Source organism: Gopherus evgoodei, chromosome 5, assembly GCF_007399415.2.
Source record: "Gopherus evgoodei ecotype Sinaloan lineage chromosome 5, rGopEvg1_v1.p, whole genome shotgun sequence".
In the NCBI taxonomy this organism is placed as follows: Eukaryota; Metazoa; Chordata; order Testudines; family Testudinidae; genus Gopherus; species Gopherus evgoodei.
This window is the reverse complement of record NC_044326.1, coordinates 54,378,681-54,667,038: the sequence shown is the minus strand read 5'-3', so window position 1 is coordinate 54,667,038 and position 288,358 is coordinate 54,378,681. Positions and strand designations below refer to the sequence as shown.

At 42.2% G+C, this 288,358-nt stretch overlaps 5 protein-coding genes across 6 annotated transcripts; 3 read left to right on the top strand and 2 right to left on the bottom strand.

Moving 5' to 3' along the window:
• The first annotated feature begins 99,210 nt into the window (after positions 1–99,210).
• Positions 99,211–135,526, top strand: LONRF1 (LON peptidase N-terminal domain and ring finger 1). Its single transcript, XM_030563111.1, is given in 15 exon segments — positions 99,211–100,235; positions 105,414–105,532; positions 113,197–113,319; positions 114,068–114,214; positions 114,780–115,020; positions 115,108–115,177; positions 118,817–118,931; positions 119,517–119,624; positions 119,626–119,639; positions 127,743–127,791; positions 127,793–127,902; positions 128,034–128,196; positions 128,913–129,056; positions 129,058–129,066; positions 134,250–135,526. Coding segments are annotated over 15 exon segments (2,193 nt in total). The 5' UTR covers positions 99,211–99,613; the 3' UTR covers positions 134,409–135,526.
• A 13,640-nt stretch (positions 135,527–149,166) lies between these two features.
• On the bottom strand, positions 149,167–166,719 carry PAICS (phosphoribosylaminoimidazole carboxylase and phosphoribosylaminoimidazolesuccinocarboxamide synthase). The gene is made up of 10 exons (XM_030563069.1): positions 166,613–166,719; positions 166,234–166,285; positions 163,834–164,031; positions 159,676–159,854; positions 156,719–156,898; positions 156,487–156,600; positions 154,344–154,427; positions 154,066–154,246; positions 151,864–152,022; positions 149,167–150,388 (listed from the first exon to the last, which is right to left on the bottom strand). Exons 2-10 carry the CDS (start codon positions 166,250–166,252, stop codon positions 150,222–150,224), a joined length of 1,281 nt encoding a protein of 426 aa, XP_030418929.1. The 5' UTR covers positions 166,253–166,285; positions 166,613–166,719; the 3' UTR covers positions 149,167–150,221.
• Positions 166,720–166,772: 53 nt separating this feature from the next.
• PPAT (phosphoribosyl pyrophosphate amidotransferase) lies at positions 166,773–238,781 on the top strand. Of its 2 annotated transcripts, XM_030563067.1 has the most exons (11): positions 166,777–167,146; positions 212,932–212,998; positions 216,235–216,441; positions 217,842–217,954; positions 218,078–218,223; positions 219,864–219,936; positions 222,742–222,893; positions 233,670–233,797; positions 234,111–234,332; positions 235,657–235,777; positions 237,493–238,781. In XM_030563067.1, exons 1-11 carry the CDS (start codon positions 167,019–167,021, stop codon positions 237,651–237,653), a joined length of 1,518 nt encoding a protein of 505 aa, XP_030418927.1. In that variant the 5' UTR covers positions 166,777–167,018; the 3' UTR covers positions 237,654–238,781. The 2 variants fall into 2 exon arrangements, with proteins under 2 accessions (XP_030418928.1, XP_030418927.1); XM_030563068.1 differs by lacking the exon at positions 234,111–234,332 and having other exon boundaries at positions 166,773–167,146.
• On the bottom strand, positions 195,364–209,345 carry LOC115651841. Its single transcript, XM_030563070.1, has 3 exons — positions 209,054–209,345; positions 200,798–200,884; positions 195,364–195,718 (listed from the first exon to the last, which is right to left on the bottom strand). The coding sequence occupies exons 1-3, from the start codon at positions 209,184–209,186 to the stop codon at positions 195,573–195,575; spliced, it is 366 nt and encodes a 121-aa protein (XP_030418930.1). The 5' UTR covers positions 209,187–209,345; the 3' UTR covers positions 195,364–195,572.
• A 4,076-nt stretch (positions 238,782–242,857) lies between the features above and the next one.
• On the top strand, positions 242,858–281,528 carry AASDH (aminoadipate-semialdehyde dehydrogenase). The gene is given in 17 exon segments (XM_030563242.1): positions 242,858–244,634; positions 247,138–247,391; positions 251,145–251,265; positions 253,002–253,342; positions 254,796–254,988; positions 259,478–259,719; positions 264,511–264,617; positions 265,543–265,715; positions 269,169–269,361; positions 269,979–270,094; positions 270,690–270,847; positions 270,849–271,162; positions 271,165–271,518; positions 273,960–274,123; positions 274,952–275,077; positions 276,834–276,965; positions 280,446–281,528. Coding segments are annotated over 17 exon segments (3,435 nt in total). The 5' UTR covers positions 242,858–244,598; the 3' UTR covers positions 280,857–281,528.
• Positions 281,529–288,358: the final 6,830 nt, after the last annotated feature.

Here is a 288,358-nt window from a genome sequence, read left to right as displayed (position 1 = left end):
AATCTTGAAATGGATTCTTTTAAAAGTAAAATCCTAGCTTCTTTCTCCTGCTGGGTGTAGATGCCTTGCTTTCTTCTCCCTCATGAGGTTTGCCTCCACTCCTTGATAGCTTGATGGGTCTTTTTATTGTTTATATGTAAACTGAGGTAAACACACATTCCTTTGTTTAGGATAGATCGGTTTAGAACTCCCCTTGACATACCTGCTTTGAACACTTTTTAGTTATAATTCCAGCATAAATTGATAACGTGTAATACCCATCATGTACATAAATCACGAAAGAATATTAACCACCAGTGTGTTATTAGTTTTCAAATGATACCTTACAAGGCAAGTTTTGTACAAATATTATTACAGTAATAGTGTAGGGTGTGATTAGTGTCACACAGGGTGCTGTACTTTTTCCTCGAGAAGATTGGTTTTGCCTGCCAGAGGATCACTGGAACAGAGAAATTAGGTTTGCTCCTGGTTTGCATACTATAGGGCACTGGTAGGCAACCTATGGCAGGTGTGCCAAAGGTGGCACGCAAGCTGATTTTCAGTGGCACTCACACTGCCCCGGTCCTGGCCACCAGTCCGGAGGGCTCTGCATTTTAATTTAATTTTAAATGAAACTTCTTAAACATTTAAAAAACCTTATTTACTTTACATACAACAATAGTTTAGTTATATATTATAGACATAGAAAAAGTCCTTCTAAAATGTTAAAATGTATTACTGGCACGTGAAACCTTAAATCAGAGTGAATAAATGAAAACTCGGCACACCACTTCTGAAAGGTTGCTGACCCCTGCTATAGGGCATACCCCTAAACACACAGCAGAGATTTACAGAGAGAATTCAACCAGAAACATTACATTCATGTATGTATGAAAATTAAAAGGCCATTTTGGAGCTATATTTTCTTATAATGGAAAATCATTCATCAGACATACTGGCATAAACTTCCCTGATAAATGTTGACAATGTAGGCAGTCTAATGAGATTTCAGTGTATTTGTTATGGCAGTCCATCTGAATCTGAAAAAAAATATTTTTTATCTTTTTTTCTCTTATTTCTCTCTTAAAAGCATGTTACACTTTTTCTTGCACTGCAAGTATCTGCTTTAAGGAAATGCTAGTGATAACAATGATTGCATCACAGCCCCCCTATTATGTAATGTTGCATCAAATGCGTTCATCCAGCCTGATGTACATATTATATGTCCAATACCACATTGTACTGCCAGAGTAAAGAAACACCACTTCTTTTAAGACACATGTAGACTGGAGCAAAATATTTAGTTCTATGAGCAGCAGCTGGGTCACATCAAGTGTTGCAGAAATGTAGCTGGCACTCCACATGTGTAACATAGTTCCAGGAAAAAAATCTAACCATAACCATCATCACTTAGGCATATATGACACTTTTTATTTTCAAGGTATGTTCAACAATTATTCCTTGCAACAGCAAGTTAATAACTCAGGAAATGCTGGCACCTAATCCTGTGCTCAGCTAACACCTCTACCTCTATATATACTTGAAGATTACGAACTGCATTTATCAAGTAGTTACAGTTTCTCTGTCTCAGACTAATGACAATGCAATGAGTTTCTTGTGTAAACCCAACATATAATCCTCTGTAAATGAACAAAGAGCAAGTTGGAGCTGTCAATGGGAATCTTTAAATTATGCAGCAATTCTCTGAAAGCCTTTTCTATTTCTCTCTCTATTAATGAAAACTGAAGCCGAAACTACTATAATCAATTATTTGTTTAAAGCTAATTTGTCAGATAAGCTCCATTAGATTTGAGAGAATCTATTTGTCTTTCTTGTTAGGCATGTCATGCAACCAACAGACTGATCTGAAATTATTTAGTAAGTAGCAGCGTCCCTAATAATGGATGCAATTAATTAAATCTCCTCTATGATTAATTGTATTAATCCGATGGCTGAAACCTTGATTCAAAAGGTTTGATATGTATCTCTCAGGACATAACCCTCTTCTTTACAAAATCAGTAGTGAGTAAATCTTAGTGACTTACTGGCAGCTAGTGAATTTTGTGTCAGATTCTACTGACCTAAATTTGGGGATATGATGCAACATGGATGCTTCTAATGATCAGAGTCACTTCCATGAACAAAATGGTAAATTGTTCCCCCTTTTCCGCCACATCAAATTCAGGCTTAAGAACAACTAATGAGTACACCTGAGAGATCAGGAAATTAACTGAATAAACGGCAGGACACAGCAAAGAAGCTGGTAAACTGTCCAGGCCCTCTACCAATCTTTAAGGACAGAAAAGACCTATTACCATAAGAGCTCTAAGTTTAACTCTGTGCCAGCACAGAAATGCCTATGATGTATGTTCTAACAGTTCATCTAGTTCAATTTTAAACAATACAAATGTAACCCTTCTGCCAGGTGGAGCTAGCAGCAACCAGGGCCAGGTTCTATATCTAGGGATTCCTTTCCATCGATACAACACAGAACTGGCTTGAGACCCCACCCAGTAACCTGGGAAAATGACACACTACCCCTAGGCACCTCTGAGAGGCAATACTTCCCCACTCACAAGCATAGAGTTCGAGTGTAAAAAAGAAACTTTTAATAAAAGGAGGGAAGTAACTGGGAGTTAATTTGGGAAAACACCAAAATGGGGTTCAAAAATATAAACCATGAGTAAAAGACCCATCCCCAAGTAGATTGGGCAGGTCTTTAAGTCCAGCAACCCAGGCCCCCTCAGGTCTTTAAGTCCAGCAACCCAAAAGTCCTTTTAATGTGTCTGTAGAAGCAGGATTTTATAATGTCTCATAAGAATTAATGTATGATTTGATTTCATCCTGTCAGCCACCCTTTTTGAATAGCAGTAAGGAATGACAGACCAGAAAACTCCTTCTGACTGATTATGGTCACCCTTTTGTTTTAGGATTCGTTATAACGTCTACTATGGTTTCCTATACCTATTATAAAATTAGGCACTCTAGTTACATGTACATTTCTTTGTTTTAAGGTTTTAGTAAGTAAAAGACAGGATCTTGTATTGTATCTATGTTAAGGAGATCAGAGGAATGTTGAGGGCCTGAAGCTCCAATGTGAATTGGTTTAGTTATAAGATTTAGCAAGGCTTGATTTACAATGTATTCTGCTAAATATACAATACTGCTGTTTGTATACCTTTGAAGGTTTCTGTAAGATATTGTTTGTGTGAATGAGGAATGCATGCATCAGGAAAAGATAAGGTGTGAAAGCCATCACAAATGTCCAGATGGTCAAGAAGAAGTGAGAAACTTGGAAAGACCAGAAGACTATCAGAAAACATCCATTGTATCCGATGCTAAACACATTAGCAGCATTGACAATCTCAGAGGTGAGGCAGGCACCCCTGAAGACGAGACAACAAATAAGAGATAACGATGGGAAGCCCGAAAATAACCATCAAATGATAACACCACTTAAGGACTAATAATTACAGGATAACATTGCAAAATGCATGAACTCAAATGGGAATTTATAACTATAAAGCTGAGGTATTTTGCTATGGAACTCTGGGTTCAGTCCTGCAAAGCCTCGGAGCATAGGATTGTGACGGACAAGAGCCCACACTCTTGCTCAATCTAACTGGCCATTAGATTGACTCAAGCTACAATAGACTTGTAACTATAAACATCACTGGCAGAACTCTGTGTGTGTGTGTGTATGTGTGTGTGACTGAAAAGCATATGCTAACTGTTGTATTTTCAATAAATGCTACGTATTTGCCTTCCTCTATAAAGATCCTGTGTGCTTTGTATGAGCATAGCATGCCCATCCCTTCTCTGCACCCCACTCACAGTTGCCGTCCTTGGTCAGTGCAGACCCAGAGTTCAGAGGTGCATTTGCAGAGTTCAATTTCCACCCTGGGCAGGAGCAGCTCCAGGCCCCAGCACGTCAAGTGCGTGCTTGGGGCGGCAAGCCGTGGGGGGTGCTCTGTCGGTCCCCGGGAGGGCGGCAGGCAGCCAGCCTTCGGCGGCATTCCTGCGGAGGGTCCTCTGGTCCCGTGGCTCTGATGGAACTCCCACAGGCGTGCCTGCGGAGGGTCCTCTGGTCCCGCGGCTTCGGTGGAGCCACGGGACCAGAGGAACCCTCTGTAGGCATGCCTGCGAGAGGTCCATCAGAGCCACAGGACCGGTGACCGACAGAGCATCCCCTGCAGCATGCCGTCATGCTTGGGGCGGCAAAATGTCTAGAGCCGCCCCTGACCCTGGGGGGGGGGTAAAGAGGCATATCACTCACTCTGCTGGCCACTCACCAGCCACCTGCTCACTGCTCTTGCCATGCCCCTCCACTAGCCATCTAGCTGGCTATTCATGGCGCCTTTCTGCCACTGCCCTGCTGGCCGCTCATCACACCTCTACACCACCACCCTGCTGGTCACTCCTCCGCCAGTTGACTGGAAGTCACCTTCTGCCACTCTGCTGTGACCTCTGCACATCAGTCTCTCAGTGATTTTCAGCTCTTTAGCAGGCTGGGCAGAAACACTGCTCCATCTCAAGTGATTTCAGCTCTCAGTGATTTTAGCTTTAGCAAGCAGGGTGGAAACACAGTCTTACCACAATTGGTTTCAGCTCTGATTGAGCAATAAAAATAACAAAAGAAGCTCCTAATGAAATCTATTCAGCTGTATTCTTTGGCCAGTGGGGAAGAACAGGTTAAGCCTGTCTAAGGAGGGAGAAGAGGAAGTATACAGCCTCCTGACCAGAATTTCTGTTCCCCTCACCCCTTACTTTCACAGGGCTTTGTCAGTCAAACCCCTGGCTCATGGAGGTCCTCTTCGCTAAGGGTGACACTCCTCCTCCCCTCAATGGAACAGGTTAAGCACAGTCCTGCTTCCCTGCATTTCCATAATAATCACAACATTGATAACAGCATTTCATTACCCCTGCATTCAGTACTAACATGATCTGTGACCCAACACCAACCAAGTTGATTACAATGAGCATAACACTGCTCTGTCTGCTGAATATCTAAGCAAAGCAGCAGCAAACAGCAGGAGCAAGCTGTATTTACATAACCACACCCAGAGTCTCTCCCCCTCCCAGCTAGCTGTCAGGGAAGCATTCATTCAGACCCTGCTTACACAAAGGTAAGAGGAGTTTATTTTACTTAGGGATGATGCTGCCCTAAGGAAAACAGGGTAGAGTCCAGCAGACTGCTAGTTATTCGAGATGGCCTTGATCTAACATGAACACTACCTGTGACCAGATAGGCATTGTTGACGTTACCATACAAGTTTGTTTGCTCTGCTTAGTTCGGTGCTAGGGTTCTCACTATTGACTTTCAATTATAGCACGATTCAGTACATTTAATATGTTGTAAAATACTCTGACATCATCTTTCTTGTACATTTAATAGATCCCTTGAAATTAAACAGACACCACAGTTATGAATGTCATATAAATGCTAGACATAGTGTTTAATTCCATATACATAATTCACCAGAAAGATCAAAAATATTCTGAGTTTGCTGTATTATAAGCAACCTCTCACCATTCAAAGTTGTTTTATCTGGATTATTATGTGGAAAAATGAAGCTGAGTTCTTTTCATCATTCACATTACCCCTGAATATGGCCTCGAGTTTTAACAACAAAAAGTGTGGTATTTAGGCTCCATAGCACATTCTCCCCCATCAGACCAACATTTGGGACTAAACTACATTACACGAGACTGTGTTCCTTTCAAATCGTAAAATAGATACATAGGGCTAAATTTTCATTCAAATTAACTCCATTGACTTACTGGTATAACTAAACCTGGAAGCTGACCCCTTATGAACAGGAATACCACTTACACAGATTATTATTAAAAAGTATTTATATAGCACCATGCATTTATGTGGCCCTTTACAAACAGATTGAGTCACATTTCCTTCCCCCCAAACGTATATAAGCAAAGGAAGACAAACAAATTGTTTTCAAAGAGAAACTGGAAAATAGTTCAGGGAAGGGAGAGCTTGGAAAGATTTTTCATGAGGAGGATAGATCCTTGGAACAAGTGTGCTTTAAGGGATGACGTCAAGGAGGAGAGAGGGAGATAAGTCTTGGAGTACAGGGAATAGGAACTTCTTCAAACCATAGGGGGCAACACAGTAGAGAGTACAAAGTCAAAAGCATTTAAACATTTCTACATTGAGCCCTTTCTACATTGAGAAAATTCACATCACATCACATCAGTACACTGCTGAATTTATATGAGTACAAACTCCTGATATATACATCGCTCTAGGGCAAAGCTGGGTTCATACCAGTACAGTTTAATTCAGTAACATACTGAAGTGAGCTCAGGCTTTACCAGTATAAACCCCACTTTGTACCAGTTCAGCGTATCTGCATCTAGGGGTTGTATCAGTGTAACTACATCAAAGTAGTTCCACTGCTGAGAATTTCCTTAATGGAGACCAGGTCTACAAAGACCAGGAGGTGAGTTCCACCAGGAATTGAGGCCCCAGGCAGGGACAAATAGATGTAGAGACAGCTGAGTGTATGTGGAGAGTAGAACACACACACACACACACATTTAAGGTTATTTTTAATCATTTACATTATCTTTCACCTTTATAGTTTAAGTATTATTTGCTTCCTTTCCCAAGGCTGCTGTGAATGATGTGCTGCCTGTCTTAAATTGAATTGTCTACTGCAGTGCTTGGAAGACCTAGAAATTTCCTATAACAGAGGAACAAAGAACAAGGCACCTTGGATGAAATCCTCTTTAGGGGTACAGAACAGGATTAAAATTCCCAACTTTCCCTTGAGAGGAAACCAAACTTTTCTGAATTAGTTCATTCCACTGTTAGCTGGAAATTTCACTTTGGGCTTTGGATACAATATGGGAGCTGCCAGCCAATATTAACCTACAGAATGTATGTAGCTCATCTACAGCTGGCAACCTGGAAACTGCGCAAATACTGGTTCCCTCCTCCTCCCACTCCATTATAACTGCCTTTGTGGACATAAAAAGAAAGCAAAGTATCTTAAACAAAAGTTTTCAAAAGCCCAATGCAGTTTTGTTATTCAGTTTTTTACCAGAAGCATCACTAAGGCCATTCTGTTACTAATCTTGTCAGAAGAACTATGATTTCATATCATTTGGTTGTACTGAGATTGGTTTATTTTTAGAGAGATTTTATGCTTGTTAACTTTAAATTGGAGTGGAAAGAAATAATTCCTATTTAGCTATCATGAAGAACACCAAAGCTTGCTGGCTGTTCTGCTCCTGACAGTACAGAAGCAGGCTGTTTATCATCATCTCAACTAGCAGCATATTTTGCCACTATGGCAACAGAATAATATTGAAAAGATAAAGCAGCATTGCTGTGATTAGATACACCAAGGATTATTTCATTCTAAAATATGAACTCCCTCAATGATTTATGTTTATACTGTTTACAGTCCACTGGTCATAGAAAAGATAAACAAAAGTGACATAAACACCCACATACTCAGAAAAGGTACTACCAAATGCATTATCAAGAGAATTCAGCACAATGCACTGATAACTTGTTGATATTTACTTGCAGCCCGCAAGTTTGAATACACAGAAGAGCAAATCTTGTCAACTTAATAGCATCTGGCTACTTTTGTTTTTGACTTTTTCATAACAGTAATAGTCTTTAAAGGGACACTCTCAATATTAAATTGACAGGTTTTTTTTAAATGCCCTTGCCTGTATTGCTAACAGTCTCCTAGGTTATTGTTTTTTAATAATTTCATTAGCAGCCAAAGGCCCCAATCAAGACCAGTACTCTTTTGTGCAAACACATCAGATAACACAATCTCCATCCTGAAGAACTGGAAATCTAAAAAGATGAATGATGGTACATGCAGGTTGGTTAAAGAGAAAGATACAAATATATAAATATTTATATACATTTGTCATTTTTATAAATTATTATCAGTAGATAAAATAAGTGAAAACTATCCCCATCTGCTACTCTGCCTTGCCATGACATGTCCCTTGTTGTCTAGAGATGGTCTTTCTAAATGAAAGTTGAGGCATATTGGCTCAAAAGTGCAGGGAAGCTTGCACTGCACTTGTCTGTGCTGTACCTATTCTTTGGATAAACAGAGTTATTCTCTAGGGTTGTCACTCTGGAACTGTACATATCCATTAGAAATGCATACACTAGTCTATTTGGGTCTTAAGCATAGTCCAGCACCTTAACTCTATTCTATGCACTGTTTTGCCAGAGTGAAAAAGAAGTGACCCACGTAATTTTCCTTTTATGGGGTAAAAGCCCAGAGTGCCCACAACCTAGACTGAGCTCTGAGGGAGCATGTGTAAATAACTAGGAGGCTCAGGAGGTCTCAGACACTGATTTTGGTGTGCCATGTCACAAAGCAGGGCATCAGACAAGAGACCTGAACCTGGGAATATGCCATATTGTCTTAGAGCTAGAAACAGTGACTAGACGCTACCCAGTTGGCTTAGAAGCACATGCAACTCAGTGATTGTGTCACAACAGATTGTGACCATACAGTGGGGTACTGGGCCAGCTTGTAACAGTCACTACAGGACAAATCCAAGTTTCTGCAGCACAAAATGGACACAAAGTTTGCTTAAACAGATAGCGCTAAATCTCCCATGCAGAGGGGAACCAGAAGAGCCAGCAATATGAGATCCATTCTGAGCCCTCCCCCATGTGTAGTGCCCAACCAAATTCACTGTTCATTATGGTCAATTTCATGGCCATAGGATTTGAAAATTGGTAATTTTCACGTTTTCAGATGTTTAAATCTGAAATTTTATGGTGTTGTAACCATGGAGGGCCCAACCCAAAAGAGGATTGTGGGGAAGGTGTTGCAAACCTGTTGTAGGGGGGTCATGGGATTGCCACCCTCACTTCTGTGCTGCCTTCAGAGCTGGATTCTGAAGGCAGCAACTGCAGAGTTTCCTGCAGTCTCAGGAGTTTCCCCACCACCACCCTCCAGAGCAGCTGTGCAGGAGATGGACAAGTCCTGTCCCATTCCTGCCTGGGCCTGAGCTAGGAGCCCCTTTTGCTGTGGCACTCCCACCAGCCCAGGGAAGATTGGACACAGTGCCACAAGTCTTGTCCAGCTGCAGGAACCTTTCAAACTGCTACTCAGTGCCAGAGAGCGTCCTGCAGCAGGGGAGGCACCTGGAGGTGGGTCTGCCCCCCGCCCCCAAGTAGCTGTCCCTCCCCTGCCCAGCTGGAGCTAGGAGTTGGGGTGCTCCTAGGAACAAGGGGTCATTGGATTTCACAGGGAAGGGCTTATTTCACAGTCCATTAAATGTTTTTCATGGCCATGAAATTGGTAGGGCCCAACTCATCTGTGTAGACAGTCTGGAGGGGAATGGGAGTGGAAGCGGTCATGACCACAACATGCTGCACTCCAGCTATGCTGGACTTGCAGAACAGCCCCCAGGGGGTGGTTTCTGCCCACATAAATTAGAGGAGTCTTCAGGTTCCTCTTAACTTATGTCAGATCCCAAGCATAATGCCACCTTTGCCCCACTTCCTTGGGTCCTGTGCTGAATTTAGTTTGGCCAACTGTGAGTTTACAATTCTAGTGGATCAAATTTCTAAGGCTTCATAGTTTCCTCATGACCTAGAAGAAGGCACATGCTGTGACCATATAGTTAGAGAACTTCCAGCACTCTTGAAAGAGAGCGTATCAACACCTTCACTCAGGCACAACACTGACAGCAGCTGCTTAATCAACTTCTGCTTCCTCACCTCGCTCAATATTTCTCAGAAATTGCAGGTCTGAGAAATCTTGTCATTGACATTACTCTTTGTAGAAAACTAACACAGATTGCTTCTGTACCAAGCCAACCACAGGCTCGACGATCAAGGTTGCTACCTTGAATTATTCTGAGGTCTTAAGACCTGTCCATTTGATTGAGGAAGTTGCCAATGAAAAAGCAACTGATTGGTTAAATGGATATTTAAATTGTAAGGAACTGTAATAGACTAGAGATAAAGATTGCTACCATAAGATAAAGACATCAGAGGGGTAGCCGTGTTAATCTGGATCTGTAAAAGCAGCAAAGAATCCTGTGGCACCTTATAGACTAACAGACGTTTTGGAGCATGAGCTTTTGTGGGTGAATACCCACTTCGTCAGATGCATATCGACGAAGATGCAAGCAGCTGACAAAGTGGGTATTCACCCATGAAAGTTCATGCTCCAAAACGTCTGTTAGTCTGTAAGATAAAGAGTATCTGGCTTTTTTAAACCTGCCAAGATTTAATTACAAATATATGTATGAACCTGCTGGAGACACTAATACACTATCTAAACAAACAGAAAAAGGTTATGATACATTAATACCTGGTGCCAGTGATTAACTTCTCACGCTCTCTCCCTTGTCTTGCCCTATAGAGTACTTGTCCTATACTAAATTTTCTCTTTTCTGGGACAATGTGTGCATGTTGTCCTTCTCTACATCACCTCACCTTTATGCCAAGCTGTATCAAAAGCCAACATGCATAATTATGATCTAAAGCATCTCAATATCCCAATACTAATGTATACAACAATAAAAACAGAAATATACATGACTCAGTCAGAGCTTCCTGTAACAAGTACCACAACTCTTTCCATGTAGAACCACAAAGGAGAATTCTGGGTCAAAAACATGCATAAATTAGAACAGCAATATACCAAGCAATATACCAAGAGGACCATTCCTAGAACTGGCAAGAAAATAATATTCTTGTTGCCAGAATATTTTTGAAGAATCTGGACCTAGGGGAATGCCATCATTATGAATAAATAACCTATTGCATTTTTCAAAACTTTGCATGAGTGGTGCATGTTGGGATACCCTGAGACCTTTCCACTCAGCTTATCCAGAACACCTCATCCAGTTCTGGGAGAACACTTCATCTAGTTCTCTGGGATCAAAAAAATTCATTTTGACTCCAGTTCATCGGGTTACTTTATTAGGCATGTAACAGCTCTTTGCCCACTTTGGCCGGGGCCAGAAGCAGGGGTTTTAGATACTAGGTAATACCACAATTCCAATTCATATCAACATACCGCCAGGGATTTCCCTACACACACCCTAAATTTCCCCAACACCTCCCATACTGCCCCAGTTAACAGTGTTTTCAGCTTGGTTGGAAATTTGAATTGGAGGTGAAACATTAATAGACACTTTAAAAGCATATACAGTATATGAGAAAATACTTGTACCTGAGAAAGCATAATGGGTTTGAAACATATGAACAAAGACTAGCTCCCTCATACAGCTGTTATTTATGACAATGTTGGTGCATTTGTTTTGGCCATATTGGCCTACCTAATAATTTCAAATTATGTTTTGTAAGCAAGGTTTGAATCAGCTCTTCCCTGACATCTAGTGATGAGCCGGGGTGGACAAGGCTTCAGGACAAGACTGTTTTTATATGAACTCACCTACTCTGCCTAGGTATCCAGCAGACAGAGCTGTGCTGCCCAGGTGATCAATTTTGGCTGGTATTCAGTTACAAATCATGTTAGTACCCCAGCCCGCTTATCTTTACCCATGACTGTCTTTAATCTGTATGTATGAGCGATGTACCCCCACTGCTTCCTGACTGTATCTTGATCTCACCCACCGTACACCCTGCATTGGGAACATGGCAGACTGTATATGCTATGTGCCGTTCAATACCAAACTACTAGCATCCCCCTATACTCTGCATGCTACGCCCGATGATCAATAACTGACTTTTCAAACTCTCTGTATCGTTTACTTTTAAACATTTTCTAATAAACTTTTAAATGTGGGGGTCATGAAATGTTGTTATCCTTATTGTATGAGTAAAGGGCAGCAGAACTGTACTTAGCCTGCCTGAATGAAGCTGTCTCCCTCAGTGCTTAATTTGTCCTAGGGCTTGCCAGGGCTGAGCGCCAGCACCTCTGGGCTTGGAGTTCATAGCCCTGGGACCTCTGGGCTTGTCATATCAGTTATAAAAGTAAAAAACTTGCTTGAGGCCTGCCACCTCTTTAGTTAGAAATTAAGCACCGGTCACCCTCAACTGAACTGCACTTGCTAAGGAGGAGGTTTGGATGTCATATCCTAGTGAAGAGAGAGGATGAGGCACAGATGTTTTGGTTGGTGGTGTGGGCTCTGCCTAAGAGTCACATGCACTGTTTAACCTGCCTCTCTCTCCTGTTTAGAGATAAAGCTGATTAGGCTCCATAGAGAGTCTTTTGGTTTGTTAAGCGACCACTAGAGCTGAAATCACTGATAATCAGTCTAAATGCTTAGACCTGCTGTGGGACAGTGTTTCCATGGAAGAGATGGCCTAGCCTGCACTAGCAGCAAGGTTCCCCCACTGAGAGCTGAATCACTGAGAGCTGGGTGGAACTTTGAGAGCCGAACTCGCAGAGGTCACAGTGGCAGGTGGCAGCAGAAGGTGACGAAGCAGGGCCATTAGAGACGTAGTGGTGGAGTGAACGGTGGCACAATGAACAATAGTGGCCAAAGCATTTGTTTGTTGGACTATGTTTTAGTGACTTTGCTCCAGAATGCTAGATTTGTGACTGGGAAACTTATATAAATATACTTTTCCGAGTAGGTAAAGATTTTTAAAATGCATTATTTGCCAAGGTTGTTATCTCACATCACTGCTATGTCGAGAGGTCATTATCTTGGGAAGTTTCTGTACTAAACTTTTTTATTATTATAATTAATTTTTATGTAAGAACAGCCATATTGGTCAGACCAATGATCAGTCTAGCCCAATATCCTGTCTTCTGATAGTGGCCAATGCCAGGTGCTTCACAGGGAATTAACAGAAGAGGGAACCATCGAGTGATCCATCCCCTGTAATCCACTTCCAGCGTCTGGCAAACAGATGCTAAGGATACTCAGAACATGGTGTTGCATCCCTGCCCATTCTGACTAATAGCCCTTGATGGACCTAACCTCCATGAACTTATCTAGCTCATTTTGAACCCTGTTATAATTTTGGCCTTCACAACATTTCTGGCAAAAGTTCCAGAGGTGACTGTGTGAAGAAGTACTTCCTTTTGTTTGTTTTAAACTTGCTGCCTATTAATTTCATTGGGTGACCCCTGGTTTTTGTGTTCAGTGAAGGGGTAAATAACATTTCCTTATTCATTTTCTCCACACCACTCAAGATTTTATAGACCTTTATCATATCGCCTCTTAACCATCTATTTTCCAAGCTGAAAAATCCCAGTCTTTTTAATCTCTCCTCATATGTAAGCTGTTTCATGCCCCTAATCATTTTTGTTGCCTTTCTCTGTCCCTTTTCCAATTCCAATATATTTTTTTTGATATGGGGTGACCAGAACTTCATGCAGTATTCGAGATGTGAGCATACCATGGATTTATATCATAAAAGTGGGGAGCTTAGTTTGCCAGACTAATCAGCCAAGCCAATACTGACAATGTACATGAAAAGTCTGCAAACACCATGCCTCTGGACTGCATTGACATGCAGAAAGCCTTAGAAGCCAGTCATCATCAAAGCCAATTTTAAAAGAACTTAATTAGGCTATTAAGAATGCTGAAGAACAACTCAGTTTATGTGAACCAACATGGCTGTTGCATCATACTTTCTGTTTCTATTTAAGCAAGAGATAACATACACTACAAACTGGAGGCCCAGTGTTAAATGCACTGTCACTTTTTAATTCTGAAGTTGGACTGGTTCCAAACAAGACTAGGAAATGCTCGTTATCTTTCTGCAAAAAACTCAACTCACTGTCTAGAAGCATGTAGTGCAACAGTGAAAGTCTCAGCAGTTGAAAAAGTGAAGAACTCTCTCACCATATTCAAAAAATGTGCATACATGGCTGATGAATGCACCAACGAAAATAGGAATCAAATATTAAGTCATTGCGTATGTTATCTTGATGTCCATGGTAGGCAAGTAGATGTATTCTAGATGGTCAGGTTATAGAAGACATCAGCAGCATATGTGACATCTTAGAAGAATTAAATGCTTGTAAATTGAACCCCAAACAGATGGCTGCTTCTGCATTTGATGGGACTACAAACTTCTCTGGAAGACATAGTGGAGTACAAGCTTTGCTCAGAGAAAAGTGTAACTCTAATCTCGCCTATACACATTGCAGAGGCCATCTACTCCAACTAGCGCTAGTATGGAGCTGCAGAATCATCAAAAAACATTAAAAAGCCATACATTCAATGGCTTTGTTATACTCTTTTTTCAGCAAGAGTCCAGAAGAACTGCACATCTTGGAAACAAATAGAAGATACACTGGGACTGAAGTTCAAATTAGTCCAACCTGGGAAAACCCACTTGAGTGATCCTTAGCTGTTGTTTTAAAATTACTGCAAGCATTATTACTGGCTTTGGAAAGTATCTATTAAGATAGGACAATCTAAGTAATAAGGCTGGTTGACTACTTTTGTTACTAAGTTCAGATAAGACTACTGCCATTCTCTCTCTTGTATGTCTACTGTTGAAACCACTTCGGTCATTAAACAATGTTATCCAGGCATCTGTTACAACAGTAGTAGATCTTTGCCCAGCAATAGAAGCTACCCTTGGATCAATTAGAGAGATATTCATTGAAAACCTACTGGAAGAAGCAAAGACTTGAGTCCAGAAGTTGACTAATGAAGGCACTTATATTGACTCCTAAAGTCAGGGATAGGCAAACTTTTTGGCCCGAGGGCCACATCTGGGTATGAAAATTGTATGATGGGCCATGAATGCTCACGAAATTGGGGATTGGGATGCAGGAGAGCATGAGGGATCTGGCTAGGGGTGCGGGTTCTGGGGTGGTGCTGGGTATAAGGAGTTGGGGGGTGCAGGAGGGTGCTCCAGGCTGGGACAGAGGGTGGGAAGGGGATGAGGGCTGAGTCAGAGGCATGGGAGTGGGTCAGGGGGGCAGGTTCCAGTTGGTGCTTACCTCAAGCAGCTCCCAGAAACAGCAGCATGTCCCCTCTCCAGCTCCTATGTGGAGGCATGGCCCGGCGGCCTGCGCTCTGCCCTGTGCGCAGGCACCACCCCTGCAGCTCCCTTTGGCGTAGTTCCTGGCCAATGGGAGCTGCGGGAGCAGAGCTTGGGGTGTGGGCAGAGTGCGGAGACCTTTGGCTGCCCCTATGCATAGGAGCCGGAGTGGGGATGTGCCGCTGGAGTGCCGGAGCAGGGCAAGCTCCAGACTCCACTTCCCAGCCGGAGTTCAAGGTCCAGCTTAAAATGTCGGGAGGGCTGGAGGTGGCCCCCCAGGCCGTAGTCTGCCCACTTCTGCCTTAAGTGAAGAGGACAAGAAGTGTTTGTTAAACCAGCTGAAAAAGTACACAGACTTGATACTTACAAATCTACAATAGTGATTTCTGGATTCTACTCCACCTCTACGTAACTTTTATAGATGCCTGTCTTATAAAACACCTACAGATGAGTGGAGTGAGGCACTACTAGCAATGGGTCTGCTATGTGATCAGGACAGAATAGAGAATTTTGAATGCAGAGTGGAATATCATACAATAAACAAATGAAGATTTAACTACAACTTCTTCTTCTTTATCATCACTAGTGGTTCGACTCAACCTTTGGGCTATGTTTCCTGGGATGAAAGAAGTAGGAATTCATCTATTGCTACACCCAGTAACAACAGCAACAGTTGAGTGTTCTTTTTCCTCATTAAATAGAATTTTGTGTTCTGAAAGAAGTCGCCTTCTGCCTGATCATGAGCATATCATGAAGGACTGGAAGTAACAGACACATAAGAAGACACCAAAGAGTTGTGCAAAATTACAACAAGAAACCAAGAAGGATGTAGAGTAATGCTTCATAGAAGGGTTGAGTAACCAACTTTAATTTCTGTGAGGATTTTAAAACATGATTTAAATCTAATAAAATGGTCGTGAAATATTTTTCAGTTTTTCTATGGTGCCATACAGCCCACCTTCACCCCGGTCTTAATGATCGTCGGCCCTCCCCCTTCCCCGCCCCCCTTAATTTCAATTCCTAAAGAAAACAATGCACACCACATAGTTTATATACATCTTTCCTAGCTACTAACACTTACAGTTCTTGCATGTAAACACCATTCACTTTGCAGATTGCATACGGACCAATCACTTTTCAGACTGTATAAAATAAGCTTATAAATTCAGGGTCTCTTTGCCTACTCAGTTTACTATAAACATACCCACAATAGTTAGTTTCTGACTTGCTTATTTACTATAAACATATTCACAATAGTTTCAGCAATTACTTGCCTGGGCTTGTTCAGCAGTTACTTGTTCAGGCATGCTCACATCAGCTAAGCCAGCCCTAGAGTATGTTACTTTATCCTGTAATAAATCAGCTAGCCCTCACAGGTCTCTAGACTGGGCTTATTTGTATTCCTAGAAAAAAAAATGACATCATCTAAAGTTATATTTTATGTTTTATTCATTTTGATATAGTGCAAGCTTTCCTTGATTGAAAAACTTATGTTTGCGAAAGCTTATGAATCCTCTAACTCCTCTGGGTTTGTTCACACCTACTTTGCAGTCATGATGTATGTATGCTACTCACATTGTTGCTTTACCCTCCCTGACTGCTCCTTTCTTGTAAATCAGATCTTCAGCTGTGTGAGTCAGCACAGTGCCAGTGAAGCTGCCAATTTACATAAGCTGAGGATCTGACCCTAAACTTGTTGTGAAAACCAGAGGGCCAAAACTCCCACCCCCTTCATCTTTCAGGCCCTCTATGTATGGACTGAGAACATGTTAAAAGACAGAGAACAAAGGGTAGGAATTAATGGTAAATTCTCAGAATGGAGAGGGGTAACTAGTGGTGTTCCCCAGGGGTCAGTCCTAGGACCAATCCTGTTCAATTTATTCATAAATGATCAGAGAAAGGGGTAAATAGTGAGGTGGCAAAGTTTGCAGATGATACTAAACTACTCAAGATAGTTAAGACCAAAGCAGACTGTGAAGAACTTCAAAAAGATCTCACAAAACTAAGTGATTGGGCAACAAAATGGCAAATGAAATTTAATGTAGATAAATGTAAAGTAATGCACATTGGAAAAAATAACCCCAACTATACATACAATATGATGGGGGCTAATTTAGCTACAACGAGTCAGGAAAAAGATCTTGGCATCATTGTGGATAGTTCTCTGAAGATGTCCACGCAGTGCGCAGAGGCGGTCAAAAAAGCGAACAGGATGTTAGGAATCATTAAAAAGGGGATAGAGAATAAGACGGAGAATATCTTATTGCCCTTATATAAATCCATGGTACGCCCACATCTCGAATACTATGCACAGATGTGGTCTCCTTACCTCAAAAAAGTTATTCTAGCACTAGAAAAGGTTCAGAAAAGGGCAACTAAAATGATTAGGGGTTTGGGGAAGGTCCCATATGAGGAAAGATTAAAGAGGCTAGGGCTCTTCAGCTTGGAAAAGAGGAGACTAAGGGGGGATACGATAGAAGTATATAAAATCATGAGTGATGTAGAGAAACTGGATAAGGAAAAGTTATTTTCTTATTCCCATAATACAAGAACTAGGGGTCACCAAATGAAATTAATAGGTTTAAATCAAATAAAAGGAAGTTCTTCTTCACACAGCGCACAGTCAACTTGTGGAACTCCTTATCTGAGGAGGTTGTGAAGGCTGGGACTATAACAATGTTTAAAAGGGAACTGCATAAATTCATGGTGGCTAAGTCCATAAATGGCTATTAGCCAGGAAGGGTAAAGAATGGTGTCCCTACCCTCTGTTCATCGGAGGATGGAGATGGATGGCAGGAGAGAGATCACTTGATCATTGCCTGTTAGCTTCACTCCCTCTGGGGCACCTGGCATTGGCCACTGTCGGTAGACAGATACTGGGCTAGATGGATCTTTGGTCTGACTCTGTACGGCCGTTCTTATGTTCTTATATATTACAAATGCCATGATTCTGCTTTCTGTTGTGCCCAGCGAGGGGGCAGCATTCCAAGATCTCAAGCAGAAGATGCAGTCTTCCTATGTGCCATGGAATTCTGTTTGACCATTGGTGCTAACACAGCAATTTTGTAAGGGTGGGCAGAAGGGTTGGATCCAGGGGATCCATTACTACAAAGAATCTCAGCTTCTTGCTCTCCACCCCATGGGGTTCAGAGGCTACAGCAGCCTGAAGAAGGAAGAGTGGGTGCAAGGTGGCTATGTAGCCTAGGAGAAGTAATCTGTCCCACCCTTCTGCCTGCTGAGTTCCCCTATGTCTAATTGAATTAATCTGATGGGTTACTGAAGGCAAGATCTGGAGCAAAGAAGACCAAAATCCCATAATCTAATATGACCACAATGTATTTTACAAAGTACTGAAACTTCAGGATTCTGATTTATTCTCTTTGTTTTTTATAGAAAAAATATGCTTGTTAGCTTGGTAAGAAAAATCTTTTCATTGCACTGAATTTTTTCATTAAAGTTCTTCTGCCTTTTGATTACCACTTTTCAGTTTAATATTCAGTGCTTCTTCATTTTATAGCAAGTGCTTCAGTAGGAAATTATTTTCAGTGGTTACTGCTATGGCAACTGTTATATATCTAATGCTGTGATCACATCTTCAAAAGCGAAAAAGGACAAGCAGTGAATGAGCTAATAACCCTGGAACTAGAGTGGTTGGGCCTGCTCCTACTCCCTTGGAAGTTACAGGACCAGGAGAAGCTCTTACATGGAAAAATAAAAGAAGCGGGAAAAAATCTTTTTCAACATTAAAGACATTCTGGTGATCAGAAGACAAACAAGAAAATGGGAATTCAATCCCACTGGTAATGTGTTTGTTTTATATGCACACAAGTTTAAATTAAACACCCAGCTCAAAGATCTTCTGTTTATTTAGAAAAATATAACAGGCAGGCAGTGTTGTAAACTGATTTATGTATGCTCATTGCAATCTAACATTACCAACATTCTTCAGCTCCAGCTGAAGTCAGGCTGTTTTATTATACTTCTCATTAGCTTATGATGTGTGAAAAATGGGTGTGCTTGACCTACTTCCAAACTGTTAACCAATTGAAACAGTTCTTTATGCTTTCCTGTGAGGTTAAAGAGGGCAAACAGCTTGGTTCTCCAGAAACCAAAACTAAATAAAGTAATTGGCTATATTGTATTAATTGAATAAAAAAAACACACTGCAATATATTATAGTCAGATGCCCATGGACACACTTCAGTGTCTTATTTGATTAAGACAGAGTGTTGGCGTTTGTGGCTTTTGGGGTGAGAAAAATGTGATGCTTTTGTTGGGAAGATGAAAGAATGTTCATAAATCCCCAGCAAACTGATACAATTATAGAGTGGGAAACATTTATTTTTCCTACTTCACACAATACCACCTTTGGTGCTATTGTTAATGTTGCAATATAGCAGAAATAACAAGCTCAGTGGAGGCATCTTGTGAACTAATGAAGAAATACTTACCTCACATGACTTGTGCTTTACAGGACTAATATGCTTTTATTCCCTATACCCTAGACTAGATTACATTTTAACTTGAAGTCCTTGTGTCAGTGTTTTTGCAAGATTCACATTCTCATTTAATAGGAACTTGAAAGCATGTAAATGAGACTCTCCTGATTTATTCAAACATTGTCTATAGTATGGTATCTGTTCAAGCCATTTTTGTTAACTGAATTATTTAAGATGAAATTGAAAGGCCAGTACCTGGAAGAACAGTGTCAAGGCTACTCAGAGTAGTCAACCAGAACAGAGGCATTTAGCCTCATAACTTACAGTTAGTCCTGTTTACTCTTGTAATTCCATGGGTATTCAAAGGAATAATAGTCTAATAATAGCTCAGCATTGTGACTGGCTAAAAGATTCCATTTCTGATTATTTTCTTCTGCGGATATTGCAGTAGATAGAAAAGTGCCAAGATGGACAGAGGTTGATGGATTTATTATGTATGGTAAGAAAAAGAAAAAACACAGGTGCATCCATGTCCACAAATTTGTTGACTCAATGGTGGGTTTGCAGTAAAGATGTGCTAAGTGGACTCTGTGAAGAGTAGACAATTTCAGGAAATCAAAGAGAAAGCTTCCTTTCTTAGATTATTACCGTAGGAGGGAAATAAAGGTTGAGGGCAGGGAGGTTTAAAACCACACATCAGGGACTATTTTTTTTTATCAGTTGAACTATGACAATGACCAGAAACCCTGATGAGAATTCAGGCCAACGTATGCTGAGCACTATAAAAATACAGAATGAGATGCTAGACAATACCGTGTTCAGTAATTGTTTGGGTGTAAGAGTGTGAATGGACATAATATTTGGATTATGAAGGAACAGTAGTGACTCCAGACTTACTGCTGTGTTCTATTTTGCACTTAAAGTGGGAAGTTCAACCCTTTTTAGTGTGAAAAATACAGTGCCACTGTCCCTAAGTTTTCAGCATATAATTTATGTGTGAATCTTGAATTTTGTGCAGATTTTCAAGCAAATTATTAGTTTGAATTTTAATCAGTTAAAAACTGCCCTGAAAAAAAGTTCACATTTTGAATCTCAACATATTTTAGGCCCCTCTAACAAACTATACAACATCAGGAATTATAAAATTATTTTGTTAATTAGCAAAAAAAAAGAAAACAATGATTAGAATCATTCATTATAACTTAATCTTGTGCTTAGCTGATGAAGAAATTAGTTTACACTGGCTACATCTGTTCTCTGCTGAGGGATGTAGAAGTCTTTTTGAACAGGTTAGGAGAGGAATACAATACTACTTTTTGTAATATACCCGAATACTGTTCCCTTTATCCAAAACTGAAGGCTAACACAGTACCAGAGGGATGGGATTTGCTAGTCCACAGACATTTGTACATTATCTGAGAAAGCACTTTCAACAAAGGGTCAACTACTTTATTGAAGATCAGGTTCTCTGTGAAATTGTTCAGTCTTAACTGTCTGAATGGTTTCATGCAGACCAGGAGTTCTTGGGTTGGCTGAATACTTTCACATTTATCCTGATCACCATTGCTGGACATACTGTTCTCTGGGAAGTAAGCTTTTGCTTTGCCAAACATTATTTTATTTATTAATTAACAAAAAGAAAATAGCATTACGTTTCACACACGAAAATATATGCATAATGGGTAACCAATGGATAACATGGTAGCTGTTGACTACATCTTATTTTATGTCCCCAAATATGAGTGAATTTGATTTTTTACAGAACTGGGCAGAAAGGATAGTGAAGAGAAAGGATAGTGACTGGGAAGTGAAGTAAAGTGAATAGTGAAGAGAGGGGCATGTGATCTGTTTGTGGTGGATAAGGAAAGGAGTGTAGAAGAGGGGTGCTGGAAGGCTGTCCCATAATGAGACAGAGTTATTGTGCATTGTGGCATATGGTGCAGGTTCTGGGGGTGAGATGTGTGTCTCTTGGCATATGAATAGAAGTTACATTCTGTTAGATGCCTTAACTTTTCATTTCTTTGCTTATGTGAGTTTGCGTTAGGTAGGTTGTAAGTAGACCAATTTTAACTGTGACACAACATAACGTTTTTGTGTACTAATCTACATTATAAACTGTGTTTAGCCTCTTTTGACTGGAATAGGAGTTCTTAAATATTCAGATGATGTGAATGCAATTATGTATGTTTATTATTATATAGCATTGATGTTGTTTATTATGCTTTTTAGTAACTTCTTTTACAAAATAAAAAAAATAATGTTTAAAACCAGGTACAATTCTGTAGCAGCATATACAGCATCATGGGTGAGATCAGACCCACTGCTGGGTACCTCCCCCAGCTGTGGGAAGATCCGTGTTTGTGCTATGGTGACCAGATGTCCTGATTTTATAGGGACAGTCCCAATATTCGGGGGGTTTTCTTGTATAGGCGCCTATTACTCCGCACCTCCTGTCCTGATTTTTCACGCTTTCTATCTGGTCACCCTAGGATGCGCTGCCTTCAGAACTGGGCTCTGAAGGCAGCAGCTGCAGAGCTTCCTGCAGCTGGGGGAGGTTCTCAGTGGTGGGTCTGACATGTGCTCCCCTCCCCAAGAGTGGCTTCGCAGGGACAGAGGAAGTCTCGTCCCTCCCCAGCCCCACTGGGACTAGCAGCTGGAGCTTGGTGCACAGTAGGAGCCCCTGGCTAGGATGCCCCCAGCCCCTCCTCTCCCCTCCCCTCCAATAGCTAGATTTCATGAGGGAGATATGATTTCATGGTCCATGATGAGTTTTCATGGCTGTGAATTTAGTAGGGGCCTAACTATAAGGAAAGCTGCTACTATAGCAATGCCTAAGTCCGTTTGTGGATCTGGGCTCTTGCCTTGTTATATGCCCGTGAAGTGCCATGGTAATAATAAATAAATCAATTATAATTACAATTACAATTAAATGTTTCCAAAAAAAAAGAAAAATATTGTTGTACTTCTGTGGAAACTGGCTTAGCTGAACCCATCTAGGGATGTGGCAATTCCCCAGCATTTGAAATCTTTACATCAAGCCTGAGTGGTGTTTCAAGACATCCTTTAGCTAAAACAGAAATTATGGCCTTAATGCAAAAATTACTGTGTCTTTGTTACACAGGAAGTCAGACTAGAATCATAATAATCTCTTCTGGCCTTAAGTTAAACCTATAAATCTATGAAACACTTCAAGAGTTATAACAGCAGCCCATTATAGTTTGAATATTGGCCACTTTAGGGCCCAATCTCACAATGATATTACTAACAGATCCTGGCACCCCAGTGGAACAACAATGATGTCAAACGACTGCACAGGCACAAGAGTCTGTCTGTATAGAACAATTTGCAGGGCTGGGGCTCAGACTAGTTTCACAGGAACAATTCCAGCCTAAGGATATAATATGTATTTTATAAACTTCCAGGAAACTTCAAGAAGAAGAAGACATACATTTTATTTTATATTCAGATAACTTGCTGGGAGTGGTACAGAGTTAAAAACTAAGAAATGTAAAGTTAAAAACATATATAACTATGACATTCTGGACAAGGTTCTCTGTTCTGCTAAATTCACTTTGCACTACAAAAAATAACTTAAACTAGCTGGAGATTGCACCTGGAGAATTTTCCCTGTTGAGAGGCAATCTCTACCCATATAGAACAGGTGAAGGCAGCAAAGCCACCTCCTCCTAAGCCGGCTGCCCCCTAGACCCTGGTGTAAGCAGAAGGACAGGAAGGCTGGGGATGGACAGCCATGTCTGTGGTGAAGGAAGGACACAATGAAGCCAAACTGCACTATGCCTGATTTGCCCACTGGTATAAGATGATTTATGGAGCTTACACCAGCAGCAGAAGTTAGAATAGACTTTGCCGTGACTGCTTTTGAAGGGCCAGAACAGCTGGGGATTAGGGAGAAGCAGCCAGTTCCCTGCAGCCACTACTGTCTGCTATGACCAGCACAGAGAGAACTGGTGCCTCTGTATACTAACTCCTCTATATACACATCTCAGCCACAGACAGAGAGTGTCTGGCTACAAGGTGGGTGGAGGGAGCCATACATTACTGCCTGTTTGGAATAGAATGCCAGATGGATACAGGTAACTGTACCTTCTTGTGGGTGTATAGCTTGAATGGGCACAAATTCTGAGCAACTAGGTGATAGATGTCACTGTGGCATTTTAAGGTTAAAAAAATTAATGGAGATACCCTATTGCCTAAAACTGGAAAGGACCTCAAATTGAGTCCAGCCTCCTGCCTTCACTATGCAGGACCAAGTAATGATTTTGTCTCAGATCTCTAGGTGGTCCCCTTAAGGATTGAACTCACAACCCTGAGTTTAGCAGGCTAATGCTCAAACCACTGAGCTATCCCTTCCTCCATTGGATGAATCACCATCTTTGTCTGAAATGTTACCTACTATTGTCCCAACTAATGCCTACAATTACTTGAACTGAAAGAGATGAGAGGAAGAAATATGTCTTCATTTTTCAGTTTGTTTATACTGTGCCAGTGTAACCCATAGGGGAGGGTGTGTTATAGATCCCCTGCTGTGTTCGATCCACAGAGTATACAAGTCTGTTACAGCCATACCTACAGAAGGGTGCTTTTTTTTTTTTTTTTAGCTCAAGCTGTAGTAGCTCATGCTTTTAATTCTGGAAGTCCCTAGTTCAATCCCTGGTGTGTTGGCCAAGATGGCTGTCACGTCCAGGATGAGGGTGATCTGTCCTAGTAGCCAAAGCAGAAGTTGGACATCAGGTCGAGACAAGTACCAGAAGGTCAGAGTCCAAGATGGCCAGAGGGCAGACTGAGGTTCAGGCATCAGTAAGCAGGCAGGGTCAGGTTACCAGGAGATCGGGGTCAGGCACTAGGTTACAAACCGCAATCAAATAGCAAAGCTGAGGACAAACCAGAGTCTAGAATCTGTCACAAGCAAGGTCTGGAGCAGAGACTTGCAGGCAGTCTATGTTAATACTCAGATATCTCCCCTTCATGACTTCCTGGTTTAAGTATTGGCATCAGCCAATCACAGGCCTGTGAGGGACTGCCAATCAGGTCCTGCTGGGTGGTATTTCCTGCTGACCTCAGCATCACATGACCTCTCATGAAAGCTCAACCTAAGGCAATGCAAAGGTGTGAGCATCCCAGCGTCCAGCCCTGTCAGTTCTAACAATGGCAATGGTCACACCAGCACTGCCTGTATAGGTGTAATAATTCCAACAGACCCCAGTCATCAGCAGGCTCGAACCTGGGACCTCTGGAGTTTAGTGCATGAGCTAAAAGTCATGTGATGTGGCCCTTAGCTAAGGGGTAGAGCAGACTCATTAACCTTTCTCTAAGTGGTCTCAGTGCCACTAGATGGGACAGAGCACCACACCCAGGAGGTGTGTGGGTTACATAGGCAGTGTCAGAAAGGGCCTCGTTCTACAAGAACTACATGGGAGATTACAACTACTTGTGTGAGTTCACACACAAGTTACTTTAATCATGTGCGTTAGTAGGACCAGACCCTCAGAGCTTCTCTATACACAAGAGTTGTACTGCTTTAACCACAGCTATACCAATACAACTCCAATATTTTGGACAGTTATATTGGTATAAAGATGCTTTATACCAATATAGCTAATCTCACAAGAAAGGGGAATAGCTATTCCAAAATAAGACACCTTTATGACAATATAACTGTATTCACACTAGAGGTTGTACTGGTGTAACCATTTCAATAGAAAAAAAAATCACATCCAGTGATATTGGTACAAAACCAGTGTGTACACCAGGCCATAATCAGTTCTTTTGTTAGTGTGGGGCTTTAACAGTTGCAGAGGAGAGGAAATCATTTTTTAGAATAGGAAAAGTGGATTATAAAAGCACAAAAGATGGCAGAAGGACTCAGGACAGACACCTTTTTCAGGTGCCTAGATTTCAAGGTGACTGTGTCCCTTTAAAAAATGCCATCACCAAGAAGGCAGAATATGCCTGTATCTTGACCTGGTTGCCTCAAGTGTCTTGTCCAGAGGATGGATAATGTAATGGAGTAATTTGCTGTTGAGATTTTTCTTCATCTTCAACAGTTCTTTCACTTGATAAATTAATCTAGAAGACAGAATCCTATTTAAAGCAAAGCATTTCCCTAACATGAAGCCCCAGGGAAGTGATGGAACAAGAGAAAGAAGCCTCAGAGTGCTGGTCCCCTCCACTCTCCTGCCTGCTACATTACAGCAATAGAGACCTAAGCACTCTTACCTTATGGAAATAATCCCTCTGCGCTCTTGTCCTGCTCTAGGTTCAGGCCCCAGCACTGCCTGCTAACTGCTGGGAAATGGCCTTGTGAATCAAGTCAGTGGAACTAGAAGTGCTGTTGATTTATAGCTTCACTCAGCACCACATGGCGGCAGAAATGCAATACTGCAGCTTCCCACTGACATCAGAAACCATCTACAACCAGAGTCAGCAACCTTTCAGAAGTGGTGTGCCGAGTCTTCATTTATTCACTCTATTTTAAGGTTTCACGTGCCAGTAATACATTTTAATGTTTTTAGAAGGTCTCTTCCTATAAAGCTATAATATATAACGAAACTATTGTTGTATGTAAAGTAAATAAGGTTTTTAAAATGTTTAAGAAGCTTCATTTAAAATTAAATTAAAATGCAGAGCCCCCCAGACCAGTGGCCAGGATCTGGGCAGTGTGAGTGCCACTGAAAAGCAGCTCACGTGCCGCCTTTGGCACACGTGCCATAGGTTGCCTACCCCTGGTCTACAACTATTAGCTTGTTAGTTTTGCTTCTGTATTTTTTTATCTATTCTTTCTTCTCATCTCCTTGTGGCAGCTGATTTCATAGAACTTTAAAATAATATACACTGTATTTATATCAAACAAAATCCTCACCTGTCTCTGGCCTTCCTACACACACTAAAGACTCTTCAGCTCCCAATTCCAATACTACATCTGAAGCCATGAATCTGCACAGAGATCCATCAGCACAGAATTTTATGCCTGCACACAGTCCTATGGAGGCCAATGGCATTGACTGAGATGTAAAATTAACTCAGGCCTGGTCTACATCTAAAAATTAGATTGACCTAGCTACGTGAAAAATTTTACAACCTGTGCAATGTAGTTAGATTGACCTAATGCCCACTGTAGATGCATCTAGACTGACGGAAGAATTCTTCCATTGATTTAGCTATTGTCTCTTGAAGAGATAGATTAACTCCACCAATGAAAAAAACTACCCTTCTGTTGATGTAGTAAGCATCTACACTATGACGCTACAGTTGCACAGCTGCAGCACAATAGCAGGGCAACTGTAGAGTAGACATCTCCTGTGTCGTGAGCTGAAAGATCTGCCTACTTGAGAGGTAATTAGTTCAACTTCTGTACCAGTTCAAACCCAAAGTCTTTTACTTATATAGTGGGATGGATTTTTTAACAATGGAACCTGAAAATGATGGTCCCATCTGGTGAACAGTCAATGCTTTATCCACTAACCCTCACCCCAATTTGAGTGTGTTTACAGAAACAGAGGAAAAAAACGTTAGCCCTAATCTTGCAATTAACTCAATAAAGGCACCAGGATACAGTCATGCAGAGCTCATTGCAGAACTGGGGCCAGTATTTGTACTGTAGCATCTCCTTCTCTCTCTTCATTTGATTTCAAGTTGTGCAGCAAATGTCATCACACTGCAAATAATTAAATTTCCCAATTGCCCCTTCCATGGAAGTGCTCTCTTCTCTTAGTTTAAAAAAAAAAACAGGTATGCATCTTCATATTTGTGTCATTGCATGAAACCTTCTATGATAAAATGGAGTTCCAGATGCTTGTAACTTGAGTCCCAGCAGAAAGCAAGTAATATCATCGTGAAAGTTCACACAGCCAGAGAAGCCAAAAATGTGATTAGGAACAACAAAGTAAGTGGCAGATGGCTTCAAGTTGTTAACCAAGAACTGTTTTGAGGTATGGTTTTTTTTCAATGCCTGATTTTTTCAGGTGTGGTTGTAGGTAGTTTTTAAGAGTCCATTTTTTAATCAGTACTTAATAAAATCATTCCTTGAATTAGATAGATAATGAGATCTTTCTGAAGTCTTGCACTTCCAGGCACGAACTGTGAACAACTTGGGGAAGCCCACACCCAGACCCTTTCACGAAAAATTCAAAATTGCAAAAATGGTCATGTCATTAACAGATAGTTAAGGGTTAATGTCTCTTTTACCTGTAAAGGGTTACAAGCAGTGGACCTGGACCACCTGACCAGAGGACAAATCAGAAGACAAGATACTTTCAAATCTCGGTGGAGGGAAGTCTTTGTTTTGTGTTGTTTGTTTGTCTGTTGTTCTCTGGGTTCTGAGAGTGCCCAGACATACCTACAGGCTCTCTAATTTTCTGTTCACATAGTAAGTATAAGTAGAAAGGCGGTTTAGTCTTTTTGATTGTTTTCTTTATTTGCAAATGTGTATTTTGCTGGAAGGATTTTAATTTGTATTTGTGCTGAGGGGAAGGCTTCTCTCTAGTGTCTATAAGCTAAAAGACCCTATAACATTTACCATCTAAATTACAGAGACAATTTTTACTTTTTTCTTTCTTTTATTAAAAGCTTTTATTTTTTAAGACCTGATTGATTTTTTCCCCTTGTTGAGGCTCAAGGGAATTGAGTCTGTACTCACCAGGGAATTGGTGGGAGACAGAGAGAGAAAGAGGAGGGGGGAAGGTGCATTTCCCTTTGTTTTAAGATTCAAGGAGTTTGAATCAAGGGATCTTCCAGCATAACCCAGGGAGGGAAAGCCTGGGAGAGGCAACGGTGGGGGAAAGGGTTTACTTTCCTTGTGTAAGATCCAGGGGGTCTGGGTCTTGGGGTCCTCTGGGAAGGTTTTGGGGGGACCAGAGTGTACCAGGCACTGCAAGTCCTGGTAGGTGGCAGCACTAGAAGATCTAAGCTGGTAATTGAGCTTAGAGGAATTCATGCTGGTGCCCCATCTTTTGGACGCTAAGGTTCAGAGTGGGGAATTATACCATGACAGGTCAGTTTTCTAAAATAAAAATGTTTTAAAATATTTGCTTCAGTGTTAACCTAAAGCCATAAACTCTTTGTACTGTAGTGTGCTTTTTTCATGTGGGTCCAGAACTTCAAAAATAACAGATAGATGAAGTATGCATACAGATATGAAAGCAAGGAATAACATGGGACAGTTATGTGTCACATGCTATGCAAATTTGGGACTGCATCCTCAGCTGGGGCATTGGTTCCGTAGAATCAGACAAGAGAGTACTATTTACTGTAACACTAATGCCACTCTCTACAAGAACTAGATATTTCTCAGCAATTTCCATCTCTATTGAGAAATGATACTGACAGAAATACATACTGTAAGTATCAATATTTAATGTCAAAGGGCTAGGGATTACAGAACAGCCTGGTTATAAGATATAAATGGATATTCAGAACAGTCAGATTTCTCCCAAATTCATTGACATTTTATCTAGATTTAGTTCTTGTATTACTAAACATCCAAATATCCTTGGCTTTGGTTCAGATTCTTCTTGAGACTTCGGACACTATAGAGAAATCACCAGTTTAATTGGAACGAAAGTGGACAAAGTAACTTTGTGTCTGATCTTGATTCCATTGGCCTCAATGGCAAAACTCCCACTGAGTTCAACAGAAGCAGGATCAAGACTTTTGCCTTCTTACTGGTATGTTGAGAGGAGCAAGAGTTATTTGTTTTCCAGCAAAATTTACATTCATCAGGCAGTGAAATGTGACATTGTTGCAGACACTCACTAACTGGGGCAACTTCATCTCAGGAGAGTACAAAAGATCAACTCATTCTTTCCTTTTTGTGATACTCCTTTTTATACTCACGTAATGCTGTGGATTACCTGCAGATATTCAATTCAGATTGGGTCTAGCCAAGTAGAGGTCTTTCTAGTTGTCAGGCAGAAAAATAATCTGGATATTTATTCTGCTGTGGCAGGATACAAGTAACTCCCATTAAGTTAAACGGGACAAAGTGGTTTGACTTGAATAGGAGTTACATATTCCCTGCAGGGAAAGAATCAGGATCCCAGAGTTGAGTAACTCTTTGAAATTAATTATTTACCTGTAACTCACCTAACAGGTCACATCATCTCCCTGATACAGATTTAGGACGCTTTGACTATATATGTAGTATCCTAAAGTAGCTCTATATCTTTCTAGTTAAATTAGTCTTAAAGTCCTAAGCAGCCAGTCTATTATTTGATATGTGTTGTTATAAAATGTTTTACAGGCCTGGAGCCTGCCTATTTCAGAGTCCACCTCTCTCCATGTTCCTTACTGTTGCAGTCAGGGCCAGTTCCAGGATTTTTGCAGCCCCAGGCTGTGAAAAAAAAAGAAAAAGCAGTGATCACAATCAGCAGCAGCTCCATTGCGCCGCTTTCTTTTTTGGCAGCAATTCGGTGGCATGTCTTTCCCTCCAAGAGGGACCAGGGACCCATCGCTGAATAGTCGCCGAAGAGCCCGACATGCCTCTCCTTCCCCTTGGCTACCCCAAGCACCTGCTTGCTGGGCTGGTGCCTGGAGTCGGCCCTGGTTGCAGTTGTGACCAGAGGAGGTTCTTGTGCTTCCTGGCTGGATAGGGCGGGTGCCATGATATCTCTGTGGTAGCATGACGTATCATTATCAATGTTTGTTTTGTGTTGTTGCTTTGGGGGTAGGGTTATCTGCTGGAGTGTCTACTGCAGTTTCAATTCTTATTAAATTTAATGTTTAATTAATGTTTGCAAAAGCATGGCTAGGGACCCTTAAGATAGGTGCCATTTTATATTAAATAAATAAATTACTGTAGGTAGAATAAAAAATCTCACTGACTATAAAGTAAACCCTCAAAACTGCACACTGTTAGGAGATCTCTATATCTTTCGGCACTAAAGACCACAACTATTCAGCAGCTGCTGCATGTATCAAAAACTATAATTATTTCCTGCCTAATTCCAGAAAATATCACTCACATCTAAATTATTTTACATTGTCTTCAGTCTTAACATTTGTTGTCATCACCCAACAAAGATCCCATTAATCAGAAAGACAAGGAGTCCAAACTGAGAGCCCAATCCTTCCAACATTCATCAATGTGTTTGTAAGCAACTTTATTCATGTAGCTCAGTGGAACTAAAATTACTGACCTACTTAAGAATTGGAAAGATCAGACCCTGAGCCAGCAAGAGGGCAAACTACAACGTGATAAATAAAGAAGACAAAGACAATTACCATATTAATTGGAACAGCACCAGATGGCAGCACTTACACAGAAATAAAAGAAGCAGGCAGAAATGACATTTATTTCTACTTGGTGAATAAAAGAATTTTCGTAATTAAAACATACTAGTAACAATTATACATACTGCTTCTGAGGATATCCTTTTCTGGATAACTACAGATGTCACTGTATAATTGGCATAAGTGTTTAAATTGATTTTAAACTTTGTTTATACATTTCTTTCCCATCGAAGGAGGCTAAACTTAAAATGCATAATCTTGGGAACAAATTTGTAAATGGAATGCATTGTGTACCACTTGCAAGGTCGCTTTTTCAAAATATAAGACAACATTTTCTGAGCAAACTACATACTTCCATGATTATTTACACATTTGCCTTGTGAATTAGCAGCATGTTTTCTATTTATTCTACCCAGGAAATTCACAAGCCAGGGTGGTGCAGTTAGATTTTCTCAGAGGTCATGCTGCAAGGAAGTTTTAAAGGGCAAAGGGCAAAGACTGAAAATATGATTACTGAATTTTGGACTTTGTGGAAAACTATTTCTTTTATCCAAGAATACCACAGAAATATATAAAGTATGGATTTGATGCAATTTTTAAAAATTATTTCCGGTACCTGTTGATGTACACTGTCCATGGGAAAGGAAGATTATATCTGTCTTAAATATATTTATCAGGATTTACAGCATTGGTAAACTGCAATATCCTTAAAAAGACAGCAAATTTTAGGTTTTAAAAGAGGTTTATCGTTTGTGTGTGAGAACCAGAAAATGAAACCAACAACAGTGAAGATGACCAGTGATTTTCATTGTCCAGGTTCTGGAAAAAACCCAAATAAATAAATAAATTAGAGTTTTTTAAATTGCACTTTTAATGTAACTCATCTTTGAAACACAGATAAGGAAATTTGTTTCTTTTAAATATTATAATCACTTTAATTACTGGCAACTTAGGTCAGATTCAAACCAAGAGATAAAAATCTCCTTTATCCCATTAGCAATCTCCAGACTCATCCAGGTCTTATTGCAAATCTTTGAACTGCTGTCTATAAGTCTTGTTTTCTTTGGAAGTGTTGATCATACAGGATTTTCAAATGTATAGTGTATTTTATTCCCCCAAGCACTAACCTCAAACACTTTAATTTTGAATACATTTGTAGATACAATTTATGCGTGACCAGAAGCTTCAGTCACAGTTAGCACCCCTGTTGGCAGTCTCAGCAAGGCCCAAGGACTGACTGAGTAGGGAAACTGAATTAGTGTCTTGTCTCAAGATGTGATCTCTCCACACTGAGACATAGGTATGTGTGATAAACTCAGGACAGACACTGCAAGGGCAGGGTAAAAATCAGTTTCAGGGTATGGCTACACGTACATTTGTGCAGCGCTGGGAGTTACAGCTGTGTTCGTACAGCTGTGTAGGGCCAGCGCTGCAGTGTGGCCACACTGACAGCTACCAGCGCTGCAGTGTGGCCACATTTGCAGCATTTGCAGCGCTGTTGGGAGTGGTGCATTGTGGGCAGCTATCCCACAGAGCACCTCGTCCCATTTTGGCGCTGTGGCTTGTGGGAAGGGGAAGAAAGGGTGCGGTCTTTCCGCTTCCTGTTCCAACGCCCCGTGGTGCTTTGCTACACATTCCGAGCAGTTTGATGCCATTGTGAGTCTGCAGCCGATTTCTGTTACAAATGGAGCCTGAGCTGCTGAGGACCTTGCTGATGAATGTTGCCAGCACATCACGCGTGGCAGTTGAGCTATTCCTTCAGCTCCAAAGTGACAATGAGGAGTCAGACGATGATATTGATTCGCCTGACGTGCAAGACACTAAATTGCTTGTTGCAGTAATGGACGTGCTCAGCACCGTGGAACGCCGCCTTTGGGCTCGGGAAACGAGCACTGAGTGGTGGGATCACATCGTCCTGCAAGCCTGGGATGACAAGCAGTGGCTGCAGAACTTTCGGATGAGAAAAGCCACTTTCATGGGACTGTGTGCTGAGCTCGCCCCTACCCTGCGGTGCAGGGACACGAGATTGAGAGCTGCCCTGCCAGTGGAGAAGCGGGTGGCTATTGCAGTCTGGAAACTGGCAACTCCAGACAGCTACTGATCGGTGGCGAACCAGTTTGGAGTGGGAAAGTCGACCGTTGGAATAGTGTTGGGGCACAGTATTTGCTCGGCCATTAATCGCACCCTGCTAAGAAGAACTGTGACTCTGGGGAAGGTGCAGGACATTGTGGATGGCTTTTCACAAATGGGTTTCCCTAACTGTGGAGGGGCAATAGATGGGACGCATATTCCTATTCTGGCACCACCCCACCTGGCATCCGAGTACATTAATCACAAGGGGTATTTCTCTGTGGTTCTCCAAGCGCTTGTAGATCACCGTGGGTGTTTCACTGACATTTACTTAGGATGGCCTGGAAAGGTGCCCGATGCACGCATCTTTCGGAACAGTGCTCTGTTCAGGAAGCTGCTGGCCTGGAGTTTTTTCCCAGACTGCAAGATCACAGTAGGGGACGTCGAAATGCCCATTGTGATCCTTGGAGACCCGGCTTACCCCTTAATGCCATGGCTCATGAAATCGTATACAGGGAAGCTTGACAGGAGCAAGGACTGGTTCAACTACAGCCTGAGCCGGTGCAGAATGACAGTGGAGTGTGCTTTTGGCCGTTTAAAAGCACGCTGGAGGTGTCTCTACGGGAAGCTAGATTTGGGGGAAAGCAGCATCTCCGCTGTTATATCCACGTGCTGTACCCTCCATAATATTTGTGAAGGGAAGGGTGAAAGATTCAGTGAGGAATGGACCTCCGAGGTTTGACGCCTAGAGGCTGAATTTGCACAGCCAGAGAGCAGGGCTACTAGAGAGGCCCAGCAAAGGGCTTCAAGGATTAGGGATGCCTTAAGGGAGTAATTTGAGGCTGAAAGTCAACAGTAATGTTTGGTGCCTTTGCTGTGCCCATTTTTCCCTTGGGGCACAGTATTTCTCACTTTCTGCAATAATAAAAAATGCTTTAAAAGCCAAGAAATCATTTATTCACAATACAGTACATAAAAGGGCAGGGGGGTAGGGTGGTGGACTGTGCATTCAGAGGTTTGAATATGTCCTGCTTGGATTGCTGTTCAATGCCTGCTGCACTTCAGGGTTAATATGCTGCATCGTGATGGGGGTTGAGTGCATAGGGTAAGGGTTGTAGTTCTCAGGGCTGGTAGGTGAATGTACAGGTGTTGGGGGCAGCTGGTGGTGGTAAGAACCAGGCTGCTGGAGAAAGATGTTTTGTGCAAACACTGGGGAACAAGGGAGAGAGCTTTGGGAGGGGTGGGGGTTACTGATCTGCCTGCATGGCTACGAGAGACTGCATACAGTCCGTTTGGCGAGCCAGGAGGCTTATCGGCTGCTTTTTGCTTTTCTTGGTAGCCAATTCCTTTCTCCTGCTCTGTGTTTGCCTCCACTCATGCATTTTCTCTCTCCAGTCCTGCAGCCTCTTACTGTCTCTGGCGTACTGATTCATAACTGCTTTGACCAAACCTTCTTTTGATTTTCTAGGATTTTTCCTCAAGTTCTGTAGCCTTAGCGCAGGCGGTGATAGGGCTGGAGTATTCAAGGACACTTAAAATAACAGAAATAGAATCATTTAATACAGAGGCTACATTGTTTATTATCACAGTGAAGGAGTTTGTAGACTTTTTGTAGCATCATTTCCACATACCAAACATAGCACAGAGAGGCCACGGCAGCGAAGGCATGGCGAGCAATGGGGTGAGTGTTTCTGTCGCGACTTCACCTGGGAAGGGGAACTGCCTGAGGTCTGTGGTTTCTGTGCATTGGGGAAAGCAGAGAGCAGGTCCTTGGGGACCTGCACTGGGGAAAGCAGAGGGCAGGTACTTGGGGACCTGCACTGGGGAAAGCAGAGGGCAGATACTTGGGGACCTGCACTGAACACTCATCACTACATTTTCAACAGGATTTTCTACTGCCAGATATATCACTGCTGCGTGTTACCTGGGAAGAGAGGGAGGGTCTTCTACAGCAATGTGGATTCCGCCCTGGTCCCTATGCAGCTTGTCTGTGTGCAGCAATGGTCCCCCCCACCCCTCGCTGCACAGTGGATCGGACGAGTTAGCCTGACCGGGAAAAGGACCACGGTGGCTCTCCCTATAAACTTGTGCAAGCACATTGCCCACGCTCTGGCTGCAACTTTTGAAGAGATTACCGAGGCCGATTACAGAGACGTGATAGACCAAATCAATGGGCTATTCCACATTTAGGCATGCATGCAGGCAGCCATAACACCCACCCTCCTCTCACAAAACATTTCCATCCTAAAAATAAAATCTGCTTACCGGGAACACGCTCCTCTGCTTCTTCTTCACCAACAAGTTCCAGCTGCTGCGACTGGCTAGCCTCCTCCTGGCTTGAGAAGAGCTCCTGGCTGCATGCCTCCTGGGACTCCGGGGTGTCTCCCTCCACCCCAGTAGCCTCACTCTCAGCTTCCTCTACACCCTCCCCCACTTCTCCCTGCACTGAACTCTCCATCGTGCTCCTCGGATTGGCAGTGGGGTCACACCCAAGTATGGCATCCAGCTCCTTGTAAAAACGGCAGGTGGTGGGGGCAGCTCCTGAGCAGCAGTTTCCTTCACGGGCTTTGCAATAGGCACTCTGCAGCTCCTTTACTTTTATCCTGCATTGCAACGCGTCCAGTTCATGGCCCCTTAGCAGCAAGGACTTTGATATCTGCCCATAGATATCATAATTTCTACGGCTGGAGCGCAGCTGTGATTGCACAGCTTCCTCACCCCAAACACTGATGAGGTCCTGCAGCTCAGAAGTGTTCCATGCTGGGGCTCGTGGAGGCATGGTCACTGATTGATTGATTGCACTCCACACCTGGCTGAGCAAACAGGAAGGGGATTTTTAAAATTCCCGGGGCATTTAAAGGGCAGGTCACCTGAGCCCAGGGCAGTGGAGTGTGAAACGATGAGCAGAGTGGCTGAAAAGGTATGCTGGGATACCTCCTAATACCCTGGAGGCCAATAAAAGTGCTTTTGGTGTCCACGTTTGATGACCAGCACTGCATCACCAGCGCTGGAATAGCTACACCCCAGGCAGACCAGGTGTACAGCCAGCGCTGCAACCAGGGAGTTGCGGCGCTGGCCGTGCTTTGCAAGTGTGGACACAGAGTGAGTTGCAGTGCTGTAACCCCATCACCAGCGCTGCAACTCTCCAGTGTAGCCATGGCCTCAAAGGGTTAAAAGGCCCTCCTCCCTATCAACTGAGGGGGGTTAACTACAGGTCAATCAGATTCAGCTGAGAAGGGGTTACCAGAGTATCAATTAGAATCAGCTGAGAGAGAGCTACCTGAGGTTAAGTAGGATCAGCTGATTCCAACTAAGGGCTGCCTGAGAACTTTTTAAACCCTCCCCTGGGGGAAGAAGGGGAGAGAGGAGAAAGAGAAGGAGCCCTGCTGCCGATAGGTTAGGAGCAGCAAGACAGTGAGCCTCACCAGGAGAGGAGGCTGTATTCCATCCCATGAGGGAGAAAAACAAGCTAAGAAGACTGATGGAGGGAAGGAACAGATTTCCCTTGTGCCACCAAGAGAGACTTTTTTACCCAAGCCTGTCTCATCAGGGCTAAAAGCAGCGGAGGCTAGGGAGACCAAGAAGGTGCCTTGCCACATATGGCAGCCTGAGAGATCTTGGATTTCCCTTGTTAGTATTGCCTGTATTGTGGCTAGCAGATCTCAGTCTTCAGAGTCCCCTTTTTTACAAGCACTAAACTAAAACATTTTTAAATTTACACTTACCGCAAGAGCAACTCTCCAAATATTTTGGGAAACCCAGTGTGAAGAATTAGCATATGTCTGTTTACTGCAAACTTCAGCATGTTTGTGAACGCCATTTCATTGTAAGCTGTAGCACTGTATACCCTTCCTTTTTGCACGGTAGCCTCCATTTTGGGCTGGGACACCCAGGTGTTGTTAGAAGTGATCCTGACAACTAGCAGAGAGGCTAACAATGGGAAAGCCGTAGAGTCTTCAGTGTTGGTCTTCCAGCTACTACCTGATCCAGATACTAATCAAGATCAATCTTTGGTCTCCTGGACAGAGATTAAATAAAAAATCAGCCACTTCAGTCAAATGAAAAGTCAGCCACTGGGGAATGGTCAGTACCTCTAGACAATTATTATCCATATCCTCTTCCCTTACAGAAACATATCTGGCTGTGACAGGATGCACTACTCATCTGGGTCCCATGAGGGCCCTAAGCATTTGAGCCTTGGATCCACCTGGGCATGTCCAGTTCAACCCTCTATTTCCCTAATGGTTCTGCAGGAGTGTAGCAGCAGAGAAGGAAGGGTTCGCCTGGGGTCTGGCTTCTGACTGCGCAATCAGTGAATTAGATGTTGGATAAGTGATGTAGCCACTTTCATATCCGCAGCATTCAAAGACATCACACGCATCGATCCATCATCGAGATAATAAAGATGGCAGATAACTAGATGGCATGCTGTTTGTTCTTGCACACCACAAGGGCAAGACGGGGAGTTCAAGAAGTTCCAAGGGTAAAGATATAAGTGAGACCTCCTATGACCACAACCTACCCTGTTGTAATGAAGAAGAATCTGTTGGTTGTACTGAAGGGCATGCAAGACCTGATCTGGAAAGGCCAGAGGATGCATATATGAGTTGTCTATCTGCCAAGATATGTGCCATCAATCCAATATGTAGTCCTGCACCACCCGTTGCTGCTGTTCCTCAGAAAGATTGTGTCTGATGTACAGTCTGAAAGGCTCAACTATTTCAGATAAAAGGCATCTTAACTGTAGCCAGCATTTTTTATGTGGTTTTGAGACAAAATTATGAAGTAACCTGTCTTGATAGCTGGCTGCATGCAGTAGTATGGCCAGAGCCCTGCCCTCATGCCTAATTGCCAAGGAGCAACGACAGCCAGGACCAGAAGATTGGAGACTGGAGTTGTCCAGGTCACATCGGTGATAATGCAATGGGCAGAGCTGATCATTAAAGAGCATCAGAGCAAGTACAGATCCCTGGGGAAGTCCATTGTTCATATGACATAGGTGACTGGAACCATCTCCACACCTGATGATCACTGTTCTGTTAGAAATCATCTGACTAATAAACTCTAAGTTTCTTGCCTAGAATCATGAAGTATAATTTTAGGACTAGTCCACGGTGACAGAATGGTCAACAAAAACAGTGGCAACCTTCTCTCCTGCCTCAAAGGCATTCTCAATAAAAAAGGTCAGTCTAATCACTTGATCCTCAGCACTGCATCCGGGTCAGAACCCAGCTTGGCAATGAGGAAACTGTGGCTCAGTTAAATGCAATCATCATTAAGTACCAATCTCTCTAGCAGCTTAAAATAGACACTGATCAAAGCCTTTGGGTGATAGTTCTTTGGGCCATCCACCTTCCTTCCGGACTTACAAAATGCCACTACACAGCATTCCAAACAAGTATTAGAGTCTTAGCAGAAAGTCACAACAGGATGAACTCATGTGATGCAGGAACTCCCCAAGGACGTTATCAAGCCCAGGAGTCTTGCATGATCTTAACAAAGAAATCACTGATTTTAGTTCCTCCCAAGTGAAGGGCTGGGATAAGCTAGAGTCAGCTGAGGGGGCTGACTGAATCTTTCTGAGAGCAGACAATACTCTCAGATTATGATCTCTATTTGGGATTATGGGTTGGCTGTTGGATTACAAGATGGGCTGCTGCAGCATTTGCTGAGACATGTGTAAAGAACGTAGGGGTTGGCATGTACCTCTCATACACAGGAGGTTGCAGGGCTGCTACCAGCAAGTCGTATTCATGTACCTGATGTCACGCTGTCTGGAGTGGCTCACAACTGTGAATGCCTATCTCAGAGCAGACTGTCAGAAAACAAGGGCAGATACTCCAAACCGATGGCCTGTTCTATTATTAGATTTCACCAAGCCAGTAACAAATGTGAACTCCTGGAGCCCTATACCAATTTTGCCATAGAGTCATAGATATACTGGAGAGGCTAAGGGGACTATCTTTACATGCAGACAAACTGTACTTTGTGATAAAAGGTTATTAAAACAAAAAATCACACCACAGCAGGTTTCTCCCAGTCTCAAGAGATCAATCACTTACACCAGATCAATTGATACTTGGGATCTTACACCAAAGAATGAGAGCAGCCCATCCTATAGCCTATCCTATAGTAAACTAATTAACTTGCATCCGACGAAGTGGGTATTCGCCCACAAAAGCTCATGCTCCAATACATCTGTTAGTCTATAAGGTGCCACAGGACTCTGCTGCTTTTACAGATCCAGACTAACACGGCTACCCCTCTGATACTTAACTATAGGTTTACTAGCTATGAAAAAAGAATGAAAGTTATCGACAGGTTAAAGCAGATAAAATATTATAACAAGTGAGTTAAATGATATAATAAACTGCCAGTTTCCCAAATGTCTTTCAGGAGTAACCCGATCTCCATCTTCTCGGAGGATCTCCATCTTCACGTTCAGTTATTCTTCCATGTCAGAATCTGAACAATCCGGAGATGATGGATTTCTTGAATCCAGATTTATAGCTTTTCCACACAGAAAGTAAGCTGTGAGTGTCTTTACACACATGGGTATTTTCTTTGATAACAGATAGCGAGGAATGCACTTAGAGTCAGTTCTTGACCTCAAACATCACATACAATGACCTCTTACTTTGAAATTAGCATTTTCTGTTAAAGTTCTTAAATCCTTCATTAGCATTTCACAAGATTTTTTGATAGGTAATTTAGTTACACTGCTATACATAATATAAAGGCCTGTCATTACATTATAATAGGAATAGATAAATGAAAACAATACAAGTAACGGTCCCTTAGTTTTCATGTTGAACACCTTACATTAATACACACTTTGATCTAGGGTTATTTAATTACCAGGCATGCATAATATAAATGATATGTAATCGTAAACAACAGAATATAGATAGGCAAAAACAATACAATTAACATCTCCTTTGATCTCTATTAACACACAGGTGAAATGATTTGAATATATACTCATACATTTAACTCCTTTGATATTCACATACAAGTGAATTGGCTCTGGCGTGAGCTAGTCTGTCATCATCACATATGGACTGGATACACAGCTTCCTTCATAGAGAGAGATACGAGAGCTGTGTTGTCCATGAGTTCCTCTAATGCACTCCAGCTGCATCTGTTGTATGCTCAGATAAGGTATGTTATACCCAGTGGCAGAACAGTATAATATAATTAAGCATTCTTTTAGAGGGGTGAACTCTGCGCAAAGGCAACAAAAAAAGCCCTGAGCCCAATGGCTTGAGTGCATGAAGTCCAGACTTTCAACATGTTTCTGCAACCATTCCTGCCTCTTAACACTAATATAGTCTAATAGCATATTAGCAGCTTGTTTTATCCCCTCAGGCAAAAATAACTGTCTGACTTTTTGATAAAGGTTGTCACAGACATCATCCCAGAGGGATATATACACACTATGAAAACCATAAGGGATCTACTTTCTAGCCACACTTAAAGTTTCACAGAAGACCTTGTAAGGGAAGGGTTAAAAGACGTGGAAACTTAGCTCAGTGATTGACAATGCTAAGTTACTAGATGTAAAGAGTAGGAAACAAGACAGTTCAGAGAAGACATTACCTCATTCAACAAATATAGATCTGAGCTGTGCAACACAGCGATGGTGTCTCTAGGCATAGAGATCATCTAAACCTCAACCCAGCCAAACTATGCTAAAGCTTTGGGTTTTGCAAAATGCTTCCAGGTACGGAAATGTTTTTGCAGGGCCTATATTTTCATTGAATCTAATCTTTTCAGGCTGACTGTTCCCCAAGCAGATGACTGTGTACACTCAGAATGCTGTTGAAGCCCATCCTCTGCAATGGGGGGCGCTAAGAAGTCAAAAAAAAACCAATTCCTCAACAAAGCCTGTGGGTGAAGAATATTAATCTAATGCACCAGTGCATCATCACAAAGTTGGGGATAAGCACTGATGCTCAGTCTAGAAGCAGATAGGGGACAAAGCCTGGAAGGTATCAGTGCAATTGGATATCATTCAAAGTGTGCTGAAGAAAAACATGTGGATTTTAAATGGGAAACAGAAGAAAAAGATACAGGAAAAAAATGCAGAAAAGCTTTTTATATTAATAGGTGCCTTAGAAACCTTTAGCATTGCTAGATCAGATCACTGCAAGCCATACCAATCACTAAAGAAGCACAGAAAAGTCCTGTGTGAAAGTAGAATAAATTATATTGTAAAAATAAGAATGGATTAAAGAAATGTTGTATGTACATTTAAGCAGAAATAAGAAATGTTGAAATACAAGTGCCAGGAAAAGAAACATTAGGCATAAACAAGGGTGCTAATGGCGAAACATTAACAGAAGATTGGTAATAGGTAAGTAAGGAAATAAGATATGCATGCCTACCCCAGGTAAACTTATCAGATTCTGCTTCCTTTGTTATCTTGCGAAGAGCTCACCCTTTTATCTGTATAAATAAGATAGTTTGTGTCTTGCATGATGCTCACGTTATCTGGATGTTATTAGCAGAGCGCTGTGCTAATAAAACAGAGTGATCTGACAAACTGTGAGTCCTGAGTCTAACTTTGACAATTTGGAGGTCCCACTGAAATGGCAACCGTCTTCACTGGGGCTGTGTGATTCCTGACCATTTTTGTAGGACGACAGTGGCAGCCGGCACCTGGGCACTTGGCCTGAGCGGTCCTCCACCATAACGGAAAGGCGCACGACCACAGTGAAGTCTACGCCATTTAGCCTGTTGGTTCCCACTCTGTTCTGGTAGGGATCCCGGGATCTGACATCAGGAATCTGGTCAGGTGATTATTTCTGTGTTTTGTCCGGACTGAGGACTGTCCTGTCTCTGTGTTTATCCGTCCTCCTGTAGAGTGCTTAAGTCTGGGTGCCGTCTCCACCCGGGGATCGGCCAACCAAGGGGTTCCTGTCCCCGTGTTCTGAATGAATGGAATCTGCACAATCGCAGCTGCACCGCATTTTGGGTAAAACCCTTGGTGTGAAAGGAAGGGCGATTGAGGCAGTAGCCTGTGGGCTCCTTTTGTGTGTTGCACTGGGCATCGCTCTGATGAACCCGAATTTCCTTCTTGTGTGATTGGTGTGTGAAGTCCTCCTGTATTGGTAACCAGACGTCTAAGTCAGGACCGTTCCCTAAACGAACGCCGGCTCATTTTATGTATTTTAGGATGGGTCCAGACTCCTGTAAAAAGGGTCTGGACTCCTGTAAATTTCTGGGGAAATGGTCTAGGCCAACTCAGGGGGATCCCAAAACTCAGTGGCCACTGTTAAAATCTTGGAACACAGACCGAGTGGATGTCTCAAAGGACAAACTCGGCCGACCTAAAACTAAATTAGCTAAAGGAGAGGTTAATTGTTTCATGCAGTGGTGTGAAGAGGCAAATCGTAGGTGGACAAAATCAAAACTCACCTCTCTCAAATATTCAAATAATAAGTTAAAAGCTTTATTAAAAGCCTCCTCTCCCACCACCAGACCGAGCACTCCCCTTTACCCCATTCTCCAAACCCTGGATCGATTCAACCCCCTTCATACTCCCATCTCATTGTAAAAAGGACAAGAAGCCCCTTGTTCTGTTCGCCTTTGTTGTCTGCCTCAGAAACCAATTCTTTAGTGTTCCACTACCAATTCAGCAAGGGGGAGAGGGCTCCTCAACTAGCCCCCACCCTTCCTGGTCCCTTTCCTTGAACATTTCTTTCAAAATTGTGAAGTGACCACAATATCACTCACAAACTGTTCATTGGAAAAAAGCAGGATCGGGCCCAGAAAAGCAGTCAAGCAACAGATAACGAAACTGAAAAACAGGTTGGAAGCCCTAAGAGCGTAGTGTCAGGGGTAAGAAAAGCAGTAAGTGCAGGCATGAACCCCTGGAACAATACTTAAAATGGTGAAATCTAAGGTGATAAAGGTGTCATTTTGGGAGATAAGTGATTTAAGGAAAGAGAATGGAAAGTTAACTCTACAGAGGCTGGAAAGAAGTAAACAGTTAAACTTAGTGAAAATGTTAAAAAGGACCATGTTAAAGAGAGAGAATTCTTGGTTTCTTTGCAGCTGTTGGGTCTAAACTTTTGGTGAACTTTGGGGAGCCAAAACACACCCAGACTGGCCGTCTCTGCATAATCCTTTCTGAACCCTTTATCGAACAAAGCACTGACCTGCAAACTACTCATGACACCCCCTTTCTCAAGTAGCCATTAGCCTTTATCTCTATGCATTTACTTGTTAAACTTGCTTTTCCTGTAAAATCTTGATTGATTATGCATGACCATTATCTTTTGTTAATCACTTTGTTTACTTCTGTGTATAAATATTGATGCTCACCCCTAATAAAGGGGCCACACTTAATCTAAAGCTTTGAGAGCTAAGGATAGTGTGAGCCCGTTGATCAACGCATTGGTGTCTGGTCTCTGACAGAATTGTGTGCCCTATACCAACTCCGCACGAACTCGGGTGCTGGAGAGGTGAGTGAGGACTTGCTTTATTACCTAACAATTTGGGGGCTCGTCCGGGATTCCTTCTGGTGCGGTACCTCTGTCCAGTGGTCAGACCACTCATATATGAATTGGCAAGGCGCCACAGGAGATTTCTCCCAGCCAATTCAATATTGAGGGGTCGTGTATTGGACAGCAGGGTAAACGCCAGTTGGAGGGCTCCTGTCAGACACCATGGGTCAAGGGACTAGCGTGCCTCTTGAGAGTCCGTTGGGGATTGTAAATAAGTTATGGAACGAAGGAAAACTCCCAGTACAGACAGGAATGTCTAGGAAGAAGTTGTACACAGTATGTGTAAGGAATTGGACTGGGTATACCGCGGTATTGGCCGACCCGGAGATGAGGTGGCCTTCGTATGGCTCTTTCGAACAGGCTGCCTTAAGAGGAGTAAAGAGCCAGATCGAAAAAGACCATCCGGGACAGTTATGTTACTGGTTTTGTTGGGACACAGCAGCAGAGCTGTGGAAATCTTTAAAAATTATGGCAGTCAGGTACTCTCCCGAGAGTGAACCCCCTCCAGGTTATTTCGATGAAGGGTGTAGACCACGGCGTGTTTTGACTCATCAACTGGTCCCCTCTGCACCTGCCCCTATTCCTCCTCAGGGGGACTCTCTCCTTGTAGCAGAGGGGAATCTGCAGGATACCAGATTGGAATTTCTGCAGAAGGATGAGGAGGAAATGAAGGGGCAAACCTCGGGAGGAGTGGTTACTAGCTAATGTCCAAGCAGGTACGGCAGGGTGCATGCCCCCCCCCTGAGGATAGCCCAGAGGATGTCACCGTCAAATCTCTTGTGAGTAATAAAAGTATAGTTAGAAAGATGCCTTTACAGGTGCACGATCAACCTTATATGGGCAATGATGGACGGTTACAACATGCTAATATTGTGGAATATAAAGGATGGCTAGAATGGGACTTGAAAGAGTGGGGACAGTTGTCAGGGTCTTTTGGGGAAAATCCCCGAAAGATCATAGAACTTCTAGAAAGATTGTTTTTAAGTTATAATCCTACTTATACGGATGTGGATCAGTTGTTAAGTAGAGTTTTGACCGGAGAGGAACGTAGTAGATTGTGGATGGCAGAAAGGACATGGGGAGATAGCAATGCAGTTAATCTTACTTGGATGGATAGGCGGGATCTGGCCGCTGGCTGGAATCCCCTAGACTGGACTCAGCCAAGGCTGACTCAGCTGCGAACAGATCGAGAGCGATTGTTAGAGAGACTCAAGGAAATGGCTCGCCGCTCGCCTAATCAGGCTAAGTTCATGCAGATTCGGCAGGAATCTGATGAGCCGCCCAGAAAGTTCTGGTCGAGGCTATTGGAGGGGGCCCGAATGTTCACTCAGATGGATCCTGAGAGAGAAGCAGACCACCCTACTCTTATTTCATTTTTTGTGAATCAGTCGGTGCCCCCTGTAAGGGATTACTTCTTAAAGTTTCGCCCTGGTTGGGGAGGTGAGTCAGTCACTTCAGTGTTGGACGTAGCTGATTTTGCCTGGGAGAAAGAAAGGGAAAGTAGTAAAAAGAAAGAGAAAAAGGAAGAATATAAGCTGATGGCTTTAGCTTTTCACGGCGGTGTTCGAGGCAAAGGCCGTGGCCGTGGCAGGGGATTCCAGGGTGCTCGGGGAAGAGGGTCCTGGCGACCCCAGCCATCAGGAAATTGTTTTCAGTGCGGACAGCCCGGTCACTTTAAACGTGAATGCCCCTGGGGATGCCCAGAGGGTCTGGATGCATCCGCAGATGCTTACACAAGTGAGGAATACACCCCTGCACCACCAGCTCAGCCCATTCCCCAGGCCTGGATCAACTACGGGAAACAGCAGCAGCCGCAGCAAACTCAGCCTCCTCAATGACGGTACCCCGGGGGCGAAGGCAAACAATGTGATGGTCTTATTTCCTTAATGTCTTTAGCCGGCTCCTTTCTCACTTTCTCCCCTCCCAGCAAAGAGCCTCGTTTAACCCTTTCAGTCCAGGGACTGCCTGTCTCTTTCCTCATTGATACTGGGGCTACTTTCTCTCTTTTAAATCATGCCCCCCTCCCTGGCTATCCTCTGAGGTTAAAACTGCGACTGGGGTGGAGGGCAACCCACAGTCTCTGGAACTCACTTTGCCTTTAAATGTTGTTTATGCTGATAAATGTTTTCCTCACCGTTTTCTTTTTTCCCCAGCTTGTCCGATCCCTTTGATGGGCCGGGATTTACTCTGTAAGCTTAAGGCTACTTTAACCTGCACTCCTGAAGGGGTAGGATTATTGATGACAGTGTTAGGAGATTCGGCCCCTACTCAGGGTAATTGGGAAACACCCCCCTCTCTCTCCCCTGACCTCACTGACTTGCCTTCAACCCTCTGAGGAATTTCTGACACTGATGTTGGCCTGCTCCTTTCGGCAGAGCCCATAAGGATTCAGGTGAAGCCTTCCTTAACCCCCCCATCAGTCCCTCAATACCCCCTGTCGCTGGAAGCCCGGGAGGGCATCCGCCCCATTATCGAGGGATTCATTGCACAAAAGCTAGTCCGCCCTCAGCGCACTCCCTGTAACACCCCTATACTGCCTGTCAAAAAGCCTCCTAAAAAGGACGGAGACCCTGTTCGTTGGCGCTTTGTACAGGATCTACGAGTTGTTAATCAGTATGTGGTCCCTCTTCATGCAGTAGTTCCTGACCCAGCTACTATCATCAGCCAAATCCCCTGGGATGCTGAGTGGTTCACTGTTATTGACTTAAAATCAGCTTTTTTCAGCATTCCTGTGCACCCAGACTCTCAGTATCTCTTTGGTTTCACCTGGGAGGGACAAAGTTATGTCTGGCAACGACTTCCTCAAGGCTACAGAGACAGCCCCACGATTTTCAGCCAGTGCCTCCGCCATGACTTGGAAGGTTTCACCAGTCCGCAGGGATCCACATTGGTCCTATACGTAGATGACATCCTATTAGGTAATCGCGAAGAAGCTGCCCTCCGCATCGATGGTAAGGCACTTTTATTATACCTACACACCAGAGGCCACAAGGTAGACCCTAAAAAGATTCAGTGGGTCTCACAGAAGGTCCGATATCTGGGCTTCCTGTTAACCCCAGAGGGAAGACAGATGGACCCAGCCCGCATAAAGACTATTCAAAACTGCCCTCTACCAAACACCAAGAAACAACTTCGAGGTTTCTTAGGATTAATTGGCTTCTGTCGCCCCTGGTTGCCGTCCTGCAGGGAGTTAAGCAAACCGCTCCACCGACTCACTGCTAACCTTGCTCCTGACCCTTTGCAGTGGTCCCCGGACACTATTCAAGCCTTTCAGTTACTCAAGGACAGTGTGGCCTCCTCCATGTCTCTCCGCCCCCCCAATTACAGCAAACCCTTTCACCTTTTTGTCCACGAGAGGGGCGGAATTGCTAGTGGTGTCCTTACCCAGCTGAGCGGGCCCCACCATTTCCCGCTTGCTTTTTACTCTCAGCAAATCGACCCTGTCGCTCAGGGAACCCCATCCTGCACCCGGACTCTGGCAGCAGCTGCCCTGCTGATCACAAAGGCAAAGAGCCTAACCCTGGGTCATTTTACTCTCATGCCTTGTCAGCCCTTCTGCGTAGGGGCACAACCCAAGTCTTTTCGGCCCATCGTCAGCAACAGCTAGAGGCCGAACTCTTAGAAGACACTAACCTAATTTTTGAAAGGTGTGGACCCCTTAATCCAGCTACCTTGCTTCCTGACCTGCCAGTCCTCCAGGATCAGCACGACTGTGTGGAAGTAGTTTACAGCATCTTACAGATAAGAGACAACCTGTTTGACGTGCCACTGGACAACCCCGATTGCATCCTCTTCTCGGACGGAAGCTCCTTCTATGTTGATGGCAAGCGTTTCACTGGTTATGCTGTCACCTCTGAATGGGACATTCAAGAGGCCGCCTCACTGCCAGGCAACTGGGGAGCCCAAGCCGCTGAACTCTATGCCCTGGCCCGAGCTTGCCAGTTGGCCGCTGGTAAGACCGTTACCATTTTTACTGATAGCAAATATGCTTTTGGAGTTGTGCATTGTCATATCCACCTCTGGAAGTTTCGAGGTTTCCAGACAGCTGCCGGTAAACCCATTCAGCACCTCCCCCTCATCCACAAGCTTTTGGACGCCCTCCAAAAACCCTCTGTCCTGGCTGTAGTTCACTGCCGGGCCCATACTAAAAATAGTAGCCCCGTTACCCGTGGGAATGCCCTGGCTGATGCCTCCGCCAAGAAGGCTGCCACCTTACCTTTAGCCATGCCCACATTGGCTATTGCAACCTCCTCCTTTACTCCACCGCACCCCGTACCAGTACCCGCTGCTGAACTACAATCGTGGGAAAGCCTCGGGGCCACTCTGGTCAAAGGGACCTGGCTTATGCCAGATGGCCGAGACTGCCTCCCTCGCTCCACATACCCCGTGGCAGTTCGCTGGCACCATGATAAAGGGGGTCACTACGGCACGCACGCCCTCGTGGACACTATCGCTCGCTTTTGGTATGCTCCAGGCATTCAACCCTATTGCCTATCAATAGTGAAAGCATGCAGCACATGTCAGCGTAATGGACCTGCTCCGCCTCTTAACAAAATTAAGGGTGGAAGACCTCCGCCTGCTGCTCCATTTCAACATCTTCAAATTGACTTTGCAGATATGCCAAAGGCTTTTGGGAAAAAGCACCTCCTTGTTTTGGTTTGCCCTCTGACTTCCTGGGTCGAAGCTTTTCCTACTGCTAATTGTACTGCTGCCACAGTGGCGAAGATTCTCCTTAGAGATATTGTACCCCGTTTTGGCATCCCTCTTGTGCTCGACTCAGATCGCGGACCTCACTTTACTGGTCATGTCCTTGGCCGTTTAGAACAAGGACTGGGCATTTCACACTCCTTTCATACACCCTACCACCCCCAGTCTAGCGGGAAAGTTGAGCGTATGAATAGAGAACTTAAGTTTACATTGGCTAAATACTGTCAGGAAACAGGATTAAAGTGGCCTCAGGTACTTCCCTTGGTCCTGTTTCACCTTCGTATTCGCCCAACCCGCGCATTGGGATTATCCCCCTTTGAACTGCTCTATGGACACCCCCCTTTCAAAGGCGGGGCGCTACCACGTGCTGATGTTTCACTATTGGGAGGGGATCATATGACCGCGTGTCAGTTTCTCTCCCTACAGGCTCGCCTCCGTACCCTTTGGAAAGCCTCGCAGTTTTCCCAGACCGTGCCGCTGGAGGAACAAATCCACCCGTTCCAACCAGGGGACTTCGTCTGGGCCAAAAAGTTCGTTCGTGACGACACCCTCCAGCCAAGGTTTACTGGACCCCACCAGGTTCTTTTGACAACCCAGACTGCAGTGTTCCTGGAAGGACGCAAATCTTGGATCCACCACTCCCACGTCAAGCCAGCCGTAGTGGACCACAGTGACGGACCAGCAGCTCTTGTCACCACTGAGGACACTGCCTTTGACCAGTGGACCAGCTTACCTCTCTCAGACATTAGACTTAAATTGACTCGAAAAAAATGAGAGGACCCTTTATTCTGACAACTGTATGGTTTTTTTATGCTTTTTTAGTTTATTTTCTGCTTATGAAGATAATGCTTTTATTAGATATTCCCACGAGGTTAAAACTCGTATTTTAGGAAATAGAAGTGATTGCTGGGTATGTACTCAATTTCCAGTAAATGCAGCACAGGGACTCCCCTTCACACCCATTCCCCTAACCACTGCTAATATGACTTGGATGCCATCGACTAGAATAAAAGATCCAGTCCAACCCAATCTTACATGGGACAAAACAGGAGTGCCAATTAACAAATATCTCAGGGTAACCAATCAAACAGGATCACTGTGTTTTGTTAAAGAAAAAGGGTCAACTTTTGTGGGAACAAGTAAATGCAACATATATTTTAATGGCACCGCCTTTAGTAAAAATCTTGGCTTCAAGCCTTGCGCATCCCACTTATCCCATATGTGGATCCCTCACCCCGATCCAACCTTTTCAACTTTTTCATGGAGGGGCAGGTTTTCAGAGTCAGTTTTTAAAAAGCCCTGCTCAGATCTCGAGGGTGTCCAACTAATTGTTAAAGGATACACAATTGCCTTCTACAACTGCTCAAGCAGTACTACACTGCCCTTTGAGGACAACACTACCAAATTGTGCCTCTGCAGTTCACACAACGACCCCTCTGCGTTACCAGGGGAACAGTGGTACAACGGGTGGTGGGTTACCTCCTACTTTGAGAAATGGAATACCCAAAACGCATTATATGGAACATACTGGGTGTGCGGGCCCAAGGCTTATTATTTTCTCTCCCCTGATTGGGCAGGGTCATGTTATTTGGCATGGCTAGCACCGCCTTCTCGCATCTCCCTCACTCCCCCTCATTTTCCCCACGTTCGTAACATCCGTGAAACTGACAGAGATATTAATCTCCGTGATGGTTTGTCCTGGCAGCGGTGGGCTGGTCACACTAGCTTGAAGGGTGCTATCATCCGTCTACAGGGACTATTAGAATCTTTGACAAATGAAACTGCAACCCTATTTGAAAATCAGGCCGGGGAAATGTCCCAGCTGCGCCAGTTAGCTTTGCAAAACAGAATGGCTTTAAATATGATGTTAGCAGCCCAGGGAGGAACTTGCGCCCTCATAAATGAAGAATGCTGTGTTTTTGTAAATGACACCTACTCTGACACTTTTCAACGTACCAAACACCTAAGGGAAATGGCTAAAAACTACTCCTCTGGCCAGCCACCTTATGATTGGTGGGGAGCCTTATGGAATTGGCTGCCCGGACTTGGGTGGGTTAAAAACCTCTTGGTGGGTGTTGTTGGGGCCATAGTAGTCCTTATAATACTGTGTTGCTGTATTCAGTGTGTCCCCTCCCTCATAAACTCATGTAAGTCAGTTTATTCTTTTCCCACTTCAGCTAAAAGCCTTACTCTCTTCGAATTGGCCCAGGCTGAAATTGCCAAGCGGCCCTTGAGATCTTGAAATAGGGTGTAGCTTTTTGATTAATAGTTATCTCAAAGCTACAAATGGAGGAATGTTGGGTCTAAACTTTTGGTGAACTTTGGGGAGCCAAAACACACCCAGACTGGCCGTCTCTGCATAATCCTTTCTGAACCCTTTATCGAACAAAGCACTGACCTGCAAACTACTCATGACACCCCCTTTCTCAAGTAGCCATTAGCCTTTATCTCTATGCATTTACTTGTTAAACTTGCTTTTCCTGTAAAATCTTGATTGATTATGCATGACCATTATCTTTTGTTAATCACTTTGTTTACTTCTGTGTATAAATATTGATGCTCACCCCTAATAAAGGGGCCACACTTAATCTAAAGCTTTGAGAGCTGAGGATAGTGTGAGCCCGTTGATCAACGCATTGGTGTCTGGTCTCTGACAGAATTGTGTGCCCTATACCAACTCCGCACGAACTCGGGTGCTGGAGAGGTGAGTGAGGACTTGCTTTATTACCTAACACAGCCATTCTGAAGGCAAAATGTGCCCTTTTCCAGAAGAATGCCTGTAAATAATCCAAATATATATACAGCTATGTAAAAACAAAGCAGTGTAAAGGAATGTTAAGGAAAAGAAAATGTGTATGTATCTATTTGTCTGTGAAAATATGTAAAGTTCTAAGAATCTAAACCTGCACATCTGGTTTGTAAAACTCCTGTTTTGTAGGTGTAAGATAAATTGGTTTTGGTTTTGGTTCTAATGCCACTAAAAATTCATTTGACTCTTTAATTCAAAGTTGCAAAACTGACAGACCTTTTTGCAAGACACAGGTAATTAGTGTTGTTTGGCTTTGGGATTTAGAATTTAACCCTTAAGGCGTAACTTGATTCTTTACAAAATTTAAAATGTTTTTAAATAAAGACCAAGTCATGGCTGCAATAGGGCAGTCAAAATCAGGAGAATAGGGAGAGATTCTGAACTCTTTTTGTTTGGTTGGTTGGTTTTTTTGTAACAATAGCAGATAAGAGCTGTAGTGAAAGAATAAGAAATTAACAGGGACCCTCTGAAGCAACAGCAGAGGTGAGGTGCCCAAAACAAAAAGCAGCAATGTTAAAAACACTGAGCCTTAAAATGGCTCTGTGTAATCAGACGGTCACTTTGATAAGGGTACATGAAAACTCTGTAAGAACAAAAGAAACAGTTACACCTTATGTAAAAATTGATATGGCTAATGTTTAAAAAAAAAAAGTTGTAGTATAGAAGGAATGTGCATTTTCCCTAGGACATGTGCAGTGTATATTGTAGAAAGGAGTAAAGAAATACAAATGAAACGTGCTACTGAATTAAAATCCTATTAGGGCTCCAAAAAGAGCTGCAATAGACTGTTTTCTTTTTCAGATCTCTGTTTGTTTTGTAAGCAGGAGTTGAAAGTGGAAAGAAATCAAAACTCTGGTGGAAGTTGATTAAGACAGTCTTTGAGCTCTGCTGATGGCTTTGAATCCAAAAGCCAAGCCTGTAAATTGTCTTGGTTATTAATTGTAAAACTTAGCAAGGTTTAATTTGCAATGCTTTTTTGCTCGATATAAAATACTACTGTTTGTATTCTCAATCTTTTTGTGTGAATGAGGAATGTATGCATCAGGAAAAGATAAGGTGTGAAGGCCATTGTTATAGCCAGAGTCAAGCAAGAAGTAGTAAAGAGACTTAAAGAACATCAAAGAATCATCAGGCACTGCTTACTACCCAGACGGCTGTTAAACTGTCTGGCATTTCAGAGTGGATATATGCTTTGCAGTGTAAGAATTCACCACCCCCAGCGAACCAATCATCACCTCAGGACCACGCAGAGTCAATTGTGACTCCAGAAGAAGACGCAGAGGAACAGCCTGCAATACCTTACAATCTACGTTCTCCTAAGGGTTGCCAGAAGCAGATGCCAACCTAAAGCAAGGCCCAAGAAGAAGCAGTAGCGAGCCTAATGCCTGCTGCCTGGTGGACATAAAACCGTGACTGTGGTTTCCTCAGTTGAGGTTGTCAGAGCCAGAAGGGCCCTCCCTCCAACATGCGCCTCCGGTGGCGCCTGTTCCTCGGCTGCTGGTGTCCTAAGGTCTGGGGAGTCCACAATGACAATTCTTTTATCCAGCAGCAAGTGTGGATAGCTCAGACCCTCAATATTTCTAAATGCTGGGTCTGCAGCCACATCTCAGCCCACTCTCAAACTGGTGTTCCTGTCCTGGCTATCCCACTCAATTCCCCAGACCTCACTGAAGGACCTTGTCCGTTTAACACAATATGAAACAGTAATGACACCTGGGAAGAGGCTATTGGCAGTTCCTTTATCTCACTTGGGGGAGTAATACACCAGCCAAAAAGGCTCCTGAGGTTACAAGCAGTATTTAAGATAATGGCAAATAAAACTGGAGAAAGTTTAAGAGCCCTGGCCAAAGAAACAGGGGCAATCCGACAGGTGGCCCTCCAAAACCATCAGGCATTGGACATAGTGCTGGCGGCCAAAGGAGGGACCTGGCTTTCACTGGAAAACAATGTTGTGTGTTTATACCTGACAATACCAATGAGGTAATAGATCGCTCTAGCCACTTAGAACAAATCACATATCTTCCCCATGAAGAGCAGAGTTCTTTATGGAAGTGGCTAAGTAACCTGTTCTGTTTCTCTGGCATAGGAAACTGGTTGTTTCAAGGAGCCCTGACTATCCTGTTTGGAATCCTAATAATTTTTGTATGTTTTCAGTTAGTCTCCTGTTGTATCCAAAATCGTGTAAGGCATGCCACCCAGGTGACTGCCCCAAAACAGAGTGCTAATATGATGATTTTGAATATTGCTGATAAACAAAGAGATAAAGAACAGTTAATATATGGAACCCAGTAAAATGTTGGTCGGCATGAGCTTGACCAAAAGGAGGGATTGTGAAAGTAGAATAAATTATATTGTAAAAATAAGAATGGATTAAAGAAATGTTGTATGTACATTTAAGCAGAAATAAGAAATGTTGAAATACAGGTGCCAGGAAAAGAAACATTAGGCATAAACAAGGGTGCTAATGGCGAAACATTCACAAAGGATCGGTAATAGTTAGTAAGGAAATAAGATATGCATGCCTAGCCCAGGTAAACTTATCAGATTCTGCTTCCTTTGTTATCTTGCTAAGTGCTCGCCCTTTTATCTGTATAAATAAGATAGTTTGTGTCTTGCATGGTGCTCACATTATCTGGATGTTATTAGCAGAGCACTATGCTAATAAAACAGTGTGGTCTGACAAACTGAGTCCTGAGTCTAACTTTGACACCTGAGAACTCCCTTTCTTACTGTGGCCAGAAAGGAACTGACTTTGGAACATGTAGACTGTGAGGTGCATGAGATACCTCAGTGGCTGAGAACATATATAATTGGCTGAGAACATTGTGAGCTATAGGAATTCCCAGATGGTCACATCCTCTGCCTGCAAATACTATGGTGACATTAGGCAATTTTCTGGTAGTGCATTAAAAAAAATGAGATTTCTTTGTTTCAAGCGATTCCCATTTTTTAGAAAACAGATCCACGTGGGAATTCCTCAGGACAGAGAAATCTTTTTTTAAAAAAGAGCTGTACTAGAGATTACCATAATATTGTCATAGCCCCCACAGAAAGAGGGTGTTATAATTATCACTAACATTAAAAAGTACTGCACTATATATTTACATTGTGCTTTACAAATATAGTACATCTCTTCCCTGTTTTACACAGCCCCTTTCCACCCACTGGACTCTATGGCCATGGCTACACTGGAGAGATGCAGCGCTGGTGGTGGGTTACAGTGCTGCAACTTAGTACCTGGCCACAGCTGCAAGGCACATCCAGCGCTGCAACTCCCTGGCTGCAGCGCTGGCTGTACACCTGGTCTGCTTGGGGTATAACGATTGCAGCACTGGTGATTCAGCACTGCTCGTCAAGTGTGGCCACCAAAAGTGCGGTAATTGGCCTCCAGGGTATTAGGAGGTATCGCAGAATGCCTGCTCACAACAAACCGAAAGAGTGGCTGAACTCCAGGCACCCCGGAGCTGCTTATCTAAAAAACAAACACAGCTCCTGTTTGCTCGAGCGAGCAAGTGGAGGCAGGCAGGGGAATTGCTTTGGAATGTTCACAGCTGTTTGCTTGAGGAGAGAAGCCACATGGCAGAGGAGGAAGGGGGAGTCCGTGTTGAGCAGCTGCTTATGTGGTCTGAAGGCTATTTAGGAGTGCATAATTTACATTTAGTGAATAAGAGAGGGGTAGGGGAAGGGGTCAAAACTTTTAAAATGATTGAAGGTAGGTGCTGTGTATCTTCCCGTCCTTAGAACTTGCAAGGCAGGGAGCTGAGAACGGTGTCAGCTCCAAAAATCCACTCTTTCTGTCTCCCCCACGCTCCCTGTCACACTCCACCCCACTCCCCTCTTTTGAAAAGCACGTTGCAGCCACTTGAACGCTGGGATAGCTTCCCACAATGCACCACTCCCAACAGCGCTGCAAATGCTGCAAATGTTGCCACACTGCAGCACTGGTAGCTGTCAGAGTGGCCACACTGCAGCGCTTTCCCTACACAGCTGTACGAAGACAGCTGTAACTCCCAGCGCTGTACAGCTGTAAGTGTAGCCATACCCTAAGTTAGACCGCTCAAATGTGTTGGGGTGGGAGGCTGTGCAAACCCCCACGATGTTGGCATGTTATGCCAAGTTCCCAACAATCAATTTCATGCTCACTGTCCTAAAATAGATTAAGTCATCTGCATTTTTCATTCCTGTTTAAAGAGTAATTCTGTGAAGTACAAACATATAGTTTATTCCTGTGGTTACCATGTAATGATTCTATAGAATGATTAATATATTTTGTTGCAAAAACATGGTCCAAAAATAATACACCATTGCCAACATGTGGTCGAATCAGTGTTCACTAGTGTCAGCAACCCATTCTGTCAGGACACAGGACTCATGACATATATATATATTGTTTGGCAGAAATTTAGCAGAAGTTGGGTAAGGTCCACAGCAAGATCCAAGCAAGGCATAACAAGTTAAAACAGGATTCAAGCAGGCTGGTGGTTTGAATTATATAAACACATTTTATAACCAAGAACAGAAATTGTTTAGACTCCAGGAAGAACATAGAGATTCTAACAAGGCAACCAGAGGATAAATGTAATTAATTTATGGATTGGCAAGACAACAATGGTATCTTAAGAGTAGGGAATTCATTTTGATAAACTATGAAGACAATACAACAGGGTTTTAACTAAGTTTTAAAATCAGAGAAAATGTATAAGTGCAATTCAAACTGGTCAGACGCTGTGTCAGGTCAGCATAGTGGTACAAAGACCAAATATAACTCAGAGCAGAGGTGTGCATTGGGCTCTTAACCAGAGGTTAAACTGAGGTAGAACAGTCCAGAATGCTGTTTTCCCTACTTCCTCAATATTCTTCATGCATGGCTACCTCCAGCCACATAGAGCACTGCCCATACATTCACATATACGTGGACATACTTGTAAATAAATTAGTCCAGGAATATAATATCCTGTGTCTTGCATCATTTATCTTTCAAGAAAGAAATAACCCACTCCTGGAGTCCAGTCTTCTCCAGATAACTCAGAAACTAGGAAAACATTTTTTGGTTTAATGACTAAGACTTTTCCTCCAGAAAGTTGTGGTAGATGATCCAGGGTAGCAATGCCCTTTTAGAGGAAATGGGTGAAGAAAGAAGCCAAAGAGAGGCTAATTGGCAAATCAAACTTGTTCTGCTGGATTTGGGAAATGGTATGGAAGTTCTGAAAGCTGATTATTTTGCTGGAAGTTTTGCAATGCATTTCAATGAATTCTCATAAAACACTTTCAGCAAAATAGCTGATCAGATCAGACACTGGATGGAGACAAAATTCTAGATATAATGGGACTGAATGCTCTTTTCACTTACTTTGGCATTTCCCCAGTGTAAAACCTGCATAACTGAAGGAGAATCTGGCCCAATTATTTCCTTCTTGTTTCTAAGTAATGAGCAGTATTATGTCCCATATGAATTTGGTTTTATATTCTAATCTTTGCTGTTATTATTAGATGTATTCAAGTCAACAGAGCCTCATGAAATTCCTCCTTGGTACTTAAGGAACTAGTGGAAGCAATCTTGGAACTGTTAGCAATTATCTGTGAGAATTTTGAGGGCGGGCAAGGTCCCAAAAGACTGAAGAAGGGCAAACATGGTGCCTATCTTTAAAAGGGGGAATAAACAGGACCAGGGGAATTATAGACCAGCCAACCTAACTTTGATATTTTGAAAGATACTGAAATAAATTATTAAACAATCAATGTGTAAGCAACTGGAGAATAATAGGGTTATAAGGAATAGCTGGCATGGATTTTTCAAGAACAAATCCTGCCAAACCAACCTAACTTCTTTCTTTGACAAGGTTACTGGCCTAGAAGATAGAACAGAAGCTGTATATGTGCTATATCTTGATTTTAACAAGGTTTTTTACATGGTTCTTGTGATGGGATGCATAGACACCAACTTCCCTTCTGCCTGGTGGTGCTCGACACCCCCCCTCGCCTCTGTCCCCACTTCTTCCCGCCCCTGTACTGCCTTCGCTCACCCCCATTCTATCCCTTCCCCAGAGTCCACGTCCCATCCCATCTTTTCCCACCCCACCCCCTCCCCCTTTCCACCTTCCTTCCAACCCCAACTCCAACATCCTTGCCTCACCCTACTGCTTCTCTGCCTCTTCTCAGTACAGACTTTTCCTGTCTTTGGACCAGATGGGATCTGACTCCCCATGATGGAGTGTCCCCAGGACAATCCCACGTGATTTTTTTATATGCAAACTAAGGAAATGTGGTCTAGATGAAATTACTATAAGGTGAGTACACAACTGGTTGAAAGACCTTACTCAAAGAGTAATTATCAATAGTTTGCTAGCAAACAGGAAGGCGTATCTAGTGGGATCCTGCAAGGGTCAGTCCTGGGTCTGGTACTAGTCAATATTTTCATTAATGACTTGGATAATAGGGTGGAGAGTATGCTCATAAAATTTGCAGATGACACTAAACTGGGAAGGATTACAAGCACTTTGGAGCATTGGAGAATTAGTCTGAATTCCATAAGCTACAACTCAGTAAAGACAAGTGCAAAGTACTTCTCTTAGGAAGGAAAACAATCAAATGCATAACTACAAAAGCCAGGAATAACTGGCTATATGTAACAGCTGAAAAGGATCTGGGGGTCATAGTGGATCACAAATTGAATATGAAGGCCATACAGCAGCAAAAAAGGTGAATATCATTTGGGGTATATTAACAGGAGTGCTGTACGTCAGACACAGAAGGTAATTGATCCATTCTACTCTGCACTGGTTAGGCCTCAGATAGAATACTCTCTCCAATTCTTGTCACCACACTTTAGGAAAGCTTCAGACCAATTGGAGACAGTCCAGAGGATAAAAACAAAAATGATAAAAGGTTTAGAAAACCAGACCTACAAAGGAAGGTTACAAAAAAACTGGCATGTTTAGCCTTAAGAAAAGAAAACTGAGCAGGGACCTGAGTCCAGTCTTCAAATACAGTAAGGGCTGTTATAAAGAGGCCAGTGATCAATCATTCTTCATGTCCACTGAAGGTAGGACAAGAAGTAATTGGCTTAATCTGCAGCAAGGGAGATTTAGGTTAGACATTAGGAAAATATTTCTAACTCTATGAGTAGCTAAACTCTGGAATAGGCTTCCAGGGGAAGTTATGGAATCCTCATCACTGGAACATTTTAAAAACAGGTTGGACAAACACCTGTCAGGGATGTATAAGTTTACTTGGCCCTTCCATAGGAGACTTGATGACTTCTCCAGGTCCCTTCTAGCCCTACATTTCTATGATTATATTAAAGAATACAAATAGACAAATTAATTCTCCCATGGCAAAGATGAGGGGTAGTGAATACCTGATAAACTCACTACAACTACATTTTCCCCTCAGAAATGCATGTATAGCTCCCAGTAGCTAGAAGGGGAGCTGAATAGGTATGTCCGAGGACAGAATTTTACCTCTGGACATGTGGATTCAAACCATGGTTTAGTCACGGATACAATAAAATGGAACTTGTTGGCCTTTATCTAGCCCCTAATAGATATTTGTCCCTCTCAAATATCCACCAAAGGGGATGGCATTGCTGATGGTCTCTTTTTAGCATAGAGATTGAAGCAGAAGAGCACTGGCAGAGGAGAGAGGAAACTGTAACACAATGCTGTACTCTAAAAGTAACTAACCCTCTGTCAATTAAAAATTATGACAAATAATAGAACATTCACATTCGTGTATGGGGACACCAGGTTATTTACCATTAAAAATATTTTACACTTCTACAGCATCGTTTTTTCCTAAAGAGTACCAAAGGACCTCACAACCATAATGTTCCACTGAAATAATAATTTTTGGGCTAGCGAGTTACAACCAACATGCACGCAGTATGCTGCAGAAAAATGAAGGGAGGAGACATTTTGGCTGATGCTAAGAGAAAGCCTCTAACAAAAAGTGCCAAGGGATTATCAGTGTTCATGCAGAGTAGACAGGACCTTTAAAAAAAAAAAATCTCTGGAACATTCAGTGTAATGGACCAGATCCTCAGTTGATGTAAACTGCCATAGCTTGATTGACTTCAGCTGAGCTGTGTTGAGTCAGACCAGCTGATAATCTGTCTCAAAGACTTCCAGAATGTGGGTGTTTTTGGCTGTAAATATTTCAAAGATTTAGATTTTTGTTTACTGGAGAAAGCAGTTCTCTCTCAATGTGTTCTTTGCCAAACTACAAACTATCTCTAAAAGAGAAAAAAAAAATGTAATAATGACAAATGACAATTGAAATAAGCTTTTGGTTTTGAGAGGTAATAAAGACTTTATAAAGAAGCTTCATTATCCTGATAATACTTTAGTTGGAATCTGACCCCATATTCTAAGCAGATATAGCTCTTTCAGCTTAACTCATTGGTAGTACACACTTATCAATGGCATTAGTTTAAAGATAATTTGTGGTGTACAAATGCCTCATTAATTATTGTAAAAAAGTTAATTGCTTTCATCTTGTAAAAGGTGAGGCTGATATTGACTTAATTGAATATTTTCATCATTTGGCACCACCACGTATCATATGGAACTGTCATTAGACTAATATTGTGCCAAATCCCTCAAATATTTTTCAGACTAAATCCAAATTATTCCCAAACAAGTACACAAGCTTACAAAACATGAATTTTTAATCACTTTGCAATAACCATAATTTCTAAAACATTGCATTCTAAAATAATGGATCTGACAAAATGTTCCGGGTCATGCACATTATTAGTATTCCCTGTTTCTAAAGGCTACATCACCAAAGCAGAAAAGTGTAAGACAGAGTTGCCCTTCACTATCCTAACCCAAACAGTTCAATTTGAGGTTTTTTTGTACCTATTGCCATAGTTGCAATAGCATGTTAATTTGCTAGTGATGTTCAGAGGTCTTCTAGAAAAGCTGTTTCCTAAAATAACCATTAAAATAGGAATTAAAATGAAAATGAATTAAAATATTTGTATTTAAAAGTAATCCATCTGACTTACTCAGGTGCATAAACCACAATCTTCCAAGGCAATATTACGGCCTCTCAGTTTATGAAGTTAAATTGTAAAGTTTCTAGTCTTTATGGTTGCGAAAAAAATCATTGCAGTCAATGGAGCTACATATTTATAGCAAATGTAAGGCCATGTCTACATCTAAAATTTTGCAGCGCTGGTTGTTACAGCTGTATTAGTACAGCTGTATAGGGCCAGCGCTGCAGAGTGGCCACACTTACAGCAACCAGCGCTGCAAGTGGTGTTAGATGTGGCCACACTGCAGCGCTGTTGGGCGGCTTCAAGGGGGGTTCCGGGACGAGAGAGCAAACCGGGAAAGGAAACCAGCTTCGCCGCGGTTTGCTCTCTCGGTCCCGGAGCCAGCCAGCAAACCGCAGGGAAGGAGACCTGCTTGCTCGGGGTTCTGGGACCGAGAGAGCAAACCGGGAACGCCGCGGTTTGCTCTCTCGGTCCCGGAGCCAGCCAGCAAACCGCAGGGAAGGAGACCTGCTTGCTCGGGGTTCCGGGACCAAGAGAGCAAACCGGGAACGCCGCGGTTTGCTCTCTCGGTCCCGGAGCCAGCCAGCAAACCGCAGGGAAGGAGACCTGCTTGCTCGGGGTTCCGGGACCGAGAGAGCAAACCGGGAACGCCGCGGTTTGCTCTCTCGGTCCCGGAGCCAGCCAGCAAACCGCAGGGAAGGAGACCTGCTTGCTCGGGGTTCTGGGACCGAGAGAGCAAACCGGGAACGCCGCGGTTTGCTCTCTCGGTCCCGGAGCCAGCCAGCAAACCGCAGGGAAGGAGACCTGCTTGCTCGGGGTTCCGGGACCGAGAGAGCAAACCGGGAACGCCGCGGTTTGCTCTCTCGGTCCCGGAGCCAGCCAGCAAACCGCAGGGAAGGAGACCTGCTTGCTCGGGGTTCCGGGACCGAGAGAGCAAACCGGGAACGCCGCGGTTTGCTCTCTCGGTCCCGGAGCCAGCCAGCAAACCGCAGGGAAGGAGACCTGCTTGCTCGGGGTTCCGGGACCGAGAGAGCAAACCGGGAAAGGAAACCAGCTTCGCCGCGGTTTGCTCTCTCGGTCCCGGAACCCCGAGCAAGCAGGTCTCCTTCCCTGCGGTTTGCTGGCTGGCTCCGGGACCGAGAGAGCAAACCGCGGCGTTCCCGGTTTGCTCTCTCGGTCCGGAACCCCGAGCAAGCAGGTCTCCTTCCCTGCGGTTTGCTGGCTGGCTCCGGGACCGAGAGAGCAAACCGGGAAAGGAAACCAGCTTGATTACCAGAGGCTTCCTCCTTCCACGGAGGTCAAGAAAAGCGCTGGTAACTGTCTACATTGGATTACCAGCGCTGGATCACCAGCGCTGGATCCTCTACACCCGAGACAAAACGGGAGTACGGCCAGCGCTGCAAACAGGGAGTTGCAGCGCTGGTGGTGCCCTGCAGATGTGTACACCTTCAAAGTTGCAGCGCTGTAACTCCCTCACCAGCGCTGCAACTTTCTGATGTAGACAAGCCCTAAGAGTGTGGGAACCATTGTCTGAAGCGACTGGGATAAGCAGAGATTTCTGCTCTGAGATGCAAGAATTGTAATGTATAGTTTTGCTAGAATAACCACTTTCACTGATTTGCCAGCAAATGCTCAAGAAATGGGACAATTGTCCCTATGCTGAATGGATCACAGAAATTCAAGATTAGTTTAGTCAACAGTTCTAAGATTTAAAGTGACAAAAATGTTCATGTTAACTACAGCCCTATTTTGTGGATGGAGTTCAGATCATTAGTAATTATTTATGGCTAATTTTTAGAACTCTAGCTTCTATGCAAAAATGCTTGGAAGTGAAAAAACTAGTTCAAAATCCTTGCACACATTTGAACAGGCAGAAAAACAAATGCATTATCTTCCCAAGAAGCAGGGATTAGCAGTAACACAGAGGGGGCAGGGGAAGCGGCTGTGTATTCATGCAAAGTTCAAAGACACATAGGAAATCCTGGACTCTCTCTGTTCTATCTCACACGACACTGCCTGCCTGATAATGCTCCAGCAATATAGCTGACTTGGGGACAGATTTTTAATAGTAGTTAAGCACCTAAAGAAACAGAGAGGCACCTAGAGGGATTTAAAAGAATCCAGGCACCTAATTTCCAAGAATCTGCACCTAGGCATTCTTGAAAATCCCATGAGGAGCCTGTCTACCTTTAAAAATCTGCCCATTGATGACCATGCTGTCATTGGTCATCTTAGGTCTGTAGTTGTGCACTACTGCACTCTGCAGACTGTAGATGCTCTAATTAATGCCTGTCTAAGCAGCTTTAATTTCCACTGTGTTTTCCAGCATATAATATGGTGGTTTCTGGGAGGAGCATGCCATCAAGAGCAGCTGCTCCTTTGCTCCACTTCTCCCTCAGCTGACTATCACACCCCTCCTCTCACAGTGCACAGAATAACAAAAGCACTGAGGGAATGCAGGATTAAGGCTGCTTCTGGTTTGGCTGGAGAGAAAAGCATGCAACACATCTCCCCTCCCCTGCTTCCAGCATTTCCCACCCACTTATTTGACTAGTGTTGGTGCACGCAGGACTCCTCACACAGCTAGTGTTGGGGGAGAGGAAGAGGTACAAGTTGTATGGTAAGCTTCCTTTTCTGTATGGTGCGATTTAAAGGACAATGTATCAAGCAATGATTGTGGGGGTTTCTGGCATGTTTAATGGCATTTTAAATCAGCTAATAAGCATGTCTTGTCTCTCAAAATGTTTTTATTTTTGAATTTTTTATTTCTGAAGGTGTAGGAGGATCACCTTCTCCATACTTTTGTCAGTTGCAGCATGCCTCCATTTCCCTTTATTAATTCAGTGATTTGAGGATTTTGGGTTCAACAAGAGAGCCCAATGCAGAGTCCAACATAAATTGGCCTTCCACCCCATGTAGGGGTTTCCTTTTTTCTCTTTATCAAAGGAGTCATGCCACTGTTTGCCACCTTTTGAGCTACTACTCCCTCCCCATGGCGTTACCTGTCTTCCCTTCTGTCAGGACTTTACAACAGTCCTTTCCCCCTTCATTGTACAGATAGCAGTTCACCCCCTCCAGTTGGCACAACTAAGGTGATTGACAGGGGGAGCTTGGTTCTCTCCTCTACCCTGGGCTCTATATAGAAGAGTGTCTGTTCACTCCAACTTCAATATCTTGTTTTACTCCCTACCATGCCTCCCTACATCTATGCCTTCCACAGGCCTCTTTAGCTGTGCCCTTTGTGGGTTCTGTTCCTAGTTCGCTCCCCATAAAGTACCATCTTGGTCCCTAGCCCCAGAATTCTGCTGCTGAGTTTGGCTCCTTCTTAGCAGGGAGCTATCACCAGTCCATCCTCAGACCTTGGTCACTGGAGGGCCTCTCAGGACAGAAATGCTCCTCTTCCATTCTAAGAATAGGCTGTCTCTTCTATTTCCCACAGTAGGCCTGCCTCCCCATCACCTGTTATCTGAGTCTTGTGATCTGGAGGGACAGAAACTAGGCACAAGTCTCAGCCTGAACCACTGGAAGGCCAAGCTCACCCTGCGACAGTTGGTTACAAGTAAAAGCAGTTGAATAATAACGGCATGTACCGGTAAGTTCAGTATGGTTATTACAATTCAAGATGGACAGTAATATGTAAAGAAATCATTTTATTTAATAAAAACAAGTGGTATCTCACAAATATATTGTAGAAGAGAAGACTTGCGGTGAGTGTGCTTTCCGCTGCCTGGGTGTGGTGTAGCAGCTCTGTCTCCTCTAGCATCAGGCCAATAGTCACCCCAGTTCTGTGGTGATGTACCTCTTCTCAAAACTCAGCTTCCAGTCAGGTCACATTTTAGTTTCACACCCCTTTTGTGGTAACACAAAGTCCAACAAATAATTCCTTGTGTCAGCTCTCTGGCTCATAACTCTTGGCCCAATAGCCCTTACATCACTCTCTCAGGGCTCTGAACTGTCCTGATCCTCCTTATGTCAAGGGGCTTCACTCCTCCTTTCCAGTGACTGGGAACCCAGGCCCGCCCTCTAAGGTGAGTTCCAGTCCAGGGACCCTAGAATGAGCAGCCAAGGTCTGCTCTCCAGCCATTTTTCCCTGGAGCTATGCATCGCCTCCCCCTCCAATGATGGCTCAGACTTGCAAGAGACATGATTGAACCAGTAATCTTTAAAGTTTTCAGCTTTAGAATTTACTATACCAAAATACATGGATTTATCTATGTAATTTTAATCATTTTCACTTTGACTCATTTTGGGGAATAGGCATAGGGGTCCTTAAATCTGCAACTCTGACACTGAGTTACCCAAAGTAAGAAATGACAACACACAGCGTTCATGTTTGTGAAGGAGTGTGACCCTGGGAGATTGATTGTAGCTTAGGATAATGTGTATAGGAACAGAAGAGGAGAGTTCGCCTTAAAAGGGTACCGAGAAACAAAATACAAAAGAAAGGGATAAATGCTTACTTTGAGGAAATTTTTGACTTTTAAGAATATTGATTGCTCTGTTTATCATTTTCTTAGGACTAGACTATGTACACTAGTCTTGGTTATTGGTAAGACAATCTTGTTGGTTTGCCTGCCTTTCAACCAAATGGTTTTTAGATTTACAATCTACCATTTATATCATTTACAACTTGCAATTAAAAGACTCTTTTCAAATATTCTATACTAAGCACAAATCACACTTTCAAAACATAGTGTAAAAGAAAACAGCACACAATATTAAAGCACAATAGAAGTCATAATGTTGCATGAAAATAATTGTAAGTATCTCTAAAGGGAGAAGAAAAGGCACAGGCCAAATTGTTATAACCTACCATTATAGAGATAAATTATAATTTTACTAATAACAGTTTAGCATCGGTATTGAGGTTTATCCCCCATTCTAAAAGGGGCTGAAATCACAGTTAGGGATGCTGTTACATATACCACAAAAGTTTGTCATTCTAAATGATATTCAGCCTTTTCCCTCACTATATTCTCTGATTCTCAGTGAGTCCACTTTTGCACTAGTTAGTGTGTGGAAAGGATTATACACATAAACCAATTAGGGGATTGGAAGTGCTTTCCTGTAAGTAGGAAAGCTCATTTACAGATGTAGAATGAGCTAAATGCGTAATAACAATGCTGCAAGTTTTTTATATGCCACTAGAGATAACTGGAATAGTCAGGCACAGAATCTAATCTATTGCATAAGCATTATACAAGAGATATAAACTAGTTCTTTCCTGCAGCAGTGCCATATCTAATCCAAATATACATGGGCTGCATTTTCTCATATTTTGTGTTAGCATTGTTAATACGCATGGCATTATTGGCATAGGTCATATTTAGAGTAAGAAAATACATTTACAAACAAGCTTGTCAGAGTATTAAAAGCTCACATTGTAGTTCAGCTATACCTGGCCTGAGGATAAAAAGAAAAGAATCTCTGTGTATGCTGGTTTTAATCCTTTAAACCTTACTCAATATAAATTTTGACTCAAACATTTTAAAAAACCATAAATACTGTATTAGCAATGGGGGAACCTCAAAAGACTCAGAGGTTTGGTTTTGTCTGGAGTTTATCATCAAAGCTTAGCTGATATGTCATATCTTATGGTATGTCTATACTTCAGCTGGGAGCATGCCTCCGAACTGGGTAGACAGACACATGCTAGTTCTGCTTGAGCTAGTATGCTAAAAACAGCAGTGCGGATGATTAAGCATGGGCAGCAGCACAGGCTAGCTATGAGTACAAGCCCGCCCAATTCCTTGGGTCCATACTCAGATGGCTAGCTCCAGGGCTGGCCTTACCATGAGGCGAACTGAGGTGACCACCTCAGCTGCCAGACTAGGACCCAGAGTGTAGAAAATTGTATCTGCTGCTGGTGCATATGTATTCTCTCTGCTTTAGTTGCACAGAGATGGTGGAGTGCTGTGCTGGAGGAAGGAGGGCACAAGAGACAGCAGGAGAAACGGTGAGATGGAATAACAGAAAGCAGCAGGAGCTGCAGGGAGAGAGAGGAGGAGGAGCCTCTTATGTACCTTTCTAGCACCCTCAGGAGCCTGGACTGATTAACACCAGCTTCTCAGGGAGCTTCCTGTTTCCTGATGCTTCTCTGAACCCACTTGAGGAGAACAGGCAGTCAACTGAAGTAGTGGGAGCCAGTTAGGCCCTTAAGATGCTGATATCTTCCCTCATTCAGGCCCTGCTACCAGCCTGCTTATTTGTCCCCTTCAACTGAGTGTTGAGAGCCACTATAGCTGGCACAGAACAGCAGTAATGAGTGAAAGAAGAAAACACCCCTCTGGGGCAGCATTCAGATGAAGAAAGAAAGCAAAGAAAGCTTTTCTATCTAAGCAGGAAGGAGCTACATAGACACAAATGTTCACGGTGAGCCTTCCAGCCCCAGTGAGGATGTGAGTGGTGAGGAGATGCCTGATCTTCCAGTTAATCAGAGTGCAGGTGACCTGGTAGCTACTGCAGCATCCATATCTCCATCTCAAATGGATGTAACCATGCACATTCCTGAAGAAAAGCGTAGCTCAGAGAAGAGTGTGGTGGAGGCGCAACAAACTGCTCCTGCTGAGTTTAGTTCCTTAAGTCTAGATGATCCAGGACTGTGGAGCCACTTTAGCAGTAGCCTGAGGGACTTCCTTGTACTGCATGGGCCATAGCAAGTGAAAAACTTCATGTTCCTCAAAGACAATGAAAATATAAGTTTCCACCCAACACGTTACTGGCATGAAATCCTCAAAGGTGACAAAGTGGAGAGGCCATGGCTTATGTACTCAAAAACCCAGAATGCTGCATACTGTTTTTGTTGCAAACTCTTCTAGTCTAATGTTCCAGCCACATTGGGTTCTACAGGAACAAAAGACTGGAAAAATCTGGCGAGAAATCTGGCATGCCATGAGAAGGCAGCAAAACACCAGAGAGCATTTCATAGGTGGAAAGAGCTTGAGATGAGACTAAGATTAAAGCCAGCATAGATGATCATCATCAAGAGAAGATTGCATCAGAGTCTCTTTCCTGGAAAAATGTTCTGAAAAGGCTCATTGCCATTGTGAGAATGCTTGCTACCCAAAACCTATCACTGCATAGCACTTCAGATCAGCTGTATGTGCCAAACAACGGAAACTTCCTTAAAATTGTGGAACTGATGGCTGAGTTTGATGCTGTACTCCAGGAGCATCTAAGAAAAGTCACCACCCAAGAAATGTACACACATCACTATCTTGGAAAAATAATTCAAAATGAGATCATACAGTTACTGGCAACAAAAGTCAAACAGAAGATTGTGGCAGATCTGAACTCAGCAAGATATTACTCTGTTATTCTGGACTGCACACCTGACTTTAGTCACATGGAACAAATGACTTTAATAGTGTGTTTTGTAACAACAATGGAACCTAGTGAAAATATCCCTGCAGTGGTGACTGTCAAAGAGCATTTTCTAGAATTTATTGACATTGATGATACTGTAGGAGCTGGTATGACAAATGTGCTTCTTAAAAAGCTGGAAAATACTAGAATTGCGATAGCTGACATGAGAGGTCAGGGCTATGATAAGAGTGCCGACATGAGAGGAAAGAACAGAGGAGTGCAGACATGGATCTGAGACCCTCAAGCTTTTTTTGTCCCAGGCAGTTCTCATTCACTGAATTTGGTGGTCAGTGATGCAGCATCAGCTTCTAGTGAGGCTGCTGAATTTTTTAATTTAATTCAAAGCATCTATGTATTTTTCTCTGCATCAACTCATTGATGGCAAATTTTGAAGCAACATCTGGGAACATCCTCTCTGACACTGAAACCACTGAGTGCCATATGATGGGAAAGTCTAGTGGAGGTGATAAAGCCTATCAAACACCAAATTGGGAAGATAGATGATGCCATAGTTGCAGGGCCGGCTCCAGGGTTTTTGCTGCCCCAAGTGACGAAAAAAAAAAAGCCATGATCGGAGGCAGCCCCACAGTGCAGCTTTCTTCTTCGGCAGCAATTCGGTGGCAGGTTCTTCTCTCTGAAAGGAACTGAGGGACCCGCCACTGAATTGCAGCGAAAGAGCTCAATGTGCTGCCCCTTCCCTTTGGCCACCCCAAGCACCTGCTTTCTGGGCTAGTGCCTGGAGCTGGCCCTGCATAGTTGCCATTATGGAGAATAATGCTATGACAGGAACTGTTCGTGGGAGAACAGTGGCAGAGGGAAATGGAATCACCAGAAACAAACATAACTTCAAATTTCTGTGTGGCTTAGTGTTGTGGCATGACATATTGTTTGAAATAAATGTTGTGAGCAAGAGACTTCAAGATGTTGACCTTGATATATCTGGAGCAATGGAACAACTGGACAAAGCAAAGTGATACCTACAGTCTTACCGGTCAGATGAGGGATTTCAAAATGTTCTGAAGAGTGCACAGAAGTTGGCAGAGGAACTTTACACTGAAGCTATTTTCCCACCCATTCAAGAATACAAGAGTCACCGAAGAAGAAATTTTGATTACGAGGCATGGGATAATCCCATAAGAGATCCCAAACAACAATTCAAAGTTGAATTCTTTAACCAGGTGCTAGACTGTGTGATACAGTCTGTTGAAGAATGTTTCATGCAGCTCAAGGAACACAGCATATATTTGGGATGTTGTATGCTATTCCAAAACTCATCACTATACTTGAAGAAGACCTACACCAGCAATGTAGGGCACTAGAGACAGTGTTGACACATGGTGACATGCGCAATTTTGATGCGAGTGATTTAGGTGATGAACTGAAAGCCCTTTCAAGATACATTTCAGCAGGATCAACTCCAAAGGCTCTTCTGGAATATATGTGCACAAATAGGATGACCACCCTCTTTCCAAATGCTTTTGTTGCTCTGAGCATACTTCTAACACTTCCTGTAACAGTTACCAGTGGAGATTGCAGCTTCTCCAAGCTGAAGTTAATGAAAAAGAAAATCTATGCTCCACAATGACACAGGAGAGGCTGGTTGTCTTGCAACCATCTCAATAGAGCATGACCTCGCCCAGACTGTGGACCTTCAGCAGGAAGCAGTTCAAATCTTTGCAACCAAGAAGGCACAGAAAGTGCCACTTTGATTATTCAAACAGATAAAAATCCCAGTATTTACTGCTCAGACAAAAAAGTTACATTTGCTGTTCAGGTGTTTGAAAGTTAAGAGTTACTTAAAATTTTTGAACAAAACCTTTTAAGTTTTTAGTTCTCCTTTATTGGGGTAAGCAGTAGAGAAGTACCATGAGAGGAGTATAGGGTGCCCAGACGTCCTGATAAAATCGAGACCATCTCGATATTTGTATGGTTGACCTGCGTCCCAACCGATCTTTGGTCGAGAGGCAATTTGTCCTGATATTTTGCTCTGCCGGAAGCACTGGTTTTGTTTGTTTGTTTGTTGCTCCGCCGGCAGCACTCGGCTTTTTTTTTTTTTGCTCCGCCGGTGGACACCCCACCCTATGTGTCCCAATATTTTCTTCATCTCATCTAGTCACCCTAGAGGAGTACAACAGGAAGAGGCAGAATTGAGACTTTTCAAAGTTTTGGCCCAAGCAAGGGGGCATGGAGGAGTCATTTGAGCTCCCTGCCTCAGGTGCCAAAATGTTGTGGGCTGGCCCTGGCTAGCTCATCCCACCATGTCCACACTGCTATTTTTAGCATGTTAGCTCAAGCAGAGCTAACACATCTGTCTACCTGACCTGAGAGGCATGATTCCAGATGCAGTGTAGACCTACCCTTTGAGGCCCAACCATTCCCACCGCCACTCGCCTTCTGCCAGCAGCAGATCTTTAAGTGATGTTTTAAGAAGAAATGTCTTGCAAAAATGTTCTCCCTTAACTTGCACTAAACCAGAGCTTAATTTATGCCAGGACTTGCCAGGGTTGAGCCCAAGCACCTGTAGGCTTGCCAATTCATAGCACTGGTACCTCTGGGCTGCATCAGTTATGAAAGTAAAAAAATTGCTTGAGATCTGTCACCTCTTTCATTACAAAGTAAGCACTGCACTAAAACCTGTCCCACAAGGTGCCTGTCACACCAAAGAGCAGGAATGAGGGAATTGTGAAACCATTCCATTTAAACAAAAAGATTCTCAGACATAACCAAGTAGAGAGTAGGATCAATCTGGCAAATAAACTGTTATTATCTGCACTTGCTGGAAATGCTTACCCTAAAACACACAGGATAAAATCTTGACCCCACTGAAGTCAACGGGAGTTTTGCCATTGACATAGCACACAGGAACCGAATTCCCCAGTAACAGCTTTTGTAACCCAAACCAACCAGAATTGATCATTTTTGCACAGCAGCTCCATCGTGCTGCACACCTAGGCAGTGTAGACCAACACGGTCTGCTCCTGAAGTCCTTTTCCCTAATACATCACTAGATGTCACAGGAGAGCTCATTCAAACCCTACTTACAACTACATGAGCCCCAGGGCTAGGATCCATGGCAGAGGTGATTTAACAGGATCTAGATAGGAAGTAAATTTCCTCAGAGTTAGGGATATCATCCTTGGCAGAGGTGATTTAAGAATCCAGAGATGAGGTGAACTCCATCTGAGGTAGGGAAATCATCCCAACACTCCCTTGAATTTAGTACAGACTTTAACAAGGAGCTCCAGAGTGCCCCATCCAGCACATAATTTGTGTCTCTACATCAGGGAACAGTCATTAAGCCCATTTCCACACTTCTGGCTGAAGGCTTATTCAGGAGTCAGCCCACATTCCCTCTTTAGAAAAGGTTCTTTTCAAAGAGTGGCTGGCCAGCCTGCTCCCTCCTCTTTCTGTTTAGGTCATAGCTGAAAATAGGCTCTGCTTAAGCTGAGAAAGATCATCTAGTGGAAAAGTAGCTGCTCTGCTTCCATATTTTACCTCCATAAATACTGACTTTTAAGATGTTTGATGTGTGACTCAGAAGAGATTATGGACTTGTTCAGTGCTTTAATACTAGGATCTTTGACACTACAGAAAAAACTTAGTGATGTTTGATATTTTACTTCTTAAACTTCAACAAAGAAAAGGGGTTTTTGCTGTTGTTGTCCCCCCATCCCCGGAGTATACTTGTAACATTATTCTGAGTAACAAGATGGCACTATTATAGAAAGTCTTGCTCATTCTGCTTCACTGAATGTATTGGAGTTAGATACTAGCACCTCACCAGTAATGTCTGTTAGCCTGAATCTCTTAGGATATGTCTACACTTAAAACGCTAGCCACTGTAACATTTCAGCATAGCCACTACCTACACTGACAGGAGCGGTTCTCCCGTCAGCATAGGTAATCCACCTCCCCAAGCAGCGGTAGCTAGGGCCTGGTCTACACTACACGTTTAAACCGAATTTAGCAGCGTTAAACCGATTTAACCCTGCACCTGTCCACACAACGAGGCCCTCTATATCGATATAATGAGCTCTTTCAACTGGTTTCTGTACTCTTTCCCGACAAGAGGAGTAGTGCTGAAATCGGTATTGCCATGTCGGATTAGAGTTAGTGTGGCTGCAAATCGACGGTATTGGCCTCTGGGTGGTATCCCACAGTGCACCACTGTGACTGCTCTGGAAAGCAATCTGAACTAGGATGCACTGGCCAGGTAGACATGAAAAGCCCCACGAACTTTTGAATTGCATTTCCTGTTTGCCCAGATTGGAGCTCTGATCAGCATAGGTGGTGATGCAATCCCAAATCCAAAAAGAGCTCCAGCATGGACCATACAGGAGATACTGGATCTGATCGCTGTATGGGGAGACAAATCTGTTCTATCTGAGCTCCGTTACAGAAGATGAAATGCCAAAGAATTTGAAAAAAATCTCCAGGCTATGATACAGAGTCCACAGCACAGTGCTGTGTGACAAGCGTAACAGAAAGCCAAAGAATCAAATGGATGCTCATGGAGGGAGGGAGGGGGTACTGAGAACTCCTGCTATCCCATAGTCCCCGCAGTATCTGAAAAGTATTTGCATTCCTGGCTGAGCTCTCAATGCCTGTAGGGTCAAACACATTGTCCGGGGGGGGGGGGGGTCAAAGAATATCTCATCAATTTAGCCCTCCTCCTTCATGAAAGAAAAGGAAAAAAAATAATTTCTTGACTTTTTTCAATGTCACCCTATGTCTACTGCATGCTGCTGGTAGACGCTGCAGCACCGAACAGCAGCATCCTCTCCCCTCCCCGGTAGCAGACGGTACAGTACAAAAGGACTGATAGCCATCCTCGTCATCAACCCATGAGTGCTCCTGGCTGTCCTCAGGTGAGGTCGGCCAGGGGCATCTGGGTAAAAATAGGAATGACGCCCGGTCATTCCCAGCAGATGGTACAGAACGGCTGGTAACTGTCCTCATCATAGCAACTGGGGGCTGAGTTCCATCAAGAATTCTTCCATTGACCTAACCTTGTCTGCAGCAGGGGATTAGATCAGTAGAGCTACATCTCTCAGGGGGGGAAATTTTTCACACCCCTGAGAGACGTAACTATGCTGATGTAAGTTCCACGTGTAGACCAACCCTAAGAAACTTTAGGTGAAATTGCTGTGTATATGTTATACTCCCCGAAAGCAAACAAATTATTACATGCCAATGCCAAAATCTTACAATACTTGTCTGATAAGCTGTCATGTGCTTTGTATCTTGGATGATGACGTAATGGCAAACTAAAATAGAGGAGGTTGGAAGAAAACAAAAGGGAGGATAATGTTCTTAATAAAACAATGATGGCAACTTTATACTACAGCAATGCCTAAAGGATGTAACCAAAATCAGGGTCTCAGTGTGCCATGCATTATGCAAACACACAGTAAGAGATAGTCTCTGCTCCAAAGAACGTACAATCTAAATCAAGGATCAGCAACTTTTGGCACGTGGCCCACCAGGGTAAGCGCCATGGCGGGCCGGGCCAGTTCATTTACCTGCCGCATCTGCAGGTTTGGCTGATCGCGGCTCCCGCTGGCTGCAGTTTGCCACTCCAGGCCAATGGGGGCTGTGTGAAGTGGCGTGGGCCCACCAGGGGGCTTACCCTGGCAGGCCATGTGCCAAAGGTAACCAATCCCTGGTCTAAATAGACAAGATGGATAGTGAGTGGTAAAAAGGAAATATTATTTATCTCCATTTAAAGAAGGATTTGACACTATATGTCTTTCCATGTAGATCTAAAGAATCTAGTAGTGGAGCCCATTTTTCTCATTTCCAGGCCCTTTGTAAGATAAAAGATTGTTTGCAAAATGCATGAACAGAAGCCACAACAGAAGAAGCAAGATCTGTTATCCATGGTTTGAGAATAGCTTCCTTTGCTATTACTAGCTAAAACAGACATGCTAATTTTTTGAATTTTACTCAAGTTAACATCTGTCCACATACCTAAAGCACAAGTGTAACTATTTTACAGGATTTGAAGAAGAAACAAATGAGCTGCTTTGCAGTGTATTTAACAATGTAGCACAAGACCATACAATAAGTATGCAATAAGATTAGCCTTGAATGAGGACAAGAGGTTTAAAAAAGGAGTCTCTCTGAAGAACTAGAGGAATTACACTGTTAGAAGAACAGCCTTCTTGAAGACATAGTATAAGCAAATTGTAGGTCTCACAATTCAACAGCCCTTTTATCACTGTCAGCTCAGTAGGCCCACTTCAGCTTCAATTTAATAACAAGAATCTTAGCACTGTTTTTAATAAGACTAAAATTGGGCCAAATGTGATCACCATGTTTTGTTGAATAAGTATTCTAAAGGCAGACAAAAAAGCTAGTGAATTCCTCAGGTGGAATCTTTAAGTGGACAGACCTGCCTCTGTTTGTGAAATGTTTTAATCCCAGGAACTGACAATAAGAGCGTCCTGTCTGATTTTAACTAACATCCTGGGTTACAGGATGAGACATGGCCTCTCAAAGAACTCTACACCAGACTGCTCAGGTTAATAACACCCTGAAGTAAACAAGAAGTCAGTGGAAAGACTTGAGCCCAGATGTTATGTGCTCATCGTAATTAGCCCTTTTTATGACTGAAGCAGCTTCATTCCATACTAGCTAGAGTTTCCAGGTGACCTTCAAGGGTTGCCTGAAGTAGAGCACAATACAACAGTCTAGGCTGGAGATGCCAAAGGCATTTATAACAGTTGGGAGGTCCACATTACAGAGGAGTGGAGACTATTTCTTTACTATGTGTAGGTGATTAGGATGCCTGGAACCTGCCACAATAGAAATAATACTAAACTATCATCATCAGGGTGCAGGAACTTGCAACATCCAGAGTTGCCTCAGCATATGGTCTGTTCTCAAGCACTCATTTCACCAATACTGTCAATCTCAGAAAAAGTTGTCAACCATAGCATTTGAACAATAATGTAACTCAACACAAATTCCACTTGGACTTCAACTTCACATGACCCAAGAGGCCTGATGGAATTGCTGATTTTGTACACCAAGAGAGACCAGATGAAAATGTCCATGATTTGCTTTTAGAATAATAAAATCCTTAGGTGCCCTATGGTCCACTCCTCTCTGCATAACATAGCCAGGAATGAGACTGTCTGGATCATAGAGAAGACACAGATAGTTCAGCAGATACACAGACACAAGCTCTGTGAAACTACGCAGAGTGAGTCCCCCTCTCCGTTCCCAATCCTGGAACAAAAGCACTTTCCTCTTCACCCAGAGGAAATGCAAAATCAGGCTAGCAATCCAACACACAGCTCTCCCCTTGATTTCTTCCTCCCACCAATTCCCTGGTGAGTACAGACTTAATTTCCCTGAAGTAAAGAAAAACTCCAACAGGTCTTAAAAGAAAACTTTATATAAAAAAGAAAGAAAAAATACAAATGTTCTCTCTGTATTAAGATGATACAACACAGGGTCAATTGCTTAAAAGAATATTGAATAAACAGCCTTATTCAAAAAGAATACAACTCAAAGCACCCAGCACTGATATTCATGCAAATACCAAAGAAAAGAAACCATAGAACTTACTATCTGATCTCTTTGTCCTTACACTTAGAAACAGAAGACTAGAAAATAGAACTACTTCTCCAAAGCTCAGAGGAAACAGGCAGGCAGACAAAAGACTCAGAGACACACTTCCCTCCACCCAAAGTTGAAAAAAATCCGGTTTCCTGATTGGTTCTCTGGTCAGGTGTTTCAGGTGAAAGAGACATTAACCCTTAGCTATCTGTTTATGACAGCCCCACCACCATGTAGTTGCTAGAAGGCTCCCTGTAGCAAAACACACATATTATTCTAAATTAATGATTGGGAAAGGTCACAAGGAAGGTGGAGCCAGGGACTGCTGTTGTCCATTGGGTACTCCCATTCAAAAAGGCTCTACGTTATGGGGCAAATTTCAGTGTAGTGTAATGTTCCTCATTGCATCAATGGCAGACACTATATGGCTTTCATATCACACACATATACATCAGCACAGAGAGAGGTACAGTCACTGCCAGCAGACCAAGAGTAGTACATCCATGAGACAGGTTTTCTGAGTTGATGGGTGTGGGGTGAGGGAATGGGAGGCTGGTATGAACCAGACTGACTATCTCAACAGTTCTAAACCAGGCTAAGTGGGAACAGACTGTCAGAGTTTTGCATTCCTACAATCTCATTAATCTTACCTCTGCTTTCCAATTCATTTATTTAAACTTTGTCACAGAATGAAAAGTCAGTTCACAGAATTCAAAATAACAAAACCTCTGGTCTTGCTTCTGTAGGCAGGTGAAGCCCCACCAAACTTGGTAATTGGGTAATTTTCCACCATATACAGCACTGTCTGCGCAGCACTGCATTTGTAAGCCCTATTTATGTAACATGTAGTGACAATGCTCATGATTCAAATAAAAACAATTCAGCAGGACCAGACACCAATGGGGAGCCCGGGATATGTACTGCAGTGACCAAGGAAGTTAGAATTATAGAATCTTAAACTAGAACAATTCTATTTAGTCATTCAGTCCATTTCCCTGCCAATGCAGGATTGTTTTCTACAGAGCACTTTCTATTTCTTTTTTATTTAAAAAAAAAAAAACGAGGAGTCCTTGTGGCATCTTACAGATTAACAAATTTATTTGGGCATAACCTTTCGTGGGCTAAAACTCACTTCATCAGATGCATGGAGTGAAAAATACATTAAGCAGTATATATATTACAGCACATGAAAAGATGGGAGTTGTCTTACCAAGTGGAGAGGTCAGTGCTAATGAGGCCAATTCAGTTAAGATGGAAGTGGCCTATTCTCAACAGTTGACAAGAAACGGTGAATATCAGCAGAGGGAAAATTACTTTTTGTAGTGATCCAGCCACTCCCAGTCCTTATTCAGGCCTAATTTGATGGTGTCCCATTTGCAAATTAATTCCAGTTCTGCAATTTGTCATTGAAGTCTCTTTCTGAATATTTTTATTGAAGAATTGCCACTTTTAGGTCTGTTATTGAGTGTCCAGAGAGACTAAAGTGCTCTCCTACTGGTTTTTGAATGTTTTTCACTATTACCCATTACCTCACTCCACTATGCTATAAAGTTAGATGCAAGTTTAGCCTAGACTGCATCATAATGGACCATCAAACCACATAGGGTGAAAGGTTTTCAAATGATTTGGTGAAATATTAAAAATATCCTGGAAAGTGAAGGTGGTAAATTCAATTTGTCAAGAGAAATTAAAACAAATTCTCATTCCCATGGAGAAGCTCACACTGTCCTTGTACTTATTCCAGGACTACAGCAGACACTTCAATTTTCAGTGAAGTTCACAAGATATCTTTCAATAACATTCAGTTCCCTAAAAATGAGACAAACACCTTTTAAACTAAAAGACCCATGTGAAAAAACAAAACTTGCCAAATGGCTTCCAGTGAAAAGACAGTAATAGCAGCCATATGTTCCTGCCTAATTCACAGCAGACAGTGAAGATGCCTGCAGTACAGTAGTACAGAAAGGGACAGTAAACTTACCGCATGAGTGAAAAGTGCCAAAGTGACAACATGCTGCAGTAAAGTTTCAGTGTAGCTCATCTTCAAGAGACCTGAAACCTCTGAAATGGGGACATGATTAGGATTGGAGAAGTGAGGATCAAATCCAACACATCCTATGCTAACCTCAGAACAATTGCCTTGCTTCTTTTTGAACATCCGTTGCAAATTACTACAGCATGGACACCTGTAACAGAGCACAGAGAGATATGTACTTCACAGTCTTGTTTTCCAATGTACTGCTGACTGATTAAGACTGGGGCCATATGATTCAACTGTATATGTGCAAGATAAAGTACAATACTTGCCTTGGCATAATTCCGTGGCAAAAGACACCTATGCCCTTTGACCTGTGCAACTGAATGCTGGAACTCTGACCTATGAGCCTTCTGGTATCACAGAAGACACTGCTTCTTGAAAATGAGTTTTCAACCAGACTTACTCTAGATTCCTTGGGCAAGTGTTGTGTGCATATCACAAGGCAAGATATGGTGCTAATTTTTCAAGTCTTTGTCACAGCTTTTTTTCCTGTGTCTGCCATCACTGCACTGTTTTTCCACAGGAGAGGAACATGTGGTTCTTACATTTTATAAAGGGACTTTTTCTCCAGCATGATCCCAAAACACTTTAAAGTATGTGTAAACACTACTGACACTTTTGCCCACCAAAGCAAGGCAGGGATGTTTGAAGAAGAATGTGGCAATTATTTAACAATTCTAGCAACACTATACAACAGTTTAGGTTAGAAGTGAAGAAAAATTATGTTAGGTAAGCAAAGTATAATTGTCCAGGATGGAATTTGGCCTGGAGACCAGCGTTTGAATAGTCTCACTCTTTCAAAAGGGGTTTTAAGATTTTTACTGACCAAAAGTCAGCAGGGCTTGAGTTTTACATCTCACCCAAAACATTAACCAATAAATTAATTATTATTCCTTACTGTTGTGTGGCAAGGCACCTCTTTCGCCTCCTCAGCCTCAGTGTTTCTCACTCTGGCAACTGGAGGACATAAAAAAAATCAGTTCTATTCCAGACGTTTTTAATTCTTCATTTTGGTTTATTTCTTTCAATATGTTGAAGGTGGGCCTGAGGGTAAGCCCAAGTAGGGGCTTGTCTACACTTACAGTGCTGCAGCGGTGGCACAGCTGCACCAGTGTAGCAGTTTGTGAAGATGCTACCTATGCTAATGGAAAAGCTTCTCCTGAGAGTCTCTGGGCTTCTGGAGAAATCTGCTAATAGATCTTAATATTAACATAAAAAGATTGTAAGTCCAATAAAACATTTCAAAGCTATGCCTACAGCAGTCTTTTAGACATTTTCTTTAATAAACAGGGAAAATTATGATCTAATTTAGTAGCATAACATGCCCAGAGGGAGCAGAGATGCATTCAAACAGGGTATGAGAGAATGTTTACAAAGGCACTTATTTATAGTAGTATGAGGTATACAGACTGTGTTCATTACATTATGCATAGAAATATTTGTTCTTTCTAAGTTCAAACTATGCCATATCATAACTTTTAATACATCTGTTTGTCTGTTTTAGGTTCTCTCTTGTTTGTTTTGGTTTGGTCTGGGTTTTTTTGGTGCACTGATCTCTCTCAGCTATGCATCTTACTTTAATAATATAGTTTGAAAAGTTATTAGCCAGTTTTTGAGTTAAAGAGTAGAAATAGCTTTTGTGCATAAGTAGATTTGTTACTGTGTAGCAATGCTTGATGGTTACAAACATTACCAAAGGTTATTGTGAAGATAATCCATGTGGCCAGAGGACTGAAGCAACAACAAAAGACTTATTTTTTTATTTTCTTATGTAAGTAGACTGGCAGAGATCCAGCTCTCTCATTCTGAAAGCTAGTCTGAATCAACAACACAGTAGATATTCTGGAGAAGTTACAACAAATTGAAAAACGTGAATTACTCTTACAGCCTTTATTGCTTTAGAAAGAGAGTAGTTTCCTTGTTTTGGAAAATCTGCCACTTAAAATCAATTCAGAGTAATACCAAAAATATGCTAGGATAGCCAAACAATCAAACCATAAACTTAAATTTGCTGAGTAATATCAAGAACTGGTCAAAAACCCAACAAACCACCAAAGTGCCTACTCAGGGAAACCAAATAAGTCATAATATGATTCTTAAATGAGAGATAAATATTAAAAGTCCTTCCTTGCCATTTTTTCATATTAGCTTTATTTAGTTGCAAATGTGAAAAAAAGAGACAGAGTTGCAGTCTGATACAATTTCCAACTTTCTCAAACTTTCAGACATATCACCTCAGGTTGTGATCTTATCTACCCCCAAAAGCTGAGCAGAGGGGCCTGGTCACATAGTTGACTGGAGAGTGAAAAGGAAAACCCTGGGTACTGCAGGAAGTGGTGATTCAGTGGGTGGCAGTCTTTCTTCTGATTCAATATACAATCAATGCCATAGCATTGTGCTTGAGAGAAAAATATGTTATTGGAGGTGCCATCTTTTAGTAAGACACAAAACTTTTTGTGATCATCAAAATCCTATGGCACTTATTGCAGAGTAGAGATGTCCACACCGAAGTCCTAGGGAGATTCTAGCCTGGAGAACTACATTTTGACTCCCTGGAGTTTCAACTAGATACAGTGTTCTTCTTCATTTATGTCCTAAGTTATCGAGTAACATTGCTGGTAAACAGCTGCTATGTTCCACCCCAAAATGGGTGATGTAACTCCAGTGCCAATATAAGTAATGTACTTATATATATTTTGGCAATGTAAGCTAAATATATATCTTAAGACTTACATACATACAGATTTATGGTGATTTACCTGCAATAGTACCGGTTAACAATAAAAGATGCTTTTGTGGGGGTTTTTTTCTGTCGCTTAAGGCTTAAGTCACAGGAAAAAAACCCACAAAAACATCTTTTATTGTTAACTGGTACCATTGCAGCTAAACCACCATCTGTCATAAACAGATAAGTAAGAGTTAATAGAACAGAAGTACTTCATATCTCTTTTGCCTGTAAAGGGTTAACAAGATCAGTGAGCCTGGCTGTCACCTGACCAGAGGACCAATCAGGGGACAGGATACTTTCAAATCTTGAGGGAGGGAAGTTTTTGTGTGTGTGCTGTTAGATTTTGGTTGTTGTTCTCTCTGGGTTCTGAGAGTGACCAGACGTGCAACCAGGTTTCTCTCCAATCTCCCTGATACAGGTTCTTATAGATTCAAAACAGTAAGTACTAGGTGATAAGGCAAGTTAAGCTTATGTTTGTTTTCTTTATTTTTCTTTGTTTTTCTTTATTTTCTCGATGGCCTCTCGAGGTCCCTTCCAGTCCTAGAGTCTATGAGTCCTAGAGTCTATGAGTTTGTAAACATATTTGCAAATGTGTATTTGGCTGGGAGGAGTTCAAATGTGTATTTGGCTGGAAGGAGTTCAAATTTGTATTTTGCTGAAAGGATTTTAATTTGTACTTGTATACTTAGGCTGGGAGGTTATTCCCAGTGTCTATAGCTGAAAGACCCTGTAACATATTCCATCTTAAATTTACAAAGATAATTTTTACTGTTTTTCCTTTCTTTAATTAAAAGCTTTTCTTGTTTAAGGACCTGATTGTTTTTTTATTCTGGTGTGAGACTCCAGGGGACTGGGTCTGGATCCACCAGGGAATTGGTGGGGAGAAAGGAGGGAAGGGGGAGAGAAAGGTTAATTTCTCTCTGTGTTAGGATTACTTTCTCTCTCAGGGAGAGTCTGGGAGGGGGAGAGAGAAGGAGCGGGGAAGGTGAATTTTCCTCTCTGTTTTAAGATTCAAGGAGTTTGAATCACAATGATCTTCCAGGGTAACCCAGGGAGGGGAAGCCTGGGAGAGGCAACGGTGAGGGAAAGGGTTTACTTTCCTTGTGTTAAGATCCAGAGGGACTGGGACTTGGGGGTCCCCAGGCAAGGTTTTGGGGGGACCAAAGTGTACCAGGCACTGGAATTCCTGGTTGGTGGCAGCGCTACAAGTACTAAGCTGGTAATTAAGCTTAGAGGAATTCATGCTCGTACCCCATCTTTTGGATGCTAAGGTTCAGAGTGGGGAATTATACCATGACACCATCTCAGCCATCTCTTCATAGAGTGAATTCCTACTGATTGCCCCAGGAAGTTCTTCTGAGCCATGGCTAAAAATCACATAACTGATTCTTTTCAATATATACTGTATGCATGTAGACTTTATATATACACCTTTATCGTGATATAAGGTGACCTGATATAACATGAATTCTGATATAATGCGGTAAAGCAGCACTCCAGGGGGGGCAGGGATGCACATTCCAGCGGATCAAAGCAAGTTCAATATAATGCGGTTTCACCTATAACGCAGTAAGATTTTTTGGCTCCCAAGGACAGCGTTATATCGGGGTAGAGGGGTGTGTGTGTGTGTGTGTGTATATATGTGTGTGTGTGTGTGTGTGTACGTGTATACACACACACACACACACACACACACACACACACACACATATATATATATATGGACTTTTGAAACCATGGGTGTGAATTGTACCCCAACAACTCTTTGTATTAAGTCCTATTTTTATTCCTTTCTTGACAAACACTGCTGGCTTGGAGAATGAATTAATGTAGTTCTTCAGAAAGAACAGCAGGGAGCACTAAAGAGCACAAACACCAGTAAGAACTCTCCCCAAACACAAGAAACAGTTGCTTCCTTCACTGCTCACCTTATAATAAATTGCTTCTCTGTGGCTGTATTTCTATTCAATTACTATAAATTAATTCACATTAATAGAAGATTTTGAGGCTTTATCTATGCTATCATGACAACTTGAGTGAAAAGACACAATCACAGCTATTGTCTGACTAAGTTACATACAACATGGGGACCCAGTTAGGTCCCAGCCACACTACCAATTTTAACTGTGTTCATCATGGTCAAGAAATAAATTACAAATGGATCTCCTGATTCAGTTAGTTGCGGTTTAGATGGGGCTGGAGCATTATGGCAGTAGTGAGGGGCTTACAAAACTGTTTCCAGATACTGTGCAAGATTCTATTAGTAACTGTATGTATTGTAATATCAACCCATCTTTCTACATGAGCTGTGGACAGGTAAGGATTTTGTTTCCATATACAAAAGATTACAGGTGTTTTATATGAAGCGTGTATGTATTTTTGTGACAAGAATGACCTATGAGATAAAGATGTGTGAGCAACTTCTGGCATCAAAATAGAAAGTAATTTTATAAAATGTACTTAAAACTTAGTAAAATGCAAGATCAATATTATCTTTTATTTATTCTCCTGTAGGATGCATGGTTTCTTGAAATAATTAGAGCTATGGACCCAAATGTACACTCTCCCCTGAGATCTATGCATTGAGGATCCCCTCAGATTCCCCCCCACCAGGAATAAAAGGAGGTCTGCTGCAACATCAGCCTTTTGGATCCCATGGAAGACTGTTTGTGGATCCACAGATCAGAGAGGGGGAGAATCATAGAATCATAGAATATCAGGGTTGGAAGGGACCTCAGGAGGTCATCTAGTCCAACCCCCTGCTCAAAGCAGGACCAATTTCCAACTAAATCATCCCAGCCAGGGCTTTGTCAAGCCTGACCTTAAAAACCTCTAACAAAGGAGATTTCACCACCTCCCTAGATAACCCATTCCAGGGCTTCACCACCCTCCGGGTGAAAAAGTTTTCCTAATATCCAACCTAAACTTCCCCCACTGCAACTTGAGACGATTACTCCTTGTTCTGTCATCTGGTACCTTTAAGAACAGTCTAGATCTATCCTCTTTGGAACCCCCTTTCAGGTAGTTGAAAGCAGCTATCAAATCCCCCCTCATTCTTCTCTTTTGCAGACTAAACAATCCCAGTTTCCTCAGCCTCTCCTCATAAATCATATGCTCCAGCCCCCACAGGACTGTCGACTGTGAGTGGACAGTCCAAGCAATGAGTGGGAGAGCTGCAGCCCTATGATGGGATGACCACACCAACCCTGAAAAGGTTAAGGAAGCTGAGAAAGGTCCAATTAGTGTGATAGGCCACACCAGGGGTGGAGGCTGGAGAAACAACCTCTGATTGGAAGATGAAGCTCAGCTGAGCACGTGTGGGGTGGGCTAGTATAAAGCCAGGAAGTAGGCAACAGAAATTGTGGTGAGGAGGAAGTCAGTATCTACCTCCTGTGCATTGGAGAGGGAAGGAGAAAACCCAGGGAGCCTGGCAATTATGGAAAGGCATACTGAGAAGAGTGGAGAAGAGAGCCTGTGGAAGGCAGAGCAGGAAGCAGCCCAGGGAGAGAGCAGCAAGATTGGGGACTGAGTAGACCTTGTTGTAAGGTCCCTCGTATGGAACCCAGAGTAGTGTGTGAGCCCGGGTTCCCCTACCAGCCACTGATGGAGTGGCATTGCCTGGACAGTAGGTCCAGGTTGACTCTTTATCCCAGAAGGGGAAAACACGTAGTGACATGGCCAGAAATCTGATTCTCAAAGAAGAGGAGCACGGGCTACAGTGTGAGAGAGAGGACAAGAGGTCGAGATACTGTGAGGAGAGGTGTTGGACCTAAAAGAGAGCTATGCCCCAGAGCAGGAAGAAGGAGGTCTCACCTGCAGTGAGAGAGTATCCCATCACACCCCTCCCCACTCCACCCTTGTGCCCAGTAGAATTCAGGAAGGAGCTCTAAAACAGCTTAAGGCTGTCTTATTTTTCAAGCTCTGCCACACTCTAGAATACCTCCACCAGGCAGCTGCCAGCTGTGGGAGCCCTATCAGAGTGGTTCTGTTGAACCCAGGTTACCAGAGTTTGAGTGGGGAACTGCCAGAGACCAAGAGGCTTGGGGCTCCTGAGCAGGTGTTTCTAGCATTTCATAGCTCCAGTGAAAATCTGGGTATGCTTTGTTCTGTGGGGGAAGATGGAAGACAAACATAACATAGAACAATGGCGGGGGGAACTCTACAAGGAAAAATTGTAGAGATTTCATCCCCCTTAGCATCTGCCTATGGGTTTTCCCACACAAGAAGTCAAAAATAATAATTAACAACAACAATTTGGTTTTACATAGCTCTTTAATATATTTTGGATGAGAAGAATTTAATCAATGTCCTAATCTAATTAGGTACTTATATGCACGCACACCCGCAAACACTGTAGTATCTGAGCACCAAATAAACATTAATACACTTTTCCTTATAACATCCCTGTGAGGTGGGTATATTTCCAGTTTTACATATCAGAAACTGAGGAACAAAGATTAAGTGACTTGCTCAAAGTAACAGGAGGGGCCTGTGGCAAAGGCAGGAATAAAATCCAGAGCTTACAAGTCCCTATCCAGCGCCTTAACCACAAGACCATCTTGTTCAGGTATTCCATGGGATAAGAAATTGTCTTTACTACAAGAGGCATTCTAAAAAGTTAAAATAATAGGAACAAATTCTGCTCTCTGATTTCACTGAAGTTGCTGCAGATTTATGCTGGCCTAGTTGAGAGAAGAATTTATCCCATAATTTCTGGAACTGCTTGGCTACAACCCAAACACAGCACTTATGTAACACTGCATAATCACCTGACACTTTGTAGCTGATTTTCCAAGAATGCTAATCCACTTTTCCTGAAACTATCCCTTTATTGAGCAAATATCTGTAGGCTATTTTTGTATGTCTGTTTCAGAGCTAGCCAAGAATGCTGTCATGGAGTAAACAAGAGAATAATATTTTATACTCTCAGACATCAGAGATAAGGACAGAATTCTTATAGCAAAGCAGAGTGACTTGTCATATAAAAGGGGCACACAACATCACCATTCCTTGCTTGGGAACCACAGTCATACTGAAATAAAGCTTCTCCTAACCATTAAAAAAAGCTTTCCCATAATAACAGAGAGGCTTCATTCTTCATTTTCTTTCCCAACAAACTGAGGATTCATCCTTCTAGCAAGGAATGTTTGTGGATGGTGCAAAGCAATTATTAGGCTGTCCTGAGGAAGAGCAGAGCTATACGTAGCACAGCTTGATACCAGGTTGGAGCCAGAAGTAATTTGAACTTGTTATTCCCTGTAGCTTTATGTTTTGGGGTTCTTTTGCTGTAGACTATTGATATAAAGTTTTTTTTTGTATCAGATGTCTAAATATATAATTAGTAGCAGTTCCAAGCTGTACTGTATATTAGTGGGCCAGATCCTCATCCCATCGGAGTCAGTGCCATAGACTTCAATGAGATAAGAATTTGGCCCAGCATTATGCTAAGTATGTATCACTTAGTGCCGCAATATCAGGGTAATTCTTTATTAATGATATTTGTGCATATGGTTTATTCATGTCTCTTGTGATACTTAAGGGTCCTGCTCACATAGAACTGTCCCTAACATAACAGAATTAAAAGGCACTGCTGGGCACAGGAGGAGGCAGAGGGTATAAGGAGCCTTCCTCTGTGCCATTGTCTATTTGCTCAGCACAATGTCAATCCTTGTGCTTTCAGTTGGAGTAGACTGCTCCAAGCTTCCCAAAAGGGCTGTTGCCAGCCCCTCTCCTTCATGCTAGCCAGCTGTGCTGGATCTAAACCAAGGTTTTCAGGGAAGTTTCCCATTGTTGCTGTGTCACCCATGCAATTCCACTAATGTTAGCAACAGTGAGTGCCCCAGTGTTCCAGAGCAGATATAGACAAGGAGGTGGTAAAAGCACCTTATACTTTACAGCACCCATTGCTGCTTGCACTGGTGATATTGCTATGCTTGCAACTTTCTGTAAATAGTGTAGTGTAAACCAGGCAGGAGGATGGGTCTACAGGGGAAATTATCCTCCATTGTTTCAACATTGGTTCAGTCACACCAATAGCAGCAACAATGGAATCCGTGGAATAGACAGGGCAAGACACAAGAATTTCTACTATCAACTTACTGTTCTGCAGCTGTGGCTGCACCAGTAGCGGCACTGCAGGAGTGGAAGATTTTAAGAAAAGTATCAACATAGGCCACTTCAGAGCAACTGCCTCATCAGTGGCAATACTTGGTCATTGTCACAAGCATTGCAGCCAATGGGAGCTGGGGGGGGGGGCGTGCCTGAGGGTGAGAGCAGCACACAGAGTCTCCTGCCTCTCATCTAGAAGTTGAACCTGATGGCCACTTTCAAGGCACAGAGCAGAGCCAGGACAGGCAGGGAGCCTGCCTTGGCCCCACTGCACCGCTGACTGGGAGCTGCCCAAGGTAAGCCCATGCCCCAACCCTGAGCCCCACACCCTGCCCCACCCTGAGCCCTCCCACAAACCCAGATCCCCCTCCTGCACCCCAAGCCCTCATCTCTGCCTCCTCCTGAGCCTGCACCCCCACCCCAGTGCAAATACCCCTTGCTGTACCCCAACCCCCTGCCTCAAACTGCAGCCCCCTCCTGCACTCTGAATCCGTCAGCCCCACCCCCCAGCCTGGAGTCCATTCCTACACCATAAAACGCTCATCCACAGCCCTACCCCAGAGTCCTCATCCCCTCCCACACCAGAACCCCTGACTCAACCCGCAGCCTCCTCCCATACTCTGAACCCCTTGGCCTCACCCCCAGCCTGGAGCCCCCTCCTGCAACCTAAGCCCCTCATCCCCAACTCCACCACAGAGCCCATACCCCAACCCCCTGTCTCAACCCGCAGCCCCCTCCCACATTCTGAATCCCTCAGCCACAGCCTGGACCCCTAGCCTGCACCCCAAAGCCCTCATCCCAAGCCCCACCCCATAGCCTGCACACCGAGCTAGAACCCTTTACCCCCTCCTGCACCCCAACTCCCTGCCCCAGCCTGGAGCTCCTTCCCGCACCGTGAACCCCTCATTTCTGTCCCCACCCTGGAGCCCACATCCCCAGTTAGAGCCCTCACCACAACCCCCTACCACAGCCCAGTGAAAGTGAGTGAGAGTGGAGGAGAGCAAGCCACCAAGGAAGGGGAAATGTAGTGAGTGGAGGCGGGGCCTCAGGGAAGAGGCAGGGCTAGGGTATTTGGTTTTGTGAAATTTGAAAGTTGGCAACCCTAACCCCCACACCTTTCTGGATTAGCTCCTCACTGTCCTGAGACACAGTGAAGTTGAAGTGGCAGCTGCAGTGTAAATCCAAGGTCGCAAGGGAGGGGCTGGGGGCTGCCTGGGCAGCAGGGTTTACAGAAGCCAGTGAAGGCTGGGCAGTGACATGGAGCCAGGTGGGTCACTACATTTGTGGCCAAAGCTCCAGCAGCACTCACGGTGCTGCTAGGAGGAGCAACTGTGCCACAGACACAATCTTAGCCCCGGCTGGAGGCTGCTTCCTGCTCCTCAAGCTCCAGATAGCAGCTGCACCCTCCCCTGGGCAGTCCTAGACTAATCTGACACCACTGCTGCCCACAGAAGGAATCTGAGTAAGTCTACAGAATCTGCCTAGTCTGCCTATAGCTAAAGCACCCAGTTGGGCCAGTACAGAACCAGTATGCCAGCTCTACGCAAGCTGGGAAGGCCTTCAGAAAAAGGTGTGTTCTCAGGTGGGTAATTCTGCCTCTTTGTGTCACTGAGCATGTCTGACTGCCTTAGATTTTTGGGAGAAGAAGGAAGTGCTTATTTAGCCTGCAGAAGAGAAGAGTGAGGTGGGATTTGATAGAACCTTCAACTACCTTAAGGGGGGGTTCCAAAGAGGATAGATGTAGGCTGTTCTCAGTGGTGGCAGATGACAGAACACGAAGCAAAGGGCTCAAGTTGCAGTGGGGGAGGTCTAGGTTGGATAGCAGGAAACACTATTTTACTAGGAGGGTGGTGAAGCACTGGAATCGGTTACCTAGGGAGGTGGTGGAATCTCCAACCTTAGAGGTTTTTAAGGCCTGGCTTGACAAAGCCCTGGCTAGGATGATTTAGTTGGTATTGGTCCTGCTTTGAGCAGGGGGTTGGACTAGATGACCTTCTGAGGTCTCTTCCAATCCTAATCTTCTATGATTCTATGAACCAACTTCCAACCTGTTCCCTGTCTATATATTCGGTTTAGGATTTGCCCCTTAAAATATTTGTACTGCTCCCCCCCCCATGTATGTGTTCTTCTGCCGGAGGGAGTGGGAGGGAGGGTTCATTCTAGGTAGAAAGCTATGACATTGTGGACATCATTCCCCTTTGCCTCTGGTTTCATAATTGATGACAGATCATAAGGATTCTGCATAGACCTTTTTCAGAAGCTGCTGTTGTGTTATTGTTTACTTTTAATAAGGCTGAGATAAGAACTGGCCCTAACATCAGTGTAATGCCTAATTTTGAAGTCTGGGATCAGTTGCTGCCCTGATCCCTACATTTGTAAATAAAGTTGCAGTGCTCAGCACCTGTGGAAGCATCTAAGTCTCAGGACTAGTGACTGAAAATCCTGTGTGCTTCTCTAGGCAATTGACAACAAGACCAATAGGTCATCCCAGAGGGCATATCCTTTGAATCGGGATGTGTTGAGGTCCAGGAACTAGTAAGCATAGTTAATCTGGACCAGAAAAATATGTTACAGCTTCTACTCTTAACTATCTATATTTTGAAACCAGACCCTAAAAGTAAGTTATGGCATAGATTTGTGGTTATCAGGATATATAAGAGGGAGGATGTTTTTATTAGGAATTTGTTCAGAAAAGGGGACTAAACTTACTGAGTAGCCTTGGAAAAGTCACTGGATCTTTATGAGAATCAGTTTATCCATCTATAAAATATGTGTGGTAATAATTACCTACCTCACAGGGGTTCTAAGAGACATACCTAATTATATTTGTAAAATGCTTTTAGATACTCTGACGAAAGGTGCTATATTATAAATGAATTTCATGACTTTCTATTTTATCAGTAATATTAGTATTGACATTTCACTTAGAATTGAGAACTAATGTATGCATTGCATTTAATTTATTGGGCTGTATGTAGCCATCTTAACTGAATGATCATTCATAAATCATTGCTCCCATGAAAAAGAATTATGAAGTCCATAATCCAGCTCAAGCATTTATCATGCATCTTCACCAGACCTTTCTAGGAGCTTGAGTGATGCAGTTAAATGTTTAACAGCTTTTATTGTTAATTCTTTTTGTTTCCCCTTTTATATTGTATTTGCTATTAAAAGCATTTTTAGTTTAAGAAAACCAAATGTAATTACTGTAGTTAATTAATTTGGGAACAAGTTATCTGATACTTTTAAAGAGGATGTTCCCTTTGCCCTGACATAAAGCAGACCAATGTTGTGTGTGAGAGCCTGATTGCTGGTCATATGAGAAGAGATGGAGGGAGTGTCAGGGTAAATTAACTGTTTAAAGATAATATGAGTTATTTTAAAAACAAACTTCAACAGGTTAGGCATAAACCTGTTTTATAGCTCATTCCGAATTAAAGCCACATATACACCTATATAGTTGTAATTTAGTTACTTTAACAGTTATTTAACTCCATGAAGAATGAACAGAACAAATAAAGAATGTTCAAATATTTGTCAGAGGCAATCAATATGTGTGCACTTTCGCCCCACATGTGTTTTGGAATTGTGTAGAAAAGGGGATTTGGGGCTGATGTAAAGTCTGTTGGCATGGACCCAAGCAAATCCTTAAAAAAAAAAAGTTAACACATCAAATTAGATTTGCAAATACTCAGTAACTATAAACAAAGAAAAAATGCATTACTATCAAAAAAAGGAGTGTATTCCAAGGACTGCGTAAAAGTTATGGGATCCTCTTTAAAATGCGTATAAATGAATTAGAAAAACTTAGGGCCTGATCCTGCCAATCCTTATTCATCCACCCAGGTAGTCTTTACTTACCCATGTAGTTGAATTGACTTTACTGGGTTAGTAAAGTCTACTTCTGTGAGTTAAAGTTGTCTGGACTGGACTCTAACACTTCAGAGACAGAAAGAAGAGTACGAGAGTTTTCTCCCCATTTTTTTCCCTTATGAAACAGAGGTTGAGTATTTGTTGGTTGTTTTCCTGTGTTTCACAGACTCAGAACAAAAATCAAACTGTCTGAAAGGAACCTTGTAAAACTGAAAAAAGCTAATGTTACGCCAGGGGGAGGAAGGGCAAATCATATCCAATGTAGTCTTGTAACAGGGTAGCTCACCGCTTAAGGACTGGAGAGTCTGGGGCTAGCCAACCCTGTTAGATGTTTAACCTATAAAGGGCAGCAGGAGGCTACAGGGAAGAAGATGAAACTGTAAGGAATGAAAAAGATTTCTCCAGTAAAGAATCTGATACCAGCGGAGTTTGGCCCAGAGCTCAGGAGACACCTAGGAGAGACCCTGATTAGGTTTGGACCTGGAAGCTAAAGTCAGAAGGCTGAGTTCCAGCTAGGAAGAGCTGTGAGGACTGGTTGTGAGAACAGTCTAGGAGAGAAAATAAGCTCTGGAGGTGAGATAAGATACTGGAGTTAAGTATGAACTTTGTGTGGTGATGGACTTTATTTTGGGACCCTGAGCATTAAAAACTGTTTCTGTCATCAAACCAGCCCCAGGAATGGATGATGTTAATCAAGAAGCCTGTGTGCAGTTCTCAAGGGGCCCTGAAGTGGGGGAGAAACAGAGGAAGAGTGCAGCAGAGTAACCTGAGGCCCCAAGGGGTTGCTCTGTAAATGGCAACCCTGTTACAAGTCCAGTGTACAATTGGGCTTTGCCAAGCTTTTATAGCATTATTGCTCTGGTGGTGGAATAAATCATGCATTCTCTACATTTTGAATTGCATAAGTAAGAACAAGTAGTTTATCTACCTTACTTGGCAATTGTTGCTTAATATTTACTCAATATATATTGAGTTACATAAGCAATAATATGCAATGGAAAGTAATTTTGTTCCAGTAACAGAATGTATTTTCCTACTTCATAAACAATGTTATTTTAAAAACCATATTATATAGCAATGTCACTGTAGCAAACATAGCAATGCTGCAATTAAAACATCCACCTTTGGGGATATCTATTTAGGCCATAAAGCAAAAGTTCCATGTTTAAGCCTTGATCTTTGCCTACATAGAAAAAGCATGTCTATTAGACTGAAGACTCTGAGGTTCACTTTGCAAGAGTTACTTATATTTGAGCTTGGAGTGGTCAGGATTTGCTTCTCTCTGCTGTTCAGAACAAAGCCCAAGTTTGTACAGTGCTAATCACAATAGGACGCCAATCCTGACATAACTTCAGGGAACTATTGCAATACAAATATTTATCTTAATAATTCATGAGAAATAATGATTCTCTTTTGCAATAATATCTATGTATTGCTTTGAGTAACATGGGTTCAGTTTCCTTTAGAAGGATATTAATTATATTGCATGGAGTGAATAAATCTGAAGCTGTTTGGATTTTAATTATAAAACTCAACCTTAGTGATGATGTTTGTACCACAGTAAAAATTGCACTGTGCTGTGACACCAGCCCAGAACAACCCCTGTTCTATAAATCCATCCCAAGCGCACAAAATGATAAAGAACAGATTGGTGTTTCTTCTTTAATGCCTGCAGAGAAGCAGCCAGCCCATCTTTTTTTCCTTCTCCGCCCTCAAACTCTCTGACTATAGCCTTCCAGGGCATGACAAAACAGGATATGGTGACATTTACCTCACAATGCAACATCACAATATCATGATTCAAATGAGATTTTACATGAGATTTTACTTTAGCATGGCAAACTCAAACCCACCAAGTTTGAGCAAGCTCAGATTTTTTTCTTATACAAGCTTCCATTTTAGGGCTAAAAGAGCCAGTCTGCCCCATGCTACTCAAAATGTGATTTAAATGAAATCCTTGAGAGTGTCCCAATCTTCTTGATGGAAATTACAGTATTTTAAATATTTATTATGAAAATCAACTGTATAAAGTTCAACTAACCCATTACAACTTATTGAGTCAACAATGCGTATTTTGAACACTTTGTTATACATATTAATACAATAGCTTGCCTGGCTCCAAAGTGGCTAGTGCAATTTATCGGGCCAAAAGAAATACTTCAAAATTCCATCATATATATATAATGTGTGTGTGTGTGCTCTACTTCACCTGCATGTGTCACTAAAAACTACTGTTCCAAAAGGAAGCAAAATAAAGTTTAAGGTATGACAAAAAACAACAAGAACAACAGTGTGAAGTTGAGACTGATACTCCGTTTACTTCTGAATTCATCCCTTGTGCTTAGCTCTCATCAGTACGTTAGAGAAACATATCAGTATATATTGCAGTACTTCCTTGCTTTCACCTCTTTGCCTAACACTCTTAAGTATACTTCTCTATAGATTTGTATGAGTTATTATATTTAGGATGTAAATATGCTTATATAAGGGAATTAGAATCAAAAACAGTCATTCCATGTCTGTGCTAGTTGACAATAAATGCCTTTGCATTATGCAACACACTGCCTCACAAGATAACTATTTACTTTACATAAGTCATTGAAAACTTTCAGTACAACAAGTTTCTATTTAATGTTTCTATATTTTGTCTCCCATAAACCAAGTTCCTTATTATCATGGACTGTCATTTAATACAGAGTGGATATCTTAGAAGGAGATGTGAGCATTATGCATATGTTCAAAAATATAGTAGGAATGCTTGAAATTTCTGCTGATATGTACAGTATGTTTAAATTTGCTAGAATTTGCTATTTCCCCCCCAAAGATGTTGCAAACATCTATCCATATACTAGAATTAAGATTTTTTATTAATTTATTAATCATTCATATCATAGCAGCTATAATGCATTAGAAATCTGCAGAAGGTATGAATTCTGCACCTCCTGCAGGGCACAAAATTCCACAGCAGTAATCTGCTGACCACTAAAATGGTTTTGCTTTCTCACCCAACCTATGCAATTGTTTTGTAGTGTTGGCAAACCCAGAAGTGAACCTTCTGTAATAGAAATAGGGCCCTGTAAAACTCTGCACATCTGGGAAGTTGGACAGCTCTACACAGCCTCAGTTTTTTTGTTCTAAGTGAAAACTCCCATCTTACTAATTGTGTTTCAAAGGCAGATTATCTGTTTCAGAACAATTCATATTTCTTTAGGTTCAGTTTCAAATTGGCCGCTTTCAGCTTATCACAGACCACTTATAAAAGTTTTAGTTCCTACTTAAATGTTTTAGCATGCACCAGGATAGCAATCATCTAGGAGTAACAGACAGGCTAAGGGGTGAATGCCACATAATACACTCTCCATTAGCCTCTCAATGTGACTAGCACATTGCACAAGTCAAAAGACACCACTTTAAATTGCCACAAGCCTTGTCCTGTTGTGAAAGCAGGGTTTTTTTCTCCACTTTTTGGTTTCCACTTCCACTTGCCAATACCCTTTTTTAAGATCCAGTGTGGAAAACCAGACTGAATCTGCTACATCATCCAAGGCATCATCTATTTGTGGTCATGGTTAAGAATTTTTTAACCTCCTTCACTGGAGGTTCTCAAAAGGTGTTTGGATAGCCACCTGTCTTGGATGGTTTAGACACAACAAATCCTGCCTCTTGGCAGGGGGTTAGACTAGATGATCCTTGCAGTCCCTTCTAATTGTATGATTTAATTTTCTACAGTCCACACAAAATCTGGTGCTGCCATCTTTTCGCTTCACCAGAACTATAGGTGAGGTCCAAGGGCTAGTTGAAGGCTCACTTATGTCTTCCTCATACACTTCCTCAATGGCCTGTAGTGTTTCTTCCCTTTTTGCTACTGGCAGCCAGTGAGTTAGCTGTTTAATGGATTGGTCTCCCCTGTGCCAATCTTGTACTGTGCCAGTGCAGTACATCCTATAAGCTTTGTTAGATCAGGAGAACTACTCCTGATTCTTAACCAGAAAGTCTCTTAGACTGTTCTGCTGTTCCCCATTTAAATGTACAACACTGCCCTGGAACAGATCCAATAGGAGCTCTGCGCATTCACCTTCCCCCTTGTAGTTTTCTTCTGTATCAGTGTTTACCAGATGTATCGGCCCACATTTTGCAACAGCAGTTCCCTTTTTTACTATTTGTTGTTTGTCAGAAACATCCGGCAAACGAACTGGGATCAGTTCTTGTTTTAGATCCCTAGAACTTTAGTAGATAAAATTCCATCAAGAAACTGGATCTCAAAACAGATTTCAGCCACTCCTCAATTTTCCCTTGCTGGAAAGCTACCACAATATATAGCTCTTATAATGGTTTCTGCCCCTTGGAGCAGGACAACTTGCTCATTGCAAACCAATTGCCTACAAACCATTTGTCTCATATAGGCCATTGTGAAGGTTAATACTATTATGGTCACCACTTTTACAAGACTATGATACATTGTGTGCAAAGTATGCCTTGTAAGATATCATTTGAAAACACATAATCTACTGAATATTGTTGTCCTGGTAAAATGTGGGCATCAACATTGTATGAGAATTTATTAGATTCTACTATGTATCATTGTTATAGCATGCTCCAAGGTTCAGGCAAACAGCTCCAAACCAGTTTCTCAAAGCTCACTAGCACCCCAGCCAGGTGTTAAAGAGCAATGAATAAGGCTATGATTGTGTCATGGAAGTCATGGAATCCATGACTTCCATTGACCTCAGTGACATTTTCTGCCCCGAGGCTGGAGCTCCCACCACAATTCCCAGCCCCACTCTTGTGGGGAGACCTCACAGCTGCCCAGCTGCAGCAGAGGACAGGGGGCAGACAGACCCTGCAGCTGCCCAGCCACAGCAGGCAGCGGTGGCTCCCCACAACTGCCCAGCTGCGGCGAGTGGCTGGCAGGACCCCACTACTGCCCAACTCTGATGGGTATTGGGGGAGCCGGTAACCGCAGCAGCAGTGGGTGCTGAGCCCTCTTACCCCTTTTGCCAGGAAATTTTTAGTGAAAGAGACAGATCACAGGCTTCCATGAATTTTTGTTTACTGCCTGTGACCTGTCAATGACTTTTACTAAAAATATTTGTGACAAAAACTTAGCCTTAGCTATGAGCAGCTTAAGCAGCCATTCTTCAGCACTGGGATGGTGTAAATAAGAATTTTACATTTCATTTCAGAGACTGTTCAGACCTCACATACACAAGAGACTTTCCACTCCCCAGTGGGAGGTAAGCCTCAAATAGGGGTGTAAGTATGCAAAACCAGCCTCCACCTCACCTCTCCTTCTCCCATATCTCTGCTCATGACATCAACAAACACTTGCAGGACTCTGAACTGGAGGAAAGGTCCCTGGCTGAAAGGAAATCCAGCCTGAGAAAGATACTTGCTTTAAATCCTATTAGCTTGTTAAAGTTTAGGAATTATCTTGTGTTATCTTTTTATTTTATTTTGTAACTAATCTTGACTTTTATGCATTATCACTTGTATTCATTTAAAATCTACCTTTCTGTAGTTAATAAACTTATTTTATTGTTTTATCTTAACCAGTGTGTATTTAGATTAAAGTATGTGGGAAACTCCATTTGAGATAACAAAGTTGGTACATTATTATTTTCTTTGTTAAAATGATAGACTGTGAGCTTATACTGTCTGGGGGATACTGTGCAATATTATATGCACATTTCTGGCTAGGACTAAGAACATGTGGCTAGGACTAAGAACATGTGGGGTGTCACCTTATAAGTAATTTATGAGTGGCTAGCTAGTAGCACTCAATATTGTGTGGCTGGGAGCAAATTACATGCCAGGGGCTGTGTGAGAGAAGAACCTGGAGAGGTGGCTGTTCAGCAGCAAAGCAGTGTAAGTGGTATCCCAGGCTAGAGAATTAAGGGGGCACAGCTGTTCAACACTCTTGATTGAATGCTGGGGAATGTCACAGCCATATTTTAAAAGGAATTTCACAGACTAAATTTGTATGACACCTTTCCTGGAATTGACTACACGGTTACTAACCATAGTGAAATCCAAGCCAATTAGCTCATTCATTCTTTCAGCCACACAAAACTTCTTGCTCAAATTTTATAGGTCCAATCTTCAGATCGAATTTTTCTAGTTTTTGAATAGGTACCCTTGGTCCAGTCAATGTCCACTTGAGACTAATTAGTCAGTTCAGTTTTGGATCCCCTATTCCTTAGCCTTTTTAGCATGTCCGGTGTCAGGGTTCCCTCCCCACTCTGAACTCTAGGGTACAGACATAGGGACCTGTATGAAAGACCTCCAAGCTTATTTCTATCAGCTTAGGTTAAAAACTCCCCAAGGCACAAATTCTCCCTTGTACCTTGGATTAGGTAATGCTGCCACCACCAAGTGATTAGACAAAACTCAGGAAAAGGACCACTTGGAGTTCCTACTCCCCCCAAATATCTCTCCAAGCCCTACACCCCCTTTCTTGGGGATGCTTGAGAATAAACAAGATGAGCACAGACCAACCTTGGGTTTTTTTAGGACACACACAAAAAATCTGATTCTTTAAAAAACAGAACTTTATTAGAAAGAAAAAGGGTAAAAGAAGCAGCTCTTTAAAATTAGAATGAAAGATAATCTCACAGGGCAATCAGATTCAAAACACAGAGGATTTCCCTTGGGCAAAACTTTAAAGTTACAAAAAGAAAACCAGGACTACACCTCCCTCTCAGCACAGAGAAAATCACAAGCCAAAATAAAAGTAAGCTAACACATTCCCTTGCTAGTACTTACTAATTCTAATGGAGTTGGACTGCTTGCTTTCTTGATCTATCTCCGGCAAGCACCCAAAACATGCAAAACAAAACCTTCCCTCCCCCCAAGATTTGAAAGTATCTTGTCCCCTTATTGGTCCTTTTGGTCAGGTGCCAGCTAGGTTACCTGAGCTTCTTAACCCTTTACAGGTAACGGATTTTGTGCCTCTGGCCAGGAGGGATTTTATAGTACTGTATAAGGTTGTTACCCTTCCCTTTATATTTATGACATCTGGTCTAATAACTTACATTTGAGACTGTGTCAACTATTCCCATACACATAACAGATTCTATTATACAATCAATAGCCAAACTCCGATTATTATTTAACTGCCCAGATCTAAACAAAAGCTTTGGATCTCATTCTTGTACCTCCATTAAGCTTTGCCTCTTCAGTTTGGTGTTCCCCATTTTCCAGATTTTGGACAGAAGCTTTTGCTAGACACCTTCAACTGTCTTGGCTTGCCTTCAATTTATAGCAATCTTTCTTTGTGGCTACTCTTGTCATAGTACCAGCACTTAACTGAATTGTTTGGTAATAATGCAAAAAAGCAATTTTTTAATTATTATTTTTTACAAACAAAATGTATCTGTTTGAATTGTTCAGTAAGATCATGAACCAGATTAGAATCCACTCTTTATCATACATATTAGACACAGAGCTGTACTTCCAGGGCTAATGCTGATCAGTTTCCATCTTCCTCACTAGTGGTTGCTTCCTCTTTTGATGAACTACTGCAAGGAAAGATTAAAGTTCTGTGGTCTCTGGTCTCCTTTTGCTGATCTTGATCTGCAAGTCCAACTCCAGTTGAGCATCTATAAACTGGTCCATTATCAAATGCCTCTCTTTCTCGCTCTTAGCTCAGCCAGGCTAGCTCAAAACTGCATGTTAAGGGTCTGTATCAGGTCTGGATAAGCAGTCTCTTTTCTGGGGGTAAGTTCTGCAGGATGGAAAGAGCTGGGACCCCTAACTTGGCTGCTTGAAACCTTCCTTTCTGTCACACTTACCAACCATTAATTTTAGTTGAATTGAGCCAATGTCTCCCAGGGAGCTTTTTCCCCCTCAAAGATATGGGGATACAGATGCTGCTTTAGTTACTTTTGTGAAACTTCCAAGTCTTACTTTAAATTCTTTTGTGAAGGGTCCAGCTCCTGTGTTAAGTCTTGTTTTACATCCTGATGCTCGTTTTTGATTCCTGCAAGCACCTCCATTATTTGTTCTATTTTGGTTTAACAGCTTACTCTCTCTCTCCCTAGAAACTAGATCTCACCTCTAACACAGTTTTGTTGTCCCTCTTTGACGTGAGCAGCAACTCAAAGTTGAGAATCCCGATGATGTTTATTTAGAAGTAGACATTGAAGGAGTCCAAATTTTTGATGCAACTGGGTTTATTTACAAAGAACGCACAGAATCCTGCTTTTCCCAATGCAGGAGGCACAAAGGAGCAATTATTTAGCTTATGGCCTCAAGCCTCTCAAGCTAACACACCCAAACACACTCACTCTGGCTTTTTCCAGAGTCATAGCCTACTGCTTGGCTTTCCTGCTTTTCTCTCTGTTCTTACCTGTCCATTCCTTCCCCCCATTCTCCCCAACACCTACCCAAAGTGCTACTCCACCAAAATTTCCTGCACACACCTTTCATCTGAGCAGGGCCGCCTAGAGGGCGGGCAAGAGGGGCAATTTGCCCCAGGCCCTGGGCTCCGCGGGGGCCCCCACGAGAGTTTTTCGGGGCCCCTGGAGTGGGGTCCTTCACTTGCTCCAGCGGGCCCGGAAAACTTTTGCGGGGGCGGGCCCCAGAGCTTCTTCCGCTCCCGGTCTTTGCCGGCGGGGGGGTCCTTCTGCTCCCAGGGGAAGGACCCCCCGCCAGCAAATTACCACCGAAGCGGGACCTGCCGCTGAAGTGCAACCCGGTCTTCGGCGGTAATTCAGCAGTGGGGGGCCCTTCTGTTCCGGGACCTGCCGCCAAAGTGCCCCGAAGACCTGCGGCAGTGGTCCCCTGCCACCGAATTACCACAGAAGAGCGGGCTGCACTTTGGCGGCAGGTCCCACTTCAGCGGTAATTCGCTGGTGGAGGGCCCCTGCCACGGGTCTTCGGGGCACTTCGGCGGCAGGTCTCAGAATGGAGGGGCCCCCCACCGCCAAACAGGGCCGGCTCTAGAATTTCACCGCATGGGGGGCGCCCTGCCGCTTGCCTCGGGACCAGCGGACTCTCCGCAGGCACGCCTGTGGGAGGTCCACCAGAGCCACCTGCTGCCAATGGCCCCAGGCCCCCGGAATCCTCTGGGCGGCCCTGCATCTGAGGAGGGGGCTTATGCTTACAGTTATGTTCATTGTGTGAACCTTCAATCTCAATTGAGCTCACTGCTCCAATATGTCTGTTAGTCTGTGAGGTGCCAGAGGACTCTTTGCTGCTTTTACAGATCCAGACTAACACAGCTACCCCTCTGATACTTCAATTTCAATGGGGTTTTAACTCACCCCCTAATTTCACCCAGATCCCTAACAGGACAGGGTCTAGCACAGCAGGATCCTGGTTCCTGAGAAGGGCTCCTAGGCTTTATAGTAACATAAACAATAAGTTGCCTTCAATCCCAACTGAAATGCTGAAGGTTACAATGCCTCACTGAGTGCTGTCCCGGGCAGTTTGGCAGCTGCAGATCACTCAGCACAGGCTGGAAGAAGCGTCTTGCTCTCATGAGAGCCAGAGTCAGGCACATGCACTGTTTAAAGCTTTTTGAGAAAAGTGCACGTGTGTATTTAGCTGGGGGGCGGGGAGCAGAGTCTGTATAATAGGGGCGCTATGGAGCACAGAGGTTCAGGCATTTTTAGCACCACTGGGCTGTTTCTTCTCCGCCTGCCTGTTTTCTGGAGCCTCTTGTGCACTGGGTCCCCGGCCGCCTAGCTCCCCCGAAAACCCCTCCAGCCGCGATGACCTGCGCGAGCTCCCTAACTGCGAGCGCCTCACTCGCACCGAGTCTCCGCCCATTTCCCTAGGCCCTGCCCACCGCCCCGGCGGGCTCCTCCCTCGGCCCCTCCGCGCCTCTAGGCCCCGCCCTCCGTCCCTCAGCTGTGGCACGCGGGGAGCGTCGAGCTGTGTTTTGTAATCGCCTCCGCCCCCTCCCCCACGCCGTGCCTCTCAGCCAATGGAGAGTGCACGTTGTGGTCAGATGACGCAGCTTTTTATGTAAGCCAGCGGCGGGTCTGCGGTGATGTTCGAAGGGGGGTTACGGTTTAACGGCAGCTCCGTGAAGCTACTGCTATAGGGCGCGCGGGTGCGGCGCCCGTCACCCGCTGAAGTGTCTACTCCTCCCACCCGCCCCCCGTTGCGAGTGCCTCGGGGCCCTGCGCAGAGCCGAGCCCGGCTACAGCCGCGCCGCGAGGAGCGCCACACCCCCCTCTGGGATCCGGACGGCGAGCGGGGCAGCAGGGTGGGGGCTCGCCGCAGGATGGCGGCGTCATCGGTGGTTGTGAGCTCAGAGGGGTCCCCGGAGCCAGGGGACAGCGGGTGGCTCCGCGGGGAGCCCGAAGGGGAGCAGGAGCGGCTGCTGCGGCGCGGGGAACTGCTGGCCACGGGGAACCACCTGAAGGAAGCGCTGGAGACTTACTCGGCGGCGCTGCGTCTCGGGCCGCCCGCGGGACCCCGCCGCCTCGAGACCCTTGTGGACTGTCTGGTGCTGAACTACCGCCTCCGGCAGGGGCTGGACTGGAGCCGGGACCAGGGGGCCCGGGAGGAGGGAGGCGGCGCGGCCGCAGGGCCGCTGACCTGCTGCGGCTGCCGGGGCTTCCTGGCCGAGCCGGTGACCGCTCCGTGCGGGCACAGCTACTGCCGCCGCTGCCTCCGGAGGGAGCTGCGCTCTCGCTGCCGCCTGTGCCGGGACCTGCTGCTGCCGCCGGACGGGGGTGGCTGCGCCGCCCAGCTCCGGACCAGCGTCGTCCTCAACCAGTTGGCGGAGAAGTGGTTCCCGGCCGAGTGTGAGAGGGCGCGGACCGGCAACCGGCTGGGGGAGCTGCTGAGCCAGGGGCGCTTCCGAGAGAGCTTGAGCGCCACCAGCCAGGCCTTGCGAGCAGGTAATGGGCAGCGGGGGAGGCCGACTCAGTTTGCGCGCTGGGTCCTGGCACGCCTCCCGCCCCCGTCTGCACCCGGGGGGCAGGGTGAGGGGACCCGCTTCGGTCGAGACTTGGCTCCTCGGGTGTGCCGCTGGGAGCTGGGTGTCCTTGTCAGGGTCCTGTCACTCCATCTCCTCCGTGCCCCATACAGCTCAGTCGGGGAGGAATCGAAACCGGGATGAAGTAAGCGGCCGAAAAGCTGGCAGGGGTAGGCCCTTTGAAACAAGTCTGAAGTTTGCTAGAGCTCCAAGAGTTGACTTTTCTAATGTCACTAACTTACTACGGGAACGAGCAGCGAGAGAACCGATTGTGGGGCTGCAAGAGAGCTGTCTGGTGAGCAGATACACGTGAGGGGTACGTGTGGAGTGGGACGCACAGCCCCTCTACTGCAAACTTTTTCCCAAGCCAGCTTTTTCCTTGCCTCCGACGTAGACATTGTTGGACGGTGACAGGATATCTTAGAACCACGCCTGCTGTATTTGCCATGTTTCCAAAGAGAGAGCTGTTTTCCCAGCCTTTCAAGTGTGTCACTGAGACGATTCCCAGCAGGCCAGACCTAGTTGCATAAGCAGATGGGGCATGGAGGGGGACAGGTTGTGTAATGCTAGTGACATCACAGATGGGTGTGGTAGGAGTTTTATAATACACTGTTGCTAGAGAGGGCAAGGGGCGAGGTGAAAGGGTATGCTTGGATTATTATTTATTGAGCACTGGCAGTAGCTTGGCTCTGTACATACTCCTATGGGGTCACTGTATCAGTGAGGTTAGTCTAGCTCACCCAAGCATTTTGATACTGTAGAGATGAGCAAGACATAAACACCTAGACAGAAACTATGCCAGGTTCCCTCTTATGGTGCCTTAGTTCTGGTATGGAAGACTGAATTTGCTTAAGTGCTAGTGTCTTTATTTTCAGTATGGTTGTTCAGAAACTTAGTCTGAAATTATACTTTTCGTTTTTAATACTTGGGCACTGCATTTATGGAATTGCCAGCTGCAGAGGGGAAAAAAGTTTAGATATCAAGCTAATATATTCATAGTCTCTTTTCTGGCCCATACTAGGGAGAAATGTTAGCTGCCATTTCAGAATAAACTGTTGTCAAAATCAAATCTTAAACAGGTGTGTAACAGAATGTTTCAGACATCTCTTGAAAGCATAATATGAGTGGTGTAAGCTATTTTGATTTTAGCAGTGTCCTAAACTATTTTTTAGCACAGCTGCAGCATCCTGTGTCAATGTGGCCAAAGAAGCATGGAGTGTTGAGAGTGATTTATTTTTAAACTAGGAACTTCTTAAGAATTAAGTATTTTATTTTAATGATCTAGAATTTAGCATTGTGGCACACACACAGAAGGGAATCAAACAAATGAAGTAAAATCTAAATGGCTTTTGGATCATAAATGGGTCTCTGTGATTATAAACATTTATATGGAAGACACACACCATTTTATGGTTTAGGATTTTTGCGGAAGGGGAAGAAGAGAGATGGGTTTGTCTGGTTAGACATTAAGAACCTAAATGATCTCTCTTCCTCCCCTCCATGGCACAGCTTATGGCTCTGACTATCATAATATTTGAGGTGTCTATGAATGAAGAGTTTCGGAGTAGCAGCCATGGTAGACTGTACCCACAAAAAGAACAGGAGTACTTGTGGCACCTTAGAGACTAACAAATTTATTTGAGCATATGCTTTCGTGGGCTACAGCCCACTTCATCGAATGCATAGAATGGAACATACAGCAAGAAGATATTTAAACAGAGAACATGAAAAGGTGGAAGTAGCCATACCAACTGTAAGAAGCCAATCAATTGAGATGAGCTATCATCAGCAGGAGAAAAAAGTTAATTGTATCTAATTTGCATATTAAAGTTCAGCACTCTCTTTGGATAGGCTGTAGATCTTTGAGGCGCTGGAGAGGTTTTAATTGGGGGCTGAAGGTGACAGCTAGTGGCGTTCTGTTTTCTTTGTTGAGCCTGTCCTGTAGTAGGTGACAGCGCTAGCCCTTCTCTTTTTTTATGAGTGAAGAGTTTTTTAATTACATTGTTGTACCGAGTTTACATTTAGGTTTGGGTTTAACAAATGGCAGGTAAAACCTGAAAACAAAGCTTTCAATCTTAATATTTATCCATAGTTTTCTTATGCAGATTATAATGCATATATTAGATTGCAGATTTAGAGATTTACTCAGACTACGATCCTTTGTACATTGTCTTTTCCTTTGTATAGCTCAAAAACTCAGTGTTCCAAGTACTGACTAATTATACAATAAAGTTGTTACTCCATATGGTAGTTCTGATGTGTTAGAGATGTCAAAAACAGCTGTATAAATCTATAATAGATGTTATACATATTTCGGGCCCTTTAAATTCATTGATCTGTGAGTGAGTTCTTACAAAACATTGCTGTAAAGTAAATAAGGCAAATATATGATTCTGTTAGTATATATTCTGAGCTATTGGCTTGGCAAGTTTTTTTTTTTTTTTCCTTCAGTAACAGAGAAATTCTCACAAACTCTCAGAGTTTGAGAGAGAAGGAAACAATATTAGCTTTCTCTTTTTTAAAATAATTCCCTTAATTCAGATGTGTTTTAAAGAAGCTTTTCTCCTTGTCAGCCCATCTTAGTTCCACTTTACCCAGACATACAGTCCAAAATCAGATTGACATAAATTTTTTGCCCTAAATTGAGCTTAATGCCATAAACTCAGCTTTAGTTAGGTTAAAAGAGAAGATGAGTTGTAAAGGAACAAACCCTTATTTAAATAACTGCTTTTAATAACTCTCTCCTATTATTTGGGACATGAATTAATTATAAACATGGAAGTTTGCCCCTAACTCTTCACAAATGTGGGGACGGGTAGTTCTTATGCTGAATAAGTTGAAATGAAGTAGAAGTCATTAAAGGGATGCTGTCAGGTTAAAATCAGAATAAAGGCATCTTGAGTATTTTAGCTTAGCGTGTACCTCCTGTCGCCCACAACTGATATAGTTGCAACTCCACCACTTAGTAAATTATACTGTGATCATAAATAGTGTGATTTGAATTTTGTAGCTTTCTCTTTGTCTTGAGTATTTTCATAATATTTCTTTTAGCATATGCAAAATACCATAATACTTATTTGATTCCCTCCTGAATGACATTTTAATTTGGTGAAACTGAAAGTTTTGGAGTACAAATGTATATCTTACAGTTTATGCTGCTTGCTTATTTTTTGATATCTTTATGTTCGAACAATTAAACTGGCTAGTTGTATTCTCACTTCCGTAGTTTGTAATAGAACAGTGGTTTGATGTTTGCAATCTAGATGTTGCATGGAGATATTTTTAGTTTTTATAAAAAGCATATGCTTAACCCTTAACCTGAAGTTGGGGCTAAAGCTGACCTGACAGTATTTCTTTAATCATTGCAATTCTGGGACAGATGCTTAAAAACAGCTTGCAGTTTTGCAAGTACAGTCACTCCCATTTGGAAATAGGATTTATGCCTGCTATATGCATATTGGGTAGTTATTGGCTGATAACACGTTAATGAGCCACTTTACTTCAAATATGTAACTACTTATGCTGAACAATCTTCCACTTTGTATTTATTTAGCTGTGACGCTCTTGGTTATGTTTCCCAAACCTGAAGATCTGTGTAAGTTCAAAAGTGTCTCTCTCTCTCCAATAGAAATTGGACCAATAAAATACGTACTTCAGTCACCTTGTTTCTCTAATATCTGGAGCCCAACACGGCTACAGCAACACTGCATACAACATAATGTAGCATTTATTTACATTATGCTTACAAAATTGCACATGCAGATTTAGGCCTGATTTTGCAAACACTTTTGCACACAAGTGACTTTACACACATGAGAAGGTCCACTAAAGTAAACTGAACTACTCACATGTGTAAAGCTAATGTACATATTGTGCCAAATGAGGCCTTAAAGGCCTGATAAAGACCCTTTAAATCATGGCCCATCATTTTGTACATCTCCACTCAAAACAACTACCTATCTTTTTTTGGAAAGGGGATTGGTGTGTATAGTGTGTTAAAAAGAACACTATCAATTCAGGTTAGACTTCAATTTATCATTTTCTTCAAAAAGTCAGGCAAATGGGGACTAGCAAAATATTAATATTAATAGAAATGTTCTGACATTTTAAAATTCAAATTTATTTAAGGGACATTGTCGATTCAGAATCTAGTCAATAAAAAAACAAAGTTAAGTACACCTCTACCCCAATATAATGCTGTTCTTGGGAGCCAGAAAATCTTAGTGCGTTAAAGGTGAAACTGCATTATATTGAACTTGCTTTGATCCTCTGGAGTGTGCAGCCCGCCCCCGCAGCACTGCTTTACTGTGTTTATATATAAATTCAGATATATTAAGTCGCATTACATCGGGGTAGAGGTGTAATTTCAAGTACTATCCTGTTACCAAGTCCTCTATCGATACTTGCGGTTTTTTATAGTCTCATATTCCTTGAGACCTTTTCTCTATAACACTTGGAATCCTGACACACAGTCGTGCTTGAGAATTGCAGTGAAATTGATCAGTCTAACTTCCTGGCCTAGACAGGTTGAAATGTTAACTTACTTCTTACAGTAGAAAAGGTAAAAGTAAATTAGACTTTTTATAACTGGCATAAGTGCTTTGAACTAAAATTATTTTACTTTTCTCGGTAGAGTGTCTGTGCAAAGGTAAGACATTTAAAAAAAAAAGTCTAAACAAAGTGTAATGTACATGTGAATGCAAAAGTAACTTGCAGATACTTTGACTGTCCATGTTAAGTATATTACAAAATTTATCTGGGCTTCTTGCGTAGGTTTCAAATTTTACCTTTTTGTTCACTTTTACAACTAATAAGTAGTTTTATCTAGGTTTTTTTAAATTAAAACCTAAGATTATGTAAATACATTAGAATGGACTATCTTTAAGATTTAAGGGAGGTTCCAAATATTTTGCAAAGCATTTGAGGTAAACCATTGTTTTCAAAACTTAAATTTAGGGAAGCCATTGCATTTTTAAAAAAATAGTCTAGTATGCTTGTGGGTTTTGTTATCTTATAGGAATGTTTAACTTTTTTAGTTGGGTCAAAGTGTGTGTGTGTGTATGTATGTATGTATATAAAACTAAAAATATTTTGTTTTCAGATCCCAGTGACTTGATGTTAAGAGTTTACAGAGCTGAATCATATGCTGGCCTCCAAGAGTTTAAAACAGCCATAGAAGATCTAAATTTTATCATCTCTAAAATGTCAGATTGGCCAGAGGTAAGTTGATTTGTAATCTGCGTGTTTTTTAAAATCTGAATTTGTCTACAATGCTAAATTATGATGTTCAAATCGCATCAAAATAATTTCGCTGACCCAGTTACTCTTACTTTATTTAAACTTTCAAATCAGTGTTTTCTGAATGCTTATTTTAAAAAAACAAAAACAAACCCACCCTTAAATCTGGGAGTCAGTGAGATGTGAAAAATACTGCTTTTCTGCATCCTTGTTTATATTTTTATCAATTTTGATTTTAAACTCTTCAGGTGGAAGCAGAGAAAGTCTTGTCCTTTTTTCTTTTTTTGTCAGTGAATTTCCCTGATGCTGCATGAATATTAAAAAAAATTGATAATTTTTTTGTTCTTCTATGATATAGACCTCCTCCCCCTTCAAAAATAAGTAAAGGATTAGTCCCAATCCACCAGTGACTCACAGGAAGGTTCTAGGTAGGTTGCCACATTCCGGGCTCTTAGCTTATCACTGAGCCCTAGCTTTGGCAAACCTAAATTTCTTCTGGCCTGGAGAGGAGCTTGCGGGGCAGGAGGGTATTGGAGAGCAAGCCTATCTCTCACTGATGACCCCACTGTGGTGGCTTCCATCCCTCAGGGCTGGGCCTGGCTCCTCGCTTGGACATTGTGATCTGGTGCATGGTGTCTCAGTGCCACTTACAGTTACTCTGGCCATACAGGTATGGCCAGGCCAAACCTTAGCAGTGCTGTAAACCCATGCACCAGGTTGCAATATCAATCAAGTTTGGCCCAGCTACTCTGCTGTCATGGACAGGAGCCGCTGCCGCTGTTGCAAGATGAGAAAGTTGCGGGCTTGGTCTCCAGCTCCCCCTTACCTCTGCATCAGGCTGGGATTAGGGTTGCGGTGCCTGCACTGGAAGTGCTATATGCAATGATGGGTCACAAAAAGACAAAATGCAGTTGATGAGTCACTTTAGTAAAATGTTTGGGAACTCCTGGACGAGGCTAAAGATGTTTGCTTTCAAACCAGAGAAAATCTATTACCATTTTGTTACTATTAAATAGACAACTCTATTTTATTAGTATTAAGTTTGAAACTAGCTTGCTGTTACAGGCTTGGTTTTGACATGCCCTGTAGTTTGACAAAACCTAACTAAGCTGTCTGAAACTTCAGACTTCTGTTCTATGCTACCTTTCTAAAAAAACTTGGATGAAGCATTTGGGAAGCAAGACAGTCAGAAGCTGAGATGGTTTTCACTTCTGAAACATCTTGTTCATGAGTTTTTTGTTGCAGTTTTGATTCTAAAACAGCATTTTGTAAGTTTGGATTTGTTTAAAATTGCTCTTGGCATATTTGCATGACTATGGTGTGGTGAAAGAAAGAGGAGGGCAAGGCAATACGTGGGTTGGAAGAATTTGGAAAGGACGGGGTCCCTATGGTTTCTTAGCTTTTCTTGGATTTCTAACAGAGCAATTTGTTTGAGAATGGTGAAGCCTTGCAGAAATCTCCATGGTGGAGCTAAAAAGAGGGACACCATTAACTGGAAATCTAATCATGTCCATAAACTATTTCAGTTTCTAGTGTTACCTCTGCCCCCGAGACCACCTGGCAGTTTTTGTGGTCTTACAGGCACAGTATCCTGTTTTTAAATGTTTCACTCTCTTGTTGTATAAAAAAAGACTTGCAGAAGGAGGAAAATGACTATATAGAAGAAATAATAAAACTGACAACACAAAATGGAGTCAAATGCACAACGTAAACAAACTAAAAACAAAGTGCTTTTCTGTATTCTTTTGGCTGTAACAAAAGCAGCTCTTTTTTTTTCAGATGGAAGCATTTTTTGGTGGTGTTTTTTTTTTTTTTCCAATATGCCTTTCAGTTCCTGAAGGGGGAAAATTTTCAACAGCTATTAGTGCAAGTGAATTTTTCTTGTAAATTAAAAATGAAGATATTTCTTGTCTTAAAGTTGTTATCAAAAACTTCATGAAAGACCATCAGTGCCTTCAGGTCACACACAAGGTGTGATAGTTGCATAGGGTGAAAGATTTTTGATTCTCCAATATGTGTTTTCATGCTATCTAATTTTAAATGTTACCTTAATTTTGAATTTCCAGGCTTTCTTTTTTTTTAATTTTTAATTTTTTATTTTATTTATTTTTTTACAAAAAAGAGAAATTATTGTTCACTTAAGAGAAAACACTTGAAAATGTAAATATTTACAAATTTAACTCCAGCTTAACAAGGCCATTGCTTGGGAATTGTGGATGACTCCGGATGTGGTGCAGGTAGCTGTAATCACGTAAAGGCAGAATCTTTCTGGGAAAATGTGCTGTTTGTATATGGAGTAGGTAACTTAGTGTGGAGATTTGAATGAAAATTGAATTATATCTGCAAATATCTCACTTTAGAGTTCTGCACTTAGTGTGAAAATATAAGCACTCACATTCATTAAAGCATTTAAACATTAAATAACACTTGGAGTAGTCCTGTAAGCACACAGTTGTCAGCCAGGACTAAAAACTTCAGATTTTTACATCGTTCTTGGAAGATACTTCTCTTCTTACCTAGTTTTGAAGTAAGGAGAGAATCATTTTCATTGTTAGATAAATAAAACTACATTTTCCCCAAGCTCTTATCTGTCAATAAAATGTATTTTACAGAAATACTAAATCCTCCTTGTGGCAAAACTTGTTCAACATGTGCTTTCAGAATGTATATTCACTTCTCCATATTCCTGGAAAAATTTCAGGTTCTTGTGAACAAAGCTTCTCAAAAATTGAGTTTGTTGGAGGAAGCTCTACAGCAAAGTCTGAAGACCTTTTTAGCCCCCATTCCTAAAAAGGTGGACATGTAAGAGGAAAGCCTTGTATGACATGTAAAGGAATCCTTCTTCTCTTCTCCAAGAAATCTGCCTCAGATGAGTAGAGGCAGAGATTTTCTTAGGAGGAAACCTGCCTTCGTTGAACAGCCATTGTAGGGAAACTATCGCAGCCATTTGTTGTGGAATTACAGAAGTCACTCCATAGGTAAAGCTGCACTGAATTTCCTTTTTATAAACTTGGTTTTGGCCTACTTATCTAAAATTTTTATAAAAAGTCATATTGGCCTCAATATTGTTAGGAAAAGTTGTAGTGAATTGGACAAGGTGTTTCCAAATTATGACACCCTAAATATGTACATCAGGATTCAAAAAGTCCTAGGTTTTCACCTTTTCATAGCAAAAACCCTGAAAGAGGAGAGAATCTAGTTTACTGACTCATAACTGAGATCTAGTTCTCTAATGCTCAGGAATGAAATTAGTTCATTAAAGTCAAATATAAAAAGTTTCACTTTTTTGTATTTGGAGCCTGAGCTCAAATAAACTTAATACTTCATATTACATGATTGCTGGAGACATGAGTTTTCAATTTTTAAAAAATGGTAAGTAGCTAGCTTTTTCTCTAGGTTAGAACAGAGGGCTTCAGCAGTGGGAATATTATTGTCACTGGGGAAACTTGTCAATGGAAAAGGTAGCTGAAAGGGGAGGGTGAGGGACCATTCATTAATTTAAAGCCTAGCCCAGACCATGTGGAGCCTCTTTTTGCTCTGTTCCAGCATCCATACCCTCCCTATCCTGTACTGGTAGCTTTGACACTATTTTGCAGATGCTGCAAGTCTGACCAGTTGCCTGTTTTGGGATCAAGAAGGAATTTTTCTTATAAAAGCCAAATTGGCCAAGGCCTGGGTAGTGCAGTTAAATAGGAGTAGGATTGAGTGAATAGTGAAAGTACTTGGTAAGGACATTAATTTGTTGCAACTTGGCAGTCAGTTTCCAGTGGGGTTAAAAGGAACGGTTCCCAGAATTGAAAGACATAGGATTTTACTGATGGGTCTTGTGCTTATGGGATAAGGGGAGATCTTCATGGGCTGAGGTTCTCCCCCCTTTAATACCTGTTGCCCCCCTTTTGGGTGGGATTAGGGTGATAGGACTCAGAAGAGCTGAGTTCTAGGGGTGGGCTGAGGAGAGTCTACTTCAAGTTATGGGTTGTATAGTAGGACCACTATAGCTCCCACACTGGACCCATTTAAAATGCTTAGTATGTATGAGAGTAGGTATGACAGGGCAGGTAGCGCCCCTCTTCTGTGTTAAGCTGTAACTTTATGAAATTTATCACTTAAAATCCATCCCTATGTTTTTCCTCTTTTTCTCTCATCTGGATATGATGGCAATTTTTCCACTCAAAGGCTTATAGGGTGGGAGATGGCACATGGCAACACATCTCTCAAGTCTTAGTCTAGGGATTTTACCTTTTCCTGCAGTCCTCAAAGGTAAGTAGGAGAGTGTACCCCACAAAGGCGCCATCTTACCCAGTCTCCCTTTCCTGTGAACCTCCTGAATAGGGGAATGCTGTTCCTGCAGACCTTGAAATACACTAAAAGCTCAGAGTTACGAACTGACCAATCAACCACACACCTCATTTGGAACCAGAAGTATGCAATCAGGCAGCATCAGAGAAGGAAGAAAAGCAAACACAGTACAGTACAACTGTGTTAAATGTAAACTACAAAAAAAAAAAGAACATTAAAAAAAAATTTCATGGGGTAAGGAAACTCTGCTTGTTTCATTTAAATTAAGGTGGTTGAAAGCAGCATTTTTATTCTGCATAGAAAAGTTTAAAAGGTATATTAAGCAGGGTGGATACAAATCAATGATTTTTAGAAATAATAAAAATGGATTTTTTATTTGTTGGATTTTTTTATTTAAATCAGATTTTTTTAATAAAATGCTTAGGAGAAAACCTAAGGATAGTTTTAATTAAGGTATCTCATCATGGAATAGGGATTATAAAATCATGTTCCATAGAATCTCAATCTACTATCTATGGATAGTAATCCATAGAATCCCCCCCCCGCGGGCTGCACAGTGAGCCGTATGTTGTGCAGGCCTGTTAAATGTATACCCCAAATTAAGAAACACAGTAAAAGACCTGAAAAAGAGCCACTGTGGCTTAAAACCATGTAAAAGAAGCAGTGAGAGATAAAAAGACATCTTTTTAAAAAGTGGAAGTCAGATCCTAGTGAGGTAAATAGAAAGTAGCATAAACATTGCCAAATTAAGTGTAAAAATGTAATAAGAAAAGCCAAAGAGGAGTTTGAAGAACGGCTAGCCAAAAACTAGATAGGTAATAATGTTTTTTAAGTACATTAGAAGCAGGAAGCCTGCTAAACAACCAGTGGGCCCCCTGGATGATCGAGATACAAAAGGAATGCTTAAAGACGATAAGAGTCATTTGCGGAGAAACTTAAAGGATTCTTTGCTTCAGTCTTCACAGCTGAGGATGTTAGGAAGATTTCCAAACCTGAGCTGGTTTTTGTAGGTGACAAATCTGAGGAACTGTCACAGATTGAAGTGTCACTAGAGGAGGTTTTGGAATTAATTGATAAACTTAACAGAGACAAGTCAGCGGGGCCAAATGGCATTCACATTTGAGTTCTTTCAGAACTCTTGGGTGAAGTTGCAGAACTATTAACTATTGTTTGTAACCTGTCCTTTAAATCGGCTTCTGTACCCAATGATTGGAAGATAGCTACTGTAACGCCAATATTTAAAAAGGGCTCTAGAGGTGATCCTGGCAATTACAGACTGGTAAGTCTAACATCAGTGCCAGGCGGATTAGTTGAAACAATAGTAAAGAATAAAATTGTCAGACACCTAGAAGAACATAAATCGTTGGGCAAAAGTCAACATGGTTTCTGTCAAGGGAAATCGTGTCTTACTAATCTATTAGAGTTCTTTGAAGGGGTCAGCAGACGTGGACAAGGGGGATCCAGTGGACATAGTGTACGTAGATTTCCAGAAAACCTCTGACAAGGTCTCTTACCAAAGGCTCTTATGTAAATTAAGTTGTCGTGGGATAAAAGGGAAGGTCGTTTCATGGATTGAGAACTGGTTAAAAGACGGGGAACAAAGGGTAGGAATAAATGGTAAATTCTCAGAATGGAGGGGGTAACTAGTGGTGTTCCCTAAGGGTCAGTCCTAGGTCCAATCCTATTCAACTTATTCATAAATGATCTGGAGAAAGGGGTAAAAAGTGAGGTGGCAAAGTTTGGAGATGATACTAAACTGCTCAAGATAGTTAAGACCAAAGCAGACTGTGAAGAACTTCAAAAAGATCTCATAAAACTAAGTGATTGGGCAACAAAGTGGCAAATGAAATTTAATGTGGATAAATGTAAAGTAATGCACATTGGAAAAAATAACCCCAACTATACATACAATATGAAGGGGGCTAATTTAGCTACAGCAAGTCAGGAAAAAGATCTTGGAATCATTGTGGATAGTTCTCTGAAGATGTCCACGCAGTGCGCAGAAGCGGTCAAAAAAGCAAACAAGATGTTAGGAATCGTTAAAAAGGGATAGAGAATAAGATGGAGAATATATTTTTGCCTTTATATAAATAGATGTTATGCCCACATCTTGAATACTGTGTACAGATATGATCGTCTCATCTAAAAAAAGATATACTGGCACTAGAAAATGTTCAGAGAAGGACAACTAAAATGATTAGAGGTTTGGAATGGGTCCCATATGAGGAGAGATTAAAGAGGCTTGGACTTTTCAGCTTGGAAAAGAGGAGACCAATGGGGGGGATAGGATAGATATAACTGTAGAAACTAACCTGAAAAGATTTCAAAATAAATTACTGTTTAAAAATATATAGTGTGTACTTTCTAAAAATGAAGCCTACTGTATATATTTGTTCATAAACTGAATATTTTTGGTAAAAAAGTGTTGCATCAAAGAGCGGCGGTCAGCTTAAACGGCTATACAGCAAAATTTGATTATTTTAAACTCTATGGAATCATTGAATTGAATATCTAATACATTGTCGTTTTTGTTTACTTGGAGCATCTGCAGGCATGGAGCTTCTCAGCTACCTATGGCCGCAGTTCGCCGTTCCCAGCCAATGGGAGCTGTGGGAAGTGGCGCACCACTTCCCACAGCTCCCATTGGCTGGGAACAGCAAACCATGGACACTGGGAGCTGAGAGACTCCGTGCCTGCAGATGCTCCAAGTAAACAAAACATCCCGACCCGCCAGCAGCTTACCCTGATGGGCCGGGAGCCAAAGTTTGCCAACCCCTGAAATATAGGGTTGGCTTATGAAAGGGTCATACAGTTTTTGCTATTTTTACCTAACCATCTTGGAGGGTCAGCTTATAAATGAACAGGATAATGAATGAGTACATATGGTACATCTATCTCTGAGTTGCAAAGAGTATGTGTTAAAGTTATAACAATCAACAAGAATGCACTTTTATGTAGAAAACCATGATTAAATCGAGTCTTCCTGACTAGTGATTTAAATTAAATCCACCCTGGTATTAAGTCAATGCTCAGTTGTAAACTTTTGAAAGAACAGCCATAATGTTTTGTCACGAACATTTCAGAGTTATGAACAATCTCCATTCCTGAGTAATAACTCTGCGGTTCTACTGTAGCTGTGTGGAGGAAGGAGACTAGAGAGCATGGTATGTTCCTCCTTTCTGTGGACCTTCTAAGGTCTGCAGAAGAGGTACATTTTCTTCCCTACCACAACATCTCTAATTCTCACCTCCATGTGAGATGGAAAAGCCCTAGTGTGCCTGAATATTAATATTCTAGTTCCTTTAATGAAAGTATGAAAGTATCAAGTGTTACTTCTATATCTTCAGATTTACTTCAGGAAAGCAAAGGTGCTTCATGACGCTGGGTTTGTAGGTGATGCCTTACAACTGTTCCTACAGTGCTTATCCCTTGATGAGGATTTTGTTCCAGCAAAGCTAGAAGTGGAAAAGGTAACTTGTATTTATGAACTGTGCTGCTCTCCTTCTCTCTTATTGGCCCACTTTACCCTAGAATCTCAGTCTTCAGTGTATTTATGCTCATCACGTCTGTAATTGTAAAATGAAGTTCAGCTAAAGTTTGGGTGATTTATTTTCACATATCTAATTTTCTGTGTAGAGGGTCTGGATGCAATAAGAGGTGGTGTGCCCATGTTTTCCACAAAAATACTTTTTTTAAATTGAGTTAGGGGAGAATATGTATACTTAACCCAGTTAGCATTCTAGTTCATATGGTTTTCAAGTAAAACAGAAATAAGATTTTCATACTTTCCAGTAGATGTCAAACAAATTTGAGTAAGAAATCAAACACTTTAAGCTTTTCATTCTGTGGAAACAAATATCTCTGCGCTGTCAACTTTGCACAATACAGATTAACATTTTTGCAGAACTGCATCTTGTTTAATTACACCACACCTAAATAAGAGTTGGGAGAAGATAATTATTTCCTGTAAGGGGGGAATTTAAGAGCTTAACTTGTGTATAAAGATAAGGATATAAACCTTTGATTAGGAGAACTACTACTGAACTGAACTTGTGCTACAGCTGATTATAAGGAAGAGAATAAGTGGAAGGGTATGTTTAAAATAAGAAATTTTGATACAAAGTAAGCTGCTTCATGGTGATTATGTAGTTATATTAACTACAGTTTTATAGCTGAATCTTTTCCCTCAATCTTAATGTTAAGATGTTTATCTTATAGACATTGTATAATTTGCTGTCACCAGAAAATGTGAGAGAGAGTCTGAAGGAATCTGCTTGGAGTTCACCTCATATTCGAAATAAACCTTTTACACTTGGTTCTGAAATGGAAGAATCTGGCTGTAGTCTACAGCTTTGTCCAGAGCAGGTAAGTAATTAAAACCATATAGTATATGTATTTTTCCCCTTGGTTAGTAGACAAACTCAGGGCATCAGAACTTAAGCTATTTATCAAACTTTTATTAAGCTCCTTTCCTATTGGGGACACATGCTGCTAAATCTTTCTTCCTGCTAGTTGTAGACTTTCCTGTTAGATTTCATGAATCAGCTGGTAACTACTGTAATTTTTTGACAATTTGTAAGGCACAATCTAGTGAACTTTTTCATTATTTACGATTTAACGCTAATAGCTCCAAAATAAAAAGGGTATCATAGATTTTCTTTTCCAAATAAAAATAATTCTAGATTTCTTTTCCAAAATTATTTTCCTCTTTGAAGGAAACAGAGGCTTTTAATCCCTTCTTTAATTTCACCAGATGCTTTCTTGACCTGCCAAATTCCATAAATTAATCCTTGAGTCTGGCTGTGTAGTGGAGAAGATTGTTGATATCTGAATTTGGCTTCAACTTATTCATGTTCAGCTGTCATAAATGATAGCTGGAATTTGAAAATGAGAATAAGTATTGTTAACTTTGTTCATTTTATTTCTATAGAATTTAGGAGTGCCAGAGATAACAGTGGAGTCTTTCAGAGGAAGCCTAAATCGTGTACAATCTGTCCATGCTCTTAACTCAACAGAAAATCTTGCTAAAGGAGATGGATTAAAAAAGGTTTCTTCTGAACCTCTGCTTTCTAGCCAGGAAAAAGGTGCTCTCCTAAAAAGGAAGCTTTCCCTTTCAGAACAGGATGCAATCGTGTGTGAAGATGGAAAAAGCAAACATAAAAAACCAGGAGGTAAATAGCCACTTAATGTCAATGTTAGACATACTTACTTTGATTTTTGTCTTGTGTTCAAACAGTATCTGCTCTTGTTTCTTTTAGAAACTACAAAAAGGGACGTTCCACAGCACTTAATTGATGTGGCAGATTTTGAGTGCTCTCTGTGTATGAGGTAATATTTACTATTTGTTTAGTATCTTCCGTGTGATATCTGCATTATAGATGTGGGCAGATATGTTTTGTTATATGTAAACCGAGGCAAAGAGGTTATGATTTGCCTTATGTCTATTTTATTTGAGAATAGTGGGTGCGTGAGTTTCTGTGGCCTGCACTGGGCATGAAATCATGCTAGATGATGATGATCCCTTCTGGCCTTATAGTCTGAGTCTATGGGTATGTCTACACTGCAGTGTAAGCCCAGGGGTAGTAGAACTTGAGTTAGCAGACCCTGCATTTGTTAATCTAGAGCTTGCGCATGTATGCTCATTTTTAACCCCACGTTAGGAATTGTTGAAGTCCCAACCTGGGGCTTCAGCGTCTTCACTGCATTATATGAGCCTGAGTCCAACTGAGCCCTCCCAAAATATGGTTGCTCTAGCCCTGTGATACTCCGACTAGGGCTCATGCAGCAAATAGTAAAAGCTTAGTTAATAACTTAAATTGGTTAATAATTAATTAAAATTACTCTGTGATTTTAATTGTTAACCAAAGTTATTAACTAAGCTTTTACTAAGTTAACCATTTGTGGTTGATAAAATAATACTTGGTCCATCATTTTGCTATGAGAGTTATATCTATTCAAAAACTAAATTTCCCTTGTCATACTGTTTTTTAAATATGAATATATCGTACTATAGTAAATGAAATAACAAATTCACACTACTGTGACTCTCTTGGGTAATGTTGATCGCTAATTTGGCTTCTGAATCACTCAGGTTGGAGAATTGCTGCTCGAGCCTTTTGTTCATGGTGTATGGTGGAAAAACTTTACTGTCCACTAAACTGGAACTTCCAGAAGACAAAGAGTTGGTCTGTGGGATTGTGGAATACTTTAGATGGATTCCTGGAGCACAAGTCCAGTGGAGTTGTGTCTACATTGCAGAGCAATAGGGCTTGAACGTGGGGGTCTGAGTTTGACTCTGGCTTGGATCCTCCACTTCTGTGGGGTCCTGGAACCCTTGGTCTGAGCCCTGGGTTAGTGTGATGTGCATGTAGACAGGAAGGGAATTAGACTTGAGCCTGAGTTTGAACCCTGGGCTTATGTTGCAGCATAGACATACAAATACCTAGACTTCTTGGGCCCTTGCTGTTACCCTTATTGTTGCAGACTAGTGGATATGTTTACACAGCAGTGTAAGCCTGGGCTCAGATCTAACCCCCTTTGCGTCCACACACCAATTGTTCTAAACTAGAGCTCAAACCTAGGGTCCCAGGACTCTGCAGGGCTTGAGTGTCCGAGCCCATGTTAAGATGGGACCTAGGGTCTGAGCCCTGTTGCTTTCCTGTGTGCACGTATCCCTGGCTTGACTTGATCCCAAAAGTCTTCTGGATGTACCCAAGAGTTTCTTTGGGGAAAACTTCCTTAGTCCTCTCTGCACCGACAGTCTGTGGTGCGATCTGTTGCACTCTGTTGCCATACCTCCTCGTGCAGAGGACAGCAGTTCAGGTCAGCGTTACCTGCTGAACACTAGTATGCAAGCACACTGTCAGATGGTCTACAGGGTTTTTAATGGAGAGCTGTCAGAAGCTTTTTGCAAAAAGCTGCTTCCTGGTCACAACAGCAGAGCCAGATTTTGGTGCACGCTGCCTTCCCTTGCGTGCACTGCCCCAGAGGGGCCCGGGAGCAAGGGCCAGAGAGCAGAGCAGGGACTAAGCAGCTGCCCTGAAGGGAGAGGAAGCTGCAGAGCTCCTTGCTCAACATGGCTAGGGAAGGATGATCCTCCCCCAACACTGCAGTTGCTCCCCTTCCCTTCAGGGTAGCTGCTTGGTCCCTGCCCTGCTCTCCCACCCCACTGCCCTTCGTGGAGCTTCATGTGCAGTGGGTGTCCAAGCAGTATGTGCTGTCAGAACGGTGAGTCGGAGCCAGCCCCAAAACCTCCCTGAAGCCTCCTTCAGCAGTGGCTTCAGCTCCTCCTAGCTGCTGTGAAGAGCTTGCCCAGAGCAGGGATAAGCGGGAGTCATCCCTCCCTTGGCTGTGCTAAGCCAGGAGTTCTGCTGCTCCCTGTCCCTGCACGGTAGGCACTTGGTCCTACTCTGCTCTCTGTTCCTTGTTCCTAGCTCTCCCCCATCCCTGCCCTCCTTAGGGCTATGTGTATAGAGGTGTCTGGGCAGCATGCACTGTGAGTATTGAGTGGGAGGCCCCTCCTGCCCAGGTGTGGTGGATGCAGGGAAGAAGAGATCCCTGGAGGGTGCTGGAGCACACTATACCTCAAGCCCTAGGAATTCCCTTCACAGGCAGTAACTGGGTTGTGGTGGTGAGTCCTTTGAAAACCTACATTTATGTCAAATTTCAAAACAAACAGAGAAATAAAGCCAACTGAACAAAAACACCTCCACTGAGCATTCCATTTTAAAAATTAAGAATTGCAGAGTTTTCATTTTAACACTTTGAGAGCCCTGGAGACTGATGTACTAATTATACTCAGAACATGGGCTCTCCACCACTAGGCTGTGTCACATTGGTAGGAAAATGCCCAGTTTCTCAGATTAGATGGTAGTTCAGTATAAATTTTTCTCCAACTGCAGTCATTTCTACTGAGACAGCCACCAAAGGAGCTAATTATGCAGTTTATATATTTGGTGGCTGTCTCAGTAGAATGACTGCAGTTGGAGAAAAATTTATACTGAACTACCATCTAATCTGAGAATTGGGCATTTTCCTACCAATGTGACACAGCCTAGTGGTGGAGAGCCCATGTTCTGAGTATAAATTAGTACATCAGTCTCCAGAGCTCTCAAAGTGTTAAAATGAAACTGTGCAATTCTTTTAGTTATTTAGCTGACTCAATTCCCATTGATCCTGGCTGTCATTGCTGTGTAAACGTACCCTTAGTAGATGAGTATTGGTAAGGACATATTTGTATTTAGTTTTATAGTTGTCACACAAACTGATAGTTAAAAATGGTATTCCATTCTTAAATGTCAACAACACAAGAAAGAGAATGTCTTAAGGCTAGACTACATTTTTTTATCTAGAAGTCGTTTTTGTTTTGGTGGATAATTGACAAATACTGTTTAACACATGTACCTAAACTTAGCCTTACTGTATGGCAACAGAGTGCAAGAAGATCTTTTGAGATTCTCAAAGCAGTATAGGGGATTTATAATGTATTTCTTAGAAAAACTCACTATCTTTTAGTAGGTTGTTTGATAGGCTCCTTAGGAACTGCAGATCTTTCTGGTGTCATATAAATACACATCATATGTTCTAAAGTGTTAAAATCAGAAGTAGTTTATGTGTGCATATGATGTTGATTAAAGTATATCATGACCATTGTAATATCGCATTAAGTTAATGCTTTAAAGAAGAAGGTCTGCATTTGTGTAACTTATTTATATGAATATACTTTTAGACATTAAATATTTGAACCTAGAAATGTTATCAGATTGACCTATGAAGCACAGAATACATGAAGTTGTGCAGTGTTGAGAAATGGAAACGTTCAAAAAAATTCTAGCACAAATCTTGTATTTCTGATTTTCATTAACTTGTCTATTTTCTTATAGTGTAGCTAGAATTATTTAAAATTTATTTAAAAGATATTAGAATCACTGTTTATCAATTGACTTTTTATTTTAAAAAAATTTTCAGGTTATTTTTTGAGCCGGTGACAACCCCTTGTGGACATACCTTCTGCAAGAATTGTTTAGAACGCTGTTTAGACCATGCCCCACAGTGTCCCCTATGTAAAGAGAGCTTAAAAGAGGTAAATATTCAGAACACCTATTAAACTGTAGTAGAAGGAACTTCATACAGCATCCCACAAAACCCAGATGACATGAATTCTCTCAGATCTTGGATGCTTCCAGAATCAAAAAACAATCAATTAGATATTGATGGGACTTCATATGTTCATGTTCATAATTTGCCCATGCTGCAGAATTAAAAGCATTACCAACTTCGATATCTCGTCAAAGTTCCTTTGCCTGCTCTTGTAATTTTGCTATCTTTTTTATTGTATTATTTTCTCTCTTGTGGCTGTGGAAAAGCTGGGGAACTGACTATGCAGAGGAAATATTGATACTGACTAGGCTCAAGTCTTGTCAAATGCACCAGACAAACTGGAAAAAAGTAGAAAGTTTGTTCTCTTTCAGTTACAATAATTTAGAGTTTACAGCTAAGGCTTCAGGAATAGCTTAAGTTTTGTTAAGACAGATTTGTAGTCCCATATCTGATTACAGTACTTTTAATTAAAAGCGCTGAATTTGTGTTAATGTTGTATAAGAATACTACAAACAGTTAAAGAGAAATGTTTTATGGTAAATATATAATTTTTATTTTTATTTTTTAGTATTTGGCAATTAGGAAATACAGTGTCACAGTACTACTGGAAGAATTAGTGGTGAAATATCTGGCTGCTGACCTATCTGAGAGAAAAAGAATTCATGATGAAGAAACTTGCTGAACTCTCAGAGTAGCCTATTAGGTGTTTGGGTTGGTTTTGTTGTTTTTAAAATAAAAGGAAATATGAAAGCAAGATTACTGTTGTTTTGCAAAGGGACATTGTGAAATAGTGTCCTTATCGGTGCTCCACTTGAGGGGTGCATATGCCTTTGATCAGAGATTTTTGGCAGCAGTGATCATTCAGTCTGCACATGTCCCCGTTATTCTCATGCCCCTATACTGAGGATGTATAGGGCTGCAACAGATGACCTCCCTCAGTTCCTTATAGAATGACTCTGCTTGAGACAGAGAAACTCATTTGTGCCCTCATACAGGAACTACAAAACTAGCTTTTAAACTTGAATTTTTTTATGTTAGTTGTTTTATTCTTTGTAGTTATTGTGTACCTTAGTTTTTTGGGAGTCCTTTTCTCATTTTTTGTCATGACCTTTTGTGTCTCACCACTATTCCTCATAGATAGGGCTCTTCTCTAAAGAGGCCTTTTTTCTTCAGGCATTCGTAAATCCTCAGGCTTTGAACTTTGCCTTGCTTGTCAGGAATCCTTCCCAGTTAGTGACCACCACTCACACTGTATCCACTCTCTTTGGGATACATGTGTGTTTTAAAGCACAAGATTCGCATGAGTTTTGAGTCGTTCCAGGAGCGACAGAGATAACATTGGCTCTCCATGATAGAGCATTCACTTTGTCCAGCTTCAGGTACAGGTCTTGATACATTTCCCCTCTCCAACCATCGGCCTCTGAGCTACCGGAGTGCCTGGTCAGTCTCCACAGCTCAATGGCCTTCTAGGTTTTTGAGAGACAGACTTTTGAGTAAAATGGGGAAAGCATCATCCAAGAGGAACTAGTACTCCTTTGAGAGACCATGTTGCTAAGAGGCCTGCTTTGCTGGAGATCCTACATCCTTTAAAGACTTTTGCAGTGGCTTCAAGCAGCTGTGGTACCAAAGTTTCCTCCAAGTCAAAGTCTTTGTAAAAGACAAACGGTACCCATCTTTCAAAAGCCCTCAGTACCATTGAAATCGGAACAAGGTGCTTCTGATGCCAAACACTTGGCACTAAAGAAGTCAGTACTGCCTGCATCTGCAGCCATCTCTTTGGTACAGCAAGATGAGGAACATCTAATACACCCCTTGATAGCATAGGCTTCAGCATCTTGGTTTCATCAAATGTCTATGCAGATTCACCCACCACAAGTGTTCTCAGCTCAAGATCCCCTGTACTCAGCTTGAGTTATTCCCTTTATATCACCTTTCACTTGTACTGCCTATGCCCCAGTACAGTAACTCCTCACATCCTCATGACTCCTGTGGATGACTTCAAACAATTTCAGGACTTGATGAAAGAATGGCAGACACTCTCCAGATTCCATTAGAAGTCCAAGAGACCCAAATAGCCTTGTTTATAAGTGAGGCACTATTAAAGTCTGCCAAAATGATCTGGCAGACTCCTCCTCCTTGCGCCTCCCCACCCCATAGTTGAGGGTAAACATATCTTAGTTAGTGCTTCTGAATTTTTATTTTCTCATGCTGCCCCAATTCTTTGGTCGTGAATGCACATAATAGGCAACACCATTCAAGGATGACCCCATATGATTAAAAAACATAAGCTCAGACCTTTTTTGGTAGTAACCCTCCACCTTCTCCAACCCTGCAATTCCAGTTTGCTAATTATCTGGCAATTCTAGCAAAATGTAATCAGATCAATTATGCAAAATTGAGTTCTTTTATTGAACATTTGTCACAGAAGCACGGGGGCAGCTTTTGGGGAGGAGAACCTTGCAAACTTCTCTTGATGCAGCAGATATGACAACTTGCTTCATCTCTATAGTTATGGGTAGAGTCTCATGGTTTCAGTCCTCATGATTTCCGTGAGAAGTCTAAAGCACAGTGGAGTACCTTCCCTTTGATAGTTTGAAATTGTTTAGTGACTCCATGAATGACTCTGTGCATTCTCTAAAGGACTCCAGGGAGACCTTTAGTTTGTTGGATATATACACCTGCAAATAAAAATGTGTAGTCTACCTCAGATTGCACAGAGATGATGTCGATCCAAGTTCCCCACCTACTGCAATTGTTGCAGCCACCCAAGAAAAAAATCAGGATGCAAAAGGGAAAGTTCTCAACTGTTACTGTGTTTGATGCAGTAGTCCATCATTGCCATTTGTTGCTTTTGATGCCATGGTCAAAGACCATGAATCCTCCCTTGATCCAGATCCAGTGATGCACCATTCTGCCACGTCTGTCATCCTACTTCTTGGTGATCGACTCTTCTATTTTCATGTGTCATCGGAGCATATTACTTCGAACAGTTGGCTTTTGGATGTTATATCACTGGGGTACTCTATCCACTTTCACTGCATATTCCCTATATGCCCCACTCCTTGTCCTTTTTCAGGGACCCATCTCACAAACATCTTCTGAAACAAAAGGTTCTATCCCTTCTTCGCACAGGAGCTGAGGAACCAGTTCCCATTTAGTACAGCAGAAGGGGATTTTATTCCAGGTACTTCTTGGTTCCCAAAGATAAGTGGATGGAGCCCAGTTCTATATCTAAGGATACTGAATACCTTTGGTCAGGGTACAGAAATTCAAGATGGTGAAACTTGCAGCTATCATTCCATCCCTGGATTTGGGGGACTATTTCATGACCTTCAGCCTTGAGGACAGATATCTTCATATTGCAGTACACCTTTCTCACAGAGGTTCTTCCTGGTAGGCCAAAACTATTGCCAATATCAAGTCCTTCCCTTCAGAGGGCATGTCTACGTCGCAATTAAACAGCTGTGGCTGGCCCAGGTCAGCTGACTCTGGCTCTCAAGGCTGTAAAATGGCAATGTAGATGCTTGAGCTGGAGCCTTCTTGGGATCCCAGAGCCCAGGCTAAGCCCAAGCATCTACATTGCAGTTATTCAGCCTTCTGAGCCTAAGTCAGTTGATACGGGCCAGCCACAGATGTTTAGTTGCAGTGTAGACATACCCACACTGTCTACCAGTCTCAGGGTGTTCACGAAAGTTGTAAGAACATAAGAATGGCCATAGTGGGTCAGACCAATGGTCCATCTAGCCATAAGCTGTTTTTGGACAATGTCTGGGGCGGAATGCTTCAGAGGGAATAAACAGAACAAAGCGATTTCAAGTGAGCCATCACCTGTCGTTCAGTCTCGGCTTATGGCAGACAGCTTTAGGGACACCCAGAGCATGGGGTTTTGTCCCTGACCATCATGGTTAATAGCCATTGATGGACCTACACTCTGAACTCATCTAATTCTTTCTTTAAATCCAGTTACACTTTTGGCCTTCAGAGCATGCCCCGGCAACACATTTATGGGTTGACTGTATTTTGTGAAGAAGTACTTCCTTATGTGTGTGTTTTAAACCTGGTGTCTATTAATGTCATTGGGTGACTCTTCGTTCTTGTGTTATCTGAAGGGATAGACGATACTTTTTCTCCACATCAGTCATCATTTTGTATATTGCTTTCATATCTCCCCTTAGTTGGCGCTTTTCTAAGCTGAACACTCCCAGTCTTTATATATAAAAAAAAAAAAGTCCTTGTGGCACCTTAGACTAAAATTTATGAGTATTAGCTTTCGTGGGAAGTTGTTCCATACTCCCTAATCATTTTTGTAGCTGTTCTCTGTACCTGTTTCAATTCTAATACCTTTTTTGAGATGGGATGAGCAGAATTGTACACAGTGTTCAAGGTGTGGGCATATCATGGATTTATATATTGGCATTATGATCTGATTTATTATCTATCCCTTTCCTAATGGTTTCTCATATTCTGTTAGCTTCTTCGACTGCCATTGTGCATTGAGCAGATGTTTTCAGAAAGCTATCCACAATGACTTCAGGATCTTTGCGTGGTAACTAATTTAGACCCCATCATCTCGTATGTATAGTTGGAATTGTTTTCCAGTGTACATTACTTTGCGTTTATTAACATTGGATTTCATCTGCCATTTTGTTGCCTAGTTACCTAGTTTTGTGAGATCCCTTTGTTACCCTTTGCAGTCAGCTTTGGACTTATCTAGCTTGAGTAATTTTGTATTCTTTGCAAACTTGCCACCTCACTTTTCACCCATTTTTTCCAGATCATTTATGAATGTGTTAACAGCGTTGGTCCCAGTACTGATCTTTGGGGGAACCCACTACTTACCTATCTCCACTGTGAAAACTGACCATTTATTCTACCTTTTGTTTCCTGTCTTACGGATCAATAACGGGTTAAAAGAAGACCGCCTCTCTTGTCCCATGACTCTGTTGACTGGATCACCCTTGTCACATGTTTCTTGATCCCCCTCAAAGAATTCTGATAGATTGGGGAGGCATGATTTTCCTTCAAGGGCTGTGTTGACTCTTCCACAACATATTGTGTTTATCAATGTGTCTGATAATTCTTTACTATAGTTTCAACCAATTTGTCTGGTACTGAAGCTAGGCTTGCTTGCCTGTAATAGCCAGGATCACCTCTGGACCCTTTAAAAAAAATCTGCGTTGCATTAGCTATCCACAGATCATTATGGTGATAGTTGCTGTACAGCTTCACCAGTTGACATTAATCATCTTCCCTTACCTCAACTATTGGCTCTCAAGTCAGATGTGCTGTAAATGTCTCTGTTCAACAAGTTTTGCTTTCAGCTCAGATCTGCAAAGGCTAGAATTCATAGGGCTACCTTGATGCTTCAACATTCAGATCTTATCTGCCAGAGGACATATTCCTAACTCCGTCACACTTAATTGCTCAAATTCAACAGAGTCCTCAGGCTCATGCCAGCATGTATCTTTGTCATGCAACATCCTCACCTAGATTTATGTTGCTTCCAAGTTTGGTTCAGGACACTTTATGCCTGTAACAGAGACCATCTGAACAAGTTGCTCCCTCTTCCTCCTCGCATACTAGTCTCCTTCGACTGGTGGAAGAATCCAGACAATGTGTGCACAGGGATTGCATTTAACTGTCCCCCTCTCATTGTTACTGTAGTTTCTAGCATGTGTCTCCTTGGACAGTCATCTGTGGGACTGGACTGCCCAAGAGTCCATCTTGCACCTCAACATTCTGGAGCTTGAAGCTGTAAGTTATGCCTGACAGCACTTCCTCCCTCTGTATGATACAAGGTCAATCTATGGGCAACGCATGAACCGCTGGCTGGAGGAGGTTAGCCTCCCAGTCCCACACCTCCTGCCCGAGCCCCCGTCCCTTCCTCACACCCCCACCAGACCCCAGAGGCTCCCTCAGCCCCCCCAGAGCACCAGGAGGGCAGGTGGTGGCATGGCCTAGCCCCAGCCGGGCCAGCGCTGTGGGACTGGAGCTGCATGCAGAGTGGGAAGCAAGGGAAGGGATACTGGGGCAGAGCACGGGCGATGGTACCCGCCACCCATGGGGTCAATCCATCTGCGTGATGACAAACAACAGGCCCGTATGTACTATTGTATTAGCAAGGGAGAGTGAGATCTTCTTCCCTCTCCTTGAAGGCAATAAAGTTTATGGAACTGGTCAATAGTGCACCATTCCTGATCTTAGCAGTCACTTCACTCAAGATCACAAGTGGAAAATAAATTCATATTTGGACAGATATTTCTTACATGCAGATTTCTCTGAGTTGTGTGAAATTCTGCTCAAGAGGGGCCTGGGTCATCATTATCTGGGGGTTGCCTTTCTCTTCCCATGGGCAGATAATCTTCTTTACGCTGTTCCCCAAAGTTCATCCTCAGGGTGCTAAACAAAATCAGACAGGACAAGGTCACAGGTGGCCAAAACTAGCATGGTTTCCTTACTACCTTTGCTTCTCCTCCATCAGCCTTCCATTAGAGTCCAGTCTTCCCACTTGGAACTTGAGGAATGTTCCTCACCCCAACCTGAACACTGCAGTTCAAAGCTTGGTATCTAGATTACTCTGAGTTAGCACGCTCCTGCTCAGGAGAAGGATATGAAATCCTGATGAATAGTAAGGACAATTCCATCATAAATGGAAAGATTTTACCACTGGTGTACTGACCGGCACCAATCTCTTGCTGACTCTGCTACCTCAGAGATGCAGAATATCTTCTTGCTCTGAAAAAAAGGAAATCTTACGCTAGGTCCAATTAAAGCTCTTGTAGTGGCCATCACAGTATTCCATCTCTGGTGAAGGGGTTTCTCGGTATTTGCTCACCCTTGCAACTTCTTGACACATCAGAAGATTATCTAATCTTTCCGAAATGTCCGATATCCCATGACCACCTGGGACTTAAGAACTGAGTTAACTTTCTGGTGAAGCCTCCCTTGAACTGCTAGCTACCTGCTTGTTTCTAAATCTCTCCCTGAAAACAGCCTTTTTGAGCCCAAAGACTTGGCAAAACAAGAGCTTTGATGGCTGACCATCCATATTCTGTATCTTTCAAAGAAAAGATATCCCTTTGACCACACCCTTGTTTCTTGCCGGGAGTTAGCTCAGACTTTCACATAAACTAATCAATCACCTCCCAGTTTCTTGTCCTAAACACCATCTGTCTAGGCAACAAGCTGCCCTTTATAACTTGGATGTTAGGAGGCTACTGACCTATTTGGGCAGGACTAGACTTTTTGAGCCTCTCTGAGACTGTTTTTATTGTGGACAGAGCTAAACAAGTGCCAGGGTCCATGCAGAGACTTTCTAAGTTGGTTTCTGACTGGATCTTCCCTTGCTATACAGCTTGTAATATACTATGCCTACCTGTCAGATATCAATCTACATCTGTTGTTCTGCTGATGGATTGAGATTTGCAAGATTGCTTCGTGAGCTTTGGTTCATACTGTCTCAGGACACCATACCACACTTGGTGCTTCTTGAGTAGATGCTGTCAAAGACTCTGAAATTTTACTGTCAGTCTTAGATTGAGTTCCAAAATTCCCATTTCCTTCAAAGGATACTGCTCTGGAGCCACCTTAAATGGAGCACCATAGGTGGGATGCCACTCAGAGAGAGAAAGATTGGCTACCTTGTTTAGCGACTGGGCTTTTTCAATATGTGTTCCCCTATGGTTGCTCCACTACCCTTCCACTTTACTTCAGAGCCTCGTCTCCTTAGGCTTTGCAATGAAGAAAGAACCAAGAGCAGTCTATCCACAGCTCTATATGTGCTCTGTACAGGGCATGAGAATAGCTAGGGAACATGTGGACTGAATGAGCGCTGCTGCTGAAAATCTCTGAAGGACTGGTGAGCACCTCAAGTGGAGCACCCATAGGGGGACACAGCTTGAAGAAATCCAGTTACTGACAGGGTAGAAATTTTTGTATCATTTGTTAGTGATTTTAATGGTGGCATTTCATAATTTTGTGAAGGAACGTTAAATATCAGGAAAGTTGTCAACTTAGTATTTAAATTTACTAACTTCAGAAAACTAATGAATGTTGTATTTTAGTTAAAAAAATAATCACACATTTTTATAATGGTCTCTTAGGTGGTGCTAATCCTGAGCTCACCTAACATGATCAGGCCTATCTCTCTTCTTTCTCTGTGTCTACATACTGTCTCTTCAGTTTCAGCTTTGTTACCTTTACAGATAAATAGCCTCTTGCAAAGCCCAGGGAGAAGCATACTTCTAAGTTTCTCTCAGAGCTGCATGATAGATAAAACAGTGCTCTTTTCCCCACTTAATTTATCTTGTGCATTCTCTAATTTTTCGGTTGTAATTTTAGGGGTTATTTTAGTAAGTACAAAACATTAAAATAAATTGACTTTCAAATTGTTCTTTTACTATTTAGAGCCATCTCTGTCTGTCTTAGAGCCTCTGTCTATATCATAAATACTGTGAGAAACTACCACTTAGGCAGCTTAACAGTGCAGAGCAAAACACTAACATTCAAATGACCATTTGTACATTCTGAAAGGCAGAGGTATAGTGCAAGTTACAGGGTAACTTTTAATGCTAACTCTGTCTGCTTCTTGCAAAAGTAAAAATACTGATTAAAAAAACAGCTTGGAAAACATCTTTGATCAAATCTATTTCATTCCCTTAATTACCTGCTACTACATGAGCTATGGACAAAATAAGCGTAGTGCAGCCCTTTTGCTGTTGTTTTATTATGGCGTTGCACAGTCTTGTGTTTAGATTTCAAATGTATATTTAATTTATTTTGGGTTTGTCTTTAGCCTGACCAAGAATGTTCCGGTGGTTGTTTGCACTATGGCATACCCCACCTGTGCCTTGCCCTCTTCATGTGTTTGAGCCAAGATACCGATTGATGATTCGCAGAAGTATGGAAACTGGGACTAAACAATTTGGGATGTGTATCAGTGACCCTCAAAACAAGTAAGTATACATTCTGATGCTCTTATGCAGCTAAGAGTTCTGTATGGTTCTAATTCCTCCTAGCCTCCGTTTTATTGCAAAATGTTTGAAAATTGTGAATTTAGCATTGCTGACAGTGCTTCTGGTTCTAGTTTTGCAGATTATGGTTGTATGCTGCAAATTAGGAATATTCATTTCCTACCTGATGGAAGGTCTGTAGTTGACACAGTTGGTGGAAAGAGATTTAGAGTTTTACGAAGAGGGATGAAAGATGGCTATTGTACTGCAGACATCGAATATTTGGAAGATATTAAGGTATCTAGAACTCATTCTGAGCAGTAACACGCCTCTTAAGCAACACTCTTTGTTTTCTCTATCATTTGTTCATAAAGACTCGGCTTCAAATATTTGGGATTGCAGAACAGTTGCTGGGAGACGACGTTCTCCTATATTAAGAAAAATAAAAATAGCTAAGATTTTCTAGACCTCTTGAGATGACAAGTTTATCTTATAATTGTGCTTCTTCCACCCCCTACCCCAATCAATACTATCAACTTTCATGACTTAAAAATTACTTTTGAACTGATACATTGCCAATAACTAACTTTTTTCTAATTTTGGACAGCTATTAGCAATCCACCATTAACTATGAAATATGCCAATGTATTGATTCTAGAGTTCAGCTGCATCAGAATTAGAACTTGATCTAAATGTGTGACTGTAGTAAAGAATATAATGGAAAAAGTGGCCTGTCAAATGTATATTAAGTGCAGAATGACTTAAACAGGACTGTAAATATGACCTACTTAACACACATTTGTTTTACATAATTCTTGTCATGTTGCTATTTATGAGAGGTATTGGTCTGAAGTGAGGGATATCTGTACCACAGTGCTTTTTCTCCTCCTTTCTGCCATTGCTCCTCAAGGCTTGTATGAATGCCGAAGCTTCGTGATTGTTACTAACAGTTGAAATGGAATGTGAAATGAATGTTGTTGTGTATTTAAGCTTACTCTAGTATTCTTTCATAGGTTGCAGATACAGAAGAGCTGAAGAAACTGAGAGAGCTTCATGACGTGGTGTACAGTCAGGCTTGTGGCTGGTTCCAAAGCTTGAGAAACAAATTTCGCAGCCAGATCCTTCAGCACTTTGGGCCGATGCCTGAGAGAGAGGAAAAACCTACAGGTGGGCTAAGATTTTGGCGTCAGTTATTCTTTCATTACTTCTTTTTTAAAAAAAACCTTCACTTTTAAACATAACATACTTAAAGCAGTTTTTATAGGGATCTGCTGTGTGGGGGATGCAGAACCATCTCCCATTTCCACTAGCTATATCTGTTTTTTAAGCAGCAACAGGAGGTCATTCTGCCTCTCTTTGTGCTGCAGTTGCTTTGCATGGATCCCTCCTTGACATTCTAGGCGGGGAAGTGTAGTGCTTTTTTGTAGATATTTTTATCTAAAAAGTTAGCAAAAAACAAACATGATCATCATCTTTACTTTAAATAGCTTCTTTCCACTATTGGTCAAATAGGTTTCTCTTATACTATACCTAACCCAGTTCATTGGTGAACTTTAAATTTGGCCCTAAAATATCAAGTGTTCCAGACTCCACTGGACCATTAGCAGTCCATAGAGCTTGTCTTCACTACCTGGGTAAATCGACCTAAGTTATGCTACTCCAGCTATATGAATAAGGTAGATGGAGTCGACATAGCTTAGGTTGACATACTCCTGTGTTTTCACTGAGCTGCATTGACAGGAGATGCTCTCTAGTTGACTTAACTTATTCTTCTGGGAGAGCTGGAGTACTAGAGTCAACCAGAGAGTGCTCTGCCATTGATTTAGCGGGCCTTCACTAGACCCACTAAATCGACACTTGCTGCATCTATTTCAGCAGCGTGGATCTCCGAAGCCCTTGTTAGCTACATAGTTACCTCATTGTGGATACAGATCTTGTAGGTGCAGGCTTATATTTTGCAACTACAAATTGTAACTACGAACTGAAGTCAGGCCTGAGCATAGCCAAAAACTTTCCATTTAAAGAACAGCTTCATTTAGCTAAGGATTAAATTTGTTTCTTTTTGTTGCAAGTTTCTCCTGTGCTGCTTTTATATTGGTAGTATTTTCTGAAGACAAGGACACCCAATCTGCAGAAATTCTTCAAACACTGATGGCTATATTTTGGTGCATTAGTACTCGTGCTTTTCAGCCAAAGCTTCTGCAAGGACTAATTTTGACTACTTGGTATACAATGAACTTTTCAGCTGGAAGTAAATAATACTTAATATTTATATAGCACTTCACATGCTCAGATATTACAGATCTCAACAATTGCTGATATATCAGATTTTTCTCCTTTGGAAACTTCATTGTTCTTGCTTATTGTGTGTGTTGCGTTTTCAGTTTTGCTGATTTTTTTTCACCGATAAATTACCAGTTTTTTATTAAAGGAGTTTTGTCTTTTACTGACTTTACACGCACTTATCCATTCAGTATTTTTCTGGGGTACTTATTTTTGTTATAATTGCATAAAGCATTAGAGTTTGTCCTGCAGCTTAGAGAGTGAAGCAGTTCCACAGTGTAAAACACAAAACACACATGGTAGAGGTCGGAAAATCAAGTTAATATTGTGCTATGGTTGGCTCCCAAAGAAATCCTGCTGCCTATTTCTTTCTGTCCTTTTAGGTGCAGCACTGAATTTAAACAGTCAATCCTCCACAGATAGGGAAGGTGAAAAAAGGTAAACATAGGGTGAAAATTCAATTCTATGCCTGAATGCCCAACAAAGAAATCAGTGCTTAAAAATTTTCAAGAAAGGTAAAGACTGGAATAAAGAGGATGCATCGTGCTTCGAGGTCTCCAACAATGAGGTCACTGCTCATGCTAAGAGAGTAAAGGAGCAGATTGAAAGTAGCGTATAAGAAGCTTAAGAAGAAAGTGGGTTTGGGGTAAACATTCAATATCAGGAGCTTTCACCAGGGCTTGAATGAAAGAGGACACAGCGCGATTGAGTCAGTTACTTTGTGTGTGCTCTTCATTTCGTCAGACAACCGCTGGTAATTGCAGAAGGCCCTGTTGGTGACTTTGTGAGGCAGTATTGTTCACCAGCAAAATCCTTTCCTAGTATAGACAACCCCTGTCCGTAAGTATCTGAAGAAAATGATGATACTTTAGTATCTAACAAATTGATGACATGTGGTACCTAGTCTGATTTTGACAAGTCTCCTGATGCTCTGGACAGTCCAAGTTCTTGGCCTTTTGTTTTAGTTTTGATTTAAAGCAAATAAACCCATATTATTTTGTGCTGATGTGAGTCATCCCCTCTGACACCTGTTTTGGTCAACGCAGCAATAACTGACATGTTAAGAACTGTTAACTCTGGCATACCTCAGGGCTCTATCCTGGCCCCAGTAGTTTTTAATTTATACACCACAGATATACCTGCAATGAAGTCAAGGAAATTCATGCATACGAATGACATTGCCTTGGCTGCTCAGTGCATTAGCCTCCATGCCATCAGATGCTTTCTAACCCAAGATCTTAACATATTGGCTGATTATTTCCAATGCTGGAAATTTAGGCCTAACGTGAAAAACCCCCATGGTGATCGCTTTCATCTGAACAATAAAATGGCTAAGCTAATGCCAAACTCAGTGTACAGTTCTGCAGTGAGAGCATTAGCCATGAAGCTAATCTAAAGTATCTTGCTGTTACATTGGACTGGAGTTCAACCTTTCAAAAATACTTCAAGAACACCCAAGATAGTCAGATATCATGTTGCGGTTATCAGGAAATTGGGCATAATATCATGGGGCTCCAGTGCATAGACCTTACGAACTGCAACAATTGCCTTTGGTAATTCTGTGGCTGAATATTGTGCACCAGTGTAGTCTCACAGCAGTCACACTAACCTCCTTGATACTCATCTCAATAATGCCATGTGCATAGTGTCAGGGATGCTCAAATTGACTCCATTCGACTGGCTTCTGGTCCTATTGCACATCCAGCCTCCAGAGATTAGAAGAGCTTCCCAGATATCTCGCTTTCTCAACCATGTCACTGAATACATGAGAGATCCCGTTGCACGATGACTTGCAGAACCCGCCAAAGACAAAAATTTAAATCCTGCACCCCCGGTAGAACTGCCTTAATACCCTTACACTCAACTTCAACACTGAGGTTCATGGAGAGCCACATGGAGCGTTTTGACTGCTCAGACAACTTATCGTTGACCCTGCTGAGGAACCTCTGGGATTTGATTCCAGTTGGAAAGACTGGTGCAGATTAAATCACATTGACAAACCCTCTTTAAATGGAAAATGAGGCAAACTCTTGTATGCAACTGTGGTCACCAGGCACAAACAATAGAGCACATCGTATATCTTGGTGTGCCCTTTGTTCTTTTGCTGGGGGCCTGAAAGACCTTCACCAACTCACTGCTGCGGGAATGTTGCTATCAAATCTAGATATAAATTTGCAATTGTTGTTCCTTACTCAAGCCATACGGAAGAAGATGACTGACATGTTTTGAGATGTACCAACGAACTTGGCAAAATGTGTGGCTGTGCTTCCTACATGGGTAAGTTTGCATGGGAGATTAAACTCAATCAGAAAACTAGAGCACTATACATTACTGGTCCTGCTCATCAGATCAACATTGTACTGTCAGCAGCTATTGCTACAGAAGAAATGAAAGATGTGAAATCTTGCATTATTGGATTTCGGGACATTTTTAAGCATGCGAACAAGTTGAAGGCTTTATTTTACAGAGGGTGAGAAGTGCAGAGCCAACTGTAAACTGCATACCCCTGTTGTGTCCAGCAGTGGATGATCTTGTCCTTCACTGCCTGTCGTGTAAATAAAGGATGAACTGTGCTAATCTCCTAGAAGACCTGGATCATCCTGAGATTGATTCTAAAGTAGAAACTCTGAAGAGACTGGCAAATAACCAAAGTGACCACAGATTCTGCATACCAAGGTGGTGTTCATTGTTGAAAAGTTGGGATCACAGTGTGACACACAGAAAACACTGGAGTTTTCTTTGAGTACTGCCAACATGTTTGCCAATACAGATGTTTACTGGATCCTGACAACCAAAATCTCAGCTGAAATTGAGCACAAAAGCTGTAGGAGAGAAACACTCAGAGAACCCAGCTGCTTCCGGAAATCCTTCCGACTTTGGAATACAAGAACAAAAAAAATGTTCAAAACTTTCAACACAACTCACTGACAAATAGGAGTTGACTGGGGCCTGTAATCTGGACCCTGAAGAGTTTTTTGTTCAAAGATTCGTTTTGGAATGTCACCCAGGTGTTGCACCTTTCTTCAAGGTGAAGTTGCAACAGACTACATCCATTATGCTGGAGTATTTCTTCCATTTGCCTCTAAAGATGAAATTTCAGATCTGAAATACTTTGCATGAACATATGTAACCCTGACAACATGAAACTGGATGTGCTGCTTTTTGGAACAATCATCAAGACACAGCTCCCAACTTCAGCAAAGTGGTATGGCAAGCTTTGGGCATATTCTCTGGATCTATTGGTCTGTTGATGCATAGTGCTAATTTTCAAAGTTGGACTACTTCCAAGACAGCAAGAGGCTCAACATGAGTGAGGATACTTTGGAGAAAATTGTGACTAGACACAAACCAGGATTTCTGGAAAAAATCAACTTCGTACATTTAAGAGTTGTACTGTAGTAAAATATGTATTATGAATTTTGTGTTCTTGATTTTTCCCACTTAATTTTTTTTAACCCAATTTCATCCCTCTTTTAATGTTTGGAAAATAAGCATCAAAAAATTACTGGAATTTTTTTTTACAATGAAAACTGAAAACATGGAACGCTAGTTATTGTGTAGTATAGTGCCATAAGTTTTAAATGAGTCTTTGCTCTAACAATAAGACATAACAGAAAAAACTGTCCTAAGAGGGAGTGTAATAAGTTTATTGATGAAAACAAGGGTGGAAAGTTTCATGGAAGTAATGTATTTTGAGGAGAGGAGGGAGGTGATTGGCAGCTGGAGACCATTCCAAAGTAAAGATGCAACGAGTAGAGAGAGTTGAGAGGGTGAATAGAGAAAATGAGAGCAGTTGTACATGAGACCAGGATTATGTAAGTCTTGAAGGTGAGGATATGGGTCTTGAATTAAATGCAATATAAAACAGAAAGCTAAAGAAGGGATTCTAGGAGAGAGTAACCTGGTTGAAGCACCAGAAGAGGATTTATAACTTAATTTGATCCCTAGTGTTAGACTAAAACTTTGTTCCAGGGTTGTTTTTTGCCTTTTTAAAAAGTTGTTGTTCAGCCTTTTAGTCTCCTGTGCTAAATTGTTAATTTAATAATCCAATTCATTCTCTAATTTAGGCAACACCTAATGGACCGGCTTGGTGTTGGTGGCTTCTAGCTGTCCTCCCTGTAGACCCCAAGTATCAGATCTCGGTTCTCTCAGTGATGTCTTTGAAAGAACGTCTAATCAAAATCCAACATATACTCACATATTTTTCTAGAGACCAGTCCAAGTGACTAACCGCCTGGATCTTCCTGAAGAGTTACTCTTTTCTGGTTGTAATCACAGCTGGAGTTTTTGCTGCCTTTGCACATTTAGTGCTGGTTTGAAAAGTGTGATGAAGCTGCGTCCTTCCCACTTCCCCCCGCCAACTTCCTGAACCATCTGGTTTTCCAAATGGACACTGTCTTCAGCTTAGGATAGACCACTAAAGTTGCGCATGCCAAAATCAGTCCAGCCACAGAACATGGAAAAACTCTACATGATTTGCACTATGTATGAGACATCATGCTAAGACTTGAGAATTTATTGTCACTGACTTTTTAAAGCTGTGGGAAATGCAAGACTTAAGGCTGACAGTCCACGTTTACAGCATTAAGGATGCATTTTTTTGCAAATAAGAGCTTGCCTCAGATACAACTGTCCTGTTGCTATTTGCACAAATATTTGAATATAGTATTGATGTTGGTGTTGGAAATTACTGCTCTTGCTGAACTGTCTTGACTATGGCACAGATTCTTAATATCTTATAAATATTGCATCACAGAACAAGTGACATGAATTATGATTAAATTAGAGCTGGTTTTAAGGAACAACTGCAAAAAAAAATGAACATGGTACTTCTGTCAAAGACACTTAAACTGTGAATATGGCTTATGTACCTATAACTGTACATGTTTAAAGGGAAAATTGAAAACAAATGTTTAATACCAGTTACAATTTTACTGGGCTTTTCACAGACTGGTGGTCCTTAAGCACTTAAGTAGTTTATAGAGCTTATACAAGAAGCTGTAGTACAATATGCTAGGAATTGTGCATTCGGATTTTTTTTGAAAAAACAAGCTTAAAGGATGAAAAGTTTATAAATTGTTCGCTGCCTCTATGCCTTATTAATAGAGCCCACTGCAGTGGTAAGTTTTAGAATTCATGCTGCCAACTGGTACTTTAATTTCCGTTGGTTGCATATCCATGAATATCTGACACATTAGCTTTCTTGTATGTAAATCATTTGTAAAATATTTCTTACAAATCTTGCTTTTGCTAATATATTTAATTTTCAAGAAAAGCTAAGTTTGTAATATTTTGTAACTTAACTAAATGTTACTTTTTTTATAAAATTGTTTTCATAAATTTCCATTGGAGGGGTGGCGTGGCGTGTCTTACACAGAGCCAGAAGCATTGTTAGCTTAGATCAGGGTTGCAAACACTTCATGGACATGAGTATGGCATGTACGTTGCTTTCTTGCCATCAGTTCCTATTCAGTCAGACCAGATACTAATGAGGTCCCACCAGAATAACTTGTCTGTCATATTTTTTAGCTATAGTTTTGGTTTCTTCATCCCTTTATTTTAAATTGTCACCATACTTAAGGTGTCTGACGTTCTTAAGAATTTAAGAAGTTGAGCTTTTATTTTATTAAATTCAATGTCCCTTGTTCTGTCCTCAACCCAAAGGCTTCTTCCGATATTAGAGGTTCCTCAAATTCATGCAATTTGATTATTCTTATGGTCTTCTTAACACAATTGTATTCTTTAATGTATCTGTGGAAAATGCCAGTTTTCACTGATTAGTTCTCTTCCTTCGTACTACTTAAGAACCTTTTTGTTTTGAGTCAAGTTCTTAATACTCTCTGCTTCAAAGGCTTTAGGTCAGGCGAGGTTCTCCTTTCCTTATTTGCTCCTGTTGCCCCCACTTACCTTTTGTCAGGAAATGTTGACAATGTCTTTGCAACTCTAATTTTATACCCACTTGGTTCCTTCGGTATTAAGTGTCTGATATTATGGATGTAAAATTAGTACTGGGCCAATTGCAAAGTCTCATCCTGATAATCCTATTCAAATCAGTTGGAACTCCAGACCTGAGAGAAGCATTTGGGATTTGATTTGTGTTTTCTCTCCTTCATGGAAAGTAGAGATGACAGGAAAGGATTTAATAGAGCAGTTCTAAAAGTGGATACTTATGATCTGAAGCAGTGGTTCTCAACCAGGGGTCTGGGAGGGCTGTGAGCAGGTTTCTGGGGGCCCTCCGGGCAGGGCCTGAGTTACTGGGGCCCAGGGCAGAAAGCCAAAGCCCCACCACATGAAGCTGAAGCCTGGGCCTTTAGACCTGCCACCTGGTGCTGAAGTCAAAGCTGGAACAACTTAGCTTTGGGGGGCCCTGTGGCTTGGGGCCCCAGGCAGTTGCCCTGCTTGCTACCCCCTGATGCCAGCCCTGGCTTTTATATGCAGAAAACCAGTTGTTGTGGCATAGGTGGGCCATGGAGTTTTTATATTGTTGGGGGGGGGGGCTCAGAAGGAGAAAGGTTGAGAACCCTTGTCTGAAGAACTGGCTAGTCGCATGCTTTCTGGCTGCTTTTATAGCTTGCAGGGTCTTCATTAGAAATGGGAACCTTGGAGGCCTATCAAAATTGAAAATGAGGAGCCAACCTACCTGCCTGTGCTAATGGCCACTGAGGAAACAGGATCTGTCTCCTGGTTTTGGAGCTGCCAATCATCTGTGGGAGAAGAATATCTGAGAGAAAAGATGATGATGAAGAGAAAATAAAAAAGCAAAATCAGTATGCTCTCAAAAGAGCAGAATACGTTGCGTTAGAGTTACTAGTACTACTTTCCTAATACTACTATTCCACAGAAGCAATCACTACAGTTGCCACAGGGTGAGATTTGTGAATGGGAGGGAAGGTAGTTTATAAGTCTTTCTATAAAAATAGTGGTCCATTTTTGATGGACAATGATGGAAAAAATTCTGAGTCTCCCCTGTAAATGTGTTGTTCTTTCATGTCTCCTAGCACTTTTTCCTGTCTCGTTCTAAATGCTTACAAGAATGGGGACTGCTATTGTTACCTTGAACAAGATACTAGATACCACACTCCGATACATCTTACTGTTAGGAAAGTTTTCTGGCTATTACCTTAACAATCTTTTTTTCGGTTATTGCTAGCTATTCCTTTGTGCCATACTAAATTCCTCCTCCTGTGTTCACTCTGACAGATATGTAGTTGATATATTACTGAGAACAATTTTATGAAACTGTAGGTGACCAAGTCACTAAGGGAATGTTTCTATAACCCAATACACAGCATTTCATGTGACTGTATTGATCTAACTTACATTATGGCTAGTGGAATGTTTACACATAAAATGCTCTAATTCAGTGGGGTCTGAATGAAAGTGATGCAATAGCTTGCTGATAAGAGCATCCAAGCACCCACTTCGAAGATGATGAGGCAAGCTGTTAGCTTACTATTCTCCAACCAACTGCAAACCTTGTTTTACCAAAGCTGGGTATTACCAGATCAAAAGAGAACTAAATAATTAAGTGACTTGATTCCACTGAAGAGGAGTGAGTTGCCAGGGGCAGTCCAGGGAATTGCCAGTGAGCTCTGACAGGGAGACAAGCAGACAGAGAAACTCTCTGTCAAGGAATCTGTAGAGAGAGGCCAGGCATGCATATTGTTTGCTTTTTTATTTTAGATGCTAAAATGCCTTTGTTCTGAATAAACACTTTAATGAGGCTGTTTGGTCCGTGATGGCCGTTGTCCTGGAGGGAGCAGAACTGCAGAGTCTTGGATATGTCAGACCTGCTGAGATAATCATGATTGAGAGGCAGGGGACTGCAACCCAGTGTCGCTGATCTGAAAGCAGAAGAAACGTGATTACACACCAAAAGATGGGTGGGGGGTAGAGGCCTGAAACCTAAAGAGGGTGCTCTTGGAGAGACCAGCAAGGGTCAGAGTTGCAGTTAGCTTGGTAACTAGCGCACACCGTTCAAACATTAACTGAGGTGCTCTCTACACTGACTCCTGCTGTATTTATTTAGATCTAACATTTCTTGCATCAGTGAAAACTGAGAGCACCTTAATTATTTTTCTCTTGGGAAAAGCCCTTTACATCTGTGGCTGTTTCCTACAAACTTAAATTTAGACTTCTAAACTACACAGATCACAGCTCCACATGTATGCCTAAATTATAGAAACAATTTTTTAAAAATGCCAACAATTCTTGATGTAGTCAGACTGAAAAGTCTGGATAAATAAATGGAGTTCAGAGGAGGAAGGAGGATGTGATGGTAAAGGCAGTGGACTCGGCTCTTGAGAAATCTGGTTCAGTTTTAGGTACTAAGGTGGCTCTTTTTTTTTTTTTTTTTTTTTTTTTTGTAGTGGGCAAACCACTTAATCTCTGTCTCAGTCTGTAAACGGTAATTTTTTAACCATGTTGGAGTATTGTGATATCTTTTACTACATAGGAGCTTCTCAAATACAAGTATAAGTTGGGTTATTACCTAAATAGTGAGACTTGAGGATCACATTGGACCTACGCTCTAACTGTAAGCATACATGTGAGTTCTAGAGACCCCATGAAAGTGCAGGCTATTAGCCTGAATTACTAATTTCTCAGCATTGATGTGTTATAGAAGAGAATGTCGGTAACCTACTGTTTGAATACTTCACACTTCATTTAGGAAGTAATTGGCAGCATAACAGAGCACTGATATTGTGTGCATTCTCTAGATCAGGCTTGCACAATATGCAGGCCCTGGGCCGCATGTGGCCCATGTGGGTTCACTGTGCGGCAAGCGGCAGGGTGGGGCTGCTGGATTCACCCCCTGCCCAGGGGGGGCCCTGTGTGCCACGCTCCAACCACCCTAAAGGCCAGAGCTTCATGTGTCTCTGTCTCCCACTTCCCCTGCCTAGCATATAGTGGGTGCATCACTTCCAGGGCCTGCTGAGGCAGAAAGTGCTGGGCACAAGGCAGAGCTGGTAAGTGCCGAGGGAGGGGAGGGGCGCCAGGCCTGGGCTTGAGCTGCAGCTCGTGGGGGGGGGGGACGAGACCCCCTCAAAGCCCCCCTCTTCGGTTGGGGGGCAGGGGTGGCTACTGCGCTGGTTGGTCCCAAGGCGGCCTCCATAGTGATCGGGGCCAGGGGGGAGAGGAGTGTTGAACTGTCTGGGGGCAACCAGGAAATCCCTGGCGAGATGTCTGTCTGTGCGTGCACTGCACCTGCCCTGCCTGAACTGCTGCTCCCTTCCCTGGTCCAGGGACTTCGTCCCAGGGCTCCCTGTGGCCCCTGTGTTTGTGTTAGACAGTCACATCCAATCCCTTCACACTGCTCCCCTTATTTCATGGGAGGATGATGAGCTGGCGGTGTGGGCAGGGGAGGCAAGGCTTTATACTTGGGGGAAGGAGAGGTGTTCCGTGGGGCTGGGTTGGTGCTGAGGCAGGGGATGTGGGGTTTTTTTTTGGGAGGGGGGGTTTTCAGCCCTCAGCTGTTTTCTTTGGAGTAATATGGCCCTTGCCACTTTACGAGTTGTGCAGGCCTGCTCTAGATGAAAAAAATACAGTCTGTATGAGTTTAAAACCAGGCCTGCACAACATGCGGCCCGCAGAGGCTCACTGTGTGGCCCGCGGCCTGGGTTCATAGGGCTCTGGGCTGCCCACAGCGGCAGGGAGCCCAGAGCCATTTAAATCTCAGCCATGGCCGGGATTCATAGGGCTCTGGGCTGCCCGCAGCGGATGGGAGCCCAGAGCCCTTTAAATCTCAGCCACGGCCAGGATTCAAAAGGCTCTGAGCTGCCAGCAGTGACGGGGAGCTCAGAGCTCTTTAAATCCCAGCCGTGGCTGGGATTCAAAGGGCTCTGGGCTGCCTGCAGCCGCAGCGAGCCCAGAATCCTTTAAATCTCAGCTGCCAGGGCTGGCTTTAGGCCAATTCAACCAATTCCCCTGAATCAGCCCACCCCTAAGAGGGCCCCATGCCCAAACCCCATTACAGTGTACCGGCAAAAGCCAGTGCGCTGTAGCGGAGTGGCCCAGCTTCCCCAGGGGGCAATTTAAAAGGCCTGTGGCTCCCAGGCCCTTTAAATTGCCACCAGAGCACCACTGCTGGAGCCCTGGGGTAGGGCTGTGGGGCTCGGGGCTATTTAAAAAGTCCAGGGTTCCCGTCACTTCTACCGCCCCAGCCCTTTAAATAGCCATCGGAGCCCCACCACTTCCCCAGGGTTCCCGTGGCTATTTAAAGGGCTGGGGCAGTAGAAGAAGGGGAGCCCTGGGTCCTTTAAATACCCCCAGAGCCCTGGAGTAGTGGGGGCTCTAGCTGCCTCTGCCGCCCCGGTCCTTTAAATAGCCCCTGGAGCCCCACCACTTCCCCAGGGCTCCTGCATCTATTTACAGGGCTGGGGCAGTGGAAGCAGGGGAGCCCCAGGCCCTTTAAATAGCTCCTGAGCCACAGGCTGCTACTGCTGCCCTGGTGGGGGAGGCAGGAGGAGGGGGCACTCACCATACAGGCTGGGCTGTACCCCCTGTACCTGCACCAGTTGCCTGCAGCCAACCCCTGCTGCACCTCCTGCCCTGCCTGCACCAGTTCCTGTCTGCAGCCAGCCCGTCTCCAGCCAGCCCCTCACCTCCTGCCTCGCCTTCAGCCCTGCACTCCCTTCCCTGTCTCCAGACAACCCCTGGCGCACCCCCCTGCCTGAAGCCAGCCAGCCCTGCCAACCCATGCCGCACCCCCCCTGTGGCCCTGCCTGAAGCCAGCCAGCCATCCCACACACCGTCTCCAGCTTGCCCACACCCCTTGCCCAGCCTACAGCTAGATCCTACCTCCAGCCACCTCCCCCCCCACCTCCAGCCAGCCCCATGTGCATTGGTGCCCTGTAGTTCCCAGGGAAGTAACCCTGCACACCTGCTTCAATGAGGTGGGTAGGGAGCAGCTGGGACCCACACGTGGGGAGTGGCAGAGCTCATTTCTAGTTCAGACACATCTTTTTAAAAAAGAACTTTAGGTAAGGTTAACATACATCTGTACTTTCCTGGACATGTCAGGATTTTTGGATCTTAAATCACCATCCAGGAGGAAAATACAGACGTATGGTAACCCTATTGGTACAAAAAATACATACTGTGGCAGAACTTTTTATAGGGAACCGGTTGCTAAGAAATGAAAGGCTTTTTTTTACTTTTTTTTTTTTCTTTCAGTCATCTCTGCTGGGGCCGCTCCGAAAATATTCAAATTGGGCCCCGCACTTCCTAAATCCGGCCCTGCCACCTGCGGACGGGATTCAAAGGCTCTGGGCTCCCCACAGGCCTGGGGATCCCAGAGCTCTTTAAATCTCAGCCGTGGCCGGGATTCAAAGGGCTCAAGGCTCCCCGCAGCTGCAGGGAGCCCAGAGCCCTTTGAATCCCAGCCGTGGCCGGGATTCAAAGGGCTCTGAGCTGCCAGCAGAGATTCTTGGCTGTGGTTGAGATTTAAAGGGCTCAGGGCTGCCCGCTATTGCAGGCAGCCCAGAGCCCTTTGAATCCTGGCAGCGGCTCCAGTGGATGTGCTGGGGCTGAGATTTAAAGGGCTCGGGCTCCCCTCAGCAGCAGGAGCTTTAAATCTCTGCCCCAGCCTCACAAAGCTCCGGGTTCCGCAGCCACTGGAGCCCCAGGCCCTTTAATTTGACCCTGAGGGCTCCCAGCCAACCTCTTCAGCTGGGAGCCCTGGCTGATTTAAAATCAAGTATCACCTCCCACCCCCAACCTTCCTTTTTGGCCCACAGCTGTTTTGGTGGGGCGGCACTGGAAAGGAGGGTTTGTTTCTGCAGGGCTGGGTGGTGCTGGGGCAGAGTGTATCCACTGGGCCGGGGGGGCGGTGTTTCCACGGGGACCGGGGGGGGTTCGGCCCTCAGCTGTTTTCTTGGAGTAATGTGGCCCTCGCCACTTTACGAGTTGTGCAGGCCTGGTTTAAACCTTGCCGTAGTTCTGAAGTGCTCATACAGAATGTCTTTTTCTATATTAAAAAAAAAAAAAGAATGGAATGAGAAATACTGAAGATGGCATTCCAACATTTTCAGTCTCATTTGAGGGTATGTCTGCACTGGCAGAGTTACAGCGCTGCTCAGAGTGTGCTAAAGGGAAACCATTGTGTGTTCACAATGTCGGCTGCCTGCGCAATAGCGTGTTCACACTTGCGGCACTTGCAATGGTATTTGGAGCGGTGTACTCTGGGTAGCTATCCCACAGAGCATCTCTTCCTCTTCTGCTGCTAAGAGTTGTGGGAATGTGGAGGGGGTCATGAGGCATCCTGTCCCAATGCCCCATGATGCATTCCCTGTGCTTCTGTCTGCATTTGGCGCCATCTTTCAACGGTTTGTGTACTGCGCGCTCTGCCTCTTTTGGTCTACAGGAATGGATCCCGCACTGTTGACCAAAATGCTGTTTGCTCTCATGAACACATAACGAATGGCAGTGGAGTTATTCCTTAAACTACAAAGGCAAGAGGAGAGTGACATGGATCTTGCACGCGTAGTAGCTATGACACGAGATTGCTTGTGGCATCTATGGAGGTGCTGACCACAGTGGAACACTGCTTTTGGGCTCAGGGAAAAAAGCCCTGAATGGTGGGGGATCACATTGTTATGCACACTTGGGATGAGGAGCAGCGGCTGCAAAACCCTCAGATGAGGAAAGTCACATTCACATTCACATTCACCAGTCCTGTAGTGCAAGGGCATGAGAATGAGAGCTACACTGTCATTGGAGAAGCACATGGTGATTGCATTGTGGAAGCTGGCTACTCGACTGCTACTGATTGGTCACTAACCAGTTTGGAGTGGGAAGGTTGACTGTTGGACTTATGTTGACAGAAGTGGGCAGGGCCATTAATCGCATTCTGCTCCAAAAGACCGTGACTCTGGGCAACTTGTGTGATGTGGATGGCCTTGCACAAATGGTCTTCCCTAACTGTGGAGGGGCGATAGATGGCATACATTCCAATTCTGGCACCAGACCACCCCCTAGACAGCAGGTACATTAATTGGAAGGGATATTTCTCAATGGTTCTCCAGGTGCCTGTAGATCACTGCGGGTGTTTCATGAACATTAACGCAGGGTGGTCCAGAAAGGTGTGTGATGCACGCATCTTTTGGAACATGGGCCTGTTCAAGAGGCTGCAAGCAGGGACTTTCTTCCTGGAACAGAAGATCACCAGAGGGGAAATGCCCATTGTGAGCCTGGGAGTCCCCGCCTACCCCTTAATGCTGTGGCTTGTGAAGCCGTGCACTGAGCACCTTGACAGCAGCAAGGAGTGGTTCAACAACAGGCTGAGCAAGTGTAGAAGGACTATTGAGTGTGCTTTTGGCCATTTAAAGGCCCACTGGCGCTGCCTATATGGGAGGCTAAAGCTGGCCAATTACAATATTTCTGTGCTTTTACAGGTGTGTGCTGTATGCTCCATCATATTTGTGAAGGGAAGGGTGAAAGCTTCACACGGGGCTGGACCACTGAGGCTCAGTGCCTGGAGGCTGAATTTGAACAGCCAGGGCATGTCTATACTACCTGCCAGATTGCTGGGCAACGATTGATCCAGCAGGGGTCGATTTATCGCATCTAGTCTAGACATGATAAATAGACCCCTGAGCGTGCTCCTGTTGGCTCAGGTACTCCACCAGGGCGAGAGTGAAGGCACGGTGGTGAATAGATCTAAGTACGTTTGACTTCTGCTATGTTGTTCATGTAGCTGGCATTGCATAAATTAGATCAATCTCCACCCTCCCGGTGTAGATCAGGCCCCAGAGACCAGGGCTATTAGAGGAGTGCAGCACAGGATAAGGACCATGGTTGCCTTGAGGCAGCAATTTGAAGCTGAAAGCCACTAATATTTGTTATGCTTGGGAGTGCAGTGCTTGTAAGGCTAGGAGGTGATTGTGATTAGTGCAGACGACGCACTATGAAGGTGTGTTTAAAAAAAAAAAAATCACCTGCTGCTTTGCAGGTCTCTGTTTGCTTTCGATTAATGGAATAAAGATTGCTTTCAAACCAAAACAATTATTTTATTCAAAAACAACTAAAGAGAGACAAACAAACACCTCAATGCTGGTGGGGATGAGGGAAGGGGATCCCAGGAGGAGGTAAGGTGCTGGGATGGTTTAAAGATTTTTGTATGTCCAGGTATCAGATCCAGCCTTCTCCTTTGGAGTACAGTTCAGCGGGTACTGTATGTCAGCAGGGCTAAACTGCAGAGGGACGGGTGTTGAGTGTAGTGGATACTGGGAGTCCACAGGACTGGACTGTGACAGGGCAGAAGTGGAATGCATCAGGTACAGACTAGAGCCAGGAGGTTGATAAGAGTGTGTTGGCAGTGTCTGGGGGCGCATGGGAAGAAGTTTTGCGACAGCAGCTGCAGGGGATGGTGGGCGCGGAGCTGCTCGGTTTGCAGCACTAGTAGTGCCTTGAGCGTGTCCTCTGGGCACTCCCTAACGTTTAAGAGCTGCTCCGTGGCTTCTTTTGGGTGTGCTACAGTCTCCTTTCGGTTCCTCTTCTCGTTGTCCCACCACTCATTCAGTTCTTGTTTTTCGGCTGCAGAGTGCATCATGACCTCATGCAGAAAGTCCCCTTTAGTTCTTCATTGATGCTTTCTATTTCTCTGCAGCCATTCAGCTGGCAATAACAAAGAGGGAGGCTGGGCTCTCCAGGTAATATCTGTGAAGCCAAAATGCAACATATTACGGAAATAGTATTGTTTGCAACACAGAGACCACTGATTTAAAACACAGCTGCTATTCACATACCTGTCACTAATTAGCTGCTGCCAGGCAAGCACCCATGAGCCACAGGATCCCCCCACCACTGGTGAATAATTACAGGGGCAGGAGAAATCAATGTTCTGTACACTCGGCATGTACCTCTTAGGGAGAGCTAGTACTGTGAGGGGGGGGGTTATAATCATTCTTGTCCCCACATTTTCCACAGGCTGTGTTCATTGTGGAAGATAACTCACTGCTGAGGGTGAGCAGGGAATCAAGGGAGGGTCTTCTCCAACACTGTGGCTTCTGCTCTGGCCCTTAGGTACAGCAATGGTTTTCCCCTTCCCTCCCCCTAGTGACAGCAGAGTGGCATGGGAAAGTTACCCTTAATGAGGTAAGAAACAAAGCAGCTCTGCCAAAGAATCTGTGGCAGCGGCTTGCCCAGTATCTCCTTGAGAGTTCCATGGAGAGCTCCGAGGCGGATTCCTATGAAGTGAGTGTGTCAGTTAAGACCCTGTTCCGTTGCTCGGACTAGGCATGTGCATCATACCGACACAAGCCTGCTTTCTGCAACCCTCTTGCCCGCAAAAACTCACTTCAGCGATTCCCAAAGTCAAATCCACTTACCGGGGCCCCCCTTTCCTGTTTGCACTTTGCCAAGATCCAACAGCTGTGACTGATTAGTGTCCTCCATGACTGAGAAGAGCTTGTGGCTGCATACCTCTCTGACCCCCAACTTGTCCTCTGCCTCCCCCTCCACATCCAAGATTTCTTCCTCCAGACTTGGTCCACTCTTGACTGGCACGCATGCCACCAAAATATCCATAGTGGCCTTTGCAGTGGAGGTGAGGGTCACCACTGCATATTGCGTCCAGCTTTTTGTAGAACTGGCAGTGTGGCAGTTTGCCCCTGGTGCCTTGTGGTAGGTGATCTGCTGGTCCTTCACTTGAACCCTGTACTGAACTGGGTCCTGGTCATGGCCCCTTTCTCATAGACTCTAGGACTGGAAGGGACCTGGAGAGGTCATCGAGTCCAGTCCCCTGCCCTCACGGCAGGACCAAATACTGTCTAGACCATCCCTGATAGACATTTATCTAACCTACTCTTAAATATCTCCAGCAATGGAGATTCCACAACTTCCCTAGGCAATCTATTCCAGTGTTTAACTACCCTGACAGTTAGGAACTTTTTCCTAATGTCCAACCTAAATCTCCCTTGCTGCAGTTTAAGCCCATTGCTTCTTGTTCTATCATTGGAGGCTAAGGTGAACAAGTTTTCTCCCTCCTCCTGATGACACCCTTTTAGATACCTGAAAACTGCTATCAGGTCCCCTCTCAGTCTTCTCTTTTCCAAACTAAACAAACCCAATTCCTTCAGCCTTCCTTCTGTCATGCATCGTGAAATCTGTAACTATAATTCCTATGGCTGGCATGCAGCTGGGACTGGACAGCCTACTCTCCCCAAATGCCAATGAGGTCCCATCAGCTTGGCATTGCTCCAAGCAGGGGATAGCCTGGTGCATGCATGGCCACCTAGAAAGATGCCTTGAGACCACTGCACATGTCAGCGAGCAAACAGGAAGGGGACTTTCAAAATTCCCAAGCCATTTAAGGGGTAGGGATCATGGCTGGTCACCTGAAGACAGAGCAGTAGAGTTCAAACTGGTTACCAGAGAGGTGAGAACAGGCATTGTGGTACACCTCCCAGAGGCCAGTTGCAGTGCTGTAATTGACTAGGGTGTCTACAATGGCACTGTATCCCAGCGCAGAAAGTTGTATGCCTCTTGTTGGGGAGTGTTTGTGTGTTTTTTTTGTTTTTTTTTTTAAAGCATCACTGCACCTGCACAGTTTGTGTGTATACCTCTGGAGTTATAACATAGAAAGCTGCTTTACTGTGCGGAAACTTGCCAGTGTAGACAAGGCCTTAGAACAGAACCAAATTAAATGGGACTTGCAGACACACAAAATTGAGTTTGTGCCCCTTTTACTTAAAGGGTGGTGGTGTTTTCTTATGTAAAAGGTTGGGGGGAGGGGGGAAGTCATCTGGATTTCCCCTACCTCTGAGCAGTTGACACCTATTCTTGCCCCTCTGCAATTGCTGAGTGGTTCTCAGACCTAAACTGGAAAGATAGCATTACTGAATTCACAATAACAGTTCTTTTCTGCCAACTATGTATGAAGCTATTTTAATTACACTAGACAGTGTCAAAGTAGAATTTTGAACAATGAACAAAAATAACTATTCTGATTCACTTTATTAGTGTCTGAGGTTCGAGTCTTACTAGGTCTCCAGTTTGGTCTTCCAGGAAAAATGGGGTAGATGTAAATTTTTAATATAAAACATTCAAGCTTCCTTCATACATTAAAGCACCCTCCTCCACCCCCCCAGCTTTTGTTTTGTTTTTTTGCAACCCCCTGTTAAGTACATCCATTTCGCTCACCTGCGATTTCTTTTTCCTGAGCTGATATGTGTTTTTAATAAACACCTCATGCTCACAAGAGAAAATACTTTCAGGAGTCCAGAAGTAAATATCTCTGGTGCACATTTCTAGACAAACATCCAAATGAAAAAATGTTTGAAAATATAGGTAGGAAATTAGAGTTGTATTATGTCAGTGAAGACAGGAAAGTAGAAAGCAATTTTTAAATAATGCAGCACTTTTCAAATAAAATTTCATCAAAATCACCCTTTCCTTTGAGCAGTTTCAACAAATGGCATTTTCTGATGTGTTTTGTTGGAAAATTCCCAACCAATGCCATTTAGGACCAATACTCTTCCCTTTATTTTTATGACAGGGTCTTAAGGAGTAACAACCTTTTTGTATGCGGTAACATAAAATTCCTCCTGCTCAGAGGTACAGGATCACTTATCTGTAAGGGGTTAATCAGTTCAATTAACCTAGTTGGCACCTGACTAGAAGGACCAATGGGCAAAGAAGATACGTTCAGATCAGGGAGGAGGGCAGCGGAGGTTTTGTTTGTGCTTTGTTCCCTCAGGATAGAGAGAGACAGAGACCAAACAGGTAAACCAGCTCCTAAAAAGATCCTAGAATGATTCATCTAAAACTACAGAAATTGAAAGCACTAGCAAGGAAATGCATTAAATTATCTTTTGTTTTAGCTTGTGAATTTTCCCTATGCTAACAGGGAAGTTTATTCCTGTTTTCGTAACTTTGAAGTTTCATAACAGCTGCTTGTTACCGTCCCTTGTTCTTTGCTCCACTTGCCTCAGGCAAAACATCCATAATTATCTCTTTTGTCAAACCCTTGTCTTGTACTAGGTGAGGATGTACCTGTGCTTAGCTTTTGGAAATCTTCACACACATACCCAGTTCCTGATGGTTCTTAGGAGTGCCTGTGTTTTAGCAAGGCTAGCAGTACTCTTGCCAAGTTCCTGTACTGGACAGTGAACTTGTAAGCATCTGCTTTAATACATTGCTTGATTCCCAGCCTTCAGTTCAAGCCTCAGGTCTTGCACCATGCCACATGGTCCATGTTCTCTATTACAGTATCTTAATGGATGACCACCACAAGAAGCCTCTGTAATGCCAAACATGTTTCCGGTCACAATAGCTATGTACTATAAACCTCTTCCTATACTCTCAGGGATCAGAGGTTCAAATCCCAGCAGGATGAACTGAGTTCTTCATTCCTTCCATGGTACATATATTAAGTATCATAACAGTAATGGTGTGTCAGAAGGGCCTGCTTTAGGGCAATTCCCCGGAATCGGGCCCCACAGCACCGCCTTTTTCTTTTTTTTTTTTAAACTCACCTGGCGGTGGTCTGCGCTGGGGGTCTTCGGTGGCATTTTGGTGGTAGGATGGGGTGTCCGCTCTGGGGATTTTTGGCAGTGGAGGTCCTTTGGTGCCATGGAAGACCCAGAGCGGACTCCCTGCTGCCGAAGCTCTGGACCGCTGCCAAGTATTCAAATCGGGCCCCTCAGTTCATAAAGCTGGCACTGTGTGTCAGCCTTTGAGGTAAGCAAGACTTTAGGGTCCATATATCAATGAAAGTACTCAGGACTACCTGTAGGCATAGGGGCTTGTTCCTGTATCTCTAGTTAAAGCCTCCTCTCCCCCTCCAAAGCATGCTGCCTGATAGTGGCCTTTGCAAAAGTTGGTTGCACGTTAGTAGTGCTGCATGTATGTAGTTGTAAAGCACCAAGTCAAACAAGTTGTTTAGCACACGCATTTTAAGTTTAGTATCAGCCAGGACATGTAACTTAAAAAAAATAAATCTAGACAGTTAGCATGAATATACCCACTGGAGAAACCTCTTCATAAAGCAAATTGGAATTTAACAGTTTATTTGTAATTTTAAAAGCATATGCTATTACATTAGTTGAGAAATTGCATGTTTGTTAGAATCAGTACTGTAATAAAGCTGACCTAATTAAAAACAATAGTTTCATGGAGGAAAAAGTCATGCTTAGATATCATTATTTCACTTAATTGTTTATTTCCACCTTTTATTATGAGAGTTTCCTTAGCAACCAACTTTTTCTCTTATAAAAATAAGGGGAGAAAGACACACACACAACCCAACCAACATTTTCTAAAAATGAAGTCTGCTATGATCTTATCAGAGGCTCTTTAAAGCAGAACTAAAGAACTCCTTGTACTTGAACAGAGGACAAAAGTTCTCTCAGTTCTGAACTCATGATTACTACTTGGAGTTAATCTTGTCTACTGCTGTATAAGGAGCATTATTAATATGAGGACATTGCTTCAGGAAATATTGAAATAGGATGTTAGTTTATCTTGTGATATGGCTGGCTTTCTTCCATACACTTTTACAATCTCTGCGAGGGAGGCTGGATGTGCGAGTCCATTCCAGAACCGTCTTCCAGTTAGGACTGCAATCTACAGCTATGTTATTGCTTAGGGAGCATATTTTCATAACTGCAAGCAGAACAGCAAACATTTTCTCTTCTGGATTGGCAGTCCACTCAGTGGAGTTAGTAAATCCAAGCTTCAACAGTAACATTCTGTAGTAATGCTGCTAGGGAAAACTGATTAAATTCCAGTGCACATTGCATTAAACCTTCATTTTGATATTATGTAGTCTGTAGTTAAAGCAGTATACAAGGACTAAAGCAGAACATAATTGTAAGCAAGTCAAACTATCTCGTATGCTTTCATTTATTAAAAACCAGAAAACGAGACCAATAGTAGAGACTATCATCTACCATACAAGATGTATCATCTTATACAACAAAGGGTTAAGATTTCCAACTGATCCACATGAAGATCCTAGTGTGCAGACAGTTTGCACATGGCACTATTTTTTACGTAGCCAATATAAGGTATGCATTACTTTCCTTTTAACACGTTATTCATAAGGAGCATTCTCTAAGTTTTTTGTCAGCTTGCTTCAAGGAGATCCACATATTCAACATGCTTGAGCGCAGCTTGGCCCACACCAAGTGGTTACTTAATCCAAAAATCTGAGCAGCAAACTGGGCAGCTCCTTCGGGTGAGAGTATAGTAGGACAGCCAAGACCTGTTGCAGAAGAAGAAAAAAATCCAATCTGTTATCCAAACGGGATTTACAATGATCATAAAAATTACTAACAAGTAATTTTTCAGGTCCTGACAGTTACTGCAGGATTTTTTATTTTAATTACTTTACCTTTTTTAAATTAGACTGGACAAAACATAAGTAACCTCAATAACCCTAAAGATTCTCACCTTATTCCCTCATTCCGAAACAAGACAAGATTGCTAGTTTTCAACTGATAGTCTCAACAGGCCCCAAACCTTTCTGCATATTTGAAGTGGAATTCTCTTGCCTTTGATGATTTAAAACAAAAAAAAAACCCAACAATCCATCCCATATGTATGGTCAGTGGTGACCCTTTTCACATAGCAAGCCTCTGCATGCAATGCCCCCCCCTTTATAAATTAAAACCATCTTTTTATATATTTACCACTCTTACAAATGCTGGAGGCAAAGCAGGGTTTGGGGTGGAGCCTGACAGCTCGCGACCTCCTCCTCCCCAGTCTGAGAACCCCTTAGCCTCTCTCATTCAATGTTGCTATAACTACTGGCAACAATGATTAAGTCAGCAGATACCCTGAATTGACTACTGCATGTATAAGGAGGACTGTTCAGTGTCTATGAAAATGCAGTTTTTAATTTCAAGCTACATGTATGCCTAGAACTGATGCAGTTTCACAGCAAACTAATTCTTTCTACATTAAAGCATCACAGCAAGAATATTTTAGTTTTATATAATCAGTTGCTAGGTTAACAAACATACTAAAACAGGAGTACCTGTGGCACCTTAGAGACTAACAAATTTATTTGAGCATAAGCTTTCGTAGCCCACGAAAGCTTATGCTCAAATAAATTTTAGTCTCTAAGGTGCCACAAGTACACCTCTACCTCGATATAATGCTGTCTTTGGGAGTCAAAGGTGAAACTGTGTTATATTGAGCTTGCTTTGATCGACCGGAGTGCGCAGCCCTGCCCCTCCGGAGTACTGCTTTACCGCATTATATCCAAATTCGTGTTATATCTAGTGGCATTATATCGAGGTAGCGATGTACTCCTGTTCTTTTTGCAGATACAAACTAACACGGCTGCTACTCTGAATACTAAAACAGTTTCATGAAGGTAAAACATGAAAATAATTCTCAAGCTGATTTTTTTTAAATATGTCATTAATTCAGATACCTATTTTAAACTTCAGTTGTATGAGTAAGAATATGATGAAAGTCAAGTTTACGCTTTGATTTTCTAAGACTCCACCTCCATCTATGCCAGGAAATTGAAATTTTAATAACAGTCAACAAGATTTACCCCACCAAAGCATCTTCAGCACTGGCTGAACCGACAATATAAATGGGACAAAGGTGTTTTCAGTACTGTTGAATCTAGCAGACGTATCCAGCATTTTAAAAAAAAAGGGGGGGGGGGGGAATAATTACTACAAGAATGTAACTACATGTACCATAGGTCAACATGCTTCTTACCACTCGGCAGTCTAAGAGAAGACCAGACATCCTGAGAACCCCAATCGGCTGAGAGAGGAGGACAGTTGACAACTGGATATGATGTGTTACCAGACAGCACTGGTCCCAAGCCATTGCTTCTGCCAGCTACCGCCACAAATACAGTAGGGATTCCATCACCTAACACACACACACACACACACAAGCATTAACAAGTAAATATCAAAAACCAGTGGGGGGAGGGGGAGACAGATCTATGCATTTTTCCTTTTCCCCACCTGCTTTCATGGAAAGACTCTTTGTCTAACCCCCCCCCCCCCAACACAAACACCTTTTTTTGAAATTTTTATGTCATTTTAGTTTTACTGCTGCTCAGATTTCTCCTTTGTAGAATACAATGTTGTAATTCCCTATAGTAATATTCAGTAACTGTCAGTCACTGCTCGTTACACCATCTACAGAAGTAGCACACTAGGGGCAACTCACGCACCTAATCCCTTTCTCACGCATGGGAAGAAAACGTTTAAGATTCATGATAATGGTGGGTACTGGCTATTTCTTAATGGAAACTGATGAATCTCTGGCTTCTCTATTAATTAAAAACTCTAGCCTGTTGCAACAAAATTAGTGAATATCAGTTCTGCAAAGTTCAAAGTAAGATCCTCTAAACAACATCTGGAAAAAATCTGTGCTTGCCCACACTGTGCCCCAACTCCCATATCTACATGCACAGAGTATATAATGGTGCATGGAAGTACCTGCAAACCTATGCTTGCATGGGCATGTAACAGCAACAAGTGAAATCACTCCTTATGTTCAGTCAAGGCACATGATTTTTAAATTAAATCTAAGGTTTTTTTGATAGACTTTACTAGTGTCCACCCCAGAGGTAGGCAACCTATGGCACAGGTGCCGAAGGCGGCACACGATCTGATTTTTAGTGGCACTCACACTGCCTGGGTCCTGACCATCGGTCCGGGGGTCTCTGCATTTTAAATTTAATTTTAAATGAAGTTTCTTATACATCTTAAAAACCTTATTTACTTTACATACAACAATAGTTTGTTTATATATTATAGACATAGAAAAAGAGACCTTCTAAAAAGGTTAAAATGTATTACTGGCATGCGAAACCTTAAATTAGAGTGAATAAATGAAGGCTCGGCACAGCATTTCTGAAAGGTTGCCGACCCCGGTCCACCTCATTATTCATTTTTTTCTATTTGTGGGCATCACAAGATATGGTTTTCCACCCAGCTGCAGTGCGTGAAGGGCAGCCAGTGGTGCCCAAAAAAAGATGACATTAGATGAAGGGGAGACTTAAGTTTAGCAGCCACCATTTTTAAAACAATAAGGAATAATAAGCAGAACACGTGTGTGTATGTAGCAGGACATTGCAGTAATCCAAGATGTTGAGATGATATGGGCCTGAGAAAGCATTTTAACTGTTGGGATAGAGAGGAAGGCAAGATTTTTGGGGAGAAAGAAGCCATTAGATTTAAGACAGGCCTGGATGAGGGAGAAGGAGCTGTTGACTATGATACAGAGTACCACTTATAGAGTTTGCAGACAATACCAAACTGGAAGGAGTTGCAAGCATTTTGGAGGACAGGATTAGCATTCAAAGTGACCCTGATAGATTGGAGAAATGGTCTGAAATCAACAGGATGAAGTTCAATAAGGACAAATGCAAAGTACTACACTTAGGAAGGATAATCACAAATACAAAATGGGAAATGACTGCTTAGGAAGGATCCTGCAGAAAAGGATCTGAGTGTTACAATGGATCACAAAGTAAATGAGTCAAGTATGTAATATTGCTGCAAAAAACATGCCTCCCCCCATTCTGTGATATATTAGCAAAGTGTTATAAGCAAGACAAAAAGTATTAATTCTTCCACTCTACTCAGCACTGATATGGCCTCAGTTGTAACACTGTTTCAGGTTCTGGGCACCAAAGTTGGAGAAAGTCTAGGGGAGAGCAACAAAATGATTAAAGGTCTAGAAAAACACGACCTTTAAGAAAAGACTGAAAAAAAAATCCCTGGGTTTAGTCTGGAGGAGAGAAGACTAAGAGAAGACATGATAAGTCTTCTCGTACGAAAAAGTGGTTATAAAGAAGAGGGTGATAAACTTCATGCACAGTTTGTGGCAAAGTTCTAAGGAATCTCAAGAACTCTAGTTATTGGTTTTAAACTTAATACATAATTATTGAGGGTTTACCTTCATACTCTGCCTTGATCCTCAGAGTTTCATCTGGTCCTTTGTGAGCAGATGTCACTCGTAGCTCACAAGGAATTCCAAAGTTTGCACAGGCCTTTTTAATTTTTTCACAGTGACCAAGATCAGAAGATGATCCCATCAACACCACAACTCTACCATGGCTCTTTGTTTTCAGCAGCAACTGGAATGGAAAGAAAGGAAAATGAACCACAGTACTTTAATAGAGTACACAAAATTGTCAATTTCTATACAGACTACAGTTAATATAAACGGGGTACCTCCACTCTTTCTGCAACCCATTCAAAGTTTCTTTTAACCATCTGCAGCGCTTCAGGAGTCACTTCTTTTAGATCACGGTAAGACTGAAATACACAGATAGCAAGTTACTCCTGATGTTCTATTTGGAAGTGTAATGGTCAATCATTTTTCTACGTAAATATTCAACCAGGTGCAACCATCCAACTACCAGAGGCTAGAGAAATTTATGCCATCTTTCAAACACCTGTTTCTTGAAATATATTCTACAATAGCTTCTTCCTCATGAATTGAGGCCAACATGACAAAAGGGAATCCTCACATCTCACATTTTGAGCCATTAGTTCCAGCAAGCAGTGTTGTCCACCACATTATAGTAAAGTCAGAACACCCTCTACTTCAGTCAATTCCTTTCTGAGAGAAAACTCAACTTCTGTGCTTGGTTGCCTAAACCGTGATGTATTAGCCAGCCCTCTCATGGCCAACTGAAGTCAGGTGTTGGCTTCCTCGCAAATACACCGCTACCTCGATATAATGCCACCCGGTATAACACGAATTTGGATATAACGCAGTAAAGCAGTGTTCCGGGGGGGGGAGAGAGGGGCGGGCCTGCGCACTCCAGTGGATCAAAGCAAGTTCAATATAAAATGGTTTCACCTATAATGTGGTAAGATTTTTTAGCTCCCAAGGACAGAGTTATATCAAGGTAGAGGTGGTGTATACACCATGCTTCTTTGGCATGTTAATTTTAATTTGGAAGCAGAGCTTCAATCACAGGACAGCAACTGCAGTAAAGTACAGCCAACACCTAACACCCCTTCCCCCGCCCCCAAGTTATAGTAATGGTGGATTACCACCACACCAAGGATTTGCTCAGAAGCATTTGTAGTATAACAGCTGAAATGAGTGAAGAGAAAACACCATGATTTTTCATTTCATTCAGTTTGTAAAGGAAGTGGACCTAATGTGGCTTTCTAGTTTAAATTTGTTAGTAATGGCACTGGAACACTGCTGTATCTTGGATTATCACAGACATAGGTTATGGCAGCTTGTGTTTATTGGGGAGCGTCTACATTATTAGTGGAATTGACTAAAATCACAGAAGATCCATCAAAGCCGCATTCAATGCAGCTAAAATGGTGCCCCCCAATGGACTCAGCCTAGCATAAACCACAAACATTTGTTCCAAGAAACAAACATCTGTGGACTGTCTAGATTAGTGGCTCTCAACCTTTCCTTTTCAGAAGTCTGATTTGTCGTGCATACCCTCCAAGTTTCGCCTCACTTAAAAAAACCTACTTGCTTACAAAATCAGACAAAAATACAAAAGTGTCACAGAACCTATTACTGAAAAAATGCTTACTTTCTCATTTTTACCATATAATTATAAAATAAATCAACTGGAATATAAATATTGCACTTACATTTCAGTGTATAATACATAGATCAGTATAAACAGTCATTGTCTGTATGAAATTTTAGTTTGTACTGAATTAATGCATGCTCCTTATGTAGCCTGTTGTAAAACTAGGCAACTATCTAGATGAGGTGATGTACCACATGGAAGACCTCTGTGTACCCCCAGGAGTACGTGTACTCATGGCTGAGAACCAGTGATCTAGACCAGGAATTATATCAATGTTAGTTATCAGTTAAACTGAGTTAAAGCAGGACAAACTTTGGCCTAGACAAACCGAGGCTCTGAAAGGAGAAACTTGGGACGCATGGGTGAACCGATTTTCATCTTTATGGCATGTTTCTGACTTTTAATACTTTATAAGTGCATGTTTGTGTTGCTCAGTTATTTGAATAGTTCACACTTGGAGAAGTACATTTTATGCTAAAAGTTCTGGAGATCCCTACAGACTTGACACTACACAGGGCACTATGATAACACCAGAAAATACTGCGGAAATTCCTATTAACGATACAGGCATTCTTAAGGACTTGATTCTGTTGCCATTAAAGTCAATGGAAGTTTTGCCATTGACTTGAACGGGATCAGATCCTAAATGCTTTGTGGCCTACCTCACACAGGCATAGAATGCCAAGAAAAGTAACTGACAGCAGTTGCTTGAACGCTGTCTACATGCCCCTCCTGCATCAAAATGAGATTTAGTTTTGTTTTTTATCTCTAATTCAGACCCAAAATGATAATAGTATTACCTGTTTGTCCTTCTGCTGGCTTCGGTCTCCTGATGGCCACAGCCTCCAAGAATCATTATCAATAACATCAGCAAGGACAATCTCTTTTGTAGTTATATTAACACCAAACTCAATCTAGCAAAAGTAAACAAAAGTAAACCTGAAAGCCATTTTCAAGAGCTGTAAAGTAGCATCAAAAAACTTAGTCCACTACTTTCAGAATCATGATCTACAAGATAGATTTTTCTTATACCTTCATGTCTACAAGAGTGCAGTTCTGGGGTAACCAAGATTTTTCCAGTATCTCAAAAATAGCCTGTGTAGAGTGGACCATAATATCCACCTCGGTTTGTCCAATAGTAAGTCCAGCAAAGCAGAACTTGGCTTCAATTAGTTGCTCCTCAGACCATTGTGGATCATTAGCAGCATCATCCTGAGAATTAAGTAAAATAAACTTGCATAGAATAAGATCAATTAATGACAATTACACCTGACTTGAGTTAGATTAAAAGAAAGCCTAGTAAACAGTGAAGAGAACAATCTGAAATCCAGTAATGGACAGGTTTTGTGGCTTTAAATTGATATTTGATAAGTCCTGGCAAGAATTTTAATCACAACAGTACTGAGATCCAAGCTGCAAGACTTTTAAGATAACTTGAAAAATGCATTGCTTACTTGAAAAAAGCATTGCTTAAGTTTTGAAGGTGCATCAGAGAAGTGAGTTTAAGACAAAGCTTTAACTATTTTTAGGTCAACAGTCCACAAAACTTCTAATTCAGTTAATGTTTCTAGAAACCCTGATAAATCCTAAAGGATTAGCTAGTTATACCACTAACACTTTCGCAGACAGCAATGGAGGGATGTGTGTCTATATTTCTTTTATCTCCAGTGTATGTGGTATAGAAATAATAAACTCCAACACTGTTCACCTTTCAACTCTAACCACCACTGAGCCTACAAATCTATTTCTACTGGACTACAGACAGTTCAGTTTTAACAAATTCCAAGGAGTTTCGCTGCTAATATTTAATCAAGTAATGCAAGTTTGACTCTAAATGTTATTTTCAACTTGTTTATTTGGAAGAAGTCAGCACATTACAGTAAAACTACTTGATCTATATTTTAAGTCACTTTTCAAGAGTTCTTTCAATCCTGAATTGGACAGAAGTTGCTGTATGAAAAGCAACTGTTGTAAAATCTTGAAGGACAGATTTTGCCATAGCATGCATTGAATATGACCTTTCTGTATACAAGATGTATGGTTGTCATCTGATTTCAAAAGGGAACACCCTTGTATATTGCTGAAGCACCAGGATGATTACTGGCCAGGTCCTTTCATGCTCCCCTCCAACTGGGGGAAAAAGGACAAGAAAAAAAAAGAGAGAGAGAGAGAGAGAGACACTCTCAAAGTTTCACAAGGATACCACTTCCCAGAGTTTTAGCCACATTTTCCCCTCAAAGGAAAGAAGTTAAGCCTCTTGAAGTGGCCAGCATGCAAGAAAATAGATCACAGTCCCTTGGGGAAAGTCTTCCCTGCCCAAGTGCCATCCAGCCCCAAGGCAGCTACTCTGTTTGGAACCTCTTGTACTGAGTACCCCTGAATATCACTGAAGAGTTATTAAAGACTGGCCACTATCCCCTTGGTGCCATTTCTCTCTCACTCCCATACCCTTGCCAGCTTGCAGAACTCTGCGAGGAAACATACTGTGAAACCAATGCGCTCTAACCAAACTCATCTTGCTTTTGTCCCTTTCAGCAGCATAAGAGTAAAGGTCCCAATGTTTCCATGCTATTAAGATTGTTCAAAAATTCTGATTACAGAGACCAGGATCTGCTGAATGCCTGGGGTTACCAGTAAATTTACTCAAACTAGACACTACATATACCAAACAGACTTTGTCAGCAAAGGACTTCTAGGACAAGGATAAAGCCAACGTCAGAAAGATAAAAAGGTCGATGCTCTGAAATGCGTAGCACTCCTCAAATAATCTTTTCCCACCCCTTCCGCTTCCTGTCCAACCAGAAGTTTCTCATTCTAGGTTTACCCTCCCACTCCCTACCCCTAGAGTGAGACCTCCTCTCTAAGCAGGCCAATCCCTGGAGAGAGAGATATCCTTATCTTGTCACAATGATAGTGGGGCTGTGATCCCACACCCTTTTATAAGGATGTTGAGGTTTCCTTTAGTTGATGGCTCACATGATATGTAGTTAACTGCCATGATCTTGTAACATTAAGAACAGAGGCTAAACTCCCTGTATATATAAAGTCACCATTCCCCAACAGGATTAGCATGGACTGCTGGTACAGCAGATTAAACCCTCCTGAGTTTCCTGCATCACCTCACTTTCACTGTGCTCTCAAACCCTGCCAGCACAAGAATGAAAATCATGCATCAGCTCCCTTTGTCACTTTATCATGTTACATTTGTTTAGTGGTGTAGGTATGCCGAGGCAGCTTAAGTGATCTAAGGAAGGACAAGAGAAAAAGTCCATAACATGGACCATATTTTAATAGATTATCTTGTTGACCACCTCCTCTCTCACTCACTATTATGCATGCTGTCTCCCCATTTGTGACCAAAAGACGACCTCCCCTTCTCATTTACCTCACATCCGTTTCACTTACAGCAATAGTTTACATTGAAGAGTAACAAAACAGAATGCTTAATGCATTTTTAGCTGCTTTGTAATGAGATTTAAATGTTGGCAATGAGCCTGTACTATGTGACCAGTCGGCTTTCTGAACTAGTTGTAGAATCTCTGATCTAAGAGAATATTCAAGAAAGACATTTTAGCAATGTTTGCAAAATACAGAATCAATACTAGTTTCTTAAAGTCCATCAATAAGTAGTTTCATTTCAGTTTTTTAAAGGGACATTTGTCAACCTAAAAAATACACTTGTCTGAAAATGTTGTATTTATAGCTGCCATAAATATAATAGATATTTCTTTTCTCCTTTGGTTGCATTATGTACAGTCACTTTCATTATTTTTTCAGTAGGATCAATTAGCCAGTTTCATATTTGTATGGATCTTGCATGCAGCAATAAGGAGAGCACACACACACCCACCAACAGAAGCGCAAAAACCACAAAAATTGACAGAAGTCAATTTCAGGCACTACACCTGTTCCTATGTTCAGTTTATTTTGTAAAACTGATAATATTTAACACCTTCTTTTGTTTAATAGATAATTAAAATTGTACTTACCTTGTAAAACATTTCAATTTTGGGTGGGTAAAACTTGTATCCTTCCTTGACACCAGGGTTTCTTTTCAGGAAAGAACCAGTAGCAACTCTTCTGCACACCCATTCAATTGGAATCATTTCACATTGAGCTGCTATGAACGCTGTGTCGCCATGTTTTCTGACAAAAGCAGTTTTGATTCCTAAATGTAAAAAGAAAACTCAGTTTTGCTACTCTGTGTACTTCTGTGAGTAAACTGAGAACTGTGACCAGACTGGTATATAGCTGATCAAACAGAAAATTATTTCATCAGAAGATTGTTTTCTCAAAAACCTTAATGTGTTGTTCTGTAGCTACAATACACCTGAGATGATTACTTCCCAAATGAGAGGCCTTAAATCAGGGGTGGGAAAACTTTTTGGCCCAAGGGCCACATCTGGCTGGGGAAATTGCATGCAGGGTCATGAATGCAGTGCTGGGGCAGGGGGTTGGGGTGTGGGAGGGGATGCGGTGTGCAGGAAGGGGCTCAGGGCAAGAGGCTGGGGTGCAGGAAGGGGTGCGGCAGAGGGCTCAGGGCAGGGGGTTGGAGTGCAGGAGGGATGTGAAGTGCAGGAGGGGGCTCAAGGCAGGGTTTTGGGGTGCAGGAGTAGGGGTGGTAGGGGGCTCAGGGCAGGGGTTTGGAGTGCAGGAGGGGGCTCCGGGCACAGGTGTGCGGGCTCCGGGCAGGGCCCGCTTATCTTGAGAGGCTCCAGGGTGCCAGCGGCAAACAGTGGGGCCAAGACAGGCTCCCTGCCCTGGCACTGTGCTGCTCCCAGAAGGGGCCAGCATCACATCCCAAACACAAAATGGTCTCAGTCCAGAAAGCACTCACTTCCCCAATTCCATCCAACAAAATACATTGTACATTATAGAGAGCCTTAGAAACCAGTTTGTAGTGTGCTTTCAGAACTTTTAAAAATCATTTTGCAATAGAATATTTTTTCTTGATCATGCTATAGGTCAGTGGTGTTCAATCTTTTTTCACTTGCAAACCCCTAAAAAATTTCAAATGAAGGTGCAGACCCTTTTGGAAATTTTAGATAAACGCCCAGGGTTCCATGGACTGCAGATTCAAAACCACTGCTATAGATAACCAAAACCAGTGCTCCTAATGGATGCCTGCCCATTTTCATCTTTCTGCTAGTTTATGTCCTTATGTCATAGTGGGCAGATGTCATGGAGGGACACAAACATATAGCATAAGTAATTTTAAAAGTCAACCATCATAATAGCTTCCATAGTAAGTGGCAAGCTATGAATTCATCTCTGCAGATACTCCCAGTGTAAAGTATGTTGACTATTACTTTAGCATCTTGGTGTATGGTAGATGGTAACAGGAGACTTTCTGAGGCAGTAATAGAAGGCAGCAGAAAAAGATAAAGCATTGTTCCCCCCCCACAGCTTTGGTTTGGAAGAGGAAAAAGACGGAAAAAGGAAACTCAGAAGAGCTGAAGAAACTAACAGTAGTCTCCACTTACAGACATCGCTTTTGTATCACCTGTGGACTCTGAAAGAAACCCCAGTTCAGAAGAGTGGTGCAAAGTAAATAAATTGCCTTCCCCTCCCCGTAAGGCATTAACACGACTTGTCAATTGTGCCAGTTAGTCACCAGTTGACCAATCTGAGAAACCAAGGATACTTTTGCTGTTTACAGATGCAGCTGCAACTTTTGCTTAGTTTAGTGCATACCCAGGTCAGTTTAGTAAGGGGATGTTTCCTCCCCTCCTTAGTGCCTAATGAATGAAGCAGATTCACTGGGGTTTTTTTTTGTAATGATTAAAGTAGTGATCTTGCAAACACCACCAGACATAGTGCTTTGTACCTTTTATAGCCCAGTTTACTTTGGGTAAAGTTGTCAGAAACATGTAAGTGACCTATGACCCTAAGTCACTTAGGTGCTTTTTAGGGCTGTCAAGCAATTAAAAAAAATGGAGTGTGTGATTAACTGTGCTGTTAAATAATAGAATACCATTTATTTAAATATTTTGGATGTTTTCTACATTTTCAAATAAATTTATTTCAATTACAACACAGAACACAAAGTGTAGTGTTCACTTTATTTTTTATTACAAATATTTACACTGTAAGAAACAAAAGAAATAGTATTTTTCAATTCCCCTAATACAAGTACTGTAGTGCAATCTGTTTATCATGAAAGTTGAATTTACAAATGTAGAATTAGGTACCAAAAAAACCTGCATTCAAAAACAAAACAATGTAAAATTTTAGAGCCTGCAAGTCCACTCAGTCCTACATCTTGTTCAGCCAATCGCTCAGACAAACAAGGCTGGTTACAATTTGAAGGAGATAATGCTGCCTGCTTCTTGTTTACAAGTTACCTGAAAGCAACAACATGTGTTCTCATGGCACTGTTATAGCAGGCATCACAAGATATTTACATGCCTGATGTGCTAAAGATTCATGTCCCTTAATGCTTCAACCACCATTCCAAAGGACATGCATCCACGCTGATGATGGGTTCTGCTTGATAATGATCCAAAGCAGTGCGGCCCGGCACATGTTCATTTTCATTATCAGAGTCAGATGCCACCAAGAGAGGGCTGATTTTGTTTTTTTGGTGGTTCAGGTTCTACAGTTTCTGCATCGGAGCATTGCTCTTTTAAGACTTCTGAAAGCATGCTCCACACCTCGTCCCTCTCAGATTTTGGAAGGCACTTCAGATTCTTAAACCTTGGGTCAAGTGCTGTAGCTATCCTTTAGAAATCTCACATTGGTACATTTTGTCAAATCTGCAGTGAAAGTGTTCTTAAAACGAACAACACGTCCTGGGTCATCCTCCGAGACTGCTATAACATGAAATATATGGCAGAATGCAGGTAAAACAGAGAAGGAGACATACAATTTTCCCCTAGAGTTCAGTCACAAATTATTTAATGCATTTTTTTTTTAAACGAGTGTCATCAATATGGAAGCACATCCTCTGAAATGATGGCCAAAGCATGAAGGGGCATACGAATGTTTAGCATATCTAGCATGTAAATACCTTTTAACACTGGCTACAAAAGTGCCATGCGAATGCCTGTTCATTCTCAGGTGACATTGTAAACAAGAAGGGGGCAATATTATCTCCTGCAAATGTAACAAACTTGTTTTTCTTAGTGATTACCTGAACAAAAGTAGGACTGAGTGGACTTACAGGCTCTAAAGATTACATTGTTTTGTTTTTGGGTGCAGTTATGTAACAAAATCTACCTTTGCAAATTGCACTTTCACAATAAAGAGACTGCACTACAATATGAGGTAAATTGAAAAATACTGTTTTTTCAGTGCATTTATAATAAAATATTATAAAGTGAGCACTGTACACTTTATATTCTGTGTTACAAATGAAATCAATATATTTGAAAATGTAGAAAACATTCACAAATATTTAATAAATTTCATTTGGATCACTTTCATATCTCATCAATAGTCTTCTCCAGCATGAAAAGGTAAGCCATTTTTGAACCTCAAAAGTAAATCCTAAGATTTCCAATTCGCCTCAGTATCCACCATGTACTACTACATTGTAAACTCTGCAAAATAAAGTATCTTCTTTGCAGCTACCTGTAAAGCACTTGGCACACTTTTTATGCCACAAACAATAAGCAGTCTTAGAAAGTGATATGGCAGACACTGAAAAAACAAGAACATTTAATGAAGTTTTCCATCCAGGTCTTCATTTTATTATGGTTTTAGTAAAGCTAGGAAAAGTTTTGATTTTAAATGCAGCCTTTGGTATGGTCACTGACCAGCAGTAGTAATTTCCACAGACAGATTTGTGGAATAAGAGCTTAAAGCCAAACTCTCACGATCTGCTTCTAAACTGAGAGTTGAAAGCATGAGGTATGTGGTGAGGAGGGAAGAGAATGGTCTCCAGGAAGACAGCAATAATATATATGGAAGCTTTCTGGGCCTGGGGGAGGACTTCAAATATGATACATTAATTTTTATTTTGTAACCTAGGTCAATAATCTTAGATTACTCTTTGGGACACTGACATAAGGAAATTTACTGAAGTCAATCAGTTCCAAAAGCTCGGTGAATTAACATTTACATCTTCTCAGACAGTCATATCACTCCATAAGACTCATCATATATAACAGAACATAACTGCATCTATTTTACCTTTGAAATCTTACCAGATTCATGCAGCAGCTGAAACACACAGCTAGTTGTTGTATTGGAAATTGCTGCCTTTCCTTCCATGTGATCCTTTCTAGCTGCATTTCCTGCTGTTATTTGGTCTTTTGATTGCATCAGCACACATCCTGCGAGATCTGGCAACTCATAGACTTCTTTTGTTTTACCTTCATTAATTTTTTTACCAAGTTTCAGTTCTAGAGAAATAAAGTTAATTTTTAAAATTACAAATTTTGGACAAAATGATTATTTTTGGCAAATCATATGTATAAGTACGTTTTGGGAAACCGAGATAGTTAAAGACCAGAAGGAGTATTCTGACAATGCCCCAGCATTCAAATTTTCTTAAATGAGTATAAAGGAACATTTAAAGCACATCCAGAAAGCCAGTAGAAAAGGAAAACTTCAGTTCCAACAGCACAGACAAAAGTCTGTAAAGTCTCATGACTACTGGCCAAATGGTTCCACTGATGCAAAACAATCAGGATTTGTTTCCTTAAACTATGAGGACTTTACATGTTGGATTCATTTCTTTGTATGCATCCTTTTATTCTTAATGTCTGTCCTAACAGTAATACAAGTTTAAATAAGTAAATGTACAAGTGAAAATTGAGAAGGTCTATTCGAAAGACAGCGTGACAGTAGGTGGGTATAGCTGATCACGCCATCTTTAAGAAATGGGAAGAAAAGCATACTTGCAGGGCATCAGGCAGATTTATACTTGGAAGTGCTCAGCAATGCCTCTTGCTGTGGCTACTTGTGCTACACTGCTATTTATACTTGTGCTAGCTCAATAAGGGCTAACCAGTGGGCAAGAACATGCACAGAATCATAGAAGATTAGGGTTGGAAAGGACCTCAGAAGGTCATCTAGTCCAACCCCCTGCTCAAGGCACAACCAATCAATCCCCAGACAGATTTTTACCTCAGTTCCCTAAATGGCCCCCTCAAGGATTGAAGTCACAACCCTGGGTTTAGCAGGCCAATGCTCAAACCACTGAGCTATCCCTCCTCCCCAAAAACCTAGGAGTCCCCCCGTCACCCTGATTTCTAGCCACCCCCTACATTGTCTATCTGCTCCAGAGGTGAAGACAGAACCCAGGACCCTTGGCTCTTCATCACCTCATGCGCTAGCAACTGCACAGGGAATCAGACACCTAGCTCATAACATAGCCTTAGGCCTGGTCCACACTATACAGTTAAATTGATTTAAACAGCGTTAAATCGATTTAACTCTGTACCCATCCACACTACAAGGCACTTTAAATCGATTTTAAGGGCTCTTAAAATCGATTTCTGTACTCTTCTCCAACGACAGGAGTAACCCTAAAATTGATATTACTATATCGATTTAGCGTTAGTGTGGACAGAAATCGAAGTTATTGGTCTCATTCTTTTACTGAGCTACCCAGAGTGCACCACTCTGGAAATTGATGGTAGCCTAGGACCATGGACGCACACCACCGAATTAACGTGCCCTAGTGTAGACGCGTAAAATCGGTTTTATAAAACCAGTTTTATAAAACCGGTTTTAATAATTTCGATTTTATGCTGTAGTGTAGACGTGGCCTTAGAAGAGGAAGGAGTGATTTTAAGCAAGGGACATTTGAAGATTATTGGGGGTTATCAGCACCTTCACTGTTCAAACTAAAAAGTTCAAAGTCATTATGTTCATGCTATGTTTGCTTTTCACTCATTGTGCAACTGGATTGTGCAACTGGATTTATCTGGATTACAGCCAGCTTCACGGGCCACAGCTCTGGAGTTAGGTCCTTTCCAAACCTACCACACTATAGGTCAGCCGGAAACCTAAAGCTCCCCACTTACAGCGAAGGAGAACAGAGGCCACAAAAACAGCTCTATTAAGTTTTGTTTCAACCCTCATAAAAACTTTGGAGCCAGCTACTTGCCACATCGAGTCTTGTCCTTCAAGTTTCATTTAATCTCTCCCCTGGTTTGGGTTTAAACAACCAACCAACCCTTCCCCCCTTCGCACGGAGTCTACACTGCCCGCCCCGCACCCCTTATTACCCACCAGCCCACCCGCTGCGGCCGGGGGGGAGCCCGAGCATCTCTCCCTCCAGCCTGGCCAGAGGGAATTGGCGGCAGCCGCCCGTCACTCACGCAGCCTGAGGCTCTTCTCTGCCTGCGGGAGGCGGGGAAAGCGCCTCTTCGGCAGAGCCCCGGGAGCCCAGGACCCGGCCCCGCGCACGAGCTCCTCTCTGCAGAGGTGGCCCACTAGCGGCACTAGCCCCCGCCGCCCTGGAGAAGCCTGAGAGGGGCAGCGGGCTCTTCTCCGAGGCCCGCCAACTGCGGGGGGAGGCTGACGCAAAAGTCAGCCCCAAGGTCACCCGAGCCCTCGCGCCGGGCCCGGCAGGGGCCGAGGGTGCGGAACGTTACCTGTCGCTACGGGAGCCATGGCGGCGGCGGCGGCGGCCAGGGCAGCAGGCACCTAGAGACACACACAGAGAGAGGCGCGATTAGCTCGTGGGGCTGGCGGCGGCTCCGCACCTGCTATCACGCTCACGGAGATGACGCAGCACGGGGGGCAAAGGTGGGCGGCGGAAGGGGCGGGAGTAACTGCCCAGCCCAATCGCCGCAGTGGAGCGGCTGTGCCGATAAGGAGCCCGCCTGCGCAGGGGCAAACACGCCGATTGCTGTCCCCCCATGGCCCCTCCCCGTGAGAGCTCCCACGCGCCAACGTCCTCCCCAGTGCGCACCACAGCCCCCCGCCTCTCCTTCGCGCCAACGCAGCTCCCCCACACCGCTCTCCGTGTACCTGGACCCGCTCCCTCCCCGCTGTCCCTCACGAGCTGCCCAGAGCCTGCTGGCTGGGTTGTGAACGTAGCGGGGAGTCTGGGGAAGCGGCACGTGGGAGGGCGGCACGTACCAAGCACAGACGGAGAAGGGGGGGGGTGCCCGCGCTGATGCACTGTGTTTCCAAGCCCAGACACAGCGGCGGCCCCCGCCTCCCCCACATCTATCGTAGGCGCGGCGGGGGGAATCGTTAGCGTCCCCGCCCCCGTATGTAAATAAGGGAGGCCGTGGCGGGCTTTTGGGCGGGACGACGTTGTTTTGTCCTTGGCTACCGCGGCACCGGCGCAGCAGGAGTTGGGCTCGCGCAGGAGGTAGTTCGCGGCCGCCACGACCCGCGCTGAAGGGCCGGCGCAGCACGTGTTTCTGCTATGGAGTTTGAGGAGCTGGGGATCCGGGAGGAGTGCGGCGTGTTCGGCTGCATCGCCTCCGGCTCGTGGCCCACGGAGCTCGATGTGCCCCATGTGATCATGCTAGGGCTGGTGGGGCTACAGCACAGGTAAGGGGGTGGGGGAAGGAGGCTGCGTGAAAGGGCCGCCTGCTGCACGAGATAAAGGGCGGGTGCACGTGGGGAGGTGTGGCAGGTGAGGGCCTGCGCAGGTAAGTGGGTCGGGGGCACGGGACAAGCACCACAAGTAAGGCAAGGGCGACACAGTATCTACGATTGTTATTTATGTGTGCTCCCTGGTAGAGGAGAGGTAGGTGCAGGGGGCATCCATCCTAATGCAAAAGCTGCAGTTTATCTAATGGTTGCTCAGGTTTTCTAGAGGCGCTAGCCAAAATTGACACCTCTTCTCTGCGCCCTCCACCCCGTTGCACACTGTAACCCTCAATAGCACCAGGGCTCCCCAGAGCTTCCGTTTTGTGATTGCTTTACATGCAAGCCCTGTATGTTCTAATAACCTACAACTGACCTTGGCCTGTTCTAATGCTACCTCCGAAGCCTGGGGTTTGGAGCAGTTCCTGCTCCTTGATGAGTTAACACATGTACGCAGGGCTGAGTTGGGTTTCACCTCAATCAACTTCAATGAAGACATGAAGCACAGAGTAAACTATTGCTTATTTTAAATTGAGGCTGTGCTGCTTGATCAAGATTGTTTTTGTATAATTTTGATCTCTCTTCATCCATCTGTACCTGTTGCATATCTGTGCTACAGCCATGGAATAAATGCAGTGCACAACATCTTGATACATTTTGGATATTTAACTGAAACCTACTAAAAGAGTTCTCTTCAGGTTATGTTGAACTAGTAGTATGTACAAATAATAAGTAAATCTTTCCCAGATTAAAACCATTTGTATGTCATCAGTAGGCCATATGATTTATCTCTCTCTTCTCCAAATGGAATGTAACTTGCAAACCAAAATTAAAATTCAGCATTAATTGAATTGAATCAGATGTGCTTTATGAAACTCATTTTCTTCTAACTTAAAAGTATGTACTACAGCCATGTTCTCTATAAAACATTAACAAAATAAATATATAAAAGCAAAATCTGTAGCGGGGCAATAAAAACTCCTGAGGGGCCCACCAATTAAGGCCCAATCCAAATCCCATTCAAGTGTATGGGGGAGCCTTTCACCTGACTTTAGTGAGAGTTATGTCATCCCTAAAATAAGGTCTTTAGGCTTTATACTGAAATCAACAAGGACATTTAGTAAACCACTGAGGGCCTTGAACTGGCTTTTTTTTTTTTTTTTTTTTTTTTTAAGAGAGAGGAGTCCGGGGCAACTTAAAAAACTAACAGATTTATCTGGGCATAAACTTTGTGGATTAAAAAAACACTTCTTCAGATGCTTGGAGTGAAAATTACAGATACAAGCATCTGTAGAACTCAGGATTCCTCCATTGTTTTTGTGGATATAGACTAACACGGCTACCCATCTGATGATTGACTTTAAAGGGAACGATGGGCAATACATCAGAGGGAAGAATTTGGTCCTTGATATTTAACTATATTTATCTCTAATTTTAAAAGGTAGAAATGACAAAGCTTGCAGTGTACCTGACTGAATCTTTGAGATAATTGATCAACAAGGAGGAAGCAATTGTAGAGAGCATGTTAAAACACACAAGAGTTCAACTAACAAAGGACTATTAGCACATCTTATGCTTGAGTAAAAAGTGCAGTGTTTGTATAATGTGCCACAAACACTAATGACTTATTTTTATGTGTGGCTAGTGTGTGAAAGGAACAGGCACTGGTGCTAGAGGGGCTCTGAGGGGGGGGAAAACCTTACACAGTCTGAAAGGATAGCTCACTGGTTTGAGCATTGGCCTGCTAAACCCAGGGTTGGGAGCTCAATCCTTGAGGGGGCCATTTAGGGATTGGGGTCAAAAATCTGTCTGGGGATTGGTTTTGCTTTGAGAAGGGGGTTGGACTAGATGATCTCCTGAGGTCCCTTCCAGCCCTGATATTCTACGATACAGTGGGCACAGCAATTAAAACCTTTTGGCATCTGTGATCTCACCACTTAAAATGAGTCAGTAGATGCATAATTTTCATGATTCTTGATTTAAAAAGTTTAGGGCACTCAAACTGGGGTTTTATTCCACTGCGTGCTTGATCCCGTTACACCAGCTTAAATTAAAAAATAACACAGACCTTGGCTACACTGTTGCTTTACAGCGCTGCAACTTTCTCGCTCACGGGTATGAAAAAACACACCCTTGAGCGCAGCAAGTTACAGCACTGCAAAGCGCCAGTGTGAGCACAGCTCCAAGCGCTGTAAGCTAATCCCCACGGGAAGGTGGCGTACCTGCAGTGCTGGGAGAGCTCTCTCCCAGCGCTGGTGCCATGACCACACTCGCACTTCAAAGCGCTGCTGCAGGAGCGCTCCCGCTGCAGCGCTGTACAACTGCAAGTGCAGCCATACCCACAGTCACTTAAGATTAGTAAAACTCTCCTGAAGACAAGTCCTAAGAGCCTAATCAAACTCCCACTGTAGTCAATGGGAATTCAAATGGGCCCTATGAGACACATCTATAGTCCTTGACTCCCAGCCTTCTCACGTGAGCACTTACTGTGCTGTGGAGGACATTTAGCATATTTTAACTAACCTTTTCTTAAAAAAAAAAGCCTATTTTTAAACCTCTTATGCATCCTCATATACTAAAGATATCCCGGAATTTGTTGTGTGACATTATAAACACCAGTGCTGTGGTGATTACTATAGAAATGCCAGTCTAACACACTGATTCTCAGCATGATTGTAACACATTCTATAGTCATGTTAGCAGTGGATGTAGACCAGTGATTCTCCAACTTTTGTACTGGTGCCCCTTTCTCAGAGCAAGCCTCTGAGTGCGATCTTCCCCCCCACCCCACCTTATAAATAAAAAAAAACACTTATAAATGCTGGCGGCAAAACAGAGTTTGGGGTAGAGGCTGACAGCTTGTGTTTCCCACCATGTAATAACTTTGTGACTTCTACTTTGTGAATCCCTGATGTAGACTGTGTTTTTGAAACTTTCAAACACTTGCTACACAAGTTTTAATGTGGAGAGGACTTAAGGACTTAAGGATGAGTCTGTTGATTTAGCTTGATTATTTGAGAGGCAAGGAATAAGGTCATTCTAAAACTGGTATTTTGACAGAATCCTGCCTCTTTTTTAAATTAAAAAAAAAAAGGGTAGTTTTTTGGGGTAGGGGAGAGAGATATGGAGTAGCTTGAGCTACAGATTAAGTAAAAACATCATTTGTGTCCTTGACAAGGGCAAATTTGAAAAAAGTCAGTCTTGGAACAATTGTGAGGTTAATTTTTTCCAAAGAAACTATTATGATGGATATTTAGGCAGTAATATGTACCACTGCTGTGTACAAATACCTGAATGCATTTTGCTTTCTTCCAACCAAAAGGAGAAATGTAGCCCCACTCTGTGCAGAACTCTTATTGAAATTAGTCAATGTTCAGAATGTGGGATGGGTAGTAAACCAGGGCCTGTGTGGGATTTGTTATGAGAGTCCAAAAGTGGTAGAGACTGAGAGCTTGTCTATGCTACAGACACTACAGTTATGGCGGTGCTGCTGTAATGCCATGGTGTAAGTACTTGCTACAATGGCAGAGGAGGTTTTTCCATTGCTATAGATAATCCACTCCCCTCAAGAGGTGGAAGTAAATTGTTGGAAGAATTCTTCCATTGACTTCGTGGTGTCTATACTGGGGCATAAGTCAGCTTAACTACTTATCTCGGGGTGGATTTTTCACACCCCTAAGCAAGGTAGCTAGGTTGATTAGGTGTTGACTAGGCCTCAGACTTCATTGGTATGCTTTTCTTCACCAATCTGGTCTTGACCAACATTTTTATTCAACGTTCAAAGTATTACCAGTTTGGGATGCAGAAGCTGTAATCTATTTTACTAACTAATAAGTTTAACAGTATCTTCCCCCGTAACCACAGATTTCCGTATATCTAAATTCAGTATTGCAGGTTGGAGCATAAGAACGGCCATACTGGGTCAGACTTATGGTCCATCGTGCCCAGTATCCTGTCTTCTGACAATGTCACGTGCTTTAGAGGGAATGAACAGAGGTATCATTGGCTTGTATTTCTGCTCTCAATAGATAAACTTGATATATTGTCTGTTGTCTTCACATAGACAGACCCTGTTTTTTGTTTTTGAGAGAGAGAGTTTTAGTCTCTAGTAAACAGACCTCCCTTGTATTATGATCCTGTCAGATTTTGCAGTAGAAGCAAGAGCAAGCCAGTTAAATGCTTGGATTGATGGCCTTCAAGGGATGTGTAGATCGTACAAGAACTGGTGTTAATCATTCAGTGTGTGGCTATTTCCCCTCTTAAATCCATACCTAGTGTTTCAAGTGAGATTTACACCGTGGTTCAGATTAAAAGATCCAACATCACCTTTTCAAAAAGTAGTGGTATTTATCCTCTTATCTTGGCTATGTTCAGTAATTAATTGTATTCAGTCTACATAAATTCCCTGTGCCATTTAAATTGGATAAGATGGTGTGTGTGTTGTGCACCTTAACTTTATTTCTTGGTTTTCAGAGGTTTCAATTTAGCCACTCTACACATTCTGGAACAGCCATGGGTACCACTACGCACCCTTAATTATGTGTTTAAAGTTTTTCTGGGCATTTAATTTTCTTGGTTAAAAAAAAAAATTCTCAGTAACACAATGTACCACACACCCTTGCTCTCATCCTTCACTGCTTCTGGTTGCTTTGCTTGGCACTGATTACTCTGTCACAGAACACACTGGCTGCATGTTAATTCCTTCGCTGCCTCTGTATCATCTCCTGTCTCTTTGCCTCTCCAGCACAGCTTGGTTCTCTTACCTCCCCCACAAGAGGCAGGTGTCACCATCAAACTTGCCAGTTGAGAAACTGGGTAGAGGGTGCAGAAACGGTGCAGGGGCTATCATGGAGTCAGTGAGGATTTTTTTTTTTTTTTTTTGGTGGGGACACACATAGGCGACATGAATGTTGAGGTTTTAGGGGGACAGATAAAGCCCCCCAGTATCCCTCGCTGTCTAGCTTGGACCCCACCTTTCCACTTCCTCTTCAATGTACTGTTCTAACACCCTCCCCCACGTTCTCTCAATTCTCTGATCTCTCATTTTTCCCTAATTGCTCAGAGACCCCCATACTGCTCCAGTTCTTCTAACAGTCTGTTCATCACACCCATTGCTCTGACTATCTGCATATCCCTGCTTTTCTGAGCCCCACACACATATCCCTCCACTGTTCTAAGCTCCTTCACCTCATCAGCTTCACCCCCTCTCCTTGCCCAGATAAGCTTATAGGACCATGGGACTAGTTGGACACAGGAAGGGGAAGGAGTGTAGCTATGGAATCCCTACCACAGACCTGAACCTGGTGCCTGGGGAAGGGCTCTACACATCCATCTGCAGCATAGAAGGCTCAAAGAGATTTGAAGAGGCCCACTCAGATGAATACCCAATAGAGATGAGTAGAGCCTGAAAATAGCTCTGAGGAGTGTGAACCGTTCCATTCATCTCTATCAATTTTCTCATTCCTGAGGACATCTTCAGGGGCAGCTGCCTGCCAGATCCCAGCTTACACTGGGGCAGTAAGAAGGCTCCAGAACCCAGCTACATAGACAGTGGGGAGGGTCCCTGCCCTCCTCAGGGTTGGGAATCACTGCTGCCCAATTCACCTCTACCCACTTTGTGAGGCATATCCCCCTCTGGGCCCTGGCCATTGCCCTGAGAGATGGGGTGCATCTTCCCTCACCACCTAGCCTCACCATGATAAGAGGAGGGGTATCCTCTTCCATTAGGAGGGGAGGATATGGGCTAAGCGGCCTCTCTAGCATCCATTCCTATGTCTATGCACTATGGTTTAGCTTGCACTGACCTAGAGTTCCAACTCCAAGGTTAAAAACTTGAATACTTCTTCCCCAAAGGAGCAGTGGGTGCCATGCACTAATTGAGATAAATGCCAAGAAATTGAGATCAGACAAGGAACAATTAAAGCCATAAAGTTTGAGACCCAGATGTGTGGGCAGAAAAAAACCCAGAAGAATGAATTGCTTTGTAAAATGCTGGAGGGGTTCTGGGGGGAACTCTATCTTGGGAACTACTTGCTCAAACAACCCCAAATTTGGATCCTAATGCTACCTAGCACCGCCATAAGGCACAGTAAATTTCAAGACCATGTGAGTAATTCTGTGGATTTTAGAATATTTAGAACAGTTTATCTTTAAACAGAAAAGGACACTCAACACTAACTATAGCACAGCAATCATGATAATCAATTTGACTTGTTAAGCAAAGATGGTTTGTATGATAATTCTAAACTATCCAAGCAAATGAAGCATTATGTGTAGAGTTACTTCAGTGGGACAGTGTAGCAGCATATGTTAGCACCAAATGCCTCATTATACTAGACATATGTTACTATTTCTGAGCCAAAGGAATATGAACAGTGGAAGAAGGAAGTTGCTGAGAAAACATGCTACATTTCCCAGGAATAAAGTGGAATGAAAATGGACCATAGACAGCATGCATGTACACTTGTTCTGAAAGTTGGCAGACAGTGAAATTCAGTCCTCTGAAGAGTGGGTTATGCTTCAAAAGGAAAAGTAATTACTCTGAAAGTTACTCTCTCAAATGTTCTAGTATACTGAAAATGAATTTTTTTTTCTGTGCTTCATGGTCTAGCCTCTTCTCGTGACACTGCATTGCAGTTTTTAAAATGAAAACTGTCAGTTTCCAAACCAATGTATACCATGAGATTGCAGGACTGCTCTGCCATACTCTCTACTAGACAGTAATTTGACTAAAATGTTCTACTCTGAAAAATTACTATTTAACAACAGATTTTTCTTACCAGAAAAATCAGTCTACTTGAGTGACTAAACTAAGATTCATCTTTGTTTGGTATGGGGAGGAAGGAGGCTTGTGGGGTTTTTTGGTGCAGAGCAATGCTGTAGGGGAGACTGGGATTCTGTTCTGGCTTGTGCCTCATTGAGATAATTTGTTTTTACTGCAGTGTTAACTCAGGGGTAGATAACTTGAGTTTTAATGGCACTGTATCCTGGTTTAAATGAGAGCTGTCAGACTGCAATGGGCCTAAACCCACTGTTTGTACTACGAGCATGGAGTAGCTGAGTCCCCACTGCATTACCTGATCCAGTGTCAACACCACTAGAGCTTCTAATTCTTCTCCCCATGGGCCAGCTAACTCCAGTTACGCAATGCTTTAAACTCACTGTAAATACTTCTTCTTGTTTATATTAAAGCTGCTGCCTGTTATATCATTGGGTAATCCCTGATTTTTATATTGTGGGAAAGAGAAAATAATACTTCTCTATTCACTGTTTTCACATCATTCATGATTTTATAGACCTATCATATCCTGTGTTAGTGATCTCTTTTCTAAGATGAACAGCACTTTTTAATATTTTTAATTTCTCCTCATATGGAAGCCATTCCATAACCTTGATCATCTTTGTTGCCTTTCTCAGAACCTTTTTCCAGTTCCACTATATTGTTTGAGAGAGGATGACCAGAACTGGACACAGTATTCAAGGTGTGGGGTGCACCATGGATTTATATAATGGTGGTATAATAATTTGTGGGTTTTTTATCCTTTTCCTAGTAGTTCCTCACATTCTGTTAGTCTTTTTGACTGCTGCTGGGCACAAGCTGAATTTTTCAGAGAACTATCCATGGTGACTCCAAAACCAGCTTTTTGAGCAATAACAGCTAATTTAGAAGCAATCATTTAGTTGGGATTTTTTTTCTAATGTGCTGCTGTATAGATTGATAGGGTCAAACAGCTTCTGCAAGGGAAGACCGTGTTTGCTTGGTTTCTTAGAGTTGTTTGAAAAAGTTAATAACAGATAAAGTCAGCCCAGTGAAAATAACTTAACTTGAATTTTCAGAAAGCTTTGTATAAGGCCCATCATAAGATTAACAGGGAAAATAAATAATTATGGGGTAAGAGGCAGAGTCTTGTTGAGAAATAAAACTGGCTAAGTGATAGTAGTCATAGGGAATGGTTGCCTCTTAAAGTGGAGACTGGATAATAGGGGGATTTCTGTATTTAGGAGGTAGTAGACAGTGAATTGGTTAACTGTTGACACAGCTGTTTCAATTATTGAAATAATAGTGGGCTGCAAGAAACACCAGAAAGATTTAGACTCATTAAGGGATGGAGTGGAATGACCATTCTCAGATATTTTCTAAAATGCTTGTCACTGTAGTATGTAATTTTAACTTGAGCAAGTGAAAGGTAATGAGTCGGGTCAGACTGTCAATGTTTCATTTACTAATTTGTTGTAAATTTACAGGAAAAAGATGTGGATTGTCCTGGATAGCTTTATGAAAAGGTCTAGTGCAAGGCAGCAGAAGTGTGACTGACACATTGGTTCTGACCAGTTGTAGCGAAACTGACCAGTCTTATTTATTTTATACTTCTGTCTGCGCAGAAGCCCTGGCACTAGAATTTTCTGTCTGCAGATTTAGGAAAACAGCACAGCAGCAACACAATTGGGTGAGATTTTGGTTTCGTTCAGAGGACACTTGTATTTTCACTTCCCACTCACTTTGCTAGAGAAAGCTGTGATAAGCTTCAAATATTTGAAGGTTTTATGACTGTGTAGAGGAGGAGGAGTAACTGCTATGATGATCAATAAGAGTGTACCTGCAAGGGATGGGGTGAAATTTTTAAAGCAAAGGAAAATCTTGGCTTAAAACAAGGTGAAATTTCCTTTCCATTAAGTCTGTTAATCTGTGGCATAGTCTCCCAAGAGCAGTGATGGGAACCTCATTCCTGTTTAGGTTTAAATAGCTCAAGTACAAAGTTGCTGTAGAGAAACAATCCTGTACTAGTGTGGATGGACTAGATAATCAAATAGATCTCTCATCTGTGGATTGTTTGTATTTTCTTTTTGCATGCAAGTTTGGTAGAAAGTTCATTAAACCAACCTGTTTTATAGCTGGAGGATCACCATACAGCTGTGTTCTGCTGATGTCCTGTGTTTCTTCCTGTTTACAAAGCCTTTCTAAAAGTGCTTTTTTGCCTTCTGTTACTGTATGCATTCTGTCTGTTAAACTTCTTTGAAACTGTACTACACCTTTCTCAGAAGCACTCTTCTTAAGTGGACCAGGTGATGATTCTGTAGAAGAAAGCATAGTATATTATTGGCGGGGGGTGGGAGGGAGAGGCATAGCAATGTAAAGAGAGGACAAGCAAAGTGATGAGCCTACACTGAATAATTCTATAGACTGGCATACACTTGTTTTTAAAGCTATTATTCACCAATCACATTTTGCTGGTGGGGAGAAGAATTGTCTGATGTATCTGGGTCATCATTAGAACTAGTCAGGAATTCTGTGATAGCTTTTTTTCAACAGAAAAATGTTTGATTTGTCAAAACTGAAACTTTAATACTGTGTCCAGTGGGGAGTGAATCTGACCAATTTCATGTAAAATCATTGTTGTTAAATCTCAGGTATTCAAACTCTTCTGCTTGCCACTCACAAGTGCTCTCTTCAGACTGTTTATAAGCTCATAATAAATGAAAATATTTAATTGCCTAGCCATAGTTCGTTCTTAGCTTCAGTTTATACCTCTTTTCTGAGCCAGGTTACTCTCAGAAATGTTGTTGTGACATTTAGCTGCTCTGCCTATAGATCTGAAGGTCCTTTAGTGACTGCAAACCTGTCTTTGTTTTTGTTTTTTAACTTTGTGTACCACCTAGTTCTAATGCTGGAGACCATCATCATCCTTGTCTTTTTTCAACGTTTTGATAGTTTGCTGTATTATGTAGACTTGTATTGCTCCAGAAATGATCTTGCTAGATTTCTGATTTGTGCTCTATTCCTTTCTCTGTATCCCAGTGCTTGCTTATTGTATTCTAACTACTGCCCGATATCAAGCTGATAGTACTTCATTTTTCTCTACACTTCTTCTGTCCTCTGATCCTATCTCTGATCAGTGTGTTGAATCTTGTAACCACTTCAGGTATAACTCAATGATCACAAACAAGGAAAACCCTTTTCCTGTTGACACCTTTCTGTGTTAGGTTGATCCATCCTATACAGTTTATCTTTAGGAAAATGACTTGAAGTACAAATGGAAATCCTGATTCAAATTTGGTTACTTAAATAGCTCTGATTTAAATCAGTCCACCTTTAACAAAGCCAATTGTTCAGCAAATAGAACATCACTTTAAGTGATCTTCTAGCTAACCATTTACATTAGCATAGCGGGTACTGTGCCAACAATCTCTTGTTTAATCTATATTTCCAATATTTACTTACTAAGGAAAGTATGGTACCTCTTTTATGAGTTTTTGCTGACACTAAGACACCAGTCTTTTCCCCTTAACATGTTTCCTTTTGTTCATGATAGTTGGTTGATACTGAGAAGATTCTAGAATCAGAGTTTAGGCTCACAGGTTTATAGGCTTCTGGTGCTTTCCCTGGTGTCTTTCTCTTTAAATATGGGTGTCATGTTAGTAACTCACCAGTGTCTAGTGGGCACCAAACACCTCCACTCTTGAGTAGTTTTTATTTGGCCTTCTTTCAGATGGCTTATATGCCATCCATCCAGTACAATTTCTTTACCTTTTCTGAGGTTTTAGTGTTCAAGGCCTGAGAAATTTCTGTTGCTGGCATGTTTCTCTCCCTCTTAGTGAGCACTGGGACAAAGAAATCAAACAATTTCCTCACAGAATCATGAGGAAACCTCTTGATTAGCCTAATAAGTAAGGCTATGTTTTAGAAAGTCATGGACAGATTACAAGCAGTGAACAAAAATTCATGGCCCATGACTTGTACAATATACGCCTGACTAAATCTTGGGGGGCACTTAGACAGGATGTGCAGCCTGGCTCTGAGCTTCCCTGGAAGTGGTGACATCCCCCCTCCTCAGCTCCTAGGTGGAGGCGCCTCTGTGCGCTGCCTCCATCCCGAGTGTCAGCTCCAATTGGCTGGGACCTGTGGCCAAAGGGAACTGTAGGGGGCCATGCCGGCAGGCAGAGGCAGCATGCAGAAGTGCCTCTGCCTAGGAGCTGAGGGATGTTGCCACTTCTGGGGAGTTGTTCCTCCCCCATGAGGTAAGCGCTGCCCAGAGTCCTCACCCCTTCCTACAACTGAGTCCCCCTCCAAACTCCTGCTGCTGCTGGGAGAGGGGAGCATGGAGGCCTGAGACTGCCCGAGCAGCAAGCAGCCTGTGCAGCTGGCCCTGGGATTGCCCAAGCTGCTCAGGTGCCCCCCGGGCCAGCCGTACCAGCTGCTGCAGAAGTCACGGAGGTCCCAGAAATTCACAGAATCTGTGACTTCCATGACCTCCATGATAAACTTACAGCCTTACCAATCAATCATTTATTATCTTACGACTTGAATATTTGATTAAACTTGCACCTAGCATTCAACTCTGCAACAATATTTGCATACCCTCAAAAGGCAAAAAAAAACTCTTACCATCAGGTGCTTTTCTCTTGATACCCCAAGGTCCTGTGTTTGTGATAATGTCTCCCACTGACTCTTATAAAACAAAAACAAAGTATTCTATGAACAATATACTTTTAGAGGTGTTCTAAAAACAGACAAACCCCAAAAGTCTTTGATATGTAAGTAGTGTTTAGAGAAGATGGCTTAGAGCAGCAATTGGAATGTCCTGGACAGATTAGGTGCCACTAGAAAGTATGTTTGCTTTCACAAATCCAGTGCCCGAAATCAGATGAACTTTGCTACAAAGTTATCACGTGTCAGTACTCCTTTCTGGTGCTGACCTGAGAGACAGCCATGAGTTGACACTGGGGTAAGACTTCATTACGTTCTCAAATGATTCATTGTCAACTTATAGCAGTACATTTTTTCTTCAATGCAAGTTTGTGAAGACCACATTAGAATTCCAAAATGAAAGCAATATCTTTAAATGTTTTTAATAAACAGTATAACTTGAGGTTGATTCAGTTTATGAAGTAGGTAATAATTACATCTGGGCTAAAATATAATCCTAGGCAGCGATGTCTATCAGCCCATGACATAGCTGTTATCAGATTAATGGGGAGCACTTTTACTATATAGAAATGGGCTCCCTGGTCTTTACACCTTCATTTTGCTTGGATATGATAAAGCCTATGCTCTTATTTGCTACTGCTCTTAGAATTCACCATCTATATAATTTTACAAAACCTGTCACTTCAGCTAACTCCAATGCTCAATGTCAAAGAGAGCAGAAAATTGTCATGTTTATAAATTGAGTGTTAAGAGAGTGGTATTTTCACTATTGGTCTAATACCTGATATGAGATTAGAACTTTCACATCCCCAGCTAGATGCAGTTAGAGGTTGTCTTCTGAAGATGCAATCAACTTCATCATAAAACCTCATCTTTCGTCTGGGATTGCCAAGATGATTGTTTTCTTTTTGCAGTGCGCGGTATTCATATTTTAAATTCTTGTACTTTGTGCGACACTGCTTCCAGTCTCTGTCTATGCCGAATTTCATTAACCTTCTGGCAATCTCCTCAAAGATTTCTTTATTTCTTGTTGCTCCTTCAAGCATTTGTTGTATCTTCTCATCTGACCATATATTTATCAGAGCTCTGACTTCATTATCACTCCAGTGTTTTCCTGCTCCTGTATCATGAACTGTAATAACCCTAAAGTGACTCTGTGCTTCATCCAAAGGAATTAAATTGTCTGAAAATATGAATGAAACAAATAACTGAGGATTGCAGAATACACACAAATAAAAGTATATCTATAGCTAAACTTTATTTAGTAATGGAGTGTGGAGTGAATTAACATTTGAACTAGGGTTTCTGAATAGGTTGTCAGGAAGAACTCTGGGACTTTAAAGGTGTATATGTTGCAATAATGTATGGGAAAGGTTCAGTCATGCATGCAAAAATATTTCTGCAAATAAAACCTAAGTTGCCTTCAAATGGCAATAGAATTCTGTCTTTTATTGTTGCAATGTATTATTAACTTTAAAACATTAGTATCAAAGCTGTACAGAGAGTAGCAATTAGAGTTCAAGCATAAACAGCAACTTCTGTATCAGCAGTAAGAATATTTTCATATTAACTTAGAAGTAGAAAGGGATGTACTAGTACAAAAAGCATCATGAAGACCAAAACTGTAGCAGGTAGAGACGCTAGATGAGCAAAAGCTCAGTATCTAGATGTTTCCTTGTGTCTGGGTGGTGATATCAATCGTAAATTGGGTATAGAGCAAAGTGTGAGTGTAAGTTCGAACACCAAGAAGTATGTTTTGCTACTGTATGGGAACAAGTACTGTATGAAATAAATTTAAAGGTTAGTGTTTAAGATTCTGAACCTAATTCTTAGGTATTTGGGAAGTCAGTGTAACTGTCTGAATAGAAGTGTAACATAATACCATACTTTTTAACCTTGTATCTAATGAACTGCAGAGTTTTGGATATGCTGCAGAATGAGACCAGTGATGAAAGCTAGAAAGAGACTTTTGAAAAAAAAAAGATTGTCAGGAAAGCTGTATTTTTGGAGCTGGCGCAGTTGAAGATCTATGTAATTTAAGATTAAACTACTAAGAGTGACAGAATTTTACTAATAGTTCAATATGAGTGGGAAATAATATATTTAAAGAAAACAACAATGGGACAGTCCAGCAAATTACATAAGCAGAAGCTTAACTGCAGACATGGGAATAGTTCTTTCAGCTTCAGTGGCCTGTTAAGAGTGTGCTTATGTAATTTGTTGGAATGTGACCTCTGTTCATAGTGACTGTGTGGTAGGAGCTCTCTCTGGTGCTTGTACAGAAAGTACCTATATGCACTATGACTCTATTCTAGCAGTTCTTACTGCTAGAATAGAGACTAGTGTGTGCCAGTGCTCCCGCCCCACTGAGTAGAGTTGGTATAGGGACTGCTACTCAGTAAATCAAGGTATTGGAGGCCATTTCTGGGGGTTCAAACCCAATAGTTGCCACCAGGATCCAGTCTCCTGGAGGCTCCAAGCATACATACTAGAGAATATGAAGGGATTGTCATTCTTACCATGATTATAGATGCACCCAAACTTTAGTGAAAAACACATTTTTGTCTCGAATGTAGATTAGATGATTTCACTTCAATTAACTTGAGACTGTACTGATAGAACAATAGTTGATCTAATTAAAACCTTAAAATGGGAGCAATGGTTTAAAAGATGCATGTACACATTTTACCTCCGTGTACAATCAAGACAAGTGTTTTGGTAGCTAAAAGTTTACTGTGTCTCTGTCTGACAATTCAGTTTTATCCACAGCTGAATTAAAGTAGGTAATAAACAATGTCAGCTGGAATCCACAGTAGAGATCAGTTTAAAAAAAAAAAAGTTTAAACTGAGATATATATATAACTGGACACTGACCTGTCGCAGTTATCTGTTTCGCTACTGATGGACCAGATATATCCTCTGAAGTAGTGCTTATAGAATCATCATCTAGAAAAAATGCAGTTTTATGTTAAATCTGTTGATATGTGAATTGCATATATTCTCCCCACCTTTGCAGATCCATAATAAATGTTACTACAGTCTTTTAAATTAAAGTTAACACTTAGGCAAACTGGTTGAGACAGTTGTATCTTGCCTTTCGGAAAAAATAATCAGAATTAAGCTAAGACCGTTTTTACTTATCTAATGGATCTCCCCAGTACTTGGCAATTCAAAATATTGCCAAGCAAATACAAATGTGATGTAAATATAGACTGTATTGTAGCTGTTTTATGCCTCGCTTCTCATTCTGTATAACAATTATATATTATATACATTACAAGTTACTTAGCACAGGAACTCTATTATGTTTGGTTTATAAAATGGACAGAAGTGGCAGAGACACTGACTTGATGAGCAGCCATCTCATGATTGTGACCTTTACATTTAACCTGTACAGTTCTAATTATTAGCTAGAAGTGGTCTAGTGGTTAGGGCACTAGCCTGATAATGGGAAGCCCAGATCCCCTTGTTTCCTGCTCCACCACACACTTCCTGTGTGCCCTTGGGCAAGTCACTTAGTCTCTCTGTACCTCCGTACCTTTTCATATAAAATAGAAGTAATTGTACTTCTGAGAGGGATGTTGGAAGGATAAATAGTTAACCATTATGAGGTACTCTAATATCTCAGTAATGGGGCCCCGATAAGTACCTTAGGCTCAGAGGTTCTCCGGGGTGCATCAACTCATCTAGATATTTGCCTAGTTTTACAACAGGCCTACATTAAAAGTATTAGCTAAGTCAGTACAAACTAAAATTTCATAGATATGGATTTGTTTATACTGCTCTGTAGACTATACACTGAAATGTAAGTATAATATTTATATTTTGATTTATTTTATAATTATTGAACAAATTGCTTACTTTCTCATTTTTACCATATAATCATGTGCTGTGTCACTTTTTTGTGGTTATATCTGTTTTTGTAAGTTTTAAGTGAGGTGAAACTGGTGAGTACACAAGACAAATTAGACTCTTGAAAGGGTTACAACAGTCTGGAAAAGTTGAGAGCCACTGCCTTAGATGGTATCTTCTCTGCCAAAAAAAACTACATTTGTGGTTTTTTTTGGTTTTTACATAAGGATAGCTAACTCAAGATAACTCTTAGTCTCTAAAGTCATAATTCTAATATATTCTTCTGTCCTTGAAGGAGGATAGCATGGCTGTCTATCAATCAGTCCTTCTCTTCCCCCTCCTCTCCCCCCCCAGTCACCTAGGATTTATCTTGATGTAGCTAGTTGAGGTACAAACTACCTTTGCCTTGTCTCCACAACAACTTTTTTGCTATGAAGACAAAGCCTTTGATAGACAGCTAGCCATATTATCCTACTTCAAGGAAAGATGTGTGGGAGTATCCAATCCACAATTTCCCCCCCTCCCCCCACTATTAATTTTATGTCTATTTTAATTCGTTTAAAATACTTAAAAATGGTGTTAAAAACATCAGGATTGTGTCCTCTCATTTGTTTTTTTTCTTTTCTTCAAAGGTGTGTGCTTTTTATGGTTTTTGTTTTCATGTTGGTTTTTTTCACACTGCAAGGTGTAGGTCCTGTCCACCCTATATTACTGGAGGGTTCAATGGACATTTGAAAAATATTAGGATTATGTCTTCAAAAATTTAACTGAGAGATGTGACTTTAACTTAAATGATTTAAAACTCTTTTTTAAAGGGCTTCTTTAATGCAGTGGGGTGATGTGGTTATCAATTAGGGATTGTTTGGTTTTTCACAGGTGCTGAATCCCAATGGTGCTTTCACTAGAGTGAAATTAGTAAAGTTTCCATCGACAGATGGAATGATTTTTGTGCCCCTTTGGAGGGAGCCATGTTCAGCCTGCTTCAGTCGAAGGGAAAGACTCTAATGTAGGGCTTTATTGATACCTTATCCATACTGTTCCATTAATACAGATTTGCATTCTGTATAGTACACAAAAATCTATTAAATAGTAATAAAAATAAAAGTTAAAGGTTTTAAGCTTGGTTAAGAATCTTCAGAATTCTTGACAAACATCAGTATTCCTCAGAACCCAAGTCTCATGACACAAGACTTTTTTTTTTTTTCCTGTCAGGTTTTTATGTAAACAGTTTGACTTCTTCACTTTTACTACCCAGTGGGGAGTTTTGTGTCTGACTTCAGTAGAGCTAGGATTGCACCCTTTCTGAGGTTTCAGGGTCTGGAGGAAGGTTGGATTTTTTTCTCGTCTTTCCTTGTTCTGGATACTTAGATGTCTTAGGCCACTTGGATTTTTAATGAAGGACAGAACTATGTGTACTGTTGTAAACATAAGATCACTAGTAAATAAGCATGACTTTATTGGATGCAATCAGGATAAGTGAGATAACGTTAATTACTGTACATGTAAGTTAGTTAACTGGGATGATGTTATGTTGCTGATTTTTATTAGGGAACAAGCTTGTTAAAATTGTGCGATGCTCCCTTAGAACATTGTTTGGCAGCCCCCTGCTTTGTCCACAGCTTGCAGGATTCTCTGGAAGAGCTTCCCCTCCTTGTGGTGATTAGAACTGGGGCGGGGGGGGGAGCAGCTCCCCTAAATTCCCTGTAAATATATGGCTTGGCAGCTGCCCAGCAGCAGTTCAGGTGGCTCTCCCCTCACTGCCCTGCTGCTCCTGCCCTGCCTTTTTGCCTTGGAGCTGCTCCCAGGAGATTCCTGCTTGCTGGGGGATGGTGGGAGAGGAATGCTTGTATCAGGGATGTCCCCCTGCTCCTGGCCCCTCTCCCGGATCCGTATCCCCTCTCCACAAAGCGGAGGAGGGGGACAAGGCTCAGACAGAAAGGAGGGAGCTTGCTTCCTATCTGAACTGGCTGATCTGCTTAAAAGAGCGGCATACTTGAAGTGGGGGGTCAGAGTACTTAAAGAAGCAATGCACATCTCTCTCATGCACGCACCCCCGAGCCTTTGGAAAGTCAGCACCTGTGCAGCCATGCATGTGCTATCAGGAGGAGGGAGTGGTGCGCTCCAGCTGGATAGTGTGAGCTCCTCATCATGTTCAGTTTTTTCAGGGAAGCATTTGCAGCTACTGCCCAGCATCTATTGTTTCCTCCCTCCTGCCTCAGTCCATGCTGCCTTGTAGAGTGTGAGGCTACATTAACAGCGTATTAACCCTTGAGGGCTCAGCCGAGTGCTAGCCCATCCATTTAGCAGCAAGGCAGTCCTGGGAAATATTCCACCCTCTTACTCCACCATCTCAACCAAGCTCACAGTCATTCATTGCTGTGTACAATATTATATTGTTTAAACTTATATTATATATGTATATAATATCTTTTGTCAGGCAAAAAAAAAAATCCCTGGAACCTAACCCCCAATTACATTGGATGCGCTAGAAGTCATTTCCATACATCGTTTGCATAAAGTTGCATTTTTCAGGACATAACTACCAACGTTAAGTGAGGAGTTACTGTAGAGTAGTACTTAGCAGTTATGCAGCTCTTTTTACCTTCATTGTATTTTGAAAGGATTTTACAAATATTTATATTTTCATAATACACCTAATTGTAAATTTTATAGAAAGGCAAACTGAGATTCAGAAACCTATATTTCATGCCATAAACCAACCAGTAATTGTCTCATTACAAAAATTTAGCAAAGTAGTTCCATAATTGTCCTCTATTGGGAATCTTTGCATTTTCCGCTGTAATGCATTACTAGCTACTGTTGAAGATAGATCCTGAACCAGAGGACTACAGGTCTGATTCATATGGTGATTCTTAAGTTTTTAAGTGACCTGTCCAAAGCAACCCCAGTGAGTAAGGGATGGGATTAGAATGCAGGAATTCCTATCTCTAACTCCTAGTCCCAGGCTCGTTCCTCTTAACCATGTTGTGTTTTTAATCTATTTGTGCACTGCTGTCTTTAAGTGATTCTATTCTGGAATGGATATTACGTGACAGGAACAGAAAACCAATTGATTCGCATAGTACACAAATGAAAGTATTCACATGATATCTCATTATTCATAGTATCATTCTACATGAAAAGTTCTTGCTGCATTCATGTGACCTGGTTGTGTCTCTGAACCTAGATGGATGTTGCTTTGTTCTGGTCTCAGTATAGTTTGTCTCCCCCATACAATGTCCACCTTCATAGAGTTGCTTTGTAGTTCTGGTTGTTGTAGAAATCCTAGAAATGTAGTTCTGGAAGGGATCGTGCTAGGTCATCTAGTCCAGTCCCCTGCACCGAGGCAGCAACTAAATATTATATAAACTATCCCTGACAGATGTGTGTGTAAACCTTTCTTACCTCCAGTGACTGAGATTCTACAATCTCTAGGTAAATTGTTCTTGTGCTTAACTATGCTTACTATTACTAGGAAAAAGTTACTGTCTAACCTAAATCTCCCTTGCTGCAATTTAAACCCATTACTTCTTGCCTTGTCCTCAGTGATTAAGGAGGACGATTTATTACCTTCCTCATATACATCTGTTTCTGTACTTGAAGACTATCAGGTTTCCCCCCTCGGGTCTTCTCTTCTCTGGACTGAAAACAATTGGGTTTGTTTTAATCTTTTCTCCTAGGTCATGTTTTCTAGACCTGTGAACGTTGCGATGTAAACCTGTAGTATCTTAGCGCATTTTTGATGCAGTGTGGGAGACCTGTAGATTCCAGATCAGCCGTATACCCTTTTATCCCAAATGTGACTTAGTTTTGTCCTTATGACTTCTATGCTCATTGATTCTGAAACATCAGTATTTCTAGTCTACTTCCATGACAAACTGTTTGCAGATCTGTTTTGAATTAAGCATTTGAGGAAAAAAAATGGCCTGACATGAGATTCATTTAGATAAGTGATCTGAATTAATTCTTATTAAAATAATTCATACATCTCTGTTGCAATTGGATAGTGATCATACAATACATCTCTTAAAAGACTGTGCTAGCATAAAATGCTTTGAGAAGCCCTGAATAGACTTAAAATGGCAACTTTTGTTGAGTGGCAGCTATTTTAGGTGCTTGGCCATACTTTCTATTATTTGGATAAAATAAGATGGGATCGTTTGCACATCAAATACAAAATAGTTTTTATATCCAACATAGTACTGTAAAGTGTAAATGTGTTCTTTTAATTAATTATTGATTTGTAAATTAGTATGTTTAGAGGAATCTTGTGTATGTACAACTAAATGGTGAGATAAAACAAGAACTGTATTTGTGCTACTGAACCCTTTAAGAATGTTAACTTGACTTCACAGAACAGTATATTTCTCCACTAAAATGGGATATACTTCCAAGATCATTATGGAAAACTCTTAACTTACCTATGTCAATTGTCTCTTTCTTTATATGTGTAGAAGCCAAGTCTTCTGGGGAGAAATTAAGGAAGCCCTCTTTATCTTCAGGGATTTCTGTATGAATTCACATATTATTAATTCACTGTCTTAATTTGTGTTTTAAACATAACCACTCTCACATCAGAGCTTCTGTAACAGCAAATTCATGCTGTTGGATTAATAACTCTCTCATTGTTAATTCACTTAAATGTTTTGTTCTCTTGGACTGTTGGCTAAAAAATCTCATGGCAATACTTTCAAACAAACCTGGGGTATCCTTAAAAAAATTCTTCTAGTTAGAATAAATACCGTGTGATTTCTAATTGGTCAGTTTAAGTGTGGGAATGGAATTGCCATCAATGAATTTTTTAGATGGTAAGCTCTTGGGGGAGCAACTATTTCTTACTAAGTGTTTTGTACAGTGCCAATGGGACCCTGATCTCATTTGAGGCTCTAGGTATTACAGTAACACAAATAAAATAATATGAACTGACAATGCATGTGTGCATTTTATAGGGTGGTAATATAGTGATTCTGTAAAGGATCTGGTACAATGACTTCCATGGACTGATTTCAGTGGGCATTGAATTAGACTGAAAAAGTGCAAGAAATGATAGTCTGCCTTCTCAGTGGTAGTGCATTGTGATGCCATGTCACAGTGTATCTGCAATGGAAGACTGACAGTAGAGGAGAATGCTATACTCACAATCCACAAACAAGACATATTCTAAAAAAAAGTGCCATTTGTTTACATTGTGCTACCATGATTTGCCTTTTTCTCTGCTGGCTACTGCTGACATGCTTCTAAGCTTTTTCTCTGGGATGGGGAGAGTGCTTGTCTCCCATTTAATTGGTTCTCCTCCATTTGGTGCACTCCCTTTGTGACTGGCAAATGAGGCAAGAATTTATTCGTACCCTTATTATGCAGCTGGAGAACCGGTAGAGAGAGGGTAAAAGCACGAGGCTGTACAAAGGGTCAGTGGCTGGCTTCTAGGCCTGTCCTCAGTCCATTGGAGAACATGGCCGTTAAACATTATTCAACAAAATGTGATCTGTAGCTTTAACAAGTTATTAAAAATGTACTAAAAAATCAGTGTGGACTTGTTTTTTTGCTTTTGTCAATTGTTGCTTTACTTTAGCCTTCTGTACAACATTAACATCATAATGCTCATTTCCTGTGAACCAGAATCTAAAGCATTTCAGCTCTTTCGGAAATTACTGCTAAAAGTTTAGCAAGGGCACTCTGGGTATGTCTGCACTGCTGTTGGAAGGGAGGCCTCTCAGGCTGGGCAAACAAATATAGCGCTTTGAAATGTTGCAGCTCTGTTAGCCAACGGAGCTCAAACCTACGGGTCAGGTAGGCTTGAAAGTCTGAGTTATTGCCCAAGCCATAGTGTCAGCCCCTCTATCCCCTTCCCCCCCCCTTTTTCTTCCCCCGCATGCTAGCAAGTCTGTCTACCCTGGCTGGGAGTGTCTCTCTCAACTGCAGTGTAGCCACAGACTTTAAGACCCCATCTACACAGAGCAAACATCAAGCACAGTCTTTTACCTTAGTTCTAATGTGCCTTGGCTCCATCAGCACTGGTTAGTCAAACCAAGTTATGAGCATTTGCCATAGCCACATTCAATCTCTACTCTATGCATGACTGGCTTGGTATGCAGCAAGACAGTTTGCTGTGTGTTCATTGGGGAATAGAGCAGTGTATAGCAGCTTCTCTAGTCATCTTCTCTATCCCTTCACAGACCACCTCTCTGCATCCATTTCTTTGGTTTGTGGGCCAGAATTAGGAGTCCTTTTTTTTTTTTCAGTCTCATGTTAGGCAGCCAATTTGTGCTACAGATGATAAAGAACCTGAAGATGTTGAAACTAGAGAACATTGCTGCAGGGTAAGTCGTGAGGAAAGTCTCTTTATTCCTAGATTACCATCTTTTAAATTCCTTGTAGCTTTATTTTCTCTGCAAAGTGTTGGGCAAATCTGTGGCTCTGTGTACGTAGCGCTGAGATTCTGTGGATATATGCATTATTTGACTATCTAAGTGACTGAAACAGAAAACATCCATTACTCTTCCAACCCCCCTTTGCTGAAATGCACTGTTAGGATCCGAAATCTGTATCTGTCACCTGTCTCACCAAAAGTCCTGAGCACCCAGCAGCAGCCATTCTAAAGAGACCATTTATTTGGGTATCTGAGACGTATGGACTTAAACACCTAACTTTAAGCACAGTGGTTTTTAAAGTCATGGCATGGGAACTTATCTCAGCAAGACTACCTACAGATCTGCTTGAACATGCCTTATAGTAAAATCAGATGGGTGGGGGAATCCCTAGGAAAGATGAACTACGAAGAAGTAATATCTCTTCATACTGCTACATTTGTTTGAACCTAGATAACCTGCATAGATCAGTGTTTGTTTTTTTGTTTTGTTTTTGTTAAAGCATGTTTAGGAAGATAGGTGTCTTTGGAAGCTGTTGTTCTTTTTTACTGATCTTTCATAGAACAAGACTAAGGGCTTGTCTACATCAGAAAGTTGCAGCGCTGGTGAGGGAGTTACAGCGCTGCAACTTTGAAGGTGTACACATCTGCAGGGCACCACCAGCGCTGCAACTCCCTGTTTGCAGCGCTGGCCGTACTCCCGTTTTGTCTCGGGTGTAGAGGATCCAGCGCTGGTGATCCAATGTAGACACTTACCAGCGCTTTTCTTGACCTCCGTGGAAGGAGGAAGCCTCTGGTAATCAAGCTGGTCTCCTTTCCCGGTTTGCTCTCCTCGTTCCCGGAACCCCGAGCAAGCAGGTCTCCTTCCCTGCGGTTTGCTGGATGGCTCCGGGAACGCGAGAGCAAACCGCGGCGAAGCTGGTCTCCTTTGCCGGTTTGCTCTCGCGTTCCCGGAACCCCGAGCAAGCAGGTCTCCTTCCCTGCGGTTTGCTGGGTGGCTCCGGGAACGCGAGAGCAAACCGCGGCGAAGCTGGTCTCCTTTCCCGGTTTGCTCTCGCGTTCCCGGAACTCCCCTTGAAGCCGCCCAACAGCGCTGCAGTGTGGCCACATCTAACACCACTTGCAGCGCTGGTTGCTGTAAGTGGTGGCCACTCTGCAGCACTGGCCCTATACAGCTGTACTAATACAGCTGTAACAACCAGCGCTGCAAAATTTTAGATGTAGACATGGCCTAAGAGAAATAAAATTGAACCAAGTACTTAATATTGTAAGGACCTCCTCCATGGTCTTGATAGATGGGTCTATGCAAAATTTGGGGGGGGGGGGGGTGCGCGCACACACAAATAGACTAGTTTTGCCTCTGAGTGAATTCAGTTTCACCCTTTGCATGAGTAGAAGTAATTGGCCCCTCTGAATACATTTCTAGAATGAACCCTGCCTAAAAGTTGTCTTAAAAAATCACTCAAAATAAATATTTAGTGTTTGATATGGATTTGTGAAAGATAGATGACTAGTTCATGCCCAGTAGCGGAGTAAGCAAAACTTAACAATGGATTTAGACTCTCCTAAACATTGGTTTCTCAACCTCTGGGTCAGGACCCAAAAGTGGGTCACCAGAATGTTTCAAAGGGTTGTGTAGTAGTTCCTAGTGCCACTCAGCTTTAGCCCAGCTGTTATGATGATGGGAGCCAGGGTAGGCCGTGTGAGCTAGGTCACAACTCCACTCTCACAAATTTAGTCCAGTCATGGGAGTAAGGCCAAACCTTAGTGGTGCTGCAACCCCAGAAGTTGCAGTGGCTGGAGTGGGGGAGCCAAGGCAACCAGCCCCACAGCACAGGAGCTGCCGCTGTGAGGTAAGTGCCAGGCAGGACCAACTCCTCACCCCCGGGGTGTGTGTGTGTGTGTGTCGGGTTGACCGAAATCACTCCAGGGTTTCCACCTCAAGACTATTTTCTGGGTGACACTTTATTGTAATAAATGCCTTACTTTGGCACCCTCTGCTGGCAAATCCATTGAGACAGCTACTGGAATGCAAAGGTGAAATAGAGACATTATTAAAAAAAGATTATTAAGTAGCAACTGTAATTTTAGAGGAATTCCTCCAAGTAGAGAGATGTGTGGGCTGGTACTTCTAAAAGTAGGCACTATTTAGAGACTGTACTTTACTTTTCGGGCAGGGAGTGGGGAGATAAATTTGAGACCCTCAACTAATTTGTAGTAATGCTGAAATGGGCACTGAGGCAGTTAGACCAGGATTTTGACTAATCACTATTTAATTTTCCTCTTGCAACAAAGTTAGATATTACTCACTTCTAAGCTTATGATTCAGATTCATATCTAGAAAATTCAGGTATACATCAGACTTCAAAGGGGTGTGTGTATGTAATAATGAGGAAGATACCCAAATGTAACTATCTGATGGAAGGTTAACTGAATTTCCATATTTTTGTGAATATAGAGTGCAATATTAACCTTCTTTGCAAATGTAATTTTTTTTTTTTAAACTGCAACATCTGAGTCTGTCCAATAACCACATGCCTATCTGATGCACACAATCTTTTGGTAATGTTCTGCTGAGTATGGAGTATTTGTAAAGGACCAGTGGCAGATTCTCAGCTGGTGAAAATTTGTCCTAGATATATTGATTTTAATATTGCTGGGACAACTTATACTAGCTGAGGAGCCCTCTGTGTTCACCTCATTCATTGTTCATCTAGTAAGGATAAGATTTATGTCATGGATTCCGTGACTTTCAGAGGCCTCTTGTGACATTTTCCACATCAGCCCTGGGGTGGTGGGACTGGAGCTAATGGGCTGCAGAACTCTCATCTGCTGCATGTGCTGGACTCCTCATTGCAGCAGGGCTCTGGTTTCAGTCCTCCCCTGTCAGCCCCCTTTCCCCCATTATTTTTAGTAAAAGTCAGAGGTCACGGGCTTCTGTGAATTTTTATTTATCGCGCTCAAGCTGTCTGTGACTTTTTTACTAAAAATAACAGTGACGAAGTCTTAATCTTATTCATCAACATAGGAATCTATGAAGTACTGGAGCTTCAACCATCAGTTTCTCACTATACGTTTCATTTTGAAAATATCAAAATGATTGCTGCAAACATAATAAAATCATGGAGATCTTTTGTAGTGTCAAAATCATTCTTTTTCCTACCCCATTTCATTAGCAAAGTAACCATAAAAACCTAAGTGGTATTATCTTCTGTATTTAGAATAATGAACTCTTTTTTCTTATTTGAACTGGGGAAGTGCAGGATAGAATTATTTTCTGGAATAAGAAACTGTGTGCAAAGTGTCATCCAAGAGGTGTTTTTAGCAGAGTTACACTCGAAAACAGAAGTTTTTGAAAGGTCAATGCTCACTCAATCACAGTTCTGCCAAATTACAAAATTTCATTTTGTTTAAGGGCTAATTACTGGAGAAAACTACTAATCCTTCTTACAAACTGTTACAAGAATATATAGGTTTTTAAAAAATATTTTAAAATGGCAACGACTAAGGTAACCTATATACATGTTACATAGAACAAACCACTACATTAAAAAAAAAAAAAGATTGTTTTTGCAACCTTAATTAAGTTGCTGTGTGTGTGTGTGCGCGTGCATCATGATACAATGGTTACTTGGCATGGAAAATTTCAGCCTAAAAGGTTAAAGTTGGCAAAGATTTATGCAACTGAAAACAGGGTCTCATAATGGGAAGTATATCTTAATTATATGTGACACTACCAGCTCTACCTATAATTCCCTTATCCTTTGGGTTCATACATTCAGATAACATAACATCAGCAATTTTACACATTTTACAAATAGCCTTAACTCTGATCCGCAAGAACTATTCTTTCTTTCTCTCTCTGTCTCAAACTAGATTTTATGGGAAATGACATGACTGCCTGCTTTTCCTTCCCTTAGAATCTGAGCATGCTGTTTGTCATGGGGATCTGTAAAGGGTGTAATTACGTGCTTTTATTACACAGGCAGAATTTTAGTGATTTTAAATTAAGAGTGCAGTTCTCTGTCATTGATAGGTGGGCAAGAGCAATGTTGTCCAGTAGACATGAGATTACTTCTTGTGATTAATCAGATGCTCTATCACTTACTTGTCTCATCTTTCCCTCTTGGTACATGTGAAGCTGCCAGATTCTCTGAAGTAGTGGTTACAGAAACCTCATCTGTCAAATTTAAATTTGACATTTAAAACTTTTTGAGAATACTCTGCTTAGAGGCTGAATACTGTGCGTAAGGCTGCCAAAGGAGGTCATGAAGTTTCCTTGCTGGAAATATTCAAGGCAATAAAAAGGCATTCCTACATCTTTCCAGTTAGGTATTAAGCTTCCCCTTCCCCTCTGCCAGACAATATTTAGTCCTGAATCTTTGCAAAGAATATGTGAGTACAGAGTACTGTAAGAAGCTTATGATGTATTTTGTGCTTTTATGAGATTTTGACCTCTTCTCTAATTTTACGTGAATGTTAATCAAAATACCATACTTTTGTTATGCCGTAGCATATAATAATTCCGAATCTTGGACTGACAGGATTTATGTAAAACAAAAAGAAATAATGGTAAATTCCATTTGACTCACCTAAACCAATATCCTCTTCTTCCTTTATATGTGTGGCACCTAGTTCTTCTAAAAGATTGCTTACAGACTTGTCTTCATTGAATTTGTCAGGGAGCACTATAAATGTATAATGCATACTGAATTAATGAAAAGCATAGAAGTCACTACATAAAGTGCTGGCATTCTCTTCTATTTAAGGTTTGTAGGACTTTATGTTGTCCAACTAGTGTTTCAGAATATCTCTCCAGTGTTTTTTAGATATAAATTGGCTTACTAAATTAAGGATTTTATGTAAAATAGGAACTTTTTATTTACCTGTGTTAGAAACTTTCTCTATATGTGTGACCTGTAGATCTTCTGACATATTACTAACAGAGTCCTCTTCACCTGTGTCTCCAGGTATTCCTGGGTGAATAATTGTATTGAATTAGGGCAACATATTTTGCAATAACTCTGTAGTTATGGAAGTTTTACTTCACCTTTTTACAGGTTATTTAATTGTTAAAAATCAAAATGAAAGGGCCTAAAATAGGCTTGTAGGTACCCTTGGCGAATACTTACTACTACTACTACTACTACTACTACTACTACTACTACTACTTCAACAAACAATCCTGTGAATTACAGATCCAGCAATTTCACTCAATATTACTAGCCAACAATGACAAAAGAGAAAATAAACACAGATCCTACCACTATTCCACTCACAAACTTCACAATTCTTCCTCTTTTACAAAGCTTGGAAGACTAGACAAGTATTGCAATTTGTCCTAAAGGTCGACAGATGTAGACTCTTTTGAGCTCACTTCCTCCTTTGGTCCAAAAGTTGAGAGGGGTGGCATTGTTAACTAAATCAGTGGCTTTCAACCTTTCCAGACTACTGTACCCCTTTCAGGAGTCTGATTTGCCTTGGGTACCCCAGAGGTTCACCTCAACTAAAAATAACTTGCTTACGAAATCAGACATAAAAATACAAAATTGTCACAGCACGCTATTACTGAAAAATTGCTTATTTTCATTTTTTGCTATATAATCAGTTGGAATATAAATATTGTACTTGCATTTCAATGTATGGTGTGTGTATATAGATCAGTATAAACGAGTAGTCTTCTATATGGAAAATTTTAGTTTGTACTGCCTTTTATGTAGCCTGTTGTAAAACTAGGCAGATATTTAAATGAGTTGCTATACCTACTGGAATACCTCTATGTAATCCCTGTGGTATGTTGAGAACCTCTGAACTAGATCATGGACTGGTCTTCGTCTTTCAGGGTATATCTACACTTCAATTAAAAACCATTGATGGCCGATACCAGCTGACTTGAGCTTGGGCTGCAGGGCTGTTTAACTGCAGTACAAACGTTCCCCAAGCGCTAGCCTGAGTCTGAATATCTACACTTTAATTCTACAACCCCACAAGCCTGAGCCCAGCTAGCATGGGTTAGCCATGGGTGTTTAATTGCAGTGTAGGCATACCCACATTGGTGCAAGAACAGACTCATCTGGGGTGTGTGTGTATGTGTGTGTGAGAGAGAAATATATACACATACAACTCCAACTTCTCTACTACTTTTCAAATATCCTTTGAAAACTCTTTTTTCTCCCTTGCCTTTTATGCATCTTAGTTTCTCAATCCCTTTTATATAACAGGAGGTAATTGGTAACTTTTCATACAAGCTATACATAGTAAAATAATGTTTTATAAGTAGACAAACTGCTATGCTTCCGTTCAGCATTTATTTCTTTTAAATGTTTAAATGCTGTGTATTTTTTTAAATGTCACATCAGTGCTGGGAAATTAATAATTGTAAATAATGTTTTTATAGCGAAGTTCTTACCTAAGGAGTCTTTTTCTGTTTTAGCTTCTATCCATTCTGTAGGCCTTTCACCTTCTTCATTATCTGATTTGCTTGATTGCTCTCCAGTGTTGTGTCCCAGAATGGCATCCAGTTCATTAAAAAATTTCATACTTTTACTTGTATTCCCTGAATCTTGAGCATTTTTTATGCTTTTGTATTCATGTTTTAAGTTTTTATACTTTGTTCTGCACTGCTTCCAGTCCCTTTCAATTCCGGATTTTTGAAGCCTAGCAGCAACCTGTTCAAATATTCTTTTATTTCTCACTGTCACTTCAAGTTGTTGCTGGATGTTTTTTGTCTGACCATATATGTATTAGAGCTCTGACTTCATTGACAGTCCATGTTTTCCTCCTTCATTTGCTACTGTTGGAATAAAAGGTGGATTTTTGGACGTCTCTAATGTTGATGTTGGGTTACCTACATCAGGTGGGGTGGGGGAGAGACACAGGTATGGGTTACCTGCGTGGGGCAGGGTGGGGTAGGGTAGAGGAGGGCAGAGAGGATGAGAGTGAAGGAAAATATTTTATTATTTTCTTCACTTTTTTATTCACAACATTGGAGAAAACACAGAAATAAATCAGGTATCAAACAAAGCTGTTAATGATAAAACTGTATCTTCTGTCTTGTAAGACAGTAATATAATTAAACCAAAATGCACTAACTCTAGAGAGAGAAGTGTGGGTTGTTTTTTTTTTTTTTTTTGCTGCCCTCCACCTCCAAAAACTTAAGTTGAATACTTTTGGGGTGACACATATTTGCTGTTACTAGTACTTTATGATGTAGTGCTTTAAATTTTCATCATCATCTGAAAGTGCTGTAAAAACACTAATAAACCAGGCCTCATTCTCGCTAACATTTATACATCTGCTTAGCTTTATGCACACATGTAATTCCTTTGGGTTTGCACAGGTGCACAAAATTAAGTATATGTAAGGATTAGTAGAGTCAAAGGCTTAATCCTTGCAAAACAACCCTGTTGGGAGAAACCGAGGTGCACGTTATTTGCCTAAAATCACAAGAACTCAGTGGAAGAGGTAGGACTAGAAGCTAATTGTTATAACTTGAAACTTTGCATTTCCTCAATACAGTACAATATAAAAGACTGTGACCAAATTAGAGAACTTACTGTGTATATTAGTAAAAATATTTTCTTATAAGTGGTTTAGATAATTTATTTCCTTAATTTGAAATTTTCAAATTGTACTTTTGCTAGCAACCACTAGTTTTTTAAATTTTGGGGGAAATTGGGAGGAGAATGCCACAATTTCCTAATGTGCTAAAATATGTTCTCTTAAAAACAATTAAAAAAATTATTTTAGACAGTAGTAGTAAATTCAATTAGGACTTCAGTTTTCTGATCAAATCAGTTTACAAAAACTATTTATTTTGTACTCCATTTGAAACAGAGAAATAGGATTAGGTCTTTCTAATGTTTTGTAGATTTAGAAATTATTTTCCTTTTTTTGTTTTCTTAGTGATTTCAATACTTACAGAGAAGTGCAAGCATGGCAGTGCAGAGTCGTTGGCATAAATTTTGCAATCAATGTGTTTGTGACTTTTTTTTGCCTTCACAACCATCCCTTTCCAAATGGTAAACCATGCTGTGGTGGTTGGGTACTTCAGGTCATTAAGTTCTGTATGGTGGCAAAAATTACCTTTGCTAGCGTAGTCTGATTCAGTGACGGATACTTATGTGAATAAACCTATTTGGTGATAAACTTGGTCTAGAGGGAATAGTCATTGGTTTATAGAGACTCATGCAGATTCTACTCATAAGGAAGCTTTACTAATAGATAGCATTTCCCCCCTTTTTAATTTAAGTCGCAAGTCAGATTCTAGGAACCTCTGCAACTGCTGGCCCATTGATACAGTATAGGTGGAGAGGCTACTCCTAGGTAACTTACCAACTAGTCTTTCTACATTTGCCTTAAAGGAGCATAGGATTGTTTCTTCTGCAGTTGAGTTGAGCACTACAGGAATAATCACACTGGATCATATAAGAATGGCCGTACCGGGTCATACCAAAGGTCGATCTAGTCCAGTATCCTGTCTACCAATAGTGGCCAATGCCAGGTGCCCCAGAGGGAGTGAACCTAACAGGCAATGATCACGTGATCTTTCCTGCCATCCATCTCCATCCTCTGACAAACAGAGGCTAATAGCCATTTATGGACTTAACCACCATGAATTTATCCAGTTCCCTTTTAGTGAACACCAAAGAAGCTTGAAGTGGTTGCAGCTCAGAATTATTGGCGTTGTCTTGGCAGCAACTGCTTTCTATTTGCATCTTAGATATCTTTAAGTGGCTATCATTTTGCTATCGAAGAGCCAACCATTGAGGCTAGAGAGAGAGAGAAAGAAAAGGGCCCAAGATGCAGAATGGGGAAGGTCCTCCATTAACTCTTCACATTCCACAATTCACGACTAAGGAGTATGTCAGTTTGGGGTGATGACTGTTTAGCTTATGCATCTGGCCAACATTTCTATGGGTAAATCAGACTGCATATAAGCTAGACTTCAAGATTTGCATGACTTGAAATTGTTCTGGATTGGGTCTCGGTGGGTATGTGGATTGAACATTACTCCAGAAGTTTTCATTTAGAAAATGTTGAAATGGGATGCTTTGACAAGTCTGAAACCTTTTTCAAAAACTTTTAAAATAAAAAATTGTCAAAACTGACCCTTTCTCACAAGAAGTTACGGTTTTGAAAAATTAGCATTTTTTTATGGAAAAAGTTTCAAAAATTCCCAACTAGCTCTAAAAATCTTGTCAACGGGGTGGTTTTGGTAGCATAGTAATTCACAAAGCATACACTGTGATTTGAGACTAAGCCTTATGCACTGATAAATGAAAAGACTAAATACCTCAGTTTTCAGAGCTAAAGCTTTGCCTAAACTTTCTCACAATAGTACCCTTCCACTCTACTATATGCAGGAATTTAAAAACAAATCTAGAGAATGAAGAGTGAAGTCATTGTTTTTCCTTTTGAGAGGTGCCCACGTTCTGCAATGATGGGCACCAATAAAAGATAGGGCTTATACCTACTCTGCTATTGCATGGAGGTGCACATAGTAGCAATATGCCCTCCTGAGGGGTAATTCTAGGTTTACAGTGGTGTCATTGCCCCAGGCCCACACTCAGAAGGGCCTCACTATAGTTGCCAGGCAGGAGCATTGGAAGCTCCCTAGAAGAGTGTGTGTGTGTGTGTGTGTGTACGGGGGGGGGGAACCAGTGCCCGGACCAAGGCCCGCCCTCTGCTTTGCCCTTCCCTTCATGGTCATACCCCCACTCAGCCTCTTCCCTGCAGGCCCTGCCTGGCATTTGCTCCTCTCTTCTCCTTCTCTTCCCCTCCTGCCCCCCAATCGCTCACCATTAAGGCAAGAAAACAGTCAAGGGGCCATGAACACCTTTTTTCCCCCCTCACCCCCCACGCCCTTCCAGCACTCCTGTTGCTAGGAGTCTAGTTTTTTGCCCAGAAAATCCGGTCAAAAAGTGGACCTAGCAGTTGACTGGACACTAAAAGTCCAGTTACAGAAGCAGCCACAATCAGCCTGCCCACCAGGAGGGTGGGAAGAGTAGCTGCTGCTGCCTGGAGGAGCTGTAGCTCAGCTGGAGAAGAGGACATATGGTCACCAGAGTAATTAAATCTTTTTTCATAGAATATCAGGGTTGGAAGGGACCTCATGAGGTCATCTAGTCCAACCCCCTGCTCAGAGCAGCACCAATCCCCAGACAGATTTTTGCTCCAGATCCCTAAATGGCCCCCTCAGGGATTGAACTCACAACCCTGGGTTTAGCAGGCCAATGCTCAAACCACTGAGACCGGCTTCCAAGGACCTGGGCCTGGCAGAGTGAGGTAGATACCAGCTGTGCTGCACTGGGGTAGATTCCTGTATGCCTCCCCCACCATCCTCACCATGCTGTGCTTGCTCAGGGACCACCTTCTACTCCTGCCCTGCCCAGCTGTGCCTGGCTCCTCCCTTACTCTGTGGACTGACCCCCTTCCCCTGTCTCTTACAATTATTCCCCATGGGGTTCCACAGATATGTTTGGCACCAGGCCCACAAAAGGTTAATCTGGCCCTGCCTGAGGGTCACGATGCCCATGAGGGAATTCTGCCCTGAGAAAGATGACTGTATTCTACTGGGGAGTCATCTTTAGTTTCCAGCAAGGGCTTCATAGAAGCCTCACAGAGAGAGGTTGCAAAGTGATGTGTGTCTGCCAGCCCCTGCTGAAGTGGGAAGTGTCAGATGTATTGTATCATTGCAACTCCCCTCTGGCAAGATGTGTGCTAGCTTCTGCCAGTGCAGCCCCTGGAATGAATCTTGGCCTAGTTTTAAAAAAAAATAAAAAAAATTAGATTTTCTTCCAGGACTCAGTGTTAAGCTCTCTGCCTCTGTTTTCCCATCTGTACAATAGGACAAATGGCACAGAAGTACTAAAGAATAATATTCATTTAGATTGTCTATCCCCTTAGTTATTGAGCTGTGTGAATTGTATGCAAAACTATAGATATATCAGGAGTGAAATTCTCACCCCCTTTTCTGCCATGTAAAAGGGCTCTAAAGTCCCAGATCCAGTTGGAGGACAACTCCCTTGACGCAACTAATGTAATAAACCTTCACATCTCTTTAATAAAATTTCTATTCATCTGGCTTTCAGCTGGAAAAAGTTTCCTACCTAATGAGTGCAGACATGCCTCACATTTCAGTCAAAAGCTCATAGTCTGGGTCGGGGGGAATGTATATTAGGGTTTTCAGATTTGCCAGTCACCAACTAACTGGTCATGAGGACTTCTTGCTGGGGAAGCTAATGTTTTACATTGCTTGAGCCTCTGTTGAATATGAGTATCCTTAGTAAAGGCATTGTTGCAGCTAAACAGTTCCCAGCTGAGTTGTTGGGTCATGGGTGGGTCTGTGGATTTGCTTGCCAAACCCCTGCATGAAATTGGAATCCAGCTGCTGTGGATGCTGTTGGGGTCTTGAGTAGTCTGGTAGTCTGCAGCCTAGGTCACAGGATTTTATTTTGTTAAATTCCTTCCGATCTCCTCTGCACTCAGCCCATTTACTCATAGGTTTGCCAATTTGTGCAGAAATTGCATGATGGTGGAAATTCCACAGATGACACATGCCTCACATGCTATCATATGATAGGTCCTCAATCAGTATGCAATAAAATACTCTTAAAATAAACTGAGTTAATCTGATTAGCTGTTGCAGGGAATGGTTTTTGAGGGTGAAAGCTGATCATGCAGTCAACCAATTGGTCATGCAGTGGTCATCTGCCACCTATAGTGGTAAACATCCAGTTGTTCATGAGGCTGCTGAAATGTAAAACTAGAAGGTGGAAAGAGAGCAATACTGTGTCTGTGGTAAAGTTACCTTAATCAGAAACTGACTGCTGATGTACTGAGGCTAATGGAAGCTGTTCCTAGCAAGAGACAATTGTTTTATTCCTTTTAGTTTTTGTAAGATGCAGTGAGAAATAAATCTAATAGCAGTGTTTTTTGCTTTTCTCCCCGCACCATCATACTGTACCTAGTTCAATTGGTCTGACATGTGAAATAAAAAGTAATGGATCCTCTGGGACATCCTCATCCTCTTCTAATGCAACTGATATTTCACCTAAAGGGGGTAGGGAAAGAATTTTCTTATCAACAGATATGGAATAAATCTATCTAGACGATATTACAATGTGTAAACTGCAGTCAATTCACTGTGGCAAATTCATTCGCTTACAAGCATAGAAATGTAGACAGGAAGTAACTAATCATAATGGGATAGATGTGTTAGTGAACTTTTTAATATTTTTTTACTGCATTAGAAACCAATTATAAAGTACATGTAAAGAAGAGAGCTGATTTGCCTCTTTTGGCTCATGTGCCTTTGCTTCTGTTTGGGTGGGCTAGCCTATTTTTCAGAATATACATACTACTAGCCCACGGGTGAGCAAACTTTTTGGCTTGAGGGCCACATCTGGGTATGGAAATTATATGGCAGGCCATGAATGCTCATGAAATGTGGGGGTTGGGGTGCAGGAGGAGATGTGGGCTCTGGCTGGGGGTGCAGGAGGGTGCTCTGGGCTGGGACGGAGGAGTTTGGAGGGCGGGAGGGGGATTAGGGGAGGGGGTTGGGGCATGGGAAGCAGTCAGGGGCACAGGCTCCAGGTGGCGCTTACCTCAAGCAGCTCCCAGAAGCAGCAACATGTTCCCCTTCCGACTCCTATGTGGACGTGTGGCCAGGCAGCTCTGCGTGCTGCCCCGTCCACAGGTGCCACCCCTGGAGCTCCCATTGGATGTGGTTCCCGGCCAATGGAAGCTGCAGAGGGGGCAGCATGCAGAGCCCCCTGGCTGCCCCTATGCATAGGAGCGTGGGGGGCGCCAAGCCCCGGACCTTGCTCCCCGATGGGGAGTTGATGAGAGTTGGATTCAGAGTTTGAAATAGTGAAAATTGGAGGCATTACACCGAAGGTTAACTGGATCCCGCTTCCTGGTGGGAGCTCGAGGGCCGGCTTAAAACATCTGGAAGGCTGAATGCGGCCCTTCAGGCTGTAGTTTGTCCACCCCTGTACTAGCCTGTCACGTTAAAATAAAAAACAGAAGCAAAAACCCCAAATATCCACAATTTCCAGATGGATCCATATTATCTAAAGCAAGTTCATACAACAATAAAACAGCTAGAATTATTGCAAGAATAGCTTTTAAATGTGATAAGGGAAAAACTGAATTAAATAAGGTTGGATCAGAGCAAACATTTACTTGATTGAACTCTGACCTATGGTATGGTGTCCCTCCATGAGTTCTGAGACAGTTAGTTATTGTAGCAAACACCAGACAGGTGTATAAGGCATGCATGCTTCAGTGAAGTTCTGAATCTGAAGAATAATTTTGATTAGATTTGGGAGAGTAGATGGATTTGTGTGACCTACCTAGTTGGAATGGACATCATCCATTTCAGCACTTTCAAACATCCTATAAACACGGTATGTTTTATTTAGTGTTGAATAACATTTACAATACATTTTTTGTTACTGCTGAACAATTTGAGTTACGGATATCTGTGGGACAGGTAGTGTATTGTTGCACTGCATGTCTCATCTGTATACTTACATGTATTATTTACACAGTGCTGTTGGAATATCTGATATTAACTTGATATTAGACAAAATTAAAAATGGGATTTAGACTCTGAAGATTGACTTGCAATGAGACTTAGGCAGCTAGGCCCAGATTTTTAAAGGTGTTCAGACTCTGCGTGGCCCAAAGGGATGAAGTCCAGCACAAAATGAGGGCTGGCTGTGGTGGAGAGATACTTCATCATCCCTCTCTGACCTTGTGGAAGATACTCAAATTAAAATAGCTACTGTATTCTGCATTTCTTCTCCTCTCCTTCCCATTCAGAGCAGTGGGGGGCACTGGGTGCCAGAGCTGCTGTAGGAGAACAGGGCTTCCTATGGATGCAGAGTGGTTCCCTCCCCCTGCAAGAGTGTTACTTTCAGGTCTGCCCCCAAAGACCCTTCTAAACATAAAATCATAGAAGTGTAGGGCTGGAAGGGACCTCAATAGGTAATCTTTTTTTAAAAAGGAAAGGAGGAGGACCCGGGGAACTACAGACTGGTCTGCCTCACTTCCGTCCCTGGAAAAATCAGGGAACAGGTCCTCAAGGAAATCATTTTGAAGCACTTGGAGAGGAAGGTGATCAGGAACAGTCAACATGGATTCATCAATGGCAAGTCATGCCTGACAAACCTGATTGCCTTCTACGATGAGATAACTGGCTCTGTGGATATGGGGAAAGCAGTGGATGTGATATATTTTGACTTTAGCAAAACTTTTGATACGGCCTCCCACAGTATTCTTGCCAGCAAGTTAAAAAAGCATGGATTAGATGAATGGATTATAAAGTGGATAGAAAGCTGGTTAAATTGTCGGGCTCAATGGGTAGTGAACGATGGCTTGATGTCTAGTTGGCAGCCAGTATCAAGCAGTGTGCCCCAGGGGCTGGTCCTGGGGTTGGTTTTGTTTAACATCTTTATTAATGATCTGGATGATGGGATGGATTGCAACCCTCAGCAAATTTGCAGATGACACTAAGATGGGGGGAGATATAGATATGCTGAAGGGTAGGGATAGGGGTCCAGAGTGACCTAGACAAATCGGCGGATTAGACTAAAGATATCTGAGGTTCAACAAGGAAAAGTGCAGTCCTGCACTTAAGATGTAAGAATCTCATGCACTGCTGCAGGCTGGGAACTGACTGGCTAAGCAGCAGTTCTGCAGAAAAGGACCTGGGTTTACAGTGGATAAGAAGCTGGATATGACTCAGCAGGTGTGCCCGTGTTGCCAAGAAGGGCTAATGCATATTGAGCTGCATTAGTAGGAGCATTGCCAGCAAATCGAGGGAAGTGATTATTCCCCTCTATTCGGCACTGGTGAGGCCATATCTGTAGAATTGCATCCAGTTTGGGGCCCCCCACTACAGGAAAGAATGTGGACAAATTGGAGAGAGTCCAGCGGAGGGCAACGAAAATGATCAGAGGGCTTGGGTACATGACTTAAAAGGAGAGGCTGAGGGAACTGGGCTTGTTTAGTCTGCAGAAGAGAAGAGTGAGGGGAGGTTTTGATAAGTTTTCAACTACCTGAAGGGGGGTTCTAAAGAGGATGGAGTTAGGCTGTTCTCAGTGGTGGCAGATGACAGAATCAAAGAGCAATGGTCTCAAGTTGCAGTGGTGAAGGGGTAGGTTGGATATTGGGAAATATTTATTTCGCTGGGAGAGTAGTGAAGCACTGGAATGGGTTATCTAGGGAGGTGGTGGAATCTTCACCCTTAAAGGCCCATCTTGACAAAGCCCTGGTTGGGATGATTTTGTTGGTGTTGGTCCTGCTTTGAGCAGGGGGTTGGACTAGAACAGGGGTCCCCAATGTGGTGCCCTCGGGCACCATGGTGTCTAAGTGTGCCCACGTACTTACTGGTGGATGAGCATTCGCCAAAATGCCACCGACAAGCATCTTCATCCAGAGGTGGCATCGCTGAAATGCTGCTGATTTTCTGCGGCAACGTCTCTGGATGACGCTGCTTGTCGGCGGTATTTTGGCAGCGACGCCCATTGATGCTGCCTCTTGGCGTCATTTCGGCGGATGCTCGTCCGCTGCCATGGTCCCCTGTGGCTCGTCGTCTGGCGCCTGCCAGATGAAAAAGTTTGGGGACCACTGGACTAGAGTGATGCCCTCCTGTGCTCTCTTCCAACCCTAATCTTCTATGATCTAGTCTAGTCCCCTGCACTCATGGCAGGGCTAAGTAATAACTAGACCATTCCTGACAGATCTTTGTCTAACCTGTTCTTTAAAAGCTCCAGTGGTGGATTTCGCAACCACCCTAGACAATTTGTACCAGTGCTTAACTACCCTGACAGGTAGGAGAATTTCCTAATGTCCAACCTGAACTTTCTTTGAAGCAATGGGCCTAAAATTGCAGCTTGTCCTATCCTCAGAGGTTAAGGAGAAATTTTTTCCTCCTGCCTCCTTGTAATATCCTGTTAGGTATGGTAGACCTCCAATTTATGAACAACTCAGGATTGGAGGTTGATTGTAACTCTGAACAAAATGTTGCGGTGGTTGTTCTTCCCAAAGTTTACAACTGAACATTGACTTAATACAGCTTTGAAAATTTATAAGCAGAAGAAAAATGTTGCTTTTAACCATCTTCAGTTAAATAAAACAAGCACAAACAGTTTTCTTGCTTTGTCAAATCTTTTTTTAAACTTTTCCTTTATTTTTATTAGTAGTTTACATTTAACACAGAACTTTACTGTATTTGCTTTTTGTGTGTATCTGCTGCTGCCTGATTGTTTACTTCTGGTTCCAAAGGAGGTGTGTGGTTGATCACTCAATTTGTAATTCTGGTGTTCATAACTGAGGTTTACTGTACTTGAAAACTGTTATGTCCTCCCTTGGTGGTTTTTTCTCCAGACTAAACTAACACATTTTTTTCAATCTTTCCTCATTGTTTTCTAGACCTTCAGTCACTTTTGTTGCTCTCCTCTGGATTTTTTTCTAGTTTTGTCACCATCTTTCCTGAAATGTGTGGCCCAGAACTGGACACAATACTGCAGTTGAGGCCTTATTAGTTTGGAGTAGAGTAGAATAATTTTTTTGTTTTGCTTACAGCACTCCTGCTGATACATCCCGGGGGGGTGGGTGGGTGGGTGTGTTTGCTTGCAACAGTGTTACACTTTTGACTCATATTTAACTTGTGATCTACTACGCCCCCCAACTCCCTTTCTGCAGTACTCCTCCTTCCTAGGCAGTCATTTCCCATTTTATATATGTGCAATTGATTGTTCCTTCTTAAGTGGACTACTTTTCCATTTGTCCTTATTTGAACTTCTTATTTACTTCAGACCATTTTTCCAATTTTCCAGATTATTCTGAATTTTAATCTTACTCTCCAAAACATCAGTAGAAGAGCAGAAAATCTCTTAATGAAATCTTTTCTTTTATAAGAAATAATGAAATAACTAAGACATACATTTTAAAAGACATTGTTTCAGAAAATAGATTTAAAAATTCAGTTAAAAACATTCTTATTGAGAGTTGTCACTTCAATCGGAATTTCCCCACTGACTTTACTAGAGTAGGATTGGACCCATAATGCATTATCATGTAACTTTTCTGACTTGTGTATTTTAATGCACAATTCTTGCATACTATTCTAACAACACCCTATGTACTAGTTGTATGTTACATTTATGTTTTAATGTGTGTGTTTTGGCTGAGTTGTGGTTGTGTTAATTTTTGCATTTCAAGTCTGAACTATTCATATTACATTATTGCCATTGACTGTGTATTTAATTTTGTGTTTTATAAAGAAGAATAAAACCAAATGCACAAACGCTTCCCTTATTTCCTTTTCTGTATAGACATTTGAATGTACCACTATTACATAATACTTTTGAAATCAAATTTTTCACATGCCCCAAAATGCAGTACATTCCACCAAGGATACAGTTTTTTAAATTAATACCCTGGATTGGGGTTCATCAGAGAGGCTGGCTAATCGTTGGGTCCTTTCTGAAGTTATCTTAAAGATATTCAGGATAAGGGATATGAAACATTAATTGAAAATGCCCCTTAGTGATTTAAGGTTCAAAGGCAGAACCGCTGAGAGGGAGGGTGTCATAAACAGATAGTTAAGGATTAATGCCACTTTTACCTGTAAAGGGTTAAGAAGCTCAGTAAACCTGGCTGTCACCTGACCAGAGGACCAATAAGGGGACAAAATACTTTCAAATCTTGGTGGGGGGAAGTCTTTTTTGCTTGTGCTCTTTGTTTTGGGGGTTGTTCGCTCTTGGGACTAAGAGGGACCAGATGACAATCCAGGCTCTCCAAATCTTTCTGAATCGGTCTCTCATGTTTCAAACTTGTAAGTAACAGCCAGGCAAGGCGTGTTAGTCTTATTTTTGTTTTCTCAACTTGTAAATGTTGCTTTTTGCTGAGAGGATTTTACCTCTTTGTTTGCTGTAACTTTGAACCTAAGGCCAGAGGGGGTTCCTCTGGGCTATATGAATCTGATTACCCTGTAAAGTATTTTCCATCCTGATTTTACGGAGATGATTTTTACCTTTCTTTCTTTAATTAAAAGCTTTCTTTTTAAGAACCTGATTGATTTTTCCTTGTTTTTAAGATCCAAGGGGATTGGATCTGGACTCACCAGGAATTGTTGGGGGGGAAAGAGGTGGGGGGATAGTTAAATTCTCCTTGTGTTAAGATCCAAGGGGTTGGATCAGTGTTCACCAGGAACTTGGTGAAAAAGCCTCTCAAGGCTGCCTGGGGAGGGGAAGGTTTTGGGGGGACAGGAAGTGTTCCAGACACTGGAATTTCTGGATGGTGGCAGCGTTACCAGATCTAAGCTAGTAATTAAGCTTAGAAGTGTCCGTGCAGGTCCCCACATCTGTTCCCTAAAGTTCAGAGTGGGGGAGGAACCTTGACAGGGGGCAAGTGGGGCAATTTGCCCCAGGCACCTCAGGGGCCCTGCGAGCCCTGGCCCAGTGGTGGTCCAGGTCTTCAGAGGCATTTTGGCAGCGGGGGGGGCCCTTCAATGCTGCCGAAGATGCGGAGCAACTGAAGGGCCTTCCACTGCTGAAATGCCGCTGAAGACCTAGACTGCCGCAGGTGAGTACAGGCGCTGCAGCTCCCCCTGCTTTGCCCCAGGTCCCCCTGAATCCACTGGGTGGCCCTGTTCAAAGGAAGCAAAGTTAAAATGAACCATTTGGGGAAACCAGTTTAAAACATGCACGGTAACCTAGAGTTCAGGGGTGGATCCTCAGCTGGTGTAAATGGTCACAACTCCACTGAAGTCAAAAGAACTATAGCAATTTATACCAGCTCAGGATCTGCCCCCTGAACTTCTGTGCATTATTTAAAACAAAATCTAAAGATGGAAGATAACATTAATGTACCAAGCACAATACATGTTAATATTAATTATTTTAACTAAATAGCTTCAAATGACTTATCATAGAACTACATTCATATTAATTTTTAAAATTTCTTTAAGATTAAAAACTAATAATTTTGATTCTTAAAACATGGAAAAATCACACTTTCCCAATGGTAAGAGCTGTCCACTTGCACTGTAGAGGGAGAGATACAAAGGGGAGTTAGGCCTCCAACTCCCCTTTGTGCCTTTGAAAATCTCCCCTGTACTTAATTGATTTTTGTTTTGTAAAAATTAATTCACAATTGTAACTTAATCCAAACCTCTTCACATTGTAGGAACAAATTGGTTCTGAGTTGAATCTCTGATCTGTTCTCTCTCTCTCTCCCCGCCCCATGATTCTGGTACTGCTGTAGATGATAATACCAGGGGGGCCTTTCTCTTGATGCCAGTTGGGATGTGATTGAAATCTTGTAACAGCATAGCAGGGGCATCTGGTACTGTGAGATCACCAACTGCAGCCCTGATCTAGCCTCAAACCTGAACCCTCACCTAATTGTGATCAAAACATCGTCTCCTCAGCCTAGCTCTAATTGTCTTGTCTCTTTCACCTCTCCCTGTGATATGGTAAATCCCAGTGTAATGCTAATAACTCTCACATGCACAATGGGAGGGGTTAACAGAACCTGATGTGCAACTGGTTTGGTAAATACCACCATTTCTTCATATTTAAAAATGTCTTTTTAATTATTTCTGTCTTGCTTCAGGATGGTCTCTGTTTATATCACTGTAAACATAACATGTTACGTGACTAATAAATACACTAATAGCTTCTTTCAAAAATATTAAATGTGTTTATCAAATACTCAGTGCACAAATGCAATATAATTTAACATACTTCACAATTAATAATATTGCATTTAAGGGGGTAAATCTTAAAATAGTAATAAAAATATTCTAGAATTAAACATCTTTGACTTCAGACCTGACAATTACTCATTAAAAAAAAAACAAATTTATAATGTAGTATATTTTTCTTTCTGAACTAAAGCTCTAAAATCCTGTTGCAAAGTATTACAAATATATTGCAAAGACATTTTTTAGATGAATAGCAGGACCCAGTTGCACAAAGTACAGAGCCTCTGTGGGACTGGACCTTTCCAGCAGTTAATGTAATTTGTTAGGGTTATGCTGTATTTACAGACTTCAACACTGGTGGTGCTAACCTTTTTTTTCCCCATCTGCAAGGGATGTATCAAATCATTTGCTGTTCTAACTCTGTTACTAGGGCTATATAATATTAACAGATTTATTGTTTTTTGTGCAAAGACAAGAAATAGAAGAGCAATTAATTTTTACCTTCAGTGTTCTCTGTGGTAGTGCTAATGTTCAGCTGTCTCTCAGTTGCAGAGCACCTGCCGTTTTCATCCTCTGTTAATTGTGTGACTGGTTCATATTGCAGTATAGCATCCAGATCATGAAAAAACTTCATGGTTTTAGTGGCATCTCCAGAGTTGTGGGCATATTTAACTGTTCTGAATTCATACTTCCAGATTTTTATACTTTGCACGGCACTGTTTCCAGTCTCTGCAAACTCCTAACTCCTGTAGTCTTTTAGCAATGTAGATAAATATTCCTTTATTCCTTAGTGTTCCATGAAGTTGTTTTCTTATGTTTTTTTCTGACCAGACGCTTAGCAAGGCTTTAACCTCCTCTTCAGTCCAATGCTTTCCTGCTCCACTCTCCATGTTGAAAGTGACCTGGAAATGATTCACTATTTCTAGCCAAGATTTTGTTTCCTAGGAAACCAGACGGCTGGTTGTCAGTAAGCTCCACAGAGATGAAAGGATCTAGTTTTACTGGCTCAAGCTGCCTGAGGGGAGTAACTTGAGAAACTGCCAAATAAGCGGGCTCTATTAGAAGCAGACAAATGAAACAGCTCCGACAAATGAATTGTAATCTAGTACCTAGTATTCCACAAGATAAAAAATAAACTTGGGTGTCTACTTGCTTTATCCTCGTCTTATTCATAGTTTTAAATATGATCACTATTTTTAAGAAAGAAAGTAAATGAGTTCAAGATCCTCTTGTATTGCATCTGAGGAAGTGGGTATTCACCCACGAAAGCTCATGCTCCAAAACGTCTGTTAGTCTATAAGGTGCCACAGGATTCTTTGCTGCTTTTACAGATCTAGACTAACACGGCTACCCCTCTGATTCTTGTGTTGTAGTTTGTTAGGAATTAATAAGACATTGTAGCAGGTTTTTTTGCAGCCAGTTCTACATTTTGGAATCTAAAATGTTGGTAAGAGTTCTCATTAAGTTACAAATTATGATTGTATTTGATATTGTAATAGCATTAAAAATACACATTGGAATCATTCACGTTTTAAATTGTCTGTCTGTCTATATTATAAATCTCCTATTTTATTCTAGGATTGCTCATGAGTCCAATTGATTTAAACAAAAGATCTGCCATTAGTTTTCAGCTTTACACTACTGCACTACATCAGCACAACTGTATTGCGTCTGGTGAGGATGCACTATGCTGACAGAAGCGTGCTCTCCCATCAGCATAATTACTCCCTTTGGTGAGAAGCGGAAGCTATGTTGATGGGGGTACAGAGCCCCTGCCAAGCTCTGCACATCCTATTTCAGAGGCTTCGATACCTATTAGGATTCCTTTGTGTGTTGGAGGGGACACATTGCTACAGGGGGTATCTGACACATAAATATCTTGCAACGCTGGGTATCAGAGTGCCATGCAAATGCCTGTTCTCACTTTCAGGTGATACTGTAAATAAGAAGCGGGCAGCATTATCTCCCATAAATGTAAACAAACTTGTTTTGTCTTACTGATTTGGCTGAACAAGAAGTAGGACTGAGTGGACTTGTATTAGGTGAATTGAAAAATGCTATTTCTTTATTACAGTTCAGATATTTGTAACAAATATATAAAGTGAACACTATACACTTTGTATTCTGTGTTTTAACTGAAATCAGTATATTTGAAAATAAAAACATCCAAAAATACTTATAAGAAATTTCAATTGGTATTCTATTATTGTTGTTTAACAGTGCGATTTAAAATTACAATTATTCATGACTGTTTGGTTTTTAATCTAGTTAATTTGTTTTGCAATAATTGCATGCATTAACTGCAATTCATTGATAGCCCTAGTTTTTTTATTTTAATTTAAGTTGAATTCCCTTTAGCACTTCACTTTACACACAGGTGGTATTAATGACTTCTAAAATAACTTTTGAGACTTAGGACATAATCAGTGGTAGAAAATATACCGTTATTGTTGGGATCAAGCATATTGAACATTTGCACCTGATTCTCCTGTTTTTTAATAAGATCGTCTCTATACATAGAATTATTCTAGAATAGTTACTGCACTTTAAATGCATGCCCTGCCTTAATCAGAATTAACTTTTCAAGTAGACAAGTTGTTACAGTAGTATAACTTGAGAATGACTCCAATGATGCCAATTGAGTTATACTAGTTTAATGTGAGAGCAGAATCACATCCTATTATACAAGACCTGTAGCAGTTTTATATTTAAGTAATATAATAGATACATTTATTTCCCTTTCATCTTCATTAAGCTACTTCATTTAGTATATATGTAACATTTTGTTCAGTTTTTTTTTCTTGACTACAGTTTGTAGATGCAATCTACAGACTTTTTTTTTTTTATTTTGGGGTATTGTATCTTTGAGCAATTAAAGGCTGCATTGGGAATTTACCGGTAGCCAAAAGACCACATATGAATCGATTTATGGTTAAGGCTACAATTTAGTCATGCATCTGACGAAGTGAGTATACACCCACGAAAGCTCGTGCTCCAAAATGTCTGTTAGTCTATAAGGTGCCACAGGATTCTTTGCTCCAATTTAGTCATAGGTATTTTTAATAAAAGTCATGGACAGGTCACAGGCAATAAACAAAAATTCACGGCCTGTGACCTGTCCATGGGACTTGTACTGTGAATACCCCTGACTTAATCTTAGCTGGGGGGCTCCTGCTCTGGGAGCCCCCTAGTCCCTTTCCCCTTCCCAGGGCCAGCTGCCTTCACCGGCCACCTTTGCAGCAGCCATGGTAGCTAGTCCTGAGGCAGCCCCAGCAGTGGCCAGTGCGGTTGGCTGCAGAGCCGTTCTAGCAGCGGCTGGTGTGACTGGCCCTTGGGTTGGTGAGCAGCTGGTCCTGGGGCCAGCCGCTTGGGTGGCCCTGGGGTCAGCCACAGTGGCTGCTGCAGGAGTCACGGAGGTTGTGGAAAGTCACGGAATTTGTGATTTCAGCGACCTCCATGACAGACACGGAGCCCTAATTATGGTCCTAGTATGTAACACTCAACTTTGTCCAAGCAGATTTTAGATGAAGGTAGAGGAGCTGAGTTGCTGAAGCCTGCATCTCTTTATACTTAAAACAAAATAAAACAAGATGCTGTGGGCTGCATTGTAGAACTTAGTGGACTGGGCAGCACTTTGCCCACCGTGACATGTTGGTTCCATCTGTGTTGTCTTGTGGTTAACAGCCATTTCCAGACAATGAGCAAGACTGTGACTGCCTTGGACAGCAGGAAAAAGGCCAGAAGAGCCCCTATAGCTTGAGCTGATATGAAGCTTCGTTATTTGAGTTCTGCCTTCAGCATGGGACTGATTTTATGTAAAAATAATCATATCTTTCTCAATTGCACTGAAAACCTAATTTTCTTACTTGGAACAGAAGTTAAGGTGTCCACTTCTGCATTGAGTGCTCAAAAAAGTGCTTTGATATAGGAGTCCAAATTCCTGTTGTAGGTGATTTTGGGCTCTCATTTTGAGTCTTAGCTTAAAAAATTGACCCACAGTCTGAGGCAAAAAGTGTAACTGGGTTGAACATAAGTTTGCCTTTTCTGAGCTGTAGATGCTCATTGGATACTGCCCCCATTTCAATGTAAGGAGCTGGCAGTATTTTATTGAAATTAGACTATAGAAAGTTAGCAGTAAGGACTCAATCCAGCACCCATTGAAATGAATGGAAATACTTTTAATTGATTTCAGTGGGCTTTGGATTGAGCCTTAAATATTATATAATCCAGTGCAACATGAACATACAAAAACAGTTTTGATAAGTCTATAAAAATAGAGCACTTAAGACATTTTTAAACACACATTGTTATTTTGTGCTTTACAAGTTAATAGTTTGTTTGGATGAACGCTTCAGTATTTATGCTAATTTTGTCCACAGAGGCCAAGAAAGTGGTGGAATTGTGACAAGTGATGGAGACTCAGCCCAAACATTCAAAGTGCACAAGGTAAAATTTTAAGGACTTTTTACTATTTCGTTGCCATTTTTAAGAAGTAAAAATCTAGTCTTTACATAAAAATTCAGTCTTTACTCCTTATTTCTCTCTATTTTACTCAAAGGAAAAGTCGGGGAAAAAATAACACATTTCCACCTGGGATGCACGAGGAGAGTCTCTGCTTGTTTCAGGAAATGGGAATAATAAGCAAGAGACAGGAAATAACAAGAATTTGTCATAAGAGTACCGGGTTCAGTTCCTTAACTTACTGTTTTATAGAGCAATTTTAAACTTTGTTTAAAAAAAAAAATCAACAACAAAACTTGACCAAGTTATCCTTCAAGTCCACATCAAGCTTTCAAAGAAACAAGGTGGATGAGGCAATATCTTGTCTCTTTCACCTGCAGAAGTTGGGCCAATAAAAGATACATTACCTCACTCACCTTGTTCTCTAATATCCTGTGACCAGCACAGTTCCAACAACACTGCAATTAATTTTTCACTCCAGTAAAAAGCAGTCTGTTCAGCTGTCAGCACCAGAGCCCCTTTCTGCTAAAGTGTTAGTTTTGGTGAGTTGAAAGGGTTTGGTGCTGGCAGTTCTAGGTACTGATGTGTGAAACCAGCAGAGTTCTAGTGGAATGGAGAGAAAAGAGTGAGACAAAAAAGAACATAATCCGTGAAATTAGCTACAGATTAATGCCTGGAAGCAGAGGCACCTATGACTGACTTGGGCTTCAGTAAGTATCATGGCAGATGCTTTGAAGAGTTGAATGCTGCACACACAAATTAATAGATCCAGAGACTGGAGGGAAATCTGAAAAATCCTCCATCCGTTTCCAGCCTCATAGAAACCTGGAGGAGGCCAACAGGCCTAAAATGGCCAAAGCCCAAAAAGGTCTTAGGCCAAAGCACTTAGTGCTCTAGAGAATTTACTTCTTGTATTTACACTGAGCTGTATTTACACTGAGCTGATGTTAGGAAGTGAAATACAAGATAGCCAACTACCCTCCTGGAAGGAATGTAGGGATTGGAGCTGTGTCAGTTAAAACTATGTTTTGCCCAGATGTCCTTCACTGACCTCGGTGCCAGAAGGATCCGAGTCCCAGGAGGTGGGAGCGTGCCCAGCAGGACAGAGCTCTCACACTAACAAGTCCTTCAGGTAGAGCATGAGAGTTTCCTACTTAGCTCACACTGGAGAAACAAAATCCAGGAGTGAGAATCCTGCACTGATGCAGACTCTGAGCCAGTTTATCAGCTGAATCTTTGCTTACTCCAATAACAGATGAGAGGAGGAAGTATCTCATAGCCTTTTGTTTTTAATGCTACTTTTCTTCCTATCCTTTAGCACTTTGAATTCATACTCTTGCTTAGGACCCTGTTCTTGTTTTGAGCTTCCACTTCTTTTTAGGTTATGGGAGATTTCCACTTCTACCATTAGCACTTCCTTTAGCAGACACTATAATACTTTATATTGATTCCATAAGAGCTGCGGAGAATATTTGAGCATATCCATATTAAGAATTAAATATGATGACTGCTTCATCTCAAAAAGCTCTGATATCACAGCAGTTGCATAATATGATTTCTGTTATCCTTGGGATATGTCTGGGCTACAGTATTTAAATTCTACAGTCACTATTTAAAAACAAAAATTTCAAGATCAAGACCATATTCATTGGTTTGTGCCCTTCAAGTTGTTCTGGTTTAAAAATTCATTCAATTAAATGGGTGCAAATTCCTGTAGAACATACTTTTATTAGTTTTAAATTGTTTACTTCTGGTTAGCTTGCACTTATGAATTTACTGACCTGACCCTCAGACCATTTTAAATTAAGAGTCTATGCAGGGTTCTGCACTGATGTAACTAAATTGGTCTAAAGCCACACTGTTCGATCTGGTCTACACATAAATTAGGTCAACCGAGCTACATTGTTCAGGGCTGTGAAAAATTTTGTGCCCTGATCACTATACTTAGGTCAACCTAACCCCCAGTGTAAATGTAGTCAGGGTGATGGTGAGGAGGAGGAACTCCATCAACTGAAAAATCCTCTTTAATTGATGAAAGAAACATCTACACTCTGGGGCTACAGCAGTTCCATAGCTGTGGTGCTGTAGCAGCTATAATGCAGACATGGCCTTAGTTAAACAAGTGTAGCCTGGTGTGTAGGCTAGAGCTTACTCTTCTTGCCTTGCCTTGTATTTATCTGTTGCTACAGTAGAATTTTACTTTTTACATTGAAATTCTGTTTATGGTAACATCTCTTCTTCTTCTAATTATCAGATTCAAACATAATTTCTGAGCCTCCAAGGTGTTCAAAGCTCTTTAATTCATTAATCTTCACAACACTCCAGGGAAGTAAATATCATCCCCATTTCAGAGAGAGAGAGATTTAGACCCATGAAGAGACTTTCTGAAGGTCACTAAAAGTCTGTGCCAGAGTTCAGAATAGAAATCGGAGCACCTGATTTCCCAGTCTCGTACCTTAATTACTTAGACCCTGCATGCTTTTTAATTCCCCTCTCACAATGCTTGTTGCCAACAGGAGCACTGCCTTGGCTATTGAATATGCTAGGATCTCCTGGGGCCTATCTATAAAAGTTCTGATTCATTTCTGCCTTAGAAGTCAACTTGGATACTTGAAGACTTTTCAACAGAGGTTTCTGGTTCTTTCAGGTTAAGAATACCAGTCACAGCAGTGGTCAGAATTACAAATAATGGGGACTTACCTGAAGCTGGTGTAAAAACAGATTCATTATGGTGTGGGTGATTAAATGTATCATCTCATTTTTCAGTAAGAAAAGCACAGAATATACTGTATTGAAATATTTTTGTTTTATAGTGTTCTCTAAATAGCATTAAAGAATAAATGTAGTTGATCTTTTAACTTTAAAATAGCATTTAAAAAAATAAAGCCAATTAAGCTTTTAAATTACATTTGAATATAAATGCATACAGTATTCCCAAATTTTCTTCTAAGGATATTTTCTTATTGAGTGGTAACTGGGGACAGTCTATCTGAAAACAAAATATGCTCCAAACAAAATCCACCTTATGTTGTGTATTATCTTGATGTAACCAGTTGCCCCCATGACCACTGCTTGTGGTGGTCCCCTGTCCTGTGATCTGCTCTCTAGAGAGAAGCTTTTTTTTCTTTCTTGTTGTTGTTGATTTTTGCTTGTAAGGTGCTGGCATAATGAATGTGTTGCTGAAAACAATAAAATACGTATTTGTTTTGTTGTTCCCCAAGGGAATGGGTCTTATTAATCATGTGTTCAGTGAAGACAGTCTGAAGAAGCTGTATGTTTCAAATCTCGGAATTGGCCACACTAGGTATTCCACGTCAGGAATCTCTGAATTAGAGAACTGCCAACCTTTCGTTGTAGAAACTCTTCATGGGAAGATTGCTGTGGCGCACAATGGTGAATTAATAAATGCTAAACAACTCAGAAGAAAGGTAGGAATCAGTCCTGGTTTTTCCAGTATAATTTATTAATGAGTAGGAGGTAGAAATGGGCAAAAAATTGGTCACATCTCATAGCTGACACACAATCCCTTATGTCATTGAAAACTGAAGAGAATGGTGAGGAACTCCATACTCCAAACTAATGGATTGGGCAGTGCACTGAGAAACAAAGTTTTTTAATTTGTAATTCCCACGGTAGGGGGGATAATCTACTTTTCTTTTATGTTCTGTGTTAATGTTGATCCAATAGGAAAACTAATCCAGATGCAGTTATGAATAGCTCAGTTTGAATCTGCCCATTGCATGGCAGTCATTGGAAAAAGCAAAGAGTGCTTAGAAAATATCATCTAATACATTGGCATGTCCTCATCTGCAATATCATCTATTTTTGTCATCATCTTGAGAAAGATATAGTGGATATTGAAAGTAATAGAAAATAGTAATTTCTAGTGATGTGAACACATAAGGAGACAATCAAAAATTGGATATCGTAGCCGGTAAAGAAGGAGAAGTGTTGCAGAGCAAAATTAAAACCACAGATGCTTCTCTTTTAACTCTGTTCAAAGAACAAGGGAACATACTACTACATCAAAGAATTGTAAATTTATGACTTGGAAAAGGTAATGGTACTTTATGCAGAATGTAGTCAATCTGTGGATGCCACCAGTGCTGTAAGAATGTACCAAGACAAATATTGTGACTGGTTTCAACATGATGGGTTAATTTTATGGTCAAGCATAGCAGTAAATGTGATAATGGTAAAAATATCTAGTCTTATTCTTCAGGATGCAAGATCTATAAAGATTAGGTAGGAATCATCCAGTGTAAAGCATTAAACAGGCATGAATAGTAGGCTAGTTACTTTGCAGGTTCTCCTCTCCCTTAAATGCTGTGTATGCAGTGTAATGTTGAGCACACCAGACCAGAAGGACCATAAGTCAGATTCAGTATCTCACATCTTGGGTGGTTGTTTTTCCGCCACACCACTCTCTCTTCAGTCATTTCTTCTTTCACTGTTTACTTGTGCTTCCTCTTGTCAGATGTTCTTTGTGCCCTGCTTCAGTTCACTATGCGTAAGCAGCAGTGAGAAAGTGACAAAATCCCCAGACCCTGTGTAGCACAGTGGATATTAGGGAATGTCAGCTTCGCTTTATGCTTTGGTCACTGGTAATGCAAAGCTGTGAAAAGACAGGTGAGGGATGCAGTTCAGAGTGTCATTGTATATGAGCCAATGTTGTGCACCAGCTCCTTGGTCAAAAGTATTTACCACGTGCTTTGGGTTCTTAGTGACTGTTACATTAAAACAACTTTTCAGGGCACATAACTCTTGCTAAACTAAAAATGGTGCAGTGGTTTCATAGACTGATAACACTATATTTTGTCTCTTAAAGCTGATGAGACATGGTGTGGGACTATCGACCAGTTCTGACAGTGAGTTGATCACCCAGCTGCTGGCATTCACACCTCCACTAGAGAATGATGATACCCCAGACTGGGTGGCAAGGTAAGGGGTAAGGGGCTGGAATTAAAAATAAGAATATTATCTGAGTATAAATCCAGCAGTAGTAAGTAACAGAATACAGCCATCTATAACATACCATTGTGTTTTTATTTAATATCATTTCAGAATCAAAAATTTAATGAATGAAACCCCTACTTCATATTCACTACTAATGATGCATAAAGACATAATCTATGCAGTACGTGATCCCTATGGGAATCGTCCACTTTGCATTGGTCGTCTCATTTCAGTAGGCAGTATGAGTGGAAAAGGTAAATCCTATGTGAAGACTGGGTAACCAGCCATAAGTATGTTTACATTTTCAAAGCTGTATAAATAATAGATTTGCATTTAATGGGGAAATCATGCATTTAATGGGGAAAACTGTTCATACAGTTGAAAGACTTTTCTTTAAAATGTTGCGCTCTCTCTGAACATCGGATGCAGTAATATCCCAATATTGGTTGATTATAAAACACAAAATACAGGTATATCTCCAATTATTATATTTTAACTATCTCCTAGAACTGGAAGGGACCTTGAAAGGTCACATTGAGTCCAGCCCCCTGCCTTCACTAGCAGGACCACTTCACTAGCAGGATTTTTGCCCCAGATCCCTAAGTGGCCCCCTCAAGGATTGAACAACCCTGGGTTTAGCAGGCCAATGCTCAAACCACTGAGCTATCCGTCCCCCCCGTTCGATGGTAGGAACACATTTTAAAGGAAATCGGAAGCACCTCTTCTTTCTTGACAATAGTTAATCCCTCTTCCCCCATGGCAGCAGCAGAGAGAGGCAGCCCAGTTGCAGCAGAGATAATTGGAGAGAGATTTCTCCCCTCTGCCGTGGGAGAAAAGTGAGGATGGCTGGATACAGGGCCTATTTCTTCTCTTGTTGTAGGGTCACTTATAAGCATTGGGCTACTGGCGCTTATTTGTTTTATTGAAGGAAAAAAAGATTTTGGGGGGGGGGGAATTCTTCTGGAGGAGCTGGGAAACCCCCTTGCCCACATATTATGGGTAAAAACCCAAATATGGGAATTTGAATAAAGGCTCTTCATGTTCTTGTAACCAAAATGTTCTGAGTTGGGATAAAATCTAGTCATTCGTGGAAGATAATCCCAAAGGAAAATTATACATGCCTTCCCATCTCAGTGCCCTGAGTGATACCAGTGATTTTCAAGGAAAAGCCTTAAGACTTACTGTGCTGTAAGAGGGGGGAACTTGACATTTTTAACTGCAGGAAAAAAGTGCAAATCCATTCTTTGTCCAAATAAATCGATATGGCATGGGAGAGTGTGTGAGAGAATTTTCTAAAGAGACTCTCTTAGAAAATATTCACAATGTCCAAATATATTAGTGTTTGTATCCTGTTATGTTATTGATCTGCCCATTTGTTCCCTTTCATTTGCCTATCTTTGAGAATTCTCACTTTGGGCCCAGTGAATGCCCATTAAAGTCCAAGGGCACCCTTTTATTGATTTCAGTGGCATTGGAGCAGCCACTTGATATATGGAGAGTAAGGAATTTCTTATCTAAACAAAAAGCATGTGTATACACCAGGGCCTCAAAATCTATTGAGATGGAATTAGCGGGGGGGGGGGGGGGGGGGTGAGGGAAGTCATGCGGAGATAAGGAATTTATTTCTCTGAATTGTCCACTGTGTGGAACTGGCTCTTCTGATCTCTCAAGGACAAGTTTTAGATAATGTTTCCAAAGAATAGTTTTTCATGAAATGTTACAGCAACTTTTGATTCCAAACTTTCTATTCAGAAATGGTGACTATTTGACTTGCCCAAGTACATGATTACAAAGTGTAACAGGCCAGTACTGCTACAGAGATTTAACACGTTTAGTGATGATTGTTCCAAGGACTGTGAAGATAATGTAGCTATAATTAAAAACTTTATTACAGGGAAGAAAAACAGTGAAACAGAAGGATGGGTGGTCTCCTCTGAATCCTGTAGCTTTTTATCTATTGGTGCACAGTAAGTTCCTTCACATACAAGATGCTCTGTAAACACTTTAAACAGTGAATAGAGATACATACAGTGTAAAAGATTCCATCTGTCAGTTTATGGACTTAAATAAATATGGCAATAGTATATTCAGAAGTCATCTGCAAAGAAGACTGTATGGGTATCTCTTCACTATAGAATTAACGCCTTTTCAGTTAGCTTAGCAAAGTGAATGCAGCCACAATGTAAAATAATATTCCAACTACAGAGTGGTTGCATTAGCAGCTGATGGGTTGTGTTGACTCAAACTACAACCTATACCTACTGATAGGCTAGCCACTTCAGTTGAAAGCTCCACCACACTCAAATTATCGGTTTTTATGTGCAGGCAGAATTCAAGTTGGGACAATACTGGAGTTAACTGTAGTGAAGACAAGCTCTGTATATAGTTAAAAAAAAGAAACAGGAGAAATGTTCTCTATGCAAAAACATTTAATTTTCAGTGAAAATAAACTGCAGTGAAGTCGTCAAAATCACATTTATTCCTATAATGAGGAATGTACAGTTAACTTGCAAATCTGACATTTAACAAATCTGCCACTAATTGAGTGTTATGTTGATAAGTAAAATTGTGTCCCCTTAAAGTAGAAAAACAAGGCGAAAACTGCATGAAGTAAAAATAAATTCAGAGCTAAAACAGATACACGTTATTGGTTTCCAGAACTTCAGCAATCTATTACATTTGTGAAATGTTATAGAAACAACATACAACATATGCTCCTCTGTGGTGACTTCTGTCATATCTGTGTACCAATAATTAACTGATGGTACCATCTTTGTTTTCCTTAACAAAAGTTGCTTTGCTCTGGACCCACCTTCTGAGACTGAGATACCTCTGCTAAGAATGATCACCAACGGGGGCCTTTTTGCACTATATATAAATCCCAGGCTTTCTCAGTGTTATCAGCTAGCCCACTAATTCTAGTATCTGGCTAATGAATATACATCCCTTTCTAAATTACATCTCCAGCATTCATCAGTCACTTAATCTTTGTTTTAAGACTTGCTGGTGTGTGATATGTGCAGTGAATATTTTTCAACATTACTCAGATATGCATATCTTGACTCATGTTTATTAAAATTGAAAATCTAAGTATTTTGGAAATGAACTCCTGGTTCTTTTTGCCATTTAACCTCTAGGGTTAGGATGCAATTAATTGGATAACTAAAGTCAATTTACTCCTGGGGAGTTCTGCGCACAATATTTTAAAATTCTTCATATTTATTTTAGTTGTCAAAATAACACAATATAATCATGCTAGTTTCAATTAATTTTTGTAATTTTATTTCAAAATACCTGTCAGCAAGTATGTCTGTAACAATACAGACCAAAAAAAAAAGAGATTCAGGTAATGTGGTTGTTTTTTTAACAAATAGATTCCTTACTAGCATATTAATACAGAACTTTGAGCAATTTGTTTAAACTACAATACAGAAACTTATTTCCTGCATCCCTTAGAAGCAGTGCATAGGCTTGGGGGATTCCAGGGGTAATGAAGGAGCTGAGGAAGAGTGATTCTGGAAGGTTGTTGGGTGTGGATGGGAGAAGTATGGAATGTGATTTTTGGGGGGGAGGGAGGGATTGTTAGGGAGCCTCCCCCATGGAGTCCTCAAGCCTTTCTCATTCAGTCAGGCACATCTGCTCCCATCCCCATGTGGCCCTGCAGCACCTCTCCCATTCAGACCCTGGCTCAAAGCTGTCACCCCCACTAGCTCCTGAGCCCACATACCAGTCCCCCCCACTTGCCCTTCTGAATCCCAGTCCCGTTCTCCCCCACCCCACCTCCTCCAGCAGCCCCACGTGCCCCGCTCTGTCAGTCCTAACAGCTCTGCAGGCAGGATGAAAGCAGCTGTCTGCTGGCTGGTCTGGCGCCACAGCGACCTCTGATGGGTGAAAGTTGGAACTGCAGCAGTTCTCAGGCAGAAAGCTATTTTTTTTGCGGGGAAAAAGAGAAAAAAAATCCTGTGCCATACATGAATTCTAGTACATGCGCAGTGGCGCAGAATTCCTCTAGGAGTGTCAATTGAAGCAGTATACTTAGACAACAGTAGTTAGAAGATCAACTTATAGAAGAACTAGGAATATGTTTCCTAATGCAGTCTCACAGCTTATATTTTTATTAAGTTTCCAGCTTCAATTTTTGTTCTAATTATGAAAAGATACAATCTAAGTATATGGACAGCAGACCTATATTCCAATAATCTTGCCCTTATTCAGTTGCAGCTGCCTTCTACCTTCTATTTTGATACTGACATGACCCTAGTTAGTAACTGTTGTGACAGCTCTTATGACTACATTCCGCATTCCAGGCCATTTGAATTTATGGGATGATTTGTGTTACTCAGCTTTCATAGAAAAGTGACTAAATTCATAGTCAAGACTAAATTAAGAGCCACTTTATTCATCTCTTGATGGCCAGGACTTGACTCTATCTTACATTTGTAACTGAGACTAATATACATAAATCATTTAAGTGTCTTCTAGACTGTTTGATGTGATGGGAGGATGTCCTTAATCATTTAGTGCTAAGACTGGAAATTTACCATTTTTGGGTACTAAAGCAGGCTGCCAGTGTGCCAGCACTAATGCAAGATTAGTGCAGTTAAAGTCCAGTGCTAGGCGCCAAAGTGTCAGCTTTAAAATAATAATCTAATATTTTGCGATTGCTGAATATCAAAAAGTTGACTGGTTTAGCAGAACATGGTTTTGTTTATATGCTAAAACTAACATGCAGGTGTATAGAAATTTCTGAATATTGCAAATATCTCTTCAAGGTATTATCGTGAAGTCCTCCCCGGGGAGATTGTGAAGATATCCAGATATGATGTCCAAACTCTGGATGTTGTGCCAAGACCTGAAGGAGATCCATCAGCATTTTGTATCTTTGAATATGTTTATTTTGCAAGGCCCGACAGCATTTTTGAAGGTATCGTTGTGGAAAATCGACCACACAGTTGATTTTAGATTAGACAGCCTGAGGCACCTTTATTTCATACTAGCATATATGCAGGGAGAGACAGCATAGACCCCACACAAGAGGCAGGCTGCTCTGTCCCATACAATTTTTACCAAGCTTATAAAGGTTAAAACCGCAAAACGTCACACATAAACATACCCATATTTGGGTTATATTGCTAACACTGCAAATTAAGATTAATATTTACCGTATCTGGCATAAAATATTGCAGATCAGCAAGCTATTTCAACGTGTTTCATGTGTTTTGGCAGTGATTGCGCTGGTCATTCTGTAACCCCTCCCTGCGGTTACCTTAAGTAAGCAATATTGCCACACTATACTTGCCTAAAGCTGAGCTGGCACCCAAGGGACCCCTTGTCCTCCTCCCAGTTCCTCTTTTGTCAGTTTCTTCACACCCCAGTTTCTTCACACCCCAGTTTCTTCACACCCCAGTTTCTTCATGCCCCCGTGCTCAATATGCTGATAAACAAATTTGTTCTTATTTAGCATTGGTTTAGTTAAAGCCTGAGGCCTGCATATAGGGGCCTGAAAAAACAATTGCAAAGCTTATCTAACGAGATGGGGGGGGGGGGAATGTTCCCTATCATTCCCTCCTTTTGATGCCTTTTATGACATCACATTTTTAAACTTGGATGTTTATTAAATCTTTAATTTTTACTGGTTGCTTGTTGTTCATGGATTGAGGCCGTTTCCTCATATGTGGGTATATCTGGCGTTTGGCAGGCCAATTCCCTAAGAGGGACTAGGGCTACTTGGTCGGAGGTTACCTTTGGAGTAGGTGACTGGTGAGGGGAACAACAAGGGGGGAAACATCGTCTGCAACAACAGCAGCAGAAGCATATACTGATTAATATAGAAACTGTTGTAACTCCACAGGTGATAATGTGGTGGGGGTTGGGGCTGCTGGAAGGTTTTGGTTATAAAACACAAGGCATTATACTTAGTGCAAAGAGTTGAAACTTTATAGGCTGTCTGAAAGGTATTTTTTTACTCTGTTACGTGTTTTGGAGCTGGTGGATTTGCTTTTGCAGCTCAGAGATTTGTTGGACCTCCGGTAGGAGGGAGAGTAAATTGTGGAATCGATCAGGGACCAGAGTGGTCTAATTAAATGGCACCTGAAATCGGAGGCTTACCTGCACATTCTTATCGGCGGGCCAGTAGATGACATGATTTCCTGAGGTCGTGTGCAGATGAAAGTGTACATCCCACAAAATAGCATTGTTGACATAGACACAGCCATTATTAGCCTGGATAAGTGGCTGTGCATCAATGGTTGTTATCTGTCCAGTACCCTCCCAACAAATATATGATCATTAATAGTGACAATTTCTTTTGGCTTAAGTTTTCGAATACACTGAAGCTGTGGGGGTTCTAACGGCCAGAAGGTCCATTGATTTTCTAATCCTATCCAAATATTAGGTGTTATTTCTGGGGTGCCAATCAAGAAATGGTTAGGGCCATCGGGCGGCCTCACTTTCCATACATCCTGGTGAGTGACCCAGTCCCATATACAACCTTCCCAAGGATCTGGGAGGATTTGGTATGTGGGAGCCCCCACTTCTTTCACTGGCCCATAGGCCTGGAAGGAGCACTGTGAGCATCAGCATTTCCATCCAGAAAATCTTTAAGTGTGCCTCCAGGGCCAAATCAGATGGTATGCATGAGGCATTTGTAAGGGCAGTGGGCCAGGCCTGGTGCTCAAGATCACTCCAAATGGCCATTAGCTGGTCATTCAGGTAAACCCGTATCTCTGAACAGGCCCAATCCCACCGCAATACTTTTCCAGCCTCAGTGATGCTTAAGATTATTTTTAGTAAATCTTGGGTAAAGGCACGAAGAGTGGAGACAACACGCAATTTGCCCACACCAGCCTGGACACCACTTACCTGTGCCCTGGAAATAAGCCTTATGGCCTATTCCAATTGGCCCAATTTTTTTATCACGCTGTTGATTTTTGTGAATATTCCAAACAGAGGCGGCACTATTTTTCCCGTCCTACAAGGAGCCAGCTAAGACCCTCCTTTGGCGGGAGGATGCACCCCAAGTCTGCTGCTGTACTAACCCAAGGGCAGTCCCTCGGGAGCAATTTGGGCAGGTAGCAGTGATCTGGAAGTGGGATAAGGGCAAGGTAAATTTGATAGTTCCCAGCCTGGCATTAACTATGGTCCATCTGAACCCTCCAGGGTTTCTTTTCCTAGAAGAACCATACCATAACTGTTGGTTATACACTTGGATAACTTTTTTTAGAGGCCTCTAGATTTGTCATATGGGCGGGGGAATACTATAACAGGGTACAGGCTATGTTGTTGGTTACTGGAATAGCCTCAAAACAGAAAAATATTCCTCTGGCCAGGCAAGTCCTGTGGGTATATATTTGGTTGTTTACTAGTGAGGCTACTGATTGGCTAATATTTTTCTAAATATTACTTTCCCATCCCCACCCCAAGTTCATTAAGGAGGAGAGGTTAAGGAACATTAAAAGTTTCATTTTCAGGTAGTTTTGGTCTAGCTTCCGCAAGCTATTCTTCGAGATTTCGTAGTCTTAATTTACTTAGCTGTCCAGCAGTGGGGCCGCAAGGGAGAGGTTACTAGCACAATCACCTTGCTTGCTTGGAGGCGTTATTATGTTCTCAGGTGGAGAGATTGTTTTTTTTTAACAAGGCACAGTGGGTCTGTCAGCAGACAAAGGAGAAGTTATGAGTTCTTTTACCTTGTCTTTCACTCCTGCCGTCCAGAAGGAGCAACAATGCCAGAAGGAAAGATAGACCGATTATCTGTCGGAGAGCCATTACAGTGAGAAACATGGGCAGGTAGTCAATTCTTGGCACTTCACAGCGGTGTTGGTAATTAACAGGATTTGATAAGGGTCTTTCAGCATGGGACCAGGGCAGTTCCTCGCTGGTGGACCTCCATGTAGACCCAGTCTTCTGGTTTCAGTGAGCGGCAGAGCTACTGTATATAAAAAGACTTAACACATTTCATTAGTGCCTGGCAATAATTACACATTGTGCCATTTATTAAATGAATGTCCATCTGAGCCAAAGCCAGCAAGGCACTGTCGGTAGTTACATTGGGTGCCCTGGTAGAAATTTTATGAGGGCTGAGTGCGGTTTTTTAATTGGAAGTGGCCTTCTAAGGGCATTTGGCCACACTGGATCTGTGAAGCTGCACATGACTTAGTTTTAATAATGTATTTCCTTGTAAAAAGGAAAATGCCAAAACTGTTGTAAAACTTTGGCATACCTGTGAGTAGCAACAGTGAATGTGATCCTAATTTTACTGGACAAAATTATAACTAACACATACTCATAAGAGCAGTATTTTGGCATGTTTATAAAGTCAATCTGAATATTTACAAAGAGTCCCCATGGAGTAGGGTGAGCTGCCGGTCTAGTCCGGACTGGCTTTCCACTGTTGTGTGCCAGACAAATAGGGCAAGAATTACAATATTGTTGAGCCATGATCAAAAATTTTGGGGCATACCAATGCCATACCACTGATGCAATTATTCCTCCTTTGCTCACGCGGGCCAAACCATGGGCCACGCGAGCAAGGTAGGGGAGCAAAGCCCGGGGCACAACCAGGCGACCATCTGGAGTGTACCACAAGGCATCCTCAGGGTGTAGAGAACACTCATTTCGTCTCCAACCGTCGTCCTCCTCCTCAGATGCTGACTTTTGCAAAAGCACCAGGTCATGAGGGGATGCAGCTGGAGAAAGAGGTTGCAGCATACAAAGACAAAAAATTTCAGAGGAAGCTGGAGACCCAGAAAGGGCCGCTTGCCTGGCAGCAGCGTCTGCCAGAACATTTTCGCGCATAACATTATTACAGGGCTTTTGATGGAGAGAACATTTAACAACAACAGTTGCAGACTAAAGCTAAAGGGCAGATAAAAGGGCATTAACATAAGGGTCATGACTAATGGGTGCTCCTCCAGAGGTAAGAAATCCTCTATATTTCCAGAGCTGCCCATAATCATGCACCACGCCGAAGGCATATCTGGAATCCATATAGATGGTAACAGACTTGCCCTCAGCTATGGAGCAGGCCCTGGTAAGGGCGACCAGTTCTGCCACCTGGGCAGAGCTGGCCTTTGGAAAACAGTAGGCTTCCACCGGGCTGTGGGGGGCACAAACTACATAGCCAGCTACAAGCTGGCCTGCGGGGTTCCTAAGACATAAGCCATTCACATAAAATAACTCAGAAATCTGAAGAGGAGTGTCCTGCAAATCAAGCCTGGGAGAAGAGAGGCCAGCAGTTACTGTTAGACAGTCATGGGGTTTAGCATCCCCCCCGCGGGCAACTGAAAGGCCAGGTTAAGCATAGGACACCTAGTTAAGGTAACATTAGATGCATTCAAAAGAAGCATCTCGTATTTAGTGAGCCTGGAGTTAGAGAGATGTTGAGTTTTCCCCTTAGTGAGGAGAGCAATAACAGCATGGGGAACCGCAATAATCAAGGGGCTGCCCAGCACAAGGGTAGTGGAAGATTCTACAAGGGCCGCCGCAGCAGCCTCAGACCTAAGACAGGGAGGGAAGCCATCATCTACTGGGTCCAAAGAGGAACTAAAATATGCAACGGGTCTCTGCTTGTTTCCATGGGTTTGCGTGAGGATCCCTAGGGCCATCCCCTCCTTTTCATGACAATAGAGAGTAAAGGGTTTTTTATAATCAGGGAGGCCCAGTGCTAATGCTCGGGCCAGAACATGCTTAACCTGAATGAAAGCCTCATTAGCCTCTGATGTCCAAGGGATGGGGTCTGTGACCTTGTCTAAGATCAAGTCTTGCAATTACAACATTTAAACATTTGAATAAAATCATTTTTACAAATATTTTTGCTGATTGTAGGCAAAACTGAGGAATTACTTTAAATTACTCCCCATATTTTCCTGTATCTGTTTTATAGCCAGGTTACGTTTTAATGGCCTCTACCTTTTTAACTTTTGCCTTTGAATACATGTTGATCTGAAATGGAAAACACACTCCATTTTGGCTTCCCTTTGGCAACATGACCGTTGATTACACAGAGCCACCTTAAGGCTTAGTGTGGGGTACTTACTACAGCTTTTATCTGCTATTTGTTACCAAATCAGATTTAAATCTTTTACCATTCTCCTGGTCTTGACTGCTCTGTTGCAGCCACAACTTTGCCTGAACCCAGCAGGACCACTTCCCAAAAGTGTAGTGAAACCCTCTATCAAACTACACTGAGGAAGGAATTTTACTGTGCTGTTCATACTGTTGTTCTCCCTATCTTTCCCGTTGTCTGTAGCCCTGCTACTATCCTCCTTACAATGCACCGGTGCTAAGGGGTTGTTATTGCCTCAAGGGAAAATTATATTCAGTCTGGACATAAAGGAAACATTAAGCAGCCACAACTTTGGATTGTCTTGTTTAGTTTTGTTCTGGCAAAAATATTTTTTTGGTTTTACAACCCAAAACAACACCAATTTATTACAAAACATAAATTGTACACACCAGGAGTGTTCTTTAGCAAATTTGATTAACTTTTCCATAGTCAAATGATTTTACTTTAAATAACCTTTTGCTGATTATTCACAAACATTCTCAGAAAACTCAAGATTTTTCTTTTCATAACACCTTCTTTTAACATTTGTACTTAGTTTTACTGCTTAATTTTCTCCAGTAATTACAGAGTTAACTTTTAACTTTTTTTTTCTAACTTCCTTAAACCATGGTTGCTGTTTGTTTAGGCCCGATCCTTTTTTCTTGCTGTATTATTTTTCCCATGGGCACAGGCATTATTTCACTACCAATTTAACCGGGAGGGTGGGCTTTTTGACTAAACCCCCTCTTATCTATTTATGCACACCTCTTTACATACATACATTACATCTAGATGCATCTTGTCTAATAATTGTTTTCTTTATGTCCGGACTGAATATAATTTTCCCTTGAGGCAATAACAACCCCTTAGCACCGGTGCATTGTAAGGAAGGATAGTAGCAGGGCTACAAACAACGGGAAAGATAGGGAGAACAACAGTATGAACAGCACAGTAAAATTCCTTCCTCAGTGTAGTTTGATAGAGGGTTTCACTACACTTTTGGGAAGTGGTCCTGCTTGGTTCAGGCAACTTTCAACCTGGTTGGCATGATTGGCTCACAATGCCCACAGGGAGGGAGAGACCTTAACCAGCAGTTCCTGTTGCAACAAGGAAGGGCTGGGGTCGGTCTTCTCCCTTAGAGTGTCGTTCTGAAGAACTGCCAGGACCTCACTGCGAGCAGGATCAGGCATATCCAGATACCCACCATTTGAGGTACAACAGATTTGTACAATTTAATTTACGCAGCAAATCTTTTCCCAAAAGATCATCAAGTAAACAAGAACTGAGGAGGAAAGCACATAAGGACCAACAGAAACAGTCAGAGGTGAAAAGGTGGAGTGGGGCACAAGAATGTTGCCCACCCCTACCGCTGGTGGAGCGGTCAGGGCGGTAGGAACATTCACTTTTCCAATTTAAATTATACAGTACTGTGGGAGATCAGGATGCATGCACAGACACCAAGGTCTCCTGACCCGAAGCACCAATGCCTGGGATTTGGCGCAAGGGGAACATTCCTTAGTATGGGGAAACACTGTTTGAGGGATACATATAAGGGCTTTTAATACTTAGGGCACGTGATATTCTTTACCCTGGGGGCTGTGGGAGCTGGGCAGCAGCTCTCTTTCCAGTTCCCAAGACCATAATTTAAGTATATGTATGTGGTGGGAGTGCCCTTCTCTGGCATGGAAATTTGCTTAGATTCCCTCTTGCCCCCATTGTGGATATCTGGCAGACAATTACAACCCAGCTGACAGGCATCCTCAAAGGGCTAAATATAAAACACTTAACAGATGGGCTATCACAGTGGACAAAACGTACAAAATACATCACATTTACCGTGTACCCTTTCGTCCCTGTCACCATTATTCAGGGTGTAACTTACAATCATTCCAGCATTCACACCTACAGGCTTTTAGCTCCAATTACTGGCAGCTAGTTTTACGGCTTCTTCACTGTCTGCCTATTGCTGATGGGAGCCCTGGCCAACCTTATTTTTAGGGCCACTCACTTTCCCAGGGTCCATAGTGGCTCCTACCTCGGGGTGGGGTTCCAGCCCCAACCTATGACAGACACAAAATAACCTTCATAACACAGGAATTGGAAAGGATATATTTCTCTTCATTGTGTGGTACCATGTTTCTGTATCTTTATACCGATTAAAATACACATTGAACTGTCCCTGGGGCACGGTGTTGGCAAGAAGCGCACCTTGCAGGTGCACGATCCTGTCAAGGTCGAAACTTCCCTCCAGGGGAAACTGCAGTTTCGGATCATCTCTGGTATACCAATTCCATATCTGTAAATATTTACACGTCGACGGGCTATAATTTACATACATATAAGCAGCAGGCGTGCCCTTGGGTGGGACTGGGATGTCTTTTGACCCTTCAGCCTCCATTCTTACCGCAGCTCGCTTTCACTCAAGCCTCTCACACAGGGAATGCTTACTTGGATTGCCACGGTTCTAACTCTGATGGCCCTTCAAACCTGCCCTTGGCAGGGGAAAGGGAGTAGGTTTCCGTGGACCTGCACCACGGCGGGAGACCTACAGGGAAAGTGGTGGTGGGGGGCTGGCCTATATGAGAGCCAGTGGTCCCCGCACACTTTTTCTTCAGTCCGGAGCACTAGCCTTCAAGCCAATGGTGCCTCTGCAGCTGTCCAGTCGGCGGTGCGGTTTCCTGGGGCTCCGGGGGGGAGGGGCAAAGAAAGGGACCCCGTGGTCCTTTAAATGACAGTACTCGAAGAGCGGTCACAGGGTCATGGGGATATGGAATGGGAAAAGGCAAAGGAATGGGGAAGCGTGCACGCACCCCAACTGGTCAGCCCCTTACAAAGGCCTGCCAGTCAGGGTTCCATAGTCTCTCCAAGCTTAGCTGTGGGGCTTGCTTTCGAGGCACTCCCGGTCACGAGCTTTCACTTCACAGGAGGCTCAGGGCATCTTCCTACAGCTGTCACTCACACCGGCCGCACGGCCTTCACACTCAAACAGGCACGTTCCTGGCACAGACGCCAGGGCAAGAAACCTGCCCAGGTCCCGACCAACCTGGTTGGAAGGAATCCCTGATCAATTTTCGTGGATCATGATTCTCTGGACCGAAAGCGCGGTCCGTGGGCTGCCGGCTACCTCGTCACCTCCAGTGACGTTCCCCAGGGAACAACCAGGTCCCAGACTGGTATCTGGACCTACCAAGATCCCAATGGCCAAACGGGGCCAACAAAATCCGGACCGGTATCCGGATAACCGAACCCAAAGAAAAGGGCGTCAGGCCTGTCTGGCGGATAAAAGTTCAAATCCAGCTTGTGACTTACCCCAAGCCGGAGCCTACGAGCCAGTCTTCCACCAAACCCCAATAGAGATTTCAAAAGGTCTCTTACCTCTTAGGCGGGCCCAGGGTTTGGGAGGAGACTGTCCGTGGTCCTTCGGTTCAGGGGAGTCATCTGTGGATCCCAGACAAGCCCCCAGATTGTTGAAGATAAACTACAGTAAACAAGGAATGCAGGTGTTATTGAAATGGGGGACTGTATCCTGGAAAGTAGTGACTCTGAAAACAATTGAGGGGTCACGGTGCACAAAAAACTTAACCTGGAGCTCACACTGTGAGGCTGTGTCAAAAAGGGGTTAATGCGCTCCTTGGATGTATAAACAGGAGTAGTGAGTAGGAAGGAGGAAGGAAGAGATTTTTTTCTCTGTGTACATTATTGATGAGTCCAGTACTAGAATACTGCATCCAGATCTGGTGAGAACATTTTAAAAAGGATGTTGATGAATTGGAGAGGGTACAGAGAAGAGCCAGAAAAATGATTCCGTGACTGAAAATAAAGGTCCTGCAGTGAGTGAAATCTGTTTAACTTCTCAAATGAAGATCGAGACGTGTTCACACTTAGGGCTTGTCTACATCAGAAAGTTGCAGCGCTGGTGAGGGAGTTACAGCGCTGCAACTTTGAAGGTGTACACATCTGCAGGGCATCACCAGCACTGCAACTCCCTGTTTGCAGCGCTGGCCATACTCCCATTTTGTCTCGGGTGTAGAGGATCCAGCGCTGGTGATCCAGCGCTGGTAATCCAATGTAGACACTTACCAGCGCTTTTCTTGACCTCCGTGGAAGGAGGAAGCCTCTGGTAATCAAGCTGGTCTCCTTTCCCGGTTTGCTCTCTCGTTCCCGGAACCCCGAGCAAGCAGGTCTCCTTCCCTGCGGTTTGCTGGGTGGCTCCGGGAACGCGAGAGCAAACCGCGGCAAAGCTGGTCTCCTTTCCCGGTTTGCTCTCTCGTTCCCGGAACCCCGAGCAAGCAGGTCTCCTTCCCTGCGGTTTGCTGGGTGGCTCCGGGAACGCGAGAGCAAACCGCGGCGAAGCTGGTCTCCTTTCCCGGTTTGCTCTCGCGTTCCCGGAACCCCGAGCAAGCAGGTCTCCTTCCCTGCGGTTTGCAGGGTGGTTCGGGGAACGTGAGAGCAAACCGCGGCGAAGCTGGTCTCCTTTCCCGGTTTGCTCTCGCGTTCCCGGAACCCCCCTTGAAGCCGCCCAACAGCGCTGCAGTGTGGCCACATCTAACACCACTTGCAGCGCTGGTTGCTGTAAGTGTGGCCACTCTGCAGCGCTGGCCCTATACAGCTGTACTAATACAGCTGTAACAACCAGCGCTGCAAAATTTTAGATGTAGACATGGCCTTAGTTACTGTGTTACAAGTACCTTTCTGGGGAGAAACCAGGAACTAAAGGTCATTGTAATCTAGTAGAGAAAGGCATAACAAGATCCAATGGCTGGAAGTTAAAGCCAAACAAATTCAATGTAGAAATAAGGTGCAGTTTTTTAAAAGCGAGAGTGATTAAGCAGTGGAACAAACTACTAAGGAAAGTAGTGGATTGTACATCTCTTGATGTCTTTGAAATAGCACTGGATGCCTTTCTGGAAGATTCGCTATAGTCAAACAAGTTATTGGACTCAGTACCAGGGTGACTGGATGAAACTCTGTTGCCTGTGTTATTTGGGAGGTCTAACTAGATAATCTAGTGGTCCCTTCTGGCCTTAAAATCTATGAATAGATAATATACTATTTTATCATTTTAGACTACATTAAAAAATATTTAGGACTTATTATAGCATTTGCAATGTGGCTTATCTTACCATCTTTCCTTACAAGATGCAACCATTCCTGTGGATGCTTCTTTCTAATTAAATTTTTAGTTCTGTATATTATCAGTGTACATGGAGCTATCATCTTTGTCCTATGATCACTACCTTGATAAAGCTCTCATAGGACAAGCCTCTATTCTATTCTGTGTTAATGTAAAGCTACTTAGCAGAACCATTTGATCCAAGAACAAAAACAGTATGTGGAAGAATAAAAATTCATGTTCAAATCCTGCTTGTCTTGCTGAAGTGAATAGTTCTGCTGATGTCAGTGGGACTAATCACCTGAATAAGGCAAGAAAGATTTGGTCCTCATGGTGGCCGGAAAGCAACATGGATATTATGGGAAGTGATGAAAGGTGTAAGATGACTTGTGGTGAATATTTCTCATTACTGTACAGAGGCTTCCTATTTTCCTATCAAATAACTATACCTAAAAATTACTATAGAATTTCCTGTACTGTGCAAACTGAAAGCTAAATCATAATTACATAAAAGAAAATAATTCTAATCCCCTCAATGTCCATAGGTCAAATGGTGTATTCAGTCAGGAGAAGATGCGGTCAGCAACTTGCTGTTGAAGCACCGGTGGAAGCAGACTTGGTTAGCACGGTACCAGAATCTGCAACACCAGCAGCACTAGGTTACGCACAAAAGGTATTATGGATGGATTATTTTTAATATTGACTTCTTCCCCGCCCTGCCAGTGTTTCTAACTTTCTGTGAAGTACTCTAGACTCTCCTTTACTATAAAGATAGTTTTGGTGTTTTCCTCCCATCAGATAGTGTATGTGGGTCTTCTGTGAACTGGGTTTCATACTGTGGTATGTTGCACCAGTGCCCTGTTGCCACTACATTGGTCAAGCTAAAGGCCTTTGATTAACCCTAATCTGCAGGTCATCTTCAAAATCTTTACTATTCCTAATCTTTATTTTATTTAACTGTGTGTATAATTGTCTCTTGCTTGTAGTGTGGGCTGCCATATGTTGAAGTGCTTTGTAAAAATCGATATGTAGGAAGAACTTTTATTCAACCAAACATGCGGTTAAGACAGCTAGGAGTGGCAAAAAAATTTGGAGTCCTATCTGACAACTTTAAAGGCAAAAGAATTGTGCTAATCGATGATTCCATTGTGCGGGGCAATACCATCTCTCCCATAATAAAGCTGCTCAGGGAATCTGGTGCTAAGGAGGTAAGTTACTTTCAGCAGTTGTAATGCAGATGTAAAGGGAAACTTGATGGAGACACAAGTTGGAATGTTTCAGGTGCACCTCAGAATATTTCCCTTAGTGCACTTACAAGGTGTGGTAGAAAGAGAGCCAGTACAAACAAAGAAGACAAATGCACGACAATATGTATCAAAGGTAATTGGGTGAAAAGTTTCTTGTGTGATTCCTTGATCTTAGGAAAATCTGCATCAGAAAAACTTAAATGCAGGGGGAGTAAAAGAGGGTACTGCTCTATTTTAAGCTAAGTGTGCCTCTACACTAGTGAGCTTACTGTGGCATAGCTGTACTGGTGGAGCTGTGCAGCTGTAAGATCACTTGTTTGGGCATTCTATAGGCGAGAGCTCTCCTGTCGACATAATAAAACCACCTGCACGAGTAGTGGTTTTTTATGTCAATGGGAAAAGCTCTCCTGCCAACATAGCACTGTTCACATCAATGCTTCTGTCGGTGTAATTGTGTTGCTCAGGAGTAGGGTTTTGTTTTTGTTTTGTTCCGCACCCCTGAGCGAAAATAAGTTATACTGACAAAAGTGGTAGTGTAGACATGGCCTAAGATGTAACTGACAAATCAAGAATGAATAGGAAACTGATTTTTAGATATAGCCTCCACACTGATAGTTTTATCTTTGTACTACTTATATCTCTACTGTGGTATTGTTTTTAATCCTACTTCTTAGGTAAATAGACATTTGTCCTAAATCTCAAGCAAAATATTGCTTCTGGTTTTATTTGTCTCTTTCTATTTCATATATAAATCAATGTGCTAGTCTGTGTCACAGAAGCAAATGTGCTTTGTCTAACCAAAGCTGTAAATGAGTAGACACAACCTAGGCACAAAGCCTGGGAACATTTACATGTGTGCTTATTTTTATTACCATGAATATCTCTGTTTAATTTAAATTGGATTACTCACACTTTTAAAATTCTTTTCTATTAAAAATAGATTTTAAAGTTGCAAAGACAAAATAGTTTTATTTGAAGATTAAGAAACTGTTCTGAAGGCTTTTAATAATGGTGGTACTTAAAACTCTTTACCTCTATTGATATTTTGGAGTCTGGAGAGACCGAAGGCCCTGCTCCTCAAATGTAATGCATACAGTGAATCCTTATATGCATGCAGAGCCCCAAGTCAGTGGGGTTCTAAGCAGTTGCAGGACTTTGCCTTTGCTGATCACTTTACAGGGGGTTGGGCTTTCATGTCTGCTATTAGTTAATGTTATTATCAATTACTTTTATCAAGATGCAAGTTTTACTAGCAATGTAATATGGAACATGCATTTTCTTTCAGGTGCACATCCGTGTGGCTTCACCTCCCATAAAATTTCCTTGTTACATGGGAATAAATATTCCAACAAAAGAAGAACTCATTGCCAACAAACCTGAATTTCATGACCTTGCAAAATACATAGGTAAATGCTATAATTTCTTTCCTCCCTTCCCTCCCCCCATTTAATATTTTTAGTCATAAGGAATAGACATGATCACAAATTTTCAGTGCGGGAAAAACGGACACACTCCACTCTTCTTCTCTTCCCCCCCTCCTCCCCAAAAAACAGAGCTACTGAATTTTTTCATTGAACTGCTCACACCAGATCACATGGATACCAGCTGTATGTTTTGTCTGATGCAGTTTATAGTTCTTCCTTTACTATATATAGAACACTCAAATAACTTTTAAAAAGTATCAGAGGGGTAGCCGTGTTAGTCTATATAAGATGCCACAGGACTCTTTATTGCTTTTTACAGATCTAGACTAACAGATGTATTGGAGCATAAGGTTTCGTGGGTGAATACACACTTGGTCAGAGTGGCATGTGTCTGATGAAGTGGGTATTCACTCACGAAAGCTTATGCTCCAATACGTCTGTTAGTCTATAAGGTGCTACAGGATTCTTTTGTTGCTCCATATACACTTTCAAAATACTATATCTTCAAAGTTCTAGTTGTTTTGATTCTTGCCAAACTTCCCAGAAAAAGTTTACCTGGATTGAGCTGTGGCATGCAAAATTTCAGGAAGATAAGCTGAAGACAAAGTAATGATGAAAATTTTAAGCATAATATAATATTCGTACTAAAGTTATAAATGTTGGCTGGTTTTGCTTGAAACTCAAATTGTAGAATTTGTGTAAATATTTTTCTTGATCTGAAGGCATCTCATTTAAAAACTACATAAGGTTTAAACAAAATAAACGCAATGTATTTTAGAATCTTTACAGTGAGCAATATCTGCTACAGAACAAAAAAGAGAACAAATGCCTAAATTATTATTTGTGCCATTGCAAATAATAGATGTGCATTATCATGATGTAGCAATAGTGCTCAGTAATGGCTTGTGAATGGGTGTGTCTATTATCATATATAATATTGTGCTGTAGCAATGACTTTAAAAACTTTCCAGTTTAAAAACACAGCTGTAATTAAAAGCCTTTTTAAACATAGTTGTGTTGTTGTTTTTTTTAGTGTTTTTAAGATTAGACAGAAGGAGCAATGAAGTCAGTCTTTTAATAAGCCTCCCCCCCATGGCATTAATTGTGATGGCACAAATAAAGCATTATATTTTAATATCCATTCACAATGTAATTAACAAAAATGATAAAATGAGGGTGAAACACTCTCCTGCTGCTAGAGCATTCACGTGAACCACTTACTGCATTATCTCAAAGGCCCAATAGCCATGTACAGCAAAAAGAACAAAAGTCATGGATGCTCTGCTTATGGGACAAAGACAGCGTGAAACAGCTACGTGTGTGGTTGCTTCCCAGGAGAACCTGGAATAAAAGCACACTGCCTCCCTGAAATAGCAATGAGCTCAGAGTCTTAATGGACAGCTTGGATTTAGTTTCCATTTTGACAAAATGAGTAACATTATGATTTTTGGTCTTTTTCATACCAGAACTGCCACCTCTTATCTAGCCAACAAGGGACCCCACTCCAGTTTAGTAATATGGAAAGGAAAAGGTGATTGTGATCCCCTAACATCCTGTTTTATGGTCTTTCCCTTGTGTGGGAGGTGACCTACAGGGAGAGAACCCATCTAACATGACTTACATGTTCAAGATCCTTTTTATTTTGTTTAATACTAATGTAGCTTTTAATGATTCATTGTCTTATTTTTTTTCCCTAGGAGCGGACAGTGTGGTTTATCTTTCTGTGGAAGGGTTGGTATCGTCTGTACAAGAAAGTATCAAAGCAAGGCAAGAAAATCAAAACAGCCTTAAACCAATAAGTCTCGTGTTAGAAAGATTGGCCACTGTACAGCATGTCTTACTGGGGAATACCCAGTAGAGCTCGACTGGTGACTTTAATGCCCAGGTACATTGCTGAATGTAGTTTTTTTTTTTGAATTGAGAAGTATGTTGTACTTAACAGTGCATAGCATCTTCTCATATTTAGCAAGCCACTTAAAGCTAGTGATGTCTAATTGCTGTTCCAAAAATGTCTCTGCAGACTTTCTATAAAGTTTATGATGATGAAAACCATATAATGTAAGTACCTGGATAAATAAAATAAAAATCATGGACAATCGTGCCTTTTTATTATTTGGGTTTTTTTCTCATGGATGTAATGCGAAAACCACCCAGTCTTTTGGATTACTTAGCTGTCCTGGCTAAACTGTTTGTTGTTTTTTTTTAACCTTGTCAAGGAAGTTATTTGTTTTTTTTTAAGGCTTATTCACAAGATTGGTAAATTATTTAAAAACCAATTTAGGATACAGTTCATGAATCATACAGAATAATTTCTAATGATCAAACAGTCTTAGTGCAAAAGAAAATGTGAAGTTTGCTTTTTTTTGAAGAAAATGCCAAATTCTGAAGAGTTAAATGGCTTTCCAATGATTTGTTATCTAGTACTTTGTGGAATATTATGTTGTAAAGAACAGGAGATGTGCTTAGTGTCTGGGGTTTTTTGTTTGTTTTTTGCTTTTGTTGTTAATAGGCCTTTATATTCAAGCTATGTATCTACATCTAATGTGTCCATCTTCAGTGAACACTATCTTTATAGCATGTAACTTTAAAAACAGAAGACTCAGGGAAATACTATACCTCTCATTTGATATCTCATGGTATCAAGGATATTGAAGCCCAACATAATGCTTTTAGTAGATGTCATTGGGATATAACAGGGAAAACTAGTTGTGATATTTACAAACCTAGAAAGTATGATTAGACCTGCATTGCAAAGTTGCTAACTTTCTCTGTCATTTCATTATTTTATTTCAATATAAATCCTTAAATTCTGTGGTCTAAGCTAATGTGTTTTTATACATGGGCCTTCCAGGTAGAATCTAAAGTAAAATAACATTTTGCTTCGCTTGTAAGCGGCATGATATGTTATGTCAATAGAGTACTGTAAAAACTGCAAAAGAATGGAGGAATGAGTTTTCATGAGAAATAAACTAAGTTGCATTTCCAACTATTAGTACTGTATGGGTTACTGAATGTAATGGTTTTTATCATGAAATCAGTGGGTTACAATCAGAACACTTACAATGCATTTTGCCACTTCATAACTAATGTATTTTTTAATTAATGTTACAGATAACAAAATATATACTTCTCAACGACCAGGTAGTAATTGACTAAAATGAGCACCTTTCACAAAACTCTTTATGAACTTACACACTTTTTTCAAATGTTTACTGTACCTTAGATTTTTCATATGTATGTCAGAAACTTAATTTAGACATTTTTAATGTTTTTGGTGTTAAGGTTGCTTGTGAATACTGTATTTTTTTTTTCTGAACTTGAATTTTTCTCTCTTAAAAGTCTCCCCCCTTTTCTATTCCCCTTTCCCCTGGTAAATATGTCACTGAGAGATGGTGATTAAACCTAGAGTTTTTTGACTCAAGTATTATTAGTTGTGTGTGATACATAACCTCAGATGCATAACCACATGCATCTGACGAAGTGGGTATTCACCCACGAAAGCTCATGCTCCAAAACGTCTGTTAGTCTGTAAGGTGCCACAGGATTCTTTGCTGCTTTTACATAACCTCAGAACTAAAGCCCCAATTCAGCAAAGCTTTTAAATAAGGGTTTCACTTTAAGCTTGCTGTTGGTAAGTAACAGATTTAAGCTAAGTGCTTTGCCTAATGAGCATATGAGTTAGGTCCAGGGCCTGCTTCTTACCTTAAACTTCAGTAGACTCTTGGGATTTTAATGAGAGCAAGAGTGGGCCTTTACGTTGTTCCTCAGCAAGCTCAGGTCCGCATGTGTAGTGAAGGGCTTGCTGCATGTCAATCTTCTGTCTCACCTAGAAGAGGGCAGCAAGCCCCTCTTACAGAACCAAACAGTGCCCGCCCACAAATGGAAGTGTGAGGAATGATTGGTACCATTCCATGCCAGCCTGGCCCTTCCTGCTGTAGTCAGGGATGATTTAGGGAAAACTCTGAGATCTTCATTGAGGTGTTTTTGTTTTGTTTTCTCCCTCCTTTCCCCTATCCCCAAAAAGCAGATACTTTTGAGTCCTTCCCATAGAAATAACTTGGTCCCTATATCCTATACCTTTACTGTGAGGCCTTTCCACTCTAGGCTAAGAACTATATCTAGAGCCATATTTAATCACAGATGTTGCTAAGAGTGTTTTAACCGGTCTGCAATTTGGAAAAATTTATGCTTTTTGGCAAACAAAATTATATAGAACTTGTGCATGTACCCTAGATGTTTTCACTAGCATTGTTACTTTTAACTCTAACTGTTTAAACACCGTTTGTACATTTAGCCTGGTTCTGATTTTATTCAGGACAGATTCTCTGATGCCTTAACACTTGTTCTCCTTTTTCCCCATATACTGTTGTCACGTTCCCCGGGTGTTGTCTGGACCAGTGATCTGCTAGGTCTCCCCAGTCCTTGACTCTGGGAGCCAGCCTTACCCTGCTCTGCTATAATAACCCCCACTCCTGGACTGTTCATGCACAACCCCTGGCATGTAAGCTGCTCCTTGGATTGTGCAACCAAATGACACTAGCCAATATGTCCAGTCTCAGATGCAACCCTAGGAACCTCTGCGTTGCAGTGTCCAGGTATAATCGCTGGATGCTGCAAGCTTGTATGAGTTCATCAATTTAACGAAGGAGTTAATATGTACCAGGCTTGTTATTCCAGGGGGAGTGTCACTCTTCAAATCAAATGCACTGCTTCAGGTAGAATAAACACCTTAGTAGTTAATAAAGGTAGATTTTTTTTTTAAGTAATTAAGTCCAAGCATAACAAGTCGGATTTGGTCAAATGAAATAAAAGCACAATACATTTTAAGCTGCTCTTAACACTTTCAATGCCCTTAGAAACTTAGTTGCTCTCCCTTTTGATCAGTGCTTCAGTCGCTTGATGTTGGTGTCTGTAAATGGAGGTAGAAGAGAGAGGAAGGGCATGGCAAATCTCTCCCTTCCCCCCCCCCCATGTTCATTCTTCTCTCTTGGATTTGCCGCCCTCCCCCTTCAGAGTCAGCTGAACATTACCTCATTGCAGTCCCAAACTGACCAAAGGAATGGGGGTGACTCACTCCAGAGTCCAAACAGATCCTTTTGTTGTTGCTTAGGCCAGTGTCCTTTGTTCCTGTGAGGCTGGGCTGGGTTGTCCCATACATGCCCTGATGAAGTGTGAACTGCCCCTCTGCTGCTGCAGAGTTTTTGCCTGGGCTTGCTTTCAGCTATGAGGACACATTTTCAGCCTCCATAACTATATACATAAAATTACAACCTAAAATATTAAGTGGGGGGGGTATCTTAGTGGTTTGAGCAGGGGCCTGCTAAACCCAGGGTTGTGAACTCAATCCTTGAGGGGGGCCATTTAGGGATTTTAGACAAAAATCTGGCTGGGGATTGGGCCTGCTTAAACAGGGGTTGGACTATGTGACTCCTGAGGTCCCTTCCAACCCTGATATTCTGTGATAACAATGATTACTGGAATATTACTATAACAACAATGCTCAGTACATCATGAGCCTTCTGAAGACACCTGGCATAAGAAACTTTGCATTGGATACCACGCAATCATAAGGATGAACATGGGGGTGCTAGGTATTCCCCTGAGGTACAGAACATCATAACTGCATTTTAAAATGTAAAAATCTGACTCTATAAAGGGCTATAATAATATCAGACTCAGCATTTGGAGGCAGAGGTTTTAACTTTCACTTATGGTTTGCACCAGGCCTACAATGTTTCTTGTTCAGTGCATCATATGGTAGCTTACTTGTAAGCAGTTAAAATTGCTTCCTAAACTCTTCCCTTTCTCGTTTCCTTTCCCATCCCCATTTTCCTTTGACACTGCTCATCTATCAAAGGAGACTCCTTTGCAGTGGATTCTGTGGCCCAGTCAATAAGTATTTGTTTAGTGTTCCTTCTTTTCAAACATACCCAGAATTTGCATCAAAGTCCTGATTTGTTTCCTAGCACAATTACTTATATATAGCCAACCTTGCTTCAGTTTTTTTTTGGAACACTGGTTATATTACACTTCTGAAACTTTCTCAGTTTGAATATCAGTTGACGGTGTATGGTTTGAGTAGTAGCCATGTTAGTCTGCATTAGCAGAAAGAATGAGGAGTACTTGTGGCACCTTGGAGACTAACAAATTATTTGGGCATAACTTTTTTGTGGGCTAAAACCCACTTCATGTATGTAATCAACTAAAACTAATTTCTGCAGATTGAAGTTTCAGCTAGTCATTGCTTATAGCATCTTGATATGTTTTTTAAGAGTCACAATTGTAAATATCAGACACGCAAGATCCATGTTCCCCATAGTCACTTTATTATACTTTTTGTGTAACAGGCAAGCGTGGCTGTTGAGTGCAGACACAGGGTGGGTGAGGTAGTAGCCGTTGGTGAAAGAGACAAACGGGGTACGTTCACACAGAGCTGAGGGGGGAAAGGGGGCCGTTGGGCAGTGAAAGGCGTCTCTCTTCCAGCGCCAGCAGCTGCTGGCCAGGCTTCTTCCTGTCCCCTGATGCCCTGTGACAAGCGGCTCCCAGGACGCCCGGAGCCAGCAGGGCGCATGCTCGAAGGGGGGGGGGGCACTCACTCGACTAAACCCCGCCCCCCTCTAAATGAGCTGAGAGCCGCGAACTCTTTATCTCCGCCGCGCGGGGGGGGAGGGGAGATGGGGACGAAGTTGTACTTACCCTGCCTTATGGTTTATCCCCCAGCACACACACGGGAAATCTCCTTCAGTAGGTTGGTTTTGAGCTGTTTGCTCCAAGACTCTTCTCCCCCCCAGCTGCTAGGAGAATGGAACAGCCTGACCCCAGCATCCAATCAAAATGTTGCAGCTAGTAACCAATGGGAACACGGCTGCTAGGATAGAGCACGATCATTCTGAAGCTGCCTAGAAGGAGCCAATGGGAAAAAGAACATTCGGCCAATCAGATGTGGCGCAGAGCTGGTGTCGCGGCAAGACGGGGCGAGCCTTTGCTGCTGCTTGGCTACCGCCGCTCGATGGCGTCGCGGCGGCCCCGGTGGGCGGAGCGCGCAGGTGGGTGCTCTTGGGCAGGGGTCGGCGGGGGAGCAGCCCAGGCCGGGCCAGTGGGGGTGGCGGAAACGGACCGGGCCTCGCGCCTAGACCCCTGCTGCGGCTGAGGGATGAAACCAGCCACGTTGCAGCCGCCCTCGTCCGAGCGCAGCCCCGCAGCTTCTCCCCTCCCGCACCCGGCGGCGCCCCGCGTGGGCCAGAGGAGCCGTGGGCGATAGCCAGGGCACTGGTCCCACTGCGGCCGGCGGGAGATTTAAACAGCTGCAGGGAGAGAGGCTGGCCCCGCGTACCCGCCCCTCAGGCTTGGCGCTCCGCCTGTAGAAGAGCTCTGGGGCGCTGGGAAGCGTGTCACCGAGAGGCCGTGGCCTGGCAGGAGGTACTGCCTCCCCCGCCTTGTCACTCTCGTCTGCTGGCCCTGGGGCTACAGTAACCTGCACAGTCTGGGCTGATGTGAGGTGCGTCCGAGGAGACTACACTTCCCAGCATGTCCTGCTCTGTTTCCGGCCAGACAACAGGTGGTCTGCGCTTGGATCCAGATGTGCTGGGGTGTGTGCCCTGCCTTGGAGAGAACAGATGTTTTTAACCATCTTACCAATTGTTTTGAGGTCTGTCAATAAATTGAATAAATAACACTCAATCAGCAGTCTTTGCTTCAATAAATGAATCAGCTTCAATTAAATCCAAGTAAATTTCTAATTTCTATAGTGTATTTCTGATGTAATGAGCAATGCTGATTGTGTCATACATTTAAGTAGTTAAATGTCATTTTGAAGCATATTCTTGTGCTAGTTTCTATAGGTCATGGTTACTTTTGTCCAACCAGGTTGCAAAAACATTTTTTCCTAGTTTAAGATGTGTGTGCGTGCACACAAGTAATCTGGTGATATATATTATTTTGGAAAACAATGGTTTATGTAAAGGTATTGTAATGCATACAATGGAGTGATAACTATTAGCACTGGAAGTTTGTGGCTTTGGTTACAAAAATATATTCCCTCTGTATTTTAAAGGACAATGCCAACTCAATAGTGCTAACAATTGCATAAACAATAATTTTCTCCTTGTCCCCTGTCAATTTTTGTGGTTTTAAAATCACGTTTTTCCAAAATATTACTGTGTGAAAGATCCACATACATTAAATGCTGGCAAATTCACAAATAAAACAAACTGAAGAACTAGACATATTTTTCTCATTAATCTAAGAAAAAGCTCTCTTTGTTTTAGTGATCATAGGTATTATTTGTAACAGTTAAAAAAAAATATGGAAGTGTTCCTCTACCATGTTCATAAAAATGTGTTGTTAGATGGAAAAACAGGCAAAAGCCTGTGCATGGGACTGAGGATGTGCCTCATAATATTTCTTTCACTATATATATAAGTCAGTGCCTAGGCATGACAGAGAAAGTTTGGTTATCCTTCCTTTAGTAAATTTTAGTTAGACCTCTTCTCTAACATTCGGTCTGTTTCTGCAGCCTTGAAATAAGTGAGAATATGCCATTTATTTTATATGTTTATGTAACGTTTTGTGGTGGATATTTGTTTACAGTTAATATAAATTGCCTGGGAGTGGAATTATAATCTACAGGAAAACTCCAGCAGTTATTTAACAATAATTGTATCAACTCTTAAGTTTTCTTGTTTGTTTCCTTCAAGCTCATGCAGAATTTCAGCTTGATGACATTGAACTTATGTGGATAATTATGATTTAAACAATAACTGAATTTGTGCAGTTATAAACATGTAGAAGAGTTTGTCCTCAAATGTTTGGAAGTAAGATCTGTGTAACCTTCTTAACAGTAAGTAAATGATATATGAGGAAAACCAAGGTGATCTGGCTTTGAAAGCACTTTTCTGTTTTTATTATTACCAGTCTTCACTTTTTTAAATGGCCTTAAATTACCTCTTTAAAAACTTTGTGATCTCTTCACCCCTTGATGCATGAGATTGCTTTGCTTTGTTTTTGAGAACTGTATGTGTTTCTTCTGCAGTAGCAGATATCACTAATACTTAAGGTCAAATTCTGCTCACCTTACTTATATGCAAAGTCATATTAAAATCAGTAAGACTACTTGCACAAGTAAGGCAAACCGAACTTAGTCCCTAATCAATGCAGACAGCTGAGTTCCTTGCAGTTCTTTAACTCTTTGATTATTTTGTTTTATAGTGCCCACACGCGTAATAAGTTCTGCAAACAGAACACATAGAAGCAAGGCCTCTACCCCATTCACAATTCACTTTGGTCAGTTTCACAGCCGTAGGATTTTTAAAATTGTAAACTTCATGATTTCAGCTATTTAAATCTGAAATTTCATGGTATAGTTGTAGGGGTCCTAACCCAAAAGGAGTTGTGGAGGAGGGGGGTTGCGGTACTGCTACCCTCACTTCTGTGCTGGTGGTGGTGGTGATACTGCCTTCAGAGTTGGGCAGCTGGAGAGTGGAATCTGCTGGATGGGAGCTAGTCTGAAGGCAGAATTGTCACCATCAGCAGCGCAGAAGTAAGGATGGCATGGTATGGTATTGCCACCTTTATTTCTGAGCTGTTGCTTACAGAGCTGGGCCCCAGGTCAACAGCTGCTATTCCCTGGCCTCTCAGCTCTGAAGTCAGCACAGAAGTAAGGGTGGCAATACTGCAATCCTTCTAAAATAACCTTGTGACCCCCTGCAATTCCCTTTTGGGTCAGGCCCCCCAATTTGAGAAATGCTGGTCTACCCCCCTGAAATCTGTATAATATAGGGTAAAAGCACGCACAAGACAAGATTTCATGGAGAGGGAGACCAGATTTCACAGTCCGTGACATGTTTTTCATGAATTTGGTAGGGCCCTACCCATAAGATCTCACACTGTAAATATGGGCTTGTCATATAAATGAGATAATTATGTACTTGAGGATTGAGCATTGAACTCTTGCCAGGTAAATAAAGGAGAAACTCAGGGCTTGTCTACATCAGAAAGTTGCAGCGCTGGTGAGGGAGTTACAGCGCTGCAACTTTGAAGGTGTACACATCTGCAGGGCATCACCAGCGCTGCAACTCCCTGTTTGCAGCGCTGGCCGTACTCCCGTTTTGTCTCGGGTGTAGAGGATCCAGCGCTGGTAATCCAATGTAGACACTTACCAGCGCTTTTCTTGACCTCCGTGGAAGGAGGAAGCCTCTGGTAATCAAGCTGGTCTCCTTCCCCGGCTTGCTCTCGCGTTCCCGGAACCCGAGCAAGCAGGTCTCCTTCCCTGCGGTTTGCAGGGTGGTTCGGGGAACGCGAGAGCAAACTGGGAAAGGAGACCAGCTTCGCCGCGGTTTGCTCTCGCGTTCCCCGAACCACCCTGCAAACCGCAGGGAAGGAGACCTGCTTGCTCGGGGAACACGAGAGCAAACCGCGGCGAAGCTGGTCTCCTTTCCCGGTTTGCTCTCTCGTTCCCCGAACCCCCGAGCAAGCAGGTCTCCTTCCCTGCGGTTTGCAGGGTGGTTCGGGGAACGCCAGAGCAAACCGCGGCGAAGCTGGTCTCCTTTCCCGGTTTGCTCTCGCGTTCCCCGAACCCCCCTTGAAGCCGCCCAACAGCGCTGCAGTGTGGCCACATCTAACACCACTTGCAGCGCTGGTTGCTGTAAGTGTGGCCACTCTGCAGCGCTGGCCCTATACAGCTGTATTGTACTAATACAGCTGTAACAACCAGCGCTGCAAAATTTTAGATGTAGACATGGCCTAATTTCTAATTATATTTTGTGTTTGTAATGTTTATGTGTAGACATACTCTGTTGAAGAAATCCTCGCTCCACTGAAGTCCAGTGGCAAGACTGGGATCTTTAAATGTTATTTCTTTAAAATGAGTGTTTCAATTTACCTCTAAAGATTCAAAATATCCATTTTATAAACCCAAGCTTTTACAAAATTGAGCACCAGTAGAAGTATTTCCTTTTAAACAAATCTAGTTGAAAATACTTCTTTCTCTTCTGCCCTCAAAGGCAAAATAATTTCCTCCCATGTTTGCAATCTAAGCATTGCATTAGAGCATAAGAACCTGAAAGTGGAAATTGAATAGACTTTTTTAATTGTAACCAAACAACAAAAATAGCAAATAGTAAAATAAAAAAGACTTTTAAAATTCAGATTAAGGTTTGTAATATGAATAACTTGTTTTTAAATGCTACAGTCTTTAATTTGGCACAGTCTCTTTAAATTGCTTTTAGAAGAGGTCTCATGCTGTTTCCTTTGATTTCTTTTTCACTAGACTAAGCTGTCTTTTATATTCATAATGTTAAATCAGAATTCATTGTAATCTTTTGTTATTATTTTTATCTGTTTAGGGGACTGAAAATTATATACTTAAAATGACCCTTCAGGAGATGGTGCATCAGGCAGCCAGCCTGTATTCTGATAGAAAAGCAGTATGTTTTGATGAATGTAATGATAAACCTTCAGTTTTCTACACTTACAAGGAGGTTGTTAGTCTTGCCACAGAATTAACAGTTTTCCTGCAAAACTACTGTGACCAAAGAGGAAGATTTGAAATAGGCCTTTACTGCTATCCTGGAATAAATTTACCATCTTGGATTTTAGGGTAATACTTTGAATACTTCTGTTTTACATTTTGTCTTCTCTATAGTCAGTCTACAAACTTCAAAACCAGTGGAGCTCTAGTAGCTAGACGCATTTTAACTGAATTTATAAACTGGTTTTGCTGAACTGTTTGGAATGTTATGTATAGTGGTAAAGCCAGGGTGTGGGTGGGGGGGATTTTAAATAAAAATTCCAGAGCACTTTGGCTTGTGGTTCTTACATTCACTTGCAAAGCAATTAAAACGCTTAAATTCCCTTTACCAGTGCATGTCTACGTAACAGTCCATGAATATGCAGCACAACTTTGTTTAAATGTATATCTTTAGACATAAACATATAGTCTAATTTAAATATTGATTTTTTTCCCCTAGACCATCATACCTCTATTCAGTTAACTCCCCTCTCCTTTCTCCCCCTCTCCCTAACCAAACAAAGATACTAATTCACAATTAGGGCTAAATTCAAGTTTCAGGCTTTAAATCCATCTAATTTGGCTGTAACCTGATTCAACTTAATATGCTTAAAATTTTAACAACTTGCTTTGGATTTTTTCTGTAAAAGAAAATCTAGAAAATGAAATGCAGAATTAAGTTACAACAATAAGGATGCATGATTAAAATAAGTAATGAGGAAATGTAAAAGTTGAGGCTTCAGCACTACCGTCAGTTCAACAATATTGCACATGAGCACTATTTTCTGTTCCCTTGTTTTCTAGTTAACTAGTTTAAAATGTTACCATATACATCAGAAATAGGCTTGAAATAATCCAATTTTTATCAGTAAATGTCAGTAAACATTGATTGCACTCTACTTATTAAAAAGATGATGCATTATTTCCATAGATCACAATCAAAATTTATAGATAGGCAAAGTAAGAAAAATACTGCTTGAGAACATATTAGAGTAAAAAACCAGTAATTTAGACTTATGAATTAGGCTTGTTCACAAGTGGACTAATGAATGAATCTTAAAAAACAGGTATGATTTGTTGATTTAAGTATACTTTGTATATTTTGACATATTGCCAACACCATTTGTGTGCTAACAGTTTATAAAGCTTTAACTTTTTGAAACTCAATGTCAGTGATTCAGTTATTATCTTACCATTGCTCCATAATTTCCCACAATTGGGAAAATTATATATAGATTTTAAAAAATGCTTAACCCATAATTTTGTGTAATTGTGAAAATTTAAATTGATAATCTAAAAATGCATACAAATAAACAGTCATCTGTCAAAATCATAACAAAATACAAATTATATTCTTCCAGGCCTAATCATAAAATATATCAAATATACGGGATGTGCATCATGGCTAAATTCACATTACTGCTGGAATCTTAACTTTTGCATTTCCTAAATCTTTCTGTTAACTGCGTGTCACAGCCATAACCTTTTACTAACATGTGACCGTGTGCAGCAGTGGTCACAATTCTTGATGCTTTGGGAGGCATTATGCCACACATGTGTACTGAATTACAAGTGCTTAAAGGTTCCACTGACTTAACCAGTATAACCTGTAAGTTCCTTGACCAATGAGCGTGTACTTACTAACTGTTCATGCATGTACAATGCACCTTTAGATTTAATGGCATTTTCTCCTGCACATGCTCAACTTCACTGATGAAAACAAGAACAGTGAGTTAAAACAAGCTTTATGTACTGAACCAGTTTTGCTCAGGCCCTTATAGCAATTGCTGATACCTTTTATATGCTCTTTCTCCCAAATTTTGGCTGGTTTTGTTCATGTAGTGTTTTAGAACCAGGTATCCCTTGTTCTGTTTAGCAAAATACTTAGTGTAATGAGTATTAATTTGTAAAAGCAGCAAAGAATCCTATGGCACCTTATAGACTTAACAGACGTTTTGGAGCATGAGCTTTCCTGAGTGAATACCCACTTCCTCAGATGCATGTAGTGGAAATTTCCAGGGGCAGGTATATATATGCTAGCAAGCAAGCTAGAGATAACGAGGTCAGTTCAATCAGGGAGGATGAGGCCCTGTTCTAGCAGTTGAGGTGTGAAAACCAAGAGAGGAGAAACTGATTCTGTAGTTGGCAAGCCATTCACAGTCTTTGTTCAATCCTGAGCTGATGGTGTCAAATTTGCAGATGAACTGAAGCTCAGCAGTTTCTCTTTGAAGTCTGGTCCTGAAGTTTTTTTGCTGCAGGATGGCCACCTTAAGGTCTGCTATAGTGTGGCCAGGAAGGTTGAAGTGCTGTCCTACAGGTTTTTGTATATTGCCATTCCTAATGTCTGATTTGTGTCCATTTATCCTTTTCCGTAGAGACTGTCCAGTTTGGCCGATGTACATAGCAGAGGGGCATTGCTGGCATATGATGGCGTATATTACATTGGTGGATGTGCAGGTGAATGAACCAGTGATGGTGTGGCTGATCTAGTTAGGTCCTGTGATGGTGTCACTGGTGTAGATATGTGGGCAGAGCTGGCATCGAGGTTTGTTGCATGGATTGGTTCCTGAGCTAGAGTTAATTATGGTGCGGTGTGCAGTTACTAGTGAGACTATGTTTCAGGTTGGCAGGTTGTCTGTGGGCAAGGACTGGCCTGCCACCCAAGGCCTGTGAAAGTGTGGGATCATTGTCCAGGATGGGTTGTAGATCCTTGATGATGTGTTGGAGGGGTTTTAGCTGGGGGCTGTATGTGATGGCCAGTGGAGTCCTGTTGGTTTCTTTCTTGGGTTTGTCTTGCAGTAGGAGGCTTCTGGGTACACGTCTGGCTCTGTTGATCTGTTTCCTTATTTCCTCGTGCGGGTATTGTAGTTTTGAGAATGCTTGGTGGAGATTTTGTAGGTGTTGGTCTCTGTCTGAAGGGTTAGAGCAGATGCGGTTGTACCTCAGTGCTTAGACAGGACTAGATTGACGGGAGAGTTCTCCTCTTTACCTACCTACTAACTCTCAGGGGACAGGAGGTTCCAGCTATGTGTTTGTCAGTGTTCAGTTGAGACCTAGAGGTCTTGACATGAGCTGGCAATTGGTTTGCAAGCATGACACAAGTGATCTACCTTAGTTTGTCACAGACACTTTCAGATAATGTATTAATTTGTAAGGGAAAGCCAAATAGTAATAGATTTTATTTTTTTTTGCAAAAATAACACCTCAGCAGAATTTTTTAAACCTAATTAATATAGCATCAGCTTTATTAATCTGGATGCTCAGGGTTTTTTGATGAAGACAAAAAGCCAAGAATTCTTATTTGGTAAATTAAGCCACTAGGTGGTTCATATGCACACTAGTGATACTAGTAAGCACTGAAGAAGCGCAGCAGTATAAAAGAAGCATAACTGATGACAGTGGGACGATATTTATCTGTCTTTGTTAGGGAAGAGATTATGTAACTCAAATCTTCAAAAGCCAGATCTCCTGAACCTGCGAGAATAAAACTATGATGTTTCTAGGATGTATTCTGCATCTGCTCCATGTACATATGTGCTACATATTGTAACCAAGCCTCAAAGGAAGAGGAGCAAGCAGCATAGGGGGGGCTTAGGGGAAGAGGTGAGAGCAGGAGCTGGGCCACAATCCAGGCTCAGGCAGTCCCCACACACTTTTAGGGAGTTTCCGGCACTCGCGTTTAAGCCTACCCAAACGAAAGGCTCACATGCCGCCTATGTCTGGAAACTAAGGGACCTCATAGCATAAAAGAAGCATCTGTGGAATTTATGTAAAACTGAAGATATAATTTAACTCTTTGTCTTTTACAGTGCTATTAATTGACTGGAATTTTTGCCTTGTTAGAATCCTCCAAGTTCCAGCTGCATATTCTCCTCTTGATCCAGATGCACCACCAGTGTTATCTAACTATTTTATGAAGAAATGTAACCTCCAGTATATCCTTGTTGAGAATGACAAAATAAAGGTAAGTGTTAAGGATACTAAAAGGAACATTAAAATGAGATTTAGAAAATTGCAGCAGTTGAGTTAGTTGCCTTCTGTTTACCAAGCGCTATGATGTAATTGTCTTTATTTTGATAATGAGTGGTTTTCAAGCTGTTCTGCTGTGGGTCAAAAACATGAGTTCTCAACCTTAGGGGATATTGTTAAGAAGAGGGGCACAAATTGGCTTGGAGATCTATACTTAGATTTCACCAACCAATTATCAAGTATAAACTCCTCAGGCACTATTACAGTCTTAACGTCGAGTGACAGTCGATCTCCTTGGGTACCACCCATTTAAGCTTGCCTTTGTGACAGATGGTCTCTTACACCCAAAATCACAGTAGTGTTACTGGTTTCTCCCAGTCCCAAAGGATGTCACTTACACAGGGTCAGTTGCACTTTAGACTTCACACTGAAGACAGTGCTTGTAACCAATCCTATAATAATCGATCTAAAGATGTATTAAGTAGGAAAAAGAAATAATTATTTACAAAGTTAAAGCAGGTAAACATGCACACACAAATGTTAGTCTTAAGTTTCAAACAGTAATAGAAGCTTCTATAATAAGAGAGCTCTATATGTCCCTTCTTGTCTTCTGTTAGCTGCCAGTTCAGCTAATGGGAGGAATTCACTTGCATGTCTCCTCTTCCTGCGGGGGAGTGGAATCGGCAAAGTCTTTTGACCTCTGATATTCCAGAGTAGTTCTTCTCCGGCTGGGCCTTCTTTATTGGACAGGCGATAACACCTCCTGTTGGAGACTAGGGCCTGGTATGCACTAGGAAATTAGGTTGGTATAGCTATGTTACTTAGGGTTGTTAAAAATCCACACCCTGAGCGACCGAGTTAAACCAAAGACCCCAGTGTAGACAGCACTAGATTGACGGGAGAGTTCTCCTCTTAACCTGCCTACTAACTCTCAGGGGACAGGAGGTTCCAGCTATGTGTTTGCCAGTGTTCAGTTGAGACCTAGAGGTCTTGACATGAGCTGGCAATTGGTTTGCAAGCATGACATGAGTGATCTACCTTAGTTTGTCACAGACACTTTCAGATAATGTGAAGCACACCTCTGCCTTGATATAACGCTGTCCTCGGGAGCCAGAAATTTTTACCACGTTATAGGTGAAACCGTGTTATATCAAACTTGCTTTGATCCACCAGAGTGCACAGTCCTGCTCCTTGGAGCACTGCTTTGCTGCATTGTATCCGAATTTGTGTTATTGGGTCATGTTATATCGGGGTAGAGGTGTACTTGGATGCTTTTTCTCTAAACATCAGTTTATTTTCCGGTCTACTTATTCACTTCCATGGTTTTGTAATACGTTCCCCAATGGTGGGCATTGGTATTCAGGAATCCTTCCATACTTCCTCCCCAATAGGTGTTTCATGTCAAAATGGAATGCAGAGCTCTTGGAAGAAACTTATACAGCATCTGATTTACTACTGATTATTAGATCACATCATTTTTATGAGTATTAAATACATCCACAGTTTTGTTGTTGTTTTTTTTTAAGAAGGAGCGAGCAGCTGCTCTCTGAAAACCAGACTTCTTAAAGCTGTCTCAGGTTGGGCTCCCAAAAGTGGAGGCACTCAAAATCAGTAGTCACTTTTGAAAAATTTTATCTTTATTGTTATAGTATAATATGGGAATGGAGATAGTAAAACTGTGCACTGAGCTTTGCCTTTAACTTACTTGTAAACTATTTTATTCTCTTACAGAAATTCAAACTATCCCATGCTGGCTGGTTTTACCAGAGTTCTTTTGCAGTAGATGATGTTGGTTTAACTCTTTTCCAAATTAATTGGAATGATGTTGATGTAAATCTACTGTTAGATGGCACAGAAGACAAAAATGGAATCTCCAGAGCTGCAAGTGATTGGAAGACAGATTACATAGCTGACCTGGACCAACTTAAATCAGAGACATCACAAAGGGGATACATGGATGTCAGGCAGCAATATTCTTTGGCATACATCTTGCATACATCAGGAACTACAGGGATCCCCAAAATAGTCAGAGTACCTCATAAATGTATCGTGCCAAATATTCTTCATCTTCAGTAAGTTTACTTTTCAAATTATCCTTTTTATGTTTTCAATTAGAGGTGAGATTTTCAAAGTAACTTGATATAACGCTGCTTGTATTTGCTTGTCACTGATAGCTGTAGTCATGCTGTATTTTGTGAATCACCTCACTGGTCTGTAAAGGAAAGGGAAAAATTGCAAAAGCTAGCTTTTGCGAGAGTAAGTATATAAAGCCAAGAATTGGTGCCTTTGGAAAGCTTTATTAACTTGCAAGTAATTATATTTTACATTCACAAAGTACATTACAAAATAAGGTGATTACAAAATTGTGATTAAGGTGGGAACTGTGCCAAAGTCTAGTATCTGGTATGGTATTGAACTACCAGGAATGACTGAGGCAAGAGTAACTTTAGTACAGTAGAAGTATTCTTCGCAAATTCATTCTGCAAACAGTTGAAGCCAGCTGGAGTTGAAAACCCACATACTCTGAATCTAACTGATTGCCATATTTGGGGTTGGGAAGGAATTTTCCCCCGGGTCAAATTGGCAGAGACCATGGAGAGTTTTTGCCTTCCTGTACAGCCTGGGGCACAGGTCATACATTGGTTTAAACTAGTGTAAATGGTAGATTCTCTGTAACTTGAAATTTTTAAATCATGGTTTGAGACTTCAGTAACTCAGCCTGAAGATATGGGTTTATTACAGGAGTGGATGGCTTGCAATGTGCAGGAGGTCCGACTAGATGATCATGATGGTGCCTTCTGGCCTTAAATTCTTTGATCTAACATTGTTATGTGTTTGTGACGCCCCTTCTGCCTCCAAGCTTTCTTTCAGTTGATTTCTAAATAGAATAATTATTACTTTGCTTGGTTATACATTATTCTTAACATGCTTGACTGATTTTATTACTCCTAGAGTCATGTTGATCCTAATATAGACATTTTATTGCTGGTACTCTAAATGAAATGGATACAGAAACTTAAGTTGAACTTGTGATTCTCCGACATATAGGAATTTATTTTCCTCTCTAAATCTTAATTCCTGTTCTAGCTTTCTTGGCTTTTCTTTGTTCTGGTAAATACCTGCTCGAAAATATTAGTAATGGAAACACTGCTAGTCCAATATGGAGTGCAGATACCGAGCAGTACTGATGAATGCGCACAGACCATTCAAAATCTGCATAGAGCTTCCTCCCCAGCATGCAGAACATAGATGCAGATGCCTTTCTGAAGGATATGCTCTAGCACAACCAGAAGTTATGGGTTTGAAGATGCAAGAACCGCTTGGTGAAATTTTCCTGTGTATGCAGGCAGTTATATTAAATGATCTTAATGGTCCCTTCTGGCATTAAAGTTTTACTAATCTAGGTGCAGATGCTACGCCATACAAGTGCTCCAACTCAGAACCCCTTCTGTTTTTAAATAATGCCAGCCAGTTACCAGCATTTATATGCACCGGTCTTAATAACTCTGCCCTCTTTCATTTTAGATCCCTATTTAAGATCACACCACATGATATGCTGTTCCTGGCCTCACCTCTGACGTTTGATCCATCTGTAGTTGAGTTGTTTGTTGCTCTGACAAGTGGAGCCTCTCTGCTTATAGTACCAAACCCCATAAAAATGATGCCTCTGAAGTTGTCTGCCACTCTTTTTCACCGTCACAGGGTGACAGTATTGCAGGTACGCCGTTCACAATGGGGTCCTGTTGAGATACAAGGGTTGTATTTTGTGTCTTATTCTTTCTGTTTGCCTGTGTGTGCAGATTTTGTGAGATACCAGACAGTAATGATAAAGAAGTTTTTACTGCAGCGTCAGTTTCCTTTTGTTTTTATGCATCTGTTATCCTCTTTGCTACAGAGCGCTAGAACTTCATAAAGTTAAGAAATTACCATTTGAAAGGATTGTTCTCAGGGATGTATGACAGATGAGATTTCACTGAAGACAAGGCTGACATTCAGCTGAAGGCTCCTGATAATTATGTAGCTTTTTAATTTCTTCTGACATTAAGGGTACGTCTGCACTACGGGATTATTCTGATTTTACATGAACTGGTTTTGTAAAACAGATTATATAAAGTCGAGTGCATGCGGCCACACTAAGCACATTAATTCAGCGGTGTGTGTCCATGTACTGAAGCTAGTGTTGATTTCTTGAGCGTTGCACTGTGGGTAGCTATCCCATAGTCCCCGCAGTCTCCCTCGCCCCTTGGAATTCTGGTTGAGATCCCAGTGCCTGATGGGGCAAAAAGCATTGTTGCGGGTGGTTCTGGGTACAGCCTCACCCCTCCCTCCGTGAAAGCAGCAGACAACCGTCTTGTGCCTTTTTTTCTGGATGAACTGTGCAAACGCCGTAGCACAGCAAGCATAGACCCTGCTCAGCTCAAGACAGCAATCATGGAGGTTTTAAACACCTCGCGAATTCTCGTGCAGTCAATGTTGAACCAGGACCTGCAAAACCAGGCGAGGAGGCAGTGGCTACAGCAGCGCGGCGACGAGAGTGATGAGGACATGGACACAGAATTCTCTCAAACCGTGGGCCCCTGCTCTTTGGAGATCCTGATGGTAATGGGGCAGGTTGTAGCCATTGAACGCCGATTTTGGGCCCGGGAAACAAGCACAGACTGGTGGGACCGCATAGTGTTGCAGGTATGGGACGATTCCCAGTTGCTGTGAAACTTTCGCATGCGTAAGGGCACTTTAAGGGAACTTTGTGACTTGGTTTCCCCTGCCCTGAAACACCAGAATATCAAGATGAGAGCAGCCCTCACAGTTGAGAAGCGAGTGGCAGTAGCTCTCTGGAAGCTTGCAACGCCAGACAGCTACCGGTCAGTCGAGAATCAATTTGGAGTGGGCAAATCTACTGTGGGGGCTGCTGTGACAAAGCAGTCATTAAGCTGCTGCTGCGAAAGCTTGTGACTCTGGGAACTGTGCAGGTCATAGTGGATGCCTTTGCTGCAATGGGATTCCCTAACTGTGGTGGGGCAATAGATGGAACCCATATCCCTATCTTGGCACTGGAGCACCAGGGCACCCAGTACATAAACTGCAGGGAGTACTTTTCAGTGGTGCTGCAAGCACTAGTGGATCACAAGGGACGTTTCACCAACATCCACATGGGGTGGCTGGGAAAGGTTCATGACGCTCGCGTCTTCAGGAACACTACTCTGTTTAAACGGCTCCAGCAAGGGAATTACTTCCCAGACGAGAAAATAAGTTGGGGATGTTGAAATGCCTGTAGTTATCCTGGGGGACCCAGCCTACCCCTTGATGCCATGGCTTATGAAGCCATACACAGGCAGCTTGGACAGTAGTCAGGAGTTGTTCAATTACAGGCTGAGCAAGTGCAGAATGGTGGTAGAATGTGCATTTGGCCGTTTAAAGGTGCGCTGGCGCACATTACTGACTCACTCAGACCTCAGCCAAACCAATGTCCCCTTTGTTATTGCTGCTTGCTGTGTGCTCCACAATCTCTGTGAGAGTAAGGGGGAGACCTTTATGGCGGGGTGGGAGGCTGAGGCAAATCACCTGGCCGCTGATTACCCGCAGCCAGAAACCAGGGCTATTAGAAGAGCACACCACGAAGCGGTGCGCATCAGAGAAGCTTTGAAAACGAGTTTCATCACAGGCCAGGGTACCATCTGACTGCTCTGTTTGTTTCCCCTTGATCCACCCCCCCCCCCCCCGATTGACTCATTTCATGTAAGCAACCCACCCTCCCCCTTTGATTACAGCTTGCTTAAGGAAATAAAAGTCACTATCATTTAAAAATCATGTATTCTTTATTAATTCATTATAAAAAGAGGGAGAGAACTGACAGGGTAGCCTGGGTGTGGTTTGGGAGGAGGATAGAAGGGAAAGAAAAAGCCACTGAAAAAATTTCAAAGTAATGACAGCCTTTTGGTTGGGCTGTCCACGGGGGTGGAGTGGGCAGGTGCACGAAGCCTTCCCCCACACGTTCTTACACGTCTGGGTGAGGAGGATATGGAACATGGTGAGGGATGAGGGTGGTTACACAGGGGCTGCAGCAGCACTCTGTGATCCTGCTGCTTTTCCTGAAGCTCCACCAGACGCCAGAGCATGTCAGCTTGATCACGCAGCATCCCCAGCGTTGCATCCCATCACCGCTGATCTTCCTGCCTACACCTCCAATCTTCTTGCCGTCACCTCTCATCTCGAGCGTCCCTCCTCTCCTCACGTTAGTCCCTCCTGTCCTCACGTTCACTGGCATCTTTCCTGTAATTTGATACCACGTCCTTCTACTCATTCAGCTGAGCTCTTTCATTGCGGGTCACTTCCATGATTTCTGAAAACATTTCGTCTCGCATCTTTTTTTTTTTCCGCCCTCTTATCTGAGATAGCCTTCAGGATGGAGTAGGGAGGCTTGAAAAATGTGCAGCTGCATGAGGGAGGGAAAAAAGGGAGAGAAGTATTTAAAAAGATACATTTTACAGAACAGTGCTTATACTTTTTCAGGGTGAACAACACTATTCACCTTACATAGCACATGTGATTTCACTGCAAGGTTGCATTTTGCATCTTAATATTGAGTGCCTGCAGCTCTGGTGTTAGAGATCTCACAGACGCAGGTCCGAGCGGCATAATTCAGCTTGCATACGGCCATGGTAAGCCATTGTCTCTCAGCTTCTGCAGCCTTCATATACACCAGGGGTAGGCAACCTATGGCACGCGTGCCGAGGGCGGCACACAAGCTGATTTTCAGTGGCACTCACACTACGTGGGTCCTGGCCATTGGTCCAGGGGGCTCTGCATTTTAATTTAATTTTAAATGAAGCCTCTTAAACATTTTAAAAACCTTATTTACTTTACATAGAACAATAGTTTAGTTATATATTACAGACTTTTAGAAAGAGACCTAAAAACATTAAAATGTATTACTGGCACGCGAAACTTTAAATTAGAGTGAATAAATGAAGACTCGGCACATCACTTCTGAAAGGTTGCCAACTCCTGATAAACACAGTGCCCTCCTTTCCCAAATACAAAGCAATGCCTGTTCAGTGCTGCTTCTTTCCTGTTAAGATGCAGCAGCAGAAACCACACCCCCCATCCAATTCTCTGGGATGATTGCTTTATCCTTCCCCCCACCGGGTGGCTAGTATCATGGAATATCACTGCTAAACACCCCTCTCCTCACCCCCACCACATGGCTGGTAGCAGGGAAGATCCCTGCTAGCCAAACATGAAAAAGCTCTGTGCCAATCACCCCCCCGCCCCGGCTTGGCTACTTGCAAGGAAGGATTTCTTTTAAGCAACAGGCAAACAGCCCAGTAGGAATGGCCATGTCTGTCGCCTTAATTAAATTCCTGAATTTCAACTAGGTTACCATGAACGATATCAGTCTCCTGAGGATAACACAGCAAGATAAAGAACGGATGTTGCTTGAATGCCAGCAAACACCAGGACCATACGCAGCTAGGTTTTGTCATGCAATGATACCATATTACTTGCTGAATGCTTGTACAGCACTCATTAGCCTTGTGGCAGAGCATGAGGGAGGAGGCAGTGCATGTACTTGCAAAACGGACACTGCTACCAAAATTCTCAGAGCAGCTGTGGAGAAACGTGGACACACATACAGTGGAGCATGGATAGGGACATACATCTCAAAGAACCACTGTTATTGCACAAAGTGAGTAATTTTTTCTTTTAGATGTAAGTTGCACTATATGGCTTTGATCCTACATTGGAATAAATTAGTGTGACCCTTGCTCCTACATAGAATTCCATGTCAATGCAGCGGGACTCCACGTGGATGAAGTGGTTTGTATTAATGGATCCCAAAGCAGAATCAGGGCCTGTATCACATGGATCAACAGTCAGCTGCTGTTTGACCTGTGGATAAGACAGTTTGAAGAACTCCTTTGAATGGATAACAATCTACACCTGTAAAATTCCATCCACAACGATCTTTCTTTTCTTACAAACATCCTTTCTCACCACTCAGACTATCAGCAGATCTGTTCAGCACTTTTGATGATGGATGTTATTGTAATCGTGAATCTGTTTGGCTTTTTGCTGTATTTGGGAAATGCCTGAGATATTGCAGCTTACTGTGTGTTTGTAGGGCTGCAGTTTTCCATAACCTGTAAGAGCATAAATATCTGTGTCACACATGCTTTTTTTTTTTTTTTTTTTTAAACATTGCTCAGGCAACACCCACATTTCTCAGACGATTTGGAGCTCAACTTATTAAGTCAACTGTGTTGTCTACCAGTACTTCACTCCGTGTCTTAGCCCTTGGTGGAGAAGCATTTCCTGCGCTGAATATCTTGAGAAGCTGGAAGGGAAGGGAAAACAAAACACATGTTTTTAATCTCTATGGCATTACAGAAGTATCAAGCTGGGCCACATGCTACAGGATTCCAGACGAAGTTCTTAGCTCTGATCTTCGGTGAGAAATTTCACTGTTTTGCTTGCTGCTTTGGCACACAGAAAGTGTGCAGTTGTCAGTGATCAAGTATTAAGGGCCCAACATTGCAAGCCCTTTGCAGGCAGAATCCTCATTCACTTTGCTGGAAGTTACATATGTGGAAGGATAACTGCTGATGAACATAGGTTTAGAAACAGTAGTGGTGCTTGGCTTTATCAATTTCAAAATGTTATGTTTTGACAGTGGTTTCTTAGCAAGATTATTGTAGGAAGTTGACCTGAAAATCCAATAATAGATGTAGTAACGATACTTAGTGCACATATAATGCTTGTTCATTCACTTCAAAGTGCCCTGCTAAGCAGAGAAGCATTATCTCCATTTTATAGATGGGAAACTGAGGCACAAAGAAGTTAAGGGCTCCATTATTTCACCCATCCTCACATTATGGCATACCTGACTGTTCAGCAGGTAGTTCCTTTGAAATTATTCTGTGAGAAGGGCATCAGAAATTGATCCTAAGTGATTTTCTGAAGTAACTCAGGGTATGTCTACACTGCAGTTAAAAACCTACAGCAGGCCTGTGCCAGCTCACTGAGGTTTGTGGGGCTGGTCAGTTGCAGTGTAGATGTCCAGTCTTGGGCTGGAGCCCAGGCTCTAGGACCCTGTGAAGGGGGAAGATCTTAGAGGTCAGGATGCAGCCTGAGCCAGAATGTCTGCACCGCAGTTACACAGCCCGAGCTCCAGTCAGTTGGCACGGGTCAGCTGTGGATGTCTAATTGCAGTGTAGACATATCCGCAAAAGAAGAGCTGGGAATAGAACCTGTTTCGCAGGCTGGTGCACTATCCACTGAGTCACATGATTTCCTCAGTAATGAGAAGGCTGTTTATGCTGGAAGAAGTTTAACAGAGGCTATATTAACTGCATATATATATAGGCACAGGTGAGTCTAGTTGATATTGTTACAGGACAGAACCCAGCAGTAAAAATAGCTAAATACTATAATTATCTTCCATCCTCTCCTCAGCACATGACACATGATGCATTGCTAATGGCTTTCTTGGTCTCATTGGCATGGTACTTTTTAAATCATTCTGTCAATGCTTTCTACTAGTTTCATATAATTCCTGGTGTTTGTGGTCAGGGAACTTATTAATTATAGAAGGTTTAGAAATTCTCAGAAGAGCTGTGGAAATGTTTAGGTACTGCATGATGCTTCTGACCCACAGAAGTTTTCATTTTGCTTTCTGAAATATGTAGCCATGGTCACACTTACAAATTAACTGCCCTGTGTTTCCCCTCTGTGGTCCCTCGAGGGTATCCACTTTACGGTTTCCAGCTCCCAGCTATTACCTGTCTTGGATGCAGCCCTGAGTCTTTCCCTGGTGATTGGGATTTTAAGTCTGCACAGATCCATGCCTTACACTGTGATATCTCCAGCAAGCCAGTCTGCCTAAAGACAAGTGCCTGTGCATTCCTCTCTTTCTGAGGGCTCTGAACAGTGTGCTCCCAGCAGTTACAAATTACCACACAGCTTTGTCTTAATAAGCACATTAGGGTAAAAGCATTACAGAGAAAACATAATAAAAATAATCAACAGATTTAAACACACACTAAACATGCCAGAAGACATGTCAGTCTCATGGGGCCCTGGTGGCACAAGTCTTTCTATGCTTTCTGCAAGGTCCTGTCTATTTGTTGGAGCAGAAAGAAGACCCTGTGTCAGTTCAAGCTCATCCATTTATAGCAAAAGCCCTTTCTTTGTCTTCTAGTGCCTGGAAAACTCATTTTAACCCAGTATAAGCAAACCACTGCAAGGGTTGGTAACTATCTTGTGGTGTTTAGTTTTAGTGGCACACCTTAATTACCCCCCACTGTTTTTAGTTCCTGTAGTAGTGGTGGTAATCCTCCTCCCTGGAATAGAATACCATCATACATAAACAATTCATAAATTTAATATGACCCCTCCAAAATAGGGTAGCACACCCATTGCCTGGCATCCCTAGTTACCTGTATAACCTCTGCTAGATATATTTCATGAAGCCTGCTGAATACAAACAAGCATCTTCTTTTGCACAAATGATCTCTCTTATTAATCTGATATGGATGTAAGTGGATCCCCACACAGGATGATTGGTCATAAAGTGTCAAAACTCCCAGTGAAATCAGTAAAGGGCTGTCTTTAAAATTTGCTGTTGCAATATGGCCTTTTATTAGGCAGTTATTTGTATAAAAATAAATTGTCTCATTTGTGAAAAGGAAATCAGAACTTCTGTAAACAAATTTGCTCATATTTCTGTTGCCTGCTTGGGGTTCTAGTCTGAAGAAATTTACAACTGCAGCAGAAATGATCTGGTGGTTTCTCTTGGAAGTCCAGCTGCCAACATTTCCCTAATGGCTGAACTTCCAAGTGAAATGCTGTTTTTCTTTCAGCGTGGCTGCTGTGCTCCAGAGGTAACTGTGCTGCTTTTAATTTCTTCTTACAAAAGTGCCAGTAGATTGGGAATATTTATAACTTCTTCGAGTTCTTGGGCCTTACCCTGCTCACTGTGTGCCACTGGTGATGCAAAAGGAATGAAAAATTCTATTTCCTTTGCTGGTGATTCCCCTGGCGTGGAGAATTCTAAGCTGCAACAGAGCTGGTATAGACTTCTCCTGCACCATCCCCAGCAGCCCCCATTGTTGGGGGCATGGTTGGAGCACACTGCTCTGAGTGGTGAATGGCTCCTTGGGCAGATAGTCAACCAATGTAAATTAATGCTAGGTACCAGGTACCAGCAGAATACCTGCCCTAACATCAGAGAGCTGCAGCTGACTCCCTAGGCTTACTCCTCTTTATGAGGAGTCCTTGTAGCACCTTAGAGACTAACAAATTTGGACATAAGCTTTCGTGGGCTAAAACGCCTTCATTAGATGCATGGAGTGAAAAATACAGTAAGGTATAAATACACAGCATATGAAAAGATGGGAGTTGCCTTACCAAGTGGGGGGATCAATGCTAAGGAGCCAATTCAATTAAGGTGAGAGTGGGCTGTTCTCAACAGTTGACAAGAAGGGAGAAAAAAATCACTTTTGTAGTGCTAATGAGTTAAATGTAATCAAGGTGGTCCATTACAAACAGTAGACAAGAAGATGAAAGTATCAGTGTGGGGAAATTAGTTTTTGTAGTGACCCATCCACTCCCAGTCTTTATTCAGTCCTAATTTGATGGTGTCCAATTTGCAAATTAATTCCAGTTCTGCTGTTTCTCTTACAGTCTGTTTTTGAAGTTTTTGTTGTTGAAGAATTGCCACTTTTAAGTCTGTTACAGAGTGTCCAGAGAGATTCAAGTATTTGTTCTGGTTTTTTAATGTTATAATTCTTGATGTCAAGAGTTGTGTCCATTTATTCTTTTGCGTAGAGGACAGTCCAGTTTGGCCACTGTACATTGCTGGCACATGATGGCATACATCACATTGCAGGTGAACAAACCCCTGATGGTGTGGCTGATGTGGTTAGGTCCTGTGATAGTGTCCCTTGAATAGATATGCGGACCAGAGTTGGCATTGGGTTTATTGCAGGGTTTGGTTCCTGGATTAGTGTGTGTGTTGTGTGGTGTGTAGTTGCTGGTGAGTATTTGCTTCAGGATGAGGGGCTGTCTGTAAGCAAGGACCAGCCTGTCAACAAGGTCTGTGAGAGCGAGGAATCGCCTTCAGGATAGGTTGTAGATCCTTGATGATGCGCTGAAGAGGTTTTAGTTGGGGGCTGTAGGTGGTGATTAGTGGCATTCTGTTCCTTTTTTGTTGGGCCTGTCCTGTAGTAGGTGGCTTCTGGGTACCCTTCTGGCTCTGTCAGTCTGTTTTTTCACTTCAGCAGGTGGGTATTGTAGTTTTAAGATCGCTTTATAGAGATTCTGTAGGTGTTTCTCTGTCTGAGAGACTGGAGCAAATGCAGTTGTATCTTAGAGCTTGGCTGTAGACAGTGGATCGTGTGATGTAGTCTGGATGAAAGCTGAAAGCATGTAGGTAGTGTAGCGGTCAGTAGGCTTCCGGTACAGGGTGCTAGTCCTCGCTTACAGACAGCACCCCCCGACCTGGAGCAATATTATGGATGTGGGGGAATTGTCCTTTGTTGTTTCTTTGTAGTCTACATAGAAGACTTGGATTTTTTTTAATAAGATTATTTTTCTTGTTTTTACTTTTAAGACTATAAAGTCTTGTCATCTTTGTTTTTGCTGGTGATCTTTCAGTTCCAAGCGTGGGAGTGTTGACTCTTTTTGTTAAAGAGGTCCTTTTCCCATCTGCTTGTAACAAATGTGTCAACTTGGAATCCACTCAGCGATTTGCAAATTGCTGCAATAGAGTGGGATAGGAAAGGAGGGGGAGGTTATTGTTGGGGGCAAAGGTGCATTTCACACAGTGCTTCTTTTCCAGTTAATCAACAAGAGGTAGGGAATTCATTGGTGGACTAGACTTGCAGATAGGAAATTGTAAAGAGTTGCCACAGCCCAAATAGTGGGAGTTGGTGGAGGAACTGCTAAGTGGGGATCATCATGAGGAGGAAGCTGGATGGGGCCCCACACATCTTACTTCACATAGGTTTTATCAATACTTCAGTTCAGTGTATGCTTTCCAGCATGGATATACTGACACGCACTAGCTCTGCTTGAGCTGATGCACTGAAAATAGGAGTGTAGCCTGGGGTAGCATGTTCGCAACTACAGTGTATACATACCCACAGACCTCTGCAGTGTCTATGGTCGGTCTGCATTTTGAATTTTTGTTTTCTCTGCTCTCTGAAGGAAAATATTTTAATTTTTTTTTTTTAATGTTTAGATTTGATTCCCCTGTACCACTGGGATCACCACTGCTTGGAACAACAATTGAAGTCAGAGATGCCACTGGTTCCGCAGTTCTAGATGGAGAGGGACAAGTTTTCATAGGTTATCTTATATTATTTCTCTTAATTGATTAGTTTCAAAAAATCTTCATGTTTTAATGTCTGTGCATTTTGTTTTCCAAAGTGCCATTGCCTGTATGACAAAACACTCTGAAATACAGAAGTGAAATCTGGTGTTTTCTCTAGCAATGTACTTTTAAAATTGTATACAATATTTAAACAGTTTTACTGGCCTGGATACTGATTTTTGTGAGAAAACCCTGTCAAAGTTCTTTAAAGGGCTGTCAGAATTGTTCCATACATTTAGATATTAACATCTAAAAGCTACTGCTTTTATCTTTTCAATTTAAAACTACCTTCAGTAGTGTCATATGCTCTTCAGTGGCGAAAGAATCAATCTATTCTTCATAGGCCATGTGTGCCAGCACAGTTGGTGGCTGTAAACTCTCCTGGCAACACATGGGTGGCTGATCCTTCTCAATTAGAAACTGCCCAGGGACTAAAAATTCCATAAATCCTAAAAAGACTGTATAACAACATTCAGAAAAATGGTTCAAGATCTGTCATTACAACCTGAAACAGGGTGGGACATCTAGATTATCTGATACCACCTTGATGGGAACCACATAGCTAGCAATATAGGCTGACTTTGAGCAATCAGATTAACAGACAAGAAATTACCTTTTATTTTACACACAAAACCAGTTTATTTTAATAACCTGTTTTCTGCTTCCATTTGGCTCAGTATAAATAGAAGTTATTTAACTGTATCAGCAAATTAATTGTAGGATACAGTCCCACTGATACTTCTGCTTTCAGAAGTTTAGTTCCAAACATTAGTGCCTTATATATGCCAAATGTTAACAGCTTTTTGCCAAGTTATTTAATACTTGTAACATTCTGAAATATGAGGTAGGCCCTTCATAATGTTGTAATCATAAGATACATTATTACATTCTTTTGCGCAGGTGGTAAAGAACGAATCTGCTTCCTTGATGACGAAGTAACTGTCCCTTTGAACACAATGAGAGAAACAGGGGACTTCGTGAGAGTGAAGGATGCAGAGATGTTTTTCTTAGGACGGAAGGACAATCAGATTAAACGTCATGGCAAACGTCTTAATATTGACTATGTACAGCAGGTAATATGATGTGTAGTGCTCGGAGCTTATGCAGTGTGGAACATTATGGACAGATAGCTACAGTTAGTTGTTCATCAGCAAAAAGTGCAAGAATTAATGTAATTGAATCAAACTTTGGGTGTAGATTTTTCAAAGTGTGCAGCATCCCAACAGCTCCCATTGTTCTCAAGCATGCTGCGAGATGCTGAGCTCTTTCGAAAATCTGGCCTTTGTTGTTTATAGTTGATTTTATGCAAACTAAATCTGAAAACTACGTGTAGAGAATTTGACAACTCAAGAATACTAACGTGTGTCATTGAAAAGGGTAGTGTAGTAGTTTAGAGCACAAGGGTAGGCATCAAGACTCTTAGATTCTGTTCCTAGTTTAACCAGCCTGGGAAAGTCATGTAACCTCTCTTTATCTCAGTTTGCCCATCTGTAAATGGGTACAATAAATTCCTACCTCAGCCAAGTGCTCTGAGGATTAATTAATATTTCTAAAGCACGGAGACCCTTGAGCAAAAAGACTATGAGTACCGAATGTTGATTACAATTAGATCTGTAATGAGTCCAATATCAGTAGAGAGAGAAATTAACAGATGTTGACAAAGGAGAAGAAGGGATATGACGTATGGGAAAAGGAGGAGGATCAAATCCAAGCTGTCTTTTTAGCAGGCACAACTCAGTTGCAATCAGTGTTATTACATCAGGGCTGTGTTTGGCTAGGAAAGTCAACGAGGCAGAAAGAAGTACAGTATTCTTAATTAATGCTAATGCTTGATAGCAATGATCCAGGTTCTATTCCCTGCTGTGACTCAGTGGAAATGACTGTGGAAACAGATCCTTCTGCAGAACTAGGATTGTAACTGCAATGAATGCACAAATAGCTCCTTACTGTCCTATTGGCCATTGTATTTCTGTCTAAATTAATGTTGTATCTCTGGGGACAAGAGGATGTTTGTGGTTGAATGAAGGTATGCTTTAGTTGCTCTTGTTTTTCATAAGGCGATCAGAGGTATGTGTCTACAGAAAACGTTTTAAAATTTGTTTAGACTTGGTCCAATAAAATGAAGCGTAGAAAAATGAAATGATTGGACCAAAGCCTTCCCTTCGTTACAACTGGTGCAATTTCATTGCATTCAGTTGGATGATACAACTGTAAGTGAAGGCAGAATTTGGCCCACGGAGTCCACTTCTTAATCTTTTCAGTAGGAGCCATTTCTGTCTAACCCAGAAAGCTCATCCTCAAGGATGTTCCAAATTGTGCCCCCAGTTCACATCATCACATCAGTGCATATGATATTAGGTATCTGACTGGAACACATACAATGACATTCATATTCAAGGATGGCATTTTATCTTAAGTCTAACCCAGGGATAGTCAATAGATGTACCATAGTCCAAATCCGGACCACAAGATGCTTTTCAGTGGACTGTGGGGACAGAGGCAATGCGTGGGTGGGGCATGCGAGGTCACATTGCTCCCCCTTCCCCCCCATTTCTCCTGATGCCTCTGGAGGGTACAGTGCTCCCCCTGGCAGCAGTGCTCTCCATGTGTCCATACTTCGCAAGGAGGGAGCAGAGCAGCTAGCTGAGCTTCTCCCACCCACAGTGGGGCTGCTTCACCTTCCCTGCTGCTGGAGTCCCAGCGTTGCTGCCTGCTTTGCAGACCATTCACCGAGGTGAGTCAGGGGTGGAAAGTAGAGGCAATGCGTGGGACTCCAACAGCAGGGAAGGAGAAACAGCCCCATGGTGAGGGGAGAGGAGGAGCTCAGCTAGCCACCTTGCTTCCTTCCTGTGCTGCATGGACACACGGAGAGTGATGCTGGTAGGGGAAGTGTGCCACCTCCTCACTTCTGGGTGTTTATTCAGAATAAATGGGGGGGATGTAACCCGCCCCTAGAACCTTTCATATGCCTCTCCTCCGTCTCTTCCTCCTCCTCCCCTTCCCCCGTCACAGCTATGTGTCGCCTCTGCGTGCAGGCTGAAGCTGAGCTGGGGCTGGAGCAATGCGGAGCTGTGCTTGCGCTCCAAGCGGTACCTGGAGCCCACTGCTCCACCCCCATGTTCCCCAGCCCCAAAGCTGACCTTGTGCCACCAGCCTCGTGCCCCCTGCCCCTGAGCATTTCTCAGAGCCCCCCACCCTGGCCTAATGTCCTTTCCAGGCCCAGTTCTTTGGGGCCAGTTCCTGGAGCCCTCTCCAGCCCTCAACCACCCCTACCCCCGCTGCCAAATTCAGCCTCTCTCTCCCCAGTCCACCTCTAGTCACCGACCTCTGCCACATCCCAGCTTCCCCTCATGTTCCCAGGGCTACTATCTGGAGTCTCCTTGGTCCCTCCCACTATCTGGAGCCTCTTTCCTGCCCCTCTGCTATCCCAGCCCTCAAAGGCACATCACACTGCTAACTGGATCATAGTCCAGCAGCTTCACTTGCTGGGTCTAAGCTCAAAGGTACTCTCACACATTCACACCCTGCTTTGCTGCCTAGAGCCTAGTCCATACCATTCCTCTCCTTTGCAACTCCATCTCTGCCACTTGGCTCAATTGAGGGCATGAGGGAATGTTTGTAGGGGGAGGGTGTGAGGAGCAATGCCAGGTACCTCAGGCTAGCCCCAGGTGTCCCATTTTCAGTTAAGGGAAATAAAGTCACCAAACTCTCTGGGCAGGGAGCTGGCAGGCTATCAGGGAGCTTGGCGTGGGGGCAGTTGGGAGTTTGAGAAGGGAAGCTGGGTTGGAGTCTGGACCTTGACTATACCTTGACCAAGAAATTTAGACCTTGACAAAAATAGACTACCCCGGTCTAAACCTTTGGGTCTAGCTAAATCAATATGTACTGAATAGTGTATGTAAGGTCGCTTACTGTTAAATGAACTAAGCTTAACTGTGAAATTCTTAAGGGGATTTGGATGACACAAGGGATAGATAAAATCCAAACCAGGTAGGGTAACAGAAGTTGTTCAGATTTCATTGGTGTACAGTGATGAATGGGTGGTGACAGCCCTGTTCCTAGAGGGGAGGTATTTCCCATGATAAAACTGGAATTTCATTTGGCCCCTTTGTCGGCAGTCTCAGCAGAAATACCAACCATAGAATGAATATGGAGAATGAATTTTGTTCTCACTCCTATATGTGTGTCTCCAGGTCATTCTTCAGGTACAGTGGTGTGGGTCATTGAGAAGTTTGTACTGCTGCTGCCTATATGATGATTGTACTGTGGGATTAAATACACTCATTCTTCAGTGCTGTCATTCTGACATTTGTCATGAGAGCTAAATCCTTATTAACATTAACAAAAATAAAAACAAGGGGATGGGCAAGGGGGATTTCATGATGTTTGTGAAGCAGCAAATTCAGTAGCTGCCAGTGTCAAAATATAAACCTTCACAACAATTCCTTATTTATTTGTGGTAGTGTTTTTTTGGTTTTTTTACCCTGCACGTCAGCACAAATAAGGCTAATGTTCATATATTGCAGGCTGCTGAAGGTCTTTGTCATGTGGAAGCCTGTGCAGTGACATGGTATCGACAGGAAAAGTTAATCTTGTTTGTTGTACCTAAAGACAACTTAGCAAGTGACATTCTTAAGGAACTCCAGAAATATCTCCCAACCTACGCAATCCCTGATGAACTTGTGCTGATAGAAACTTTGCCCTTCACATTGCATGGTAAATGAAGTAATGTTGACAGATGCTCTTCAGTGCAGATGCTGCTGTGTGCCTTTTCTGTTCATTAGAAGCTAAATTTGTTGTCTCTTCTTCTTACTGAACTTGACCCCAAAACAGTAGGAGCTGGTTCATGCAGTATTACTTATTTAATTGCATTGTGCTCTGATGTGGCCCATGGTATTAAGCCATCACCCTAAGCTGTAGCTGTGTTCTGCAGAAAAATTTGTCTGGCTCTCATTTGTGTCTCTGAATTGCATTCCTCTATAGTGTTTATTGACACCCTTAGACTCTGGATTGAATAATAGTAATTAAAAGCATTTTAATATTGAAATACACACACATGTATTTGACCTGTTTTGCTTCTATTGAAGTCAGTGGCGACTGCTTTCAGTTGGGAAAGGATGAGGCACTGTATGTGTCATATGATAAATTGTCAAATCCTGCTCTCTTCTATGTGGGTACAGTTGATTGCTGGTGTAAAAAAATGGGTGCAATTTTGCCCACAAATAAAGAAATCTAGACTGAGACCTAGATGAACATGTAGTCCATAACAAGAATTTGAAGATACAAGTCTAAAATGCAATGAAAAAAAACTTGTGCTTTTTATTTTATTTGAAGGCAAATTGATGTTTCTGAGCTGTGCAAGATTTACAGTAACCATCTAAATTCCAGAAGGCATGACAGTAAACTGAGAGGAGCAGAGGAATTGTGGGAAAGATTGCAGTATTTATGGAAGGTAATATTTTAAGCTGCCTTTTTATCATTGCCAGTGGATCATTATACATGTGTCAGGAATTAAACAGTTTTAATAAGTGTGACAAATGCAACCAGAATATTTTTTGCTGCATGTATATTATGTACTGTAGCTTCATCCGTTAATTTAGTACTTAAATACAGTTTCTCTGTAACAGCCAAGAGGGAGCCATTTGTTTGTTTTGTTTTTTTTTTCCCCATAAACTGAAGTTGCAATCTGTAATCGGCTAAGCCATTAGTGTATGTAGGGTGAATTACAGCCACATAATCTGTCAGCAGTTTCAGAATACTTCTTCTCATGCCAAACAAGAAAGCCATAAGGGAGGCCAGTAACTGCAGAATCAGAATCAAGCATAAAATTAGCACTGCTGAAATTGACACTTTCCCCCACGCCTTGATCAGCCTGCATTTCTCAAAGAGCACCAAAAAGAGCAAATACAATCCTGCAAGGTGCTGAATACTTTCAGTCCGTGTTGATTTCAGTGGGGATCTGAGGCACTGACAGGCTCAGGCCCTACTTCCCCGTGGCACTGGGACATTGCTCGCCTCACAAACTCTGTTCTTCACTTCTTCTCTAGTCTCTCCTGAGTCTTCCAGATGATTCACCCAGCATTTCCAAAGATTCACTGTTTCTGTGCAGTGGTGGAGATTCCTTGAAGTCACTACGGTTTCATGATGAGATTGAGAGTTTGGCAGGCAAGGCCATTCCTGGGCTCCTGGAAGTATTCTCAGCAGCTCATTGCTGAGGTTTACCAACATGTTCTTAAAGCTGTATTCCCAAGTGAGGACCAAATTATGAATCATAAGACTGTGAAAAGAAAACTGAATGAGAGCAGTGGAGAGAAATTCCATGGAGAGCACACAAAACCAAAATCTAGAAGGTACTTTAATGCTGCTGCAGGATTGACTGCATTTATTGCACTAAACCGAGGAAATCGGATGTTGTCGATGACTTCCCTTGAGTCTCTTATGAGCCCATATAATGCAGGACAGGCAGGAACAGAGTTAAGACAACAAGCATCTTATTCATCTGCTGTAACTTCTAATACAATGAATATGAAGTGACAGAGAATAAATCTGGAAAGAGCAGAAGCAGTCCAGAAATTGCAAGCAAAGCAAATGAAACAGGTACTCATTCTGTAGAACAAGCTCCTTTAACAATGCCTGAGAAGCTGATATTACATGTAAGATGGAAGTCAAATATGGGCAAATGTGTAGATGCCTCCCCATTAGTTATAACACTAGCCACAGATGATTTATCTGCAACTGTATACGTTGGGTCTCATTCTCACACAATGCAGGCAATTGATTTACACTCAGGAAAAATCAAGTGGGAGACAATCCTTGGAGATCGTATTGAGTCCTCTGCATGTGTGTCTAAGTGTGGAAACTCATAATTGTTGGTATGTATTTTAAATGATTTTCCTTTTTCTTAAACTGTAACCAGATTACACAGCAGCTTATTCAATGTCAACAATAGGTAGCTGGCATCTCTACTTCCACTAACCTGTATTCTGTATCTGTCTAAAATTAAACTGCAGTAAATGGGAACAAAGAGGAAAGCCGTCTCCAATGCCACTATTGAGGGTGGCTGGGCCTTTAAAGGAGGTGGGTTCCAATCCACTTGTGACAAGTGTAGCTCATCTCCCCAGGGAAGGAGGATGAGTAATAATGAGTGAAATCATGTAACAGATGAGTCAAGTGGCTGAATCAAGCCTAAGATAGATAAGCAAGAGGCCTAGATAGAGAAAGTGTTTGCAGATCCTCAGGCAGAAAGAAGGTTCCTGTAGGGCCCTGGGTCAGCAGAGGAGAAGGAGGTCTGTCTGCTGATCTCTTCCAATCTAGAAAGGAATATTGAAAAAAGGAGCAACCATTTGAGGGAAGCTGATCCAAGGTCACAGCTGATAAGACTAAGCACAGCCCCAAGGAGGGGAACTGTGAGGCTCTTCTGTTAGGAGAGGAAGACTTTGAAAATCTAGAGAGACAGATCCACAGGTGGGAGGAACTGGGCTCACCTAGGGACTGGGTAGAGGAGCCTCTTTGTGTTTGAACTCTGAAAGGAATTCTAAACAGGATAGACACTCAGGTAGGAGGGGCTGGTCCCATCTTGAAACTGGGGTGAAGATTCCCTAAGTTTGAGTTCTATTTTGAATGACTCTGTGCGAGACTTAATACACTGGACCATGGGAAGGGAATATCTAAACAGTATGGACTTTTTAAGGGCCCCTAAGCAGCCATGCCAGATCCTGAGCAGGTGTTTCGAAGGCAGTAACCCTATCACAACCATAAAAAATAATGGAAGGGCAACTTATTTAAAGTATTGCAATCAAGTAGGAGTATTATGTACTAATGGGTTTATTCTCCTTTTCTTAACTACTGTACTACACCTCACACCTCAACTGCTAGAACAGGGCCTCATCCTCCCTGATTGAACTACCTCATTATCTCTAGCTTGCCTGCATATATATATATATACCTGCCCCTGGAAATTTCCACTACATGCATCTGACGAAGTGGGTATTGACCCACAAAAGCTCATGCTCCAAAACGTCTGTTAGTCTATAAGGTGCCACAGGATTCTTTGCTGCTTGTACTGTACTAGTACATTGATAATCAAGAGGTACAAGTTCCTTTTGAATAATTTAGTTAGAACATGATAATTGAACTGCTTAGAAAAGCATGGGATGATGAGTTTTAAAAATGTCTTTGAAGTAAGCTTTAAAATTAAAAGGTAGTGTAACCCCCCACACCTGCTGGGTGTGATGTTCTGTCTCATCTAGTGGCACTAAAACTACTTAAGGAGAGAGATTGAGTTTGCTCTACAGCCTTAGCTAAGAGGCATATGGCTTTTAGCTCATGCAGTAGAGGCTCATGCACTACGCTCCAGAGGTCCTACATTCAATCCTGCCTGCCGACGACTGGGGTCTGTCGGTGTTACAGTAGAACTTAGTGTACGATACTTCAGAAAGTTAAATCTAGTGCAAAATAATCTTTCTTTCTTTTTTTAATTAATTTTAAAAAGCTTTTTTGGGTAGCCTAAGCAAAGGTCACTATACAAGATATTGGCAAATGCACTTTCCACTCCATTGGTGTATGCTGTCTGAATTTTAAAGCAGTTTGTTGTTGGCATGTCAAAGTGGCCATAATTGTCTCATAAAGGATAATGTCACCTGTAACTGACCTCCCCATGAAAATCAGAAGGGTTTTTGTCATCTGCTCAGATGAAAAAGTAATTAAATACTTACTAATGTTCTCTTGATGTGGTGCATGCACACCTTATATGTCTAATGTGTTAAAATAATACAAAGCTTGGATCCCTTGCCTTTTGGCTTGACATAACAGTGGTGACCAAAGTTCTGGCTGATATTTTGATTGCTGTTGAGCCTGCAGGTAAATAATTGTGCTGAAATTGTATTATGCCTTAACGTCTCATGTACTAGAGCCTGAATTTTATTAAACAAAATGGAGGCTCTTGATTATACACGTCAGTGTCTTTATTGCCAGATGCACTGTTGTTGTTGCATGCACAAACTTTTCACTTCCCTTGTCCATATTCAGTAGCTCACTCTGTCCTCCAATAAACTTCACAGTAATAGCACAGTAAAAATAGGCAGAGCTTTAAAATGACTCAGAAGAAGAGCATTGAGTGCTTAATGTCAAATGCACTTCTGAGGTTTTATTTTCAGCAAGAAACTTGAATGCAGAAAGTGCCGGGAAATATGTTGGCTCATGAGTCAGTCTGTCATCTCCAATCTTTGATCAGCAATGACGCAGTTAAAACGCTAATACAAATATCATTACCTGTTTTTGTTTTGTTTTTTTTTCCTATTGCACTTTATTTTGTCCAGGCTGCTATAATGGTTTAGTGTATGTACTCAGAAGCCATAATGGGGAAATACACTGTATCTTTACCACTGAAGATGCTGTGAAAAGCTCTGCAGTTGTGCATCCTTCCACTGGACTAGTCTACATTGGATCGCATGACCAGCATATATACGCTTTGGATATTTATGTAAGAAGTCACCCTGACTAACTTTATGTATATCAAAAGTAAAACATCTGACCCTCTTGAACCATATCTATGGTAACACCAGCTTAAGCTCCATCAGTGCTGCCAACCTTGGGAGCCCTAATGTAAATAGACTGCCAACTGCTTTCATTTAAGTCTTGATTTGGGGATAGGGATGACTGAGTGGTTTGAGCATTGTCCTGCTAAACCCAGGGTTGTGAGTTCAATCCTTAAGGGGGGCCATTTAGGGATCAGGGACTGTCAGGGACAGGACTTGGCCCTGCTGTGAAGGAAGGAGACTGGACTCAATGACCTTTCAAGGTCCCTTCCAGCTCTATGAGATAGGTATATCTCCATATTAATTAGGCCTGCCTGGAGTAGGGTTAAATGACAGTGATCAGAAGTGCTGTTGGCAGTCTATGGCCTCCCTACATTACACTGCCAATGCCAGTTCAGAACTATGTGGCAAATTACCCTCTATCACTAGTACGGAACTGAGTGGTTAGGGCAAATCTAAAACATGTACACCCAATGCTGGCAACTTGTAATAAACTCACAATGGGTTGAGAGAAGGAAAATGATGTGGGTGTATATTACGTATTTCTTAGCTGAGTTTCCAATATTTAGCTCTATGAAAGAGGCAACTGCTGTGAGCGATATGGGTTTCTTTGATTGCTGGCAAACTATAATCTTCACTTAGTAAGTAGTATTTTCCAAGTAAACTTGCTGTTGATAAAACTTTGACATCTGAGTCCTTGCAAATAACATAATGAACTTTAACTCTGTTATCAGATTGTATAGCTTTTTATATACTTTTGCTTGGATTGACAGAAGGAGGAGCGTGTCTGGAAGCTGCACTGTGAAGGTGGAGCTGTGTTTTCGTCTCCTTATCTAAGTATCTTGCCAGATCACCTGTATGCTGCTACACTAGGAGGACTTTTACTGGCTATAAATCCAGTATGTACCTTCCTTGCTATCGCTGGGCCAGATCTTGAATCCTTATTCAGCCAAAACATGCTCTGAAGTCAGTAGAAGTTTTGCTTCAGTAAGGACTGCAAGGTCATAATTTCTAATAACAGTTTTTTTCATCCAGGGGTCTCACTGCATTTCAAAAGAGAGCAGTATTATCTTGATTTTGCAGATGGGGAATCTGAGGTGCAGAGAGACGAAGAATCTTCTCCTGGAATTGGCTGCCTAAACCAAGTCACCTCTCTTGTGAAAAATGAGAGAGGGAAAGACATACACACAGATACTCTCTCCATTATAGACAATGGCAGAGTGGGAACTCACCTGCGATATGAGAGAGTTTCAGATCCCTGCTTTGCCTGATTTGGAGCAAGGGAGCAGGGACTTGAACCCACATCCCAACTGAGTGCCCTAACTAATGGATTGGATAATCTGGGCTGGGTCTCAGTTTCTCATGCTGAAGCTGTTCCACTTTGTATAAATAATTAAATATTCATTGGGATAGAGAGGAAGAGAGAAGCAAGAGATTGACTCTCTAACCAGGTGGTTAAGATACTTACTTGGCATGTTACAGGCGTGTTCAAGTCACTGCTCCAAATGAGGCAAATACAGCAGGGTTTTGAATGGGTCTCTCGCTCCTCTCCCGCCTGCCCCCTGTCTCCCCACCAAAATTAAAAATTAATCCTGATTTGTTAGCTACTGGCTCTTTGTGCAAGTTAAGCATGCTCTTAGGAACGCCTAGTTTTGAGATTCTCACCAGTCCTTAAGGATCCAAGGAGCTTGTTAGCAGTGGGGCAGCATCAGGATTTAGGTGGCTTTGTGCATTGTGTACTGGCAGAAACTTGGGTGCATGAATGAATAGATGGCAGTTGAGCAGCCATTTTGTGAACATCATTGCTTCCTAGGTACCTTACTGCTTTTTAGATGTCCAAGTGTATCTTTGTGAATCTGGCCCAGAGATACTTACTCAGGACTACATGCTGAGTGAAGGGCAAAATTAGAAATGGAAGTCATGTTTCCTGACTCCCCATCTGTTGCCCTGTCCATTAAACCAGTGTTTCTGAACTTCTGTATGTGTTAACACAGAGTAGCAGTGGCCCTGGCTCAGGTAATTCACATACATTACAAATATTCATGTACTAGCGGTATTAATGAGCTATAATGATGATTGTGATTTATGGGTTGCAGCAGTTCACACTGTTTAGGATTAACACCATGTGCAGTAACAAGTTTTATGCTATTAGGAGGAAGTTTTGCCCCCTTCTCCACTGGTGTGGCAGGCCCTCTAGCAGCATAATCAATAGGGTTCTGCTATGCAAAAGGAGGCTCAGGATATAAGGAGGCTGTATGGGGAATGCGTGCCCTCTGCAAGTAGCCCAACTTCACAGCCTCTGCAGAGCCACAGATGGGATTAAAGATGGGGAAACACAAGGCTGGGAAAGGAACCAGAGAGAGAGCTGAAGGATCTGGTGTTTCATGGATCCTCTGGTCCTTCCTTATCTGTCCCTGGAGGAGGGTAGGATAGAGGCATAAGGGTCACAGAGGATCACTGTTCTAGGTATTAAGTTGCAGTAATCTCTGCAGAGTAGGTCTGCTCTTGCTCTGCCACTTGGGGGACCAAATTCTCTTTTCTTGTGGCTATTCCCAGGGCCCAGCCCAGTTACTAGGAAGAAGATTTTGCCCAGTACTTGTGTGCAGCTTTCTACAATCACATTAAATGCCATGTCTTGTACTTTGTCATTCACAGGATACGGGTAATAAGATCTGGAAAAGTTCCTGTGGAAAACCCCTCTTCTCCTCTCCTCACTGCAGTGAGCAGTATGTGTGCATTGGATGTGTGGATGGGAATGTGTACTGTTTTAGCCACTCAGGAGAAAAGGTGAAAAACTGTCACTGTTAGATTATTCGACTTTCTTACATCACAAACTCTTGCTTTGATTTATCTTTTAGCAATAAATCACAGTTTTATAAAATTGTTCTGATGATTTCAGTGGTTAACATATATTAACTCTTACACCAGCCAGGTAAAACAAGTATCAGTATGTACTCATTTTACAGAAAGATAGATTGTAATAGAGAGAGGTAAAGCAGTTTGCCCAAGACTATCCAGCAAATCAGTGGCAGAGTTGGAAATAAAACCCAGAATCCCAGTTTCTCCCCAGCCATCCCTCCATTCCTAATGCAGAGATAAAAGTCCTGAGCATCTCAGTTCAAATTCTAACCTTTTTAATTTGGGAGAGGAGGATGAGAGGGATGTCAGGTGGAGACACTTTTGGTTTGAATTCTGTTAGCAGATGCCAGGGATACACACAGCAGAGTTGAAAGCAAGAGTTGCTTTCAAGTCCCATCCCTATCTTTCAGATTTGTTTTATAAAGGTACTGACTGGAATTAAGGTTTCACTGACATGTTTATCAAGGTATCAAACAAAATGCTGGTATCATGACAGAGGTACCTGTGTAAGTGTGTGGGGGGCTTGGTCTGATTCTTAAAATCTTGGATGCGATGGTAAGATTTATTTTCTCAGAGATGTACAAGATTTGCATCTCTGATTTTAATTTTTATTGTTGATATCATTTGTTTTCCTGGGCACAGCCATAGGTGGTGTCCATAGTAAAAGTTGTCACTAATAGAATCATAGGACTGGAAGGGACCTTGAGAGGTCATTTAGTTCAGTCCCCTGCACTCATGGCAGGACTAAGTATTATCTAGACCATCCCTGACAGGTATTTGTCTAACCTGCTCTTAAAAAAACTCCAATAATGGAGATTCCACAAACTCCCTAGGCAACTTATTTCAGTGTTTAAGCATCCTGACAGGAAATTTTTTTCCTAATGTCCAACCTAAACCACCCTTGCTGCAATTTAAGCCCATTGCTTCTTGTTCTATCCTCAGAGGTTAAGGAAAAGAATTTTTCTCCTTCTTCCTTGTAACAATCTATTATGTAGTTGAAAACTGTATCATGTCCCCTCTGTCTTGTCTTCTCCAGACTGCACAAACCCAGTTTTTTCAATCTTCCCTTATAGGTCATGTTTTCTAGACCTTTAATCATTTTTGTTGCTCTTCTCTGGACTTTCTCCAATTTGTCCACATCTTTCCTGAAATGTGGCACCCAGAACTGGACACTGTACTTCAGTTGAGGCCTAATCAGTGCTGAGTAGAGTGGAAGAATTACTTCTTGTGTCTTGCTTACAACATGCCTGCTAATACATCCCAGAATGATGTTTGCTTTACTGTTGATTCATATATTTAGCTTGTGATCCACTATGACCCACAATCCCTTTCCGCTGTACTCCTTCCTTGGCAGACATTTCCCATTGTGTATGAGTGCAACTGATTGTTCCTTCCTAAGTGGAATACTTTGCATTTGTCCTTCCTGCATGTCATTCTATTTATTTCAGACCATTTCTCCAGTTTGTCCAGATCATTTTGAATTTTAATCCTATCCACCAACCCATTTGCAACCCCTCCCAGCTTCGTATCATCAGTAAACGTTATAAAGTGTACTCTCTGTGTCATTATCTAAATAATCAATGAAGATATTGAACAGAACCAAACCAGGAACTGATCCTTGCGAGACCCCACTCCAATATGCCTATCCAGCTTGACTTTAAACCACTGATAACTCCTCTCTGAGAACAAGATATACCACATCTGCTGCTTCCCCCTTATCTACAAGGCCTGGTACCATGTCAAAGAAAGCTGTTAGGTTGGTTTTGCACAATTTGTTCTTGTCACATCCATGCTGACTGTTAATTATTACTAAGGTTGCGAGTTTGTCATGGATTCTGTGACTTTCTGGGTCCGCCATGACTTCTGCTATAATGGTCCATGCTTCCCCTCAGATTCTGACCCTTCTCCCAAATCTCCATGTTTTGGACTTAACTGTGGGCTTTTGTCACCTGCCCCCATCAAGCCTAGTTTGAACCCCTCCTCACTAGATTAGCCAATCTGTATCCAAATATGCTCTTCTCCTTTCTCAAATAGGTAGACCCTGTCTCTGCTTAGCAGTCCTTCTTCCCAGAACAGCATCCCATGGTCAAGGAATCCAAAGCCCTCCTGGCGACACCATCCTCACAGCCAGGCATTCATCTCCAAGATGCAATTATCTCTGCCTGAGCCCCTACCCTTGACTGGAAGGATCAAAGAGAACACCACCTGCACCACCAACTCCTTCACCCTTACTGGCAGAGCCCTGTAGTCACTTCTTATCTTCTCAGGGTCATACCTTGCAGTATCCTTGGTGTCCACATGGATGAGTAGCATGGGGTAGTCAGAAGGCTGGATGATCCTTGATAGTCCCTTCCATAACATCTCGGATATGGGCCCTGGCAGGCAGCATACCTCCTGGGATGCCATGTCAGGCTGACAGATGGGTGTTTCTGTCTCTCTCAGAAGAGGGTCACCAACCACCACTATCCAGTGTTTCCTCCTGGGAGTGGTGGCTGTGATCCTCACAGCTTTGGGGATACATGGCTTCTCCTCCTCCACCCTTGCAGGTGATTCCTCATTGCCAGGGCAGCATAATGGTTCTTCATCACTGTAGTGGGAGTAGTGGGGGAGCACTGCCTGCTGCAAGGAGTAACCAACAGCCAGTGTCCTCCCTTTGACAAAGGCATATCCTCCTCTCCTGGTGGCATGACAGCAGCCCTTTCTAACTGGATAGCATTCCCAGCCTTGGATGTCTGATGTTCTAAAACAGCGATGCTAGGACTCCTCCCCGCATTCATTGGCTTGCAGGGATCTTTATGTAGGTGATTCTTGGAACTCCCGCAAGATGGGATTTGTTGCACTACACCAATACAGTGAGGAAAGATTTTCTTCAGAGTGCATGGAGAGGGGATGTGGGGTTTGCCCTGCTGGAGGGACACCTCTACTGTAATGGCCTTGAGGTACTTACTGTGTTGCCTGTTGAGCCTCTTTTTAGTAGAACCTCCACATAGGTGAAATAATTTACAGGAAACTAGAGAGAAAGGTGGTTGAGATAATATCATTTGTTGATGAGGGAGACAAGCTTTCTTCAGTTCAGCTCTGTGTAAGCTTGAAAGCTTGTCTCTTACCAACAGAAGATATTACCTCATCTACCTTTTCTCTGGAGTATCCTGAGATCAACATGGTTACAGCAACACTGCATTACAGGAAACTACCAGGTGAGTGCCTGCCTAGTGAATTTGTGCGCGGAGCTTAACTCGTGAATGTTGCAAGTATTTTCTAGTCATGTATTATATACAGTACAGCATATGCCAGAATCCAGATGATGCAGTGTGTATGTCCTCTCTGTCAACAGCTTGTTCTAAAGATGTCTCACTGGTAACCTAACAACCTACAATAATGGATTATTTTTTTAATGCTGTTCTGTAGGTTTGGCAGTTTTCCACCAGTGGACCAGTCTTTTCATCCCCATGTGTATCAAGTTTAACTAAGCAAGAAATATATTTTGGCTCCCATGACTGCTTTATCTACTGCTGTAATATAGAAGGTAATTTACTGTGGAAATTTGAAACCACTTCAAGTGTATATGCAACTCCCTTTGTTTTCCATAGTCATGACTTGGAGAGTGAAACGCTGCTGGCAGCAACATCCACAGATGGTACAGTGTGGATCCTGAATGCTAAGAATGGATTGGTAGTGGGTGTCGATAAACTTCCAGGAGAAGTATTCTCTTCCCCTGTAGTATGTGGATCAAAGCTCGTTGTTGGCTGTAGAAATGATTATGTTTATTGTCTAGATTTGTGTATCGCTGAGAAAACAAGAACTACTAGGATGTGTTAATCTGCTTCATCTCTAGTGTTTACACTTGGACGTTAAGAACATCCTTGAATTGTACTTTAAAGAATCCAGGCCTAGAGGTGCTGCTCTTAGCCCATTCTACTTTTGCAAAATTTATCATGTTTTGCAAACTTTTGTTAGTTAACAATTTTGCACCAACAGGCATGTCTACACTGCAATAAAAGACGTGTGGCAGTGAGTCTCAGAGCCTGGATCAACTGATTTGGACTTGTGCTGTGGGGCTAAGAAGAGTGCTTTTTAGTCCCGTAGCAGGAGCTTGAGTCAGCTGACCCTGGGCTCTGAGACTCGCTGCTGCAGGTTTGTTGTTGCAGAGTCAATGTACCCGTTGTCTTGTCAGGACTAGGAAAAATGTGTGGTTTTCTTTTAAAATGTTGCCTATGTGCTGTTTAAAACATGATAGTGCTTAATGGCAACAGTATGTAATACTTCTTAAAAATGTTACGTGGTCATGGTCCCCCTAGTCATGACCTCCGAACACATTTTTAAGGTGTTAGTGTCTACACTAGGTAGACATTGGTGCTAGCTAACATTTTTCAGAGTCAAGCTATTTTCCTAATCAAGAGAGGGCAATTGACTTAATGATTGCTTAGCATCACGTGTCTGATTTAAGCTGAATTTTGATTTAAAAAAAATAAATAAATGTGTTCACTCTGACATAACTGTTTCTGGCAATTTATATTGAATTTTGTGCCATACATTATGTCTAGCATGGATATTTGCTTGTCTGTTGGGTCTCAAATTTTCCAGTATTTGGTTTGGAAATTTAGCCGCCTTATTGAATATGTATTAACATATTTTATAAATAGATAACTGTGCCTACTGCATATGCATAGACTGAGGTGCTCTGCCCCTCCCACACCTTACCCTTGAGGTTGCTATCTGTTGTGGGGAATCCTTCAGTGCCGTTTATTCTATATAGGTTTTTAAAATGTGTTCAGGGGGATGCAGCAGTGCCTGGGCCAGCCCCCACAGGGGGGCAGGGAGGGAGTGCCACCCAGCCCTGCTCTGTCCCCAACCGCAGCTCTACTCCTGGCCCCCCGGCCTCGCTCTCAGCTCTGGGGAGGGGTGTGTGTGGTGGCAGATGGGTAAGGGCAGGGACATGAAGTGGAAAGTTTGGGGACCACTGCTCTACAATTTTATCTTTTTACGGTATTTAGGGACGCTGACCTAACTTGCAAGAATAAACTGAATCTTCAGTTTTACACAGTGATCTATGTCCATTAGTAAATGCTTAGCCCAAAAATAGGTGATTTGAACATTGTGAAGTTTACACTGGAACCCATTCCAAAATTATCTGATTGTTATAAGCCCATGTTTGAGTTTAAACACAGGAATAGTCCTATAGATATTAATAGGTATGTCTACACAGCATTGTGGAGCAAGCTTCTAGCCTGGGTCAACAGACTCAGCCTAGAGGGGCTTGCATTCTCTAAAAACAGCTGTGTAGACATTTTTGATCTAAGCCAGGCATGGCCAAACAGCAACTCATGAGCTGCATGGAGCTCTTTTAGCATTAGTGTGGCGTGCTGGGGCTCGGGCCTTCAGCCCTGGAGGAGATGCCCAGACTCAGGGCTTCAGCAACACATGCACATTATAACGGGGAATTGCATCATGCAGAGCTGTGCGGACCCCTGTATACTGCACAACGGCTAAGTTTGCTGTTCATAAGTCGAATTTCATTAGTTTTCAGTGATGATCTCTATCTGGATTCCAGCAATGGGGTGCTCATGTATGCTGTGCGCTGGAGCCAGAACTGTTCATGGTAGTGTCCGTTGATCTGCCTGTGAGTCATGCATCAACTGCATGACCCATCCGAGGCTTTAAGAGGCTATGCAGGTCCAGTTCCCTCTTACTGCTGCCTGGCCAGAGACAGAACCTCTGTTCCTTGGTGCTCTTAGCTTGCTACAAGTACTGTCTTCACCTCTCTTTCCTTGTACATGGTTTTTTCCTGCCTTTTAGTTGTAGTTAAAGCTCAGGTTTTGTCATGGTAATTTTTAGTAAAAGTCACAGACAGGTGACAGGCAATAACCAAAAATTCACAGAAGCCTGTGACCTGTCTGTGACTTTTATTTAAAATGATGATAGGCAGTGGGGACCCACAGCTCTCAGCCCCCCGATCAAGGAGGCTCGGAGTTCCAGGACTGCAGGGAGTTGCTCGGCGCTCCAGGGGCTACCTGTTGCCCATGGCGACTTGGTGCTCTGGGGGCTGCCTGCTGTGGTTCAAAGGTCTAGGCAGGCACCTCGGCGCTGCAGGGCCCCCCATTGCCCGTGGGGACTGGGCGCTGTGGGAGACACCCCATCTCTGTGCCACAGCTGAGATAGCTGGTGCCTCTCGCTGGCTGACAGCTCCAGCCCTGCAGCCCCTGAGGCTGAAGCAGAAAATGTCACAGAGATCTCTGGTAGTCACAGATTCTGTGACTTCCGTGACATAATCATAGCCTTAGTTGTCCTTTCAGATTTGTTTGTTCTTGCCATTTTTGACTTTTTCTTCCCTTCATGGGACTCTTCCCTAGTGCAGGGTCTATGCCCCAGCAAGTCAGGTTTAAGTACTGTGCTTCGTGCCCTTGCGCCTTCTCTGAGCAATAAGTACCAACCTTGCCTCCTGCTTGGGCCCAGCCCATATCACCGCTCACTGCTCCATTTGCAGCTTGCTCCCACCTCGGACTCTGGAAGCTTGGGAGCTTTGCCTCTGTAAGTTCCTCATGGAAGAGGCAATGCAGCCACATGTACCTTTGGATCCGGCACTGACGGATCTGTCAGAGCACCAATCGGCAGCAGGCACTTCTCCTAGCCCTTCCTGCCTGGCACTAGTGGCACTACTGCCTTTGCCCAAATCCCACTGTGTGCACAAGAAGCACACTCATGGGCAAAAGGGCAGCTCACCAAGGGGGACTGCCACTAAATACGTTTCCGTTTCCTCCCTGAGTCGTGCCAAGTCGCGCATTGACTCCAAGGCTCCCACTCCAAAGATATCTTGTTGAAAGCATAAATCTAAACATCGGAAGTTTAATACTTAAGTGTTAACTCTATGTTAATTTTGTGGATGACAGTGACACTTCAAATTGTAAGAATTTCATGAGGAAAAAAACGAAGTTTTAAGCCAGAATGGGAGGAAGATTTTGCATTCACTGTTAAAGGTGGCAAGCACCTGTGTCTTATCTGCAGTGTATTGCTCACTCATTACAAGTGAGCAACTTGAAACGTCACTACTAAACGAATCACAATAACTTTTCGTCTAAATTAAGGAAAAACAAGCTAACCCCATTAGAATTAAACCTAAACAGTCAACAGACACTACTTTCGGCATTCAGTAAGGAAGCTGACACAATGACAAACTAGTTTTGTTATGTCATGGAATATCGCTCGTGCTAACCGTCTATATTGTGATGGATAATTTAAGAAGAATATTGCAGAAGCATTTGCAAGTTGATCCAAATAACGCAAGACTTCAATGACTAATAAAGGAAATTCCAATTTTGCGCCACATCATGGAGAAACAGATTTCCCAGATCAGTGCTGATGTTGCAAGCAAGATGCAAAATGATCTAAAGAATTCTCTAGCATTCAGTCTAGCTGTGGACAAATCCACAGATGTACAAGACTGAGGGGAAAAACAACTGAGGAGAGATGGCAGTTTTTCAAAGGGACGCTATTAAGGGCCCAAAAGCAAGCTATTCTGATGGTTAGGAAAGATAGAAAATGTGGCAAAAGACCACCTTGGCTTAACCATGAGATCTTGCGTGACCTACAAAATAAAAAGGCGTCGTATAAAAAATGGAAACTAGGTCAGATTACAAAGGATGAATATAGGCAAATAACACAGGAATGCAGAGGCAAGATTAGAAAGGCAAAGGCACAAAATGAACTCAAACTAGCTATGGGAATAAAGGGAAACAAGAAGACTTTTTATCAATACATTAGAAGCAAGAGGAAGACCAAGGACAGGGTAGGCCCACTGCTCAGTAAGGAGGGGGAAACAGTAACAGGAGACTTGGAAATGGCAGAGATGCTTAATGACTTCTTTGTTTCGGTCTTCACTGAGAAGTCTGAAGGAATGTCTAATGTAGTGAATGCTTACGGGAAGAGGGTAGGTTAAGAAGATAAAATAAAAAAAGAGCAAGTAAAAAATCACTTAGAAAAGTTAGATGCCTGCAAGTCACCTGGGCCTGATGAAATGCATCCTAGAATACTCAAGGAGTTAATAGAAGAGGTATCTGAGCCTCTAGCTATTATCTTTGGGAAATCATGGGAGACGGGGGAGATTCCAGAAGACTGGAAGGGGGCAAATATAGTGCCCATCTATAAAAAGGGAAATAAAAACGACCCAGGAAACTACAGACCAGTTAGTTTAACTTCTGTGCCAGGGAAGATAATGGAGCAGGTAATTAAAGAAATCATCTGCAAACACTTGGAAGTTGGTAAGGTGATAGGGAATAGCCAGCATGGATTTGTAAAGAACAAATTGTGTCAAACCAATCTGATAGCGTTCTTTGATAGGATAACGAGCCTTGTGGATAAGGGAGAAGCGGTGGATGTGATATTCCTAGACTTTAGTAAGGCATTTGATACGGTCTTGCATGATATTCTTATAGATAAACTAGGAAAGTACAGTTTAGATGGGGCTACTATAAGGTGGGTGCATAACTGGCTGGATAACCGTACTCAGAGAGTAGTTGTTAATGGCTCCCAATCCTGATGGAAAGGTATAACAAGTGGGGTTCTGCAGGGGTCTGTTTTGGGACCGGTTCTGTTCAATATCTTCATCAACGATTTAGATGTTGGCATAGAAAATACGCTTATTAAGTTTGCGGACGATACCAAACTGGGAGGGATTGCAACGGCTTTGGAGGACAGGGTCAAAATTCAAAACGATCTGGACAAATTGGAGAAATGGTCTGAGGTAAACAGGATGAAGTTCAATAAAGATAAATGCAAAGTGCTCCACTTAGGAAGGAACAATCAGTTTCACACATACAGAATGGGAAGAGACTGTCTAGGAAGGAGTATGGCAGAAAGAGATCTAGTAGTCATAGTAGACCACAAGCTTAATATGAGTCAACAGTGTGATACTGTTGCAAAAAAAGCAAACGTGATTCTGAGATGCATTAACAAGTGTGTTGTAAACAAGACACAAGAAGTCATTCTTCCGCTTTACTCTGCGCTGGTCAGGCCTCAGCTGGAGTATTGTGTCCAGTTCTGGGCACCGCATTTCAAGAAAGATGTGGAGAAATTGGAGAGGTTCCAGAGAAGAGCAACAAGAATGATTAAAGGTCTTGAGAACATGACCTATGAAGGAAGGCTGAAGGAATTGGGTTTGTTTAGTTTGGAAAAGAGAAGACTGAGAGGGGGCATGATAGCAGTTTTCAAGTATCTAAAATCAGAGGGGTAGCCGTGTTAGTCTGGATCTGTAAAAGCAGCAGAGAATCCTGTGGCACCTTATAGACTAACAGACGTTTTGGAGCATGAGCTTTCATGGGTGAATACCCACTTCTTCAGATGCATGTCATCTGAAGATGCATGCATCTGAAGAAGTGGGTATTCACCCACAAAAGCTCATGCTCCAAAACGTCTGTTAGTCTATAAGGTGCCACAGGATTCTCTGCTGCTTTTACAGGTATCTAAAAGGGTATCATCAAGAAGAGGGAGAAAACTTGTTCACCCTAGCCTCCAATGATAGAACAAGAAGCAATGGGCTTAAACTGCAGCAAGGGAGATTTAGGTTGGACATTAGGAAAAAGTTCCTAACTGTCAGAGTAGTTAAACACTGGAATAGATTGCCTAGGGAAGTTTTAAATATCTCCAGAGATGGAGATTCCACGAGTAGGTTAGATAAATGTCTATTAGGGATGGTCTAGACAATATTTGGTCCTGCCATGAGGGCAGGGGACTGGACTCGATGACCTCTCGAGGTCCCTTCCAGTCCTGGAGTCTATGAGTCTAAGATAAATCACATCTAGCTGATTTGTTTGCTGTATTTCAGCAGATGTAATCATGAGAGAAGAAATGTTGGACTTAGTGGTGCTAAAAGAAACAACCTGTGGTGTTGGCATAAAGAACACACTTGATGCAGCATTGACAAATGCCGATGTATTGTTGGATAAACTTGAGTGTTTCAATGGATGGAGCACCTGAATGATGGGGGGCGGGGGATGTAGGCCTTATTGGATCTTGAAAAGTGATCCCAAATTTCCATAGTTTCTCCCTGTTCATTGCATCATCCATCATGAACATCTCACAGGCAGATACTTGAAATTGACAATTTCTAAGCCCATTTTCAAAACTTCTTTGTACTTCATCTGCTCTAATAGGAAGACCCATCAAGAGTTCAAAATTTTATTGAAGAGCTGGCTCTTGAAGACAAACCTATTGATGTATCTTTCTACTGTATTGTGAGGTGGTTATCAACCAGCAATGTCTTAAATAGGTTTGTGGAACTGTTGGAGCCTGTCAGTGCTTTCCTTGAAGAAAAGTCTTATCCACAACTGAAAGATGCACAATGGATGCAGGATCTGATGTTTTTCATTGATATTATGCAGCATCTGCAAACTCTCGACTTGGCACTCCAAGGGAAGGATAAGATTATTTCTGACCTTACTCAGACAGTCTTCAGCTTCCAAATAAGTTGAAGCTTCTGCAAAGAGACACAGTGTCAAGAGACTTCAACCACTTTCCCTATCTCAAGAGTAGGGTAAACACATTCCCTGAATTGAAGATGATCACAAACTTGAAGAATACAGAGGTAAATTAAAAGGACTGCTTGAGGACTTTCAGGCCAAGTTTAAAGACGTGCTGAAGCTGAGATCCTTCTTTGCCTTTTTGTAAACCCATTCATGTTTGATGTGATCAACAATGGCTGTCTGATTCATAGAAACTGAATTGTTGGAACTCTAGGAGGACCAGGCTCTAAGATGATGCATACATCAGTCTACAACTGAGTTCCGGAAGCAAGTGCCAGGAATGAAGTATCCTCAACTGAGGAAGATTGGTGTGCAACTCATTTCAATTTTCAGCACTACATACTGCTGTGAATCACTGTACTCCATGATGATGTTCACAAAATGGAAACATTGTGTAGTCCTTACAAATTAGCATATGACCAACCTCCTCCGTACCACCTTGACAGCATATCAACTGGATTTCCAAAGACTTGCGTCCAGGATGGAAACCCATAAGGCTTCTAGCTCTCTCAGTAAGATACAGTAAGTAGGATGCTAATATTTGTAAAAATGTGTGTGTAGAGGTTGTGCATGTCTTATGACTCTCAAACTACTGAAGATTATTGTATGCGGCTCAGAGGGTCAGTAAGTTTGGCCATCCAATCTAAATGATAGGAGTTACTCATCCCCAACATCGTCCTTTGACTAACTGGCAACTCCTGTTTAATGTTCTCAGGAGTCTTATAAACTAAGGGTGGAACTCACAGTTATTTAGCTGAAAATGAAATCAGTGGGAGTTACATGCCCAAATTTCTTTGTAAGAGCCCA

Coding starts and splice junctions, on each gene's coding strand:
- PAICS (XM_030563069.1), bottom strand. Junction 154,428..156,486: donor GCCAGCAGAAGGACAAACAG/GTAATACTATTA, acceptor TGTGTATTTCAG/TCTTACCGTGATCTAAAAGA. Junction 150,389..151,863: donor TTCTCTTAGACTGCCGAGTG/GTAAGAAGCATG, acceptor CTTCTGCAACAG/GTCTTGGCTGTCCTACTATA.
- LOC115651841 (XM_030563070.1), bottom strand. CDS start 209,186: ATGAAGTTTTTTCATGATCTGGATGCTATACTGCAATATGAACCAGTC. Junction 200,885..209,053: donor TACCACAGAGAACACTGAAG/GTAAAAATTAAT, acceptor TACCCCCTTTAG/GTGAAATATCAGTTGCATTA. Junction 195,719..200,797: donor TGTCAGACCAATTGAACTAG/GTACAGTATGAT, acceptor TGCCCCACGCAG/GTAACCCATACCTGTGTCTC.
- PPAT (XM_030563067.1), top strand. CDS start 167,019: ATGGAGTTTGAGGAGCTGGGGATCCGGGAGGAGTGCGGCGTGTTCGGC. Junction 212,999..216,234: donor AAACATTCAAAGTGCACAAG/GTAAAATTTTAA, acceptor TTGTTCCCCAAG/GGAATGGGTCTTATTAATCA. Junction 218,224..219,863: donor AGGCAGTATGAGTGGAAAAG/GTAAATCCTATG, acceptor ACTTTATTACAG/GGAAGAAAAACAGTGAAACA.